Here is a 288,358-nt window from a genome sequence, read left to right as displayed (position 1 = left end):
GGTTTAATGTGTAGTCCCCATCGAAAGTTGTAATGGTTTTCTTTTTTTTGTCAAGATTTCTTGGAAAAAAAACAAACAAACCCAAAAGATGGGAATTGCACTCAGGGGTCCTGGATTATGAGAACTTTTCACTGGAGACTGATCTAGTCTGCTGAGATCACCTGAAACATCACGCCACAACTCAGACCAAAGCAAATTCAAATCTTAATGTAAAATTTCATAAAGTTAAGCCAGTATCTTTAATAAGAGATTGATAGGTGTGCAGATCTGAGCCACTTCAGCTACTGCTGGTGGATTCTAGTAGTGATTCATGCAGAAGCAGGTGGAAATGAATCAAAGGTTGCTGTGTATTTGAGTACATTAACCAGACTTGCTTCTGGTTCTTCTCCAGCACTAGTGTGGCATTGTTGGGGTGGTCTTCCTCTTGCTCATCAATACTGTATCAGATCACCTGCAGGAGACATCTTTTCGTGTGCAGTTGCATTTGAGACAAATAAGCTTAGCAGGAGAAAAATTAAGCGCAGGTGGTGAGTTTTGAATTTGACTCTGAGAAAGTTTTATGTTTTCCCAGAAGTAAATTCTGGTTTTCAAGTCCCACTTATATTCAATGGAAAAACCCTGTCTCCTGCACTGTCAACCTCCAGTTAAATAAAAGTTTCAGTGGAACATAAGTCATAGGTAGGATGGAAATTATCAAGTCAATAGAGAAAGGGGTAGTGCAAGAACAGAAAACAGACCTCTGAGCTGATATGAACATATCATATGTCAATCAAACAGATAGTTCTGTTTTTTTAAATCAGTTCTCTTTCAGACAGGATTTAATTTTGTCCGGATTAGGTAAGGAGTGGTGGTGTTTTTTTGCAGGGCAATGGGAAGTGATAATTCATAGCTTCAGCTCATGCCTTTAGTAAGGGGTATACTTACGCTTCTGATTTTGGTTCCACAAATCTCTTGCTCCAGGGGGAAGGGATATTGCAGGCCTGTCTATAAAGTGGGAGAGAACTTTCCCTTTTCTGCTGGCTAGGAGGTGAACTACTGAATTTAAAGCTCCCTGCCCTTTCTTAGTCTGCTTTCTTTGATATAGCCAAACTGTGGGCAGGGAAATAGACTTTTGCTTCTCTCCCAAGATGTGTAAAGTGAATAAAAATCTTATTGATACTGACCAATGAATAGAAGTTTGGAAGCAAATAACAGCTCAGCAATAGTGAAAATTCTAGCCATATGCTGTAGTACATATTCATTTTTTAGGCAATACAACAGTAGAGTTCATTCAACATTAATATAAATGAAGACAAGTGCTGCAGTAGATACAGCTATTATGTTTTTGGTGTTTCCACTTGAAATTTGCTTGGTAATATCAATCTGAAATACAATAGCCATTAACCCTCATTAACCCTATAGAAGCATGATAAAGACAGGTGTTCCCAATAGGACAAATAGGAGAGAGATATCTTAAGCAGTGGGCCATGAAGTAAATTGAAAATGATCTCAAAATAAATCTTAAAGATGAAACTAAATAATAAAAAGATGCAATATAGGAAAGAAAGCATGGTAGTGCTGAGGCAAGCAGTAATTAATTAATGTTTGTCTGCAGAAAAGTAAAGAAACTCTGCATATCTGTTTTGCTTAATTATCTGGTTGACCTCAGTGAAAAGAAAAGCTGAAGTTAAATGCATAACATTTCTCTTTACAATGTTTTTTTTCTCAGTTCCTTTCTTATGAGTACCCATGTGGTTTCTCTGCTTCTAAGCAGAGTGATAGCTGTAGTCATTTTAATAACCTCTGAGAAAGTGCTTCAGGACATATTTGCAGAGCTGAGGTTGCCATGCCACAGCCTTGTCTCCTTACCATGCTCCAGATATTGAACCTTCCCGTAACTACAATTACAACATAAACCACAAAATGTAGATTTACAGATTGTTTTCAGCAACACCCATTCAAATTTACTTATATTTACACTAGAAAAATTAGGGTAAGTGCTATTGTGACCAGAGACATAGACCAAGATCAATAACCAACCAATTCTTGGCTAATAAAGCACTTCTCTAAGGTCTATGGTTGCTTTATTCTGACTTTGAGGTTGGCCTCTAATGTCTTATCCATTGACTTTTCCCGTAAATATGTCTAATAGAGACCAAGCTGAACCCTGAGAAGAAAAGATACACTCTGTTTGGTAAGAATTGCTAATTAACTTGGTATGTAAAACCTGTAGCTACTCTCTGCTTCTAGCTTGTCTTTGGTGGCAAATATGCGTATGTAACATGGGTATAAAAGTCAAACGTTAAAGCCTGTGTTATAGGTAGAGGTTTTCTAAGGAAGCAAGCAGTTCAAATCTAAACTATTTCATATTCTTTCAGTATGAGAGTTCTGCGTATAAGGAAAAGGGCTGTTGCAGAACACACTTGGAGCAGTGTAACAGGATACCTTTGTCATGGGCTCTGGTCATATATATTTTAAATACATCGATTAAAGATAAAAGGGTTTTGTTTTCCTTTGTTTTTGAAAAGAGAAATGAGTTAGCATTGCGTTGCCAGTATGTGTAAGCTGTTATATTAAAACTTAGGGCTTCTTTTGGGTGGGCACTCTTTTCCCTGTTTTGATTTGGGTGAAAACTGAAAATGCAATGCACTATGAAGTACTAGGTCCTTGGGGCCTGACTGTGCAAAGAGTTGACAAATCTGGCCCGGGTCCAGGAAAGCCTTTAAACTTTAAAGATCATGGATAGCGAGTTGTGTGATTTTTTTTTTTCTTTATTTTTTTCCTCCCAAAGCACTTCTGTATCTTCTCAGAAAAAAAAAGGGGGGGGGGTAAAATTTCATGTATTTGAAACATTTGTCAGTTCTTGAATTGTTCTGCAGTCTGTAGTTACTGATCTGGGTGGTATGTTGGGGTGATCTGTGATATATTACTCAACTGCAAGAAGCAGAACAGTTTCAGCTCTCCTAGTGGCTACAACAAAACACAGAAAAGCATATTGTTTCAACAGTGTATAGAAGAGAGTATGCTACGGTTGTTGTATGGATTACAGAAGTATGCAGATACGGTTTGTATGCCACACTTAGCCAGGAAAGGACTAACTTCTGTGCCCATAAGGATTTGTGAAGTATATTCATTGAAGCTGTTATAGTAAAGAAGAGATGATCACCAGCCGTTTAACCTGCTTTCTGTCTGTGACCAGTAGGAGAAAGACCACGAACAGAAGGTGCAAATATCTGAAATATTGGCCTAGTCTGGAATATTGCATGTTAATCGATAGTGAGTTTCCTATCAGAAAACAGGCAATACCACTTCTTTGAAGTGTGTCTGATGTTTTGGCATTATATGAACAGGTAAGCTGGTAAGACTCCATTAGACTGTTACAGTATGCAAATCACCTGTTTCTCTTACTGAAAATTTTAAACAATAGAAAATGAAGATTGTTGTGTTGCCAGCCGAACCATTCTCAGTTCGCAGTACTGGTTTTCAGGATTTTGTCTTAATAGTACTCTCATCCATTGAACATACTCTTTCTGTGTGTTAGAGCTAGGAGAATGTACCCATCTGGCTTGCTTTAACACCTCCATGGGCCAGGCAAATGTATTAAGACAGGCTGCTACCCTGTGGTTATTTAGACCTAGCAAAGTGCATCTGTCTGTGTGCATTGCATTCCTAGTCTTGGTTATCATCACTATTACTTTGCAGACTTCTCGGGCTGGAAGGGTAGGTATCACAGCTTTGGTGGAACAAGTGAGGTAGAACAGATGAAAGTCTCGTTCTTGGAGCTCTGCCAGCCAGTCTTCAGCTTTGATAGCATACGATGGAAAGACATGGTGCCTTGCTGCTACTAACAAGAGAGTATGATGAGCTAAACTTTGTAAGGGTAAACCACAGTTAATGCCTAAATCTTTCTTAGGAGGAGAAGGCTACCACTGAAGATACCCATGCTACTTAGCAAGTACAGACTTTTGATAGGGTGAGTTAGAAGGGCTGTTTTCCTTTGGTAGTTCCTCATGGTGCATGTGATGTGACAGCACCTTCAGAGATGGGTATCCCCTCCCTATATTCAGGTCAGGACTGTTCCTGGTACTGTGTACCATCACATTTTCTGTCTTGCCTCTGGAGCATTTAAAATTCGGCCATTGCCAGATAAAGGATGCTGAACCTTGTGTCTGATGCAGTTTGGGAGTTGCTGGGAAGAATCCAAGAGATGACAGAGAAACTTGTACCAAGTTAGACTTGTTGTGGATCTGGCCCAGTTTTCTTGTTTCTTGCCGCTTTTTTGAGCGGAGCCCATGCTGTCAGAACAGCTGCTTGTTGTTGTCCTCCAGGTGAATGTACCATATTCAAATATATCTGTAATAACCACCAAGAAGTGGAGGTTCACTCTGCCATGTTCGGTTTGGATGTTGCATACTTTCCAGCTGATGGGACTCTGGCAGAATTAGTCATGCTTGCATGAGAAGATCTCTGTATTGTTACAGTGAACAAAGCAATTAATATGTCTTTAATTTGCACCTAACGAAACAAAAAGGATGCGTTTATTCTGTGTGACATGTAGACAAATTTTTCTTTAAAAACAAAGTTTCATGCTGTGACTACAATTAGTGTAATTGTCAGCTCTTCCCTAAAAACAAATATGTATTAAGAGAAAAGCCAGTATTGTGCCCTCCTCTGGTGTGAAAATGAGACAATCAAAATCTATTGTAATTACCTCAGTGATATTATAATTAGCAACAATTAAGTTATTCCATGCTGTTTTTTTCCTCTTGGCTACAATTAAAAAAGTATGTATCTTTCTGTTGCACATTACCACTGATCATTTTACCTCCATACATGTCTGGTAAGTGGATAAATTAGAAGTAATTTTAAAGCACAACTCCGTTAAAACACATATCTTTCTATTTAACTGTTTTAACCCTTTGTATATTTCCTACAGGTTTTAACATCTGGGTAAAATAGCCTTGTCTGTTTTAAATACTCTCTGGGCCATTAAACCAAAGCCATAAAAGATGTAGAGAGTACCCTACTTACTTGTAATATATGATCTAGGTTTTCAAAAATCCCTATCTTAAGTGACAAGCTAGAAATGCTGGAGATTTTCTGTAAAGGGCAACTCAGCATTATACCAAAATCCTATTAGGAGTCAAAAATGAGACATTTCTCCATCTGTGTCCTCTGCGGGGTTCTGTTTGGGAGGAATGCTCTGGGCAGTCCTAAGGTATAGTCTTCAGATCCATCTCCACCCAAAATGTAGTGTTTTTTTTTTAGCGAGGATGAGGAAATTATAGAAAGTGTCCCTCACTACTAGGCTGACTGAGAGTTTGTGGTTCCTATATACTTTGAGGATGGTTTAGCTTCCCTTTCTGACTGAAAGCAGGTTCATCCGTAGGCTCTCCTGTCTGTGGGACAGCAGTAGTCCCAACCTCTTTTGCTGAGTCAGTTCCTTTTTGTGGAAAAGGACATGGGCCAAGAAGAAGGGGAGAGAGTGACTTTGCCTAGTCTAATATTTAGGGATTTCCTGTGTCAGGGAAGAGACCTGTGTTTTCAAAGGACAATTAATTTATTTTACCATAAGTGCTTACAAGATAATCCATGAGCACCTTTGTCCAAATCATCAAAACAAAGTCACTTCCTACTCAAAGATAAACACAACCAACTTCAGTATCTTTACTGCTGCCTCTGTTTAGAATAGCTACAAAATATACTAGCTCCATGTTCAAAATGATGTGTGGGAATACTGGAAACAGGCCAGTAGGAAAAAGCTTGGACAATTTTATAGCCCAGATTAAAAAAAGCAAAAACAAAAATCACAAGAAGGGAATTCAGTCACATCACTTTCCCTAAATAAATAATTGCATTGACTGTCAAGAAGCAGCGAACCAGTATCAGAATGATATGAACTGCCCATCTAATATATCGGCTCTAGGAGGAAATTCTGCCTTCTTTTGAAATTCTCTGTTCTGTTTGCAGCTCCGGTATCCTGCAAGATTTAGTTTTTGGTCCTGATGCTATCAGACTTTAAATCGTGTTCTCTCACTGATCCATCCAGTCTAGCAGTGCTTATTTTGGCACCAGTCCATGACTATATATGGCAAGTCCTGGACCTTGGACCAGTGTAATTTTCATTCCCTGCTAAGTGCCTACATTTTTAACCACACAGAGGCAGAGCTCTGAGCCTCAGGCTTCCTTTGTGTGCATGTCAGTGATGTTAATAATGTCTCTATTGGTATCTTGTCTCTGAAGTGAACTCCTAAGGCTTTCATTTTGTGAGTGGAAATCCTTTCTAAAACCATTTCCATCTCTGACTCTGTATGGGGTACTGCAATCTAGTCTCATTAGAGACAAGAGAAAGCTCTCAGGCCAGCTATGGAAAGAAAGACAACAGGAAACTTTATTTTATCCAACTTCACCCAAAAATTAATCCATGATTTGCTTTTTACTTTAGTCATTAAATGGCTGGTTTCTGATCTGATAATAAAAGGGCCCTATCCTGTGAGGTTCAGAGCATGCTTTATTCAGCCAGGAGCTAATGGTGTTCCTCACCTCATGGGCTGATAATGCTAGAAATGCAATTCTGAATATGTTGGGGGAGAAATCAAATCCAGAACCAGCAGTTGCTGTCCAGGTCCCGAATACAACCAGTTGTTCCTTTTAACACACACGCGGGGAGGAATCTGTCCTAAAAGAGAGCTTGTTTGGCCAAACCTTGTGCTCTGGTTACACAGTACGTTGAATCAGCTGCAGTCTGCATGGACATATATTGCAGTTTTAACCCCTGCTGCAGTTGACTATTCATTCCTTTAGCTTGCAACTCATTCTTTCATCTCTGCAATTTATATTCAGAATAGGTTTCTAAAAATGTACCTGCCTATGTGTACCACGAGTAGGAAAAAAACACAGCCAAATAGAATAGCGAGTGGGTAGGCCTCTCCTGCAGTGGAGTGTGCCTCTGTAATACTAATGATATTTATTAATGTCAAATATTGATTGAAAGTCTCTTCCTGTAAATGATCAGCCTGAGTTGAGACATGTGGGAGTTGGAAAGCACCTGAATGCTACAGGGAGCCTGTCGATGCCTTTGTTTATATTGCTGTTCTCTCCTAAATAAGCTCATGCTTGGCTAGGTTTGGATGCCTTGTCTTCACCCCTTCTGCCCCCTCAGGTACCCTTTAGACACTCCTTAAATTGGCATATGATTTTTATTTTTAAGTGCTACTTATTTATTAACATTCTGGCAGCTTATTCAAGAGCTGTCTGTAGGAGAAAAACATAGCTCTGGAGTCCTGATGTTTCTGCTCTTTAGAAATTACAGAGGTGCTTCTCACAATATCTAGTCCAACGTACATGTGCTGGGCAGTGTTATTTATGTGTACCATGTAGTAACAGTGCTTCATTACCTAGTCTTATGAAGATTACTTCATAAAACTGCTTGGCAGTAGAGTTATCAAAGTTAGGCTGCATCAGAAATATTGAACCTTGCAAGTTTGTTAGAAGTAGAACATTTTATTGAATTTTAGATCTGTATTCCCGTAAAACTTTGGTTTTGGAAGTACCTCTAAATAATCCTCTGATATCAATATTTTCTCTCTGAAATTTTTCTGTCTATCTAAATAATCCTGTAATATCGATATTGCCACTCCAGACCTTGAAGCTGAAATGCCATGGAAAAAATACTCGGGCTGTTCTCAGCCTTCCTGAACCAATATATTGCAGCTCTTATGAGCAAACTTCCTCCTACGTTTCCAGAACAGTCATTTGCATCCTGGCTTTGGGGCTTGTCTGACCTTAAGAGAACCATTAGCATAACTTGCAATGCTTCCAGTTTATTAGCACCAGTACTTTCCTGGGTGCATAAACAGCTCTAACAAGTGTCAGCGATGGTTAATTATTCAGGTTGGGAACACGCCGCATGGCTGCGGAGGCCCTTATTTAGTGATGCCGTGCTGATGTTGATGTATAAAGCTAGCAGGATTTTAGGAGCTCATGGGAAGTCTTCATCCTTATATCCTCTAAGGATTCTCTTTTCTCTTTAATGTGGAGGACTGAGCCTATGCCATCTTGCTGACAGTATTACAGAATTAGTAAGCTAATCCTGTTCCTCACTGATGATCAAAGGTAAGGCCTTGTAAAATGAGAAGAGAAAAATGCACAGACCAGAGAAGCAAAATAAACTAAGAATAACTCAGTTGTTGTCCCTATTTCTGGTAAAGTGCTCGGTGCCGCTCTGACAACGAAGAGCAAAGCCAGAACTAACGCTTCCCTGTTAGCATGAATGTAGCCCGTGTTGTTAGAATAAGGAAATGATTTTAAGTAGACCGAGCTGTGCTGCCTTTTGTACACAAGAAAGGCTAATCCCATTAAAAGTAATGGTCTGAAATTGCTCACTCCAAGTACTGTTAATGAGTTAAGTTTGTTCTGTCTGTAATGAGTCCTCAGTGTTCTTTATGTCCTCCTTGCTGATGAACTGCGTAGCAGGAGCTGTCACAAGCTTAATTATGAAAATTTCTGTGAGTGAAAATACCATTTGAGGAAGCGGTGATAAATACACAGCATTCATGAGCTGTGTTCTGTACATCACGGAGCGCTCTGTGCTCTCCCGATTTTTCTGGTAGTTGCAGCAGTTTAGCAGAGCTCAAATTTAAACCTCTGTTACTTAAATCTTTATAAAGTCAGACCTAAAAAGCCATGTTAAAATTTGTTCTCATGTTGTAGATCCCACTGCACAAAATCGGAGCTGCCCTTTTTTTTATGGCTCGGCTCCGTTTCCTTTAGGCCGTTGTCATCTGTTGCTTCCTCTCTGCCCTACCTGTCTGTGAGGCTTTGCGAGCCATGGTTCAGAGATCTCCAATCTCCCTTCCATCTCCATGTAAATCCACTTCGTTTTGGTCTGGGTTTACGCACTGCATGTATAGCCACGTGGTTGTTATGGTTACAAGGATCAAACCAGGCAAATTCTCCATATGAGAAATTTGGCCAGCACAGGGAAGATGCAGGTTGCTACAGCATTTTGTATGCGCAGGCAGCTGGTGAGTGTTCGGGACATCAGGTCCGAACTTATACTCCATCCTTATGCAATACTTTTTTCACAACATGAAAATACTGAAAATTATATTGATTTTAGGCACCTTACAAGAGAGAGAAAAGCATCTTATGCATATGCAGTAGTATCACAGTTCAGAATTTTCTATCTTTTTTAGTATTGGACAGGAGTGTTTGATCAGCTATATGAATGCTGCTTGGCAAGAAATGTTGACTGTATCAGACAACATATGGTTCTAGAGTACACATTTGCAAATTAAGTGATATCTGGTCACAAAATGTGTTCACTTTTTATTTTAAAACACAACTTGCCTCCCCTCATTTGCAGTCACAGCCCATTTCATTTGGCGAGTAGATTATTCAATAAAAAACAGTCTTGGATATAAGTAGGATCAGATGCAATAATAATAATAAAAAAAAAATCTTAACAGTGACATTAATAACCCCAGTTCGTAGCTCAGAACTTGTTAGCTAGATCAGCCTCCAGCACAGTATTAATGCATCCGTGAAAAGGAGGAAAGAAAATACCGGTGCTTTTATTTTATATCCATATCCAGCTCCTTTGCTCATGGCAGCCACTTTAAAGCTGTCAGTACTTGGGAACTGGATTGTTTTTGTTTTTTAATAACCAGGTTTTCAAGCCATGGTGGCTGTTCTGTTAATTGGAATGCTGTTTGTAAGACCTTGAGACCTGGATCTGATCAGGAAAAAAGATCAGATGTTATGGCCTGGGATGCCAGGCTGAAACCTGCGTGTTTAAAGTAAGGTCTACGTACAAATTTTGCCTACATTCTCTGATTTGCTTAACAAAAATACTCCAAAATCTACTTGCAAAATTATCCGAAGCCTTAGTCATATGAAGCCGGTCCTGAATCTAGAGGCCACTAAATTGGCTTCTGAATTAGTCTGTTCAGTTAGGCCTGTGTTTAAAAAGACATTTATGCATCTGAACTACAGTGGAACTTGGTAGGAGTTTAAATGCTCAAATTAGAATGTAGGATCTGACATGTCATATAAATCCATGCTAGCCTGATGGTAATACCGCTGTTTTAAATAACACTGTTGCATACATGAATAAGGACTGTAAGTTCAGGCCCAGTAGATAGCATTTGCTATAACTGGATTGAGACTGTTCTGATGCATTTTTGGCATTTATTGAGAGAGAAAATAAGCTTTTCATAGCCGATATGGCTCTGTTGCAACTTTTTTCTCTTTGTATTGCCATTGGATTCCTACCAAGGTTGCAGTATAGTAATATCAATGTTTTGCTTTCCAGCTATCCTGTAACATAAAGCTCTGTGCTCCCTTAAAATTTCTATTAAGTTACTGTGCAAAATAAAATCAGGGCAACAATTGCAGTACCATTTACGGAGTGGCAGACTTTGCACTAGCCTACTATCAAAAACAAGCCTGGTGCTTTGAGCTTGATAGTCAAATGACTGATAATGTTCTCACGCTGCTAAAGATATTTGTCATGACCATTGCTCTCAGCAACATGGAACTTGGTGGATACTGCTGCCTTTTTCTAGTAAATTCCCATTCATTGCTTTTAAATTCAAAAGACTGGTAACCATGAAGTAAGGAAGTGTAGATGCTGAGAGGTCTCTGAAGGCAATAGGTGTTGAACAAGTTGTTAAACAAGAGAATTGGATGTCTTTTTTCATCATTCCCTACGTAGCATTGATTGATTGGAGTTTGAATAGGTATTGGTTTTAGATAAACAAGACAAAGTGAAAGATCAACAGCAGCCAGTGAGGATGAACGTTAGAAAAGGACTGCAGAGATAGTATTTTGTGAGGATCCGACTAGACATAATTCTGCTCTTTTTTATGCTACTTTAAATCTAAAGTCTCATAGTGACCAAAGACCTAATGCATTCACATCAGGGAGAACAAAATTTAGTTTGAGAGAGAAAGAAAACACAGATAGTTTAGGATGGTAGAATGGCTGAAAGCCAATAACTTCATGAAGGATTTTTATGCCCTTTCTGAAGTGCTGTGGTCTTTGTACATGTCTTATTCTCCTTGCCCCAAGTTTCTGGTTCAAGTGAATTTAAAAACTTAACCATAAATTCAGCTAAATTACTAGGGGTGATTGCTTAGCTTCTGCTGTTAAAATCACCCACATGGTTTTCCAAAATCTTGCACAGAACAGATTGACCTGCTGCTCTTTATCTGTGCCATACCATTCCCTCTAGTGCTGTTCTCATGGAATTTCTGAGAATCTCTGTATTTTGCAGGTGCAAATTTGCCTTCCCAGTACCTCTTGGCTATTAGAGCTTTGCAATTCCAGTAGAAAGGTAATGTAGGCAAAGAAAGGTAGGAGCTGCTCAGGGTCACAGAAAACTTGGTGACAGAGCTGAGAGCAGAGCCTGAGTTTGCTGAATCCCAGAGTTGTTCTTGGACTGCTAATTTATATTTTAGCCCTCTCACAACTGCTGTTTTTAAAATGTAGTTGTAACTCAACAATATACATAAAACCTGTTAAATGTTTTACAGCAACCAAATAAATGTAAAAGCTTATACAGTAGGCAGATATATTTCAATTGCATATACACTTACTAATTTTCTGGTAGGTACTAATAACATCATGAACATATGTGGGAAATAAGCATTTCTCATGAGAGATGAACAACAGTGATGGAAAAAAAAAATGCATTCATTACTGTGGCTCACCCTGTGGAATCTTAATGTCTCTGTTGTGGACCCTTGGAGTATCTTCTAGTTTTACCCCTTTAGAAATAGGAAGGCTTGCGTTGTGTGACAGGGAGCGAAGTGTTAGATGAGACACGAGGTGATCCATGGGTGAGAACACTAAATAGGGAGGTAGGACTCTCCTATTCCTTGACTGTTCGCTGTTTTTATAGTGCCTAGCTGAAGGGGCTCCTGATTTCATGTGGAGTAATATGCATTGTTCTGTAATTAAGAAATCAAATTAGCAGAGGGGCAGGCGTCATTCATCCACTCCATGCCTGTAGGACATGAAAGTAATAGATGGATCTCACTTGGCTCAGAGAGACCAAAAGATTGGTGCAGAAGACCCTGCAAGGGTAATTGCACAAGCAGCCCACTGAGAAAGAGGTAAGTTTATAAGAGCAATGCTACACCGTAGGAAAGAAAGCAAACCCTGAAACAGTCTGAGGAACACCATTCAGTTTGTGGTGTTAGAGACCTTGCCTGTTTACAGTAAATTTGGATAATAATTATATTACGAAGGATCTTTTCTCCTAAAAAATAGGGATTTTCCGTTAAAATCACTCCACGCTACATATCAGGGATGGCCTCAAACTATCAAAACACGTAGCAAATATCCTGAGTCTGATCCTGAACTTTCCTGGATTTGCAAGTTGAAAAAACACGCCATAGAAGATGCTGGAGTTCCCTTTGTACCACAGTTACTGCTGTGTAAGCAGCATCAGATCCATCCTCTTCAGTTCCATCAGCCTTTTATTCTTCTTTATACTAAGACTGGATTGTAGAGCTCTAACTTTTGAATATTCAGTCTTTTGTTGTATCATGTCACAGTCTTTAATGTTACAAAATGCACTGCCTTTACTTAAGTGTTTAATTCAATTTTTATTGTGCAAATTATGCTTACCCAAGCAGTACTGTTTAATTGATTAATTAATTACCATTGACTGTCGATGTTCTTGGATTTCCTCCTTGTGATATTGGAAGCACAGTTGACAGTAATTAAATAATCATTTCATCACCAGTGATGATTAAGTTTATCTAATTCAGTAGCTCTTCTTATGTAACTAGTGTTAAGTTTGAACTCTTATAGGATTATATTGATCGATGGAGGAAGACCAGAGATAGCTATCACATGTTGTTTTTTGCGTTCAGAAGAGTAGGTAAGAAGAATTATCCTGATGGGTTATCTGACACACAGGTAAATAGGCCTTTTTTTAAACGTTGAAACCCATAGTGCCATAATATGGCTTACTTCAAGTTCAGCTTCAAGAATGCTAATTGGTGTTCTCACTCATTTGGAAGAATGTGCAATAGCAATGATTGCTCTTCAGATGAAAAAGATGAAATCTACCTTAAGCATGTTAGCTTAACTCCTAAGTAAACCATCTAAATTAATAGTATGTGAATGTGTGTATCCATGTACATATATGCTTAAATATGTAGCATATCAGTATTATCTAGTAAATAACAATGCACTCAAATCACACAATTTCATACACTTTCCTAAGTAGCGTTTTGTAACCCTGACAGTATACATTCTGATTTCAGTAACGCTAGCTAAAGTGCATCCCAGTCAGAAGAGCTTTTCTAGACTGACAAAAATTTAACTGAGATCATCATATCACCCAGTGACTGTAAGGAGAATTATGAAACGTGACAAGCGGCACATTTCCATCAGAAGAATTGCTAAGGCACAATTCAAGGCCCATTGACTGGGGATGGCTTTAGAAAATGAAGTTTATCCTGCCATCATAACAAGGGACAGATTAGATGAAAGGCTAGAAGCTCAGCCACCTTGTGCCTGGCCTTGCAAGCCCTTTTGGAGGGGAAAATTTGCATTCATAGCCAAAAGTCACTCTTTTGAAGATGAAGTTTCAGGCCAATCATCTAGGTGTAAGCAAATACTGATGAGAATTGTGTCTGATCACTGGTTGCAGTTTTAGTTTGTTTTAGTTAATTTTGGCTGTAAAGTGTGCCATCAATCAGTGTGATTTTGGGGAGAAAAGGGAAAATCCAAGACTAAACATTCAGATGTAGTGAATGGCCAACAAAAGATGACCTCAGGAATGCCTGTTTTTAAAGGTATGCAGCAAGCTTTGTGTCTGTCCACAAAAGGAAGATCTCTGGAAAATCCTCTGCTTTAATCAAAGTAAACCAATTTCTCCAACACATGCTTTACAGGTAGCATTTAAAATGAAGGCTCTAGTCATGTCTGGGGATATGTATATGGATAGGGACTGCTGCTCTTGGTGCTCTCTATGGAAGTTCCTTGTTCATATCAACCATGTGATTTTGAGTCTAAAATTGATGAGAGTAAAGAGTAAAATACCCTGAAATTGAGCAGATGAAGCACTCACACTGTTTTTATGACAGTGATAAACTATCCCAGCTCTGTGCTTTTTGCTTTATGATGCTTCTGTCACCTCCTCAATGAAAATGCCATCTTATTATGTACAGCGGGTGTACATTATTCTACATATATTCTAAATCATTTGACTATTTGGGCTCTCAATTAATGGCAAATTACAGTAAAACTCTAAAGGAAATGTCTGTGATGACTCTGTGAACATTGAAAGAATTAATTATGATTGATTTTGTTAATTTAGCTCGGTGGCTAATGTCTTTACAGTAATGGGATGCTTAAAAGACAGCCAGTATTAAGTGTTGCACCTACGGTTCGGTTGAAGAGGTTCAGTGCACCGCGGGTATCTCCGTGTGCAAGGCAGGCTCTTGGGGAGTCTCTTGAGGTATTCTACACTCTCAAGTTTTAGCTCTGAGGATTTGGGACAGATTCTTGTCTTCCTAGATGTCTTTGTTTTACTTTTTTACTCATGTCCAGCTGTTAACCCATCTGCCTGGAGATAACTAAATCTTTTCCCGTCAACTCTGGTTTCCCAAAATCTCTTCTTTCCGTGACGCTTTCGAGTGAATCCTCCCACGAGGTGTCTTTGCCCTCTGTCAATTATCTTCCGGCCTCATTTCTGCCACCCCCCCCCCTTTTTTTTCCCTGAATCCATACTTCTTGAATTTTAGGAAGGAGAGTGGGAAGAGGCTAAATCCATCTACCGAACTCATTCTGTGCGTGTGCGTATATATGCACTTATCTGCACTCCCATGGGCTTGGGAGCAGCAGAAGAAAAGAATTTGTAATTGATACATATTTTGCTTCAAAAATACAAAGCCAGTTTAGCATTGATAGATTCATGCAGCTGGATGGTGTAAGCTGACTTTGTCCTCGTGACAAACATTCTTCAGATAAAGTGCCTCAATGCATAGATTCTCCTGATGCATTATGTATTATCTTGAACAAGCATCCTAATGCCTGGTATAGATAATTTGGCCTTGAATTTTTTTATTTTTTATTTTTTAATAGCTGGGGATATGTTGCTTTAAAAGAAAGCTGCCACTTGCTATCTCTGTACCCTTGCAAAAGCTTGCCAAAAAAGGTTTCCCTCTTTTTCCTGCAGAATTATTTGTTTTTCCTGACACAAAGGAGAGTGCTTTGTCATTGTTTTCTGTATAACATTGATGGATTTCATGTTGAATGGGTATTGGGTTTTAGTTAAACATGACAGGGGAAGAGATTTATAGGCAGCGGCCGCAGAGGTTGTTTGAAAGGCCTAATAATGCTTCACTGCACAGATGTGTTTTCAGTGTTCTCTGACGGTAAAGAACCAACCGGCTCATATACACTCCACCCTCATTACGGAGCTATCCTTGAAAAGCCGAGTGTTAACAACTATATAGGTTTTCTTTCTTTGGAGTTTCAAAGTAAACAGGATTCAAGGAGCGGCCTTATGTCAGGAATGCTGTACTAATGAGGACAAATTATATTCTAATCAGGTTTCTCCATTATTAATTCACTGTTATTCTGCTCTCTTTTTTTTTTTTTTCCCTCTCCTCCTCTTTGTGTCCAATTTAAAGTTGCAGAAGAAACATGGGGTGGAGTGTTTTTCTTCTGGTGCTTGTTATTCATATTAAGTAGTCTATTCTGCCTTTGGTGTGATGGTGGGTGTTAAGAATTTAAATCCCCCCTAATGCATTGATAGGATAATATGAATCACCACCCAGAAAAAAAATCCTACATGGATCTCAACAGCTCAGGGATACTAGTATAATTGAGTATATTTCTACATACAAAATATAAGTAATTCTGATTCATAGCCTAGATGATTTCAGGATTTGCCTAGTGAAATTTTCGTGTTTTGTTTCTGTAGAGAAAATTGAATAAACAAGTAGGACTATAAAATGTATGGCTGTAATTGCATTGTTCATTCTTTGTTCTACTATAAGATTTACGTGTTTTCTTAAACAGTTGCTAAAGCAAACTTTAAAAAGTATCATTTAGAATGTAAGAGTGGTAATGGAATGAAATAAATCCCGCTTCGAATGCATAGCATCTTATTTATTTTATTTACCTCCCTTGGATTTGGACTGCTTGCCATTAGGCATTCCATCAGAAAATGCGTACGGGCTCAGCTCTAATGGAGAATAGGTAGTGAACCATGCTAAGTGCCAGCTCACACATAGTGTGCGCGTTCATTCAGCTTCCAGCCCAGCCACATTGTCATGAATCCTTACTATCTGTAGCAGATTTGAAGCACTCGGGGCCTCATTAGCAGCTTGCCAGGAGCTGGAGAGCTGCAGCTAATATGGGAACATCATACTGGAAGGAATTGCCTGGGTCACTGAGTCCAGTCCTCTGTCATTGCAGGCTACCACATCATATAATTCCTTTCATCAAATGATCAAGCTCCATCTTAAAAGGCGGCTGCTACATTTAGCACTGTTTGGACTGTTAGAAACCTCCCTCTCATTCCTGGCCTAAATAGAGATGTTGCCCATTGATACCAATTTTTCTTATGCCAGCACTGTCCACTGGTTTAAGTTGTTCTTTATTTGCCCCCATCTCAAGTCACATTTGTCCCCCATCATTGATATCTCTTTCCTTTTACTAGGCTAAATTGACCAAGCTGCTTTAGTAACTTATTGCAAGATAGGCTGTTTCTTCCCCTGATAGTCTCATTAGTTGGCCTTGTTCTCCAAACTGACGTATTCTTTCTTGAACCATCAGCGTTCAAATTTACACACCGTATTTTGGATGAGTTCTAACTAGGAACTGGTATCGTGGCATTAGCATATCCTAATCTTCACTAGAAAAATCTAACCTGATGAATAGGGAAAAATTGCCTTTTACCTGGCTGTACTGTGTTGATGCTTTATAGCAAGAACACTCGGTTCTTTCTCCTTGTTCGGTTCCAGCTGATGAGATCCCCGATTATAGCAGAAATTCTTAGTAGTTCTTAGAAACAAAGCCTTGCACTTGGAATTTTTGAATTGAATCCCTTTTATTCTCTGATGTCATTGAATTCTTTTAGTAGGATTCTCCTCTGTCTTGAGGTCGAGGCAGACAGATCTGTGTTTATTAAAAAAAAAAAAAAAAAAAAAAAAAAAACCCAAACCAAGGAATTTGCTCGACTATATGATATGCTTGTACTTGTGCCTTCTTTTAGAGATGAAAAATAGTTCCTTGTTAGGCAGGCTCACCTGGATCAAAAACACACATTAAAGCTTTTACAGTAATTGAAGAGTCATGATGCATTTGGTTCTAAATTTTGGAAGAAGATGGATGCAGCAGAATGCTTTGTCTGTGTGCATAATAGCCGCAATTGCCCCTACACATAATTAGGTGCACTAGCTTACTTTTAGTCAATCTGTAGATGCTGTTCCAGAGGTACATGGTCAAGCAGGGTATCAAGCTAATTTCTTCACATCCTGTCATATCTCAGATATATTTTATAACTGAGTTTAAATGGATGCCGCGCTGTCTTTGTCATCTTCATCCCATGCTTTGGAAGCAGTCACATAACCAGTATTCCATGAAGACAGAACTACCCTTCTGGAGCCTGGCTTATGCATGACTAGATTAACCCTCAGGAAATGCTTCCCCCGATTCACAGTGGCTGTACAAGCTTCCCTGACCTCCTACCAGGATGCACTTACCCTTCATTTCTACCCACTCAGACTTCTTCTCTAGACCTTCACAACAAGTGTTACAACTCGGTCCCCTCAGGTTTTCGAGGAAGAAGGGTTCATAGCTGTTCTAGGGTCCCTCACAATGATTGATACAACCTGTCTTTTAATTCCTGCCTCATTTAATCCCAGAAGGCATTTCTTTCACTCTTGTCACATGCCTGGAGAAGGGCATGCGTGTCCTTAAAAGAAAGGAGTTCGTGAAACAATCACACAAGGCCCCTCGCCTTCCTGAAGAAGGCCAGGGTGACAGATAGGGCCTCTCTTGCAGTGCAGATAGAGGTGACAGTCAACACAAAACTCTTTGAAGGATTGGGGCTGATTCAGAAGATAGAACTAGCTTGAACTGTATCTGCCTTTAGTTCTTAGATCTGTTTCCTGAATCTGTGGTCTTCAGAGTTATAAATATTTAATATTTTTTTCCTATTAATGTTTTATAATATTATTTATTAAATACTAGAGTTTAGAGCAATTTGTCATCTGAATAAAAATAGTGCATTTCATTTGAAGTCCAGCTTGTGCTGCAAAGTATCAATGTAATACAATGTGTTCAAGATGTTTTTTTAATGCTTATTTCCCCCCTCAAATTGGATGCTGGCTTTCAATTTGAATATTGAGCTACCTGAACTGAATTATTTATCAACTTTAATTGGATTTGCAGACAAGTCATATTTGCACATCTTTTCTAGGAAAAATGGAATTCTTTCTGGGAACTTTTTAAAACACCAGGTTGAGGACATACAGCTAATTAACTTCACATTTCCTGTCAAATTCATTCTTTCTTCTCTGTTTTTATTTTTTGTCTGGAAAACTCTAAAATGTGGGAAATGATGTTGTAGTTTTAATACTCACTGATTATAAACTAAAACATATTACAGCACATATCTTCAATCTAAAGTTGAGTAGTTTTTGATGATTATTATTATTTGTTTTTACCTAGAGTCTCCAGCTAAGGTCTGAGTCCTGTTATTCTGTGTTCGTGCAGTGCTTAATATGAGTCCCTTTCAGAAAAGAGTTTATGATGTGCACATAAGAGAATGAAATGTGTTTTTTGTTGTTTTTAAGTATTATTATTCTTTCTTTATTGAGATGCAGAGAATTTTAATGACTTACCTAAACTCATGCTATAAGACTGTTGGGCAGTCTAGAAATGGATCTCAGTCCTCTAAATCTTGATTCTTTGCCTCAACTGCAGGATGATGTCTTAATCATCTGACATATATTGACATATTGACATATTTTCCCGTTTTCTACCCATTACCGTTGTTTACAAAAGATGCCCAAATCTTGTGGTTTATTTCCACTATCCTGGTTGTCGTGGTTTCCATAAAACAGTTCCAGCTGTGCAATGTGTAATGCATGAACTGTGATGTGACCAGCTGAAGAAGGGGTAGCATTTTTGAAGTAGTTGTCTTCTCTTCAGTGAGTCCAGGGCAGAAGTTCAGGAATTCACCAGTCAGTGGGAGTTCCTCACCTTGTGGCTTATTAGGAGCTGCCACGTGGTTTGATGGAAACTGATGGATGTTGTTGGAGGTCTGTTGAATTCTTCAGGGTTTCAGGATGGACGTAGTAGTCCTTTCTGCTCATTTTTATGAAGCTCTCAGCATGAGCTGGACTCTCAGGATGCTGATCGGGCTTTTAGCTCAAACGGTAAGTTGTGGTATGCATATACAAATGTAGGTATGCTTATTTGATTAGAGGTAGCTAGAGGAAGTTTGTTCTGTGAAATGTTGGTATTGTGACTTTTATTCCCAGTATAACTCAAAACTGTACTAGATTTTATAAAGGCTTCTTGGAGAACGAAAATAAATCAAAGACTCTAAAAGCAAAGACCACTGAGAAGCAAGATAGGCAATCAGGGAATAAACCAGGAAATGTTGTGGGGTTTCACTGTAGCCGCTCGGATATCTTACTGTCTGTACAGAAAGTTCACATTCTGAGAAATTGTCAAGTGCTGATGGGAAAATAAGTCTTTTGTCTGATTTCCCCCCCCCCCCCCCCCCCCGACAGATCTACATGCTGGTATTAAAGTATTTTTAGTGTCTCTGCAAGCTAGAAGAGAAAAAGGGATGAAAATGTGGATGTCTTATTTGCTTCTATGGTGATTCTTAAATCACAATACGCAAACTGTGAGGCAACTCTAATCCATATCAGAAAGCACTTGATGGCAAAGGACTGATGTAATGAGACTATAATGCTTTCTAAGAACTGGTTTTGGGATGGTCTGAAGATGTGGCTAGGAAGTGAGGGAGAGGAGAGAAAGGGTTTAGTTTGGAAGACTCCTCAAAAAGGCAAGAGGAAGGGGCAGAGGAGATGTTCCTGTATGGAATAGGGTCACCATAGCTCAGTAACTGAGTAAATTAGTGGAGCTACTACAGCTGCTTTAATTCTATCAGAAACTGTTTGTGGCTCTTACCACCTGCAGCATGCAGACAAAGTTTCTACACAGCTACCTTGCCTTACTCCATCTTCCTCGTAGGCTGACTGAGGCTTATTTTGGCCAAAGCCCTGAATCAAGACTGCATTATGCCATCCACCTTGAATTATGTTTGTATATCCCTTACAAACATATTTCTGGCTTCTCTATTATGCACTGCTGCCAAAGTTGAAGAAAACTGGATTCTGCAGATTCTGGTTGGAAACTATAGTGTGACACCACAGAAACTGATGGAGAATTTTAGAGTGGTCTCTCTAGCCATAGGGTCTCCTTTATTGCTGGTAATGTAGGGATTTGAGTTTTAAATGTTATTTTGGGGTTTTATATTGGGGGTTTTCTAACTAATTTCCAAATACAGTCCACACAACTTATGATTCAAACATAAAATACTGTTAATACATTAATTGAAAGGAGCATAAATTTTATGCAGTTACTCAAATTAGCAGGTAACTTTGTACAATGATTGCATGTAACTACATTGTAATTACAATTATACTGCAATTTTGAGACTGTATCTAGTTAATTCCAAAAGCAATTGCTGTGTGGCCAGAATTCATTTATATAAACCTAGACTAAGCATTGCATTGACTAAGAAAGGTAAGTCTGATTGAGATAGATTGTGGAAACCTAATCAACAGAGATATTTAATGGCAAAGAGAACAAAGAATTGAATGAAGCAATGTAAAGGCTGTTCGGAAGAGTGGATATATGAGATAATAGGCCTTTCCATCTCTGATGTCATCATCTGATTCAGTGACTCATTCCCTGGTATTATGTTAGTTGGCCACCAGTTTGCATTATACATAAATACATATGTATACACACGTGCATATATGGAGGACACACATTTTGCTATGCTTATGCTGGGTTTTATCCTAACATCACACATTCCACTTCCAAGCACTGGAGCTCTCTTAAAATAAGGAGGATTTTAAAGGCGTTACTTGCCATATGTCCCCATTTCTTTTATCATAAGCCTTTCTGATTCTGTGAGAAGAACTTCAAATTTGCTACTAAGGGTGCCTAAGTTGCCTGAAAAAGGAGAGCTTGTGTCATTTGAAATGCCCTTGGCTACTTGAGACATGCATGGGGCTGGAGAATACAGTGTGGGACCTATAGGGATTTTGCATTCTTCTAAAGTGGCGTGTCAAGGCCAGGCATGACACCCAAGAGTATCTAAAATGTCATTAGATGGTTATGGGTCGGGAACTGAATCAAGCTTTAGGCTATATAGCCTGATGGCTGAAAAGAAGGCTGGACCATCTCTGCAATTTCCTATGTCTAGTCCGATCTCCTAGGAGCTGCTAGGGAGCCTGAGGGTTGTATTTAGGATGAATGTTATTATATCAGCTGATAATTTCCAGTTTGCAGAACACAGGCTGGTTCTGACCTCATCCCTTGATTGCATCCTTTGATTACAGCCCTCGAACCAGCTACAGAGGGAATGGGAGGCATACAGCAGCTTTCCATCAAAGAAACCCTGCATAGCAGGATATTGAAAGGATATTAAAATGGTTCTAATGCAGGGCAGGGTTTGAAGTAAATAATATATAATGATTTTTTTAAAAGAAGGAAATCTGAAAAAAATCACTTGTTTCTGTAGGTTACTTTCACTTTTGAAAGCTGTAAGTTCACACTGATCTTTCTGTTAGCATATGCATGATGATTATTGCCTTGCGAATCTACGTTTTTGTGTGATACTCTTTTTTTTTTTTGGTATGATGATTTGCCTTTTAGTCTTATAGAACATTTAATTTCACTGATTTTTTTCATATAGATTTTAGATGATCTTCTGGTCCTTGGATTTAAGTTACATTTCTGAATATTGGTTGATATTTCTGAAACTCTAAAACAAAATTTTCTTCTTTATATACAGCACCACTGTGCAAATGATGGCCTCAAATACCTCATATTTAAGATAATATAATTCCATTGTTAAATAATACTTCAGAACAGGAGGAGAGGATATGCAAGAGTGGAATTTTCATCCAGAATTGAAATGTAGGGAATGAGAGGCAGAAAGAGATGGAAGTCCTATTTTTGATGGCAGAAGCTGCAGCACTGAAGTTGTGAGTCTGAGAAACTAGAGGCAGATGGGCAGAGCAGATGATAGGAGACCAAGGAAAGTCAGATGTTCACATTTTATAATAAACACAAACAACATACTATTTCACTGGTATTCATTATCGCTTAGGAGATAGCACTGTTGACTGTCATGCCAGCTGAGTGCTTATATCCTTGGTTAGAGGTATAACAAAGTTCAAGCCCATTAGTTCATCAGCTATGAAGTTCTGATTTTGGTATCACACCATAAGCAGAATGACTGCAATTCTGAGTTCAAAAGGCAAGACTATTAATCCAAAGATGAATGTCTTACTACTTTGAATTATATGTATATCCTCGAGTTTGACCTCTTGTGGGCGTATGGAGTTCTGGAGAGAAAAGTGACAGCTAAAAAAAAGTTGTATTGCTGCTTTGGGGGATTATTTTGGCTGTGAACACTGATCGATGGATTCATGTGTTATAGTTGAAAAGGTGCCTTTTTCAGTAAAATAAAAATCTAGATAAGGTGCATGTGGTAAGTTTAGCATGTATTCACAGAGTTATACCTCAAATTAACCATTAACTGTTAATAACCTGTAGCAAAATGCTTTGTAGATAATAGAGCTGTTCTCCCTGTGTTGATCTGAGAGTTCTCTAAATTATTCATTCCATTGTGGATACTTATCTTTAAAAATTTGTTTGCTGACCTTTGTTCTTGTCATTTATCTTTGGAGAGCAAGAAAGGACAGTACCCATGCATACATTTGTGTCATCCTAATTACATAACTAATTAGGAGTCATAATCCATAGTGTTGATTAGAAATGCTTAAATAAATTTGTTGGCTTTATGGCATTACTGTGAAATACAGCCATAGCCATACCTGTGTGCTGATAGAAAATGAAAACTCAAATATCACCAGAAAGATCAGTTCTTTATTACCCACCTACAGTCTACCCACCAGACTTTGAGGAGGAGCTGGAAGCAAATGCCTTAGGGGCTTTGCATGCAGATGACGTATTCCTCAAGTGTGGCAATGTGAGTTGAAAGAAGGTGCCTAGAATCTTGAAAAACCTGCCGGAGTGGCACGCTATATTGTGTCAATGTGAACAACTGTAATGCTTTTAATATCCAGACCACTGATCTAATACATTTATGATGTACATAGTCACGGAATAGTGTAGAACATGGATGGGAATGACTAATAATTCCAGTGGAGTCATTACAGTGCAGAGCTTCAGCTCATACTGCTGGGACAGTCTTAATCCTTGGACCATTAATACTGTGCGTGTAACAGTGTTTTATGTCAAGACATACCATGAGCTGTGTGTGGTACTCATCATTGCCATCAAAGAGACAAGGCCGTAGTGATACTTTCCAAGTTATCATTCCAGTGTCACTCAGCTACTATCAAATACTGTTTAGACATCGAGAAATGGTGACGGCATGTGTAGGTAGCTGAGAGCTTGATTATAAAACTCAGTCTCAGTGATAAACATTCACACAAGTCACCTACTGAAGGCATTGAGATTGTGGGAGCAGCTATTCTCCGCAAAGGAATAAGGGTTAGATAATAGCTAGTAAGTGTTGCACTGCTTTACCTAAAAAGACCCCAAATTAACCATTCTACATTATGAATTAACCGTATCTGTGGATTACACAGAGGTCAATAAGAATTGTCAGATTTGACACAATACAGGTTGAGAATGCCTAGATGACATTTTAAACTATCTTGAAAACTCTTCTTTGTCATCCGTGTCAGAAAAGAAAGAACTTTAAATGTTGGCACAGCCCTTACTGTAGTCTGAGGCTGCATGCAGTGCTAAACGCTGGAGGACGCGTTTATGGCCTCTGTGGATGGTGCTCTCCCAAGGTGGGCATTAGCCCCTTGGCAGGCGTTAGCTGCTGTAGGACTGGAGAAGCAAAGGCTCACAACAGCAAATCTGGCTCCAAGGATTTGACTACTGAAGCCATGAGCCTGCAGCTACTGTTGTTTTGAAGCAGAGTTTTGTGGTGCTTAACACAGATATAAATCAGGCACTTACTGTGCTTATTTTCTGTGATTCTTTCTCTGGTACTAGAGGGGTAAACTTGAAGTAATTCCAACAGCTTCAATGTGGTTGCTTTAGATTTATACCCACTTAAACAAGAGTCGTATTTGCCACTGTTTCCAAAACGTGATGTTTCTTTTTGAAATCAAACTTCAGTGGCTTATTTTATATTCCCTTATATCACATTTTATCACGGATAATCCAGGAATATTGTTTTTCTGAGTAATAAAATTACTCTTTAGTGCATGACCAGAGTAAGGGATATTGCGTCTTATAGACATCACGTATAGACAAGAAGACATAAATGAGAGTTACTAACCATCAAATGTGTCTATTTCCTTTTCTTATAAATTAGAGCATGCTTTCCTACTGAATTTTGCAAGAAGGAAAGCAGACTCCCTCCTGCTGATGTGGGGAAGCAATGCTAAATCTCCCTAAAGATTCACTCTGGCTTCTTACAGCTGTATGTTAGTACCTTTTTATATGCAATTTTACTTCATTTAGTCTTTAAGGTTGTGCCTGAGGTTAGTTTAAAAGGTTAGTTAAATGTTAATGGATGTTAATGCTGCAATTAAATTGTTAAATCAATTGAAAACTGTGGCTCCATCTCTATCTGTGTTAGTGCCGGCCTGAGTTGCATTGGCGTATAAATTAAAAGCTGTAAATCTAGTGAAGTCTAATTAGAGACCAAATTTCTCATTTATCTTATTTTCACAGGACTGTAAGCACTGATAGATAATCAACGAAGGGCTAAAACTTTTTAACATTAAAAAACTATTTTATCTATTTCAGGACTCAGGTGACTGATTATAATTCAGATCCAATTACTGTAAAAGGTCATATGTGAAATGAAGTTCTTACAGACACTACAAGTTTTATTTTACAAGTTTGCATACAGTGCTGCAGCATCTATATCCCAAAAAGCAAAAGTAAATACACTGTGCAAGATTACATATAAGCACTCTTCAATTAGCCTCCCTCGTTGTAACCCTTTGGAGTTCGTGTTCTTTATAATACGTTAGTGCGTCCAGTCTCAAAACTGCAGCATACGCTTAAGCCTATTGGGTTGCGCAGGTGCAGAAGTGCTGTGGTTCTTGCCTTCAGTAAGTAAAAACAATTAGCAATGCAGTTAAGTGTATTTGCCATACATACAGCGTTAAAAATTCTTAAAATGGTGAGAATGGTTATTGCTATTGTTATGTTAAATTAGCTACTGGCCATCTGCCATTTGAAAAAAAAGGAAAAAGGAGAAAAAAAAAAAAAGCAGCCCAGGCTACATTATCTAGACAGGTCTTGAGAAAAAGAAGATGCTGATCTTGATTCATCTTTCAGTGCCACAATCCTTGGGGATGTTTTCTTGCAATAAAAACACATGCTACTTAATCTTAGTTCCTCAAAAGTTAAAAGTGAAATTTGATCATGCTGCTTCTGTTGGCTTATTTTTCCAACACCCCCTGCGAGTCTCCAAAGTGTAGATCTTAAAGCTGCAAAAAGGCCAACAACAGATTGCAGTATGAGCATAGGGAGCAGCATCAAGACTCATTAGTTTACAAATAAACCACAAGACAAATGTTTAAAATGTTTGTAGGTTCCAAATCACAGTTCTAAAATTGCATCCTTTTGGTCATGTAGGAGTGTTAGAAATGTTACAGTTTTACATGTTCATTTCTTTTTTAGTGACTGTTCTTGGAGCACTCAGGAAACATATTTTGCTTTGGGGAAAAAAGAACTTCTCTGTCCTAACCAATTAAGACTTCATGAGAAGAAGTCATAAACTAGTGTTCTGCTAGAAGGCCTCCTTGCAAGAAGCATCAGCTCATTTCCTTTCTAGTGACTTGAGCAAAACTTCAACATTCATTAAAACACCAAAGGAGATCAAATCTGAAAATGAATTGCCGAGTGACTTGAATGTTCTGAACTTTTCTCTCTCTTAATTTTGTCACGAATTCAAAGCATCTAAAAACATCTTGATCACAGATTCTGTAGGAAAAATGCCACATTCGGTTGTGTCCACCCCAGAGCAGATGAAAGGATGTTCTGTTTTTATTCTAAAAGGTGCACAGATTTCCTGACAGCATTTTCTTTCTTATTTGCATCAGTTTCAGTACTCAGGGGCTTGATGTACCAATTTGCACCCCCCAAAAAAGTTACAAGTGAATGATAAAAAAGTCAAATATCTTCAGTAATTTAGGTGAGGGTACCAGAGCTTTGTTAAATAGTACTTTCCACAGGATTTTGATCATTGATTAATGTATCGCTCAGATAATTATTTATCTATTTTGTATCACAGGAATTCTGCAACATCGTAAGAAATTAACAGAGCTACTGCTAGTGCTGATCATAAATCACTTTTGTTAAAAGTATACTCATCAGGATTTTAAATCTTCTTTAATTTCTTTGGCTGAAAGACAACAAAGAATGATTTTTTTAAGTAAGTGCTCAGAGTAGTAAATAGTCACCTTAAAACTAGACATAGTGTCATAAAGCAGGATGTGAAAACAGTAATACTTAATCATTAAATAGCATGTTTTATCCACAGAAAATGGAGCTCTTCACAAAGATGACTAAACAGCATTATCCATTTCCTTGCACGTCTCCTCTCCTTAATAATGATTTCATAAAATATATGCCAGTTTTAGCTCATCTTGAAAATAATTGTCTAGTTGCACCAAACTTTCTGTACTACCTTCCAAAAACCTCTGTTTTGATGACAGCACTATATAATTTCAATAAAACTTAGCAATGAGGAAAAATTAATTCTTTATGTGAGAGGAAGGAAAATGGATGCAAAAACGCACTAATTGCAATATAAAACAGAAGCTGAAGTTAACTCAAGATTTACGGAGAGATCCAAGGAATTCTGAAGCGTAGGTCTATGGCCTGTTGGATTCCTGGAGAGTACTCTGAATCCTGTAAGAACTTGTAGGTTGGGTGGGTTCTTTGCAGGCCTGTTGACATAGCCAGGGAGAGTTTAACTGCTGCCAAAATGTGGGGCTTGTGGATGAGTTCCCTTAATTGGGGTGCAGTTTCCTTGTGAAGCTGACTGAGAGGTCACAGAGGCTGACGTGAAACCTAACATTTGTGATCTGAAGTGTTTCTGAAATTGAGTCTGCAGGGGTAAGGGAAAATTACTGATTTATAAACCTGCCCAGCTAACCTATGCTTTGGATGTTTTGTGGTAAAAAAGAAATATCTGAAAGCAAAATGGTGTTTTGCTGTAGAATAGTGTTATAGCATCATTCTTTATGAAAATACTTTTTGGTGTGTATTTCTGAAGACCATGCATGTTATCTACAGGCAGGAGACTACTTCCCTTTTTCGTTGTCCTCCTCTTGTCGATTTTCATTGTTGCTTGGAGGGTTCTTCGTGGGAGGCAGAGAAGCTCTTACTTTGCTTTATGTGCCCTCCCTGTGCGGTGCCTTTTGGTGGAGACAGCTGGAGAAGATGAAAGTATTGCAGTACGGTACTGTGGACCCAGTGGGAGGAGGGCAAAATTTGGAACAACTGAAAGGAGAAAAGCACCTGCTATGTTAATTGTTTCAAACTTTATTTTGTTCTTCCAGTACCCAACAGCTACTACCTGAAAGCTTTTCTTTTTCAAACTCAATCTCCACAGGCTGTAACTCAGACACAGAAACCTTCCACTGATTTTGTAGCCCTCAAAGAATCCTTCAAGAACCCTCTCGGGTCTTTCTTTTCTTTAGCGTTCAATTTTAAGATAGATTTTGGTGTGTGAATGCCTAAGTAGAGGCCGTGATTTATGGATTGAGTTCAGATGTTGCTTCTCAGTCTGTCTCTTTCCAGAGCTATGGCATGTCTTACATTAGATTTCAGGGGAGAAGCATTGCATACCTGTGTGAAGGATGTGGTTTACAGGGTGGCTGAGCCAATCTGACAGCTAGCTGCTGCTTCCCTTGGGCCAACACGTGTACTCAGTGCTGGTTCAGGGAGCTACATGGCCAAACAAGTTACCCCAGCAGGAAGAGTAAATAATTTTCTGCTAAGCTCCATCTCTAAGCAAGCGCTCCCTGGGCTGTGGCAAACACCACTCGCCTCCCCATCACTCCTCTGCACAGCACCATTCATTTTGGTAACAGTCCACAGTTAGACTCCCTCAGCAGTGTCCTAAACCTGCATCCCAAAGAGCATCATCTTTGAGTTATGTTCTGTCGGGGAGGGAGAATACTTATTACCAAAAAAAAAAAATTTTTTTTTTTTGACATCGATATGAAACAATGGTTTCTCAGACCAGGTTTTATCTGATGGTCACTACCCTGTCTATTGCTAACTTCAGCAGGATTTCTGCAAGTAGCTTGGCAGTATTTGCTTACTGCCAAAAGTAGAAGCGTCTAAATGTCTGTATTAGAGTAGTGGTAAGAGAAAGCATTTACAAGTCTAAGTTTGTTCTCCAGTGGGTGATGGGTAATATACTAGGAGACAGATAAAATCATCATACAGTCTTTCATGAGTGGCAGTGTCTGGTAACACGGTGATGACTGCTGAATGTCTAGATAAAAGAGTAAGGCACCAGAACAGCAGGGGATACTGCAGATCAGCATTGAAGTACATTGATAGAATTACTCCCTGTAAAGGGAACTTGGCCCGCATCTGCCTGGAGAAATCTGATACTAGTCAACATTGTCATTCCCATTTCATGGGAATCAGATATTAATTTTAAAAAGCTTAAATGCAAGCTAAAAACAAGAGATAAGTGTATTTTAAGCCCAATCTATTATATTTGGCCTTGTGACGCTATCAGCAGCACTTAACTGGAACCTCTGCAGTCTTATTGTTTGCCTAAGTTATTACGTGAGAACGACTGGGGACAAAACGTGTTAAGCAGAAAGCAAAAGTACAGGGATGGTGAGCATCCATTAGGAGCTGATAGTGGGCTGGCTCTTGGGAGAGATTCTTGTCTGTGACTATCCAACCTCTAAACTGTGGTGACAAACAAGAGAACTTGAGAGCGAGGCAGGTGACATTGCATGCCTGATTCTGGAGATAGCGGCTCCATGTGAAAGTCAGCCAGGCAGTCGTTCCTCCCACCTTCCAGGAAATACTGTGTCTCAGCAGCTCCCTCTGAGAGGAGGGTGGGTTTTTTGTTTTGTTTTTTTGAATGAGAGCTACTTGCAGTGTGATCATCAGGAGTCCCCTTTCCCTCCATTCCTCCTTCTCCCCACTGGTGTACAAGCAGGAACTCTCCTCTCTGACAACAGGGGCCAAGGTAGTTGTTTGCAGCAGAGGGATTCAAACATTTGTGCGATCTGGCTGTTTTCAAACAATTCAGGCTCCTGCAAGCCTTACCAGCTGTGACTAATAGTGAAGGGAAGGGGGAAAGAAAGCTTCTTGGGCCTGCCGGCTTCAGACAGGCAGGCTCTAGGGGAAACAAGAGAAAGCCATTAACTAACCACAGTATTATCTTGATTCTCTCAGAGAAACGAGCTAGGGACGGCTAATGAACTAGCCTTAACGTTTCAAACTGAATGCACCTCTGGGAGCTCTGCTAGAACAAACAGTGTGACAGATCAATGCCTGATGCCTATATCAAGAGAAAAGGTTATTTGCTTCTCTAAGGAATTATAGGATTAGTATATTGCTATGATACACTTTCTATCCTTTTCAAAATATAGTTTTATGAGTGCTGCTTATTTTTATTTTCTAAGTTGTAAACTCCATCAGTATGAGCAATCAAAATGAAAGATAAGGGAATTTGTTCTCTTCTGCCCCTCTCTTACCACATTCCTAGGATCCTTTATGTTTGGGAGTCTAGACATGCACCGTCTGACCTGTTTGACCATTGCACACGCCCTGCCCAAGGATGGAGTCATCTTCTGAAGCAATTCTTGCATTCCCTTTAGAGCAGTGTCACCTGGTTGGGCCAGGTGAAAAGTCTTGATGGGAAGGCAGACTTGCAGTGAAAGGAGGCCTGTGTGGGGAAGGTTTAGCTCAGTTCCTCTGGCTGTCGCTGATCTTTTGCATGTCCTTGGACAATTCAGTCTCTCTGGGCTTCAGATGCCCGCTCTAAAATGGGACAGTAAATCTTCCTTTCCATTACAGCTTTTACTGTTTTACTATTTAGATTGAAAACTTCTGGACAGGATGTTCTTCCTGTGTATTCGTACTGTACCTAGCCTGATGGGCATGGATCCCACCTGGGAGTTTTTGACAATTTTGTTAACACAAGGATAACTTCTAAGTGTAACACATTTTGTAAAAGAGATGAGAGGGAATGACGGAGATGAAGATGGAGGTGGAAGCTGATTACCGTATAAGATGATTGAATGTGATAGGCTTTGTGGGCTAGGAAGAGGTCAGGCTAGCTCAGTGCCCATCCTTGTGCCTTGTCTTTGGATGCTTAGAGGGACACCCAACTAAGGGATATCCAAGCAAATGATCTGACAGCAAGTTTAAAACGAGCACAAGGAAGTACTTTCTGAAACAATGCAGCGTTATATGGTAAAGCTCATTAAAATAATATGCTGTGGAGGCCAAAATTATAAATATGTTAAAATATAAAAGTGCAAGTATGATGATAAATATGCAACTGCAACAGCAATTAAACATAGTGTGCAAGGTGTAGTTTTTGGTATGAGAAGACTCTACGAAAGACAGGACGATACGCCAGGGGAAGAATTGCTCCTAGATATGATTTACTTGCACTCCTCGCTGAGCATCTGCTACCTGCTCTTTATGAAGACAAGAAATGGGGCTAAATAGTCCAAGGGCAGCAGTCTTACCTTCTCAACAGGAGGCAGAGTAGTGTGTGGCTGCTGTGCATGATTTCACCAAATCCCTTGATATTGACTTTTTTCTTTTTTTTAAAAGCTAAAGCTCTTAAACTATTTTGATCAATTACCTCAATTACCTCATTCAGGAAGCTGCTGTACATACTTAACCGTAGATACAAGCTTTGGTCAAGCTATCAAAGTAATTTTCATTTTTACAAATTATTACTTTAATAGGAATTAGATGACAAGTGAATTATTGTTTCTTAAAAAAAAAAACAAAAAAATCCAGGTGATTTGTCAAGAGATAATTATCTGAGTATCAACATTTAAGGAGGTCTAGATTTCCTTGTAGGAAGGAAAAATGTTACGTGCTTAAATTAAAATAATGTTGTAACTTAGAAAATGGGACAATATTAGTTTTATCTCCCCCCAGCTGTACCTAGGAATTAAGTCATAAATTGATACATATATCCAAACTTAATTGCATTGTGTCAAATTCTGATATCTTTATTCTGGTTCGGTAGCTGTTACTTCATCCATGCTTCTACTGATGTCAGTGGAACTGTGCCTGAAATAAAGAATGATTCAGTGTGAGTAAAGCAGTCAGAATTTGGCCTTTTGAAGTTTATGTGAGCTTCGCTATTGGCTTCATTGGAGATGAGAAATTGTTCTTTGATCATCTTCTGAGAACCACAGTTGGGCTTTGTAGGCTTTAACTAAACAGAGCACTTTATCATTTGGTTCAGGCCAGGCCCTACAGAATTTTTCATGTAAAGTACGAACAAAGTCATTTCTACTGGGTCTTGCGTTCTGTCACAGAAACCAGTGTCACTTGGGCTTTTATAAGCTGATGAAATGTTTACTTTTACAATTAATTTTCTAATGCAGAGTTCCTACAGTAAGTTGAAAAGAGCGACCATTAGTACAGAAAAAGAACATTACTGATTTCTGAACAGCTCTGCTTTGTTTATGTGTTTTAAATTGTGGTGACCCTTACACAGACATTATGAGTTGGGAGAGGGAAAATATGATTATGGAGGTCACAAGATCCAGATTTCCTCTATGTAGAAGAGAATGAGGGTTGATTTACGTCAGGGGATATGAAATATAATATTGTGTTCTCAGTCTCTTTCTGTGTGCGCTCAGGCAAAGCTCTCATTCAGAACCGAGTTGGGAATTGGCTCAGTCCTCATGAAATGTGAACTCTCTTTTAGTCACAGAAATTTGAGCAAAGTGCATGTACAAGGAGGAAGAAATCTTAGGAATAATCTAAATTGATGTAAAATGTTGATCTGGAAAGGTGTGTGTTTGATGGATGAAGTAATTCCTGTTTGATAAAGTTTTTTGAAATACTCTGGGAAGCAGTAGTATTTCCATGCAAGACACTCACCAAACTTATTTTTATTATTTAAATCAGAAGTGGTCCGAGTCTTGCTGATTTTACTCATGTAAACTGTCCCAATGAGATAATTCATCATTATCCATCTCTCTTCTCACTGAAGGCAACTCAACCAGTTGTTTGAGTTAAACAATTTAAAACCAGAATCAAATTTCTCAGCGGTCTCCTAAAGTTCGCCATTCATAAACAGCCAAGGCTTCTCCAGAGTTGATGTCTCGCTATAACTTACTAATAATGTTATCGCAGCCATGCCCGTCTGAAGATAGGATCAAGACAAGGTTTGCAAGGAGAGATATTACAGATATTGCTGCTTCTCCCAAGCTTTGTCGTAGTAACTTCCATAGAGGACACTGAAATGTCCTTTATCACTATACACACACTTATTTCAAATTCCCAGAAACAAGAAGCAATTGATAGTAAACTGTACAGGAGACAACACCGGATTACTGTATCAGCCCAGCTACTCCATTATGTGGCTTTTAACTGTTGCCGCTACCCGACGCTTCCAGGTGAAACACAAAGAAAGATGCAAAATCTCCCCAACTAAGTACTGTAGTCAGTCAGAGTTCTCCAGTTGACTTAACTGAATCAAAATTTGCCCCAAATTTCCGCTGAAATTAGAGCAGACTCATCTGCTTGCATTGACAGTTCAGTTTCATTTTGCCTTTACTTATTTATTTTTGTAACAACTAACAGCGCTTTATGCAGACTGGAAGCTTGTTTCCCCATAAAAAGACATTCTTTCCTTCTCCAAGCATGTCTGAATGCCTCTGCTATTGTAACAGCTTTGCATCTTCAGCAAATCTACAGTTTTGTCAAGTAGAACTTGGGCAATTTATAAAATAAAAACCATCTTTGTTAAACTTCACTGTATATCAAATATATAAAATATCTGCTTTAACACAGGGCAAAGATTTTGTAATGTTCCATGGCATTACAAGGCATGTTTATACATTCTTCTCCTGTCTGTTGCTTATTTTGGACAAGGTCAGTTCAAAAGTCGTTGTTTATATATTTTTCAAGGGAAGATTACTGTGGTCTCATCTTACTTCCAAGTGTGTGACGCAACTAGGGAAAGGGTACCCAGTGAGACCATTTGCTGTATGGATGAACTTGTAGACGATGGCATATCAGGGAGCTTCTAAAGGAAATATTATATGGTCCATCAAAGCAGTCTCAAATTTCCTGATTGCATATATTTAAATAGGATAAGCTCCAGTTACCTAAGCACTTGCTTCGGCTGTAATGGAAAACAGGAGACTAATGTGGACTGTAATGTCTATCTCATCCCAGCCCATCAAGGTATATGAAAATAAATCTAAATATCTATTATGAGAAGAACGGGGATACTGGGAAAGGAACCAAGTCTATGCAATTATGGACAAAAAAAAATTGTTCAGCAGCCTCTGGTCTAAGATTATACTTGTTCATTGAATACATTCATCAGTGTCTGGTTTTGTATTTCTTCTTCCTCATGATACCCCAGATAAGAAGTGGTAACTAAGTCTTAATGGTTTTAAAACTTGTCTGTAACCATAAAGTGACCATTTACAAATTGGAATGCATTGTTGAGTGGAGATCCAGTTCCTTGCTCCTACCAGACCTGTCAGTGCAGGTAGATCTCTGAGTTAAGACAACAGCAGACTGTTGAAAAGGTGGATGGGTTTTCTCTCTCTCTCTCTCTCTCTCTCTCTCTCTCTCTTTTTTTTTAAAGCAGTATGCATGTTAGGAGTTTTATCCGAAGACAGCTGCTTAGAACAGCTGTCTGCTTATGTGCCCATCTTAGGAGAGAATGATTAATGAATTCACTTGGGCAGTGAGAAACTCAGTTCACTGATCCATAGTTTCAGCACAGGTATTGATGTGAAACTAATGAGAAATTTGATGCTCAAATTTGAATGTTTATTCCAATTACCAAACAACAGATCTAAATTAAAAAATAGCTTGAAACCTTAACCTTTTATTAGTAACGTGGAAAGCTGAACTGTGGCTTTGTATCATAGGATGAGATTTGAAAACTTGATGCGCTGCCACCTACATTGTTTTGGGAAGGGGGAGGGAATGCCCTCCCTGATTGACTCTGCTCCCACTACCTGATAATTGGAATCCGTTTCCTTCCACCCCTCCCACTCCCGTTTTTGACTTGCATGTTTTTCCCAGGAATTAAACACCCTCTAGGAACTGAGCTGTAGGCATCCCCTACAGGACTATTCAAATACTGCATTCATGAGGTTCTTGGAGCAACGGTTGCTATTTGATTGCGTTGTGGTTCATGGGAGTCCCGGACAAGGTCTGCCTTAAGTTAAAGTGCTTATAGTCCGCATAAGCAAAGGGTAGGGGAGAAAAGATAGATATTAGCTTTATTTCATAAGGAAGGAGTCAAGGCACAAGGAAGTTATATGACTTGTATGAGGTTATATGAGAAGTCTTTGGTAAAATTGGCAATTGACCTTTGATCTGTGCATTTTCAGTCCTGTGATGAATTGCTGTTTGCCTTCAAAACTGACTTTTTACAGTCTTGTTATCAGAAGGGACTAACAAGAATTCTTGAAAGTTACTTGTCTCACTCAAGTGGTCGCATCTGCTAAAAACTGGTATTTCCACAGAGGATAAATGCTTCCAGTTTTCATACAAATCAGTGGCAGTTTGAAACTTGGCATCTTGTATAATCAAGTCATTTAAAAATAGAGTTCAGAGGAAGAAATTCGTTGATTTAAGTAGGAGGGATTCATATAGTGCTTATGGCTGAGCAAGAACTTCTGTGGAAGTACTTGTTGACTGCACAAAAGACTGAACCTGGAATCTCAATACACTTTGCTTTACATGTCTGCTCTGCTAGCTTTATCTTATTCCATTTACATATTCAGAAATGTAGTAACAATTCTATTCTAATACAAATTTTAAGGCCTTGAAAATTTGCAGCAAAAGTAGCCAAATTCTACGGAACTGGTCTGTCGAATGCCCTTAAAGTAAATGAAAGATTTGGTAGCAAAGCAGTGTTGGTGCAGATGCTGCTGCCTAATCCAAAGAGCTGGCTCTGGAACTGTAAATTCCCTGCCAGTGTCATGTTGCCTTCGTACGCAGCTGCGATGCCCCGCTTAGCCCATCCGCCAAGGAATGGTGGTACTTACCCCAGCAACTGCTGTCATCTCCCTCCTCTGAAACACTCCGAAAGCTTCCCTTGGCTCTGGGAGTTGTGTTGCATGACTTGTGGCACTTGACTATGAGAAAGTTGCGGTGTGTGGCTCGCAGGTCAGGAAGATGTTCTCTCCTTAGGTTTTACATCAGGCCATGCATGTATAAATAAGTAGATGTTTGTAAAGCAAACAACATACAATAAAAGGTCACTACATTTCTGAGAAACCTATACAGATTTTAGTGAAATTTAAAATAAGAATGAATGTACAAACATTATTTTTAGGTTCCTGTGACCCATAAATTAGCTGTAACAATTTTCAAATTCAACCACAGTGGAACAATGCTTTATAGGCTAGATTCATCTCTCTTCTCCATTTAATTTTAACAAGATAGTTTGTGAAGTAGCTAATCTTAACAATTTATCTTGTCAATGTGCTCACTTTTCGTGAAATTTTCCCTGATCCCAAGCCTATGGGTAAGTCTTCGCTTCATTAGAAAACTCCTGGCCCTGGGAGACGCTGGAGGTGAGCAAATGCACAGGGGATCGTTGGCAGCACACTTTGAGGAGTCCTGTGCTGGGGCAGATGTGGTCGCTGGGTCTGCGTTCACGCAGATTCATAATCCGTGAGTTTCAAGAAGGAATTGGTCATGGGTTGTTCAGGCCAGTGAAGATAATTCAAGTCTGTACGTTTTCTTTAACGGGCACAGGGCTGGACCTACATTAGCAGTGCCCAGACGGTGAAACTGCAGCCATGTGTTTAGAGGGTATGAGTTCTGTTCCTTTTCTCCCAAAGTCTCTATGCATTTCTTTATACAGTAGCCACTGGGAGGATTAGAGCACAATTTCCATCTAATTCCCATTAGTTATTTGTGTTACAACACCAGCTGGAGACCTTTGTCAAGAGCCAGACCTTGTTGTACTTGGTGCTATGTATATCCTTAGCAGAAGACAATTCTTTCCTCGCAGATATTACAGTTTATAAACCTTGAGGTTTAGAGATATCTGCTCCATGACATACATAGTGACAAACTTCATCATTGCCTTAGGTCTAGTTAATGCCTAGAAAAATGCTGCTGGATCAGTCAGAATAAGGGCTTCAATTCCCCTGCTGGGTTTCTCCCTGTTGTGTAGTTTATTTGTAAAGAGAAAGTGCTTCTATTTTTTTTGTTTTAATTTCTCCTTTTCAAACTGAAGGTTTGGAGCCATTTGAGCTTCTAGGAGGAAAAAAAAATTCTTTAAGCCTTTGTAAAGCAAAGAAAACTTTGAAAAGAAATGACCCGGTCCCCTCTTTGGTTCACACCTATCTGGTCAAAGAGTGCAGCTCTCCGTGGAGGCTCCCAGACCTAACAGCAGTCATGCGGAACCTGTTTGCTGCCTTTCAGGCTCGGCACTTTCCAGGGTGCCCCATCTCAACACGCCTGACATTCCTGGCCTGGCAGCCAAGAGGAAGAAAACCTTTGGGGAGTACCTAAAATTAAATGACTCCTTTTGGTCAGACCAAGGTTGTTCACTTCAGTAACTCCGCTGCAACTCTGCCCTCCTCTCATTTAGCGGCTGTGGAGAAGGCTATTCCCCCCACCGCCTTTTTCCCCGTAGGGGCTTTAAATACAGTCCTTGAATTTTTCTAAGAATGCCAAGGCTAGGAAAATAAGCTTCATTTTACAAAGAACAAGCGGAAAAAATAATCAGACCCTTGTTAGTGTTCTTTTATTGTATAAAACAGTGTTTGTACATGCATTCCTGTGTGGATGACAGAGACAGTAGAGCATCCGTTTTGTTTATGTAAAGCAGTCTCTTGATCTGCCACCCCTTTAACAAAAAATAAATTAGGGACAAAAGGGTGTTTTAGTTCTTGTCCTATCGCTTTCACAAACCTCTCCGAGTTTGTTTTTTCGGGAGGGGAGCACGGGGGATGCCAGAACATGCTTCTCCCTGTGAGCCTTCCACTTCAATAGCACTTACGCCTCCCACTCTAACACCCAGCAATTTATATACATGTCTTTATTGAGGGGCTTTTCAAAATGGTCTCTTCGCTGAAGGTAAGGCCGTGCTCTGCAACTCTGGTTCTGTAAGATACTTAAGTGTGAGCCGAACTGATTGACGTTAGCGGGGCTGATATCTTAAAACTAGGCATGTGCTTAAACAAGTTGCTCAGCTGGTACTTAAGTTTGAGTTATAAAAAACACCTGATGTGTAAGTGGCTGTCCTAACCACCTCTGCGCAGTAGGACATTATTTCTTTACCTGAGCATTTTTCTCTGTTCACATCCACTGTCTATTTATTTTTCTTTGCCACTTGGCTTCATTTTTCACCTTTTCTCCTCCCCCCTCCCTCTGGATCAATTCTTTCTTCCTCTTTTTATCCTTCGTGGATTCTCTAGAGTGGAACAGAACCCAGTAATATCTACACGAGTTCAATTTTTTCAAGTCCTGGTCAATTTTTTTTCTCTCTCTTTCTCTCTTTTGGCAGAATTAGCTTAGTCAATCCTAGTTTTAACCATTTGGCATAACAAATAGGGTTAAACTGAAATGATCTGAAAAAAATATAATAAACAGAATGAGAAATCTTGTTCATGCCTTTCACTGGTTGACTTTTCTGTAGCTTCCTACCTCGCTGCTAATCAGTGTCATAAGCCAGGGCTATGCACTCTTTCAAAGATCATGGGCCACATTGTATTTTTTTTTCTAAACTAGGGGTTAAGTTCACTGATAAGGTCACTGGATCTGGGCTACATCCCTGTTTTAGGCAACATTGTCCAGCTCTTCCTGAATTCAGAACTGGGTGGGAGCTGGGAACCTCTTGCAGATCCATGTCTCAAAATGCTACAGGTGCCAGTCAGGGCTACCTCTGCTTTATGCCATTTGATGCCTCCACCAGGCTGCAGACTGCTGATTCTTGCTGAAAGAGTACCAGCGGGTATCAATCTGCATTATTATTGCGGCTTATTAGCTTGCAATTCTTTGTCTGACTGAGCTCCTCAAATTTTGATGAGAAGTTCTGGCAGTGCCCCGTTACCAGTCTTGCGGAGGTGTTGATTTCTGAGGGTGAATGGCATCTCCAGTCTTGGAACAAGGGACCCAATCTTTCTCACCTATGTAGCTGTCCCATACTCTTGGGGACACCTTGTTACTTTACCAGTTACTCTAGAGATGATGCTCCCTGGGTTCAAGAACTAAAGAAAATAAGTGTTTTCTTGGGAATGGACAGATGACTTGGTCCATTGGTACCACAGTAGTATTTACCTTCCCCTGATGCTTGTCTTTCCCACTTATATTCTTCAAGAGGGAGGTAGAGATTTGGCAATCAGACAATCCACTCCTTTAGCTACATGAAGTTATCCTGAAGATAGCATCCTTACTCCTTCAGGAAAACAGGAATGCCAGGATATCTGCAGCTGCTTTTTTCATTTTTTCATCACTTTCTCCCTTGAACAAACCATGTGCAGCTTACAAGCTAATAAATTAAGAAGATATGATGATGGTATTGCCACACTTTACAGATATTGCCAGATTGGAAGGTATGGGAAGTTTTTGGTGGAGGGAATTATTTGTTGCCTTCCCCTTCCCCCCCTTGACAGAGAAATGGTCTAAAAATAAAAAAGAAAAAATTCATGTTGCATACAAAGAAAAACAAAATGAACCTAAGAGCAATTAGGCTAGACAGTTGAATAAGCTGCCTAGTGAGGTAGCTGAGTCACCATCATTAGAGGTGTTCAAAAAACAGGCTAGATAAAATCCTTGAGGGGGTCAGAGTGTATGGGAAAATCCTGCTCGATAGAGAAAGCTGACCCGGCTGACCCATGAGGTCTGCTGCTTCTTCTGCGTCTCTTTATTTAAAAACAGAGTTGAATTCAGAGAGTAAAAGGGGAAAACAAAACCCAAGCCAGGTGCCCGTGTCTGGTAAACAGTTTTCTTTTGTTCTCAGTGATGAGAGTTGCAAGAAGAGAAGAAACAATCCCTAAAATAAAAAATGTTTGTGCACTGTTTACTAAAGTGATGTGATAAAAGATCTGTGTCTGCTTAGCGGGAAGATGGAGCATCTTTCAGCAGACCTGACAGGGGCAGGAGAGGGAATTCTTTCAGTGTGAAGAGATCAGGCGCACAGGTGAGGTTATGCACCTGTGCAAAGGAGAGAGAAAACAGGCAATTGTTCTCTCGAGGGCTTCCGTGAACGGGCTTGTGCGGCCCAGCCGTCATCCTTCTGGAAATTCAGTGCCTTCACGACTTGTGAAAGTTTGACCGAGTGACTGCGGTTCTCAGTTGTGCGTAAAAACGTGAAGATGGAAGCCTGGGCTCCCCGGGGCAAGGTCCAGCATCGACACTACGTGAAATCCTGTGGCTGGTGTTGTGCTGGGGGTCAAGCTGATGATCAGAATCAGCCATGAAGAGATTCAGGCTTAAGGCAATAAAAGTTCAAGGAATCCCCAGAAGTCTTCAGCAAGACCGCAACAGAAAAACAAGTCGCAAGGAGACAACAAAATCTCACAGAAGCTGGTTCAGTGCATCTTTGCCAATGTGCTTTTTGAGGTGGGAATAAGAGAGGACAGGAGTCAAATGCTAAGGACTCTGTGCGACAGCTAGATTTCTTTTTTTCCCTGCATACTTAGGTTTTGTAATACTTCACAGAGCTGCATTTAACAACCCATCATATCTTTGTAGTTTGGCTGCCTAAAGCTTGTAGTCTCATTTGTCAACCTGGCTTAAAATCTATTTATTTTCTCCCCCACCTGTGTCTGTAGTATTCTAGTATAGCTGTTGTTGAGCCATGACACCACTAGAAGGAGGAAGCAATTCCAGCCAGAGTTTCAAAATGCAGGTGTATGCTGACCTTCTTTCCACCTGCACTTACAGACATGAATTTTGCTTCTGCAGGGCAGCGTCGTACTTGGGATTTAGGAGCAGAAATGCTCTCTCTTGAACGCCCAGTTGTTACAGATCCCCAAGACTGTCAGACTTAACTGACAGGCTAGAGAATAAATGAGTGGTATTCCATCTTTAACAGAAATTTAGAAACGTTCTTCAGACTTCTCACTGCATTACAGTGAACTGTAAGAAACGGAGGGAAAACTGTTTTGTTGAATTCAGAACTCTAGATTTATTTTTGCTAGTGTCTCAAGAGTCCGAGTCCCCCATATATACTCAGTATTTCCTGAATGCATAATAAGAAAATGCCCTACGCTCCCCACAAAGCTCATGATAGTTAGATGAAAAAAGTGGGAACAGAAGCTAAGTCTTCAGGTGTGATATTCTTACCACTGGACATCTCTGCTCTCGGGCTACAAATGGCCTGAACGTTGATGTGGAGCATACATTCTTATCTATGTAACAGGAGCGCGCTTAACAGAGCTGTGCTATTTCGCAACAGTTTTCTTTCGGAGCTGGTGGACTGGAGTCCGTGTTTATTGCTAAGTTACTTCTCACGAACTGGGCCAGATCAATACTGTATTCTTTCAGACCTCTCTAAACCCAGCAGGGAAGGCAATCACACTGGTGCAGAACTCTGCACCTTCTGGAACAGATCAATACCCTGACAGTGCTAAGCTTTGTTCCTTCACCAGCTTTAAGATGTTCTGCATGCTCTACATGATTGCTTAAAGGTTTGTTTTCTCTTCTTCTTATATGACAACACTGCTCCCTCCCTGATCTTTCCTAATAGCATCACTGTAATTGCCTTGACATGAAATAGCAGCACAAACACAGATGCTTTGCTTTGAGGTGTTTTATCTCTTTATGAGCATCTCTATTGGTTGAGGGTGTTGATTTTGCTTTAATATGAAATCAGAGCTTTTATGTATGCCTTTGCTTATTTACATTGTTTTACTCAACTTGACAAACTTATTTTACTTATGGGGATTACATTTAGGATTATATTGCAAGGTGCAGTAAATATAACAACCGATACTGAGCAGAGAATATTAGCTTAAACTTCGTTCTGCTGAAACCTATTATAGTCTAACCCCATTCAACCACATTATCTTGTTTGTCTCAGAAGTACTGCAGGACACATTACTTTTCAACTAGTGCTAGGTGGAATAGATCATATTTTATTATGTCGGAGCTGAATCTAGAACTCCTGCCCTCCATTTCTTTTTCATGATGTCTGCCATGCTCTGAAGCTGCACAACCATGTTTTCCTTCAAAATGCATCTGTTTTTCTCTTTTTGAGAAATGATTACATGTTACATAGTGTTATTCAATTTAAAAGACAGCGTTAGCCATTGCAAATGATCCCACTTTTCTTCCAGAGATGAGAAATGCCTGTACTAACAGGACTCTGTTTGGAAAAGGCTGATGTTCAGTGACTTTCCCTATATATATATATATATATATATATATAAAATTACTTACAATCTGTAATCTAACATGTTGTATGTATTTGCTGTGTAGCATTAAGGTACTTGCTGCTGAAGCAAGGAAGCAGGAGGGCTGTTTGAAGCACAAGATAGGGCAGTCCTGGGGCTGCTCTAAGTTGCACGTGCCTGGAAGGCTGCTTAGTGACTGCTGTGCCAGCAAGGAGCATGGCTGTGCTGCGTGTCGGCAGGAAAAGGGGAACCGCTTGCTGCTGTTCTTGGTCAGCCCTAGATCGTATGGGAAACCTTTGTCAAGGATCTGTGTCAAAGTTTCTTAGGACTTGCTTGATTGAAGTTGGTGGAAATTTTTCTTAGATACCAGTGGAGATGGAAGAGGGCTCTTAAAAGGCAGTCTTTCTCTTGAGCAAGAACTAGCTCAAGGGGACCAGAAGGGATCAGACAAAATGGTCACACTGGTCCCTCCTCTCTTTATTATCTATAAATTTGTGGCTCGTGTTGGACAGATGTACAATGGCAGTTCTCAGTCCAAAGTCTTTGTGATACTTTGAACTGAATTACCACTTCATCACATGAAAACCTTCAGTGCTTAAGACCGGACCACAGGAATGTTGCTGTTTTTCTTTGATGGTTGACTTCCGCTCCATTTACCAGGTAAAGCATTAATCCTTCACAGCCTTCTCCTCATTTTAAAAGTCTTTAGCTGCAGTTCTCTGTTATGCTTTGAAAAGCGTGTTGTAGGGAGTACAAATTGGAGATATACTGCCTTCAAAACAACCGCTGCCCACTTCTGTGTATGTGTAAAGTAGGATAAGATATGCAATTTGTAGGCGCTATGATTACTGGCTTAAGGAGAAGATACAGCATTTCTCAACATTTTTGAGACATTAATACAATTCAGCCAGGCCATTTTCTGTAATATGTGGTTCACAGTATCTGATGCATATTTTTTTCATCTCAGACATAAAGGTAAATCCTTTTCATTTACATAAGCGGGCTCTATAAACCAGATTACCCAAATTAATCATAGATATTTAAGCATATTACATTGCTCTGTACCACAAGCTAGCATTCCTAGAAGGTGGATCAGAGATAAGGGTCCCATAAATTACTGACCAAATCCTTTAGTCCATCAGGCTTTATTTCCACTAAAATCAGTTTTGCCTGAGTAAGAATTTCTGGATTTGGCCCTGATACAGTTTTATATTCATAGACCCTTCAGATACAAAAAAGGCTTCATGAAGCATATGTATCATTTATTTAAAATTAAATTCACTGTTCAAAAAAAAGTATAAAAATAAGCTATTTTAGTAGTGGTGCTTTTAATAATAAACTTGCAGGTTATACCTCTGTAGTGCTTGGCTTTTATTAGCCTATGTGATTTTATTTCATATCTATATTACGTTATTTCCAGTAAATAGATTAAATAGTGAGCTGCGGTAAGCTGGTTGTTTTACCCTTGGTAAAAAGGCAGGATTTGTGTACGGTTCTTCTCTAGTATTTTGCCTTTTCTCTTCCTCGAAGGCTCCAAGTTTCACCTGTCATTTACAAACCAGTTGGGCCACAGGCAGGCAGCACACTGTACGTATAGTACAGGGAATATTTCCCCCCACACACTTGTTTTACCCTAATCAAATCCTGCAGATGCATCTTGTCAAGAGAATGCACCTCATCCTCAGAAATCAAAGGAAATGTGACTTCAAGGAGGACAGAGCGGCACAGCAGCAGCTGACCCCGCACCAGACCCCGCAGGCAGGTCTGTCAGCAAAGCCAAGGAGGGGACTGCGGAAGACGAGCTGACACCCCATGACACCGCTGCAGAGATTCGTCCTGGAGCTGGGCATCTGGGTCCTTCAGCTGCCAAGGTCACCGCAGCAGCGGCAGCTCCCGTGCTGGAGCAGCGAGCGCAGCGAGAGCGGAGCGGGCGTTTCGCAGCGCTCCAGACAATGAGGGCTGAGGAGTCGCGGCAGAGCGGCGCTTGCAAGGCCTGGATACGCACGCAAGCAAGACACGTTTAGACCTAGAATTAGGGGACTGAAGTATTTTTCCTTACCAACTTTGTTCTTCTTGTAAACACAATTCCTCCCCCTTCTCATTATTATTTACCTATTTCCTATCTTAGCCTCCTCCTCATGCAGGCAAAAGCCCCACTGGCTTCCAGCAGAGCATCTTTCTCTGCTCCTAGTGCATAGACATATGGGTACTTTTTATAAAGGTATTTTAATTTCAAGCTTCCTTTTAAAAAGAAATCATCATTAACTGACAGCCCTTACTCAGGGAGACTACTAATGATTTCAGCAGGATTTTTTGTGGGAACTACCAGCTTTCATCGTGTATCTGAACTGCAGCAGGGTACAGCAGTATCTTTATTTCAACAAACAGCCTCCAGTTCAGAAGAGTTTAATAAAACAAGTAGAATTAAGTGTATTTAAAAGATGGAAAGAAAAGACAAGAAAAAAAAAAAGGAAAGATTTCTTTGCCATAATATAATTTCTGTATTCTCTCTGCCCCTCCCATTCAGAAGTGCTTTGGAAGACTAAAACAGACCATTCTTCTCTGGTCTCTCCTGAAGCCCTGCAATTCTCACTTCCCACCTGGACTAGAAGCAGGTTTGCTTAAACAGAGCTTACTGAACCAGAATCCTTTGCAGGGAATGGAAACCCTTCTTTTTCGTGTCTGGGTGATTGACAGCTTGCAGAGCTCTATCTCTATCTTTATCTCTTTTGCTTTTTGTTTCTATTGCCTTAACTATGCTGCACCCCACAGCTCACGAAGAGTGGAATAGCACAGCAGAAAGATCTTGTGCTGCCCCAGGAGGACTTTGCTTGTGTTTGTTTTCCAGTCCAAAGATTCACCCATTTTTCTGCTCCCTTCCAGCTTGCCCATGTCTTCCTTTATATTCGTCATCGAATAGAAACTGAGATTCCCAGGTGGCTATATCCAGTGCTGCAGGATGCAGGGCAAGGATGACACGCACAGTGCAGTAACGCACAAACCACATTGTGCCCATTTTATGATACTCTACCTGATAAAGAAACCAGGACTGGCAGGTTGTTTATAGCAGGCCAGCTTTTCTCAGCCTGTTGCCAGTGGCCACCTTTCCTGGCATCTGTTCTAGGCCACACAGGGAATAGCCTGGATGCATCACTTTGGGATGACAGCAGCCACCATCTTTCCAGGGCCCTGCGTCTCTCTCTTGTCATGTGCCAGGCAAAAACCATAGGGTGAACTCACCAGTCTTTAGGATTTCTGTGCTTTTTTTTTAGTGCCTGTATCCTAAGACTCTTCGAACAACAGATGCGCTTGAAAATTTAACATTTTCTATTCTGGTCTGCTAGGTTCTGTTCACTTCTGTTGATAGAACTAGAGGATAGTAATTAATCCTAAGAATATTAGTGATAAGAGAGACAAAGCAGGCATGTAACAAAGAAGAAAATAATGTGTTCTCAGAAATATCCTAGTGCTTGTGAATTCCGTACAAAAGATGGACATCGTGCGAGTCTGTGTACAACCCCCCTCCCCAATACTAATTTGCTGGGGAAGCTCAGCAGTTTCACTGTTGACCTGGTATTGAAATGTTTTGTACCAGAGGTGTCCTCAAATGATGAGGCAAATACTTCTGACGTCATTTGAAGTTTGTGATCTTAGGCTTTGATTTTAATCCAATTTTCCAGAGTGACTCAGAAATGTGCCTCATCACAGTAATGCTAAACAAGGCCTCCCCGAACAGAGAAACTTTGACAGACTCGGGAAGGTTCTGAAAGTCAGCGTGTCTTAATTAGTGGCTCATTTCTCATGGTTGTTTCAGCACTTTAAAGGCCAGGAATGCACAGAAAGCGAGTCACAGGAAATAGATATGGAAATTGAGAGGGAAGGGGGGGAATGCTGATATCCGCAGCACACAGGGAAACGGAGTAAAAGCAAAATCCAAAAATGAAGGAGCATGTTTTTTCTTTCAGTGCCAAAGTCTGCCACTTCCAACCTTTAACTTTCCAGCTGGCTGAATGGAAAACTAGGCTAGTTCAGATGCTGACAAATTAGTTTGGATAATGGAGTGTCATTGTTAGCTTAAATTAGAGACTTTGAATTGAAAAAAAAAAAGGTATTCAAACATTGAATCCTACTGCTTTGTCATCTCATGACACCACTCATACACAGAGAGTCCTATCGCTAGTACACGGTGGGATAATTTTTCTGCCTGTTATTTTTAATTCTTTTCTTTTTGTCTGATATGATGTTCTGATATCCCAGATCCAGGAGAGTTTAGGATAGTTATGATGGACCAAGCTAACATGAAGTATATAGGTAAGGAAAAGGAGAACCTTTGCTAGTGAGGAGGATGAGGAGGAATGTTAGCATGTGAAAAACACCATACTAAACATAACAGCATAGTGGAAATTGGTAGACCATGACCTGATTGGGTTTGTTTTTCTTGACATCCGTTGGCAAACACAGGACACTGACCCAGAGTGTATTTCTAGTGTATTCTAACGTGTCTTTACTCAGTGTCCCAGAAAAGGGAGAGAACTACAAAATAGCAGGGCCTTAAGTCTTGTGCCTATGTCCAGTCTTAGCCTCAACATGATAGTTTGATATTCTGTAGTGCAGTAAGGTTTCTGGCCATCTATATTTTGAATTTTTCCCATCTCTAATTCCAATATTGTTAGTACTATCCAGAGATTCTATTTTTGTCAGTTTTTTTTTTTATTTAATCACTTTCAAGATTTTAATGTGAGTGATACAGAGTGGTGTTTTAAAACAACATGGTTACCTGGTGAGCGAGCTTGTGCTGGGACTCTGCAATCAGGGAAAGCAAGCTACCTTGACAGTATCAATGGTCACTACAAAATGAAATCTGTAGCACTAGCTAAAAAACAGCCATTAGATGCTATCACTGGGATTTGAAATTAAATTAAGCAGCTGGAATGTCTGCTATCCTGGTAACATCATCAGCCATATCAAAGATAATCACTGCTTTTATTACTGCATGCACAGGATGCGGCTGGAAGGAAAACTGCCGATTATCAGATCTCCATTTAGTCAATTTTAACTTCCAGATCAGAGATTTAAATGTCCCTTTTGACGACTCAAGAAGAGATCAGTGCCTTTGAAGTGATAACACGCGGAAGCCTGGGGGGTTAGAGTCACAGAACTTCTGTACACAGTGCTTACGAAAACCATAGAAGATGTTTCCTGTTTTATAGGGGTACAGGGAGAAAATAAGAAATGCAAAGGCCGTTCAGGCTAGGATGTAGACAGTTTGGTGATGTCAAGAAAAAGCCTTATTATCTTCTCTGCTTTAATGCTCTGGTAATGTTTTTCCAGGAATACGAGAGTTCAGAGCAAGCAGAAGTTCCGATTACTAATTATCTTCATATTCACGTTGCTGGACTTTACATTTAGGGCCTCTGCTCTGATCTAAGATGTGTGGTTGTGAATCACCACAAGATTTGAAAAAAGCACTGTTGTTATTGTGGTTGAGACACTCAGCGAAATATGCACTTAAATATCTGGAGCTGGAGTAGCAATAGGGTGAAAGTCACTTAGCCCCAGATTCAGCGAGGTTCTGGAGTGCAACCTCCACAGGACTTGCAAGAGATCCAGCCTTAAGGCCTGCAGGGCACATGCAGCCGCAGCAATCTTGCACCAAGAGTAGTCCTGGCTGTAGAGATTTGTGCCAAAAGACTGAAGAAGGTAGGTGTACTTTTCTTACAAAATGAGGTTATGGAAGAAAACTGAGCAGAAGGCAAGAGCAGGGCTTAAGGCCCATCACACCTTCCTAAGTGTAGTGCTGCTACTCCAGTGGCTAACACTGTAATGCAGGCAGTTTGCTCATATTCAGAGAGAGGCTCCCACAACTCTACAAGAGCTTTTTCAGGAAAAAGAACAAGCAAACAGAATTTGATAGGCATATCAGATTTAGAAGAAACATTTCCTAAGTGCACCAAAATGTTTGGATATTGAATGAAGCTAGTTTAGCATTAGAAATTCTAATTTTCTCTTGGCATTAATTTGTGGTTGCAAAGATTTGCTTGGATCCTGATAAGAATTTCTGTCAGAAGGGAAAATTAATGTACCTTTATGGAGAAAATTTTATGCAGTAATCTGGTCAAGTGTGATTCTTGAAGGGACTGGTTGGTGGGGATTGTGAGTGAAAACAGACTCTAGTCCTTTTATCTGTAGCTGACTGTCACTTCTTACCAAGAAAAGCCTCTTAGCTTTATCATCTTTTATCCCCCAAAAGGAATTTTTCTCATCTTTGGGGAAAAAAACAATTGATTCCTTGTCTTCACTGCACGGGCACTGTAAGGGTGCCCCAGTGTAGGATGTGATGTGAAGCTCTCTGAGTGCCTCTGAAACCTAAATTTCCTTGCTGTGTTCAGTTGGTCAGATAGATGCCCACTGTGCAGGAAGGCATGGGCCTGCAAAGCCAGCAGAGACCTTTCAAAGGAAAGGTTAGTTCAGGAGTGGCCCTCTGACTGGCTTAGGAGGCCAGCTCTTCTTTGGACTGTGTCAGCATCCTTGGAGAGCTGGTTAAAGAAAGTGGTATCGTGTGCCTTTTACAGACAGAAAAGAGCAGATCCAGTACCCTCTGAAGCTAATCCAAAGTTTCCAGATGATATGAGCTGACACTGCATACGTCATTCCCCTACAGAAGCCTGTGCGTATGTACTATGCTAAAATCCACGTGGAAAAAAATGATTTAGTTGTCTTGCAGTGCAAGCCACCTAAATGCAAAGCCCAAATGAGCGGTCTTTGTCTTTGCTAACTTAGAGGGCTTAGAGAGAACAGGATCCTTGCCCGCTTACAGCTAATAGTTTTTCATTTTTAGTATCAACCTTGACTCTTTCCGTTTTCATTACCCCAAATGGATTGACATTGCCCTGCAGCCAGTTTTGGTGTCCATGCCGTGAATGCTATACGGAATGAATGCAAAAGGGCCCTCAGCAAGAGTAAGAAAAATTTCTTTTCCCAGGTGTCCCGTAAGTTTTTTCCCAGTGTTCACCCGGTTCTAAGTGGTTATTTTGTCTGAGCGAGGGCACCAGGGTTGTATCCCAGGCAACACTGGTGGGATATTTTTCCACAGGCTTTTTGCTGGGCAGCAAAACTCTAGCAGAGCAGAGCGCCAGCTACATCAGAGGACAACTCGCCCCGCTCCCCCCTCTTCCTGGCTCTCTTAAGAAAGAAGGCAAATTTCCAGTTTGATTGTCTAATTTGTTTTTTAATAATTGAGACAGATTGCCTTTTGCCTTTGAGAATGGGTCCTTGTGTGCAGTCAGGTGAGCTGTTTGCTATCGGTGTCTGCGCTGGTATCAGATAAGTGGAATACTCCCTCAACCTGACAATTCACTGGAGAATAATCTGATCTGCTTTGCTTTGCTGTTTCCTCTTGAAGTGGACAATGGCTTTTCCCCTGTTAAAAAGTTGACACAATGAGACAAGTGTGTGATTATTGTCATCTGAGTAACTTGAGATAGCCTGATGTAATGTGAGTAACCTGTGTTCGCCACCCCTTGCATCTAGCTGGAGTTGATTGGCGTATCTGTGCATTTTAACTTGTCTGGAAGGCTCTTATCTCCTTGGTGCACAGCATCAGTTGCAAATTTTAAACCTTTCTGTTCAACTTTATGTTTAAATATGTTACTCGTCCCCTTTCCTCTTTAAGGGTCTTAGCAAGGAGCTGTTTTTGCTTTGTTTTGGTTGCTGGGTTTGTTTGAAGTAAACCAAATGACTCCTTTAAAACAAATGGATCAGGGGAAAGCAGGTAATGCAGCTGACAGACAGGTGATCCTGATAATACTGTCTGGTGCCTGATAGACTGCCCTTGAACATCTGAGCCATTCACACCATTTTAGACAGTTAACACTGGTTCTCCACTCCTGAGCAAATCATTACTTTCCATCCTGACCCATTAAAGTCAAGACCTCCATGTGCCTTTCGGGTAGAGCCTGTGGTTAGAGGGTGATGCTGGGGAGAGCCACCCCCTGAGAAGTGCTGCAAGCACTGTACCTCGGCGCCTCCACGGGACGGCGGTGCCAGCCCCCGGCAGTTGCCAAAGCAACCTATTTTTTATTCTATTTTTTTTTTTAACCTGTGCTTCCCTTTGAAAAGACTCAGATTAAAAATGAATCTTGAGAATAGCCTTTCCTTTAGCGGTGTTGCACCGTAAATGTCACTTCCTTTATTTTGAGTGAAGGCGACAGAAACGTGTGGTCTAAAGGCACAAATGGCATGCTCCAGGGGGAGAAGGGAGGAGATGAGATATATTCTAGAGGAAGAGAAGATGCTGTTTTGATACTAAATTTGTCCCATTGAAGTAAGCTCAGTTTGAAAAAAACCCTGCCAACTACCTCGGTTTCCCCTGCCAGATGTAGAATCCCATTCATGAATGTTCGGTGATTTCCAGGAGTTAAATTCCCAGCGAAATGGCAGAGGCATATTTTTCCTGTCTGCTGCTCTTGTAAACCACAGCCTTTCTCCTCAGGCCAGAGAATGACTCAGACCAGATAATTAATCTGGCTTTGGGGCTCCTGGCATTGGGTCAAAAAGGCTGTAGCCCCACAACACAAAACACTGACCTGGTATAAATCTGCTATGCTGGTGAAAAGTTGTACAACACGGTAACTCTGTAGTGACAGGCTTTATGTCTTAGCTAGCACAGAAGCATCGAGTCACAATAAACTCTGTATTATATGCTCTGGCTGGTTCAGCAGAAGTATCATCTTTTGGCCACACCTGACCTGAATCAAACTCGTATGAGTCCGTAGTGCCCAAGTCTGAGATTCATGCTTAGGACCCTTGGCCTCTTGTCATGCAGTTCTTCCTCTTTTATCATTCCTGGGGTCCTGTCTTGCGCTTCTCCCCATGGGGTGGCACGATGAAGGGGGAGGCTGGGTGTCCCTACTCCCCATCCCCAGGCACAGGGCTGTGAGCACTCAGACTGTCTGCCCCGGAGCCTGCTCCACGCTGACTTTCCTTCCCGGGGACAAAAGTATCTGGTGTCTGATCTAGGCTTCCTATTCGGCCCTTTTCTTGCTGTTCTGCTGTTTAATGGAAGTTTTCTGCCTTTGTGGAGCAGTGTATACTGCTTTGTCCTTCTCCTCTCTCTGCTGAATGAGCACCAGACCATCCTGATAAAGCCCATCAGAGCTGTTCTCTAGTCTCCTGCTCCTTTGCCATGTGACCCTAGAAGGATGCAGGCTACACCTGGGACAGGTGAAGCACTCCCTAGAATTACTGCCTTCCATATCTCTTCAGCAGGCATCTCCCTTTAAAAAAAAAAAAAAGTTTATTAAATTTTAAGAGCGCTGGATGTGGTATTGCAGCCCTTGCTAGCCGTCAGCCAACGTGGCTGTGTAACAATTTCATGTCGTTCTGTTCAGGTTAGGATGAGAAGCTAATAAACCCGCTCCTTGGAAAGCGTTCTGTCTCTATATATTTAAACTCATGAGCCTTTGTCTGACTCTCTCTTCTCTTTGCATTATACACAGTGGGATCATAAGATCCGCAAATGAGAAATAAACTGAGAATACTGTGATTAAAAATGTACAATACATAATATAACCTTGCACAACAAAATTAGTACTTTGCTAATTTAGTCCCAAAGCATATTGATTAAATGCATTTTACCACTTCAGTGTATACTGGAAAATCCAATTAATATAAAAAAAAAGAAAATGAAAACATCCAAGTCACTGAACTCTGGATCATAAATGTTAATCCATCCTGCAGTATCTTTTGAAAAGAATACTCACTAATTTTCTCTCATTGTTACAGAACAGATTTCACATAAAATAATACTGTAATTGTTTGAAAAAAAAAATGTATTTGCCATTTGGTATTTCTGTTTGCTCCTCCTCTGTTGAATTCATTAAAAAAGGATTTTTTTTTTTTCTATTCATAACAATTTTCAGCAAAGACTCTCCTTAGGAGCAAACTTTTCCTACCAAAAATATCTGACTATTTGGTTTAGCCTATTACAAAATGAGGCCTTTGGCAATATTCAACCACAGATACAGATTTTGACCAAGTTTAGGTTTTTGTTTGAACTGTGCCTGTATTAGAAATGTTGGGGAAAGAAACGAGTCTTTTACTATATGCCGAAGATCAAGATTAGATTAATCGGGAGAGCAAGATTATGGCCAGAGGCTTCATGCCAAGAGTGCTTACAGGTAGGACGTGTAACAGAGTTTTTTTATTTGGTACCTAAGTCAGGGGCAGAACCTCGCGAGTCCACCGGTCGCCATATGTTGTTAGAGCCAGCGACAGAGAAATTCCTGTGTTCTTAGACCTAATTTATTTCATGCTGGAATCTGTTAGGCTTAAATTCTGCGGTGCAGGATGTCTGTTGGGGAGGGGGCAATTTTACAGCAAAATTCAGAACTTTCAGCAAGTCTCGGGGCAAAGAGGGTAAGTGCAACTTAGTATCGGGAATCTCTAGTGAGAACAACCAGTAGTATCGCTGCTGCCGAGATGAGGAACCTTTTTCAGCAGAATGATGCCACCAAGGGACCGAAATTGTGACAGATAATAGCTGATGAGAAAGTTAAGGTTTCTGGTGCTCTTGAACTCTTAAAATTAGTGATATTTTGATAGGCTTAAGAATGTAATAATAGCTGTGTGTTGAATACAGGAGGAAAAAATCAGATTTAAAGAAATATTTCCACAGACAGCACTTTCATAATTTTCGTATGACAGCATTCATAAGGCACCTATTAGAACGTGTTATTGCCGAAGTGAAGGTTGGTGGCGAGGCCTCCCTTTTGGAACCGCATCTGCAGAAAGGCACGTGCAGACGTCTTTATTAGTTTCGTGTCGAAGTGACTTCCCTGGAGGGTGCGCTGGCTGTTGGGTTTTAGCAGCTTCCTACAGAATCCATGGAGAAGCCCGTGTGCTCTTTACTCGACGAGTTGTGGGTGGTCTCAAAAGGAAGGCGTTTTTCCTCCCCAATTTTATTTTTATGGGAAGAAGAGGAACCGAAATACACGCTATGAAAACGAAACGTTGCTCTCAGACAGGCTTTCATTCAGGCAATTTTAATAATTACTTTTCTTCCCCCAAAAGGACAGAATTCACAAGGTTAGGGTAGTGAAAGTCTCATGAATTTTATCATAACTTAGCTTGCTTTTAAATAAGTATGTTCAGATAAATACTAATATATGATATATTTGAATATATCTAAGACTCTTTGACTATACTGATATTCATGTTTTTACGTGGCCAAGTTTTGGTACCATTACAGTAGTACTTTACTCACCAAAAGCCCATCTGACTCCAGTACTATAAAACATAGTAAAGGAATTATAAACCAAGCATTTGATTTTCTTTTTTTGAGTAGATTTATGAAATATTTTTTAAAAATATGTATGCACTTGCATTTCACCCCATCACTGTATATAGCTGTGTTCTATGTGAAATGAAACCGACTTAGTATGATAATAATTTATTCTATATAACATAACCACGACATTATATGTTCTTTGTATTTGGACAACTGTGGCTGGGAAACACCTTCTCCCCCAGAATGATACAATGTCCAATTTAAATCAAGCATATTAAAGATAGGCTTTTCAGACTGTCCTTCAGTTCTTCCCCCTGTGTATAGAAAGGACCTAATTTTGCTCTCCTACATACTACAAGGAATAGCTGAGAAATGTAATATATCTGCGAAGATAGGAACTGAAACTGAGGGTGCAGAAGAACAAAGGAAGACTCTGATTCATTCTGTGTTCTGGGGAGGGGAGATGGGGTTATTCTACAAACCTTAACTTCTACTTTTTTTTTTGACTTTTATTTTTTTCAAATTGAAGACCATCCACCCTGTTGCTTAACAAATGTTCAAATAACTTTCTCTTTGTTCGTTAGCTTTGCTCTGCACTGCACAACACTGCACAACAGCACCTTACTAAAGTCAGATAAACTGATATACCCTCAGTCCCACTGGTGACTCGGAAACAGATTGTATTGCTGTCTCACGCTAACATAATGTATTGCATTTATGAATTTAGATGGGCGGATCCTCAGCAGGTAAAAACGGGCATCATTCAACGGACCTTTACGTAGTTATATTAACTGAAGATCAGGTCCATAGAATTTCTAGTCACACAAGTAGTAAGTATACCATTTTGCATCATTTTGCTTTTGTTAAAAAAATATGAAGCCCATATTAATTTTTTCTTATTTTGAGAAGGATGCATGTGTCGAAGATGCGATATTAATTTCCTAGAAAGTAATCTTACAAACACATGCACTTTGGAAGTTCAATAGAAAGTGATAAAAGAATGAGGAAATAATTAATCCATTCTTTGCTTATAGCTTTGATTAGCTGTCATACAAAAAGCTATCGGTGAGGCCGAATCAGGTTACTCTGGCGTACATTCTTCCATCAGCATGTGCCCGGAGAGGGTTATTAGCTCATTTTGATTGTTCATTGGCAGCTCCTGTACAGTAGGGGAAGTGTCTGCCTGCAAATGTGCTTAATGTAGATATTTGAAGGGGAAAAACTAACTACCAAAAACATATATTTGTCTTGTCCCGCTCAAGTGCAGAATGTCTTCAATTGCCACTAAGGAGCTTTTACATCTTGTAAAATTGGCTGCAGTATTTGCATGTTGCCTTCTCCTCCTTCAGCATGAGCATCCACAGATATTGCATATATAGGCAGGAAATTTGTTTTCACATATTAGTTTTGGTGTTTCTTTGTCTCTGTGGTGTTTGTTTTTTTAATTCTTCGGGTTGAAAAGGATCTGATAAAATTGCTTCTTATTTCTTGACTTGTAAAAATAGCATGTGATATTTTGCGTATTGAAATGCTTGTCTCGTGGTATACTGTGTACATACATGAAAGATGCGCGTCCTCTAGGATATTTCCTCTCAACATTCCACTTGTAAAACCAATCTGTATCAGAAAAAGGCAAAAGGGAGAGAGAGACTGCAAATTAAAAAAAAAAAAAGTACAAATCATGACATTTTGCCAGTTTGTTTTCCTTGAATACCACTTCATGACAAAATAGTAATAATTAAATCTCAATTTTTTTAGTAATTCCTTGTTAAGGGTAATTGGTTTTGGAGAGTTATTGTACCTTGTTAAATACCTGTTGTTTTACAGCTAAGAGATGTCTGCATTTTGCAGAAGGGATTATCAGCCTTGTAGTCATATTATGAGGTTTAATGAACAAATGTTTTAAGTCCTATTTGTTCTTAATAAGAATGCTGTTAATTCATTTGTGAGTTTTGCCTGAGAGCCGAGACCTCCAAAACTGGCCCAATGGTGACAGCCTATGTCTTTTAGTGCAAAGAATTTGCAGCGTGTTGCATATATTTATTCAGCAGCCTTTCAGTACCCCTAAAAAGCTAGATTAATGCATGGGAGTTAATCCAGACTTGAGTGACGTACAGCCCACCTCTTAGGAGTTCAGTTAGTGTTTAACCACAACACCACACAACATCTCGGGACAAGAAGCGAAGAAAACAACAACCATTTGAAACCATATTAGGGATTAAGGACGGTAGACTGTAATTGCATGATTAGAAACATTGGAGTCAGCTTTCCTATGGTAAGAAAAAGTGGCATGGGATTTTTTTAATTACTGGAAATACTTAGTACTTGTTTCTGAGCTTATCAACAACATGTTGTAGCTGTGTCACGCAGAAACATAAGCTTGTGAATTAGCCCTAAGGCACTGTCCTATATACCGCTATAAAAGCGCCTGGGTGTAGGATCCACTGACTCAGAGGAAGAGTGCCTCCTACTGATTCTGTCTCCTATCCAAATACTGACCTTGCTCATCTGACGGGATTTGACAGGCTTACAACCCACGGGTGTGGCTGTCATACCATCTTTTTTTCCCCCTTTAGCTTCTTCGCTAATAAACTTGTTAAACGTTTTGCATTAATAGAGAAACTTATGCAATGCATGTCTTGCTGTCTTTGACAACTCACTCAATGTCAACCATCAACAATCTTCTTTTAATGGACACGTAACATCCCTGGTGTGATTTTATTTTATTTTTTTTTTAAACTTTTGATGTCAGATTGATAAGCCTGTGAAATAGCATGGATACACATAATGCCGCTTTCTCCTAATGATCGACAGTGAGGCACTGAAGCAGAACCTCAAGAAAAGCGCCCCAGTTACGCATGTGTAACTGCGCGAGAGCCCAGCAACCGGTCACCGGTCCCACCTAACGTCGCGGCTTCGTGACATCTCGGCGAATAATAGGCAGAGAGTGCGAGTTTGTGAAAGTAATTATATAAAGCTGATGGCAGGGGACTAAAAGAAGCGGGGGGGCGAGGGGGGAGAAAGCGATTTTGCCGCTTTGACAATGTCCACAGCTGTGATGTCATAGGCACAAAGATGATAATAAAATTTGGCCAGTGTGGTGTCAACTACACCTTGCTCCTTTTGTCTTTTCCCTCGTATAATTTTGTATCCATGTGTGAATCGGCTCATTAGTGGAGGAGAGTGAAAATTGAGGTCAGGGTATTTAAACCTGACCTGTGCAAAGGCCATGCAATGCCTAAGCCCACCGGGGGTTTCACTTCAGAGCCCCAGACCACCCTTGAAGGTGACACCAATTCAAGCCTCATTTTATAAAGGCCTTATTAATTATTGTCTTTATAAGAAGGAGAAGCCATATAAAGAAATGTGTCATTCTTAGAGTAGGAGTAGGCAGGAAAAAAAAAAGAGAGAGAGGGAGAGAGAGAGAGAGAGAGAGAGAGAAAGAAACAGAAGATCAAAAGAGAGCTTTTTTTTCCCTTTTGCTTTTCATGCCTCAGAACCTCAAAGGAGGTCGGGGAACAATCAGGCTTAGGGGTCTCGTGTGCTTTCTGGCAATTAGACTCAGCTGATGGGCTGAAAGGGATTGAATGGCAGGGTTCAAGGCCCTTCTCCAGAGCTTCAGACAACAGGCTTTTCCAAAGCAGCAGAGCAGCAGACACCACTGAAATCATTTCAAATGGAGACTTACAGCCAGGGATTCATTAATTCACCGGCCTAAACAATTACTGGAACATATAATGTCTCTATATACACTTTGATAAAGACTGTCATCCTAGACCTTCATTTTCCCCATTTTTATTAGAGATTTTTAATGTCAGGTTTGAAAAGAACCTTTTATTTCTTCAATTATCAAATTAAACCTTTTATATTTTTTTTCAAGGGGGGAGGAATATAAATTCCAGAATTTTTGTTTTATGGCTACAATTGATTTGAATTACAAGAGGAGACTGAGAAAGTTTTGTAAAGCATCCTTAAACCTTCAGTCATAAATAGGATGGGAGCCTGAGTAGCAAGAGATCCCATCCTCCTCTCTTTAAAGAGGGTGGTCTGGGACAAATAGATTTAAATGAGCTTGATGTGAGAAAATTAGCTAATAAGGGACATGCAGCAGAGAGCCCTATAGATGCAGGCAGCAATTGCTGTTAGCCTGGTTTGAACTGAGCAAACTGTATTAGCACTTTTAGTGCAGTTGAAATGTTTTTAAAATAAGAACAACCTATTACTGTATTTGATTTTTTTCTAATATACGATTAGATGTTCCCAGAGGGGAAAGGTTTTAGTGCAGAACTGTGGTTCAGTTAAAGTGTACCTGAGTATCCCTATGAAGATTAGAGGTAGGTACAGTGACAGGTCCCTCTAGACCACTTCTGGCAGGGACCAGGTGTGCTCGGTAGAGGAAGCACGGACCCAGAAATAAACAGTCCTGTGCTGAGGTAGATATAAGTCTAATTAGGGACAGTCAAAAGTGGTTTTCAACAGAAAATTGGATTTTTGACTAAATGATGTTTTGTGTCTCTCTGTTCCTTAGACATTTGGGTTTTTTTCCACTGGGTGAGAAACTGCAAAACCGTGCGTGTTTTAACAGGAAAATATTTCAGCTGAAAATATTTTGATTTGGAAGTTATACCAGTGTCTTGAAGAAGTGATAGTTCACATAGCCCCTGTTCTGTTCTCTGGGGCAGTACCAGGGTTGGACACCCAGCGAGCATCACCTTCTCTCGCCGTTAGCAGTGCTGTGTGGAGACGCAGTCTGGCTGGGTAGTGCAGTTCACGGAGCAGAATGAGGCTTAAGGCCTTTCACATTACAGTTCTCAGAAAAGAAGCCAACTCGCACACCATGCTGGGCCTTAAGGCACCACAAATGTTTGCCTGTCATAGGTCTGTTGCTTGGCCTCATTCCCATGCGAAGCCCTGTTGATGCTTTATAGTCGTAACCATAACGTGAAATGTCAGTAGAATATTTCCCATGCAGAAAACCGTGCTGGGGAAGGGAGCCGTCCTATTATGCGATTCCAGTAGTGACTGTGTGTCTGCTTTTTTGGGTTGTATCCAGCCTACTGCTTTCTTCTCCTGCTTTGCAGGAGTAAACCAGCTTGTGCAGAAGCTAGGGAGACCTCCCAGATTTAGGAGGTAGCACTGTCTTGGGAAGAACAGTACTGTTAACTCTGACAAATACAGTTTCAGGCTTTCTGCATAGTCGGGAAGATGACGCTAGGAAATTGTACACGGCTTGAAATGTCATTCTGCTTTCAGCCATGATGGAAAAAAATTATTGGTTTGTTTTCTTTAACTGAAAATTTAAACTTGCATGTCATCAAATGATTCAAAGTACTGAGACCCTTGAGCATAACTACATAGGCCTGTAGTAACTATGTCTTAATTCCGCCTTGGCTGTGATCCTGTTTTGGAACTTCAGAGACTAGCTAAATCACAGCAGATAGACCCAAACGATGCATCTGGGAGTTAGCAGAATTCATTATTGCAATTGTGGTACCAGTAGAGGTTTCCATCAACCAAGAAGATTATGATGGGAATCTATTGGATAATTACCACGCACCTATTACACCTGGGGATGCTCGATTAAATAGGCTATTTGGGATTCCTTTGTTTATAGTAGCAGCGAAGGAGGGATACAGAAAGGAAGGGTGGATTAAAGTGAGCCACTGCAAGTTATTGTGCGTAAGTGCCCTTTCCATTACAACAAATGAGTGCTATAATGAGATTCATTGAGGGAAGTTGTAGCTCTATTGTACCACCAGGCTTACTTAATAGATGGAGCTAACAAGACTAGAGATTAGAGTTGCCTGTTTTGTATGGTGTCCAGGCCATGGGATTTCCTTCCATTGCGCTCCTCGTGTGTGATTTATAGTTTCAGTTGTCTTGGTATCAGACCAAAATTGTTACTATTTTTACTTTGCAACTGGAGCCTTAGGTACTTACTGGGCAAAGCTTTTGTGTTTGTCATGGGTACAGCAGTACCGTGCAGCATTAACTTGCATTTAAAGGGATTTTAGACTATTAATTTATTACCTGTAAAACTCTTCCGCTTTGGCTAGATTATAACGATGGCGTTTCTTACATCTTTGTGTCAGTTACCTGTTGAACTTGTTTTTGTGAACTCTGCTCGGCTTCTCTGTCCTAAGTATGTTCTTTCCCTCGGATAATAACCTGGTGATAAAGCTCCACTCCGGTCATCAGGCCCACGGAGTAAGACAGCTCCTCTCCCTATTTTCTGACAAGTTAATGTTCCGTGTTTGCTGCAAGGCTACAGGACACTCTCGTATAACTGCAATTTTGTTCTTCCCTCCCTTCCCCTGCGGTTGCATTCTTGCATATTTCAATCTTCTGGATTTACGGTCTGTTTTTAATGCAAACTAATCAGTGTGCTACCTCAAAATGCGGGGAAGATCGCAGAGAAGGATGAAAAACCACAGTCTGTTACGTCTGCGTTTAAAGATGTGGTAGCCTAGCGGTCTTAGGTGATGCAAATGTTGTCGGTAGCTCCGTGTCATGACTGTTCTGCTCTCTGTGTGTTTCACAGTATGAAACATGAGGGAAATCTTCTGCCTCCAAATGTCTCTCCCTATGGTTTTTGAGACTATTCTTTCAACTCAACACACCAGCCACCTTCAGCTGTAATCTGTCTCTTCCCCACCACTCTGCCTCATTCCCCAAACACGCGTCTTTGTCCTTGCCCACTGCCCATTTATACCATTCTCAATCAATCTTCATTGAATACAGCAGTACATCATTAACTTGTCTTCCGGCAAGCCACTTAACCCCCTAAACCCTGGAGCAGATTCATTACATTGCCGTCTTCCAAAGAACGGTCACATCCACACTTGACTTAGGCTATTACTTAGTCACAGGATTCATCATCCACATGGGCAGTTTTTTGCTCCTGATCAAATTGGCGTGACAGCATCTGGAGCGTATTACAAGGAGATATCCCAGGAAAAAGGCCCTGTTCTGTAAGTCTCTCTGCATATGTAACTCTCCCCAGACCTGCTCTTCTGTGTTAACACCCATGGGAGACAGGTGCCATTACGGAGCCCTTCCTTGTGTATGGTCTTGGTAGCTTCCAGCACACAGAGCCAGGGCCACACTTCATCTAAGGGACGTGATGCAGGGTTCACTGGAGTCTTATGTTAATTCTGGATTTTATGTGACATTTTCTACTGTTCTCTGAGCTACACTTACAGACAAGTGAGGGCTGTAGCACATAGGGATTTTGTACCTGTATTGGTATCAGAGCTGGAATCCAGAAAACTGATCCTTCAGTCTCATGAGCTAATAAATATTAGAACTACTGTTTTTCTTCCATCACTCCAGCAGCCTGATTTTACTCATCTTTTGCTTTTTCGCTTTCTTTCATGCCAGCTTGAAAGGGAGTCGAGCAGCTGAGGTTGTTCCTTTATTGCCGAAAAGCCCCTCAATAATTCTGAGTTTATAATCCACTGTACAATCACCAATCAGAGTCTGGTAATCGCACATCACAGTGTGATTACCAAGAAATAACTGAAGAGTGATTATGCAAATCCCGGGGTTCTAATTGGCTAATAATGACTTTAAGACAGAGTACAGTGATTCATATGTTGTGTGTTATTGAGGGGAAAAATCCAAAGTAATTATGTAAATCAGTTGCCTGCAACAACTAGTCAGATGCCGAGCTTTGTTTGGTTAGGGACGGCGCTCAGCAATGCATCAAAACGGTGGAGCATCCCTGCGCTTGGAGGCAGAGGCAGTTACACACGGAATGCAATGTGCTGCGTATAGGGACTGATTTCAGTCCTTCTAGTCAAGTGTTGTTTCTGGCGCTGTCCTCCAGAAAGCTAAAACAACCCTCAGCGCTCACGTATGTGTTTAAGGTGATTGTTTAGCCCAGGAGGCAAATGGGAAGAGGAAGAAACCCATTTTCAGAAGAGGGATTATAAAGAGAGAATTTAGTCGTCCTTCTCTTTTTCTGTTCAAGATTCTGTGTCACAGTCAAAATTATTCACTGCTCAAGATACTCTTCATAGTAACCTTAGAATAAAAGGTTCTCATTGCCTTTTCTCCTGCTGTGTTGTTATAGGGCCTCCAGGCCTTCTTCGTAATTTCTACCTGGGATTTAGATATTTTGAGATTCATTAAACAAATCCTTCTCTGCCTTTCTCACACATAAGACTGACTTTGACTCTGATAACTGTTATTGGTGCTGTTTGGTGTGAACTCTGTATAAAATTATAGGAGTTGCTGTAGTCACAAACCTATACTCTTCTTAAAATTAACATAGTTTGGGCAGCCTAGTATCCTGGGAAAAATTTCACATCAGGGCTGCATCAGGAAACATGATGGTAGTACGGAGTTGGAGAGAAGTTAGCGCTCTTAATGACAACCATAAAGACAGGTATTTCAGCCCTGGCTGTATAAGCGAACCAAGGCCCTGGTTGAAGGCACTGCTGCCCACTCTTAGTGTGGTTCGTCACTTGGACATACATCTTACATAGTTCACAGAAAACCTGCTTGGGGCATAGGTGTGATCTTTACACTAGGTTTTGAAAAGAGTTTGTTTCTACTGACTTCAGTGGTACGTTATTGCAGATGACGAAGGCTAATAAGTCAGCGCCGCAGAGCTATCGATCCTCTGGCTCTCCAGAACTGGAGGGCAGTTGGTCAGACTCCTGATTCCCTGGGTTGGATGAGGGAAGAGTAAGAAGACACAGGTGCTGTGTGCTTCAGCACGTCTTCTGTGCAGATGTCTACTTCACTTTTATGTTTCTCCTGCATCCCATTCTGGGCCTCTCTGTAGAAAGGGAATGACAGTACAACTTCGTCCATAATTTCCAACCCAGAGTTTGCCTTTACAATAATAAATCAGACACAGATGTGAATCCTTAGTGGAGTGGATTAGCTTATGTAGGGAGCGGGTAGCCTTTTAATATATCCGATGCCTTGTGATAGAGGGGAAGGAAAGGAGAAGGGGAAATAGAGGGCATTTTGCAGATTGGTCTCTGTTTTGTTGAATTGATTGTGTTGGTGGTGCAATGCTTGGGTATCAAAGTGATTTAGAATTATATTTCACTTTAAAACTTCCCTCACATTTATGTGTTAAAAAAATCCAGCTAATCTCAAACAATGGTAATAAGAGGAGATCCAAAATTTCCGTATGTTTTTTGGGCTTCCCCATACAAAAATAATTCAGCAGCTGGAAATTAAATGACAATGAAATTTTAATTAACTTTTTTTTTAATTGAATGACTGTGTCTTTTCTCAGTTTTATCCTAAGTGACAGTGGATAAACATAGGGATCTGAGAGCTCCTTGTTGTGCAGACAGCATATAATCAACTTAGGTGTATCTGCTGGCTCCTGAGAGGGGCAGGATTGGATGCGCATGTCCCACCATCTGCCTGCAAAGTCCATAGGTTCTGTAAGATTATAGCCCCGTCCTTGTTGCCTCCCCCTCAGAAAGACTGCTCTTGTCCCTGTTCTTCATTCTGTTTTCAGCGTGCTCTTCCAATAGTGCAGCCATTTCTTAAGAGGGGAAATTATTTCCCTACAACAGTTTGGGCGCCAAGTCCTGCTTCTCCTCTCACTTGCACTTTGTAGGTAAAAGTGGGTGCAAAACATTGCAGTTGGATTGGCAGGGCTCTGTGCTCCCCTGATGTGCACAGGTGTAAATAGATGTGCCAAATTTCAGGCTACAGGGATGTGCCTAGACACTGTATTTCCCTCCCGTAGTTAAAGATATCCAAATACAGAATCCATTGATTTTCTGGATATTCTAAAACAGGAGGAGTATGGAAGATCAGGACCCTGAAGCAATGAATGCTAATGTACTTCTACACCATCCTGCTACATAAGTAGATTGTGCTCTTTTGATTGACCCATTCAGCAATGCCCAAGCAAGCGTCTGCTGAAGCAAATTCACTGCTGGGTGTGGTTCGGACATGTGAAAATAGTGGTCTAAAAATAATAAAGTTTAAAAATATAAAGTTCATCTTAAAGGCTGAGAGACCAAAGGAGAATTTTAAAAATTGTTTTTTAATAACACTGTTGCGATTGTTGTTTATTTTGCTTATTATTTGTCAGGCAGGCTTTTTCAGGCAGGTCTGACTCAAAACCACACTTGGGATAAAAAGTACCAGTTTTTCCACCCTTTTTGAAAGCAGCGGCAAAGGTGCTTGAATAAGGAGAAAAGTTTTGGTGCTATTGGGAGTTAACTTCAAACATAAGCAGAGCAAAAAGATGGAAATGGGAGATGGAGGTGAGAGGGGTAGAAGAGCTGCCTGTTCATTAGAGTAGAAAGGATGAAAAAGGTGATAGGGCTGAGGTGGAAAGTCTCCACAGAAGGAACTTTTTGCAGTCATATTCCCCAAATTTGCCTCATCCACTTCCCGCGCCCTCCTTCCCCAAGCTCAGCCCCGTGCAGGCTGTGCTGCTGCGTGCCAGTTTATTAACAGCGGTTATGTTTCGGTAATGCGTTGTGTCTCCGGCTTGGAAAAGTCTTTGAATTCAAGTCTCAATTTTAGTTATTCCTGTTTTTTTCAGCTTGCTGTATAAATATGATCAAGCGTATGGGTGAGATGCACAAAATTTTTCAGCGACATTTGAAATCAGAGCAAAACCTGATTGTTGCATCTTATTAGCCCCGTCTTGTTTGATGTAGCATGTTTTTCTAACCCGGTATCACTTCCATCTGAAGCCGCACCGCAGAGCACACAAAGGTTTCAGTATTGAAGCTGAAGGAGCACTGAAGGGCATCTTACAAATGCTACTTTGTCACCTAGCAGGAGTTCTTGGAAATTTTTCAATGTTTTTCTTTTCTTTTGTGAACGGACATAAAGTGCCTCTTTCAAGCCCGGCTAGGGTTTCATTCCTGCTTCTGTGATTCTCTGAGGTGCATTAGTTGAGGCTGGCAAACTTTTAGACTCGGGGGAATACAAAGCAAGATAATCAGTGCAAACGCAGTCCTCGCGGCAGCTCTGTTTGGGTGGCTGAGCTTCCCGGCAGGGCCTGGGCTCTGCCGTGGGGTAGGAGGAGAGACCCTCTACGGACGGACGTGAGTGACGGAATTAAAAGGGAAGAAATCCTTCATTTTTTTAAATGGGAACAAAGACCAAAAAAGATCCAAAGCCATTCAGAGAATTCCGGTAGGAGCTGCGAAAGACGCTTACTTGGGCAGCTTTTGCTTCCCAGATTTTTCCTTCTCTCTAAACTTTTATTTATGCACCTTTTCCTGTGCCACTTTTACCAATGTTTCTCGACAACACATTAACTTCCCTCCCGGTACAATAATCGACTCCAATCTGCTATTATCACGGAAATAGAAGAGGTAAAGTGCCTGTAATAGGATCCAAATCAAATCACTTTCACTTCAGCCGGCTTTTGCTGTGAAGCCGAAGATTCCCCAGGGAGATTCAATACAGAGAAACACCTGCAGACACAGGCTGAGGCCCGCAGATTATATAGAACACGACAGGCCGAGCTTTGCGCTAGCTTTTCCTTAGTTACGAGATGGTCACATTGGCAGTAATAACCAGAGGCAGGACCTGATAAAGTTGTGACTCATTGGCAAAGCCAGGATCTGACTTTCGGCTGATTTGACCCATCCTGAAGCAACACATCAGTTGACAATTTACTGCAGCAACGGCTGTAGTTATTTTTTCCTCCCGCCCCGAAGCACTTGCCTTAGTCTTGAATGGTTTTGCATGGGTCCCTGGTTGTGTTTAAGTGCTGTCCAGCCTACGGAGAAAAAATATATCATTCTCCCCTAACGGCTAGGAAAGGCCAGACTAAATTGAATTTAATAAGGTTCAGGCTTAGGGGAAAATAATCCTAGCATCTTTCCTGTGGCATAGGGGACAACTTCAACAAGGGTTGAAGTTGGGATCACAATATTCGCTTGCAACGAGCTTGTGGTGTAGGTTTGAATTTTGGTGCCTTGCTCCCTGTGAGTATTAGTTTATTAATTCAAATTTTTTTTCCCCCTACACTTACATTTTTATGCAAGTACCTTTTGCAGATGCCACCAGAGAGACTATGCTAGTTACATGTTAGTATTTAACCTTGTCTTTATCTCAGGAAAGCTAATATAGTTTTAGCAGGATGAATGCAAATTCTAGTCCTTTCTGTATTTTGTTGCTTAAGATTTGAAGGGCTTGGCCTTGAAGGACAAGTAATAATAGTAAAACAAAAATAAAATAAAATAAAAACAGAAAGAAAAGCAATTATTCCCCAGTTTTAAAAACCTTTGGGGAAATTTTCATGGCTCAGAGTTCAGCAAGGCGTTCAGTTCCAATGTTAGCTTTGAAATAACTCCTGCTAACTATCCCGACAACTATGCTGCTGCAAGTATTCTTCGACACCCAACAGAAGGGAGTTCCTCACGGAGCAGGTATGTGTCCCTGCCCCGGGGAAAAACAAAGTTGGGCAAAAATTGAGGAGCTCTGTGGGAGGAGACTGCATTTGCCAAAGTGGAAGTAATGGCAGACGTAAGCGTTTTCAGCAATTTGCTTGCTCTGAGACGCGTTGCATGGTCTTCTCTCCCACCCAGCTGTCCCGTCCTCATCTCTGCAACGCCCCAGTGCCTTAGTGCGTCAGGTGGAGAAGGTGCAAGGCTTCCTGCAGAGTACGGCTTTCACTTCACTTTCCTCAGGAGGAGGACTGTATTTATATTGAGTGTGTATTTGGTGACTTTCAGTTTTCATGGAGTAGCAAATGAAAACAGCCACCTCTCTTGCTCCTCTCCTGCAAGCTTTGCTTGCTAGCTGTAGTACCAAGCTTTATTAAAATAGGAAAACTATTTTTTGTTTTAGAAAAAACTTCTGAAAGAAAGAAGATAGGTTTGGAAATGTGTTTTGACTACACATTACAGTACATTGCAGTCGCATTAATGTAATGTATAAAAAACCATATGTTGAACACTAACATGGGATCAAAACTCCTGCTGTGAGAGACACGGAAGTCATATTATCTTGTCAACTCAAATGCACATTCTTAATTACTAAATATGAGCCAGAATCCCAAGTCCAAACATTTGTTCACTGAAAACCAAACCCTAATTTTACAGTTCAGTTGCAGCTGCAACTGTTAGGGAGCTTGGACAGCTCTAACGACAGGAAAGGAGCAAAGTTTTTAAATTATGGGGCATCAGAGTTTGAGATGCTGGTATTTAAGTCCAAAAGAAAATGGAAAATATGGGGTCAACCTCGTGCTCGAGTACATTGAGAGTATGTCAAACAGCATTGCTCAGCCCTCCTAAATTACATCTGGGACTGTGCAGGGCATCTGGAAGTAAAAATAAGGGAAAGATTGAGAGATACCTTAGTATCTGTTTGAGGACAGAGTATTAAATAGTGCAAGATTTTTTAATCCTAAATAATTGCTTTTTCAGTTCTCTAGACAAGCCAAAGCTTTAAATGCAGGGAAGAGAGGCGAGGAGAAGTGGGGGAAGGAAGACAGGAATTAGATCACTGTCATAACATCTTTAGCTTTGACCAATGAAGTAAAAGTTATAACCATTACAACAATAATCATATTTTTTACAAAGCTGTATGTATTACATGGCCTGAAATTAAACATTTCCTTTAATTTTCAGGGCTTCTTTTTGTCTTAAAAAAAGAAAGAAAAAAAAAGAAATAATGCAGGTAAAATGGAAATGAAATCTCACTGTGAAATAAAAAATTTGGTTGTGTGACATTCCCCTGTTTTCTTTCTTTCTTTTGAGATGAAGGAATATGACAAATGCAGGGGGATTTTGTGAATGTTTTGGTCAGTCCAAATGTGCTTTATTTGGCATAAAAATGACCCAGCTTCACCTGCTTCTCATAGTCGCTTTTTTGAGATACAGTAGCTTTGGCTTGCAACTGTGTTGTATCGCGTACCCACCAGCTCCTATACGGTACGTATGTAAAAGCAGTAAGCGTGGCGCAAGCCGTGCAGACGGACGCTCGCAGCAGCGCTCCGGGCAGCGCGCTCTGTGCGCGGGAACGCTTGCAGGAGCACTTGGGTACCCGACGGTGGTGAAACCCCCCCCGGTCTCACTCCTCTGACCAAGAAAAAGCAAAAGTGATGTCTGGAAAAACAGTGAGAGATATCTGTAGTACTTATTGTATGTTTTTTAAAAAGCAGCAGCAGCAGCAGCAACCGCGGTGCTACTGTTGGTCTTTTTCTTAGGGGTTTAGAGGCTAAAGCCTGTAGGATTTGAAACTGTGATCTCTGACATTGCTTTCAAGAAATGCAGGGGCCTCTCTCCCCTGCGCTTCCAGGTGTGGATGTGTCTCAGGTGTTAGTTCAGCAGTTTCATTTATAGGAAGCTTCAGGGTTGAGTGTGAGGAGAATGAAAATGCCTCTTGCAGCTTGACAAAAAGTTACGCTGCCTTTTTCTCGGACCTTTCCTTCAACATAGCACCTACCGACTTGCTTAAGCGCAGAGAAGGGAGAATGATTTTTCTATGCTTGTATGTCCATGCCGTGGATTACCAAAAAACTAGTTCGCCGGACATAGTAATGGGAAAGCTACATTTCCTTACGCTGCACCTTTCATCGTAAAGGATGTTTTTGAATTTCTTATTGAAACTTCTTTTTGGACAAACAGCCGAGTCTCCTCACATTGCGTTACCCAACACAGCATTTATATCATTAGAAAATTAAACCAGTGACTGAGAGATTTTGACTAATTAGGTTTCTTGGATAATAAGAGCTTTTTAATAAGGTACATATCACTTACAATATTGCTAATGAAATGTGAAAGCGATTCAGTACTCTGTAAGATAATGGCTAACTTGTTTTAATTGTTAACATTTTTTCTTGCCTGCAATGACACAGTCATTATTTCGCAGTCACCACTTATCGTGAAATCCAAGAGGATTAATGGTTTCACTTATACCGGCGAAAATGTTTAAGCTGTCCCGATTATCAGTGCAGTTGGAAAGAATAATGGTTATTTGTCATTGCGTTTAGCCGTAGAATGAATTGTCCTCCAGCCAAGAGACGCATTAACCCTTTGAGCGACAGTAATAGAGTTTTACAATTAAAAGCTAGGAAGCAAAGATTTATGGCTGGATATATATATATTTTTTTCTGTAGGTAGTTTATAAGCTTATGAGTTCCACTAAAACTAAATATATTTCTCTGGTAAAACAAACCGCACAATATATCTTATTCTCCCGTATTACACTTCTGCTATTTGGAATTAGATTGCATGGATGCATTCTTTTGGTGAATAAACAAATCTCCCAGCTAACCAAAAAAAAAAAAGGAAAAGTAAAGAAGTTGAGTATGCATTCTGAAGAAAAAATAAGATTCACAATGCTTTTTTTTCTTACTAGATTGCTATATATGTTTAGTACTGAATTTAAAGGAGATTTTTGTCTGTAAATTCCTATAATTCAGAGCGATTTACTATGTACAAACAACTTAAAAACAAAACAAAAAACCAACGCTGCTTAGCAAAGTAATTCATATCGTTAATTCAGTTCATCTGGAAAGAGTCTAAAATTGCGTTGTTAGTGGATGAGAATTCTTAAAATTCTATACGTGACACTGGGCTAGCTGTGGTTTCAATGCCAGAACTATAAGAGGCATCGTAAAACAAACAGTTGAGTGTTTAAAGTTTTGGATATAAAAGGGTAATATAAAAAAAATGAGAGAAATAAAACCATTACTTGGGAAGTCATTTTAAATTGGGGGGAAAACACGTATTCAGAGTGGCTATTAAAGTGTTGATGTCCCTTTTTTGTGAATTTATACTGGCTTAGCATAACGTCCTGTAGGCAAATCTGTGCAATCTTCTTTGGGTAGACCTTCTAGCAGCGTTTTGGAGTTGCTTCTGCCCTGGACCAGTGCTGATTTACAGGGGCAGAGAATCGAGCTCCTAGCATGGATCTAAAAATAAGGAATGAACCATGTTTAGGAAACCTTCCTCCTTGCACCAGCTCTGCAAGGGGTGGGAAGCCCTCATAGTCTTTGTAATTTAGTGGGAATGGAAGATGGTCAGCGCTTAACTGGAAACGTTCGGCTCCTTACAGGATTAGGTCCTATTATTGTCTTTTCGCCTAAGAAATACATTAAAGCTAGTCTCACACCGTAAAAATAAATAAATAAGTACTGAGCCTACGTGCTTCTCAGCAGGTCATTCTCGGGCACAGCTGTCAAAGTGGTTGAGAGGGCAGCAATTCACTGTAGAAGACTCAGGTTTGCTGCTTTATCTTATTTGCTGAGAAAAGATAAAAAAAAAATAACTGTCCCACCTCTTTGTGGTACTAATGTGTTGCTCAGGACCTGATCTTCAATTCACTGAAGGCGAAGGGAGTCTTTCCATTGACTGGAATGGGTTTTTGCTCAGGCTCCCAGCTGTGGGAAGTGCGGTGGCCTTACCACATCGCTCGCCTGGATGGGATGCAGCAATTCCACTTACTTTTCTGGGAAGGAATCCTCTGTAAGACTTCTATAAACTCCCTGTCTAAGAAGGGAAGGGCAGCTGTTCCCTTCAGCTGTAATAATAAATATAAATGGACTTCAGGATGAAAAGAAAACTCGTTTGCCACTGGAAAGGCCACGTTAACGAAGGCAACAGTGAGCATCCTGGGAAGCACACCTCCATACGGGTAGCTAAGGCAGGAATAGAAATGGTATTATTCCACAATTACTTTTTAAATAGATGTTTCTTTGGGCGCTTCTTGAGCCGGTAGCATGAGGATCAGTGCATATGAGCTTGGAGCATGATTGTTATCATTATTATGTGTGATCTAGCGACAAAAACCTGGGCTTCTCTGAGCTAGTGAACAGCACCGTTTCTACAGAAGCCCCATGAGGTCTGCTGGAACTGCACACCCCAGCAGTTTTAGACGGGAGAGGTCAGAAGAAACAGCTGCCACCAGACAAAAAGACATAGCACATACACGCAAAAAAAAAACCCAAAACAAAAAAAGCGCACAAAAAAGCCCTATACGCGCAACCACACACGTGTATCTATCCCCACCATTACATAAATCTATTGCAAGGTTTGCAGGTGCTGCAGCAGGCATGTAGAGATGTGGATGGTGGAATTTTGCTCTAGTTTGGGCTTGGTGATTGACACATCTGAGAAACCACTGTTAAGAGTCCCTATGGCTGTAATGAAAATTGGCAATGTGATCCCAGGCTTTGTTCCCTTTGGTTTTCTTTTGAGCAGTGCCGGTGCATATGGTATATGTACGGCCCTCCCCCACCCCAAAAATGTTGATAATGGCAGCTATTTTGGGGAAGACAATTACTGATGAAAAGGACTGAGCGGATTTTCCCTCCTCACTGGATAGGGGTTCAAATGCTTTTCAATAAGCGTGAAGCAAAAATGCTGCTGCACCTCTTCGGCTTCTCGGCTGCATTTGTTGTACTTTGGCTCCAGCTGAAATTTAGCACTCGCAGAGGCTGGCCTGGAATGTCAACCCTATTCCTGCATTTTATGTTTTAATTAGGAACAAAGTAGCCTGCAAAAAAAAAAAAAAAAAAAAAAAAACAGGGTGAAAACTATGAGCGAACTGTTCCTTAAATGTTAGGAGGAATTTTGGAGGCTTAAGATGTAAGGGGTGGGCAGGAGCTAACATCCAGCAGAGAAACTGTTGGAGGAAGAAATTTAAATATGCAAATTTGTGAAGGCAAGTTTCTCTTCTGGGTTAATTTATTTCAAAATAGTCTCCCAATTAGGTCTGCTACAATTAAAAAGAACCAGACAAATTTAGTAGTAATATTTTCTTCCTGGGAAAGTGAAACTGTTGCTATACCTCTGCTCCTTCTGTCCATGTGAATAAGCGCTTGACGTGAAAAATTATGGGTCCAACTGAAGTTAATGGTAAAACTCTCACCAAGTCCTTTGGGCCTGATTCTTAATCTGTGTTGATTAGCTCTCTAATCATTAAGGGACTATATTCAGATGTGCCCCCCATATACGTAGTTGCGTTGTAAGTATGCATTGGGAGGGCAGCGGAGGGGAAGGTTCTGCTGGTTTGGAATTCCTTGCAGGTTTTAGCAATTTCTATCAAATACAACGAGTCGCTGGATTTTTTTATTTCATTTTTAAGTTCTGGTGCAAATATTGTTTAAGCTTCGGCACAAGGGAGGCGCAAAGAACTTTACAGTGAAACGGTCAGTGGGCTGAGTAACCTGCTTGAGCTGAGTGAGATACAGAAAGAAAGCAGAGTACACAGGGAGTAAAGCACTGACGAGATTTATTTTTTTATAATAGTAAAAACTTGAACTGTAATTGGGGAAAGGCCTTTTTTGTATGATGGTTAAACATGCTGTTATATATATAGACAGTGTCTGTTTACATAATTTTGCAAAGGCAATTTCTTTTTTTCTTATGTAACTACCGTATGGTAGAAAGGTGGCCCTAAACCAGAGATTAGAGATATACTGACGGGATGACGGCGATCTTTTGCCCTCCATGATTTCCCTTTGTTAAAAGAAACAAGGGTTAGAACATCTGAAAAATGAGAATATCACAAAACGGAGAGTGAAATGTCTGCTAGTGGGGCAGTAGCAAGGTAGTGCCTAATTCTGTGGGTTTGAGAGGGAGCTGTTTTGTTTCATGTTTTTGACTGGCTTCTTTTATTTCTTAAAATTTTAACCTCTCTTACTGTGCCAGCTGGAAAACAATATTCTGATTTGATGCCCAGTATTTAATAGCCTGGTTTTCATAGTCTTTCTCCCCCTCTTCTAAAAGGCTAAAATTTTAATTGACACATTCCTGGAAATGTAGTAGGTCAATTCAGAGTAAAGTGTGTCATTTACGCAGTGCGCGGAGTCTTAGTTTTTTTGTGTAGAATACTGTTCTTAATTGATTATCATGTACATGAATTTTCTGCATCATTTACACTTACAAATGTGCAGTGCACAAAAAGCTAATAAATCTCTGAGGTTTGAATATTAACAGTATCTTCTCCCCCTTGCGTTATTAGCAGAGAAATCGGCGCTAGAGACCAGCGAGCCGTTGCTCACATGAGTGCCCCTTCCAAACGTGCGGAGCCCTCTGTCACATAAATGGTTCAGCTGGAGAAGATGACTCTCCGTGACCAATGTCACCAGCGTAACTCGTGCGAACGCGAGCGGCTCGCGGGCTTGGCGGCGCAGGGCGGCGCTCCGCTCTTTAGCGCCCTACTGAGAAGAGGGAGAAAAATCCACGCGCGTGCAGCGGGACTTGCCCAAAGCACCAAAATATCCCCTCCGTGCCCCAGGCCCTGGAGCGCACGAGCAGGTGAGCAGGCAGCTGCCCAACAGGCGTTGTCAGCCTGCGCTCTGCCGAATTCAGTGGTGCCCGGACGAGGAGCGCTCGTGCTTCCCGTCAGCGCTGCCGGGTGCTCCGGGCCAGGCTGGCGTTCATGGCCATGGTCATGCCTTCGCCGCTGCCGGGGCCCTTTATTCGCCCTGGCGGTTTTGTGGCTTTCTGGCCCCCCTGCGGGTCCGTCCCCTGTTTCCGTGAGCGTCGCGAAGGCCCGAGCTGCAGCGACTCCCCTGAGCTGTTGAACCCGACACGTCTATTTAGTGCTGGCTGCCTTTGCGGTTCCCCGTCTTGGGAGGCCAGGGCTTTCCCGGGTCTTCTCACTGCGCGATGCGCATCTCTGCTGAACCTCCCTTCCTCGTCGTAATTACAGTAATTTCTAAATAACAGAGGGGAAAGTGTTTCAGGTGACTCGTTTGTTTTTTTTTTAATTGAAAATTCAGCTTCACTTTGAATAAAACTATTTATGAGTCTGTTCCAAGTTTGCCAAATCATTTTAAATGGGAAAAAGAAATTTGAGATTAAGTGCCTATGTATATATCATATATGTATTTCTGCCTACATAGTGGTATATATACACACACCCATATAGATAATTTTAAAAAGTGAAATACAACATTTATTTCCAGGTTCAAGTTTTGCCTAAGTAAATGTGTGTGTGTCTGCGTGTGTATATAAATATTTTTAAAATAATTTATTTTGGTTAAGTTTGATAGAATTTTTTTGTTTGAGGTCAACCTTAAACAATTTCTAACGTTGCTCTTGTTTTAGTAAGTACTATTTTTCATGACATTTAGGCAGAGCCTTGAAAATCAATTATCCATACTAAGTTCTACCCAATTGACGTTGCTGGTATGGAATGATGGATACTACTTCAAAGAGCTTGCTGCTCAGGGAAGGGCTAGTTAGGAGCATCTTTAGGTTTGCACCCTGGTGATATAACATGACATTTCAGCTGGTCCATTATCCCTAGAAAATCCTGCATTATATGGTGGAATGAAACAGCTTTGCACTCTCACGATAGTGCATAGAACAGCTCCCACTTTTCCCCTTGTCTTGTCAGAATCCCACATTAGTCTACAGCGTTTTTCTGTGTTACAATGAGTTCTCCAAAATAAAAAAAAACAGACAAAAAGAGGAAGGCTTGGGAGCAAAGGGACTCTTCAGAAAGCCTGAAGAGAGGCAAATAGTGGCGACGCAGGGAGGTGATGGATCGTGCGATGGAGCAGAGGCGATCCCTTGAGGACTCTGTTAATGGTCTTTTTAAGAATGACAAGAATATCTTTTAAGAGTGAGTTCTTGTTGGTCATATTCTAGCTGTGATTAGCTCCTCTGCATGCTGTATGCTGCACTTCCTACCGTATCTGATCACACAGTCTAGGTGTCTGAAGGTGCTGGGCTTTGCCTTACTATTCGGTGTTGCTGTACTCAGTGGATGTGTTGCATACAAATCTGCTGCGTTCTGCTCCAGAGATAGCAGCATTTTATCAGTGGGGATAGCGATTTGTCTTGCATATACCTGGTTTTATTGCCAAGTCCTCCTCCTCATTTTTTTTTTTTTTTTAATTAGGCAGTTAGTAAAGAAAATGGATATTTAAATACTTCTTGTTCCTAATATGCATTAGAGGTGTAATTTACTGTAATATTTTCACTGGGTTAAATTGCTGAATAGTCCTGTCCTAAAAAATAGTTTTGCCGAGCAGCATGTAAAAGAAAGGGAAATAAGCCTTATCTCCTAGTTTTTCACTTAAAGCACACACAGAAATGAAGGCGTTGTGTTGCCTGTGTGTTTGACCATCAGGCATAAGTAACCCTAATGGCAATTGAGGATTAGACACGTTTATTGAGGGAGCAGAATTATGCCCCGTAGAAGGGATGCTTGCTTAGGATCACTGCGGTATGAATCACTGGGACTGTGGCCAAAGGTGGGAAAGAACACGGTTGACATTCTCAACCCTCCCAGCTATCAGTAAGTACAGCCAAAATAATTACCCCAAGGCATCTGGATAACCCAGCCTAATTAGCGGTGCCTGAAAACGAGTGGGTTGCATGTTTATACCTGAAGAAATCAAATTACCCTCATACATTTCGCCAGGGGCTCTTCCAATTCATTGCTCTGTTGATGAAAGAGGTAGCTATTTACCATAAAGTCACAACCCTGCAGCCTGTGGCTGTTCGCCACGTCTAAGTGCGTTACTGCCCTGTAGGGAAATTATTTCTTTTGCTGGAGCTAAAGGCAATATTCTTTGCACTGATGAGCTCTAATACTTTTATGGTAGGTGGCAAGGACTGTAGAATACATACAAACATAGTAATGTGTGCTTAATTAGATTACTGGTTAATATTGTTCATTCATTTAATTTGGTCAAAACTGTTACAGCCAAATGTGCACCCTGAGCTGCAGGTCTCAGTTACCATATCTAAGACCAAGATTTAGGGGAAGTTTTAACATCCTTGTGGATAATAAGAATTTCCATAATTAATATGTTTGATGCTACCCCAGTTTGGAAGGAATGTAAAGCCTCATGTTTCAGGCAATGTGTGGCTAGCAGAAAGTAAAATCAAATCTTGAGTTGTTAAGGTTACCCCAAACCATAATAATTTCTTGCGTTTTCTTTTGAAACATCTCAAACTGACCATTTTAAGAGGTCATAGACTAGACCTGCTTGAGTCTGGCAAATTCTTATTTCCTAAATGTAGCACAACTTGTTTGTTGCAATCAAATAGGAAAACTTTCAGCAGTATCACTGCACAATTCAAACACCTGCATTAGAAAGCTGCCATTTGCCAGAAACCCCCCTCCAGATCTAAATTGTACATGAAATATAGCAAAAGGAGGTCTAGGAAACTGTATCATAGCAGAACATTAACACATTTAAGAACGGCTTTATTTATTCTTTGCTGATTATTGTAAGTACTGTCTTGGTTGTTACAAGTACTTCTTGTAGGGACAACAAATCAAATGATGGCAACAGTCGAAGTGCTGGGAGTGGATTTTGATCCTAATTAAGGGAAGACTCAGTGATACACAAATGTACTTTTGTCAGGATTACATAGTTAACCCAGAACAAGCATGGCAGATCTTGCAATCCCATTCTGGAATTTAATCCCGAGTGATACATGCATGGTTAACTGACTCACACTGGGAAGTTCTTCCTCGTACAGTGTGTACCAGTGCTTAAAACCAGAAATTCCCAGGGTCACGGAAAGGTCTGAACGGAAGGGTGCCAGAACCTAGGCGTCCAGGTTTTGAACTGGCCTTTAAATGCAGGTTTGTTCTGCTTATTTTTGATCAGCGAGTGAATTATAAAGGGGATGGGGCTTGTAAAATGGTGCCTGGGTTTATTAAGCAAGCTCTTCACCTCCAGAAGGCAAGGTTCAGATTGGAGTTTAGTGGCCTCAGGCTAGTCACTAGTGGGCAGTTGCCCACATTGCTAAGCATAACACAATTTAGCTGAAATCAGAACAATTGACAGTTTCTTCTCAAGAGATGCTGTAGACTCATTACTGGAATTGAAGGGGTGTTGGAGGTCAGAACTGAAGTGCATTGGCAGATCTGTGTGGAGGAAGTTTGCAGAGCGCTGTGTGGTAGGCCAGATGGTGCTATTAGTGTCTAACTTTCATGAGTACTAAAATTCACCAGATATCTCTCTTGCCCCAAAACAAACAAACATGCGCGCTCACAGACGTGCACAAGTAGTCCCACACAGTTTAGAGCAGTCAGTGTCCCTGGCATCCTTACCAACTTTCCTACTCATTTAACACCACCACAGATTAGAGGACACAGTAATGCAACACTCTAGGCTATTTGCTGAATGTAGCTCATGATGATTGACACACTTGCCTGCGTCCCGACTTTGAACTACATGTTGTATATTATTATTTTTTGTTACTGTCCTTTAAAATGCTCCGCGATATAACATATGGCAAGTGCCAATGCACCACGGTGCAAAGTAATTTAGTCAAATATCAGAAGCATAGACAGTGTAAATGGAAAGCAGGCAAAATATCTGATCCAAGTGCCTACTGGTGTAATTGACTCCGTCGAGCCAGCCTGTGTCATTAGTCCTATAAACAGTTGCATTTACAACAATAAAACTGAAAAGCATGGAAATTAAAAGCTGTTAGAATTTCCTCTTGTGTGCATTTATCTGCACGAATGGTGTGTGCTCCCTGCACAATTTTGTAATCTGTTTGGTAAAGTGGCATTACAATAACCTGTGTCAGCCCCGTACTGTATATCAAACAATATCACACTCCAAAGGAGGATTAATCAAAGTAACGGATGTACTGGTTTAGCACACCGTTTCTGTTGTCAATTATGCACACGGTAAACTCACAAATTTAAGCTGCTGATCGGAATAAAATCAAGAGTCTCTTTTGCTTCTTATCATTGAGTATGAAGCAAAAAAGAGACCCCCTCTGCCCCCCTCCCAAAAGCCCCAGAAATTTTTGCAAAGGACTTCTGGGCGGGTGGAACGGTTTCAGGACCAGGCGACGAGGCAGCGGATACTTGTGTTTGGCTGTGTCGGCCCTGAGTGCCAAAGGCAGCTGATGGACAAGTGTACCCCAACAATGTTTCACTTATTAAAGAAGCCTTGTCAAACAAGCTGAAAGCCCTGCATATAAGTGACCTTTCTGTTCACCTCCCATTACAATGAAGATTTGAGCATTCCTTGCGAGCATGCCGGTGTCAACATTAAAGAAGCAGAGCGTCTTTCCATCTCTGCTGATGTGCCGCTAGACCACTTAACAGAAAATTGAGAGAGTATATTACAGGGTGAAAGAGCAGGGTTCGGAGGTCACTATCATTCTCATTAAGAGATGTTTCTATGCAGTGCCCATAGGTGGATAAATCAATATTTTCTGTCTGAAAATGATCACACTTGGTAAAGAGCGCTTTAATTGGGCTGTTGCTGTTTATGGAGAGTGAGTATTTAGGGGGTTTCGTGACAATAAACAGCAGAGCGGATGATGGCTTCCATGTTCCTTTGTGGGATGTGATATGACAAGTGGGATGACAGAAGATTTTGACATTTCAGACCTCCCTGGAGTGAGGGGAGCGCAAACTCTTAGCAATTGGCCAGGAACTCCCAAAGTCCCAAACTGGGATCCATTGTTTGATGCACACGCTGTTTGAAATGGGAAGGCCTTTATTTCAAATGTGAGCTCTTAAAGCGACTGAGCATTAATGGCCTAAGAGCTTAAGATGACTTTTTCTCCCCTTCCTTTCCTCCCCCAGTAGTGACAGAGGGAGGGTCTGTTCAAAGTGCCGCTTTTCCTACTGTCAGAATAGAGACGGGCAGAGGCAAAGGTTACGGGGAAAAAGGGGAGACTAAGAGCTCCAGGTCTCTAAATGAAAAAAGCAAGTAAAAATAAGAGAAACAAAAAGCAAAAGCTTTCCTGACTGCAGGGGACAGGGACCCTACACCTAAACAGAATTCCTGCAATCTGCAAAGTATTTAACAGTGCTGCACGAATACCTGGTGTAATCCAAAGGAAAATGCATGCCCGTACCTACGTGGCGGCTGGGTGCACAAGGCAGCCTGGGATCTTCAGCCGGCCTCATTCTTTCTGACAGAAGAGTGTTAAACTAATCTTCAATAAATCTCACGGATGTAGATGTAGTGTACACATCCTGACAAGTTATTTATTTTGAACATGTTTTAGTTGAGATTCCTGGGTACGTTTGACGGTCTCGCTGTGTTGTCTCTCTGCTTTCCCATTTTGAAATGTGTATATTTTGCAACGTTTTCTAAGGAAGTCCAGGCATCTGAGGTAAGCTCTGGGCGGAGAAAATCTGAGCAAGTTTCAGAGAATCTAGCTGTGAATTAAACCAGCTGTCAGAATTTTAACTGAGACACGGAATAATAATTATAATGCATTAAAATTAGCATGGTGTTTTTCCACAGTCTCCCCATGTGCTTTGCAACGTATTCTGACAAAAGCGTGTTGTCCCTGCTATTGGCTCCAGCCGGGCAGTGAGAGACTGGCCCTTAGACCCTAAGGACGTGGCTGCCCAATAGTCCATGCTGTGCCTGCACCTGGGGTTGATGTACCCAAGTGAACCTTAAACTAGCCTGTTTGGATACCTCCGGCAGGGTATCCTCAGGAACAGGTATCTCAGGCTCAACCTATAAACTCTGCCCAGGAACACAAAGATTTCCTGTGAAAGGAGGATACTATCTCTTCCCCAAAGTCTGCAATTAAAGACAGGGTGTAAGCTGATTAATATGAGAACATACAGGGCCGCTTGTGCTGTTGGTTTATAGAGTCAGAGACTAGCTGTTTAAGAAATGCAGAGATCAAAATGCATTGTTTCAGTTTATTGTTTTGCTTTTCACTTGTTGCGGTGCGCTTCTTATGGAGGTGATGTTTGGCTTTTTGGACTGTCTCTGACGTACTGAACTGCTGTTACAAGAAATTCCATTTAAACATAGGGAAAAACTTATTTCCTGTGAGGGCGGGCAAACACAGGAGCAGGTTGCCCAGAGGGACTGTGGAGTCTCCATCCTTGGAGAACTGGAGAAGCTGACTGGACGCAGCCCAGAGCAACCTGCTGCAGCTGACCCAGCTTTGAGCAGGGGGTGGCACTAGACGATCTCCAGCGGTGCCTTCCCACCCATGTCAGCGATTCTCTGATTCTGCGGTTCTGTTGGGCTATCCAGTTTTGCAGGTGAATGGGTAAATGGCCATGTAAAGGGAAATTCAGACCAGTCAGTGCTGTCTTATCTGAAGTGCTTCTGTGGTCATTGTCATCACTGTGTCTGAGAGCTTGACAACATATAATGGACTTTTTCCTGCACCTTACCTTTGAAATATGAGGGATGCTGTTGTTTCTGCTCTGCAAGCGGGGAACTGAGGTGCAGAGATGACTGCCCAGAGCCACAGCAGTGTTTAAGTGACGAAGTCTTCCTGGTTTCAAAGGGAGTTGAGCAGTAATACGTCTTTGCAGATTCCTGTGCTAATGACTTGCTTAAGGTTACGTGGGGCATTTTGGCTAGTTTTCTGTGTACTGGACCATCATTCTTCAGGTCACTGACAAACAAACTAAACAGAATTCGAACTACTTGATCTTCTCTCAGCAAATACTACCCTCGGGTTGTGTCACTGCCTCTCTTCTGGTCATCGGTCACAGGCCACGTGTTTAAAGGCATCGTCTGCATCATTGTCTTTTGTTGAGCCAGAGCCTGCTGTAGTTTAGAAGCTGCAGGAGAAGTCAATTAATAAACTCATTCAGTCTCAGATAATTTTCTTTAGTAAACTGAAATGCTGAATTTTCCAACTGCAAAGAATGACAGTTCTGTGCCTTCCATGTAACAGAAATATAAGCTTTTGCTTAAAAAAGTCCATTACGAATTGAATTGTATTTTCAGGGGTTGTATGCATAGGTTTGCAAATTATGTATGAATGAAGACAAGGTCTTCTCGAAAGCATGTGTTGTTAGGAGAAAATTAGTAATGACAAAAGCCCTAAGCTCCAGTTTTGATGAAAAATATTACTTCTGGTTATTGTTTCATCAGTAATCCGTAATAACTCCAAGGGAACTACTACAGTCTGTCATCTCATGGACAGCTTAAAAAATGGCATGCTATAGAACTGGTAGGCCCTAAGGGAACTTCTGAATAGCTGATACCCTATTTGTGCAATAGATATTTTCCTTGATAACTGGAAATTAAGCTTGCCTGGAAGAAATGTAAATATCATCTCTAATTTGCACTCTGAATTACCATTAAAAATTATGTGTGCACATAATCATATCAAACATTTCAGAGCTTAGAAACCATGATAACACTTGGCACTCTCAGCATCTTCAAAGCGCTTTACAGATATTACCGAAGCATCCTTCAGCCACCCAGTATTGTTATCCCTACTTTACAGAGGAGGCAAGGGGACCACTGAGGTTCCACAGTGGCTTGGGATCGTGCTGAGAGTAAGTAACAGTACTGGGATATGAACTCAAGGATTTGTCTACTCCTGTGAGTGGGCCACTCTAGTTAGCCTGCTATAGGTGCTGATTTACTGACAACTTGGAAAAATAATATGGAAACTGACAACTAACCAGTGCATGTGATAATGTTACATAGCTTTTGTGCTTCCTAACGTAGTTAAGATATAGCTGCAAGACAAAGATTTTGTTTACATCAAAAGAATGACTGGGAAAATTGGAGTTTTCCTACATAGGTGCCAGTAAGTAACTTGAATTAAAACCAGACTGATGCATGACTTTAATCGTAAACAGGCTAAATCAAAGCAAACTCATTCAGATTAGATCTTGTTCCTAACGTGTTCATAATTACTGTTATTGTAATGGGAGGAAAAAAAAAACATATAAAGCCTGTGTACTGTAGAGACTCAGCCTAAACTGACCTTGACCATAGTAAATGTCATGCAAAAGCAGCTGGTACTGCTAACCCCCTTAGTGTCTTGGTTTTTGATTTTTACTGCAAATTCCCAGGTGCTAAACTGTGTTGTGGTAAATATCTGATCACACATTTACAATCTGGAAGGGTTTTTTTTTCCCCCTATGATAGACAATATTCTTGCATTTTGGGTCTGATTCTGGCCTACAGAAGCCAGTAAGATTTTTGATCCCATGGTGACAAAGTAGATTTGGAAGACAGGTTTTCAGCATAACTCCCTGTTGCCTTATCTTAACATGCAAGTCAGCATACGTGCTTTTGTAAGTCTTCTGTGAAAGTTCGTTCTCAAGAGAAATCTCTTCTCAACTGGGTAAGAGATAGTCAAGCTACAAAGGTAGGTTTTGGAATATGTCCAATTTTCTTGGACTCTTAGTAGAGCTGTCCTGCCTCCCTTCATGTCCTAGGTGACCTGTGAACCCCTGTTCAAGTTTGTTTTTGCATTACTATGGAAGAGCCCCAGTGCTTTCTGGAGGTTGTCGCTGCTGCTTCACAGCAATACCCAGCCTTTGATGGACATTCGCCCTCCCGCTACCTTTCAATGTTGTGTGATTTTTTGGGCTGCGTTACAGGAGTGTGTTGCTAGCAAGTTTGAACAGATTGTGGTCAAACATATGGTATAGATTCCTTACAGATTCTAAATCTTGGAATCATAAACTGATATAAGGGAGCCACAATTCCCTCCCCCTCCTAAATCATAAGATAAAAGGCACTTTCAGCTTGGCGGACAAATATGAAGGTCTTATAGAACACAGTGCTGGTGTGAGATGTTTGACATCTTAGCAGATGGAATTAGCATCATTAAGAGTGTGAGAAGCCTTAAGAGCATGAGAGACGCTAACAACAGCATACGTTCAAAACTGTGGTAAGTGAGTAAAGCCATCCTGTGCTATGTTACGTTGGGAACATAATGCAAGAGTTCAACCCTCAACTGCAAACTGTTCAGCTGAAGTCAGTGCAGATTGTGCTTTGATAGATTTTCAGGATTTATCCCAGCACATGCTTCTTCTTGAATAGATCTGAACTGTTAATGTCACTTCTGCAGTTCAAAATATATCTTATTGTACTGTTGGAAAACCCAGATGTCCTCTCCAAATAACTGGACTTCCAAAGATTTGGCAGAAAAGCTACAGCTGCTGAGAAGTGACACTTATGGTAACTTTCAACCTTTTAGTGATATTACCAAAAAAAAAGTTTGTTTGTTCTTTGAGCCTTTCATATTCCATAATTCTTGTGACCTCTCTCATAAATATTTTTGAAAGATTGTCAGAGACATGATAAATAACCTAACTTTCAAAGTTGCATGTTTTCATGGCAAATTTTCCACTGATTTCAAAGGGGCCAGGATTTTGCTTCTCTTAAATGAAAAGACAACTTTGATAATTAGGTAGAGTGTAGAAACGTTCTATTTACAGTATACAAGCCGTATAGCTATTGAATTCGCAGGAAAAAAATATACACCCAGCTTTGTTAGGATGCGATCTTGGATTTGTTAATTACAACTCACTAATCACAAAATAAGAAGGGCATTTTTTATCACCATCTCCTCTCAGTCTGCAAACAGCGTTGTCCGTCCCACCGTTTTATGTCAGAGAAAAAGGAATTTTAGAAAAGGTTTGATTTATTAGAAAGTGAATGATTCTTTGCAGCCGTGTGGGGCTAGCCCATGTTTCAATAAGACAAATTGCATTGTAGCATTCCACTGGCAGCCAATGATAACTCATGATCCAGACAGAGTCAGTTATACCAGAATGGATGAAAAGCAGGAGTAAAAGGACACATAGCAGAAGAAAAGAAAACGCTCAGAGAGCTGTTATTTAAAAAAAAACAACAAAACCCCCTAAACATTGATTTAGGCACTGTTTTAAAATATTTCAATTAAGATTCTGCAGTGTGGCGGAGTATGGCAGAATAGAGAGGATCATGTTCTCTCTTTCCCAGTAGTAAATTATCATATTTATGCTCAAAAACTGCCACTGTCAACTTCAGTCATTTGTGTAATTGGAAAAACGTAAATGATGTAGTAAATGAGACCCTACTGTCGGTTTATGTTTAAAAAAATGCAGTGGCAAATGGTACAGGTTTAAAATGAATTAATGTCAACTATGAAAAGCAAAACCTAAAACAAATAAAATCTGACTGTTCTTGACCTTTAGCTAATATTGATAGTTTATCACTAGAGAACTCATTGATTTATTTTTCAGTTCACATCTGATTATCACTTCAAAATAGCACTGAATATTTTAAAACAGCTCAGCCGTCCACGTTTTGCTTTCCGCTGTTCCCGACAACATGAAAATGTTTCTTTACTTCCGAGGAGCGTAATGCTGCTTTTTAAATAGGTGACCCTGCAGGAGCAAACCCCGAGGTGACGGGTTGCTTCCTGACTGCAGATCCGCGTGTCGTGAAGGGCCGTGCGCTGCCCGTCTGCTTTGTTCTCGGCGCTCCACGGAGCAGGAAGGGTATTGAAATACACAGGAATCTTGTTCCCAGGGAGCTGACAGGCAGACCTGAGGGACAGTGCGAAGTGCATACCTGGTATGTCTAATTTTAGGCCTGCCAGCCCTGACAGTGTCCCTAGAAAAAAAATCTATACTAATTTCTCTGTGACATACCGAGCTGTAAACTGCAGCATTTTTCATTCCGCTACCAAAATGTTCCTGTGCATTTTTTCAGTATTATTTAAAGAAACTGTCAAGCCTTTGGCGTTTAACAAGTATTTTTAAACTGTGTTTTTCAGTGTATACCTGCCGTGCGTTCAAGGTATTGTTGCATGAAAAAGCATAAACTAAAGTATCATATTAGAAAAGAAATCAACATTAGACATAAAACCAACTTCATTTTATTGCTTAACACTGATATTGTTCCCCATGGGAGAGGTGTTACAGTTTGATAGATTCGGTGGGCCCTGTCTGCGCTGGTGTAAATCAGGAATGCCTTATGAATTTTGATGAGGCTCCGCAATTTTACATCAGCTCAGGATTTTAGACCACATGTTTCCATGTGTACGCTACGTTGAAACAAAGGTGCAGGCATTTTTAATATAATTGAGTAGGCTCATAAGAGGTTCCACTTAGAAGGTAAATTATGGTAACAAGTCAAGAGTGTACTCTGTAGTTTTCATTTCAAGTGTATGGTCTTCTGTATTCACTTAGCTAGACGCACAAACCTAAGCAGACAGATGAGATAGAAGCAATCAAAGAGAAAAGCTTTATTTGGCGCTTATGGTAGTATTGAAGTTTTATTTTGTAGTGTTTCCCCCTGAGACAGTTTCAGAAGAAGATGAAGCGATGGATCACAAACAATTTAATATCTGAATCCCTGGCTGTTGATTAACTGAATTTTGGACTCCGCCCTGCATAATTCTGAAAACCTTTCCCAGTTTGAATGTTTAGCGAAAAGACTGGGGAAGGAAGCGCTCTGGAGGTTTAACAAGTGTACCCAGCTGTTAATTGCCCCATCTCAAGTCAAGAGGAGTTGACAGGTGTTGCCGCCTTTCACACATGTACTCTGGGGAAGCACAGATAACTTCATCTAATGCTCCTGGTCTTGTTCTTTCCAGAAGGCTGTTTCTGCTTCAGGGAATGATCAAGGTCTAGAAAAACATTCACATAATACAAGAGAAAGTAGGCGAAGGAAGCTTACAGGGCATCAGTGTAATGGCTTGTGTTAACATTGTTTAGTGCTTGCCTTGTATAACAGTTTTATAGCCTTAAAGTGCCAAACAGTTTTGAGTCCAACAGCAGCTACATTATTTAGTACCCATCACTGTGTCACCTTAATGCTCATGAGGTGCTCCCCTAGGGTGACTTTGAGGTCAGTCATACCAATACTTGCACGTAAAGTTAGCCTTGATCACTTGAATATGAGTCACCTACACGCATATGTATTTGAAGGGTTAGACCCTTAGCTAAAATCAGTAGCTTCAACCTCCTCTAGATATGTAATCCCTCAACTTTTTCCTCCCTCCCATATTTTTTCCTGCTTTAACCCATATATTGCAGCTCTTTCTCACAAAGAATAAAAACAAGAAACAACTTTCCATTTTATTTAAATCTCATTTTGCAGATTGGCTCATGTCCTCCATAAAAATTTTTAAAAAATTCTGCTTAAACTGCTTTGTAGCATCAGAAACAGACACCACACGGCCATTGGATACAGCGTATCTGACTGATGCATAATGCAAACTTCTACCGCCGATGTATGCCGTGAAGTGAATTGAGCCGATACTGCTGTTTACAGACTCAAGCACCGAGCTTGCATATACCTCCTTTGAGGAAGCATCTGTTCCCCCAGCACATAACAGTTCACTTCTGGCACTTTATACAGAGAGTACAAGGCGAGAGGAGAAGGTAAAGGAGGATATTTATTGAAGAAACAGACTTCTAAAGAAACAGTGTAACCAGTAGATTCCTGGATTCCCAACAAAGGTCCAGGGAGCATCACCCACTCTTGCTTTAGTTGCAGCCAAGGGCCCTTCTAAGGGGATCCATCATCTTACTTTTGATCAAGAAACTAACTAAAACAATGAAATGCGGCAGAAAAATGTTGGTTCAGGAGGCACTAGACTTTCTAATGTATTACCTCTACTTCCTTTGGTCGCTTGTCGACACCACCTTTCTTCCGCCACCTAGGGAGATGTGTCAAGGAAAGCACATCAAGAGTCAGTGGCACAGGTCTGTTGCAGTGCAGGTGATGATGCCTCGCAGTTGGCCTCAGGTGTTTCTTCTTCCTTTGGAACATCTGGGCTAATTTCTGGCTCCGTCAGGCTGGAAGATGTTTTGTGAGGGGCACTGCAAAGGTTCTTTTGCTCTGCCTGTTACGGGTGTCGTTTAGGTTGCAGAGATTTGTGAACAAAAATGAAACCGAATCGCAACTATTCGCTTAAATTTGTATCTGCTTACATTTCTGAAGCATATAGCTCTTTGGGGATTTTACAGTATTCAAAAATCTCCAGTACAAAAGACAGACGAAAAGGTTTGGGTGGCTTGAAGTCAAAGCTATTCAAAACCAAAAAAATCCATGTGAAAACATGTACATTAGTTTACAGCTGTACAAAAGAGCCCTTGCTTTGAATGCGCCATGAACTGCAATATCCTCTTTTTCTTCCCCCCGAGCTTTGAGCTCTGTTGAATTGCTGGCTTCTAACAAAGCAGGGAAGCTGGGTGCAGTTTCTGTGGAAATATTTCACATTGCCCCATGCCTGATTCTACTTTTGCTTCACTTGAGTAAATTAGGAGGGGACTGATTGGCGTCTAGGACTTTTTGAAGAAAGTAGCATGTAGTAAGCTAAGGGGTGAATTTACAGAACGTAAAGACTGAATATTCTTGATGACGGCTTGTCTTCCAGCTGCTGTGGTGCTGGCTGAAGGGGTTCTCGCACAAATTTCACCCATAGCTGCTGAACGTTGCTCCATAGAAGAGCTGACCGCTCCCTCAGATCTGTGTATCCTGAAAAAGGCTAGGGAACAACCACACCAGCAATTCAGCTCACAGTCAAGTCTTCAGAGGAATTGATTCAGAGAAAAGCTGGTGCAAGTCAGATCAGAATGAGCAGCTATTACCTAAAAATAAACAAGCCTGTAACCCTTGCAGAAATAGGGAAGAGCTCAAAAACTCTGCTCCCCTTTCAGCTTGCCTGCAGCAGTATTTCTCGCTATATGCATACCTCGGTTATTCGCTGAGATCCTTTTGCGACTCCTGTGCTGCACTAAAATCTACTTTCTTGGAAAACGTAGCATGAATACTTAGGCTGTGATCTCATTCCTACTAGTGCTGGTGACAGGAGTCCCATGGGCTTCACGGCAAATTAGATCCCCTGGAAAGAAACGGAGAGTCAGAACAGATCCGACCTCTCTGCCGTTTCTGGGAGCAAACTCGTATTCTTCCGTGCCCTCTCTGCCTTGCCTCTGACAACTTTTTCAGTGAGATCTTCCCTGTCGCGCGCACGCTTGCTCGGTCTTCTCTTTTTAACCCCCTGCGCAAGGGAAGTGCAGTGCAGGTACTCGAGTAGGCTGCTGGGCTGCTCTTAAAATCTCGCCTCCGCGGGCTCTCTGGCAGCGCGCTATTCCTGCTCCCTGGGCACCGCAGGATATTTTTCTGAAGAAGTATGTTTTACTTTAATTCTGTTTTTTCAGTCTCTGTTCTCATAACTCTGTCCTGTCCCTCTTTTGATCAGTTATACATCAACTGTAGCATAACTTTCTGATTTCATTTGGTACCACTTACTTCATACAAAAAGGAAGTCACTCTTCAAAGAAAACTTTTATTTCCTTGTCTGCTACATATGCCAGCATTCCCTAAGTAACTGGATTATTTATTATTTCGCTCCCCCTCTTTGCTTTCTCCCGTTCCTCCCCAAAAGACTAACAGACACTAATCTCCTTTCATCAGGTTCCCTTCTTCCTAATTTTTTTCTTTTTGCACAAAATGCTCGCCCCTACCTTTAACACCTTATTGTGTCTGGAGTGATAATTACTTTCGGTTGCCGCAGCTGGTGCATGGAGAAGCGTGTGGGCTCTGTAAATTGGGAATGGGCAACCTGGGTGGGATTGCAGGAAAATACAGAGATCTGCTCTGCAAATTGCATTTAAAGAGAGAGAGTTCTGCTTTACAAATCTTACTTTTTTTTCCCCCCATTGAATTCATCTCCTGGACATATTCCTATAGAGTCACTTCTGCAACAGTTCAGGACTCCTGTGTGTGTGTGAGAGAAAGCAGCCAATTGCGGGACATTGATGCACGTCAGAGAAAATAGAAAAAATTGGAGGTAATACCTGACCTACCTAGTGAAAGCTCAGTTTGGAAACGACACGCACGCAGTAACAGCTGAGAGGAAGCGAGCAGCATGGGGGAAGCGTGGGCCCGTCGACAGCGTATAAGGTCCTCTGGGGCATTATTTCTGCTTGTTTTAATGTATACTGTATTGCTCTGAAATCAAGCAGTCTTAATGCAGCTTTTTACATCTCATTTGTTTTAAGCGTAGGATTGATAAGGAGATACAGGGTCATATGAGTAAACATGAAAGCTGGGTTATAGTGTTTCCAAAAAAAACCATTTGCCAACATATTTTTCCCCTTCCCTTCTTAGTTCTTACATAATTAATATTCAGCAATTATTAGCAGTATTCTTAGGGTAATAATAAACATGGTTTCTAGCATATTTTTGTGCGTGGTTTGACTATTACAGTTGCATTACATTATGCTATGGTTTATACTCCACCTAACCATGAGGATATTGGCATACAGTGTTCGCTACATAAAATTAGTCTGCTGTGAGACCAGTGTATACCTGTTTTCCTAGATTTCCTGAAGTGAGGACTACTCAATTATTTTATATATTGTATGGAGGGCTTTTAATAAAATGTTTATCAGCAGCAGCACTGCTTTGGGCATGCTGGCTTGAAACCAAGTGTTTTGTTTGCTGTCTGCTTTCCCATTCTTTACTTCAGGATCACAGAGAATTCCTATGCCTATTTAAGGTTAGGATTAAGTTCAGGTTTGGAAAAGTAGGGTCTGCAGTGCAGGAATGATTGCAGAATTTTGCAGACTCCAAAGAGGAAAAAAAAAAATCAGCAGATCTGAATTTTTCAGTCTTTCATTTGTGCTCATATTTTTTAATGTTAGAAAAAGTAAGAACTACAAAGTCTGAAAAACTGTGATTTTTTCCAAGTTCCAGAGTGGTAAGCTGAAGGGCAGAACCTGTATCTTGTCATTCATAATTCTTTATTCGCAAGCATTGCTAAATTCCTGTCCTTATTTGAACTCAGGGCTAGGTAAAGATAGAAGTAGAAAAATGCAGCTGATAAGCCTGGAATTCTAGATTCTGAAACATCATTTTTGGTTTTGGGCAATTAGGGAATTCCTATGCTTATGTACAAATGGGAATTAAGGTTACTGTTGGGAACAAGGCCTGGATTAGGAAAGGCAGTAGGAAAACAAGGGAACGCAGCAATGTAAGGTCTGTGACAAAGTCTATGGTCCATACAGATAAAGTGAGTACTTTCCAATTTGTCATACTTTATTTTGGAACAGCACTGGTTTCACTTCATACCTCAGGTGAGGATGAAATGTTTGCTTTGGGAATGAAAGGGCTGTAGGGCGTTAAGGAGGACAGTATTTTGTACGATGCAGAAAAGAAGGCTGGCAGCAAGCAGCAAGAGATTCCAGGTTCTTCCTCTGTGCTCCCAAGCGTTGGTTTCTCCCCTTGTTTTGTTACTCTTAGAGCTAGAGCGTGAAGGAGGAGTGACCGCTTCCCCTAAATATTGCTGTGTTTTGCAAGTCGCAAAGTTCCTTTGCTTTCTAAAATTATGGTTTGGATTAGGAAAAGGCGAATCTTTGGAGCCTGAAAGACTGTGGTCTTCGCAGCTTTCAGACAGGTGAAGAGAAGGCATGAATAGTATCTGCTAGTCTTTATTCAATTCCTGTGCTTAGGTTAGAGCTAGGCTTAGGGTCGTCTGTTGTAAGCTGGAGTGGGTTGTGAGTTAGAAAAAGCGGGGAGAGAACAGCCAAGAAGAGCTTGGTGCTTTGCAAGTTCCCGGAGGCAAAACGAGGACAGATGCCACCAGCTTGGAAGGAACTGGTTTCTCTGGTTTGCAGGCAGTACTGTGTTCCCAGGCCTCTTCTGAGGCAGGGTCTGGGTCTGGTTTAAGGTTATGGCTAGGATTAGGAAAAGTTAGGGCTTTTAACCTTGAACTGTGGTATTTTGCTGTTTTCAGGGAGGTAAATTGAGGGAAAGTATCGGTATCTTCAAATCCGTTACTCTTTATTTGTGGGCAGTACTGGGTACCTGAGCGTACGTATTTGGACTGAGAGTTAGGATTACAGTTAGGTGAAGTAAACAGGGGAAGGTAGAGCCAGAATAACTGGGTATCTATGCTCCAGAGCATAAAGTGAATCAGTGTCTTGAAAGGTATCTTTCCTTATTTCTAGGCGTTATTAGTGTTAGGAGCTGAAAAAATTAGTTGTTGTTATATCCTGACATGCAAAACTTTATAGGAGTTACTGAGCTGAGGCTGTAAAAGACAACGTAATTGCTACAACAGAGGTAAGAGTATTCCAAGGTCAGCAATGGAGGCTATTCCCATTTCAGGTCAGGGATTTTGAAGAATAAACAAACATAGTTATTTACCGTACTCATATATTTATATCATATATATTCATATAAAATATGGTAATATTCATATATTCACTGTTACATAGTGAAGTTGGAGAGTCTGACTCTTCCCTCACTTCTATCTGTTATCTCTAGGGTGGTTGTTTGCTTTCTAACTGTCTTTGAGAAAAAATATTCCTTTTTCTATGCGGTAACTTTACATACAACGTATGACATCTTTGCTTGATTTGGCCCTATATGAACAGTTCTCTAACCCATAAATACTTAAAAGGTTTCAATATTTCATCATTGCAGTTAGAAAAAAAAGCCAGTTTCAAGTGCCATTTTCAGTGTAACAGGAACTTTGATTTTGTTTGTTTTTGGTAAAAGAATCCACACTTTTTCTCATAGCAAGTTGCTCTATTAAAATTTCCAAATGGGAATTACAGCAGTGAATTGCAGCCAAAATCTTTGCTAGAGAGTTGAACAAGAATCCCAGGCACTTGACCAAAGCAGTATTTCAAGAATACGTTGTAGTTATTTGAAAGAAGATAATGCAATGTGGTCATCTTTTGCTTCACTGCAGGTATAAATCCTCTAAAACCATTGCAGATGTGGCAGGGATATTGCAACCCATTAACCTAATAGAATGTAACTGTTTTTCTCTTACAAGGCTTCTCTGACTTAGTCCTTTCCTTTTTTTGGCGCGGGCGTGTGCGTACATGCTGGTACGTGGATAGAGTCTGCTTGTACATGGGGGCATTAAGTTCCGTTGTCTAGACCAGCTCCCTGTGAATTAACACTGCTATAGGGTGGTATACGGCCCCTCTCCTCCCCTCCCGCTCGCTCTCTGTCCGCCTAAAACCCAGCCAGCTAAGATCTTACTCAGAGCCTGATATCTTTATGCTGATACCCTATTGAGTGGGTATATTATTCTCCAGGCATTTGGGTGTAATTCAGTATAAGTGTGAATGGTAGAACTTTGCCCCAAAAAGTTACTCTTTAATATCGTATTTTAATTCCTCCTTGTTGCTGAGTTTGTGTCCAAAATGGAAATGCTACTCTGCATCTTTGCTGATTGTGAATATGACCATGAGGCTGAATTTCAGATGTACCCGTTTATGAATCTGGCTTATATGCTGAATGCAGCATTTTGTGCAGGTCACGTGTTGTATACAAAACATCTGATAAAATGCTGCTCGCAGTCTTACAGATCTTAGAAATCCTTTCCATATGTCTAATCTTAAATCCTTTCCATATGTCTCCATCTATACATGAGCACCAATTAGTCAATTAATCTGCCACCTTTATTTAATTAGATAATAAAGAAGAACTTTTTGAAGTTAAATCTTATTTCATTTTTCCAGGAATCAAAAATGACAACTAGTAGCAGCAACAAATTACAAGACAAATTTCATAATCCACTCAGTGAATACATTAATATTACAGTATTTGCTGAGTTAAAACAAGTCCAACATTCAATATTCTCCTTTGCAAACAAAACACATTTACATGAATCCAAACAAGAAAAAAAAAAAAAAAAAAAGGCTCTTTGTAGCAGTCCTGGAACGATTGCAAGACATTTTGACTCTTCAGTGTCCTTAGAAATTAACCCTGTGTTAATGAAAGTTCATAAGCAAGAATCCCTATGCAATGGAAATCCTCCCATGCCCCCTTTAGGGCAACTATCCAGCCGCTTTGCACTGCCTTAGCAGCGCAGGGTGACCAGACCAGGGGCAAGGTGCTGGCCCAGTATGTCTGTCTCCATTGAACCTGTCTCATTAGCATGCCTTTATGTTCCCAGCAGACACTCCGTTTTATGCGAAAGCAAAATATAACAGAAACTGGATGTTTCTGGGTTTGCTGCTGGCAGCTGTTACCTTTCCAGGGAGAAAAACACTCTGCCAGGTCCAGACCTAGGAATAAATGAAAATAGCTACGCTAAAGCCCACGGAGCGATATCGCTTTGCACCTAGTGCAGATTTGCCCCACGTATTTCTTGCTCCAGCAGCAAATAAACTCCATATAGAGGTATTAGTGTTTTCAAAAGGTGGAAGGGATGTTATTTGTTTGTAGCCGTACAAGAAAATAATTTTTTTCACAAGAAAATAGTTTTCCAATACTAGCCCACTATTAAGTGTCAGGTAATCGCTTCATGATTTTCAGTGCTTTATTGCAGTCGGCTGCTGGGGACGGGGTCAGATTTCCCACCCGCTGCAGAAGAGATGCTTTTATTGGGTTGAGCACTGTTGTTTTCTGTCAATGAATTATCAATTGCTTTGAAGACCGATCACTTCTTTTCTTCTCCCGCATAGTTTAGATACCCACAACTTTTTGATGGTATTTGAAGCCTTATTAGCACAGAGCTTATTGAATATACAGTCCTTTCCTTTATAAGTGTAATGATGATAGTGATTTGGAGACTGACGTTCCTTTCACGTTTGGAATTTTTCTCTTAATTTCTGAGTGGACAAACAGAAGAGATGTTACGGGCTCTTATGCTGTCACTCTCCTGATATTTCCAAAAAAGAAAGCATTTGGGGGTTTCTTTACAAAATTAAGATAAAATCATCAAATTACAGAATGATCCATTATGTATATAATACTCGTTTCCAACTTAAAACTTTCTTGTCCTTGAACAGGTTTTTCATATGAACCTGTATATGGAAAAAAAACTCCAAACAACCAATGTGTAAAGAAAGATATTTCCCTTACATGTTTTAAAATGTGAAAAAGAGATTTTAACTGATTCACATCCAAACATTTTGGTAGTGCTTTGATGCAGTAGTGGGAGTAGTTTGTAAATCCTCCTTCTATTTAGACAGATGCAATAATAACATAATATGTGTTTCATAAGTGATAGAAAAGAGGGAACAGGAAGGGAAAAACACAGCTAATATTCTCAACTACAAAATGTACTTTAGGCCTTCTTACAGTGCATATTGTCACATGTGTACTGCCTTGGTGTTACTAACTTCAGTTAAGTAGGGCGGCTTGTGATGGTAAAACAAATGCACTGAGGCTTTTTAGGATACGGGCCTTAGGGATTTCAAAGTTGAGCAAAAGAGATTAGAATTCTATTTTTTCTCCTGCTCCTAGTTTTTCATATTTATGTATTAAGCTGCTTGTATTAAGCTCTTCACTAAGTAGTATTTCTGATCTATGCTGCAATTTGTCATGACATTTCTGTAGGCAGTTATTATAAAGATGTCTGCTGCTTTTTTTTTCTGAAACAAGGAAGTAGGCTACAAGTCAGTCACTTGATTTTTAAATTACTATCAATTAAAAAAACGGAGTGTCGGGGTCCAGTAAAATTGATAGCTGAATTCTGATCTTGGATCTGGAAGATACTGACCTAGAACATGTTCATCCACAAAAAAAAAAAAAGCTGATGTTACGTTCATCTGAGCAACATATGTTATTTATGAATGTTATTGGAGTTCCAGTTTTTAGTATAACAGCAAATAAGAGATGTTTGAGTGTAACAGGCAAGCAAGTACCTGATATGATGATCACCTAAACAGGTTTTAATTTAGAAGCTGTGGACGCTGGAACCGTTTTCCAAGTCCGTTCAGTACAAGGGACTGAAGCCTGCGCTGACTTCAGGGGATCTAGGATTTTTCCTGCCAGTCTTTGCCAGCGAAGCGCAGCAGCTTGGCTGCGCCGCGTCCAGCCGGGCAGCGAGAAACAGCACCTGCCTGCGAGGGTCTTTCGTGGCCTCTGCTGTCACAAAATCCGAGTGCTTTCCAGATAGCCACGACTTCATCTTTACTGCCCCCAAGTAAGAGCGAATTGTCATCACCGCTTTGCAGAAGCGAACCGCGGGCCCAGTGACGCTGCGGCTTGTGCAGAGTCGCGGGTGGCAACACGCGGCACAGCCAGAAGCCGAACCTGCGTGCCGGGGCAGCCGTTGTCCCTTTAGCTTTACGCCTGCCGTTCCTCACCCTGCTGCTCTGTGGGTTTGTGCATCCAACATGCCTGAGAGCTGCCTTTTAAGGTGGCTGAGCGTCTTCTGACCCCGAGCTGAGTACCTCTGCGGCACCCTCAGAGGCTGAGCGCTTTTTGAACTCTCTCCCTCCAGCGAAGGCGCAAGCTTGCGTCTGGCCCCGGAAGAAATGATCAGAAGTCCGCAAGGACTGGGGACAGCTTGCAAGTCTCTCTTTGCTGGATTGAATGTGGGGAGAGGAAGAGAAGGGTTATATTTACAGGTAATGGGCTTAGGAGGAATTTGGAAGATGATCAGAATAAGATGACAAACGTTTTTGCAGTTTAATCACGAGTCTAATTGAACCTTTCAGGTTCTCTGTGAATAATACAAAAAGGGAAAACAAAACAGAGCGAGAAAAACTGAAATCTTGTCAAGTTAATAGTTATGATGAGCTTGATCAAGGCTACCGATTTTCATGGGAACTTCACTGTGGATGCCAACAGGCTTTGGGTGACGACCAGTCACCTTTATTTTCTCTACCTGACCTTGTTTCCTGAGCTCTTTTTTCTTTGATTTTTTCTTTGCCCCCCCCCCCTTTTTTTTGAGGTCTAGTCTTTGAATATACTTTCTCTGTGGAATCCTTGTATATCTTCATGGCTTCTTTAATGACTCCTTCTCTTGGGGGAGTAAGACAGAAGGATGGTCATTTCTGTAATGCAGGTATTTCATTTAAGATTAAACCAAAAGGCGATTTATCAGTCACCACCCTGGTTTCAGCTGGAGGTTGAGCATTTTCCTGTATAGCAATATGTTGTCTGAAAAAGCTGCATTCCCTTCCTTTTATTTGAACTTGACACGATTTCCAGAGTTGCAAATTGTCAAAAAAAAAAAAAGTAAAAGTAAAAGGACTATAGATTTTTAAAAACGTACATTTTCATCATTAGGTATCATAAAAATATTGTCAGAGCATTGAACTTGCAATGTTTCACTCAGGAAACGTCTAGTAGTTTGGCTGATAATTAAGAGCTGCTGATTTACACTGCATTGAACTGTATGCTCATCAGACAACAAGCTTTTCCTAGCTCTACTGAATCTGGGACTGAGCCTTAGAAAAGAAATCCAGTCAGGGCTTTAACATTGCAAAACAGTGCAGCCTGCAACATGTTACCATTAACTAACTTTCCCTGTTTTACCTCCTGCCTCGGTAGCTAGTCCACCGCTTCCTTTCTTCATAAATGCACTGCACCGCAGTCCTACGCTAAATACTAGCTGCAAAATCTTGACTCACTGAAATATTAATGGAGCAGAATATTATTTTTGCTGTGAGGCAGACTGGATTTTTCAGCGTTTCGCCCCGCTCCGTCTAACAAAGGTCCCTTCTCGGCCGTCAGCTTTGTCAGAGCAGAGGGAGCAGCGAGCGCGTTAGAAACCCAGATATGAGAGCGCCCAGCAAAAAACCTGCTTTAAAAAAGTACTTTTGAACTTCAGAGAAGATGCAGCGAACACAGGGTTGGAGGTTTTTTTTTTCTTTTTAACAGACATGTGTAGCGCATTTGTTTCAGTTTTATATCCACTGTCATAATATGATGGTTTTATTCAGGTTTTAAACATGCTTCGGCTAGAAACCCTACATCTTTAAATTAGGCAACCCCGGTGCCTTTGCGATTTCCCTAGCTGCACTCTCTCACCTTACCCAGGTGCATGTTAAATCAGTATTAATGACAATATCATTCTTCTGCAGTCATCTCCTGCCTGCAATTTGGTTTTAATTACCCACCACGTTGTCTTTCCCCCTCACTGACAGCCATTAAATAGGGAATGACACCAGAGCCGCGGTTGTGTCGAACAGACACTTCACCGGGGTGGTTGTTGGCTCTTTTTTTTTTTTTTTTTTTGTTCCTCCCTCTCTTCTTCTCTTTTCTTTCCTGCTTTTTTTTTTTTTTTTAATAATTAAAAAAGATCCTTCCATAAAGCAGGCTGCAGTGCCTCCTCGTGGCAAACGGGAGGAAAAAAGAGACTTCTTGCCGTGCTGCTTGTTTCGGGGCTTTCTTTGGCTATTTTAGCGCTTTCGGTGGTGGGGTGGGGGGAAGCACCGTCCTTTAAGGGGGGGGAAAAACTCACTGAAAGATTAAGGCATGGCTGGAACACGCCGAAGCGTCTCCTTATCGAAACCTAGCCGTAACTTTGGTGCCGGGCTGACGGCGTGCGATGGCCGCTCGGGAGCAGGAGGCTTGGCGAGGCCGCGGGGGCCAGGCCCGCGCCGGAGGGGCCCGGGGCGCTCGGCTCGGCCCGCGGGAGCCCGGGGCAGCCCCCTTCGTTCCCCCCCGCGTTAACAAGGCGCGTGGTTGCGCGTAGCTGCGCGGATTTGTACGTAAACCCCTGCGATAGGTAATTTCAACACTAAACACGGCCTTTTGTAAGGTTTCTAAAAATCTTCTAAATTCTTTTCCCTTTGGCCAGGGGTTCGCAATACAGTTCCCCCCCCCCAAGATCTATATTGACCCCTTGTGGGAGGATTTTACCGCGTGAACCAAATTCCTGTTGAAATGATTTAAATCCAGACTCATTGCATTAAATTCAGCGGCATTAATCTTGATTTATACCGCCGTAAGTGGCGGCAGGACCTGCCGCAGGCCGTTCTCCGGGTTAGCGGGCGCTGTGGTGACCTGCGCGCGAGCCCCGGCCTCGCGGGGGCACCCGAAAAGGCGCCGCGAAGGGGAGCGGGCAGCGATCAGCAGAACGGCGCTAGGGCCGGCGCCTGTCTGCGAGGAAGAGGAACCGCAGAGGCATTTTGGAGGAGTAAAGAAAACTTCCGACTGAGAAATTTCTCATTCCGGTTTTCCCAGACGTGTTAGATCAAAAAGATTCTGCTTATTGGAAGGGAAAAAAACCCCATCCGAACAGCCAGGCAATTAAGCTGGTAAAGGTTTGTGAAGGCTAAGGGCGATCGGTGCCCATCCACGTTTTGTTTCAAACGTGGGCAATGCTGAGTCTCGTTAAATGTCAGCTGCATTGATTTGATACGAGGGGCCTAGGTTGTGAATCATTACGTACTCGCTCTGTAAATTTGGTGTCCCTTACGAGAAAATTTGTGACTGAAAGTGGAGGTTTATAACGGCAAGCCTACCAGGAAGGTTTAATCTCTGATAGAGCTTCCATATATTGGTTTATGGCTGTATTGAGTCCAGTTAGAATGATTTTTTTTTTTTTAACTTTCCTAATATGAAACTTGATGCTTGGAAAATCTGATAAGTGAGTTTCATTTCCCTGGAAATTTATTGCTTCTCTTTCCAAGTGCAAGGAAATAAAACAAGTAAAAACAATAAGCAGTCTGTAAAGAGGGTATTAATGAGGGGTCACTCTTTTCTCATGTAGGCTCGAGCTCAGGAGAAAAGGAGAAAGGAGTTGCTTTTGGGGCAATCTAAATAGCTGGCACAGTATATTTTGTTTTATTTATTTGCTAGGAACAGCTCTTTTCTATTTCCCTCTTTAAAACCTGTTCTCCAAATCCTGACAGGATATTTATGACAAGAAATAGAGAGTCTTTTTTTTAGGTAGTGCAAACTCCTTTGACTTCAGCTCAGAGACTGGCCGATTTTTAGTTGACAAAAGACTATTTATGCTGCATCGAGCATCTCTGAAATTCAGAAGAGCCTATTTGTATATGTAAAAAAAGATCCTATAGAATTCCAATGTTCCATCCTTATTCCAATGGAGAATTGCATTATGCTTATCTAATTCCCTGTCCTTTCACTTGGAAATGATGGTGTTCTTCACTTCTTCCTGGTAATTGCTGTACAATGCTAAAAAGCTGCCAAGTTCCACTCCAGGGCTCATTATATTTAGTAATGGTGGAAAAATTGCTATCTCTAGTGCATTTTATATTTGAAATGAACTGGGCTTCACAACAATGCAGATGTGCATCCTCGTAGATCCAGTTGCTGAATCAACTCCTAAATGAAGCCGACTGGACGTTTTGAATGCAGGATAGACAGTTTGGAGTGAGCTCTAATGCAGAAGATGACGTTGCCTGGAAAATGACAGTAAGAGACTCTAACAGAGGAAGATTTTATTGCTAACAATGGCAGTTTAATTTTCAGATTTATTTCGCAACAATTCCTTGTTGTTCACCTCGTTTGCTTAGGAAAGTTGTACTCTTTCTAGCTCTCCTAATTTTTCATATTGTACAGCAGTGATTTAGTTACTTGTTGTGAATGTGATTCCTTTTTTAGAGTCTATACTAGGTTTATTTTTAAATTTATTTTCTCTAGGGAAGGGTGCACAATTTACTCAAAATTTCCCATGTGCTTTTCATCTCCAGTAAAACAATTGCGGTAGAAGTACTGAATTTTGCAGTTTCAATCTTGTGAGCTGTGAAGAATCGGAGAGAGGCCTGATGAAGAACACTAGTTAAAATGATAGATACTCAGAAACTCTTTTCCTTCCCAGAGCAAACTGCTTCCAAGAAGTAGCTCAAGAGGGACTATTGAAAACATTATTGTTGCTTTTCAGGTTATAGGCCTTGAACCTACAAACACTTGTGCATGTAAATAACTTTATATAGGTGAGTAAATGCTTTGAACTCGGAAAGGCTCCTTGCATGCAGGAAGTTTTTTATGTGTGTAAGTGCCTGTAAGATTAACTGTAGTTAGTGCTTGATTAACGTTTTAATCCTCCATGGTTGTGCAGTCGTACGGCCAATCCAGAGGGAGCTTCACATGACATACCTCAGGACTTGAGCATGTAAATGAAGTCTTGGTTCACTAGTTAGACTAATTTTATTTTTTTTAAGTTTCAAGATGAGACTAATTTTATTTTTTTAAGTTTCAAGATGAGCTGAATAAGCATTTTTTTAAGCTTACAAACAAAAGGCAAAGCTACTTCATTCAAAACCAGGAGTCTTAGTTTGGGATGGATGTTGCTCTTCTGGTTTATTTTTCCACACAACCCCCCTCCCCCCCCCAATTTAATTCACAAAACTTCAAATTTTCTTTTCCACCTTTTTCAGCTGTAAAGAATAAAAGAGTAAAAGTTAGGGGAATGTAGAAATACAATATTTTCTTTTTTAAAAATAATCACAGTCTTTGTTTTTCTCATTCAGCAATTTACCAAAATCAGCATTAATTTACAGAGGGTTTTGGTTAATGTAACATCACTGCTTTTATAACAGGATATGGGACACAACCCAAATTCCACAGAAGCTAGTAAGAGGTTTTTATTAATTCTCTTGGAAGCTGATTTAAATGCCATATAAATTACAGGACCCCTAACTATAGGAATTATAGGAATTCTTCATATGACATTCTTCATTCTGTGTTATAACTGTGCCTGTAGGACAATCAATCTGCAATTGCAGTAAGTTTTTTCAACAAATTATTCCTCAGCCCTTGAACTGAGGAGTGAAATTCGTGTCAGTACTGGCAAGCGATGGATTTAATGAATGTTTGGAGGAAGTGTCTGTGTTTATATATGAATTAATAGGTGGGCATGGGTAAGACATTATGAAGAACTAGGATTAGGAAAAGGCATCCTGCAGGATTGGCGAAGCAAAAGAAGTAGTAGGAGGACTGAGCTTTTACACACAGGGATCAGCAGTTAGCATGGCCCTTTGTGTCCGGAGAAGTCAAGTTTTATTGTAGTCGTTGGGAATAGCCTGCTTTTCAATGCTGGAGAAAGACCGTGCTGAGCTTAATAGTTCATCTAGCTAATGGTGTTGTGTGCAAGCAAAGAGCTTCTTGCTGCTTTTCTGGGTTTATCCGATTCAAAAACCCCTTTCCTCTTCTCTTTATCTTCACACCTTTCTAATGAAACCCTTAAAGCAATCTTTGTTATGTAGTACTTGTTTGCCACTCTTTGTGCTTAGATAGAAATACCACTATGCTAGCCAGCTACTTGGAAAGACTTACCACGGCGTTTGGGTCTGTTTATTTTGCTTGCTTATATGTGTGCACTCTTGGAGGACAGGCAAGTAACCATGAGTGAAATTTGCCTCTGTGCCGTGTAAACATTTAAACTTTATGATCCTTGTACTAGCCCTCCGGAAAGGTGAATTTCAGCCTCTATAAATGTAAAGTGTCGCTGTGTTATTACAGTTGCCTCTCCCCATTTACCATTATCTTTGAACCCCTTCTCAGTCCTTACGCTTTCTTTTAGAGTCCAAGCAAATGTCATTCTCTTCTCCTTTTTCTTGGACTGGCCTCTGGTTATATTAGAAAATAAAATTAATCTCAAGGGGAAAATAGCACTTAAAATTATTACTACTGTTTAGCTTGCTAAAGTGATTTGCTCTCCCTGACCTGTCTCAGGCTGATCCTTGTACAAATCAAATCAGCACACAAAACAGCACTTGGAAACTCTTTCCAGACCCAAATCTTACAGCTTCTGAACCTTCAGAATGTCACAGGCAAATCAAAGCCAAACATAGCGGTTTAGCTGTCTCTTCAGATGCCGGTCAGATTTTTTTAAGGCGCGTGATTCCTCCATTTTTCCTATTGAGTGAACGAATAAGCCAGTTGACTGTACTGCTCCTAGGTAAGCATGTGCTTAAATGTCTTGCTGAATGGGGGCTGGAGAAAAGTTTGCAGCAACTTCCAAGTGCATCTCTCTGTTGTCAGGGATTAGTGTCATCTCTGACCTCCAACACTTTCTCATTGAGCGTTCTAAAATATGAACTTCTATCAGTTGCCTGTTCTTCACTTTAATTTGATGGGCTTCATCAGCATGCTGAAGGAGACAGCTTGAGGATGTACCCAAGTGCCATTATATATTTCTCTGAGGCTTACATATTTCCCTTTCTGGGGCATGTCTGGAGAGCTCAGTGCAGTCCATCAGGCAGCCCAGTGAGCCCCAAGAGAGCTGCATGTCCACACAGCATGGTCAGAGATACCAGCTCAGCGTGGCTGCAACACCATCATGTTAATTAGTTCTGCCTTTTAACAGCAAATTAGTGTAGGTGTTGTGCCTGTATGGCCGTGATGTGGCTGTACTGTTTTCAGTTTCAGAGCTTGCTCAAACCACACTGATTTGGGCACCTCTCCTGCACTCTCCATTGCAAGGTGCAGATACATCCTTAAAGCCCAACTGCACAGGCAAAATGAGGTAGAAAATGTGACACACAGGTAGCGTCACTCACTAACATAATTCATTGCGTGATTAGGCTCAACGCCATCACCTTTCTGGCCTTGTTGGCGTGCCGGATACTGCAAGGATGACATATGCTGCTTTTTCACTTGAGCTCCTTCCCATCCAATTCAACAGATACGTGTCAATGTCTGTGCAATTTAAACATTAACATTACAGAATCTGTAATGACAATTTGTTCATCTTGTGGTGACCTCTTGTGGAGTCACCTAGAAATAAGGCATGGTCCGTTATGTACGGTACGTTCCGGGGAGAGAAAGGCAAGAGCCATAATCCAAAATGTTCTCAGGCTTGGAAAGACGGTCAGCCCACGCTGAAGGACACCCAGTCTCCCGCGGGTTTTTTGTGTGCCAGTTTCATAGCAGGTTCTTTTACTGGTACCTCTGTGCTCTCTACACTTTCTATCCTTGTGCTTCATAAAAAACAACCTGTCCTTGATCATAGAACTTAACTTTAAAGGATTAATGTTAAAAAATAAAGTATGTTACAGAAGTATATCTACACCTTATGAGAAAGATCCTAGCTATTGTGCCACCCCATTTTTTACATTGTCGTTCTGCACATATGGTAGACATCAGTGTGATTGCTAAGCTTTCAAGGTGCAACTAGGTGTGAATTGTTTAAAACAGGACTGCCACCAAGTTAATATCGAAGTTTGTATTTGGAAAATCCAAAAGTGATTGTTCTTCACCCCCTGCCCAAATCTAACGCATAAAATTGAAACCTTCCATGCCGTTTACATTATCTCTTGTGCCGATTCTGCTCAAAACCAATCTTTATTTTTCATTAATTCTTGCAAGGCTTGAAGCTGTTCCCAATGAAGCCAGTTGCCAAACTGATTGTGGAAGCCAGATCAAATCTGTAGCGTAATTTCCCCCCTGCTTTTTTACTGTCCTAGCTCCAAGACATTCCTGTCCCATGCAAACTACAGTATCTACGGCAAGCATTGACTTGTAGAAAAAATTATCTCAACTTCCTCTCATTACATGGAATACCTAGAAATGTATTGTACTGAATAGCATATTGAGAAATGTTATTGATTATTCAGAGTTTAATGTGGTGAGCCATTCCATTCTTCTCTTCATTGAGACCAATTTATTCTTGCACCTACATAATGTTACGATACTGAAAAAAACCCCTATGACCTATTATCAGAAGCATCCCCTTTGCAAAGATAGTTCTGAAAACACCCACTCAGAGCAAGGGTTTTTTTAGTTTATTTTGTTTTTTGTTTTTAGCTTTATTATTTGGTCACCAAGCGAGAGGTTTGCTGGGGGATTTTTTAAGCTTGAGGGAGAATATGAATGTCATAAATATTTCATTTTCATAGCACATCTTGCATTGTTCCTCCCTTTCAGACCTTGCCAGCAGTCAACACAGTAGTAAATTTCAGCACCTGTGGACCTTTTTTCAGTAATTTATGATTTCCATTAGATTTCCATTAGAGATGGACTAAAATGGTTTAGAAAAGTGCTAGCACCTTCATCCATACGGATTTTGCCTGTCTCTAAGTAGGATGTGTTGTATTTTGCCGCCTGAGCTTATGCTCGCTGCCAAAGGTTCAGGTTTTGAGTTTGAACTATCTGATCTTCCTGCCAGCCAGAATGCCTCTTTGAGAGGAGGGGCACCGTGTCTGAGAAAGGGAAAACAGAAAACCAGGCTAGTCAGAAGCAGCGTTGCCGTTTCTTCTGCTCTGCCCTGCGAGCTTAACGCTGGCAGTTTAGCTCGCGGCGACTGTGCCCAGGGACCGACTTTGCTGCGTCATTACAAGTGTCTGTATTTTCTACAAACCCAGCAGAAACACTTTGTTGGTTAGCAACACTCCACCTTGGGCTTTGTGCAGTGTCTTGCCCCTCCTCCCCAGCTCTCCCTGTTATACGGTTGTGGTCTGGTACAGGGGTTTTTTTGGTTTGTTTTTTTGTTTTAATGTTGCCGGGGAATATTCTGGAGAGAGGCTTTAAAGAAACCAGGTAAGAAGTTTTGAGTTAGTTTGATTAACAGATTGGCTTGCTATTCCCTCCAGGTCTAATGCCAGCTGAGAGGCAGCCAGCGTTGTTTCCAGAACTAGTTTCGAACCTGGAAAATCTCCCAGCTTTCAGCTCTCCATGCTTGCCACAAACTGAGTTATGGCTGCAAATAAATCACAGCAAATAATTTAGTCATGAATCGTCCATTGGCATTGTATCATAGCTTGAATATATTTCTCATAATAGCTCACGATAGTCCCATTGACATCCACTTGACTTTTATTAAGTTTTGCAGATTTCTCTCTCATATGAATGGCTCCGACTGGCATATGATTCTAGCAGCTGATTCAAGCACTGAGTATTAGACCAGATATTGGATGAAATGTTGTACTCATGACGTTTTCTGGAAGCTGTCCTTGGGGTGGGTTTGCAATTTTGGTCATTCTGTCAGTTCTGTATTCCGTTTTAGTTATTAATTATTTTAACCAGCTGTAGTATGTACAGCCTGCATTCCCTATAGAAAACTTTTCTTTTGTTGCCATCCTTCTACCACCTTTCAGCATTGTCATTTAAGCAGTAGGGCGCTCCAGGGCGCGTGGGGCATGCTGAGATAACGTCATACTCTGAGTGCATTTCACAGTGGTTTCCAGCAAGCCGAGGAGTGACATTATCTCAGCAGGACGCCTGCCCTTCACCTTCCATATGGGGACCCACCTCTGAAAGGTCAACACTTGCAGTTTAAAATAATATTTTAGCCATTGCTATTCAGAATTCAAAGAAAGAAGGGAGTGAATGTCAGATAGCCATGAAATTCGTGAAACCCGTTACTCCCAACAAATGACAACTGGCCTGAGACACACACTTTGAACACAGTTTTACTTAGATTTTAAGTAACATTTTTAGAAAAGAACATTCTGCAGGATATTTTAATATGTAGCTCAAGTGCGAAGGGGAGGGGGGTTTCAGTTTTCATTATAGTGAAGTAATTTGTTTCTTTAAAAAATGCATAGGTGGGTGAGTTCACACACTGAGGACTGTATCTTCTGTTCTTGACTTCAGCTTCTTTTACCGCTGTCATTTCTATCTGCTACTTCTTTGTGTACAGCATCTTTTGGAATAGCAAGAGACCTACTTCAAAGGTAGCACAAATGATGTCAGGGACAGAGCTGAGCAAACTGTGTGAGCTAGCTGATGCATCTGATTGATATAGCCTAGCTTCCTTTCAGTGGAGCATCTACCGTGCATTTTGGTGGAGAGGTATTATGAAATTATTATTTTTTTGCAAATCTTACTTTCTAACCTGTAACATAAAACTGAGAATGTACTTCTGTGATGTTAGAAATGGTCAGATAAGTCGCACAGTTCATTTTCTCTTCCCTTGTATGAAGAATGTAACTCTGGAGCCCAGTTCTTGAAACAAATGTTTGTGGAAAATGAATTTGAAACATATCTTCCACATGTGTTTGATGCCATTAAATTTGCTCTGTTTTACCATTTCTGTTACTAAAGCTCAGTAAAAGAGATGGCAAAGGTAAAAAATCTGATTTACCACAGGTTTCCTTGATTTTGCTGTTCATGCAACTCCAGTGAAATTAGTGGAGTCCCAGCAGCACAAACTATGCCGTGCTGAGCCACGCCGAGGCATATCGCTTCGAACATACTTCTGGGCATCAGCCGGCTGGTGGATGGGAGTTTATCAGTGGTCAGACGCACCTTTGATTTGCTGAGTAATGCAAATGTTCAATGCAACAGAAAATGGAAGGCAGCTGTTCCGGCAAACAAATTCAAAAAGTGTCTGAGTGAGCAGGTAGCAGAACATCTACAGATACCTTTCTTAATCTCTTTGTTCTAGCAAGGTTCTGCCGTTCTGCCCATTACTGTAGTTTCTGAACATTTTGCAGGTACTGAAAGAAAATACAAGGCCCTTTGTTTTATCGTTATCGCTCTTACAAGATTCCCAGATTTGACCAAAGTGGTAAATCTGATTTTGTTAGATTTCTGGCTTAGAAGTTAAGCTAAGAGAGCTTGGCTGTGTTCTGATGAGTACTGTGTCTTAAAATTCCCAAAGGAATCAAAACTGTAATTCTCATGGGAGTCTTCCATTAGTCATCACAATAACAGGTTATTAATTGTAAATGACTTTATGCTCATAATTCATTTCTTACTAATTTTGTTCTAAAAGTATATGTTATTTCCAAGACTGCCTAATAGAAAGAAAATTGCCGTAACAGTTATCAAAGAGACATTGTACCAATAGCTGTTAAAATTGCATCGTCTTAGTAATAGATTAAAAAAATTTTGACCTCCTTTCCTCTACAGGAGAAGTATTTCCATTCAGCTTCTCTTACTGATAAATTTCTAGAGACCCTGAGCTGGGGATTGTTTTCTAATAATTAACATTCCCATTTCATGTGTTATCTTTCCTACCATGTTTTGAAACATTATAGAACATGCCAACAAATTTTGTAAAAATTCAGTTCATAGCTGGAAGCATAGAATTAGTCAAGCGAGGAAGTTGGAAAGAATTTGATTTCAGGGACAAAATATTCTTCGTGTGTGTGTGGGCACGTGTGTGTGTGTGCACACGTCTATCTAAGGTAAGTCTTGCTTTCAGCTCTACTCCAGCGTGCCACCGCGCTGGTGCTGATTTCCCTGCTGTATAGTTTGTCCTGCGTAGAAGGCTGGCCATGTTGCATCACAATAGAGCATTACTGCAGGCAAGTTTTCTTCCTCTGTTTTCTATGAAACTATTTAATTCGTAAAGCTTTGAAGTTTAAACTGCTCCTGACCTTCTGTGAGCACTTCAAAAAAGGAAAATTAGCTGCTTGGAAAAATATAACAACTTAAATCTAGCAATTTGGGACACACATGTTAGAGTTGCACTGAACTTGTGTTGACTTCTTCATGTCTTTGGGGGTTGTTTCCTGATTGACTTATAACTAGAGAAAGGTGTTAATTTTCGAGACTTCAGGAATTTCTGTTTATTGATCTGTCTTTGAAACATTGTTCCTGTTGCAAGAAGAATTCATCAAAACACAGGGAGCTGCTCTAAAAACAGGGTATAAAAGACTTTGATTAACTTTATTTTGGCTTTTACTTAACTCTAATGAGTAAAATGATTAATTGAATAACACTCTCTGCTTTCACTGTAGTTGATGGTCCATAACAGCTCCCCTGGTTCCAGTAGTTTATAATTTAGCTGTCAAAATATTCTCTAGGTTAGATCTTGGCAAGAAAGGTCTTGACTTTACTTTTTTTTCTGTCTTTAATGAAGCAAATCTGCTTCAACTATTTGTAAGTTATTGAAGTCAGTTGAAAATATCACACTTTAGAGAAAGTGCTCAGTTGGTGTTAGGTTGTTGTTATTTCTTGGGGATTACAATGTAATATATCATTTCAAGATATTTTAAGTGTACAACTTACGTCTATTATGACTTTATATAGGCTGGAATATACACATATTGTCAAAGATTTTCAGATAAGGGGAATGTCTCTACCATTTATTAATGACACTTTTTGGAATAGTTGGATTTGGCAAATTTGTTTCTTGATCACCATTTGCCTGGTATTTCAAAACTTTTTAAACACACGGACTTACATCCCTGAAGCAGAGTTTTCTGTTTCCCTGAACAGATCACATCTTTCCCGTGTGTCCTAACTGTGTTTCCTCCCACCAGTTTGGAGGCCTTTGGGGGGATTAAATTCAGGTGCCTGTTCCTGGGCAGTCCTGTTTCCAAGCGGGCCTCTCCCATTCAAAGCCAACAGAAGTCCTTTGGTTGATTTCCAACGCTACTCGGCAGATACCAGCGTGTGAGTGCTGTGCTGTAACTCATGGGTCTGTGGAGAAGGGAGAACTTCTCTCACATTTAAAAGGGTCCTGTAGGTCCAGGGTAATGCCTGAGCCCTGGAGTGAGGGTGGCTTAGGAGAAGGAGGTCTTGCCCCATCGGTTTGTCGAAGCGGGTGGGTGGCGTGTGGGGTGGGATGTAGTCCACTGGGAAGAAAATCATACTTGTGCAAAGGGTCAGCTTTTACAAGCAGCTCTCTTCTTTCCTTCCAGTAATTTTTTTCATTTTCCTTCTAAAACTTACTGTTAAAAGCAGTTGTGTTTTTAAGGCTAATTTATCCCACGTCATGATTGCTTGGCTTGATGAGATTTTCCTTTTTTGTAATTAACAAGATTTGATGAATTCTGCTAGGAATATTCCCCTCCAGTAACATACCCCTCTTCAAGTGTTGTTTAAAAAACAGAAAACAAATTGAGTTCGCTTCCTCAGTCTTTTACACCTGTTTTCAATCAAAAAAAAAGAAAAGGAAAATATTGTTTCCTGCAATGTTAATTTTGAATGTAAATATCTCAGTTCCTATTTTCACTTATTAGGTGTGTGTTCAACATTCTTTGTTTTGTTTTTATTTCCAGTGGAATTTTGCCATAATTTCTCTGCTTCAAAGGGAATGTTCAATTAAATATGAAGACTTCATTGTTTCTATTAAGTCAGATCCCGTAAGGTGCTAACTCCTGTCAGATTCTTTAATTTTTACTGGTATCAGAAGATGCTTATTTCAGTGTAGACCTCTATACCTTGCTGTCTTTTTATTCACTGAGCTTAATAAGATACTAGTCCAAGGATATCCCAACAGTAAAATTCTATAGAAGAAAAGATCCTTCATAAGTGCAAGACATTGTTATTCTACAACCCCTCCGCCCTAAATTTCCTACTAAGAAAAAACATCTGTATAATTCTATATAAATTTCTACATGTGGGCCAAATCCTAATGCAGCTAAAATTAACAGCTGTGGTGTTAAGGTTTATTAAAGGGTTGCGTACATATTATACCCTACAGAAATCCTTTTTAGTACTACAGTAAAATGTAAAATAAAACTGTCTGTACTTCTCTATGTCAAAACTGCCTTTCATGTGCAACACTACTTCTTAAAAAAGGTCTGACTCTTGTCTCTGTAAAACTATCTTAAGAGAGGATGATCTAAAAGTCTACCCCGAGCTTGTCCGTAGCATAGGATTGCCGACAGCAAGACCATGCAGTGAGACACTGAGCCTTTTTTCGATTCACATTGGCAGAAACATGGTACAGGTGTGGGCATTTGAAGGTTTTGTAACAAAACTGAATTGAAAATTGTTGTCTTGAGTTACAAGGAGGATCACTTAAAACAGTATCTGAATTACTAGTGGTTTTTAGCTGTAGGCTTAAGAAGTATTTCCTTGAGGGAGGCTTTTAATGAACCTTCAGGTGGGAAGTGAGCTGATGAGATCAAGCTGTAACGCAGGTTCAGACGCATGTTTCTCAGGCTTATTCACAATGACGTTACACTTCATTCCTCACAGCAACGTTTCCAAAGCAGTTTATGGTTCCTCCTGAGGCCTGGCTGTTAATCCTGCCAAATTATGTCAGATGTGGGAACTCTGGGATCTGAAGTGATGCAAGCTGGAGAGCATGGATTTTCCAAAATTCATCAGTTCATTTCATTTGTGAATGTGAAAAGCTGACTGTATCATGAGCTGCTACATTTTCAACTCTCAATTTACAATATTTAAATATTCGGGCGTTACCAACTAGGCTTTCCTATCTGGTTATTTGAAGAAGTCCACATAGAGTTGGTGTGATTAGTACTGTTGCTGAGCTGAAACATGAAAAGTGTCTGTGCAACATCTATGGGCAATGTGAACTCTACAATTAATAAGTTTAGGGAGTATGGGGGTATTTAGTCAGTAATTTAATGTAAGATTCAATATTTAAGTCCAAGAAGAAGCCTTGAGAATCTTAATCTTATTAAACTCCTACCTCAATTACGTGATCAAAGACACTGAAAGTATTTGTCTCTAAGACTTTGTGAGTATCATTTTCAAAGTCACTCAGCACTGGCCTAATTCTTCTTCCGCAGGGAGTTTGATTGTTGACTTCAGTTGAAGTAAGTTTAGATCAACACGGAGTTATTTTGAAAAATCCTCCCTGATACTTTATCTGAACCGAAACATCAGACTCTTTTGAGGTTAACCCATCATTGTTTTGGAACCGTCACCGTGTTTTGCAGTTTCTCTTCAAGTTGTTTCAAATGGAGAAGAAAAAAAAAATTCAAAGTCATTTCATTTTCTTTCCTTTCTTTTTAGCAACTAGAATAGGCTGCAGATTTTGTAAAGTTGGTCAGATTTGCATAGTAATGATAATTGTCTCTGTGAATCAGATCAATAGTATAATTCTTGTTCTTTGATTTCCAGTTTGGTTATGATAGGGAGAGGCAGTAAATGAGAGGTGATTCCTCGGGCTTTTGTTTTGTTTGGCTGGTTGTTCTTTTTGCATTACCGCATACCTGTTTTTCCCCACAATGACATGTGATAGTGTGGGGGTGCTTTTAAGAGAGCTCCTCTCTTCTTAAGAGGGACTTTACGCCTAAAGTAAAAGCAACCTTCCACCTGATTTTGGCTGATGAACTGGAAAACTCTGAATGATCTGTGTTAGCTGGATTTGCAAACAGCCTCAGACAATTTTTTCTTATTTTGAATATAATTTTCTTGTTATATATAAGAAGCTGAGAGAGAGTTCTAACAGTCTAAGTAGTGGGAAGAAAGAAAGAAACTTTGGCAAGTTTAGAAGAAATCGTATGAAATATTAATGCTGCACTCAGGTGCGGCATTCAGTTAGAAGCAATTCTTGCTATTAAAAATAGAGTGAAATTTTGTGGCCAAATCTTCAGCTGATATAAACCAGTATAGTACTCTTAATTTCAAGTATTTGAAATTGTCAGTGCTGTGTGTGTTGAGGAGTGACGTCTGCCATATGGAATCTGAAAAACAGAACTAAACAATTTAAGCTGCTTCATTCTCATCTAATCTAATAGGCCTTGGAGATCAGAAACATATACATTCACCAAGAAATTAGATCGCCGATGTGCCTTCAGTATGCCTTACCTCTTTTAGTTTTAAAGATAAGCCTGCTTCCATTCCCCTCTCTATGGTACATACAAATGCTGAACATTGAACTTTTCCTTGAGTGATTTCCCTATAATTTGGTTTGCCCAAACTGCTGCTCATGTTTTCCTGTCATTTCTTACATTTGTTTTAAGTTTGTAAAATGATAAGATGCACCTGTCTCTTAACCTATTTATCAGGCTCCAAGTACAACAGTTGTACAAATATTAAGAATCTGCATGCTTTCATTTGTGTATCTTGGAAAAAGTTCACTTTCATGTTTTCATGAAGTTCATATTCGTAGTTTGTTAGGTTTTGTTTTTAAAGGAATTCTCTATATAAAAATGCCCATTGTGATTAGCACATGTTTTGATGACTGGTAAATAACTGCATTAAAATGATGCAGTACTTAGATATGCCAAGCATTTTTATAGTGTGGAATTCTACGTAATAATTAGGTGATTTATGACAATAGGCATCCTTGAAAATTAAGGATATTTTCTCAAGTTTCATGATATATTTAGGGGAACTATAATCTACTGTGTATTATGCAAATTATCAGCATCCTCTTATCTTTTTTTTTTTTTTTTCTCCATTTGCAGTATGCTTCAGCGGTGTTTCTTGGGTATGTGTGGGTGAAGGATAATTTGACTGCCCTCTAGCACTCCAGTGTCTGGTATTGCACAATCAGGGAATCTGGTGTCACGTTAAGGCAATTCTTATAATATAATCAAAGTTCTGATGTTGTACTGTCCTTTAGATGAAACAAACTAATGAAATGTATTGACCCTCCTTGCGCACTTCTGAAGCAAAATGACTAAGCGGTATTGAAACTACATGAAATACATTGACATTGATTGTGAAGTCTGCGTTCCCAGAGTCACTTTGGTAGCTGATTAAAGTGTCACATTGACAATATAGCTCCTTTTGAACAGGAAATTAATACCAGCCTGGTGGCAAGGAACGTTCTTCCAGACCGAAGCTTGCACTATCACCAATCCTCAGAAATGAATCAGAGGCTCAGCTATTCCAGTGTGGGGTACTGCTTTTGCTGATTATAACAAATATATTGAAATTGCAACCACCACAAGGAGAAAAAAAAGCTTGTGACATTTTATGTTTATTCTCATGATTCAATATGCTTATTACTGATAGGAATTTCAACAAAGACTCAACATGAACTATGTGTTTTCAGTCAGTTAAAGCTCCATTTAAAGCTCCATTGAAAGTACAAGTCACATGAACTGTGTATCTTTTTAATCCATCTGTCATCAGTCTGAATGCATAAAAGCCTTTGTTTTAGTATGTGGCTGATGTATGCACAAATTGGGGGAATTTCTATAGATTAGGAAATACAGGCATAAAAAAAATGAGTGTGTATGTTTGACAGAGAGAAATTATGTATTCAGTGCATCATGCAGTACTAAAAAGGAAGGAGTGAAGCAGGTGGAGCAGCCGTAGAAGCTTAAAGATGGGATCATCGCTGAGATCTCGGGGCCCGTTTCTCCATCCCAGGAGCCTCCTTTATAAACAGCCTGATGTAGGACAAATTGAAGGAATAGAAAAGGAGCTGTGGCATGGGAAACAAATATTTATTCATTACTAGGTGAGAATCTAAAAGAGAAAATTATGCAGATGTAGAAAACAGACAGCAGTTCTGTCCTGATCAAATTCTAGGCCTCTCACCATCTCTCTGCACAGTTCATCACTTTTTAAATAAAAGGAAGATGCATTTTTGAGCAATGTATTATCCAGCCCATGTTTTCTTTTCTGAAATGAACTTTGCGCTCTACTTTTAGTGAATAGAGCTATGCTGTTTTATACCAGCTGAGGCTCTGACTCAACAGGCCTTCATGTCCCCTTGCACCTATTCCCAATTCTCAGCTGCCTCAAACAGCTGTCTCTCCTTCAGTCTCCGCAATCCTCCAAAGCTCTTTACCTTATAAAACTCTCACTCTGAGCACAGCAGGTCGCAGTTTCCTCTCCTAGGTCTTAGACTGGCCACTCAGTTTACATCATGTGAGCCAGCTGCAAGCCAGATTTCCTTCACATCTCTGTGCAGAGTTATGGAGGGGAGCATGAAATGGGAAGGAACAGCCCTTATATAAGATATGTAAGAGTAATGCTGGTGAAAAGGCTAGCCAAAGAAAATTGATCAAGGCTGAAGAAGGAGAAAAAACAGTAATATAAATTTTTGCCTTGCAGTACAGTAAGGAACTTTACTTCATTAACCTGAGAAGAAGCTTGGGGATTTCTAAAAGATGTCATAGAAGTGCAAAGCATCAATATGACCATTAATAATAGTTTTATTACAAATTAGCTGAACAGATAATTCCTGCATATTTCCTTCTGCTTCCAGAATGGAGCTTTCGCTTTGTATGCACAGCTGTTCTGGGCTGGGGCTGCCCAGGTAGAACCTCATGGAAAGATTTCTGTCAGAAAATGCCTGACTAGGCAAAATGGTAGTGTTTTATGGAGGTGGGCTGACCACAGAAACCAAGCAGGTCTCTACTGGAACCACCTGCTTGACGAGGAGTCAAAACCCTGTCTTGTGTCAGGCTCTCTGGCACCTCACAAGTCCAGGATGTGCCCAGGTGCCCACAAGCTGTGGGATCACCACCTTCCAGGCACTGATGCTCCCAGGCTCCCCAACTCCTCAGCAGTCAGCCTGGCCCAGCAGGTCCTCAAGATGCAGGAGCATCCAGCTGCTTTTCAGCCTGCTCTGAAGGCTAATTCAGCTGGGAACTTTAAAGTGCTGGCCTTCAGCCTGCCCCAGCTCCAGGGTACCTTGATAAGTGGGATCGCGTGGTGGCTTTGATTTCTGCCTTCAGAGCAATCCACCGTTTGGATCACCTGAGAGTTGATACCTGAAGTTCCCAGCATCCTGCCGCCACAAAGCAGAGCGATCCATCCATCCTGTATTCAGTCCAGGTGATTTGCTGGAGGGATCGAGAGGGTGGGAAGCCCCTCTCTAACTTGCCTCTTCTGGAGTCTGTGGCTCCTTGTTCAAGAACATCGTTGCTACTCTCTGTGCTGCTTCTGCTGTTGATCTTGGCCTTTGCTTCTGTGATTTCTGTTCCCTGCTGCACTGCTTAGGTGAACAATAAGTTCCATTTCCAGCAGTGGTCGGCCTCCTCTCTTACCCCTTGCCTGCAGGAATTTCTTTTGTTTTGTTTGATATTTTTAGTCACGCTGTGTTGTAATAATAAGAACAAGACCATGGGTATGCTAGATTCCAGCCTTCCTTCAGTTGCCATGGCTTGCCTTCGTGCGTTGTTATTGCTTTGGATGAGCTACTGCTGCTGCGGCCCTACTCCTTGATTTCTGCTTCTTTAATACTGTTCCCTGCCTTACTACAAAGCGAACAGCGGTGCTTGTTCTCTCTGTCTGACATCTTGAATCCACCCACGAACCCATTATTTTCTGTAACGGCCAAAACCAGTGTAGGAGGGGGAAAAAAGAAATGAAATGAAATAAGAAAGAATAAAATCCTGTGCCCTTTGGATCAGCACTGCAGAAAGTGCTCGTGCACCTGGTTGGACGTACAGATCCAGATGTGACTGTAAACTCTGCGTTTACATTGCATCTAGGACATGGTGCACTGAGAATGGGGACATTTGATGGGCCCTGCGGGTCAGAATCAGTTAAAATCTCTGGTCTATAAGGAGTTGTTTCCTGTTGTCTTAAAAGTTGAATGAAGCTGGTGGGACTCAGATGTGGATATGCTCATGAGAGCCACGTACATGGGAAGACAAGGCCCTAGGGAAAATAAAGCAAAGCGTCCCACTTTGCTTGTCACCGTACAGCCGCTAAGGTGCTTAATGGGGCATGGACTTGGTCGGGGCAGTCAGGGATTAAGACATGTTTTGCCAGCACCTCTGGTGAAGCTCTGGTGCCTGATGGTAGTGTCAAGCTGCTCTGAACCAGCTGGTGTGAACATTGGCTGCTCTGAACCCTGAATGCGATTGTAACTGCCCAGCTTGTTCTACTGATAAAACTCACATATTCACTTCTGTAACATACCCTTTCATTCCTCCTTCTTTCCTCTTTCTCTCCCTCTTCCCTCCTTGCCTCAATCTGATAGAAGGCGATGGGTGATAAACGTTCAAATACTCCCAGCCTAAGAAAGGTCCCCGAAGCACTGCTTTTCAGACTTTTCCACTCTGTGACTTTAAATAACAAAAACGAAAAGGCCATCTGCTTGAGAATCCTGGCCCAAAATAGAGAAGCCGCAATATACTTTGTTTTTCTAATTTTTAGATTGAGAATGGTTACTTTTATGACAAGTAGTTTGTTTAGCCTTTTTTAAATATATATTCTGAACAAATGAAGCACTTTGAGTACTTCATTAGAAGGGAACTGGTAAGCAAAACTTGTCTGACCTGCTGTTGTGATGTCTTTCATAGGACTTACTGTGTGCAGTCTGGATCGTGCCCTTTCCCCAAAACTTCACTTTCAAATGTTATTTTAAAAATAGAAAATTCAATATTCTCTTATTTTATGAACAAGATTTATTTATATATGTGTGTGTGTGTGTATAGATATAGATATACACATATAAAAGTAACTGCCCTGTGATTTTTCCAGCTGTGGGTAGTCATTCGCCATACAGTACAAAGTCCTTCCCTTTATATGTAGGCGCAGGCTTATGCAAGTCTTCTGGTTCTGGTTTTATGATGGTGAGCACAGAAGGGTAGCTATTTCATCTGTGTAATTCTTCACCTTTTGCACTAAGGGATCTGCCTTGGAGAATACTGTAATATTTTACTGATTGCTCTTGTAAGCAATCCAAAAATCAAGGAATCTTATGTAGTTTTCTTTAATGCAGTCTGGATGATGAATTTACATCTATATATCAGAAACACTGTCTTCTGCCCTACATTACTAATGTCAGAAAATTGCCACTATATAATTCATCAAAGTATTTCTATAGACTCCCCCTTTATTATCTCTTCTCTTGCAAACGGTATAATTTGCCTTCATTCTATGTCAATGAGAGGAACTTTAATCTTGGATACTGCAGTATAAGGTGCTGTACACATTAAAAGAATGGCAAAGTAAGGGGGGGGGGGGGGACCTGGATAAAAATACAGATTAGGAGCCCTTTATTAGCAACCACAAACATGGCAACAAATTTCTGTTTTAAAGTAACTTAAATTTTGCTTAAAGCAGTCATATATTGAAGTCTTTTTGTACTGCAACTCTTTTAATCAAAATTATTTCCTAAATTTTCTTTTCCACTAAAGAGTGTATGCTGAATCCTAAATTATACTGCTCTAGAAATGTGCAGAGCCATAAAGTGAATGTAAGTGTAAGTCTCAATATCTCATAGTCATATTGTACTTTTCACCCTGGAATATCCTAAAGTATTTTTCACACGTAAAAAACTGATATGTAATTGCACCTGCTTCAGATATGAAATGCAGCAGTTGTTTAATGGTGCATGGAAACACTAGACAAGAGTATGGGGACAGAAATTGAAGAATACAATATCCAGCTGAAAATCCAGGTGGGATTTAGGATGGTAGGATGTAATTGCTTCAATTAGAATTTTGTGAGAATAATATATTTAATAGGTGCAATTCCTGGCCCTATTGAAGTCAGTGAGAGCGTTGCTGTTGATTACAAATGAGGTTGGAATGCCTCTCATATCTCTACCTTTACGAAAAGTTTAATGAAATACTGTAGTCAGAAAGGTTCCCAGGATCTTTATTTTTCATCTCCTCCAAAAGAATTGACTTGATCCTCAGTTGAGTATTGTACCTAGGAAATCTTGTTAAGCACATTTTTTACACCCATAAAAGTGAGAGGAGAATTGGACCCAGCATCTCCTGTGGCCTTTCCCACAAGCTTCGGATATTGGTTCATTCCAGCTCGGATAGAAATGTCAGCTGCAGAATCAGCCTGACGCACACAGCTGTTCCATGGAGGTTTCCAGTAAAAAAGTAATTTCCCATACAAGTACCAGGGCTGATAGTTCCTCTGCTGTGCTGATCCTGTCAGATCTCACGTGGTAAGGTTTTATGACTGTAGGCTATGTTTTAAAATATCAAATGTTCTTATTCAGTTACCATAGCACGTTAATAGACAATGGGGAGGAAATGGCTGCAATTGCGTATACATATAAGTAATATAAGCAGTGAAGCTTAATAAATTTCTGTGGTGAATAAGGAAGATATTTTACTCCTTCCATTCATCTGTCTTCTCCCTTTACCTCCCCCCTTCATTCCCTCAGCTCTTCTTTCAGAATCAGAAGGGTTTAATGCTCATTTTAATGAAAATCTTCTGTTGATATGGTTTGGATACTGACTGCATAGTTCAGATACCAAGCTACGAGCTGCTCACTTCCTTTTAGACATGAACCCAAAGTGCGAAAAAAGGTCCTCCACTTCACCAAGAACGTATCTACAGGCAGGTGCTTTCACCACCTCGTGTCTAGACTTGGGCATGGCGTTGCCCTATTGTAGCTGCGTAATCTCGGAGCCAAGCCTTCTTAACATGAACTGCCCGGCCAGCTCAGAGCATGGGCAAAGGTCTGTGGGTGGCTGCGCCTGTTGCTGTAGATGTGCCCCAAATATCCTCGGCACAGCCAGAGTGCTGCAGGGGAGGCTTGAAGCTTTTCTGAAAGAGTAGCTCTGGATCCCCCTGGTTTGGGGGCTTTGCTGCCTAGCATCTGCTGGCTCAGTGCCACCTCCAGAGCTCACCCTACAGGAGCAGTATTTAAGGGGGGAGCAGGTGTATGTGAAGTACGTTTTTCTTATGTGATATCTGCCCTGGGGATGGGATTCCTGTGCACAGAAAAAGGCTGAAATTTTCTGTCAGGAGGCTCCAGTTAGAGAAAGCCAAACTTCTTTGCATTGCCTCCTTCCATTGCAACCCTGCGGTGGAGACGGGTGACACCAGAGAAACTGCTGTGGCTTTCCAGATGTGCTGTAGTAATACTTCAACAAAGACCCCCAAAGAGGTCCAGTAATACCCCATCTGCGGAAGGCTTCATAGTCCCGTTCCACCTGAGCAGAGGCAGAGACTCTCAGCATTTGTACTGAAGGAAAAAAAAGAAGTGAGAGGAAGGTGTTAGGCATCGAGAGATCAGCTCCTCTCCCCATTTCCAGCTGGGTGCTGCACGCTAGACATGATCCTAGACAACCCCAAGCCCCACTGCCCTGCCACACCATGAGGGAAAAGACATTTCCTTTCTTCCTTTCTAAGATAAATACAAAATTTTAAAAAGTGATTCACTTGAAAGCTGCTACCTATTTTTTTTCATTTCATGCCCCAGCTTGCTTCTAGGTTGTTGCTGTGATATTTTTTTTGAAACTCATAACACATGGGCTCTTTCAAAAACACCAAGTATTTGAGATAAAACTGCTCTCAGCCTACGGCATAAAATGTAGGGCTACATGAAAGTAAAAAAGGATGAGAGCTTTTCAATCAATTTGATGAAAAATTTAAGTTAATTAAAAGAATGCTCAATTTTTCCCTAGAAGGCGACACTGATCTTTATTATTAATGCATACCAGTGTTTCATAACTGTGCATAATAATGGCCTGTAACATCAGGCACAGTTTCATCCCCAGCTTAATTTGTTACAAAATCTTTTTTGGTGTTCTTAAAGCATGCCCTTTGCCTCTCCATCCCTGATGCTCTTGGGCTAATTCTCAACTCCTAAAGGACGTCCTATTTTATGCTCACACCTAAGAATTAATTTATGAGATTGTTTTTTTGGTTTAAAGCTTTTTAAAAAACTAAAATAAAAAATTAAAAGGCACGTAGGCACCCTTCACTGCTTGGTTTTCATATTACTTTTTAGTATTCATATTCCATTAGGGGAAATAGCAGTACAGCAAAGCTTCTTACAAGCTGGAGATATGGTATAGGAAAAGAGGAAGAGAAATTGGTCTTGGAATGATAGAGACCTAATGTTTCATTTCTGTGGAGTATTACATGGGCACACACATGGCTTTTGGGCTCTGCCTAGCTCAGGGACACTTCCATGTAGATAAGTGAAGAAAGTATAGCCCTTCCAAGATGACAGTGGACAAATGTAGCACCTTGGAAAAGCAGTACCTTGGAAAAAACGTGGCTAAGTATGCCTCCGTTCCTGATGTTGTTCACAGTGAGTGCAGTTAGTTTGTTAACCCAAGCTGGTGAAGATTTATATTCTAGAGTTGAAAACCAGTTCCTGCTCTACACTGATATCCTGGCTTACCAGGACTAAGCTTCCTCTCATCTTTCCTAACCTCCACCCTTTTTTTGCCAAACTTTGGACGCTTGCCTGAAGGACCTAAGGAGCCGCTAGACAGCCTAGCGCTCTCCAGATTAATTGCATTAGATGGTTTTGCAGAGCGTAATTTGGGTTTTATGTGGGCTGAATAGCTGTCCTGTTTGGGGAGTTTAGGGTGATGAAGCTTCCCAGTTAGACACCTTTTTAATTCCTTACAATAGGAGGAAGGAAACTGTGACAAACTAAAAATCTTGACTGACCTAGGCATGACACAAGAATATCCCCTCTGTATCAAGCAGGATGGGAGGGAGGGATACAGGTGAGAGGTGGATTTAGTAGGCAGGTGGAAGCAGATCCAGAGTCTGTAACCACTGCTGGATATTCGGGGGGAACTGGTACTGCCTTGAAAGCCCGTAATTATCATGGCTGCATCTGGCTCCACTGACACGCAAGGTTATTTTGATCTGCGAAGCCACCACGTCGTCCTGCTTCCTTGCGCTACGCTCCTGGCGTGCTGGCTACAGGAATTGACAAGTGATAATGGCCAGGTAAATGATCAGTGGTGACTTGTGAACCCCTGTCTAATTCGTCTGTCTATAGCTTTTAGAAGAACAACCATCATCTCTGCACCTGTTAGCTGGGTTGAAGTCTTCGCAGGTTGATGTTACGTAGTCCTGCTCCTCCTCCCCCCTTTCCTTTCCCCTTTCTCTTATCTCTTCCAAATGCTTTTATACACTCTTATTGTAACTCCTTGAAAACAGGCACTGTCCTTTAATTTTAGGTTTGGTCATAGTGTAACATGGGCCCTGCTCTGGCCAGGGCTTTTAGGAGCTAATGTGGCACTTTCATTCATTCTTCTACATTAGTATTGCAGAAGCACTTAAAGACCCCCGAGACCAGGACTCCCCATGCTGACCGGGGACTAGATGCACAGGATGGACCAACCCTGACCTAAGCACTTTACAGGTTAAATAGACAAGAGGTTCAAAAGGGTGCCATCACTACTAAACAGGCTTATAAAAGGAAAATGTCTGGATGAAAAAGGGAGGAATTTTAGAAACTCCATGTTTTAAAGAAGCAAACTGAAGGCTCTCTTCTTTCTTTCCTGAATATTCTTTTTACTTCTAACATTTAAACTATGAAAAATAGAGCGGAGGGTAAATAGAGTATGTTTTTCCCTTTAACAAATATAAAACAGATGTGCAGGCTCTGGTTGAGGAAGAGGACTGAAGGAAAGAGAGTGCAAGTAAAAGTAAATTCTAGGTTACATAGCATTTATCAAGCTGATGGAAAAAGCCAAGTTGGGAGTTGAAAGCAAGATTTAACGACAAGAAATGGTGATAAAAAAGTTCGTAGCAGTTGAGTTTTATGGTGAGGCTTGTAATCGAGAGTCCCCTGGCCAACTGTCTGGTTGTTACTGGCTACACATCAAAACACACTGGGCCCTGCCCTGACCCTTGTTCGCTGTCCCAGCAGAGCCCGGGAGCCTGGACGGAGCCGCAGCAGCGCGGGGAGGAATTCACCCTCTTCGCAGGCTGCGTCCACAGCATGGGTTGTCTCGTGCTTCTCCCCAGAGAGCTCGGTGGTGTGCTGGGAGCGGGGGGAAGCTTGCTATTTTACCCCCAAAAACTCAGTGAGAATTTCTGGTTAAGCTAGAGGCTCAAACAGCCTTCTCCATCCCAAGTGAGTGTTCTGACCCCCTGGCGGGTAGTTTTTCCGGGGTAGACTTCCCTCAATCTGTTCTGTTGGAGCTTTGCACTTTGCGTAAATAATTGAGCATTCATTAGAGCAGGGTCTTGAGCCCGGGTTTCCCACAGCTGAGGTGAGTGCCCTGACCACCACGCTATTGATTTTTCTATTCAGACCGATCAATATTTTGTTGATCTCATTGGTGCTAATTGGCACAGGGGGTGCCCACGGGATGCCCGGTGGCATAAGTAATCCCAGAGGCATAAGTAACCCCTGTGAAAATAATACTGTGTATCCGGTAGTAATAGCAATCCGCTATTCAGTAAGAGATGTATGTGTCTGGCATAGCTTCAGGTATCTAATCTTGTATATGATCAAACTTCTCTCAAACTGTTCCAGTGGTAATGGTATTGTCATTGGACATGATAAGCAATAATTGTATATCTTCAAAAGAGACAACATTTCTGCCTAATCATGAAAAGCACAGTTGAGCTACAATCTGAACTGACTCAATTTATGTAACAAGATTCTGCTGTGTTTGCCCAAATTGGCATAGTTCCTCTCCAAGCAACTGAAAAATGATGGCAAATGCAGCATGAAGCCGGTTGTTATAGGAGATGTAGGGAGTAGCACAAGTTTATTGTCAGCCTTCAAGTGTGCCTTTAGGTGGTCGCCACATCCTGAGGCGTCGCCGATAGAACTAGACGACGTATTTCTGAAGGGCTGCCAAAAGATTCAAACAGACAACGTTGAAGACTCTTATTCTGCTTTTCTTAGCAGTTTACTATTTCCCTTCAGAACGAATATGCAATTACGCTGCTGCGAAGAAACCCGCAGTGTAATGAGGGACACTGAAAAAGATTAGCTAAGGCAGATAATGTCTTGTAAAGGCTATCTCCTTGGCATCTTTGATACCAATTATACCATGACATCTCAAAAGGAAGTCACCTGTCTCAGCTGAGGCAAGTTATCCAAGAAAATCTAACAAGTATTTTTTTGTTCATTGTACATATGCAATGATCTAATAATCATTTCCCTGGGATAGCAAGAAAAAAATTAAGTAAAATTAGCTTCTCAACATGAAACCATTATGAGCTGTAATTTATTTCAGAAAGTGGAAAGTGTTAGGGAGAAAAGGGGAAAAAAAACCTTTGCTGATAATTTGTTATGTTCTGGACCCAGTAAATGACCTTATACATATGGACTTAAGTATACTCAGTGGGTACAATATATCTAAAATGACATAGAGGATTGAGCCTAATTGATATCATTAGAGCCCTGGTCCTTTTACACTTGGCCTTTGAGATGTTGGTGTTACCAAGAAAGCTGCTTTTGATTTATTTTGCTTTTCTTCTTCATCCTTTTGCTCTCTCTCTCTTTCTCTCTCTCATTTCCCCCCCTCCCTCTCTCAAGTTCTGCTCAAAGGCCAGACCTGCGGAGGTTAGGAACTCGCGCTCCCATCCAAGGGCTGGAATGTTACAGCTTGCAAATTCGTTTCTAAAGTGGTAACTTCTAACGAGAGGCAGTTGGTACGTTTGAGCAGCGGGCTTCTTGGGGAAAAAAGAAAAAAAAAGGAAAAAGAGTGCAGTTGTATGGATAAAAAACCAGCAACGCTTATTCTAGTTGACTCTTAGAGGCTTAATGTGATCTTTTTCTTTAAAGCAGATAGCCAGTCTGTAGCAGAAACCTCAAAACTCCAAAATCAACTTATAAAATAGCCCGTGCATTAGGTTCAAGCAAAATATTCACTCCTGCTTTAATAAATCACATTACGATTGGCCCTTGCAAATAACTTGAACTAGGTGGTTCTACAGACTGAAGGAAAACCCAACAATTTTAGTTTAACAGTAAGTTATCCCTTATCCAGCTTAAAAAAATCTAGTAAATAGTTTGAAACTGACTTTGTTAATTATGCTCACAGGTTTAATGCTAATTTAAAAATTCCCCATCTGTCAAAAAAAGCCCAAAGATGAGGAATGCAGGACAGTCCCAGCAGTGCCTGGAGAAGTAATATGCACTCAGCATAGTATAGGTTGGTGCGTCTTACACATTTTTGAATTTTCTTCATTCTTTTCCAGTGAATTACATGAAAAACAAGGACATACATGCTTTTCTTAAAATCCTGCTGCAGATATGATGTAATTCAGTCAATATTTCTGTTAATGTTTTACAGACATTGTTTCTTTTGCACACCCTGAAAGTTGTCGCTGACTTTATACAGCATCTTCCTTACATACATATAAAAACTATGTCTATGCTTCTAGCAACTTCCAGAAATGTTTATTACAGCAAATGAAGACATAGCACAAGAGAGGAATAACGTCAGAAGAAAAGAAAGAAGCCTTATGCCTAAAAAGCTGGGTAGTCTCAGACATTTCAAAACTGGAAGATATTCTTTGCTCATTGACCCTTGCACAGCTGTGCTGAAATCTAGGTGATGTTTTGGCCCCGAAGTACATTGAATGCAACGATTATACTTCCAGTAATAGTGAACTATTAATTTTATAATGAAGTGGGTCTGTGCAAAAAAGAATAACTTCTTAAATAGCTTTGTACTCTATTCGTTCATTTACACAGCATCTACCTCTCAAAGTGGCCAAGGCGAAATTGCCCTTTTAGCTGCAGCATATTTGCTTTTTTTCCATACTGACCAAATATAGGTTCAGCTGAGACTCAGTTAAATTGCATTGTCATTGAAAGGCAATCAGATTAACCATTTGAATGAGCCTTTCTTAACCAAAAGGAAAAAACCCCCACACATCTGAATCTTTAAAAAATAAATGCAACTGCTCAGAAGCCGCTTTTACCTGCATTTTAACTAACTTTGCTTGGGCCTGATCCAAAGTCCCCTTAAGTCAGTTGGTCCCGAGTTAGACCGTTAGTGCAGCTCAGAAGGGAAAGGCATAGGTTCCAGACTACTCAAGGACAGCAGTTTCCTTTCTTTGCTGATTGGGCTGGAAATCACAATCAAAGAAAGCTTGTGTGGTTTGTGATCTCATTATGGCGAGTAACGGGCTCTCCTCGGAAGCAGTCGCCTCAGGGTAATGGGGATTGGTATTCAAGTGACCTTGCATCCCTGAGCCAGCATCCCCAGTTGCTGATGATAATCAGAGCCGGAGCCGCCTGTAATGGAATTGTTCCACCAAGTCCAGCAGGTATTTGTGCAAATGCTGGAGCTGGGAGGACTGTATCACTTCGGAGCGTGGGTTCAGTAGAGGTGAGACTTATTAGAGGGGGAAAAAAAAAAGAAAGAAAGAAAAAATTTTAATTGAAAACGTGCAATCAAAAATAAAACCCTGCCCTAGATCCTTTATTCATCTGCTAATTGAAAATGGGAGACTTCCGAACCCGGAGTGCTTACAAACACATCCATTGCCTGCTCGCTGCTGTCCTCAGACGGGCAGAATGCTATGGCACACACTGTGAACGGAGAGCAAAAGGGCAGAACAATTAAAAGGAAAAATTCAAAGCACATTTCTTGAAATGTCATGCACATTAGCAGCACAAAATGCCACTTGGGCTTCTCATCGTATTTCCTGCATGTTTCTTTTCCTTTCAATTTTATATTTTATTTTTGTCTCCTCTTAATTTTTCTACCTGTGCGTGTTGGAAGGTAACTGGGGAAGCAGGGCAAACGCAATCACTTTCAGCACGACTTCACCACCGCCATTCTTTGGATGCGTTTACCCCACTATCATCTCGCTTCCCCAATGTGTCCGCCCCCCTCCCCCCCCCGTGTCCGACTCACTAAAATCACCCTGCACCATTAACAGCCATTACCAGCTAGTGCGTTTTTACGGTCAGGGAGCATTCTTGCTTAGGCCTCCCTCTGGGCTCAGATCACATAACTATAAATTTAGCCTTAGCCTCTTATTCCTCCCTGTTCTGCTACATCCTCGGGCCTGCCTTTCTCCTGCTCTCTTCCCCTGCTTTTCTCTTGTTGGCATATGCACCTTGACCCAAGCAACCTTGCGCATATGCAAGATACAAAAAGTTCACCAGCTGTGATCAACAGTAAATAAATCTTGATGCCAGTATTAAGTTACAGCAATTTTATCCTCTCTCTTTCCTTCCCTACCCCTTCATCGATGGGAAAAGAATATGAACTTGACATTTGCTCACTGAAAGCAGATGGATGAGGTAGGTCAGCATTAGGTGTAACCCTAGCACTGTTTCTTTGGGTTTCCTGAAGGATGGAGCTAAAAGAATTCTCCTGGCAGGTCAGAGGCCACATTAGTCATTTGCTTAAAGAAGAACTGTGCAGAATTAATCAAAATGAAACACAGGTTTTCATGTCTCTCTCTTATTCAGAATCTCTAGGTCCTTTTTTCCATTCCTCTTAGAGGAAGCAATATATTTTATCCTTTTACACCTTGTCCTGCAGAGGTTTTGTTCGGAGTGGTGTCACAGGCCTTCCCCTTCTGTGTAGAAAACCATTTTAATCAGGATAAAGCCTCTATGTGATACTTGTAAAGGTCATCTGAAGCTGGTGTGTTAGTACCAGTGCAACCATAAAAAAAAAAAAAGACTCAACCCTTCATGAAGAAGTTTTGAGTTGAAAAGAATGATTCTATTCACTGCATTTCTCCAACTTAAAAGGAAAGTTAAAAGAGCAGCTCTAACACTCAGAAGCAAAAAACTTTACATATTTTGTTTCACTATAACCTGAGGAGAGCAAACTATTCAGGGAGAAAGTCTTTCATTCTCGTTTCAAGAGCTATACCCCGAAACTGATTAAGAGCCTGACCCTGCCATAAAACAGGTCACAGTAATATTTTTAGGGTTTTTTTTTTTTTTTTGAGGTTGTTATCTTGGTCAGGGAGGTACCGGGGTATTTATGGTTTACAGTTTAAATCATCTCACAAAGGAAAAAGTTTCTTTGGACTGAAAGCTTTCGGCAGCAAACTTTCACCTGCTATGTGAACTGCTCCCACTATTTGACACCACTTGCCTATAAAAGCTTAAAATAGCACATCAGGATTTTGGTTTCTCTTGATTTCTTTCTCCTTCTTTTCTTCTCCTCCTGTTTTTCAAATGCTGGAACTTCCTATTCATGATTCCTGAAAACACGTTAGTAGTTTAGTTGGGATTTGTAAGACTGGCACGCAGACAAGGATGAAACGTCGTTAGTCTACAAGAACTTCCATGCATCTTGGCTTCTTTCGCTACCCATGCCAGGCAATCTGAAATCTGCTTCTTCACCCAGCACTGCAGCAAAGTCATCACTGACTGGCTTCTCCTTGTTAACTCAGCTGTAACCCAGTTGAATTTCTGCTGCCCTGCAAAATAATCCCATTTGTTCAAATGTATTTATAAAGCAAACAGCAAAACCACCCACTGTCAGTTGCTCACACATTGGCATATGCACGCACAGACACCTTCAGCAGCCCATATAGCACTGACAGTATGCACAGCTGTTATATTTTACGCTATTTGATGCTCAATAATTAGCGCCTGTTAAAGAAAAAAAGAGAGATGCCACACTACCTTGCAACAAATAGCAGGAATCAGTATGTCCAATTTATCAAGACCTACTGCTGAAAGGAAGATTCCTGTTATAATTTCATACGATGTTGCTGTCACTATTACACTTGTCAGCACTATGATATCAACAAAAGACTTAGTATTTCTAACAGGGAATGACTCTTCTCCAGATTCACTGAAGGGAGACAACAAGAAAACCACGCATATGCTTGGTACTGTCTTAATTTTTGGTTTTGGTTTTGCTGGCATTTTTGCTGATTCTTTTGGGTAAGAAACAATGGGTTGAGCATTGGACTCTCCAGTCACTTTCTGAACAGCAAAGATTTTGTAGAAAGGAAACCATTTAAAATTTAGGAACATAATGTGTTCAGTCGTGTCCTTAGCAATGTTTGAGGAGCAACCAGCCCAGCTGCAGACTGGTTCTGCTGGTGGTGTAAACTGGCTTGTAACTATCTTGTGAGTAAGAGGCTTCCACCAACATGTAACAGGGGAGCTGCAAAGAAGCCATCCCGGTTCACCTCCAGTGCTCCTGTCAGGCTTCAAGATAACTCCACAGTGTGTGTTAGAGGGAGCTCCAGCCATGATCTTGACCATGTGTGTCTGTTAAGAACCTAATCTGTAGATCAGCTAGATTTTATGGGTGAACATTCCTTCAGACAAACAAGATTTTGGTATACATGAATGCTGTTGGATGAGTTTGGCTGCTGGAAAAAAGGCATGTCTTTACTAACCTGAACTGTCTGAATTTAAGCCCCACAGATTCAGTAACAATTTGATGGGGTTACGATTCTCTAGTACCAAAATCTTTCTGATCATCTGCAGTAATGCCTTCCTGTGTTTCTCTTGTTACTTTGATCCTCTTGTTGCTTTATTTCTCGCCCTTGCCTGTTGTACTGTACTGGCACGTGCAGAGATGTTGTAGGTTACTGCAGCCGTAATTGTTCTTTAGTGGTAATCTAAAGGACGAGTGCTCTGGTTCTGCAACCTTTAGTCTTGTTGGAGCAATCCTCTTCAGCTTGACATTAGCAAATGCTTGAAAGTCTCACTGCCAGTCCTAAACCTTCAAAAATTATGAGGTTGGCTTAGAAATCATGAGTCTTTTTTTAAAGCAATTAGTTTCATAAGTTCTGGCACAAAAGAAACACTTAGTTCCTTATGATTTTGTTTTTCATAACTGTCTGCCAGTTTCAACAGATTTTCCTGTAGCTGCAGCTTCTTCGATGGATGGTCTTGTGCCTAGTACAACTGTGTGTCCCCAAACTTGTGCTTTTCCCTTAGACCACTCATAGGAGGAACATATACAGTCACTTGGGTATGGCCACCTGTTTTCACAAGGCTTGTTTGAACATAATTATTTTTGCCAAGTAAGTCTCCTCTTTCCCCAACATAAACACCTTCTGATCACATACATTTTCTCTTCAGAAAGTAGGCTATAAAGATTAACAGATGTCATAGTCATCTTTCGTTTGCCCTGTGGATTCCAAGTCTTACATTTAAATTTGATTGATGTTTCCAGATCTGATTTTTTCAGTTACCTTTGTAGTTGTGAGGCCTAGAAAAGTAGTTTTTGGTCTTTCAAAATCAGCCTGAAAATCCTATGATTTTCTGACTTCAGGATGTGAAGAAGACTTCAGTACTTTTAAGAAAATCACTAAGAGTGATAACATTTGTAAGCCTGCAGTTCAGAGCTCCATGTAGGCATGTGATTCACCATCCTAAAGTGATGTGATTCCCTGGTACTGCCACTTAAATCGATGATGTTTTTTTGTCAGGAGACTGAGCCCTCTCTGTCTGTGTACGTAATCTGTCTATCAATATGCAGACCACTGCAGGTTATTTGTACACTGTTAAGCAGTACTGTTTCTTCCTCTTACATAGCAGTAAATTGATCCTTGTGTTTGGGAGGAAGAGCAGGGTGCTGGTCACTGGATGGGTTTTGAACTGCCTTTCTGACAGACCTGCCAATGCCTGGTGGCTAGCTAAGGTTTTATATTTGTGGGCTACATTTCATGTACGTTTTATGGTGGCAGCAGCTAGCACTTGCCTCAAGCGAATGTTACAGATGGCACTTTTTCTGCTTGGAGTGGAGTAAGAGATGTAGTCACCCCCTTGGCTAGCACACAGTGTTCCCTCGAAGCTGTGGAGCTCAAGGCAGCATGCGTGTAGAGAAGCGTATTAATCTCTTGTTGTTTGTCTCATTAAGAAGTGGGGCTTCCTCTAGTGCTGACCACACAGGTCCCTGTTTGGAGATCGAGGGCAGGAGCCGGTCTGTGTCACTCGATATATATCCTGCATTTCACATTTAACATGTGAATATCCTACCTAAATTGAGCCTTGAAATATACATCACGGAGTGAATAATTTTGGAGTTATGCTGGTAACCCTCCCATCCAGCTTTCCTAGGGCACCTTTCCGCTTTTCCTCCCCGGCAGGTGGACTCCCATTTGCACTCCTGTGGCACTATAGCATTGAGATGGTATGGTACCAGTTGAGAGCTGGTGTACTCCCTACCTGCTTAGAGATTTTATGTTCACCTACTATTCCTGAATATGTTGTTTGCTTCCTTTGAAATCACTCTCTTGCTGCAAATTCACGCAGCAGAGCAGATACAAGTCTTGCTGAGCTCCGGATGAAATTTGGCCTTGAGCCTGCTAAATGTGGTAACACTGAGGTATTCTGTAAATCCCCGAGGGGAGAGCTCACCCCCAGGAAACAAAAGGCAATGGAGATTCCATTAAGTTCTTCCTCCGCTCACCTCAGGAAGCATCCCGCCCTTTAAATTAAGAATCAGGTCGTTCTGTCTCAATTCATCGTATGTGTTTCCATCTCCGCATCACCACTGAAGATATATATACGAAGTAACAAAATACGGATGATAATTATAACTGAGTCGGAAGATGTTAGCAGTCATTGATTAAGAATTATATATCTAAGCAACCGTCCGTCACTCCAGTGATTTCAGCATTTAAAAAATAAAAATCAATGAATTCTAAACATCTAAGTACTGGTGCTGAGTGTATGACTGTACAGTGACCTATTTGCAAAGTCACATTAAGAGAAATATATGAGCAGTGCACTCCTTAAGGAATGGAATACAATAAAATGTGGGTATTTGTATAAAAGCTAATCCTCCCACAGAGTTATGTCAATTAAGTACAGTTCAGGGTAATAAAGAAAATATAGTGTTATCTGGGCCATATATTACCATCCACTGATTTAAGAAATAGCAGCTAGGTCAGTATTTTTCATACTTGTTAGTTAGTGCTAAAGCGCTCCCCAAGTTTAGCTCTGTGTCTGTGTGTCTTTTTTTTTTTTTTTTTTTCAGTGGCCTGGAGTGGCCTTAGAGTGGAAAAAAAGGTGAAAAGAATCAATAATGCCACTTCTTTAAATACTGACGTGAATTTAGTGTGTGTGAAAAGTGCCGGATTGACAGCCTGCAGAGGTAAAGGCCTGCTGTTCCCGGCCGTGCGCAGTGGGGAGCTGTGCAAGCCTCCCCAGCTTGCCTTGGTGTTTTACCTCCGCTTTGACCTGTATGGGGACAGTTGTCCCTTTGGTAACCGAACATTTGGCTGCTTTTCTGAGACTACCAGCAAATTAGTTCCAGTTGCAGTGGCAGTATTTTACTGGGGAGAGGAAGCATGGTTTGGCTTTCATTTTAAAGGGGACGTTTTCCAATAGGAAATGGTTATTTTAATTTTAATTTGCTTCTCTGTGTTGTAGTAGTGAATTGCTTATTTTTAATAGTATAATAATAATAAAAAAGCCCACACACAAACAAGAGGGGACTGATTTCTCTTGGTGCAATCTACTCATCCTTTTCACAGGAAGTAGCAAAGCCTGAGTATGTTTCTTATTGCACAGATTATATGTAGTCCACTGAAGAATGATTAGACATATTAGTGCCAGTTTAAGCTGGTATTTCCATCCCCTCGCTGCTTGGTGTCACACCTCAGACTACCAAGGGAAGATTTTGTGAATGCCAGGTCATCCGGATTCCACTGTCTGAGAGGTGGTGGCGTACACCAGCTCTTTGTTTGGGGTGGATCTTCCCATAAAAAGGGGGTGTGCAGGAACTGCATGAGGAATTTTCATTCAAATGATCTGGGAGTCTGTAAAACACAAACCAGCCCCCAACAATAACCTCAAAATCCTGGGCTGATTCAAATCCTGCCAGTGCGTACCTACCGCTTTGCCTCTATTGTTATGTGTTGAATAGGACCTGGAGGTGGGAAAGACTTGGATTTTGAGCCTGGCTATGCTGGTACAATAGATATTATTTTACCTACGTAGAGTCTCACATCAGGAAAAGCATAGAGGTTAATTCTGAACATATGCTTAAATCCTGCTAAAGTCAGACAGATTTAAATACAGATGTCAGAAATATGTTTATGGGTGTTGTTGAATCAGGGCCTTAAATGCATTAATAGTTTGCCACTTGGTGTTACTAGCCAATAATATGTTGCACTTTGGCTCCATTAGAAGTAACAGTAAAGGGGTTGGTCTGCTTTCTTCCCGTCTCTAACCAAATGATGCTGTGTTGCGATTCTACCCAACCTAGCAAGCCAGGTAGCGCCAAATACAGCAGGAGATCAGTGGGAGGCTTCCAAGGTATACTTAAATCAGTGTGTATAAGAGCATTTAAGATGAAAAACAGTATAAACTAGAATTTTTGAGATGTGGGAAATTTGAAAAAGAAAGCTCTTTCTTGCATTTGGGAACTACAAGTAGACTGATCGATTTTTAGAGATTGTCCGTAGAAGGAAAAATCCAGGAAAAAAGTTTTGAAAGAATTAGAGCTACCTGGAGCACTTAACCTGAAACTAATCATGAGAATCTGCTTTCTGAAGCTGCTGATTCAGAGAAGGGTTCCAGGGTCCCCATCTCCCGTGGGACCAATAGACTTGAATGAGGGGCCTAAAAGCCGTGTTAGGCTCCCAGCTTAGCATGTGACGATCTATATCATGTATCCCTATTACTGCAAAAAAGAGAAAAATTCAGTGTGGCAATGAAAACAGGCTAAGCCAAAGAGAATGAAAGTTAAAACTCAATTAGTACCCAACTTAAGTAATAGCTCTTTGCCCATTCTAGCCTTCTGGATCATGCTTCTGTCCTAATAAAAAGGCTAGTCTTTCTTCAGTTTTTCATGGGCTTCTTTATAACCTCCCTAAAGGGATGAATATGAGGAGTCTGACTCATCTTCACAAGCAGATTTAGCTGTCCTCCCACTTCTGTCCTTAATGTTGCTGCCTCCCAGCATGGGTGGCTGAACAAGAAGTGTCGACAGTCAAGCCTGAATATATATATTTCATAGCCTAAACCCAGCTTTGAACTTTGGTCCAAATATATTAGCAGAGAAGTGGCTCAAATGTAGGTACACATCCCACTCAGCCATCTCTGCTGACAGCAACTTTAAGGAGAAAGCTAGGATGGTCAACTGGAGGTGCTATTGGCTTCAGCCAGCTACCTACAGCTGCCAGCAGCTGTGAACCAGCTTTTGAAACTCAAATCTAGCCTGCAAAGTTTGCAAATGCTTGAACTCCACAGTGTTAATCTCATTTCTACCCAACATCAAGAAAAATGTTGACAGTGAATCCTACTAGGCTGGAGTAGCCTCTTTTGTGAATATGATGGAAGACCAGTTCCTTGGGAGAGTTACATCAAGATAACCCTAGGGAATCCACTGCAGCAACTAAACTCAAACTAGCCCTGGCATTGGTTCAACTGCCCCGAAACTGCCAACAGCCTCAGTTGCTTGCCTGAGACACATAGATTATTTAAGCAAATTCCATCCCCTACCAATTTTAAAGCAAAAAATCTGACAAAATGTGTCCAAGTATTAGTATAGCAACAAAAGCTTCTACAAATGACATTATATGATCCTTTATACCTTGGTAAAGAGGGTTGGAAAAACTACACTGCTATTTATATTGTGTTTTACACCCTTTTTACTCAGGAGTAGATGAGAAAGTACTCAGTGCAAGGTAATTTGAATTCATTTGTGGTATATGCAGTAATGTTTTAATAAAATAGTGTTAGAAAGAGAACATCACCTTAAAATAACTTTCTAGACCAACTGAAAGATCTCCTTGCAAGCACCACGCTTACAAGGTGAAGCTTATGATTTAGAGCATCGTCCTAGATAGATAACAGGTACTTCCCCTTCCAGGCACTTGTGTAGAGCAGATCCATTGATGGGAGAGAGTTTATCCACAGTGCCCAGATAAAAGTACTTCACTTCTTTGATAGCTAAATAGCTAGAAGGAAAAATAGAAAAGAGATTGTTAAAATACAGCAAGGCATGAGCATCACAAAGTCGCTATATTGACTTGCTGACTTTACTGCAAAAGGAACTTCCAACGACCCCTAGCCTGATGTCATCAACAGTAAAGACCCGTGTACCATGAAAGAGATAACACTGGGTAAGCATTTCTTTAAGTGAAAATGTTGTTCATGCTCAATGAATTCTGAACCACTGTAGGGAAACAACAACAACAAAAACAAAAGAGGAGGTGGAAAATATTGATAAGAAAAGGATGGGGGAAAAAAGTGGTTTCTGTCTGTTTTGTCCTACAGGCAGAAGTGCCAGGACAAATCAGCAGGTCTTCAGGTGAGTTTCCTAGTTACAGTAGATGAAGCATTTCGTCAGCCACTTTGACGGATTGTTAACGTTAGTTGGGCTGAGTGTGATTAATATGCCTGGTCTCTCGGTGACAGGGAGGAGAAGGTTCTGCTAAAACTGAGCAGAGGTGACTCTGCTCGAATCCGTTAGAGGAATGCCGCAAAGCGAGGGGGTGGGGGCTGGAAGAAGGGGAAGCAGGAGGGAGAGTCGTGTCAGCTTCCCAGCTGTGGTCTTCTGGATCAAAGGAAAGGTGCCGCTGATTTGAAATGAAAAGTTGGGGGTTTCCCTAATGTGAAATGGCATGGCGAGCGATTGATATAGGGGTTATCCTTTCCCCTACCTCAAGCAGGGGAAAAAATAGATGTGGATGTGAGCAAGTAGTACAAAGAGAAGACAGAGCTGCTAAGCTACATATTTTTATGCAATTTTCAAATGTGTGAGCTGTCAAGTTTAAAAAATAATAATAATACAGGGTCATTGCTTGGCCTGCTAACAGATGTGTCCGACATTTGGATCCTAGCGCAAGGATTTTGCCTTAACCAAAATGAATACATCTAATACATCGACAGTAAATCTCTCAGCACCGTTAAAATATAACTCAACTAATAAATGAGAAAGAGAAGACATCTGAGAAACTGCAAGTGTCTGCTCAAAATATATAGAGTTAATATCAGCAAACGGTGAGTGAAGTCAAAGCAATCCGAACATTCCTGCTTACCATTCAGCTCTGCAGAAGCCGGACCCAAAGGCAGATTCGCATCTTGTGTTAACACAGCGCACAGCAGTAAAGCTCCATTGATTTCAGTCTAGTTGTTACTGATTTTCAGCCATTTAAGGAAGATCGCTCTGCTCTGTGTGTTTGTGTGGGGAAGGCAGAAAAGTGCTCCTCCTGTCTCTAGTCACTCCAGAGCTAGAGACAACATAACCTATGATACTTTGCCACTAAACAGTTGCTACTAGCACCAGCATGCGAGCTTAAAGCGAGGTCAATCTCGTGTTTTCAGACAGAAGCAGCAAAGCAGGGAGATGCACAATTAGCTGTGAGGTGCTGGGAAAAGCTCTGCGGAGTATAAAGCTCTATAGTGACAGTGGGAATAGACTTATTTGCATTATTCTAGTGGTACAAAGGATGCCCACCTCAGAGCACAGAAACAAAAATACATTGTACTTAGTTGTTAGCAAGACAGTTTCTCGCAGAAATATAGCTCCAGGTTTTATGTGGAATCTTTAATGGCTAAGAGAATTGTTTGAGAACTGAAGTAGCGTACTCCCTATGCCATTCCGCAGTAGGTGATTCTGTAATGCAGGCATCTTTAACTTGCCGGAAATTTTTATTCCAAACATAACGGTGGGACATAAACATGTAGAACAATAACATTATTCTTAACATCAAGAAAAGCAATTTTTAATAAGGTTTCAAGCTGTGGAACTCACTTTTCATTCTCTTCTGTGACTATTCCAATTCCCTTTGAAATTGGTCAGCCTCCTTCTATGTCCTTTGAGAAGAGTTGGATTGGGGCATAGAGCACAAAATTTTGGAAACACAGGTTTTTCAGGACTTGAGAGGGATCAGTCATGTTTACACTTGCCTGGCCTCAGAAACAACCAGATGCATGTAATTCCCATTCCTTGCTGGGTTTAGCTCCAGTGACTCAAGAGGGAACTTCCAACAGAGTAACCTTGAGGAGAAGGGGAGCAGACAGCTGGGGCAGTAACCTTTTCTGCCACCATGACTAATCCAATATGGTTATGAATCAGAGCTCTGGGTCATCGGAGCTTGGTAGTTCAGCATTTTTCTGTAATTCAGAATTACTCCTGTCCATTCACCTAAGCTCTAGGAGCCTCAGGCAGAGGAAAGGGTGGACAGTAAACCACTGCAGTTAAAACCATGCAAAATTCACAATTTTCTAGCTATTGCTGTTGAGTAAAAAAATTGTAGTGGTTATTGAAGCAGGGAGCTTAGGAATTTGCAAAACAGAATGAGATCATAGTCCTAATTGAGGAAAGCAAATAAAAACATGCTCAGCTCTAAGCACTTGAATAATCCTGATCCTTCTGCCCAGAATCTAGTGAAGGGCGTAACCTATGCTTAATGTTCAACATGTGAGGAGCTCCCTTGACTTCTGAGGCTCTTAAGCATATGCTTAATTTTTTTACTAAGTTTGGGCCATATGAATGAAAATGACATTTGTAGTTAGTGTCTGGGCTAAATCAAGCCACATGCCTCAGGGTACAAAATAGCTGTCAGATGGAGACAGTAGTCTAGAGTTCTCGCTATAGAATGACTCACCAGAGAATTACTTTTCACAGGTAAATTCATAGCAGTTAATTTGGAAATCAGACTATTAGGCTAACTTATATAAGAACTGCTCCTTTGATATGAGGATTTCAAGCTCCTTCCATAGCTTCAGTGATTCAAGAATTTAGCAAATAGTTGACAATAAATAATTTCTTCAATTATTTTTACTTATTTTTCCTATTCCCTAATTCTCTGACAACAGATCATGACATTCATAAGTCTAATGTTTATTTGAAATCATTTGTGAATATCTGCAACAAATAGTTCTTGATCTGCAAACCTGCCAGCCAGTTGCAGCAAGTGCTCCATTTTGGAGGTTATGTAGCTAAGTCAGTTTATCTGAATATGAGCAGTTCTCTCTGGCTTTGGTCACATATGACTTAAATTCATTTTCTAATGAGCAATTTCCTGAGTTGCTTAAATTTATAACTGTGCAAAGGAAAGCAAGATTCTATTTCCTTTGATAAGACGAAAAATTTGGTAGAATGTGTTTTACTTAATTTGGCTCAAACTTTTATTATAGTGTCTCATACTTTCTGATAAACATTTTTGTTGCACCTTATAACCCTTGACAATGTCCTGGCAGTTTTATAGAGCCTAAGTCTAGTTAAAGTAAAAATATGTGCCTTCTTACTAGATATGGTTAAGCTTACCTGGTTAAGCCATTTTATTGTCATTTGCTTCATAATTGATATCAGCTAATAAAACACCAATTTCCTCTGTGAAACACATTCATGGAAAGCAGAAGCATCCTAGTAAGACTGGCATGTCACCTCTTCTATGTTGAATTAGCAGGTAAAAATTAAACAGAATAAAATAAAATAAAATAAAATAGCTCCTTAAAAGAACAGGCTTAATACTGCCCTAGATGCTGATTTCAGTAGAAATTGTTCTTACTTCCAAATATCTATTATAGACCTGAGAAGAATGTGGACTTAAAGTTGAGGAATATTTACTACATTGACTATATGCCAATAAGATTATTTTTAAAATATCTTTGGCTGTATTTTTAAGTATTATATGGAAGCTTATTTCAGTTGACCCTCTCTTTTACCTCTGTATCTGAGCCCAAATGCATAGAGATGTAGCTTGCAGTTATTCAGTCACAGTGCCAAAATTAACAATCCCCTTCCTCCACTTCTTTGTTCCCTGTCCCATGCGTTACCCTCCTTGAGCCGGCGTGCCTGTCTGTGCAGCTCTGCGGTAAACTGACTTGAGGAACTGATTCGGCTGAAAAAGCCGTACCGCAAAACAGCTGGGGTTTGTTTTCTTTCGTGATGGATCGTGTCCCTGATCCCATCCACCTTGCGGTTGTATAAATGGCCATGGCACAAAGAGGCAGAGGACTAAGCCTGTATAAGATGTTACTGTGAAACCATGGCCATAGGAAAAATGGAAATAAAAAAATAGGATTTTTTTTATCTAAGCTAAAGCAGTTTTAGTAGCTATGGAATCGTCCTTGCCAGCTCTTCAGCTGGTGTAAATTAATGTAAACCTGCTATTGTCATATATTATGCCAGTGAGATATACTCAAAAACCCATAACTCAGAAACTGAGATGTGCTGTGTGTGAATCTTCCATGGTTAGACAGAAGTGCTAGCTCTGATTAAGATCATGGGAGTTTCCCTTCCTAATAGAAGAAATACCTTTTTCTAACCCTCCAGAACCATTGATAACAGTCTTTATAGCTACATTATCTGCAGAAAAGCTATCACTGGTTAATGGGAACTGTGCTTTCCTCAGCCTTAGATATGCCTTAATTTAACAAGGAATTTTGTAGCTAGAAGGTGTTTCTTTGAAAAGCTAATTTAAGGAAGGAAATGGACCCAAGGAAATTTTATGGATTGCCCTTTTTTCTTTTTTTTTTTGAATATTAAGATTACTCATACGTCTATAAACACAGAGATTCCAATCCTGAACAAAACCCAGTGCAACCTCTTTTTTTTTCATATATTGTACAGTTGCAGCTCTAAAACTTGTCTGATGGAAATAAGAATCAACCTGCTACAGATACAAAGAGATTGTACTTAATTTTCAGTTTACGCTCAGGCTGACTCAGAATGGCAGAACAGTAGCAATAGCCTATTCTTCCCTAAAGTTAGCTTCGGTGGGGCCAGCTATTGGTCTTTTGGGAGATGAAGACTTAATTTGTTAATGGTACTGGCTTTGGAAAAAAGCAATCAATGACCTGTTCTCTTGGGCCGTGAGCGTTGCTGGTGTGTCAGAGGAGGAAGCAAAATAAAAAGGAAGAATATCGGACTTGGGGTGGGAGCAAACTCACAAGTCGCATTCTGCTCTTGTTTTCAGATCTCTGCAACTGGAGTAGCTCTATTAACCTCAGTGGGATAAGTAACTCCAGATTAACATCCTTATATTGGAAAATGAATATTGTCCATAACCCACATATAGCATCCATTTCATAAATAGATGCAACCAATTTGCTAAAAAAAGACACTGTTTTACTGAGGCCAGCTTACAGGTTTGGTGAATTATACCAGTTAGCGACTATAGAAGTTAGAGCCTTGCCTAGAGTTTTTGGTGGATTTAGGATGGGCCTATTTTTTTTAGTTAGGAAAATAGCACGCATATTTCTTCAATAATCTACTTCTGAAATATAAAACAACAGTCACCTACAATGCTCTTTTTTCATATCAGCATAATTTATTGTGATTGTGCTTTATTGCATCCATTATATAATGACCAGTATTGTGTGTTTTAATATGTAGGTTATTTGGGCAGTGGCTTTAAATACTTGCTTTGGTTTGATAACACAGCATTTTGTTAACATATCAGGAGTGAATTGTTGTCTGTTTGTGGAAACGTATCTGGCTCACCCCAGAGGTTTTGAGAATTTGGCCACTCCCCTTTAGTCATTATAGAAAGAGACCTGCCAAGATGAGAAATTACACCAGGAGGGTTGAATATTAGGATTAATTGTCTTGAACCAGTGCAGTGGAGCAGGTAGGCAAGTCAAATCGAGGTGGGGATAATGAGGGCCAATAGGCAGCCTTTATTGTCTTCTTTCATAAAGAAAAGTATTTAAAAGAAACTATTTCCCATCTTTCAGAACAACTAAAATTGGAATTTAAAGCTTCTATGTTTTCAGCAGCGTGAAAATTATAGTGTGGAAAAAAGAGAGGTTTTCTTTCTAAACAGAGGAACCCCGGTTGAACAAAGATCATCTGTGGACCATTAGCTATTTTTTTCTTCGGTGGTAGCTTAGCACCAGGTTTTCCCTGAAGCTGATAGGATTGGTCTAACCTTTTAGACCTTTGATATTGATCTTTGGCCTTTTCAATTGTGCATTTTACTTTGCTTAAACTGTACCTCCTGGTTGCTTCAAACACTTAATTGTGCTGAAGAGCCGTAATTCATTAAAGCTAATGGTAAAGTGGGCAAAAGAGGGGAAGATAATATGAACTGTAACGTAGCAATAACAGTCAGTTGACAAACAGGAACACATTGAGACCTTCCAAAGACTGAAGATTTTTGTTTAAAAGTCTGAATTGGAATTATCAAGGTGTAATACTCATCTCCTTATTATCCTTACTGCCTTCTGTTATTGCTGAAGACTCACCAGATAGTGCTGCGGAGTTTCAGCATCTCTGAAATGGATAAAGGTCCCAAACCTTTTCCTTTCTATAGCAGCTCCACTGTGCCCCCATTTCAAAAGATTCCCATTGCTATCTAAAACTTAGAGAGACCTTCAAACAGTCCTTTGTTTTGGCTTTAATCCTTTAACCAGCTGTTTGTTCAGTTGTCTCTCCAACACGGTTCCAGCAGACTGCTTTATGTATTTCCTTGTCGAGTTTATGTTTCATCGCAGAAATATCACAAGCCTTTGAAAAGAGAAGGCATTTGTCCTTGTGAGATAGTGGTTCAAGGTGGTGAACGATCAGTTCAAATTAACCCTTCAGGAAATTTCTGCCTTCATAGCCAAACTCTTGTGAGAAGAATTTCCAAGATCAGTGAAATCTAAGTATCAAAATCAAATTGCTTGACCTTGGCACAATATTTCTTCCCTGTTCAAGGAAATCACTCTGAATATAGTAGGATTTTAGTCTAAGGAACTGCTCAGAATCCAGATTTGGCCCTCGATCTACATAAGTATTCTTCCACTCTGGCAGATTCCATAATATGGATGCGGATATCTATTTTGCATGCAATATTCTAAACAGTAAATTCTTAAAGAAATTCTTTGCCAATACCATGGATTGGTTCCAGGATACCTTGGTGTCCCATGTACACGTGTACTTACAAAAGAAGTCTGATGAACTTTAGGAAACTCTCTATTTCTGGACTCTATCAACCAAAATACCTGGTGAATGCATTTGGTTTGGCATTATGCGTAACGTTCATGATCTAAATCTGCTCTCTGTGATGACAGAAAACAGTTTTTTCCTTTTTTTTCGAGATTTATAGATTTCATCCACAATGCACCTTTGTATCACTGTACTCTAATTCCACCATCCAAAATGAAATTTTTATATATCATCTCTCACTGTGAGCTAAGTGCAATGAATAGAAAAGGCAATTCTCTATCTTACCAATAATGAAAGAGTACTTCACTTCCCAGAAGAAATAGAGTAGGAGACTACGTACCTATTTCCCCTGGAAACCACTCCAGGATTTCACAAAGGAAGTATATCAACACATTCACCTTGGATCAGCCAAATACCCTTCAGCTCTATATCTGCTAATTTTCCTGATCAAGCTTCTTTTAATGTTCTTACTTTTTGATATTCCAGTTCTTACGATGTTCAAAACAAATTTGTATACACTTGACTGAAAAGGGTTGAAGCCACCTTGAAATTCTGGTCTATTGTTATTATTGTGTTTCATATACGTTTAATTTGAAGTGTTTTACTTTACAGAAAGAGTGAAGTATTATGTTCTGAATTCAGAACTTTTGTTAGCAAGACCCTGTAAATCCTATTTCTTTTCATAAGTTTGGCAATACTTGATGCTTTTAATTCCTCTCTTCTGCCTGTTTAACTAAATTTCCCATCACTGTAAGCGGACCATTAGAGCTTGTGCCTAATACAATAGTTGTCGTTACAAAAAGTGAATTAAAACTGACCATGACAAGAAATATGTAAACATGCAACCATTCTGGTAGCAAGTATACTTAGTAGCAACTATAATGTAGTGTAATGCTGTAAGTCAGAAATGATATTTCCACCATTAAATAGAGATAGGTGAACAAGGTCACAAGGAATGAAAAAGCATGTGCATTTCAGTTATCCAGTAGACTCTCTGCTTTGCCATCTGCAAAAAGCCTGTGCCAGTGATCTTCTGATGTTAGTGTGGTGGGTACCAGAAAGGGAACACGGAAAGGAGTACATGGGAATGTCAAACCCAGCTAGAGTTGTGGCAGAGAGGGAATCAACAGTAAGTTTTTCTGCTGCATAGACTTGCTGCAAAGATCCTCCAAACATTAAGATACAATTTGTGTAAACCTTCAGAAATACCTGTATATTATAGATGAGGCAGCTTTACATCAAAGGGAGGATGGTTTTGTTTTCCTGTTGGAGAAAGACTTTTTTCCTACTGGAGAAAGGTGAAGAGAGGACTTAAGGGACCAGTTTACATGTGTTCTGTAGAGTATAGGATAACGCTGTTTATCGACGCTTTCCAGCAGAATTGAGGGTAGCACATACATAACTCAATGGCAAAACCCCTTAATATCAGCAGTGAAGCATCAAGGTGGTGGTTCTTCATCTGGTGTCTTGCTGATGTGACCTTTTAATATTTCCTACGTGTCAAAGGGTGCTTTCATTAATCTCACTGAGGTGCAAGCTGTTTTCCTCACAGGGCTGTCCAAGGGTTCACAGAGCCTCCTCACCGAAGGAGCTCTGATGGTGGGGAGGTGCGATCTTCATAGCTCAGTGTGAGCCCAGCGGGTTAGTCTTTCCACTGAGGGAGGGGTGTGAAAGATGCCAAGGGACTTGGGTAAAAACAGGTGCTCACAACATGACCCATTTTGGCAAAATAGCAAGAGAAAACTCTTCACCGGACAAACAAGTAGAAACTGTGCTAAGATGCTTAGTATTCTAGGGATTATCATTCTTTTTATATGCAAAACTATATCCGTGTGAATTTTGTCATACAGCTATTCATATATCTTGTGTACATCTTATACCAAAGGTGGGAAAAAGGTATTTCAGCATAACTTTATCTAAACCACAAAGAGTGGTGACAACACCTTGGTTGAAATATTTAAAAAAATATCTATAAGAGCGAGGGTTTTTTAAATTTCCTGTGACTCTAATTAAAAATTTCTTTTTTACTTACCCCATGAAGTACATCAGGAGTGACATCTGAATGTGATCATTGGTTGTCTGTGAGAGGAGGGCAGCTCCCATGTATACAGATTTACTATTTAAAAAAGGATTTAAGAAAGTTGGACTATTTTATTCAAGTTCACACAACTTCTTTTCTCCTTAACACTTATATGCTGTGACAGAAACACTGCCTGCCTTTGACTGGGTATGGTCCCCTGTGGTTTATCTTTATTCAATAGTTTATACAAAGTAACTTTTTGCCTTTAAGAGACCTTCAAAGTTTCTTCTCTAGGCGTTGGGGTCTCTGAAGCATCTAAGTCTGTGATAGGAGATATTTCAACCATCTAAGATATGCCCTAGGTTTATACGTAACTTAAAAAAAAAACTATAAAAGATTAGTCATAAAAATGGTCTAATTGGCCAGAAGATTCTCCAGTGGCAGGGTGTTTTATTAACTGGAAGAGACATCACAGACAGTATGCTGAGATAAATTTGACCTGACTTCTGCTAATGTTTCCTAAGAATGGAACACCAGGCTATGAGGGAATAATTTTGCTGGGTTTTTCTTCACAGAAAGCAAGGCTTGATTTTTTTGCTTCCCCCTCAACTCCTTCCCTGAAATCTTGCGAATTAATTTTCTATTTCCTGTGATCAGGGTTTTCCTCATACCTCATTCACACCAAACACTGCACTGAAAAATGTCAAAGATTAGGACAAAGGACTAAAGAACTGCGCACCTCCCATCTGGGCAGCATAAGTAATGACAGGGTCAGGATTGAAGTCCATGAATTCTTCCATTACCTCACTCTCCCACTTTCTATTTCATTTTTAAGGATGCCCTGAAATGTGAAGACTTCTTTTAATGCCTTATGAGAGTTACTGTGAGAAAGGTGATCAAAAGGACTCTGCTGGCTTGGGTGCCCTTTATCTCCGAGGAAGGTGATGCACAGCATCTGGAGATGATGGAACGCATGATTAACATTACCACAGAGAATGATTAATATCTTCTTAAAGCACCTACTTCCAGATTATCCATCATTTCATTAGAGTGAAAAAAAAGTTCTTTTTGAAAGGGGGCTGTGCCCCTGAACCATGAATAACTAACCCACCTCTTGACATGTTTACTAATTGAGTAGCAGAGTATGCTTAATATTATCTTGAACAAATAATGGTGTCCCCTCTTTATACACAAATGAAAAAAGAGGAAAAGAACAAAGTGAATTTGAGACAATAGTTTAATAAAGCAATTAAATTATTTTCATTTCATGGCAAGTGTTTTTAAATATATTAACTCTGGCTTTATTTTACTTTCCTTTTTTGGTCTTAAAACACCTTCTGTAGGTCAGGCTAGACTTTTTTTGTAAAAAGGGATATTATAGTTTTCTGGATTGCATGCTTTTTTCAAAAGCATTCCTTTCACTAAAATCTCTTAGAAAAGAATGCTGTTTCTGTAGTGTTAAATGTAGGTTCTGTAAGCTCTTACATCAACTTTCTGTGTTAGAGTCAGGCACCAATCCTGCAAGCTCAGTGAGGAGGCTTTGTGCCTATGCTGACTGATCTGGTACAGGTTACACCGAGTTTAGCGCAGATCTGCGGCTGCTAATTTTTGGATCTGATTGAAGAGATCAGGCAGGCTGCTGGAAATTTGTAGAAGGAAAAACAAATACTTTCTTTTTGTCAACCATCCTCCTTTTTGTAAGTGTCTGCATTCTTTTTGGTTTTGCTAATGACACTGAACAGCTCTAAAGTTCAGATCAATATAGTGCTACCTTGGTGCCTTGCTCACATATATAATATCTTCTTATATTAATCCTGTTTCCAGGGAAGTGTGACAGGCAGTGGTGATGCAGAATACTAAACTGGTGATTATTAATCACTGTCTTTCAGATCAATAATCCACTGGAACTTTTCCTCCCCTCCCCAATCCTTTCTTTGGCATTGTAAGTTAGACGGACGTGTATGTGTATACTGCTAGCGTTATATGTTTAATAACATGTGTGCCCTTCCATTCAGCATTAGCCTCGTGTTTGCAGCTTTTACAGTACCTTCTTGATGACTGGAGACTGATTGCCTGAGGCATTCGTCCCCACCCGAGGCTTTCAGGGGAGACCCTGAGACATTCATTGTGGATGCAAGACGACCGATAATGTGGCAGTGCTGGTAACACAGTGCTTCCTCGGTATTGTTGCCTGCAAACCAACACAGGCAGGGATCACTGCTCTGAGAAATAAAGCCATCCGTAGCCCTCTGCCTTTGTTTGATTTCAGGAGCATTAGTTACGTTATAGTGTGTTTGGATTCTAATGTTGGGAATTTGAGCTCTGGACAGTCTCCCCTGGCTGCTGTGACAACAGAAGCATGAAAGTATGTTTTCAGAGAATTTGAGAGGATTCCTTGAAAACGATGAAGAGTGAAAACCCCACTTGACACACTCCTGATTTTTTGCAGGAAGTCACAGTTGTTTGCAGAAAAAAATGATGCTTTTTTAGATTATTTTTAATGTTTCTTAGTTTTCCACCTGCTTCTTTCTGACATACAGGCTTTTCGGGGGGACAGGCTAGGAGAGAAGAACGGCTCCTTGAAAGCCACCTCTGGCATGACTATTACAAGAGACAATGAACTCGAACATGCTTCTCTCCCTTTTTTCCTCCAAAGATCACGAACTCAAGACTCAGTTGTGCATGCATGAAAGTTCTATAAACATTACTTAAACAGCAGCCAAAAGACCTTTGCCAGCTCTGGCCTACTTCTCCCCTTGTTGGGGCTCAGCACTCCCACTCAGTTGACTACTTGTCCTACTCTTTGCCCTCTCTGCTCTGCTGCAGTCGTCCTGGATTTTTCCTCTATGCAACTGCTGTCCAAACCAGCTGCACCCACTACATCTTCAGCAGTGGACCGAGGAGGGTATTAATCATATTTTTGAGGAGGACACTCTGCTATTTATCTCCCTGACACCTCCAGCGTTTGGGAGCCCACTGCTGCACACAGCCCATTGACTAGTAATATTACACATTACCGTGCTCCATTGCCTCTCCCTGCCCTCTTCATTGAGTGGCTGTTCAACAGTGGAGTTGTGTTTGTTCAATCAGACATAATTTATACCTTTTTTGTTCCTTCTGGAGAGCTCTTGCTAATTTTAAGTCTAAGCACTGCATTTTCCATATAATTCTAGCTCTGACGTCACTGAAACTAAAGATGGTCAAATAGATCCAGTTCCAGACTTACACAAACTCATTGGTTTTAAATCACCAGATAGATGATTTAAAAACAAAGTGTCAAGGGAGATCATCTCATACTCGCTTTAAAGCATCCGAGTTTTATTGCGTGTCTAAGAATATATATGTCTTCTATCTCTAAAGGGAATACCTGCAACAGCACACTGTACTGTGATCCCCTGGCTATTGTCCAACATGCAAAGTCTGCAAAGGATAAGAGATTAATAATTCAGTTAATTTATAGCAAGTGGGTTTTTTGTTTTCATTTTTTAAAATAAATTTATAGGAAGAGGAGTGGGCAAGGGAAGAAAGCTATTGTAAGACTAAATGACTAATCACTCATCCTGGAGTTTGTTACCCTTTCAGATTCATCAAACTGTGTAATGAGAGCAGCTAGCTTAAGATCTGCCTAATTTTACACTGTTTAGACAATATAAGAAATTGAAGGTGTTCTGTTCCTAGAGCTGTGGGGAAAAGGATTACTCATTGTAGGACATGGAGGTTATTTCAGATAGGAGGACCTAAAATCAACTCAAAGTTCCTTTCTTTGTTAAAAAAGGGGGGAGGGGACAAAAAAAAACCCCGCAAACATTTTAGCTTTTCTTCTCTGGATGAAATTTGTGAGGGATGTAAATGAAATGAAATGAAATGAAACTTCTGGAGGAGTTGAACTGATTTGGCACAGTTAAGGATTTAGCCCAACAGGTCCCAGTAAATAGCCTGTGGGATGAATAGATCTCTCTGGTGTCAATCACTATAGCGTATAATAATGCTCTGTATTTCATTCTAGCTTTTGCTTTCTCCATTCCACTGGAACTGCTCTTGCCAGGATCTCTAGGAAGTTCTTCAGGGCCAAATTTGAAGGCCATGATTCCATTCATATTTCCTTGACATTTTGGCTGCATCTGACAGATCTGATTACAGTCTCTGTCTTGAAATCTTTGTTTAAAAACACTGTCCTGGAAACCTGTTCCTCCCCTTAACTTTCTGTTTGCTCTTTTGGTGTCCTTCTTAGGACACTTGTTCTGTTCACTTCTTCTTTCTCTTTAGGGCAGTGTCCTCTGACTTTATCTTCATCTGTATCCAAATCATTTCCATAATAACAACTTTGGCTGTTATCACCTCAACTACTTTCCTGATGGAGATACTGCTCTACTGGCTTGCCTCAGAGCAGCCAAGCCTGGACATCTGCTCATCTCTTTGACATCACATCCCAGATGCTTTATCACCACACAAAATTAATGTGGGTAAAATACTTTATTACCATCTTATCTCATATTCAAATATGTAACCTGAATACCATGCTAGTGGCACCTTCTTTCTTGTCTTGTACTTTCTTGCTATGTCTAGAACTTGTCTCTTCTCCTCCCATAACACTTCCCAAGTTCTGGAAATATCTGATTTCACACATTTCTTGTTTGTCCTAAACTGAGCTGCAACCACTCCTGAGGTGCAAGTTCAGGAAGAATCTAGGTCAGTGGATGATGTGGGCATGGAGCAGGCCCATGTGGTTGGCATACAGCCCTGTGGGAGATATGGCATATATGCAATTAAGACAGAATGCTTTGGGAATTGTGCTGCTAGCCTCTAACAAACCTCTAGTGAGCACACGCAGATGGTGATTTGCAGAGGATTATAATTTGGCCACATTTTGTTGAATATTCATGAGGGAAATGAACGATACCTTTCTGTCCCCTTATTGGCCTCTACTACGTTTTGAGACAATCCCCCAATACACGTTAGTGGAGTTTCAGTAAAACAGTTCTAAGCCTTTCATAACAACTGGTGTGACTGTTTGTTCTTCCTGAAGCTTGTTTTCAGAAATGGCTGAACTGTTCTGTAGAAGCGTCTCAATATTTTTCAACATGAAGCAATAATAAACCCCATGCCTCAAACTATTAGGCATTAAAAAAGTTGTAGCCTACTGCAAATAAGCTTCGCCATGAACGTGCAAACACCCTTGGATTTCTTCTCAACATTTCTGCTCTGAATTCATATTTAGATTGTAAAGTGATGCAGATACTTAGGGCAAAAGTAATATGTACTTCACCACATGAAATCTAATCTTTTTTCAGCTCAGGTGGAGAGCTGAGCATAATTAGCCAGAAAATTAAAGCTCAAAGAAACATGTTTGTCATATGAATGACAAAGAAAAATAGAAGAACTTTGCCTTGTAACTCAAGCCTTGCATTATGTTTCCTGATCTACTGTATGCTTGGGGTTTGATTCCTCTGCTGCTCAATGAAAGCTTTTCAATTAACTTTATGGGCAGAGACCTTCCTCTTTCTGCACCTCTGTTACCCTTGATGAGGTTCATACTGGCTTCACAGGTCTGGCCTCAGCCTCTGCTGATTAGTGTTCACAAAGTCCAGGGAGACAATTTCTTAGGACTGCAAACAATTTTAATACCTAACTTTAAAGTTGGCCTTGCTTTGATTCAGGGGTTGGACTAGATGACCTTCAGAGGTCCCTTGCAGCCTAAATTAGTCTGTAATTCTGTGATCATTGTTCTAAGTGAAAGCAACTCTGATGAAAACACACATGAGAAATCCCAAAGGATACATACAGGTATGATCTTAGTCTATCACATAGCAAGATAAAACAAGTGCCTCTGAACTGTTTGGGATCACTCAGTTATGCGTTCTCGGTGAGGGGCAGTATTGCCTTGTACTCTCCTAAACTCAGTTGTTTAGGATCCTCTAAGCCTACATAAGACCCTGCCAGCAGGCCAGGCCAAATAGGACAGTTTTATTTGTACTGTGGTTACTACAGTCTTCCCTAAATGAGAAGAAAATAAGCAAAGAGTCATCGTTATTCCCAAGTCTGCCATGTGTAGGTTCTTATTGCTTTCATATGGAACCATTAACTAGAAGGAAAAGGAACTATTTGTTACATTGCATTTATTTTGTGATAGAGAGTTTCATAACACTTTAAAAAAAGGCAGAAAACAAAAACTCAAGGCAAAGGAAGTTTTATCGTAGCTAAACGTATCACAGCTGGATAACATGAAAGGTTTGCAGCTGGGCTGGTTTGGATTAGCTGTGCAAGGCAGGCAATCTTGTTATTTCAGAAGCAAAGGACAAGACAAGGAGCCGCTCTAGATTCAGATGGAGAACAAAACTCTTGACCTCAAGGGCTGTGCTAGCCGATGTGAAATTCAGATTTCAGTACTAAGCAAGAGCTGATTGAACAGAAGATGGGGCTTGTCTATTGCATCCTCACTTTTTAATTAGATCTCCTAGCTGCATGTCCTTTGATCCTGAGCCGTACGTGATAATAAACATATTGACAATGGGGATTATATCAGGGATAGGTTTGGGCCGCTCTTTTCCGGGTGGGGGTGTTGTGCTGTGTAGGAATCTATGCAAAAAAAGTCATTTTGGCATGATCTGAAGAGGTTTTAAACTGAGATAGTTAAGCTGAATAAACGGCTATATGGATAATTTTGTTTTGGAATAATGGCAGCTTACTCAAACTTCATTAAATCCTTTTCTAATTAACTTTAACTAATTCAAATTAAGCCATTATTACACTGAAATAAACATGTCCATGTAGCTGTGTGAACCAGTCTAACTATCAGTTTAAATTCTCACCTTAGGTTATGTGGGTACAGCTTTCGAGCTGGCTGAGCTAAGTGTTAGGTTATAGAATATGACAGATGACAGAGTCCATGAGCAGTATCAGTGTGGTGCCATCTTTAATTTTCTCCTTTCTTTTGGTGTCTAAATAAGACAGCAACAGCAAAGCTTGTTTCTGTAGTTGTTTGCTGATGACATGATCTTTTGCCAGATTCAACAGTTTTCAATTTTAACTATTTTGCCTACTGACTTGCTCTTTGTGGAGCATTTTGACTCGTGTATCTCCAAAAGCTAGAAAACATTCACTGACTTCCCCTGGCTACATCTGTACTAGTAAACTCAACACGATCCTCTGTCCTGCTCAAGTGTGAGAACAGTCCTGGATACGTTGCTCGTGCTGCCTGCCACCCTCCAAAACCATGTTGGGGGTGCTTCAGGAGTTAAAGTGATGCAGTGTCCATTCCCAGCAGGCTGTTTCCACCCAGCTGCTATGTTTAGGAGACTAAGGGAGCTCACTAGCATCCACCCAGGCCTTTTTGTGCTGATTGACCTGACTTTTAGGACCGCTCAAGGAACAATTACTCACGTGGAGGTAGCCCCCTGAGTCCCTGCCATGCACTGTTGGAACAAAATCGTTCTTCCTTCCTAGAGGTCCAGTGCAGGGCAAGGATGGTGAGGGACTTGAGGGCTTGATCATGTTCCTCCCTTCAGAGAAGGACAGGAAAAGGCTAGAAGCTTCTTCACGAGGAGCTGCTGTGTTTGAGTTGCGTGCACAAAAGTTGCTTGCACAAAAACATGTTTTGTCTATAGACTTCACCAGAAGTGAGACCCTGATATCTGTCCCCCACCCGAGGCCTCTGCAGCCTGCGGGTGGGAGAGTGCAGGGATGCTTTAGCCACGTCATCCCCAACTTAGGATGCCCTGATGAAGCTGAGAGAGAGATTGGGCTAAATCAGCTGCAGTCAAAGGGGCTTATAACTGAATAATTGAGCCCAGACTAACTTCAGGGCACTTTCCTGAATGCAAGCAAAAGCTTGCAGACAGCAATATAAATTGAACCCACCCACCTGAAACGCTGCCAACAAATCTGCCAAAGCCCCTTCCTGTGGAGACAAACCTTCTCCTGCAGGTCTTGTAAATGAATTAATTATGTGTCTCTTGAAACAGAGTAAAGGTTCATCAGTAGTGCTAATATTTGGAATAACAAAGTTGTTAAGTTTGCTGCAATTCAGTGTTGCTTATTGCTGTTGGAGCTCACAGCTGTCTCGTAACACCCTTGTTTGCTAAACTCTGCGCATAGAAAGATCCGGGTGTGGCGTTGGGATGTGATGAGGTGGGGTTTTTAATAATTGTTATTTTAATAAACATTTGTTCTAAAAGGATCCATCAGTAGTTTTTGCAAACAACAGCCTTACTGCCAGCAGGTAATCAGAAATGCAGTCTTAAAATGTAGAGATGAGCTGGTTGGATTTTTTTTCATTAAAAAAAAAAAAAGAAAGAAAAAAATCCCAAAAGACTGTCGGACAATTACAGCTTAATTTACAAAAACGCTTAAATGTATATTGTCTTGTGAGCCATTTAGTCCTATTGTCTTCAAATGGAAGAGCTTATTCGTGTGCTTAACTCTAAATAGCGGCTTAAAAGGCTTCATTGAATCAACCCTTGAGACACTAAGAAGACCTTTGTAAAAGTAACTGTTGATAAATACAGGTAAAACTTGGGAAAAGCAAAGAGCAACAAAGTTGTCAAGATAGATAACGCTGCAGAAATTACTTCAGAGTCCAGGCTGTCTGAGACAGCCTTTAAGGCGACCACTTGGGTGAGAGATTTCCTAATAGTACTTAGGGCAGACACAGCACGTAGGGGTTGATTCAGCAGATATTGGAATGCTTCATTTCTGGGCACTGCAGTGACAGCAATACTGACAAAGGAAAACAGTCCAGAGAAGGGAAAAACAAATTAATGAGGAACCTGGAGAGAATGAGTCATGAAGAAAGAGCAAAACAGTCAACTAAATAATATGGATTGGCTAAACGGTGTCCACCATTGACCATGAGTTCACCTTGTAGATGCTGGAAAGATGTAAACACCAAGGTCAAAGGATTATTCAGGGCATCAAAACTCACAGTGACATGAAAAAAATTCTAAAAGGGAAAATTAAGGTTCAAATGCAGCAGGGTTGTGCTGGCAAAGGTATAATGGTCAAATAGACCAAGGAGCATGGAAATATATGTATCTTGAGGATTTGGGGACAAAACGGGGCAGGGGAGGTGGGGGAGAGCTGCCTGCCTCGATGAGCAAAAATGAGGGGGAGCAGCAGAGGGAATGACAGACTTGCCATGGTGTTTTTTAATAGCTGAACCTGCCAAGCTGAATCCATCAGCTCTAACAATAGGAAGAAATCTCCTAATGTGATCTGTTGTTCAAAGGGAGCGGAGAAAGCACCTTTGCTTAATGCACTTAAAAGTAACCTGGATAATGCAGTATTTACCCAAACAGAGAAGGGAGTAGGAGAGATGAAGGCATTTGTCTCGCTCTTCCACCCCTAATACCTCTGCTTTGGGACTCTAATAACCAGCGTGAATCAGTAGCGTTATTTTCACTAGCTTTTTATTTTAAATGTTGGTAGCACCTTTCAAGTAGTGACAGATCCCGAGGCCCACCCCTCTTGTAGCTGCAGGTAATATCCTGATGTTCCCTATGTGGTGTTGGCAGGTACTGTATATTTTAGCACATTTTGACAGGCTTCTACAGCATCTTTGAGTCAGTCAAGTTCTGCTAAATCTAATAAAAAATTACCATTGACTTTTAAATAATGGTAGGAAAACAGTAAGAGGAGATTGATACCAGTCCTGCTATCTCAGTTTTGGGAAGATAATGCCTTTCTGTTAGTCTCGGTAGCATCACAGTAGCTGATTTTCTTACTCAACTCGCTTTGTGTCTGGGTAGTATTATTGCCACTTTGCAAATGAGAAAATGAGTGACAGTTTGGTCTCGAGGTCATAAAAGGGGCTCTGGTGACTCCGGGTGCACAAACGTTTTAGTCCATTTTAATGCACGCCTTGGGTCAGGTTTGCAGAGATTCTAGGAAGTGTATTCCTCATATGCGTTGTTAGCAATAAACAGCTCTTACTGTGAAAACAGCAACGTTTGAGATTGAACTAATAGGAAACTCGTGTTCTCCAAACGTGACTTGCACAGGATCGTTTAGGAAACCTGTAGCAGATTTGGGGATCAAACTAAGGTCTTCTGGATCACAAGGGCATATCCAGTCCTAGTCAAATTCGGGTGACCCTCTGCCTTCCCAGCACACACTTGTTACATGTCGTGCCTGCTAATGTCAAGTGAAAGGTTTCCAGTGACTCCAAGAGATGTCGAATCTGGGCTGTAGTTTGCATATGTATGCACATGTGTAGAAAATGCAATATGTTGTATATACACACATTATACGATCACACATATGCATTTGTATATACTGTTTACATGCATCAATGTTATGCTGTATGTGTTTTTATTATTGTGGTTTGTAATCCCACCATCATTCAAAGTCTTACCAAATAGCACTGTGGGCAGCATGCCAGCTTCCTTCACATTTCTGCTAAAGTCACTTGGAATATATCTGAACGTGGCAAAACACATTTGCCAAGTTATGTGCATAAAAACATCCTTTGATCTTTCAGACTCATAAATATGTAATAAAGTACATGATTGCCCTACTGATCTGTCCTACATCAATCTTACGTCTCTCTTTTATTGATTCATCAAAATAAGATACGATCAAGGTACAAAAGAGTTAAAGAAGCTATTTATTTTAATGTTTCCTTGGAGAGCTTGCATGTTATTTTGAGTACAAATTATATATATAATATTTCATGAATGATGTTTGAAGCATTAAAAATCACCTCTGCACTTCAAGTTAACACAAAACTCTGGCAGTCAGCCATCTTTTATTTTCTTTTTTCTTGTCTTCCTTTTTTAAAGGAACACTGCAAGATGTGGTGTCATTTTTCTATGGCCACACTTAAGGTTTTTTCCTTCTATTTTTAAATCATGTACTCAACTGGTATTGTAATCCGTCTTTGAAATGTTCCGGAAATCATACTTTGCAATAGATTTAGTATATGGGCTGTTTGGACTGCGTAGTGAGTCTTGTGCAAAATCAGGGATTATCCTAATTTGTACAGAGGGTAAAACGAGGGTTATGAAGGCCCAGGGAGCTATTGTAGAAGTAATACCAGAGGTAAAATCTTGGCCTGAAAATGTACACGATAGCAAGCCTTACCTTTGCCTTGTGGTTTTTTAGACATCTTTAAATGACACAGTTCAGACTCCGGCTCTATCAGGTGTAAAGCCCCTGAAGCTGATAAAAGTGAAATGTATTTGGAAAGAGGAAAAATTATGCAAACCATAAGTAGAGTGAATTATATGGTGGGTAATAAAATCTACATTTTGTTTCACAAGGGAGAAATCAGGTGGAGTCCTTAAGTGTTTGAGCTGTTATTCTTGCTTGCTGGGAGAAGAATGCACTTTTCCCCATGATGCCGCATCTACTGAGTTAAAGGACCATCTGAGTTTGCTTTGACATATTTAGTGCATCCAGCAGAGGCTGGTTTATGTCAGCCAACGCATTTTTCACAACCACTTTATGGTGCTTACTCTTTGGCAGTGTAAAAACATCCAGTTTTGAAAATGTACTGATAATGAATGAAATAATTTCTGAGCAAGACCTGCCAACCAGGTAGCAGGCAGTGAACTTCAACACACTTCTCTGAGGCTGTAAAATATGGGGAAAAATGACACGGGTGCAGAGAGTTCACCCCTTTGTCAGGCTCTCTCTTGGCCTGCCAGAGGAGTTGTAGTGTCTGGGAGAGCAAAATAATTTTTATGCAGTTCTTGTCATGAATCCACCGGCTCAGTAACAGGCAGAAAAGACGTAGATTATTGTGTGATTTTATGGTAATCGAGACACTTAGCTGTCTTGGAGCCTGAGAAAGAAAAAGAGGTGCCGAGTGCTTCGTGATGTTGGGCATCTCCCCTTTGAGGATCATTGCACACAGCAAACGTTAGTTAAGTTTCAAGTCACCCCACGGTAGAAAATGTTGTTACCTTTTTCCTTCACCAGTGGAAACTGAGTCCAAGTGGTGTAATCAAAAGTATGGAGTGAACCACTGGCTGAGCTGGGAAAAATTGTGCAGACTCCTGAATCTCGGTTGTGTGGTTTAGCCAGCAGAAAGCTGGCTTCTTCGCTTCTAGTTAGCAGCAGATTATGGCTTCACATTAAGCTAGAAAATGCTGTCAGTATAATAACCTTTGGAGATAGCAAGCCATATGCTGATTACAGTGACATGGATATAACAAGAGAAATAGTTTTGTGCTAAGGAGGGAGATCATGACCTCTTCCCACCAGTCACCCGCTGCAAGATCCATTTGAGGATGCAGTCCATCTGGATACGTTCTCTCGTCTCCCACCCTGCTTCCCTGAACGCTGGTTGTCCTCCTTTGACCTCCTTCAGGCTCCTCAGCAGGCTTTTTAAGGTCCCTGCGGCTTGCCTGTAGATTTTGCCAGCAGTGTCTTTGGTGCTATGAGTCTCCAGAGTCTCATGCCTCTCCTGCCCAGGAAAGGAAAGCCCTTCATGGCCCCCCAGCCCACCTCGCAGTGGTTCCTTGCAGAGATCTGCAGGTACATGGCTGAGAAACCCCAGCCCTGAAAGGGAAAGGGAGGGAATTTCTCTGAGCTTTTGGTCAAATCTGTAACTTTGCCCTGTTCCTAAGTTGGCTTTGCTGCCTCCTGACCAGGTGGCAGCTGCATCTTAGCCGCTAGATCTCGCCCCGTCTTGCCCTCTGATTGCTTTCGTGTGAGTAACTGCTTCACCGACACTGTGTGATTGGGGAGGTTGCCACTGTGCAGCAGGGATCGAGGGCTCGCCGTGAGGAGGAGGCAGTACCAATGGGAAGTGGAGGATTTAAACAGCTGTCAAAATACCCATAGTAAACTGAAGCGGGGATGCACGTGTTACTGCTGCGCACACCAGCCTGGGAACGCAGCGAGGGTGAAAAAGCTCGAGAGCGTTCGGGTGTGCTGTTTGCATGGGGGTGAGCTGCAGTTCCTGCCCCTTCGGATGCTCCAGGTGCCACGTTCAGAGCCTTGCTGGCTCTCGAGGTGGCAGCAGCTTGTGGCTTTCTACCCCAGCATGGGAACTGCAACTTCTCCTGGTAGCTCGTACTCCCGCAGCCCCTTGGCTGTTGTGTGCAGGTGTTGGCGCAGTTCAGACTCCCCAGTTCAAACTCCCCGACGGCTTTCCATGTACTCCAGCGGGCTTTGGGCCCAGCCATTAGCACGATGGGACTCGTTACAGTCACTAGAACCCCCATTTTAGGTTTTTGCCAACGATTATTGTTTTGTCAGTTCTGCCTTACTGAAGGTGAGTCATCATCTTTTAGTTTCCAAAAAAAGATCTTCTGATTGTTCTGTATTAGCCAGTTCTCCAGACTTTATCTCCAAAGAATGTTTTGGGTCAAAACATCTCCTCTCTTGCCACTGATGTGGAGGTAAATCTCTGTAGCCTTTGCCTGACAGCCTTTCTGTGGGAGAAGTTGGGCTGCTGGGCTTATGTATGTTTATAATTCATTAAAGGATTTGGGGACTTATAATGTTATCAGATAGCAGGACTGGAGGATTAAAATCTATCATTACAAAGGCAGGGAGCTATTAAAGAAGACTTTTCTAAAACAGTTCTAGAGTCAACATAGACGACAACACAAACCAGCACATGCAAGCGTATATGGCAGTTATGTTTTGGAATGTTTTATATTTCCCATTCTTCTAAATGTTGCAATTTTTAATCTAACTTCCCTATATTCCTTTTTCTTCAACCCCCTTCGTGCATCTAGAAGACTGATAAAATTTTTCAACCTTCTGAAAACATTTTTACAAGCGGAACACAAAATCTGCTTGCTGAAACTTTCTTCCCCATTTCCCCATGTTACCATTCAGCAAGAGCAATTAAAGCTGGCAACTTTTGTCCCTTCAAACTCCCAGGAAGAATCCAGCAGGTGAGATGGCAGTGACACATGAGGAGTCTGGTTTAACTGCCTCAGATATGAGGCTCAGCTCCTAATTTAATATGAGCCACATCTTAAAAAGAAAGAGGAAATTGAAACAGATTTTGCTTCCATAGTTGTTTTTTAAAGCTAGCGTGTTAAAACTCAGTGAATTATTTAGTAGGTACAATGACTCTGCACCTTTGATTTGTAGGTGAAATTTTTATTCTTAGCTGCTTTTCCCTGGCAGGATTAAATGTCAGGTTCTCAGCTCCCCGTGGAATTAGCAAGACCCTGTGATAGGTACTTTAGGAAATGAAACTGCAGCTGAGAGAAGACAATTGTTGTAAATGTTGCAGGTTTGTTTCCACATGTTTCTGTAGTAGACTTAACCATGATGCAGTTTTCCACTGTTTATAAAAATTTGCTCTTTGATCGCTGGTCTCAGAAAAAAATTGAAACCCTCAACAGGCTTGGGCTGGACTTTGCATTGCTGTCAATTAAACTGCTCTCATTTACAGCTGCTGAATTTCTGCTGCAGGATTTGGTGTCGTATGTGTGTTGCTAATGCAGGCTCCCCAGAGACAAGGAAAATGAAATTATCTGGTAAAGAATTTGCCACCTTGTGGTTGAATGAATTCAGTGGAGGAACCCGGCAGTGAGGATGGACAACAGTCCAGAAGGGTGCCCCAGCATTTGGGTTTCTAGCTGTGGGCTCAGAAGACTCCCATATGGTCACCTTCTCTGGCGCAAGCGTCTGTGTGTCCCTTAGCCTAGATCAGTGGTTGGTACCTCTGCTCAATCTGGAACAGTAATTTAGAGTAGCTTAGGTCCCACCATGTAGGTAGTAGAGCTTTCATAAGGTGATATATCTAAATTAGATATCAAAAATAAGATGGCATGAAAAAGCCCTTTACCCTGTTCCCCTCCGCTGACTATAAACAGAGCCCAGATGACTAATTAAGGCTGGAAAGTGAAGTTGCAGAGGTGACTCAAATGTGGCTGATGAACCCTGTCCTTTGTGTCTGTGTTTTTCCTCTGGGCGAAAGGAGAAGGGGTGGAATAGCTCTTCCTTTCCTGCCGTATATTCTGTACAGGAGATGCTCGGATGTTGTGCTGGCTGGGGCTGCCTAAGAATCGCAGAGCTCCCCTGTATTAGCACTTGGTGTACAGTAAGCAGAGGTTTGCATTCTCCTGCATTCTAGTGCATGAAAGGTTGATGCTACGTTCTGGTACACGTACCTGAGTGGCGTCATGTCAAATATTGGATCGTTTTTGCAAATGGCCCTGCCCCAGCATTGACAGCGTATTCGTATATGAACCGCACAGTTTTCTTGCGCTTCAAAATTTGTGTCTTTCAGGGCATTTGTATGTAGCAGAGCTGTTACAGCTGGCCCCAGATTGAGGCCTCAAGCTTCGCCTATCTGTTCATGGCCTAAGAGATGGAGAGAGGCTCAGCTTGTTGGGCCAGAAGGTCTTTTTCCTGTCCTCCTTCCCCTGCTTTACACATGCATCCTGAATGCAGTATCACCATGGGGGTAGCATTTTTAAGGAGCCACAGGCTAAAAGTAGGTTTGGGAAGGAAAAAAAGGATCTGTTAAACTTACAAAGTAAAAATGCTGAGGGAATTAAAATATTTTGCCTGTTTGCCCCTCACTGAATTTCCTGGGCTGGGGGGGAATTAGAACAAAATTAAAGGTCAGCCCCATTTGGTTGAATTTGAATTCATTTGGGCACCTTCTTCTGCTCTCAGATGAAGGAAATAGCAGTGGAGGAAATAATTATGATATTCTTCTTCTTACTGCAAATGGGCATGAGTTTAATGCAGACTTCTAAGCTGGCTTACTAATAACATGCATTCCAAAGGGTTTGTGCATGTTTCCAATTTAGAGCTGTAAATTAGATTTTATCCTCAACTTGGCATCCATAAAAGACATTCATGGAATACACCTGCATAAAGGTTCTTATTCATCTCTCTCATCATGGTTTAGAGTTGCTTTTAGGCATTATAATATACTGCAGAACCAGACTTTGCCTGTGAAATCCACTGTCCTGAAGAGGAAAGAGAATAATAATATTATTCATTTATAATACTACCTTCCAGCTTCACAGTCCTTTGCCAGTTTAACTGGAATTTAAACAGTTGATACAAGATGATGACGTTTTGGTTGTTTAATTTAACTGGTCGAAGTATCTTTATTTAGTCTTTTGGAGCCTTGAAAAGGGACGTAAGATGGTTTTGATGGTTTTGATACAGGCGATTGGATTCATCGTTCTTGCTACACTTTTTGTATCACACCCTGTGGTATCAGGATGCCTAAAAGAGCATGTCATTTCTCTATAGCTTCTCTGCAGGTCTGTTACCTGCTAAATTGTTGTTATGAAAATTCTTAAGGCCATGGCCTTTCATGGGACCCACAGCAGCTTGCTCTGCCTGCTGGGAAAAGCACGCATCCAGGTGGCAGTCTGCAGCCACTGCCCCGTCTTCACTAGTCAGGAACCGCTTCCGTCGTACGGGCTCTGAGCAGAAATCCCATGTGTGGCCACTGAAGCCGTACCTCCAGGCAACCCTGTAGTCTCTCCCTCTTCAAAGTAGTTACCCCGGTCTGTCCGTGGGGTCGTTATCGCTCTGTGCCTGTTCTGTTGAGCTGTCTGCTCCTGGACACCGTTGCAAGCTCACTGTAATTACAGTGGCTGATGTTCTGGTGCTCAGAGGAAGCTGCTTTAAATCACAGTCCCTGAGCTCAGGATTGATGAATCCTGTTGATTCCCTGAGCTCAGGGAAGAGCAAAAAGCAAGCCTTTTGGAGCATGCTGGGATGGTCTGGGGTGTCCTGTGCTCTGGTGGTCTGCTGTGTGAGCTGAACGTCCCAGCAAAAGCAAGTTGCAGTAGACTGCATCCCTGGAGCAGCGCAGCATCACCAGCTCGTTACTCTGAGCCGTGCCCGTCAGATACAATCTGTCTTCAGAGGAATGTTTTCTGGCTTGGGGTGAATTTTCTGAGACGCATGGGGGGGTTTCAGCCACATGGCTCCTATTGACTTTAATGGGAGTCACACTGCTAGAAACCCATGCGTTCCCCTTGGGCTTACACTCGCCCCTGGTGCGTGTGGACTCCTCCATGCGTGAGCTTTAAGGGGGAAAGTACATCCCTGGCCTGCCTTGCCAAGGAGAAACCAGGCCCCCTCTCCACCCTTACCCCCACCCCTTTGGCCTTCTGTATTTATGGATGAGCAACAATGGAGACTTATTTTTATGGCAAGTTAGCAAGATTTATACTATAAATATTACATTACAAGGTTCAGACACGGTGCTATTTTCGAACATATCCACACTTTGCTGGAGATCAGCGTGTCAGTGAAGTATTTCCTTTGAAGAATACATTTTTGAAACACATCATAAAAATTCTAGCATTGAGATTTCTCCATTTGCGCCATCGCAGTGGTGTCAAAATGTCTTTATTAAAATAAGATATTAAAAAGTTATACGTTCGACTTGGAGGAGGGGGGGGAGTTCTATGAGGGCTTCAGAAAACGGGCAGCGTAGCTTTAATTGAAGGAGACAATGTTGTCAGTATATGTGTTCCTACAGTTATAAAGCCCAGCAGTATAGTATTCATCAAGTCTGATTCCACCTGACACTTGACTGAAAGCATTTTGCACTAATTTGCTTTGTGCTTGTCTAGTAAATCTAAAAAGAATGAGTGAAGGGGTGATAGGTGGCCATTAAACAGAATAAACAGCCTCTGGCAAGTGAATGAGTTTTACAGACTTGTTGCTTTTGGGAGGGGGAGGGTTGAAGGGGAGAAGATTATAGGTCTTTGAATCAGCATGTGGCTGCCTCTATCACTCTGTAATCACAACTGTTTTCTTTGGCCCGGAGACCCATGTGCACCTCCAGAGAGGCTACTACGGCGAAGAAGGAAGCTCTGCCCCCGAACCTCTGCAGGAGACCCCTCAAGACATATGATTCATATTCTGAGTGTGATACAGGCCTAAATGGCAATTATTTTATCATATAAACACCAGCGAGATAGATTTCAGTCTGGAGCTGATTGCTTTCCCCGGATAATCCTTTTCAAATTTTCCCCTACATAAAATATAACAGCTTTAGGGTGTTTTCAGGTCCTCGCTTATGGTTCAACTTATGGTAAAAACCTTGGGCTTGTTGTCATCTTTGTCTAACTTTGCTGATAGCAGGCAGGAAATAGCTGTGTAAAGGCAGGAGGGGGTAAATAGCTGACTCTGTGGTCTGTAATTGGTTCATAGTTTTGGACTGGGAAGAATAGAAAAGAAGGCAGAGGAGGGCTGGAAGACAGCCTAACAAGGAACACATGGGCATCGGAAAACTAAACACAGCTGGACCGAGAAGCACATTTGACCGCCCGTTCCCTGCTCTCAGACTTCTTAGCATTGTTGTTGTTACGAGCGAAGAATATATAGCACCGGATTTCAAGGGGGTGGATGGGAACTTTGCTGCGATAAAAGGCTAAATATCATGACTAACGAGAAATCAAAACAAAAACTTCCTTTCCCCGTGTGCTTATTTACTTAGTGGCTTGCTTGCTTGGGGGTTCTCTTATCTCGGCAACCTCCTCGCTGCAGTTTTGCTGCAGGAGGGTATCGGCCGCAAAATTTCAGGGTTTCGTTCCCTGGAAAATGGCATTCAGCTTCGGGGGTTTTCTTTCTCCTCTTCCTCCTCCTCTTTATTCCCTCCACTCCCTTCAAAACACAAGCGGAGGTAGAAACTCCGGGACTGAGAGAGGACGTAGTGAGGCTGGAAAAGAGGATACCGTGAGGCGAAGCTCTAGCTGTCACTGCAGAGTCAAAGAGGGGAAGTTTAGATCGCTCTGGCCTCCCCTTGCAAGAGGGGGAATTCGCCCAGATGGTGCGGCGAATCCAGACAGAGCCTCTCGGGGGGGTTCTCGGGCCGCTTCTGTGTCTGGGATCAGTCAGCTTTGTTTGGGCTGCTTCTGGGCCGGGGGAAAAGCTTCCTCTCTCGGTGTCCCTGAATTCAGGGTTCTTGTTACTTGGCCCTCATTAAAATAATCTCTCATCTGCACTAGCGTCGTGAGGAAACGGTTCTGTTTCCTCCCTCTCTCCCTCTCCCGCAATATCTGCAAAAATGTATTTTTCTTTTTTAAATTAAAAATGATCCTGCTGCCACGATGCTTGGCTATTTACATTCTTTAAGAAAAAAAAACAACCCCCCCCCCCCAGCAAATCCCCCCAAACCCTGACTGCAAGAACTGCCATTAGTGTTGATCGTGTCCAGCAATGTGCGGTCCACTTCAAGAAAGGCAACAGCCTCTATTTTTTGAGGCAAATGTTGTGCACCGCAGCAAGAACAAACAAGAGTGACTTTCATCCTTCAAACAGCGAAGCCGCTTTGCAAAGGCTGACATGAAAGGGCCTCCCTTGCTCTCTTGTCCATGTAGGCCTGGAAATGGAGCTGAAATGGCTAACAACGTTGGTAATAATAGGGGCCTGCCTGGCATCAAGAGGTGAGCCGAAAGACTTCAAAAGCTGGCTTGAGCATGGCTGCAGGAGCATTTGCTCCGGGATTCAGGCTCCAACTTTTATTCTCTTCCCTTTGAAGAGCTTACAATTGGGCGGAGGGTGGAAACCAAGCATTTTTGACATGAACTCTGCCATGGGAAATTATGAGAAAGACAGAGATGAAAAGGAGTGTGTCCTGATTGTGCTGGTTATTTTTTTTTTATTTTATTTTATTTTTAAAAGTCTGCAAAACAAGGGGCTAGCAGTACTATAATCATTGATCCTGAAAAGGTTCTTCAGAGATTAGTGCTATCAGTGACAATGTGAACCTCAAGGCTGAGAGGCAGAGTGGAGGAGAGAGACCTTTTTGCACTAAAATAACACGAGCTTTTAAAGGAATAGTGTACTTCTCTGCTGAAAAAAAAACCAACCCCAAACCCAAAACAAAACAAAAAACCCCTGTCCTTGAAAACAAACAAACAATCCAAAAATAAATGGCAAACTTGGCTTACCTCCACGTTTTGCAGTCACCAGAGGATCCCAGTTGTTTGCGTCTAGATCCCGACAGCACCCTGACTCCTGTTTTCTAAGCTACGATTACTTTGCAACGTTTTCCTGTTGTTTTCACTGCCTATAAATGCAGAATCATTTCACTGAACCTGGATAAACTACTGGGGGGTTACATTAGTATGGGTAACTATATGGATATCTATAGGATTACTCCATATTTAAAAAAGAAATGCCTCGTTTCATCCTTTATGTTTTTGGCAAAGCTTCATTAGCATCAGAGAAGCAACAGGGAGGCAGGCTGCGTTCTGAAAGGTCACCTGTCATCTCCTGTTGCAGGACCGTTTTCTGTTGTGTCAACTTTGCTAACCTTTAATCACTTGATGAGGAAAGGAGCTGAGGAAAGGAGGAAAAACAGAACCTGGAAGTTGGTAGGAAAATGAGGAGGGAAAGCAGCTGGGAGCGCGGGCACTGGGTGACTGCTCTACGAAGCAGACCAAGGAGGCTGGAGCTGCGGTGGGACTTTGAGAAGTGGAGAGTGGGAACACGAGGAATAACGAGCAGGCAGGACTGGGAGAAGGATGGCTTGGAACGGGGACAGCGGGAACGTGTGCTGCACAGCTCTATGTTAGAGCTTCAGGATCACTGCACACCCTGCGCGGAGGCCGTTGAAGGGAAAGGGAAGAGTTCTCTTGACTTTGCGGGACGTTGGAGGCCTCATTAGCTGAGCGAACGCCTCCCCAGCCTAAGCCGGCCAACCCCCCCAGACACTGTCGCTGTGAATCCGTGAATCAGTTTGACACTGTAAGATGGATGTGCTGTATTCAGTGGCTCTCACTCTGTATTTCGGGCACTTTCTAGTGGTCCTGAGTACCCCTTCTGAGTACAACTTGTTTTGCTTCTCATCTGCAATCCTACTGTAAGGCAACTGTGTATAGCCAGGGCGCTTACTTGTTTCTCCGAGCGCGGAGCGGTGGAGTGGATGCTGCGCGTGATCAATGGGCACCAATTAGTGACCCATTCGGAGTCGCTGAAGCTGTGATCCACAGCTAGGAGAGAGTTTGAGAACACTTGTTTTGAATTATACTGCCTAACTCTTATGCTATATATCTACAGCAAAATGAGATCATATCCCCTCATCTTTTGAATATCAAGACATCCAGATAGGTCTTTTTGAAAAAAAACCCCACAAACGAACTACACTTATAGTAAAGCTTTCTGTGTAAAGCAGTTTCTGTCACAGTGTGTCTTAAAATGAATATACCTCCATCTAAAATATGATTTGCTTTTATGTCTCCTATTACAATGACATGAGTATTTCAGTTGTTAAAATATAAAACGCCGTTGGTTGCTGAGTTCTTAAATAGATTACTGACATGGGTCTTTCAGTTGCTTTTTCCAACCTCTTTTCTCAGAAGCAAAGAGAAGCTGCTTAGCATTTCTAAAGCCCAAATTGCCAAAGCCTTTTGCTGTTGCTGAAGTTTATGTGTTAAAGCTTTGAATCAATACTGAAACTTCTTAACTAGAGAGTTCTTGAACTTTAGGTGAGGAGGAGGAGGAGAAGAAAACCAAGTCCCTGAACTACAGGTAGAAAGTAAGGCTACAGGGCTGCTAATGCGCTGTGAAACCCGACTGCTTAAAACAATCAAAGGTAGAGAAAGTCTGAAATAATATCGGCAATAAAAATCTGTAAAACTCCTGCAAGGACAAGGGAGAGGGCAGCCCTTGGTTGCGCTGCGAAGTTTAAGAAATTTGCAAAGCACCAAAGCATGAATCCAGCAGCAATTCCCAGGGCTCCCAGCTCACTCGCTAGCTGACTTGATGAGTCTCTTTGATCTGGTATTGACATCATATCAGATCTCGTGCGCTGTTTTGCCCACTTGCCAAAGCCAGCTTCCCAGGAGCAAAAATGTGCGTTCCTTTCCTTGGGGTAATTTGAAACATTGACATGAAACAGACCCCTCGCTCCTCCTCTGCTGTGGGCTGCCTTTCTAGCAGTTCCTTTGCTGGTGTCTCCTTAAAAACACTTGGAGGTCAATGCCAGGTTCGGATCGCAGTGAGTGATACTCTGAGAGGTATTAAATGTAGGAATACCAAGAACAGAAAAGAGAGAATATATAAGTTGATTTGGGAGTCTGGGATTCACAGGCATCCAGTATTTTTCAGATATATTGTATAATAAACATGGGCTTTATTAACCATTTTTGGCTACTCACAGAATACTATTGACTGTGGGTTCGATGATGCGTAGAATTTGCATGACAAGAAAGAAGTGGAAAGTCTCCAGGACAATGTAACACATGGAAAGAGGCCAGTGCAAAAACTTTCCTTTTCTTTCTGCAAAGGAATTTTTGACACTGGGCATAAGCATGAGCGAAGTTAATGGTCAGCTCAAGTAGCTTGCCTCTGGAAGTGCCAAAACAGCAGGGGAAATGGGCTGCTCTGTTCCCAGTTGGGCTTTTGAGATCTTCTCTCACTGTAGAGCATCTCAGGTCCTCTGTGTTTCCTAGACTGCAATGCCAGCGCTGTTTCTACTTGATCCTGCAGAACTAGACACCTTTAGATCCCAAATTACTCCCTCACATTATTGGCTTCCGTAGTCCCATCTTGGGGACACTGGGCAAATAATTCACAGGAATTATTAGTGCCCAGAATTCAGCTAGGCCATGTAACTATGCAGAAAGAGGCCTCTGTTTTGAGCAGCTAGTGCTGCAAATGAAAATGCAGGTATGTTAGGAGTTTGGGGGCAATGGCTGGGTTTCTTATACTATTCTATCTCGCTTTTGGACATCAGTTGGCCAAGACTTTTCTCCATTGTTGGTTCATGTTTCTCTCGCATTTAGTTTTCCCTACTAGGGAGGAAATATGGCTGGAAAAATGGGATGCTACTGCTTTAAAAAGTTACAATGGCACAACTGCCCTTAACCGAATGGCTAACAATTAATCTTAAATACAAGTGGATTGAGGATCGGGAGGAAAAAAAAAGTCTTTGTCGGAGGTCAGGAGGAAAGGCATCCAGGTTGTTTGTGAAATATTAAAAGGTGGAGTTCACTGAGCATCTATCTTGTGCATTTTAATTATGTCTCTGTGAACCTGAACTCTGTGGGGCCCTCTGCAAGCTCTACTCAGTTGTGCTGGCTCACAAAGTTCAAAGCTAGGTTGTAAGTCGTTTTTATTTAGCGCCTAGTGACAGCAAGTACTGTAGGTGGAGAAACATTAAGTACCACTTAAATCTGTTCCTGAACATCTTGTTAGAAATATACTGGAATGATACTCTGGCTCTGACTTCATTGAGATCCATTATAAACTCCCCCTTGGCCTTTTCTAACGCATACCTGGCTATGACGTTGGAGAATCCTCAGCTCTTGGAGAGGGTGAACTCTGATTCTCCCACCCAGTGCTCAGCAGTTACTGCTCATCTCCAAAATCAACGTGCCACAAAGTCCATGTTACCCCACTATTGATTCGGAAAACCTCAGTACTGGCTGGGTTGACACAGGCTGATGCTGACTAGGAACCTGAAAATGAGGGTCTAGCACGGGCTGCTGCAGTCGCACACCGCTCTGCTTTCTGAGAGCACGTCTCGACTCAGTCGAAGTGCAGAAGGTGCTGGGGTTGGGCCGTGCGGAAGAGAGCCCACGGGTCTCCGGCAGCGCCCGTTCCCTTTCGAAGGCAGCGTGAGCGTTATCCTCGGCTTCCCTGGAAGATTTGTCCAAAATAAGAGGAAATAAAATACTAAAGTTGGGCTTTTGCTGGGTGAGCCTGCGCGGACGGGAACAGACCAGGTGCCCAAAGCAGCCGAAGTACCTTGCAGCTCTCTGAGATAGCGGTGGCACGCCGCTAATGCAGCAAAATGAAGCACAAGTATTTGTTATTGCAGGGAGTATCAAAGGAGGCAATAATGCTTTGCCACTTAGTATAAAGCGTTTCCATGTAAATGGAAATGAATGCTACAGGGGTCTGTTCCCCTCCGAATGCACAGGGGAGCGAGGTGCTGAAGGGTTGTTTTCATTAGGCCATTAACGGAATGAAAAGCAGGGCCTGGGCGCATTTGAATATAGCCTCCTTTCTCGGGTCGGCCACGCCAGGCCATGTGTTCCCTGCCAGTCAGACTAGTAAATCCCACTGCTGTTCTCCGATGCCTTCCCCCCGCCCCGGGTCCCAGCAGAAATCCATCCCTTGTCGTCGTACCAGCTGGACTTTCTCTGCGGGGAGACGGCAGTCACCCGTTTGGCGAGGAGGGGCAAGCTGTAATGTCTAGCCAGAAACATCTACCATAAACCATCGCTTCCTGTTATGACACTCATGTGTCTAAACTTATTGATTTATTTAGGCCAAGCTGTCTAACCTGCTCGAGTGTGACTGGGATCAGCAGGTACTAAGTCCTGTAACAATAGGAAGCACCGAAATACGACTTGCAGTTTTAGGTCTTAGAATGAATTGCAGTTTAGTTCTATTCTTTAAAAAATACGCTGCACGTTATCAAGAAATATCTTTCCCATTTCTCTATTTTCCATTTTTTCTTCCACCTTAAAGTGCTTATTGTTATTAGTATTTTCTTCTGACCTGGCCATAGCTTTTTTCTTGTGTGTATTTTCCCAAGTAGCAGAATAGAAATTTTGGAAATTGCAGATCTTGAACTGGGGCCACCAGGAATAAAAGAGGAAGTGTTCTATTTTAATTTAAACATCTCTCATGGTAAGTGAATTCCTTCTTTGTTTGAAAACAGTGTGATCCGGTTGTTAGAAAAGGGGAGACAGACCTTGGGGACACCTGAGTTGTTTCCTAATTCTGTCACTCACTCAGCTTCTTTGCACCTAAAACTACCCTTTGGGTTTATTAGCAGGTATGAGAACATCTAACTAGCTCACCAGTGTGTTGCGAGACTTAATTAATTTATATTTCTAAAGCTCTTTCAGTTCATTGCACAGGAGGCCTTGTATAAAGTATGTAAGTACTGATTTTCAAAGGTGCAAAGTACTTTTCAATCCCATTAACATTAAGTTGTACACATTTTGGGCACAGTCACTTACATAATTTTGCCTTCTAGAAAATACTGAATTTAGAGTTTTGTTTCGAATTACATCTTTACACCTGCAAATAATAATGCCCTGCTATGTGTGAGCATATATGTGTGTGGCCGTATATATATATGTATGTATTTATATACGCGTGTTTATATACACGCACAAGCAAGAGGAGAGATAGTCTTTCCAAATAGTCTGGAAAATCTCTGGGACGCCACAGCTGGCTGTGCATTACTTTTATTTAAAGAAAAGTTATGCAAAAAGCTTATGTGCAGTCAAAAACTTCCCGGCTCTAATTAATATATATATGAAGTGTAAACAGATCATGAAATATTTTTTTAGTGCTTAATACGTAGAAACGTCCTGTGTTGACGCTAATGAAAAAGTAATGCCTGGTATATTTCACACCGCAGAGCCCGCGGACACGGAGCCGTGCAAAAGCAATTCATACCAAACTGCTTTGCAAGTGCAGAAATTCTGTTCGCCTAAAGCTACAGCTCTACATAATTGTACAGGGGAAAAAAAAAAACAACTCAAAAAACAGCCCTCCCCTGCCCTGTGTTTGCAGCACAGCCATTTATTTCAAGCTCCGGTAATGGGTCATTCTCTCAAAAGTGATGACACCAGTATTTCAGCAGCGAGGATTTTTAATCTACCGTATTCGCAGTCTAATCCCGGCAGCTCCCCGTTGCCTGACTGAATTGTCTGCCTTTGCAGCGGATTCTCAGGATCTGATCAGGGCAAGGGAAGTTAAGGGAATGTGGGAAGACCATGGAAACCCAACCCTCTACCCTGGAGAATAGTCCCTTAATTGTAATAGCCCATTTTAATCATTGTGATTGTTTAAAATATTATGAACACAGGGAAATAAGGATGATAGATAATTGTGCTTCGGCAGTCACAATCTTTTGTTATCACCTAAGCTTATTGGAGATTTAGCTGTGTATGGTCCCAATACTTCCTTCACATATCAAGTGGCCTTAATTATGTGGGCAGCTCGAATCCCTCTCGAGAGAGAGGCTCGGATAGCAAAACAGCAGGTAAGAAATGCCTCTTCCTTACTTCTTTGTTTCTTCCCAGTCCCCTGTAGCTAGGGCTGCATATGTGGCTGTCTCTGTCTTTGTGACACTTTAAATGTGAAACAAGTAATTTAGTTGAAAATTTTCTGTTATTTTTTTTACATGCTTCATATGCTGGGTTAAAATCCATTAGCATATAACAAAAATCGGAGCAGATGTAGTGCAACAGATTCCTTAAGGGAGTCCATATTTTTACATATTTTGTAATAAGGAAACTGTCACTCCCAGATGGTATCTAGCTAATACTGGTGGTTTGCTTGCTGATAACATACTAAAAAATAAAATTAATTGTATTCTATTTGATGACAATGAAGCCATTATCATATATAATTCACTCTTAAAGGAAACGTCCAAATGATGGTCTCTTGCAATAACCAGGCTTAGTCGCTCTCTGTGCCTGTCCCTTCTCTCCTTGTTCTTCCTCAAAAATTCTTTTCGAATTTGTTGCAGCAGAAACCTGCAGCTGCAAAGCGTAACAGCCTTTCATTAGCAAAGCCGGAAACCAGTGTTAATTTGTACAGGGAGTCTGGGCCAGCGGTACCTCAATACACTTACCATAAGCATCGACTAATGTTTGGAAATCAGTGGTTTCCAAACTGCTGTGTTTGAGATGCCACCATTATTTATCACAGCAGAAGGGAACAATTGCCTAATTGCGGACTCCCCTGAATGGGACCTGTTTGGTAACTGGTTAGATTCCTGTGGGAAGTATCCAGAGCTGATACTTAGGGGGGAAAGGAAAATCAAGGCAACCCTGTGTATTCAGTGTTATGCAAGTACACTGCAAAGAAGTGTAGGATGTGTTCAGTATAAAGTTGAAAACTCTCAAAATTTTCAAAACCTTTCTGAAAACAGAATTTTGCTGGTATAAAGCTGTGTACCTTCTGTCTTCTTAGATGTCTGTGAAAAATTCCAGACCTGTTTCAGACTGGTTAGTTACAACCTAATGAGTGGTGAATGGTTGAACTTACAAGAGTTAAGATTTTCAACGAGGTTTATTGATGTTAGATACTCAGCATGAGGAGTTCTGAAGGACCTGCCTCTTCTCTTTCTGTCCTGCTACAAAAATATCAAGTTTTCAGGAAACTCTGGAAGAAATTTCCAAGTCGAGGCAGTGTTGTAAAGAGGGGCAGGGAAGAAAGATATTTTCTTCCTGAAGCTGGCCTTGGGCATGGAGTGTGGCCTTCCTGATGCCTCCTTGGGACCACAGCATTGGTTCCCCAGGCCCAAGGCAATATGTAGGTGTTGATATCACGGTATCATTTAGTGATAGCACGGGAATAGAATCCATACATCTAAACTCCCAGTTCATTGACCCGTCCATGGGGAACTGCCCTAGCGCAAAGGATAGAGTGAAGAAAGGGAGAGATTCCTTTCTATGGTGTTGGGTGTGGAAATACAAAACTGTCTGGCTTTGCGAAAGGGAGGGCTTTAGAGGACTGGTTAGTTTAAATAACTATTCAAGCAAACTTCTAAGTTGATAATGGTTTTCCCATCTCTGACTGCCGGTAGAGAGATATGGTGAGGCATGCTGTCTGAAGGGTCTAAAATGCGTCTAGCTGTGTTCCTTCTAGGTTATTTATGCTTTTTGTTTAATTTCCCTTCTGGCATGAGCAAAAAGTGATGCGAAAAGGAACAGATGACTGCTATTTCATTTGGAGATTCAGCTGAGAAGGACAATGTTGTAGCTATCTCTGTCACGTTGGCGATAGGAGCTCAGGGAGTATGGGATGTGCTTTTATACGCTCTGAGGCTATTGCCCTAACTTGGGACCTCACAGCCAACGCAGCCCATAAAACTACCTGGAGTTATTGTCAGGCATTGCTGAGGAAACAGATCCCTTAACTTACATGTAATTCTGAATAAATTATTATTTTATTTAAAAAATCACAGGTCAAGGCTTTGAAAGTACAATGTAAATCTTAGCAATCTCTAGTCCTCAGTAATCAGAAAGTATTATTTTATTTTGCTTTAATTTGTGTTATTTTAAACATGAAACACCCTTGTGAATGTAACAAGAGGGTAGTGAAATTTCAGTCTCTGAGTGGAATTTGTCCCACACTTTCAGCTTTCATTTCAATTCAGAGAGGACCCTTCTTTCCAGGTCCTCTGTCTGGCATCTCACACAACAACCTATTCTCATAAGGTTGCAGCCCCAAATGACAGAAATGTCATGAAATAGCAGCTCCCATCACATCTTAGCTGCTTTGGTTATGGTTCAGAGATAGTCCACAATCTTTGAAAATTCTGGTTTTGGGGAGCAGAATTTCTCAAAAAACAGCTTACTGGCCTTGGGCTAGTCTGAACTCACTTTGAAATCCTTGTCTTAGCCAGTACCAGACATTAGCTCTTTGCTCGTTTTCTAATGCATTAAGTACTAGGCAACTATAATATTTTAGTCAACATGATTGGCATTCAGTCTTTACATATCCCTTGAATAATAAAATATTTACAACTTCAAACTTTACTGTTGTATGTCAGGTAACATACGGCCAGCTAGCATTATGACATGTACTTACAGAAGAAATGTGCCCCCAAAAGCAACGCTGGTTTTGTATTTGTGGGCCTTAATTCATACCTTTTCTCACTCAGCCTTCCTCATTAAGACATCACAGCTGATATGTTTTCTCCTCTGTGTTTTAATGCCTGAGCAGAAGATGTATTTTATTCATGATTTGGTAAGAAAAGTGTCTGATGGGAAGGAATTTGGACACCATTAAAGCAACCTGAAATTCCACCGTGGACGTTGGGAGGCAGCTCTTTCTCTTAGCCATATAAAGCATCTGCTTAAATTCTCAAGTGTGGAATGTGCAGACTTGTTAGGCAAGATTTTTAACAGACTGTTTGGCACTGAGTATAATTCTCCCAAGGACCTGGCAGTGGAGATAGTTTAAATAATAGTTTGTCAAATACTCATCAAGAGAAATGCTAATTGATGCCTCATCTGAATCAAGCTCTGCACAGTACCGGAAAGGGAATGGACATTTCCTGTTTCTCTCCTATTGAAAGAAAAGAGATGCTTCTCAAGAGACCACTAATGTTAATTCAGTTGTATCCCGCTTACAGGACTTTACTGTAGTCAGGTCATGGCAAGCACACATGAAATGTGCAGTGGTTTACATATTAAGTAATGTGTGGATCCACAAACCTGTAGTATATTCTTCGTACTGGCTTTGCTAGATGGCCTTTTACCAAATGCCATTGCCCACATCGACACTTGTGTTCTGGTATCTTTCTCCTCGTTGTTCCTTGAAGTTTCTGGGTTCAGTCTAGGTCTTCAAACAAGTGGTGAAGACATCCGGAGAAAGCACAGAGGTAGCTGTGGGACTGAAATGCCAACTGGCCAAAGTGCTGGAGCAGCACTGCACCTCTTGCAATAAGTGTTAGAGAGTCCAAGACTTGGTTTGGATTTGGAATCTGAAACCAGAAATCGGGGCTAAACATCGAAGCAGGTCCCTGTCTGCAGACTAAATGAACTGAATGCTCAGATCCCAGCTTTGGCAAAGAAATCAAACCCCTAAATACAGATCAGCTTTTTGTGTTTCAGACCGTTTTGTAATGCTAATAATACTTTGCCCTTTCATAGCGTCCAGCAGTTTAGGAACTTCGAAGTGATATATCATGTTAATGCTACTTCCCAGTCAGACTCACATGAACAAGTTGGCTGGAAAATACCACCCAAAAGCAAGGCAAGGACTAGGCTGTGCCTGAAGCTGAACTTTCCTTGTAGCAGTGGTACCGAGGCTGTAGGGTTTTACCTGTATCTCCGAAAATCTTTCAACGCAGTCTCTGTGTCAGTAGCCCAGCTCCACGTGTCTTGGATTCCCGTAGCTCTTAGGCGCAGGTGTGTCTTGCCTGGCTAGCGTTGACTCATTCCCCAGCTCCTGCCACAAGGCTTTGACAGAGGGCAGGACGAAGTGGAGGAGCATGTCCTCTATGGCAATGGTGTCAATCCTTGCTTTGCCCGTCAGCGGCTGCCACCGGATTAGGAGTTTTAAATGAGTTGTCCAAGGCTCTAAGGGGGGTGAGTGGCAGAGCTGTGACTGAAGCACAGACCCGCTAACTCGCCGTGCTCCTCCAAGCAGCCGCGTGCCTTTACATTCACAGAGAATAGGGTTATTTAGAATCAAAGGTACCAGTAGCAGATACAGGGCATCTTCATTTGTGATGAATAACGCCGTTAGTGAGAAATAATAGTATTCCTTAGTATTGATGATAATATATTGGGCTCTAGCAAAGCCTTGTGCTAAGAGAGAGTTATCTAGGGAAGTGAATTATGGAATTTTACTACCTGAGTACAAGGACTGATATAAATGATCGGCTCCATGGCAATGAATTGGTTTAAAAAGGCTTCATAAGAACTTGCCTAATGCTCATAAATTAACATTAAATATGAGATGGGTTATCTAATCACACACTTTCAGGCAAATTCCTTTTTAATATGTATGTACGCTGCTGCTGGAAACATAGGAGATCTGTCAGAGGAGATATTTCCTGCCATAAATGCTTACATTTGATAAGTCCATATTGTTTTCATAGTTTTTGTCAGTTTGGGGATTTCTGACTTTACTGTCAACGTTTCTACACAGAATCCATGTTAAAATAACGTTTAGTGACAAGCTTAACCCTACGTATGCCTGCGGTTTCAAACTAAGGCTAGAATTTCAGTATTCCTTTACCATGAAATACCGGAATAGCGGGTTCCCTTGTTTCCAGTAAAAGTAGACTTGAGACACTGAATTGCTGAGTATTGGCTGCAAACCGCTGAGGCTCGGGAACCTCCCATGGTGTATCCATTGCAGCTTCTGGCACAGCCGATAAGCTACGCCCCTGGTAGCCACCCCCCGAAAATATTGCTGGCCGAACTTGAAATCACCAAAAGCTGTTCTGAACTGTCCTTGTGCTGGAACAGATTAACCTAGTGCATTTAATGAAAGAAGAGTAGAAGGCCAAAAAGACAAAATTCCCCCTGCTTTGCCATTCCTTGGAGCTACTGGGTAGGAGAGCACGGGTGTGCCGGATTAAATACGGTTTTGTAGTCATGGCCTATGTTGCTACCCTGTGCTGAAAAACACCAGCTCAGTTCAGTGTTTTGAACTCTAAACAATGACACCGACTGTACTTCGTGGTGCCTGTGATTCAAACGATTCCCTTCTCAACCTGACAGAGGAGATACGTGGTACAAAACTGCTTCCACCTGCTGGAATGGTTTGCATTTTAAGCAGGGTTAACTATGGAGCACCATTTGGAAATAGTTTGTAAAATGCTTGAATCCTCCAGGGGTGGCTGCATTATACACCTTGTAGTTGCTGAGCTTTTCAAGGCTTAAATTTTATCTCTAAGTCAATCAACTGGGGATCAAGCAAGAGGACTGGGTAACAGTTTTCCTAATCAAAACAATTTTCTGAACATTGTTGAGTTCCAGAGAGTTTTCCCTGCCATCTGAAAACACAGTGAGAGAACGCTGAGAGCAGAATTATAAAACAAGCTCTTTAAATCATGTTGTACTTGGAATTTGATTTCCTAGACTTTACAGTGAGCAATAATAAACTAATTATGATTAAACTGATAAGGAGAACTCTAAGAGTCAGCCAGGAAAGTCTTTCATAAATAACCAATAAGGAATGCTTGGTCTCACAGTTGACATGCATCAGAAAAGCTTGTTTTTGCCTTTTCAGATTCAGCTCTTCAAAAAAAAACCCCAAACCAGGGGAATAAAATAGATATTGTTAACATTAAATAGGTCTCATTTTATCTTTAATCACATGACATCTTTCTGACCCAGAAGAACTGGCTCTCAGTCATGCTGAAGCAGGGCTATTACTGTTGCTGTTATGTAGCAAAATTTGGATCTAGACTTAGACATCCTGAGAAAGCAAAGATTTTAGATCTGGGTTTCTGGGTTTCTGGATTTGGTCTATTTTGAATAGTATTTGGGTTTCACAGTGATAACTGGGCAGAATTTGTTCTGCTTAATGCACGAACGTCTCTTCCCAATAGGTTAGGTCAGCTGTGAGGTTTAATCAGTGTTCAGATTTCTGACACACAGCTCAAGGGCATATAATCTGAGCAAATAAACAGCCGAGGAAATGACTGTATACAACAGAGATGATGTAGGATTGCAGGGGATCATTTCCACTCAGGTGTTTATGGTGGTGGTGTCTTTACATGGCAGATAAGAGATGACATTTCAGTATTACAAACTGTATTGCAGCAATATGTATAAAATAAATAGTTATTGTTGTTTCCCCTTTGGAACATTGTTGTCTAAAGGATTGAACTGAATATGTTTCTTCCTCTTTGAAGCATGCAGCTACTTCCCACTAACATTACAAAGATTCAGTGCCTTTTATCAAGGGAGGATATTCTCAACTCTTTGCTTCACTTTCCGTTAAAGAGAATTTTCATACTGATCCTGCCTCTGGGTAGGGGTTGTCCTCGCCCTATTCTAGCTCTTTTTTCTGGGGCTTTAGCTCACCAGTAAGGCTTCTGATTTCTCTTAGTACAATATGACAAGAACAGTAGTGGGGACCAGAATCTTCTTTTTCCCATGCTGCCCTATCCGTACTTGACAGTTCTGTGGAGGAGAAGGGGCATTCAGCCAAGGAATGAAACTTAGAGGCAACCATATCAGCCACAGAGATTTATTTATATAATTAAGTCATCAGCAGGATGGAAAAATGCTCTCACTTGCCAAAGAGAACTGTTCCAAACTCAGGAAGGGTCAAAGTGCGTGCTTGCAAGTTATATGTTACCAGGAGTTGAACAAGAAGCTTCACAAAATGTTATCCATTTGGCCTAGAATAAAACATTTACGTTATGGATGCATTGGCTAGCAAGGAGGAGATGGAGAAGGTCTGGGAAATGCGCTAGTTTGCTCTCCCGCTAGAGTAATCCTATCTTAGAAGCAGAGTCGCTTAGCAGCAATTTTAGTGTTGAGTGGCATAACTGGACATGCTTATGGCTGGAAAACATAGGAGGAGAGGAAGGAAAGGGACCACTTCAGACAGAGAGCAGCCTCCTGCTATAGCAGACAGCCACAGGACATGTAATATCCTTCGGAAAGTCCTTGGGTACTGCAGCAGGACTTGCCTCTCTTGCCAAGAGAGTGACTACCTTGGGAAGGAGGGGTTTCCAAACTCTGGGCATTTTGTACAGGCAGAGAAGTTTCTACCACTGAGCCACCAGTGCTCCAAAAAAAAAGAAAAAAAAAGGAAGAACCGTAAACCCAAATCCCTTTACCAGCAAAGCTCTTTGAGGGTTTGAATGGGGGCTTTCACGTATGTGGAGCCAGAGATGCAGCTCTGTACAGGCGGGCTACCCGTGCGAGTTGGCTCTTCCTCTGGTAGGAATTGGCCTCGTTCTCCTGATCTGTCCCTGTACTAAACATTACTGATGGACAATGTTTGCTGTCATTTTAGATAGGACTGAACATTTTTAAGAAGGACTTGCAAAGTAAGGCTTGCCTTAGAGGATTTCTGCTAAATAGCTCATACTTGCTGCTCTTCCCCAGTGGGAATGCTTACGAGCTTTAGAGACAAAAAGTTCTGTGGCAGGAGCAATTTAGCAAAGAAAGGGTATATTTCAGTGAGGCCTCTTAACGTTTCAGGCAGTTTGGTGGTTGATTTTTAAATAAGTGTTGCTAGGATCACTCTCAGCTTTTTAATGCTCATCTGATTGGCTTCTTTTCTCTCTCTGCAAGGGGTGTGTTGCTGCAATATTTTCCTGTTCCAGGATCTTATCAATTTCTTGTAAGGCAAATTACCCCTGTTAATCATCCCTCAGGACAACCAGGCAGTCCTTCGGCTAAGTTTTCTTCTCTTTTTTGCTCAATGAAGCAAGTCAAATGCCTTCAAAATATCTAGAAATATTTCGGTAATCAGTTCAGTCACATTTGCCAACATAGCAATGAAGAAGCACAGATGGGAGAGGCTGACAAAAGCTAGGGCAGAGAAGCAGACTATGGAGCTATACTATCAGAGCCTGGAAAAAGATATTGCACAAACTTTTCCTGCTGAGAGACTTTCTTGTCTCAATGACATGTGGAGATAGGCTTCATTTATTTGTGGTGGAGCTGTCTTCACACAGAAGCATGAGTGGGACTGAGAAATATCTCCATAGCAGTTACAATTCCTTGGGTAGTTTGTGCAAGTGAAGAGACCTGTTGGACTCAGTGGGAGAATCCTCTGGTTTTCAAGGGGCAGATGGCTGTGTCCTGATTCTTCAAAATTTGCTTCCTCAAAAGCTAACGCTCCTGCAGTTCATTCTTATGGGTCCCTCTTATGATGTGTTGAATTCTCAGCCTGGAGAACCACTCTGAGGGGAGGCAGTACAGTTCTGCTTTTGGATGGCATCATGTAAAAATGTTGGTTAGCTCTGGAATGTGGAAATCCAGCTGAGAAGACACATTTGGCTTCTTCCAGGATGCAGCAAATAGATAACTAGAGTTTCCAATGAACTAGCAGCAATGTGGATTGCTGTCTTACTTGAAAATCAGAAGAATTGGCCTCAAAATTTACTATTTTCACCCAGTCACGGTTTTGGTGATCTTTTCAGACACTGACCTTTTAAAAAAACCCAAAAACTCATTTTATATTCTTTCTGGCCCTAGCCAAAGTCATTACTTTTCTCTTTGTCATACTGAACCTCGACAGCATTGTAATTAGGGCTGACATATGGTATCATCTATCCCCCTCTTCTTCCCCTGTGTGCAAATAGCGGAGGAATGCCACTGCAGCCGCTAGACCATCGTTTCCATCAGGTAGTATCACTTTGCGGGTCCTCTTCACGAGGGGCTTGGACCTAAACGCAAGTCTGTGTGCAGGGCAACGTGCTTTCCTTGGAGACCTGGAGTTTTGCACTCGCATTTCTGCTATCTCAGAACTGGAAATTACTGCTCCAGTTTACTTCTCTAGTTTTGTGGCAGAAGGTCAATGATTCTGTCTAAGAGCTTTCCTTTACCTTCATTAACCCCCAAATGTTGCTGCATTCAAAGCATCCATAGAGAGTGTATTTATCATTCATTTTCTGTTCATGCTGATGTGGGAAAACACGTGCAATCAATATTGAATCTCTTTCAAAACATCTTAAAATGGGAATACATATTGGTCTAATCTAAAGCTAATCATGATGATAAATGACGAAAAATATGCCAAAAAGTGAAAATCCTGTTTTTAGAAGTTCTTCAGTTATGGGTATATGAATGTGCATGTGTGTGTGTATCTATTGCTTACCAAGAAATTGGAACTCAAATCAGAATTCAATCCGAAAAGAAAAATTCTTTTTTAGTATTTCAGTTTTTGCTCATATCTAAAGTTAACATGTCTAGTTTTGTGCTTCTGCTGTCCATTTAAATGTAAGTCAGTCATGTATTTTATTTATCTGCATAAAAAATGGCCACAAATGCATTTTAAAATGCATTTAAAACAAAAGGTAGATTCAGCCTTGTTAATATCTCTTCCATGATTATTTCAGTGTGCAAAAGAGAACTGGTCAATATAAGCTGTGAAACGCAACTACTTGCTATATATTTAGGACTTTCCAACTAGTTTGCTGTCCTTCTTTCAGACTAAAAGTATATGTCGTTGGCTCATTTGAGAAGTGAAGGCAGTTTGAGGTAAATTACGCTGTATTTGGTGAGCAGCTGAAATCATTATAAACCAACATTGCCAGCAAAAGAAGACCTCTTGCTCCCACTCCGTAGCGATGGGTTCGGGGCTCACCGATCCCCTGCCACTCCAGGTTTGTGCAGATGTGAGCATTGCCGCAGCCGCACAAGGAATCCGATCAAGGACCTGATCCAGCTGCAGACTAACATGCCGCAAAAAGACTTTTCTTTTCTCGTGAGTTTGCTGCCAGAGCGGAAGTGAGTGGCCGAGGATTAGAAAGGGAGAGGGCTGCGTTGCCATCTCACATCAGATGGAGCTATGCTCCTCCCAGCAGGAATTAATGCTTCTGGTATCTCCAGGAGCTCACTTAAGAGAAACTGTAGTTTCCAGTATGCCTGCAGATCCAAAATATTTCCAGGCACTGCAGGAAATTGAATGGTTTTGACCACAAATAATTTCCATTAAAAGATGGCTTTTTCTGGAAAAATAAAATTTTCAAGTAACTGACTTTTGGGATTCTTACACAGAAAAGGACCCCTCTGTTACTATATTTAAAACTCTATCCAAAGAAATAATCCCTATAAATAAAGAATATGCTAACAGCTATTCTTCTGGCTTGCAGTAATGGTTTTTGTCCCAAGATATGAAGAAAACTCATGAGAGCTGCTAAACCATTACATGGTTCAGTTCTGCACACTTTGAAAGAGAATAACTTCAGCATCTGACATAAGCAGGGCTACTCGCCGTGCATAAAGTTAAACAGTTGTATATGGCTTTGCCTCATTAGGTGAGCAGTACCAGCCATCAAGACAACCCAGCTGGCTTCTGTGATATTATTAAAGAAAGTATAATTACATGCACACATACTTGGAGGATTGGGCCCCAAATAAAGGCATTATAAGATCAGGGAATTGTTGCAGGGGAGAATCAGTAACATGGATTATAGTAACAACATGGTGAGTTAATTTAGGGCTATAAATATCCTGGTTTTCTGTTATGGTTTTAATCTTTATTAAAATGGATGATTCTTACTTATTTTAGTTCCCATATGCATATTTCCCAGTATATAGTTTGTTTCTGCATCCGTACGCATGTAAGACTGTGACATAATTTGCAAAAGTCTTCTAAGACATAAGCAGTGTTAATACAAATGTGCATGTGAGAAAACACACACACACACTCAGTCTTCAGCATTTCACCGTGCATTTTTGCAAACAATGGCAAAGCTTTCATGCTGCTTTTAAAAAATGCATGCAATATTTTTTACATTTCTGAGAAGAATTTAGAACAGCTTTTTGCCTTAGATGCTTAGTTTAAAGATTTTGCACATTACTTTGCAGCTAAACACTTATCACACGCCTGTTTTCTTTGTGGCTTGTAATTACTGAATAAGTCAGAATCATAGCGCAGGAAGCGTGTGTGGCGTTACATCTGGAGCAGCGTACGATAGCAACATTGCGCTTTGCAGAGCTTCTACTCTCGTAGATTTGATCTTAATGATGGGCTACACTTTCATCTTTAAAAAAATCATTTTCCGCAACTCACTGCTTTTTATACCTCAGCTAGAAAATGCTGTTTATTGTTCAGTTTCTCTTGCACACACTGTTTGTATCTATAATTGAAACTTAAAAGCTAAGAGCTTGAATAATTCAATCAGAAAGCATATTGTTTTTACTGTTCTCAGTATGAATTCAAATGTTCACATTATTGTGATGTTATAATATCAGAATGTATTTATTTTTACTTGCGGAGTCATAGCAGGCAGCGTGTTTTTCTAGAAAAAAAAGCAAAGAGTGTGTGTGGGGGGGTGGGAAGCAGAGCTTACCCATGCTGGGGTCCTCCGCTCTAACTTAAGCAAATGAGATATCTTGTCCCCTCCAGCAAGCGCCTGGTCTGTCGCTAAGACTCCTTCTATCAGCGCCGCTGCGTGCACTGAAACTGCCCCGAAGGCTGAGTGTGATCGTGTCGGGTAGGAAGCACATAACCTCCTCATTTGAAGGCACCTCAGTTACTGAGTGTGTCACTGATACTACGCTCTTGGCTGTCAGATGTCAGCTCGGTAAGGTAGAGAGAGAGAAAGCATCCCCGCTTTCCCCGCTGCAAACTGCCTCGTGGAATCACAAAGGGAGAACAGCTCCGTGCAAGCTCCATTGAGATCTCCGGACACCTCTTCACCTCCGAATTAGCTGGTTTGCTCTTGGACAAATTGAGGTTCATATGTTTTGTGTTTCGCGCAAGTTTTTTTCACGGATGTGAAAAGGCAACTGAAAAAAAAAAGTTTGGATAAAATTCGTGACTGAAATATTCTCTGAATGGTTTGCACAGATGCAAATGTAGAATGAGAGCGTTAAAGGTAAAATGGCTAAACCTGTGGTGTCTAGTGCAAGCACCATCAATTTTACCCCAAGCGAATTAAACAGCCGTGTTTTTAAATTAACATTTCATTAAGCATCACGTGTGACTTTTGACTTAATATAGCTGCAGTAAGTGATGTTAAGAATTACCAATAATATGGAAGGTATATATTTTGCTCTTTATTATTATGTTGGGGTAAATCATTTTTTATAATCCTCTACCCTTTGATAATGCTGTAACTGTAGAAATAGGCCCAAGAAAAAAACAGGCTTGAGAAAACTGTACTCACTCATGGAACTGTGAATCTGAAATGTTCTGATTTATATAGGTTTAAGTTATGTCCTTAGCATAATTTCAGCACAGATGAAGGGCTTAGCCGGACTCCCACGGTGTGTCCTGCGGGTACTGAGCAGCTTCACATCTTTTTCTCTGCTTACCAAGCTTACAGCCTGTAAAATCAACCACTCCATTATGCAATAATATCCCTTATTCTTACTTCAAAATAGCAAAGTAGCAGAGTTGGATAATGAGAAACAACATTGTTTTGGCCCATATGTGATCCTCATTCATTATCTTTTCTTCTTTCCATTTTTGGGGGGGAAATAAAAAACCTTTTATTTGGAAGTCCATCCGTATCACTTTATAAGGCAGGTTATTAGGACACAGTATGATTTATTGAACTAAGGAATTTCAGCATGGCCTAAATGATACAGGCTGGTAAGAAACTCCTCTTTACATGAGCAGATCTGATTATAGGGTAACACCAGGAGCTCCCTGCCAAGAAAACACGCGATAATAAAACTTGCACAAAGCTTTTGCTGCTGCCTATCGCTGATGCTGGTTCCCCCTTCTCTTCCCTCAAACCTTGCCCAAATGGGGATGTACGAGCATCTCCCAACTGGCTGTCTTGCGAGGTAAAATGAAGAAAGCCTTAAACTTCACAATTGCCAATAATGAGCAATCATTACTCAAATTACACCAAGCACTGATTAGGTTTAAAGTAATGAAGAAAACAACACGATCAATCATCATCAACCCAAAAGAAGTCAATCTGTGCTAGAGATACAGCAAGATCTTAGTGGAGGGCTCCATCTACAGGGTTCAGAAGATGAGAGAGAAAATCCTTCGCATCACAACATCTGAAAAAGATTCCCCATGCTCCTCACTCCGCTCACAGTTTCTTACCGATCTCCAAAAGCCACTCACGTAAGGAATTTCGGTTTTTTTTCTTTAACTCCGCAGAAATAAAAAGTGCGTGTTCCAAAAATTAAGGCAGTAAAACTTTGTGGAAGAACATTGTGCTGCTGTTGGACTGGAATGCCGGTTAAAAAAAATCACAAGAGTTAAATACCTAATATCTATCAAATGGTAAAATTATGCTGAAAGCTCTGACTGTGCTAACAGCGTCAATGGAAGCTGAGGTTTTTAATTAAATTTGTATTAATAGGCTTTAACTACAAAAATAACACTGGAGAAGCACAAATTGCACGGGAAATTCCCATTTGTCAATTTTCATCAGCTGTTAAAAAGCGAATTACAAATTAACACAAAGTTTATTTTGCAAATCAAAAGGAAATTCACTCAACACCACATTTCTTACACACAGAATAACATTTTTATACTGGCTACAGACTGGCTCAGGTGAAAAAGAACCCATTGTATTTTAGAAATAGGAAAATAAAGGGCAAAAGTAAGTATGTTACTATTCTATGCACAGGTATTGTGTGTGTACACATAAATTTTATGTTGTGCATAGTATGTGTAACAATATAAGCATTTTATAGTAGATATATAGAGGCGGTATTATTCCTTAGGAATAATTTCAGTTGAGATACATCCCCTACCAGCATGCTCAGGGCATTACATAACAATTCTTTTTAAAGGAAGTTAAACATGAGAAAATAAAAAATTAACATCCGGATTCATAGTCTGCTGAAACTAACAGAAGTTTCTCCTTTAACATAAATCAGCTTTGGATCAGGCATAATCGTTATAAATAATGGGACACAAATGAAAGCCTAGTAAAAAAGGCATGACTGAAGGGAAATAAAAAATCACATACAACCATTCTAATATCAGTTTGCATTGTAACGCCCCTTGTGGATCAGTCCTAAAAATTTAGGAGGAAATTTCTAAGTTTTCATACTTTTGCTTTGAGCCGTCCACTAGGATGTAGCTGAGGATGGTGTCTCTCCTACCCAGATCTGTTAGCGGCCCAAGAGAATCTACAGGAATTATGTCATTGTCCCAAAAACTTTTCACGCATTTGGAGTAATATCTACAGAAACGTTATTTCAACAGATGTACTTCAGCAGTAAATTTAATGTGGCTTGTACAACATGCTTAATGTTAAGTTTATTGATAATCAGCAAATTAGGAGCCAGTGGAGGCTTTTCATACCAAAATCTATTTTTTTAGAAAAGGCAGACTTAAAGGTATGCATGTGGCTCTGTGCCTGGCTGAAGCATGCATGGATTTGTGTGCTTGCTTAAATAGAGTAGGTGTTGACGTGAACCTGAGCTTGATGTCTCTAAGTCTCTCTCTTTTGCTTGGAGGGAAGGGAGCTGATTTGGGGAGCTCTGAGTTTGGTTTTTACCCTAAATTGGGGAATTCTACCAAACAAAATTCTCGAAGACATTATAGGCAGAAATATATAAAGTTTATATTTTTTTGCTGTGTTTTATTCCTCCCAGTGATTCTGAATCGCTGAGCTGAGAAATGCTCCCATTCTGCGGCTGCGCAGTAGAGTCTGTAGCCCAGGTCCTGGGAGCCCCCGACCGAGCTCGGGGAGGGTCCAGGTGTGCGAGACCCAACGTAAAAAAGCTTCAAGCATCAGGACACAAATATAGGCCCTTACCTTGGGGACAGGCAGTGTGAGGAGCTTTGCAAGGACATAAAGTGGACTGGGAGTCCAGGTATTCATCAGAATTGTTTGAAAATGGGTGAATATTTTGAGATTCCCATCCCTTGTGTCTTTACTCTTGGTAGCCCCAAGCCAGAAATACACAGTGTTCATGCAAGTAATGGTGCTATGTATTTAGGAATCTGTGGTGGGTAATGTGACCCTTTAAATATTAAATGGCAACATATTCCTTTTCTTTTGACAAATTCTTAGTCAGATTGTTTATTAAAACTTTGATGTAGTTAAATGAACCTTGTTTAAAATGGATTAGCATTTCCCCCTTCTACATTGCAGTGGAGAAGAATGTCATATATGCCAGAGTAACTGAAAGAAGTTTATCTATATTCTTTCTAAATTTTGTCTTCTAATACAGTTTCTCCATTTCTAAGTGTGTGAAAATAATATTTTCCTGTAGTACCACTGCTAATTTAATTGCATTGCATCGAAACTGCTCATTTAAAAAAAAAAGAGACAAACAAAATCTTCCTGGAAGAAGCTGACAGCTACAAGTATGTTTTGCAAAGTTTTTACATTATATTTCTTTAAAATGTGTTTGGATTGTCCATCCTTGACAATAATAATAAACTATTTCCATGGAAACTCTGAGGAGAAAACAGCAGCGATCTCATCAACAGAGCGGTGCAGGTAGCAACGCTGCCTGCAGAAGGGATGACTTGTCAGGGTAAAGTACAGCTAGGCAGTTGTTAAGATATTAAAACAGAAATAAGTCTTTTGGTCCTGCCTGATTGTTTTCAGACCTTTCAGAAAAAGCCGTAGGAAGCAGCGGAAACAATTAGGTCTCTAATGACATTGGAAGCTAGAGCCTGTCTTTCGGGAGGCATCACCGGCACGGCCCGGGCTCGCGCAGCCATTCGCCCCAGCGCAGGGACACGCAGGAATACGGCTCCCTACCACAGCTGGAAACACGAGCCGTGCGGGCACTTTCACCGAGAGTCTCAGGCGTTGCTTTTCTAATTAAAGAATAAATAGTCAGCTTTGGTAATAAGATATTGTAATCATGGCAGAGAACTATATTTAAGCTTTCATTATGCTCTCAGACAACAATTGGTTTGTGCAGCGCTAGTGGAAAGCGGGGGTCAGCAGCATCGTTAAGGTAATCTCAGATATATTTCTACGAATCCCTCCGTGCCCTCGCTGTGGTGCAGAACATCTTGAAGCAACGCTCGGAGATGGAGAAAAGGGTATAGATTCTGCAAGATTCGGTTTAAGCAAGCCCAGAGACACCAAGAGAGGGACCCTGCTCCAGCATATTGGCCAGAGGCAAAAAAAAAAAAGGGTATATGTGTATCTCTGCATGAAAAAAATGTGGCTTTCATAAGTGCTTTTCAGGCTTTGTGTCCAGTGCAGGTCCCATGGAGGCCTTACTGCTCTTCTTGGAGCAGCAATCCTTGTCCGTTAGGAACTGGCTCTCGAGTCCGAACTTGTGCTCCCCTTTTTAAGGAGTTCCCCAAACGTGAAGCCTTAGTAGAAGAGTTTTAGGAGCAATTTATTCCTCTACCAGGTGGTCTGAGAAGTACCCGTTCTGAGGGCCAGCCCTGTCTCCCTTCCCCAGGGATCATTAAAAGGAAACTCCCTCAGCCTTTTGGGTTGGAGGAAATCTAGACCAAAAGTACAGAAAGAAAAGGAATCGAGGGGAGCTGTTATCACTGAACTCAAGCCATTACATTCAGTCAAGAATATATCGGGCAAGGGGATGTAGAGCTAAAGCTGTGGGCAATGGTCTGGGAACTGCAAAATAGCCAGCTGGGACTTTCTGAGAAAACACTTGTTGCTGGAAACAGCCCAAACCAAACCTGTTAGTGAGGCTAACGTCAGTTTTGAGAAAACTTGCAGAAAGAGTTCTCAGGTTTTGGACAAGAATCCCTGGTCAAAACCAGAGTAGGGTGGGGGTGGAAAAAGCAAGAGGGGGGAATCTGCTGTCATGAATAATTATTTAGGAAAAGTACAGTAGTAGAGGAGCTTGATGTCTTTCTAGTCTGGTGTCTAGGTCATTTATGTGGGATGCAGGAAACTTAGTTCCCTTCCCAGCTTTGCATCACACACAGCCCGTGTCGGTGCCTCCACTGTATGGAGGAGGAATTTTTTTTGTACTGCTGTGTTTGTTTTCAAACCAAGTGCTTAAGAAGATTGCTCATGAGATAGTGAAAGAGGTTTGCAGAGATCACCTTAAGAAAACTGTTACCACCAAAACACCCTTTTTATGGAAGACTAATAATGTTGTGAATATCTTAAAATAATTACATTAGAAACAGGAAAACATGAGCACATGTGGCCTGAGCCGAAGATGGAATTCTGCTGATGCTCAGCGTGGTGGTCCTGTGGGTAGGCAACACACACAAGCAATTGCCCAAGGCAACAACATTCTTTATTAGATTGATTAAGCACCAGGTTTACTTATTGTCGTTGGTAATGGATGCCAGATTTCTGCTTTGCCTATGGTAATAGGAACCAGCCCCAAGGAAGGAGTGTTGCTGGGTGCGTTGGTCCTGCTAGTGCTGTGGAATTTTCACACCTACCTTGCTTTAATGTGGAAACATAACCACAAATGGTCCTCACCCAGGGCGTGCTGTGGGGTTCGTTGTTCTTTCAACCTAAAACTGAGAGTTGTGTAAATTTAGGTAAAATAATAAATATGGAAATATGTCTCCCCCCCCCTTTTTTTTGCACTACTGTCTGGGATTTCATCAAGTTGAATTGTTCTAGGGTGAAGGTAACAGAGAAAAAGTACACCTGTTTCCTTCAGGTACAGCTATGGAAGACAACCTTGTGATAGAGTGGTTTGCAAGGGAGAAATAGTGTTGATTGTGATATTGCGTATACAGAGCTACTTTTAATACTCACATTAGCCGAAGATACAATCCGTGTGATGAATTCGCACACCAGACCCATGCCTACCCCGAAGAGTCACAGAGTCACAACAACTTCATCACTGCAGCCTACAAGCAGAGGGAATGTATCAAATACATCTTAACTAGCTATAGATCTACGGCAGCTGAAGGAAGTGTGAATCTTTCCATTGACTTTCCATTGTTATCTGTGCTCTGGAGCAGATCCATGCTACAAAAACTGCTTAAAAGGTTTTCTTTGAAAGTCAGTCAGACTCAAACTGCTAAATCATTTAAGTGCTCTTGAAAACGTTACCCATACACTCCGTATCTACGTGAAGTCTCTGTCACTCCATGAAACAACAATGCTGTCATTTTCTCACAAAGTTTTGCTATTGGACTCATTTTTTAAATATACGTAGTTATATAAAATTGATGAATTCTTAGCAAGTTAACTAATACCTGTCCTTTTCCAGTATTGGTTGTTAACACAAACATTATCACATGGTTTAGATTTTTCTTTATTGCATACCATCTAATATAGAGGATGCAACATATTTTATCAATAAAAACAGTACTTTAAATTTAATGTATTCAATCAAGATCTCACGTCTTTGTAATTAGCTTGGTAAGCTTCTATTTCCAATAGTTATAATACAAATGCAATTAGATATCTCTTATACACACATTTTTCACTATAGTGCAAATAATATTAAGTAAGAATTATCTGTAGTTTGAGAGAGCTCTCTGTTAACACCTAGGGTTTAAAATGATGAGTAGAAGTCGCCTTTGTATGCACTCTTTCATTACTGGAATTATTTGCAGAGAAGAGTATGTATGTGTATACAAATATATAGGTACACACACACATATATATGTACATAAAATATATATAAAAGAATCATTTTGAAGGACCACTAATCTATTGCTTCTATACTGATGTAATGTTTTTGATCTAGACAGGTGAACAGAATTGAGTAGAAAGATTATTATAAAGTTTAATAATTTACATCCAATCACCCAATTGAAAGAAAGTAGAGATACAAAACTATTAATTATTTAGACATAGAAATAATAAATCAAGAAACTAGCAAGTATCATAAGAACAAATATGTATATCTTATAGTCTTACATTATTCATTTTGTATATTTACTGTAGATTTAGTTCCTAGGGTTCAGGAGACTTTTGACCATTTTTGAAATACTGTAATGTGTTGAACTATAAAGTGTTTCCTGCATTTACGTTTTGGATCCCTATCTGCCTTCTTTTAACTAAATTCAGTAGACTTTTCAAAAATGGTAAGGAACATACAGAGGTACCTGTGCAGTTCTGCTCTTGTGAACTGGTGATGTGTAGGACAGTGATAGAAGGTAGCTTTCCCGTATTGATGAAGAATAGGTTTTGCAGCCAGACGAGGCAGTAACTCACTGTGGGAAGTGATCCCACTGTAATCCCAAATCAAAAATGCCTCTCTGCCTGATTTTCTCCAAAACTCAACCCTTCCCAAAATCGGATGTGGCCAGTTTTTCTCCTGGACTGCACTGAAGTTGTCTCTGGTTGGATTTAGGAACTGCAGTGTCTAAAGGCCTCTGCCTGGGGAAGGTAAGAGCTTCCCTTTGGCTCCTGTGGAGTGAACGGGACAAAGCATAGGAGCGTGCAGTGTCTGTGCCCAGTCGTCCTGCGGCATTCACATGACGCTATTTGTAATGCTGACGAGAGTTTTGAATAGTGCTGCCCTTAAAGAACAAGCAGTGCTTGCTGAATTAAATCGGGAAAAATCAGCTATATCACCAGCAAAATTATGCTTGGCATGGTAGGGAGGAAATACTGCATTTTAGGAGATTTGAGAACTGTTCATCATCATGATGAACAAGGAGAAAGTGCTCAGTGTATCTTCATTTTCTTGCTTGACCAAGTTCTTGCTTTTCAAGGGATAACACTTAAGCATTTCAATTGAAGAAATTGGTAGTTTCCTCCAATAAAATCAGGACTGGACTTGAACAACCCATCATGGTGCATAAGAAACTTTCAAGAAATCCTTTGCCTGCTGAAGTCAATGACAGCTTTGTCATTGATTTCAGTTGTGCCAGAATTTTACCCATTACGTTTCATTTCAGTTAATACTGTTTTCATTTTAAGTAGTATGCTTAAATATTTGCTGTTTTCTTTAATGCAGGACATTTTGTTGGGCAATAATAGGATGTTGGTTTGTCTGTTGCAAATGGTTGTGCTGTGGATGCAGAAAAGTCTTTATAAATTTCAACTAAGAAGAGGCGCTTTCTAGTAGATATATTTCATCATGATATAGGAAGAAATAGCAAATCAGATCCCTGTTCCAAATTCTAGAAGACAAATAAAACTCGTGTAAAGAAGGTCATTTTAACAGCATACATGCAAATGAGATCATTGCATTTTCCTGTTTCTGAACACAACATCTATAGAGCCCTAATTTCTATGGAAATATGTCTTACTTTCTATGAGTGTCTATTTCTTTAATTATCATTATAATCAATTGAACTTTACTATAAGGGATATGATGCCAAATTGTGGCTAAGAAAATAAACTATATGGACTCCTGAAAATCTTCAAGATGTGAACAAATTTTTACAAAAAAATCAAACAGAAATGCACATACGTGTGGGAGATTATATTGGCTTAATTCTGACAAGAGCTGCCAGTTTTGTCTGCGTTAGTTTGAATGTCATCTGAGCAAAAAGCACTGATGGCCACATGGACACGAACACAGAGTTATCTGGAAACAGCAAGAATTTTTGGCACAAAAAAAAAAAATTGAAAGGAATGAGGAAAGTGCAGGGACACAGAGCTAAAGAGGGAGGACAGGAGATTTTCTGTTTTTCCACAAAACTAGGGTAAAAAATACAGAATTTTGGTTGGGAAAAAAATGTTTTGAAATTTGATCAAATCATTTTGAACAGGTCTGCTACATTTATATTTCATTTGAGCATATGTGTGTGTGTGCTTTTGGTGTATATAGCTCTGTGCCTGTGTGCATAGATGGAAGGTTTCATGCTCTCTAGTTGGCTGTGATGAGTCAGCCAGAGGATCACTCATTGTTAATAAGATTTGCTCTTATTTCATCTTGTATTATTCTCCCATGTGGATAGTTTTATAGCTGTTTAATGTAAAATTAAAAGAAGACAACCATAAAGGTTTATGGTACACCAAATTCTGTTGCTCCCTTTCTGTTTTTAGGGCAGTTTCAATCATTCAGGGTATGTCTAGATAGCACACAGCTGAGTCATGCTTTAAATAAATTTGTTTGGAAGCATGTAGGTATGACTTGAAATGGGAGTATGAGAGCTGACTCATCTAGAGATGAGAATGCGGCACTTTGGATAGACCAATTAGCGCTGCTGAGAAAACACCGGTAGGGCTATGGAGACAACCTTTAAAAGCTCTAGTGAGGCAAGTATCCTGCACCCATCTGAGAGCATTTAATTCTTATTAAAGTCGGGGTTAGGTGAGGAGCCAAGAATCTGGATAGCCAGCTCCAATTTACTGCTTGAACGTTCAGTAAGCATTTGGAAGCAGAAGACATTTTGTAGCTTTATGTTATCATAATTTAGATTGATGAGTACTATATAGACTACTAAACCATGCAGAAGATTTTATGAGAAAACAGGAAAGAGCATATGTTTCTGTAACAAACCAAATACAATATATATGTGTACTACACACACACACACACACACACAGACCCACAAGTACAATGTATTTTATGCACATTATACTTGGGTTCTTATGTATATCTGTAAGAACAAACTATGTAATACTCCAATGCACAAACATGCATCTCTATTTTATGCTATCTCATTCTTACAAATTTGCACCCATTATAGATATTTGAATTCTCTACTCATTTTAGCCAGAGTGATAAAGACGGGAACTTCTAAGTTCACTTACCTGTTGTCAATTACTGACGCCTCATTACACAAATCACTTGGAAAGCTGATGAGGTTTTATCTAACATAGAGGCCAGGTCAATCAATCGTCATCAGACCTGTGGATCTTCAATGGACATTGAAAGGTTAACCCAGTTCTTCAGGGCCTCTATCATGTCAGCAAAAATTAGCAAGAAGGTGGCCGAGTTGTCAATAGAGCACCAAGACAATTAGTTAATGATTAGAATGCTAGCACTTGGGGAATTGATAACAAAATGAGCCATCTTGGGTACATTTGCATGCATTTGGAAAATCTATACAGCATGGTGGGAAGGGAGGGAGGTTTTGCATATGCTGCCATAAGGCGTGCTGTAGAGCAGAATTATGTATGTCTGAGTGTATCGTAGACTTAGCTGTGCCAAATTAAGTCACTGTATCAAAAAGCCTGTACATTTCAGCTTATCAGACTCAGGTACTTGGCTGTACTGATCTACTTAGTAACAAGCATTAGCAATGACTCTGCTGCCCTGTCATCATAACCCCATTTTCAGCTAAATGATTATGGATTTGATATGTTTTACAGTAAGCACTGGTCCTACCAGTTGTGATTAAACCTAGAGCTTGTTAAATTAGGGACAATTTAAATTTAAACACTTTCACCTGTTTAGGATTTCACCATTTAATTTTATTCTTGACTCCTCTTCCTTCATAAGAATATTTTGTAAGACTTCCCCCTGAAATTAGCATTTCTTTTTTAAATCCCTTGTTGGAACATGAAATCCTCTGTCCATATAACTAGGCCAGGGTTCCTGCTCGTGTTGACTGAGGCATCTTAACTAGTTTAGGCATAAATGTTAGAAATTGTGTGCATAATTACAGTGACAAGTGGTTTTTGATTGTTTCTAGGTCTCCTTTACCTTTGCGCTCTCCATTAGGTTCAGATACATTTTTGACACTAGTGACTATGTTTAAAAATATGCTCAAATGTTCTGCAATGGAAGTATTGCAGAGATTTATTTCAGGCTGTTAGGTGTCTCTCTACCTTTGATGGAAGACTACTGTAGGCTCTATATCTGAATTGCATTGTCCGCCATTATAAACACCCCCTTAATAAGAGACATCCACTCAGTGTCTAACAAAAGAATTCCTTGGATTCTGAGAACAGCCTTAAGAAGATGTAACGTATATACTATAGGTTATCTTGTGACCCAATTGCCTTCCTATTGATGTGCTGATACTTGGATTTATGCCTCTGAGTGCTTTGACATACAAGTATCCAATTATATTCAATTTAGATTCAGGTGGCAAAGACCTTCACTTTTATTTAGCAAGCATAGATTTTGTAAGTTTTAAAGAAAATGTCATGAAGGGAAAGGAAAGATTTTTAGATGTCTGACCCCAGCTTTATGTTCTCTACCCCTATGACCCTCCCCAAACCATAAAAATTTAAGTCATGATCATATTTATATGAGATGTAGTGAGAGAGGGGCATGAGATGACCAAGTGGTGGTTTCTGCAACAGTGAAAATGAGACATTACGGTCTCTAGCATCTGTTCAGACAGTTTTCAACCCTACATTTTATAAACAAAAAAGGCATCTCTTTCCCTCCTGTGAGCAATAAAGGGGATGAAAATGTGCTTTAAAGACATCCGCATTTGAATTGTCCCATTTGAAGCAGAAAGCCTAATTGTCTGGAATATTAGTCCTCCATGCCATTGTGATGAGCCTTTATGAGTATCTTCCTCCAAGTGTATTGAAAAACTCAAGTGTGCTTGACACTGAGTGCTAATGTTTCTCTCTACACATTGATGTTACCGTCACAAAAATGTGTCATGCCTTAGAGCTGTAGCTTCCAAAGCAATTACACACAGGAAATCTTTGGGATTGAGTGAAAATAAAAATATCATGCCCAGTAAACACTGTTTCATTACCAGGCTTGTGATCAGTGTTGATGTGTTTAAGCCATAGTCATGTTGTGCTTTCTTTATTCTTTCATTATTACAATTCGCAGAGTTTACTTTCTATCCAGTAAGTCCAGGTTTAAATATATAATGGGACAGATTCCACATGATTACATCTGGAGTTATTCAGCTATGATCAATTGAGCTGTACCAGAATAGCCAAGAGCAAGCTTTTGCCCATAATGTAATAGTAACAGTCACAAAAAAAAGATGTATTTTCTATAAATACCTTGCAAACCCACACTGCTGGATTGTACTCGTGGTACCCAGAGTTGTGGAACCAGCCCCCTTCCTCTTTTTCACCTGCTCTTCACATACTACAGAGGAAGCCACCTACCCCTGGGATGTGTGACACCGTCTCCTCTTTGACCTCTAAACTGCCTGAAAGGGTTAAATTTCCTTGATGAAGGTTTTCTTCTTGGCATGCTGTTGCAATGCTGCTCACACTTTAAAGCCACCATATAGATTCTTTGAGGATGGTTTGTAGTTCCCTAAAAAAATTCCGCAATAGCTGTTAAGCTGTTGCAACTATTGCCATTCTTGTTTCTCATTTCTTTCATGCACTTTGATCAGAAGCTTTGCTGAAATGTGTTGGTGTTGGGCCAAGGGAAGTTTTCTTTTTTGTCTCATGCCAGCTACACTGAAGTATATTTCTGAGTAGAAGAATGGGCTATGCAGGGAGTCCTGCTTGGGTAATGTAAACACTATTGTGGTCAGTATATTAAGAAATATCCTGAAGCTTAAGACAGAAGATGTATCTAGAAGGGAAGAAATGCCCTTAGTAAAACAAAAACCATTCTGAGGATTTCAGCTGAAATATTTATTAACATTTATTTAACCATCAATCTTGAGATTGTTTTAATATAAAAAATGGCCCTTAACCATTTCTGCCTAGTTTTCTCTAGAAATAATAATAATAATAAAAAAAACAGGAAAAGGCCACCTTCATGGTATTTGCCCATTAGATCAAATTTAAAAACTAGCATGAAAGCTGTTTCCATGAGCTCTATCGTCTAGCACGACCCACGAGCTTCATGTACATTTGGGTAACAACAGCACCTCTGAACTCTTTGAATTTGTATGCTTCACTACCAAGCTTATTTCATTCAAAAGAGAAGTCTAGGACGATGTTTATAAGGGTTTGAAGTTTCACCATGATCAGAAACAGATGGTGTATCTGAAACAATTAGGAAAACTTTTGTTTAGAGGCAGCCCACACATAACTGAGTGTTTGATGTAGGCATCGTAGCATTCAGAGTTTGGGAGAGAAACTTGTAAATCCATTTAAAATTTGGTTTGCCAGGACCTCGGCAGGTGTCAACTGGCATTGCTTCTGGAAGGTGTGTCAGCTCACGAGCTGCAGATCCCAATCCTCAGTCCCTTCCAAAGAACAATCATCTTTTTACAGAATGACCAGAACCTCACCCGTTCCTAAGAATGATTCCATAGAAGAGAGACCAGCCACCAGACAGCCATAATGTTGTTTCTGTTGCTCAGAGATGACCGTGCAGGATCACTTTTGTTAAAGGCTCCTTCCACTAGAACCTCAGCTAATGCATTCCTGAACCAGGCCCACGTGTGAGGACTTCGCTCCAAATAACACCATGCAATGAGATCGTGGCACTAGATTTGTTTTTTCCTTATGCGATGTTTACATCCTGCCTAAGAATTATTTCTCAGGATCTTGCTACTAAATCAGCATTTTCCTACTAGAAGGCAAGAAGTGTGGGTTATTGTGAAGAAAAAAGCAGGTTTACAGAATATTAAGCATATGAGTCCACTCTCCATGCCTGGAGACCTTTAGGGGCAGTAAAAACCTAGACATGCAGCTGTGGGGATGGAGGAATTAGGAAAATGCCACCTCTGGAGACCCATGCCTGCCTTGAAAACTGTTGGTGACCACATTCCTGTAAAGTCTAGTGTGATACATTTTCTCCTCAGGGGTGATGTTTACTAGAGAGTTCTGTGAGGGGATGCTTAAAGGATTTAATTGCCTCCTGTGGGTTTTCACTGCTAGAAGAAATTATCTTGTGCCTAAATTCAGTGTAGGTCAATAATGCTTATGCATGGTTCTATGCATCTGTATGTGTGCACGTATGTTCAGTATAGATTTTTATAGATTTTAAAGGAAGGCCAAACAGAACCATCTGATCACTTAGCAAGGTTGCCTGCCTAATAGATGCCATGGAATATAACTTACTGAGCATTTAACTCAGCTTTAGGGTAGACCTTGTCTCTATCTCCCAAAGAAGATACAACATTATTTCAGTAGAAGCGAAATTAGACACAGGCTGAAAACTCTGGAGAACCCCACTATACATGCACAAAGCCGATTGTCTTGAATTAAATACTGCTGCACAAACTGCCATTTTCATTAAACCCTCTTTCTGCACTCCGCTTCTCGTGTGATGAAGCCACATGCCGTAATGGGCCATAGTTCACAAAGTGCACATTTAAACCGCATAAGATGCTTGTGTATGTAGCGTACAGTGTCATGAGGCTAACGTATAAATCAGGCCCATACATAAACCTATTTTCACACGAGAGGCCCAGATTTCTTCCACCTAACTTTAGGCGCTTAACTAAAGTACTTAAGAATATACTCTCCTGTGGCTCTCCATGTAGTCAATGGAGCAAGAGAGGCACCTTCAGAAGGCAATTTAGCCTGTGGATGATCTGAATTGTCCTTACGAGATTCCTGTTTTCCTCCAGCACCTATTTAGGTATTTGTAACGTAACAAAGCTTTTACGGTAGGTACTTCAGTTAGCAGTGTAGTGTAGGGGAGATAAATCTTGGCCAAACAGATTGTGCAATGGAAGAAATTGTTTATGTTTCACTGTTGCTGTGATTTCTCTGAAGTTATGAACGTTCACTCAGGAATCTTACTGATAAAAATAATAATTTGGAGATAAGCTAGGAAATCTTTTGGAGTTTTTTTTAAACCCTTGTAACAGACTATCGGCTGTTCCACGCAGCATTAATATTGCAACATACACTGATATGAACTAGTTCCTTAGAATTGCCATACAGTTCTTCAGCAGGTCAATTCTCTAAATAGGAAGATCTGATTCCTTGACACAAAGGCAACAAACAGTAGTTTTAAAAAACAGTTGGCTATTTGGATTTCTAGTAATAATTTCCATAAATTGCTGCAACAGCATGTAACGAGTGTAAAAGTCAACAAAAAAGGTTCTAACTAGCACTAAATTTGTTCCCTGCCAAAGTAAACATCATCACTGATTCTGCTTAAAAAGGAAAGCTGTCCTAGCATGAGCAATCACTGTTTCCTTCCTGCATGGATTGGGAATGTATCAATCAGGAAAACATTTCTCTTGGAGCAATAGTGTAGATGAGTTAGTAGACATTCATTTTCCCACCCCCTAACATGACTTCACGTGGACTGGATGCAAAGCCGTCTGGACGGCATTTTTGTTTTTCAAGCATGTGGGTGTTAATTCTTGACTTCTTCTAAGTCCAGTTTGAATAGCTCTGCTTTTCTGCCAGGTTCTCCCGCCAGTACCAGGGGAACGTGTGTTTCCTTTCGCCTTGGGCAGTGGTGTTGCTCATTATTAAATAGTAGCTGCAGGTTACCCCAGATGTGACTCAAATTTAGGTAGAAGCAAATGCACTTACAGAGGATGAGACCAGTTCCCCCTGCTTCAATAGACCGAATCTAGCAGTGATCAGAACCGGATGCTTCACAAGAGGGTGCAAGAAACTCCCTTATAAATAACATGGGTATAGTCTGTTCACTGAGGAAAGTTGTTTTCTTTTTCTGTGGAAATTAAGTGCCTTTTAAAGCACTTAATTTTCTCTAATTGAGTCAAGAGTCTTAGAATGCAAGTTTAATCATTATTCGTCTCTTGGTAAACTTTTGTCCTCAATAAATGTGTTGTGGCCTACAGCACCAGTGATTAATTTGTGCATTCTGCAAGAAGTATATTCAAATATCTGTTGTCTTTCATTTTCACAGAATATCCCTTCTCCTTGTGTGAAAAAGTAAAGCTTCAAATTTTGTCTGATTCAGGATCTATTTTCTTTTGTTGTTTCATTCTACATTTCCTATGGCATCTTCAGAAGCGGAAAGATAATAAGTCATTTTAATATCACATACCTAAAGGACATTCAGATTTGAATAACAGGCAAATAATTAAGTAAGTCATTAGCATTATTACTGGATCACTTTGCAGCTAGTCTCAAAAATACCTTCAGCATTAGAAAGGACTGGTGCTTTTTTGAAGTGAAATCTACTGCAATATCCCCACTCATTCCCAAAAATCTGTAAAAATCTGTTTCCTTGTTTTCAGCTGGTCACATTTTTTCTGAAACACTTGTGTTTCAGGAAAAAAGTCTTCTCAATCTTTACGTGAAAATTAAAGCTTTGAGAACAGTCTAGTTTACAAAAAATATTTCAGACAGATTAAATAAAAAAAGATTACTTATGTATGGTTTTATCCTGTAAAATGCTTTGGTTTGCATAATTGTACCCTGGCCTGTGAGACTGTAGAACTGCAAGTAGCAGATGACAGACATGGAACCAGTTATTCCTCTGGTTGTGAATCAAGGAATAGAATAGGGCATAATACAAGTGAAATTAGTAATTGGTTTCAGCTCTGTGGGAATAGAACCACCTCGCTTTGGAGCTCAAAACTTTTTCCAAAAAATTGCAATAAGATATTTTCTAAGGTTGGAAAAATGTCAGTGAGATGCTGTTGTTGACTTTATCATTGTTTATGTATTTGTATTAAGGCAGTGCCCAGAGAGCCAGTGAGTGACTAGGACCTTTCCTAGGACTAATGAAAAAAAACATGGAAGAACCTACAACCTAATGTCTAACTTTATGGATTTAAGTAGTTCCTGTTGGCTTGTTTACATGACAAGTGACAACAACTAAATAAATTCCAGATTTAGGGGAGTAGCACATAGTAATAGCTAGATGACTAATATTGATGGAGTATGTCCCCTTTTCTGCTTTGCCATATTAAGAGTGTTTGTGGGTTTTTTTCCTTTTTTTCCCCAAATTTTCATAGTTGCTGCCTAAAAACCTATCCCCAGAATATTTTCAGAAGTGTCGAAGTAGGTGATTGGGATTAAACAACAAAGGAGCTGTAGATCTTTCTGTGAAACCTCTTTTTTGGGGGGAATGAGCCACTGAAGTAGTGAAACAGCATCAGTGCCTATTACACCTCGGAGGGAGGTTACAGAACTGCATCCTATTTCACGTGTTGATGCATGCCAGTAGGTACTTGCATCTCTTCCACCAAAAATGACCTCAAAGAGGTAACATCAAACTAATGTTAAGAAAGGTCAGTGAGAGCTGGGAAATCCTTTAGGATCTTTCAGATTATGGATCTCTCCAGCCCAAATGAGCTATACATTTCAATACTGTATATCGGAATAATACTTTTCCAAGAATTAATTTGAAAACGTTAGTAGACGTGACTATTTTGGAGATACCCAGCAGTGGCTGTTACATACCATTTTCACTTGTGGGTTATATAAACCAACAATAGCATTATGAATATTTGGGCACTGGTACACAGCCCAAATCAATTAACACTGTGGTCTGTGGTATGAGAGGAGTTTCTTTAGACACTAAAAACAATGAGGTTCAAAGAAGTCAGCACACTTACATTTAAGGGAGCACATCACAGAGCGAATCGGGTCATCTCAGGGAAATATAAAAGCATTGTTCCTCTGAGATTTGAAAAAAATACATAATTACTTCTTCCACCAAGCATGATTCTTTTAAATAACCTTCATTTTTGTCCCTTGGAAATGAAAAGAGGTTTACATTAAAAAGGCATTTCCTCTGACTCTCTGTCCTTGAGCAGCACAAAATGTAAACTATACCCTTCCCTTCTTCCTTTGAAGAAAAAGGAGTTTCAATCTTCTTCTGTGAACACGGTCCATTTAAATAAGGAGATGGAGTCCCATCTTTTCGATCAGCTTTCTTTGTTTGACTTGTCAGTAATAACACTTGAGCTGAAATTGTACAGGCGTCCTGCTAATTTAGTAATTATTGACACGGTGCTGGGCAAGAAATGATAGCAAACACAGGGAACTGTTAAGAAGAAATGAAATAAAAGATCTTCATATCATTGTTGAATAATGGTTGAGATCATTTTGTGCTCTAAGTAGGCCCAAGACACCTTTTTCCATTTTCTCGACACATTTATAATTTATGCTTTGTAATAGTTCCAAATATTTTTAGGACTCCGCACTTTGTTTGAGAATCCAGAAGAACTGAATGAGAATCACGAAGTGCACACACAGATGAGTGAGCAGGGTGACCTGCCATAGCTTTTGATTTAAGAATGATCCCTCATTTCTTTTATCCCCCTTTTTTCTTTCTCAATTTACATTTGTATTTAGAGCCGCCTTAGCTCTGGCTGAGATCAGTGTTGCCTATGCAGTTGACCCCATTGTATGTGGCTGGACCCAGAGATTGCTTTTGGATTTTGCCCTGTAGATAACATCATGGCAGCTTTACTTAGTTCAAATAGCTTTTCAGTGGCCTGGTGTGCATAGGTTTTAGTATCGTTTTGAGGAAGGCTGGGAGCTTCCACCAAAGCAATATGGCACTCTGCTCTTTGTATTGCAGTAATGCAATCTTGAAAGACGTATAAGGGAGAGCGTCCAATACAGTTTGCTTCGCACTTGCTAGATGAATAGCTTGTTAATATTGAAGTTCCCTATGAGAGAAAATCATAGTTAGCTTGTATATTCTTTATCTCTTTAAACCCTCTTTCCAGCTCCTCTCACTGGACCTTGTCAGAGTAGTTTTCTAGACCTAAAATTCTTAAAACTTTTATAAGACTTATTAAAACTGCCCATGTTTCTAAATGATAAAGACCCCAGGAGCTCATAGCCTTTAGAAAAGGCCAACCTATATGTGTCTCAGCTATGGATGAAAGATCTTTGTTTTTCTCATAGAGGTCACTTACATAAATGCAGAATTGTTTCTCTTCCTTTGAATTTAAACTTGCGGCCTGGTTATTAACAGTAAATGTGTGGTTTAGGTTAGCAGAGCTATTGCAATATTGAATCAGCTGGTGGAGACACTAAAAACGTGCTAATGGGGTTTGATGTAGATATCAGAACTTCTTTGTTTCTAGCCTTGCAGTGATTTTCTTCATTACCCGGGCTCACCTGTTCTGCATCACAAGCATGTTTGTGAACCTGAATAATGACAGAAGACTGACAGGTTCTTTTATACGAAAAGCCACTGCAGAGATAATATATTGGGGTAACCAGGCCTGATTATCAGCAGGCCTGATTATCCCTTGCTGAACTGCACATTTTAAAACAGTAGGCGGTACAGAGCATGCAGAAGGGATGATCTTTGAAAATAAAACCCTTAAGAGAAGGAAACAGAATGATGTTTTAACAGCAAGATTATATCAGTGCCTGCACAGTGTATTAGATTTCAATGCAGTTGTGTATTGATTTATACGTGAACTAATATGAAAGCTGTTCTTCGCATATCGGTCCACACTCTACTAACGCCCATGAAAGCTGCCCATATGCAGCTTTAGGGACATGAAACCCATACTGGATGACTGGCTAAAGAGGAGAGAAGAAGCATATTAACATGCAAACTAACGACTGCTTCCCTTCCATGACCGCTGCTCTGACTGTAGCACAGGCCTGTCCTACCTGCCCTGGCACCTTCCTTCCTCGCAGGAGAGGAAGGAAGAGGTTGCAGTGATAGAAATAAAGCAGTAAAGCTGTGTTACCTCTTTGGATGTTGCTAGCTAACCTACATAGATTTCCTTGTGTGCCAAGTTATTTGGATATGAAAAGAAATAATAAAGTAACAGATTTCATTGCTGGTTGTTGCCCTAAGGCTACACCCGGCACACGGAGAGCTGTGTGAACACCGCTGTCGCTGTGAACAGGAGCTGGGTATGTGAAGGACTCAAAATTTACCCTTTGGCCAATGAACAGTTACAGGTGATTTGTCATAAAATTAGATGTTTAAGTACAGTTCCTAATGCAAACATAAATAGGATTTTTTTTTTTTAATTGCAATTGTCCAACCCATTCTGAGATCGCTCCCTTCCTGCCTGTACATATCCATGCAAAGAAACAGAAAGTGTACATGATACCTTTTGTGTCATTAGATAATGTCTTTGGATCATTTTAGGTTTTTCCTTTCTTCTGCTTTTTCCCTTAAGATTTTTTTCCCCTTAAGCCTACAGCAGCAGTTCACAGGCTTATGAGGCAGTTCAGGGAAGGAAGGAAGAAAAAAATACCCATAAATTTCTTGAAGAAATTTCCTGAAGGAAATTTCAGAACAAAACTAAAGAAAAATTACATCTTTGTTCAAGCAAAAACCCTAAGAGGATGTGTTGGGTTTTACTGGAGTGCGTGGCACTATGTGCATATGAGTATATGAGACAATTAGCATGTTTTCTATTTCTTCCCACCCTCTTCCAAACCCTATTAGGATCTATATTTTTTAATCATTCCAGTAGACTACAAACTTCACTCAAGTGTTTCAAAATGATTTTTGTTTGTTTGTTTCATTTATGTGTTTTAAGTCCAATAAAATATTTAACAGAGCTTGGATACAAATTGGAAATGGCCTCATCATTGAATGGAAACAGAAGATGTAGCAAAGAATCATATTAAAGAAAAATTTGTATAATTTTCAGACAAAAACTGAAATGAAATCTGTTTACTAACCCACCAGCTGTCACTGCTACTTCTAGTTGCAATGTATTGCGCACACTGAGCTATATACTTGCAGTCACAGGCATTACTGTAAGGTTTCTGCTGGGAAACTGAGCCTAATGCCTTTTCAGCTTCTATTTGTTCTTTCAGAATGGAAAATTTAATTTTACTGCCTGAGTGTTTGCTGATTTGTTGCTCCATTTTTTTTTTCTTACATTTTAAAGCAGATTTTATTTAAAGCAAACGAACCAAAACTAGGGCCCAACACATCAAAAAGTTATAACCCAGATGAGAGTTCAATGGCACTAAAACTTGCAAAATAGTATTGCAAAATGTCCGTGCCTAGTCTGAATTCCTTCAAGATGTTGATCTTTGGATTTTGAGTCAAAGGAAACCAAAGCTATATACTTGCTACTTACTGCCTGTCCAGATTCACTGCCCGCCCCCAGGTTCATTGACCTGCGATGGACATGGGACAGCGTTTGTGCCCCGCAGCGTTGGCGTGCTAAAAGGAAACACCAAGGAAATGTTTAACTGTGGCAGGAAGAGAGTAAGTACTAATTAATCAAAGTACTTAGAAACATTGAAGCTTGCACATAAAGACGTGCCACACTAAAACAGAGAAGAGTCAGTGCCTAGTGCACTGAGATGAGGATTTAGTGGGAAAATCAAGATTTAAGTGCAGATCTTCTGCCTGCCTGCGTTAGAGCCTGCCTAGGAGAAACCCCAGTCTTCCCTTTCACAGTTGTATCTGCTGCAGAACAACCAGTGCCGTGGACAGAAAGACGTTTGTCTCTTTGCAGATTTATGAAGCAAAATGCAGAAAGTGTTTTAGCAATCTACCATTTCCCCCCGCCTCCAAATGCTACGTTAATGCAAATAAAAATTGTTTGACACCGTTACTGATATTAATTAGTCTTTTAGTTGATTTTTTTTATTGATTCAATTGTATATCTTTTTTGGCACCGACTAGCATGCCAGTAGAGGACAATTTAGTCATCAAAAGGGCAAAGACTGGCCTGGGCCTTGAAGACAAACTGAGTGACTTTTGTATTCCCTGTAAGTGACAGTAGGGTACTCAAGATATTCAAGAGAGTATTCAAAACAAGATCGTCTTTCATGTACAACAGTGAGAATTATTATTTTCTAATGATAAAAATGGGGATGAAAATTCAAAAAAGTAACTTTTTAGTTGGGTTTGGAGAAAATCTTTTCCTGGGACTTTGAATATTTTCCTCTGAAGAAAAGGAAAAGAACCAAATTTTGAAACATAAAACCTTTTTAGTTGCAAAATTGAAATAATTTGTTTTGACACTGTCCAAATGAAACACACTGACTTCATTTCAGTGTTTCTTCAAATGTTTTTGGTGCACAAAACATTCAGCTAAACTAAGGAGAATCTGCGGAATCCAGATTTTTGCCGAACGGCTTTGCTTGCCTCTGCTGCTACATTTATTGCACAGCCAGGTTTCTGCTCCAGAGCCCAGCTGAGCCGGAGCAGGGATCACCACTGCCTCCGGTGCGGTCCAGTCGAGCTCCTGGAGAACAAGGAGATGTTGGCGGCTGTTCCGGTGGTCTCTTCCCCAAGACCGCAGTCCGTCTGAGGGGAGAGCTTCAGCAGGGCCTTCGTTTAGGCGCGTGTGATTTTACGCGCTGAGAAAAGCGCGTTCCCTAAAGCGGGGCGTAACAGAGCGGCGCCGCTGCTGGACCCGCCGTTTGGGCTGCCGCGCCGGGATCATGTTCCCGTCATGGGCCAGGGGCCGTATTAGCATCAGCGGCCCCGTGGGCCACTCGGCAGCATTGGCACCCACACAGGCTGCTTTTCAAAAACATGAATTTCACGTTTTTTCCCCCCTTTGTCCCTAAAATACAATCGCCTGGGTGCCGGTGCAGATAGCTACCAGGCTGAACACGTAGCAGCTCATTTACAGACGCGCCTGACCGTCCTGACACGGGGCCGCATCCTGCGCGCGAGCGGCGGATCAGCAGACTTGATCGTCCCTACCCCAAATCCCCATAACCGTCTTTAACAGCCCTCCCTCCACCTGAACCCCCCCACCGTGCCGCCTGGGCCTTTTTAATCTTAATTTTGAACAGTTGCTACTCCAATTAAATTCTACCACCTAGCATTTTCAAACGGCTCTCAGTTGTTTCTGCAAACTCCTTTAATGGACAGCTGTTTTTGACAGCTCCTCCTGATTTGCCAGCGCTGTGTCATCTGCCGGAGCAGGAGGACCCATTTGGTATTCTGCTGCTGGCACTGAGGGGATATGTAAATGCGCACATGAATCAGTTGTCACCGGCACAGACACGCTGCGGCGAGATGATCGGAATGTGTTGGGAGTTGAGTTGGCTTAAAGTGGGAGGGAAAAAAAAAAAAAAGAAAAAGAAAAAGAAGCCAACAACAACAACAAAACACAAAAACCCCCGCCACGCTCGGATTTCTTGAAGTGATTTTCATTTCAAGTCTCTCCAGTTTATTTTCACTTTGTGGCGCTTGTTAGGTTCGGTTCAGGAGAGTGCAATCTGCCGCTCGCAAATCAGCGAGCCGCCGCTGCAGGCTTTGGGAGGCGGCGCGGCGGCGCAGGTGAGCAGCCGGCGTTAGAACTCCAGCGGCACAAACGGAATGGTAGATGGGGCGCCGCTCTTCAAACGTTGCGGCCGCCGGGAGGGAAAAACTTCCCGTTCCCCCGGGCGCCGTGCCGAGAGAAAGTTTGCTTGAGCTTCCCGCGGCGCTCTGGTAGACGGTCTGCCGGCTCGCCGTTTAACGGCTGCGTCGCACGCCGTACGCGCGGTCGATTTATGAAGCGTGGGGGAAATTACCAGTGGGATCGGCTGCGTCAGGTTTACTGCGCTCTTCCCAAGTGCCCCGACGCTGGAAGTACGAGGCGGCGGCGCTCGCTGTGTCAGCAAGCGGGGGCCACGGTTTGACGGTGTTCCTGTTCACCTTGTTCCTCGCGCCCTTACGCCCTGCTGAAAAGGTCCCAGGTGCTTCCAGTTCAACAGAACACAGTTTGGACGTACATCGTACGAGGCGCTTTTAGGTTGGTTGGTGGGGTTTGGGGTTTTGGGGGCCAATATCTGAAAAGCTGAGTAACTAATGTGAGGCTGAATCTCTGTTTAAACACCCAAAGAAAATGGCAGGATACTTTAAAGTGTTGAAAACCTCAAACTCCTACTGAAGTTTCAATAAGAACAACCTTTATTTAGCACCTATATATTCTCCTAACTATAACTTTATTCTCTTAGCATCTCCACACATTTGAAATACTGCTCTTGATGCAAGTATATACTGAGCAATCGAGATCCCAGTGCCAAAGAAACATCCACTCCAGGAGGTCACATGCATTTTTTCACAAATTCTTCTCAGAGATGCACATCTCACAGGCTCGCCTTATGGTGTATCGTATTCCTAAGTTTGGAAGTTGATCAGTGAAAGTCCTGGTGATGCTATACCTGTTTATAACAAAAGAGTTAGGCACAGACTAAGGGTCATTGCCAGTAATTTCCAGCGCTATTGTCCAGTATTTGTTAACCTTTACTTTTGTAGATAGCAATGTAAGTATGAATCAGGTCACAAATGAAACGAGTTTTGAGTATCTCAAGCCAACGTTGCTCTGTATAGAGCGTCAGTGTTAAACAGTGTTGCAACAACAGGCCAAAGGCTAGGTGATGCTGGGATGGATCAAGAACTGGATTGCTGTCTGTTGGCAGAGCCGGTTTGATAATCTCATCCTCAGGAGCACTGAAGCTCAGCAGGTATGGCCTCCTGGCCCCACGGAAGCCAGCCTCAGGAGTTCTGCCTACTTCCATGGTTAAATGGCAAATTGCGAACAGTTTCAGAGCTGTTTCCTGGATGCCTCAAAAGCCGCAATGCCGTGTTCAAGAAGAAAGGTAGGGTAGATGGGTAGGGGGCTAAGTACCTGAAGAATGTGCTAGTCTCTTCCTAGGTGAGTATGGTGGAATATTTAATAACAGTGCAGAAAAAGCAGAAGTGCTCAAGAAACATTTCTGTTCTGTATTTGAGGAAGAGCCAAGGTACATAGTCATATAGTATTATGATGCTGCTGAAATAGTTTCTTTTCCAAAATGCCAAAGATGGTAATTTTAATAACACTGAATCTGAACAACCTGCATCCAATAATTTTAAAAGAGGTGGCCAAGGAACTGTCCAGGAATTTAATGTTGATTTTCCATGTCTTGGAGCACTGGTGAGTTTCCAGAGGACTAGAAATCTAATATTGTGCCAATATTTAGAGGGTGTGAACGGAGTGACCCAGGTGACAGGCTAAAGAAAGGCAATGTTACAAATGCCAGTCAATGTGGGATCGTGGGAAATATGCTCTGTTGAACTAACAGTGACATTTTTGATGTGATTAAAAGTTTGGTTGGTAAAAGCAACAGTGTTTATATGATATTGGGACTTCCATAATCACTCAGGGTTTATTGCAGGGGTTTCTTCTGGCTTTGCATTTAGGGAATCTGTAAGTACCTTTGATAGTATGGTCCAATACTTTTAATCTATAAATCTGCATGATAACATTCTAGTACTTTAAAACACATCCAGTACTGTAACATCTGCCAGCTATAGATTGTTATTAACTGGGGCTGTCTGGATGTAAATAAATGGTATTTGGTTTTCTTATAAAAATGCAATAAGACTGAAGTTTTAAGTTTCATGTAAAATGGCATTTTTACTTTAAAGAATATAATTTAACTTGACACAGCTCTGCTGAGCTTTACAGTGGCTTAATCAAATACAGCACTGCTTTAAAAATAGGGATTGCTTCAAACAGTGGATTAAGTTATTGGTCTTTCACGTCTCAAGTGCTGAAGCTCATTAGGTCTCAGGGTGAGAGTGAAAAGCGATGTCGTTTTAGCTCAGCCTAAGTGTAATAGGAGTTAACTCACGTGCCTCTGTCAAGCTGACAGTGGGTTTTTTCACTTAAAAGGAAGCCCTTCTAGGTTTACTAAGTTTGAAGAACCTGCTCATAACAAAATCAGTGCTACTGAATAAACAACAGGCTTGTTATTCAACAAGCACGTAGGATCCCTAGCACTGCGGAAGAGCAAATTCTCTCTCTCCTGTCTGCTCATTCTCCCAAATTAATCATATTCATGTAGTGATGTGATAGTGTGGCGTTAGCCAGTCCTGAAAAACATCTAATTAAATAAGCAAAGGACATAGGTGAGGTCCTGCAGGGAATCTTCACGTGAAGCTATTGATTGACAAATGTATCATCTGAAAAATGTTTTCAGACCCTCTTGTCTGCGAAAGGATGGTCCTCCATAATCTCCGAGCCAAAGCTCCTTGCATGACTCTTGGTTTCGCACTAATGAAGTTTGTGTCTCCTAACCAAAGTGCCTCTTCAGAGGAGATACACCTTTTGAACCAGATTAAATCAGGCCTCTTCACACGCAATAATCATCCTGTACATCTTTGCTTACTTATACACGGATCAATTGCTGATCAATGCTAATGACTGCAATGTCTGTTCTTCATCACTGCGCCGTCCTTCTCCTTTGGCATTTCAGCGCGTCACTGTGTTCTTTACGAGAGGCTTGTCGAAAGCAAAAACATGTAAATCGATTGGTCTCCATGTCATAAACAAAAGCTCTTGGGTCTGTCAGAGACAACCCTGGAGCACTGGACCACAGCACATTTTAGTTTTGTCTGCACTCTGTGTTATTTCTGCTAAAAACCCAAACTTCTTCTTCCAACCAAAACCTTTATAGAGTCGTGATGGGCCACAGAGAAATGTATTGCTTTCCTGTTCGTTGCTTCAGCTGAGCCATGGCAGGATTTTGAAGTTTGAGGTTTATCATCAAATGCGTATGGCCCTATTTTGATCCCATTTTGATGCAAAGGACGTGCAACGCTGCTTGAAGTCTGCTAGGCAAAGCGAGCAGGCACGCTTAGCGAGGGGCTGCCGTCCTATCGACCACGGTGAAGGTTTACAAAACTTTCTGGTTCGTTTTGCTTCATTTGTATTTTAACCAGTAATTTAAACATAAACATCCCCACAGTGATTCAATTAGATATGATTGTGGATAGCGCTTTCTCAGCAAGAACAGAAGGAAGTGGATGTAAAAACCTCCCTCAAACATCTGCATGGCTTCCTCCAGCCTTAGATTCAGGCTCATGAGTAAGCCAGCACTTAACATTCCCGCAACAGGATGGCGGCAAATATTCAGTAGCCAGCACTGCTCAGCTGATATGAGGGTTTAATGCAGGTGCTCTTTAGCAGCAGCAGCAGCAGCAGGGTGATACTTTCAAGCAAAGAAGCCACTGGAAAGTGATTGCAAGCATTTTGGAGGAACAAATACCCCATGCACCAGGTCCTGAGTAGGGTTGTGGCCGGTCTGAGACCAGTCTTCAGTGTGTAAAGAGCACGCTGAATATGTGAAAGGTGGTAACACTGAGCGCACTGAGCCGATCTCAGGCAAGACACCCATTTATATGACTGGAATTTCGATGTTTGATGGGGTTTTCCTTAGTAGGTAAATCCTACGTGGGTCTGCTTTGTTTTAAATGTATTTATCTAAGGAAAAATCAGTAGTGTGAATGGGACTAAAGAAATCAAATACCAAGTCATTATAAAGAAAAGCTGAAAATCTTTGTTCCACATGTAATAGAGTCTGGCTTTCTGAAACAGTGCTTCCATTTAATGCTGATTTATGCACTTGTTATGATTATTTATTATAGGAAAAGTATTAGTGTGTTATAAGTAGATATGAAGTATTATAGATGGTGAAAAAATATGGTTTCTGTTCGTTCACTGCATACAGCAACCATCATATATTATTTACCATTAATTACAATATGCTGAAACAGCAATTTGTCATTTATCAAGCAGTTGTAAAATATCCTAGTGTAAATCAGGATCTAAATATCTCTTTGATCATTGCAGAAAGTTTTTGTTTGGTGCAAGCTTTATTAGAGTTCAAAATTTTCTCTTTGAAAAAATCAGTTGAAAAGGTAGTGAGTAGTAATTAATCTGGTAGATTGAGGAGGCATGTTACAATCTGGAAAACCATGTGATAATCTGTCTGTATTCATACTGTTGTCTCTCTTGTTAGCGTGGTGACTACTAATCTTTGCTAAGGTGTCAAGGTGTCTTTTTAAGCCTTTGTATCAAAGAGAGAGAATTCAGAAAAAAGAAACAAAAGAACACACAAGTAGGGAAAAATTGCACTCTGCCTGTGAATGTTCCCCTCCATCCTCCCAGCAATGACACCCAGAACTTCAGGTTAATGTAGATTTGCAGTCCGATATGCCAGGAACAGCTGGCACTGGAAGGGCAGGGATGGATTTCCATCATCATAAGATTTGCAGTAAAAATGCCTCCTCCTCTCAGAGAATGACTCCTGGACTGCTTGCTGGTCTCCATGTCAAGGGCAATAAATCTCCCTTGAAATGGTGGAACATTTCAAACTGGAGGACCCTACAGTGTATGCAGGCACATATGGCGAATATAGATTTTATGATGTTCTGTCTGTGAGAAGAGCAGAAAAGCCCAGCTGTGGCTCCAGAGAGCAGCACTGTATAGCAGACACGGAATAAAAGAGCCTCTCTCCTTCTCCCAGAACAGCCATGTCTTCTGCTGTCCACTACCATTACCACAAAACCACCCTGTACTCCTACAGTCCTGCAGCTTTTTTCTAATCCTGGCATGTCTTGAGATACTGCATCTTCAGATCGTTATATATTAAACAACTAACTAGTGTAGGCAATTTTTGGAGGTTTCTAAAATGCATTTCCCTTGCTCTGTGTCTGGAGAATTGAACTTTTGGCAAATTAAGGTAGTTTGGCTTTGCAAGTAGAGAAAGAAAAGACAGCCTAAATGATACTTTTAAAAATGTTCAACTACTTCTGAAACGGTTTGCTGTTAAATATGTGCTGCTCTTCGATTTGCCAAATAATCTCTACAGAATAGCCCGTATTAATGACTTTTGGCTTTGGCATGTGCGTATAGTAATGAGAAAATTCCAGGTGAGGTTGCGCTGCCAGTGAAACACCGACTGAATCAGAGGAGGGAGCGTGGCTGAAGTGCTGGAGACAAGGATGGCTTTCAGCAGCACCAGCAGAGGTTGGGCCCAGCTCCACAAAGTTGGAAGTTTCCAGGTTTAAGCTTGATGTGAAGGGAGCAGGAAGAGGGAACAGCCACTCATCGAGCTGAGGACAGGCTCTTAAAAGGGTCAGGGGTAACATCTGGGAGCAGAACTTGTTAAAAACTGTGATTACTTTTAATAACTGGTTGAAGAGCAGTGATTTTTACAGCTGCCTCTACCAAGCCGGATTATATTGTCTCCAGCACAACCACAACGCTGCATTCCCCGGAGTAAAGGATATGATTACGAGGGAGAACAGTGTGATGTGAGGTTGTACTGGTACAAGTTGGGAATGTCCTTGCAACACAGGTGGCATGGGGCAGAGTGGCAAAATGGTATGAGCATCCTAAGGGCAGGAGCAGGAGCAGGCTCTGGAGCTGTGCCGAATGCCACCCTTCACCTTAGCCAGCGTGGTGGAAGCCACAAATTTCTCCTGCCTGCTGCTGGCCTGCCCCAACCACACCTTCCCCAGGGGCCAAGGAGGTGACAGTTTGCGCCATGAAGGCGTTTTTATTTTTTACCTAAAAGCAGGAACTAAAACATAGTCTCTGTCTTTCTCATCCTTGAGTATAAATCCAAAAAGCTTCTGTGCTGGTGATGCTGTGCGGCTAGTCCAGGATACGCTTAGGGATGCTCCGGGAGAGCAAGAGGATTCGGGTAGTGGTGGGAAGCAAGACAGGTTGGGAGCGGTGGGGGAAGGAAGAGAGATGTTCGGAGTGACCCTGACACAATGTACCCTAACGAACTCCAGTCCGGGGATGCAAGGAACCGCTAACAGCGTAAGCTAGAGAGATCTGTGGTTATTTTACATTAACTTACATTACAGGACAGTGTGGCCCTGTATTTATCTTAGCATGCTGTTTTAGCTTTCAGCTGAGGGTTGAGGCCAGCGTGGCTACAGACAATATTAAAGTTTTCTCTGTAAAAATCCTATAATTGAAGATCTCAGAGCATTTTACAGGCATTAATAAATAAAGCCTAAAACACAGCTACCAGTATTTCAATCCCTAACGTTCAACAGTGCTTGTAAGTGCTGTTATAATAATAACAGTTGTATCGGATGCTCTTGTAATTCCAGAAATAATAACGACATCTTCTCTGTCAACAACCTCCCCTCCTCCAGGCCCTGCTTTCGCATGGACAGGAAGTAAAATTTTGCAAGGCAAAGAGCTTTGGGGGGAGTTTTGGTGGTTTGGGCTTTTGCTTTTGTGGGTTTTTTTGTATTTGCCCAAGATGGGACACCAACAAACTGGAGTGTTTGCTTGTATTCAGAGGTATTTTTCCTGATATCAAAAACATGTGGATGGATGTTTTCTTCTTATCTTTCTTACTGGAATGCCTTTGTGGTCACAGACAACTAATGAAGACAAAAAAAGAGAAACAATGTTGCAAAATCATTAGAAAAGAAAACTGAGACACTGTTCAAACAAATGCATTTTGCTGTTACAATGCCATTTTTCAGTCTTGTTTGCAGCCCCTACTGTTCCTTACACTGGCTCTTCACTGGGGACAAAAAATTCATTAAATGGCTCTTCATTTTACAATATCAATATGTTTTAACTCAAATTGTGCATTCTTTGCAGTTAATTTTCTTTTAAACACAAAGCACCATCAGAAAGTTTAGCTGCAGGGGGGCTACAGGCAAGAAGGAAGATACAAACATCCCTCTTATGAAAAATAATAATAATAATGAAGTCTTTTAAAGTTTAAAGGAAAATAATGGCTTTTTTATGCCAAGACTCTTAGACCTGCTCATTGATCTTTTCAAAGAAGCAACAACAATAGGCAGAAAACCGAATGAAAGAAAATGAAAGCAAGAGAATAAAAGCCATAAAGAGTTGGGGTACAAGGAACCAGTAACCCAGAATCAGGGGATATTGATGAAGTCTGGGATAAAACACATGCTTTAGTCTCAGGAAAGGGCCTGGTTGTGTTACCAGGCTTGGCTATTGGCTTTGCTTAACCACCAGGTATTTTCACTGAGAAACCTTTTTTTCTTCCTGTTTTAGCTCAGAATTGCTGCTGACCTTGTTCGTCAGACTGTTCACAGCTCAGCCAGTCTTTGGGGTGGACTTCTTCCGTAAGTCACAGCTGGAACGGGCTGCGCGCGGCCCCTGAATGCAGCGCAGTGAGCCCACGCTTACCCAGGGTCACGGTGGAAGTGGGACAAACATACTGCCCCTTCGGCAAGACAGGGAGAAGCTTTGTGATGGATGTTTGTGGTTTGAATCAAATTGAGCAGCTAATGATTTGTGCTATGAATGTCTCCACTGGAATGTTTTCATTCACAAGTGATATGTGGTTTTCCTGACAGTGCAAAGGGGCAGCGTGCCCATCACACACAGTGTCCAAGTGAAGATGTCAACAATATCCGTGGCGAGAAGGCCAGAGAGAACCTAGCGAAGAGATCTTTATACAGTGCGTAGTTATGCAATTTCAATAAAACATTATATTCATTCCTATCTGAGCAGGAAGAAAATAAGAAGGATTGCTGAAAAGTTCAACTTGCTGACTTTCCAGTGGAAATAGAGCCAAGTTGGAATATTTAATCTAAATTTCTTCCGTCTCACAAATCAAAATGACATCTCAACTACCTTCCTGATAACCCAGGAAAGTTTGGACTCACCTACATTTCTGCATTCCCACTAAACAAAACCCAGGGTATTCTGAGGGAAAGCGTTACCTTAGGCAAAAGCAGAGAAGGGGAGCTGAGGTCAGTTCCTTGGCGACAGAGATGCACAGAAAGAGTTTCAGGGATCGGGAAGCTAAGGAAAGGTTTTGACCGGATATCAGTGGCCAGTGTGCTCAGGTGACAAAAGGAAAAATGTTTTTGATTGCCAGCCGTGAGCCCCTGCATGCCTGGTAAATTCCAGACACATGACTACACCTGGTCCTGTAGGGCTTACGGAGCAGGGTACCTCTTCACTCCACCTACTCCACAAATGCTCCCATGTCCCGGGTTCAGAAACCACAGCCAGCATCTGTGGCTCTGTGACAGGAGAGGCATCAATTCCTAAGGCACACGAGAGAAATTGCTCTATTTGCTCATGGACAGAGAGGAGCAGGAGAGCTGCCACGAAGACCAGTATGTCTTGCAAGTCATTTAATTGCGAATCTCCAATAAACTCATCTGGAGCGGCGATTTCATCTATCAGACAATTCCAAATAATGCGGAAAATTTCGCACAGGAAAACACGCAGCTACATGGGTTCATTATTGGAGGCTCATCCACAACAGGAAAGAAGAGAAAGCAGAGGCTAAGGCACCTCAGCGGTGGCTGTGCACAGCAAGCGGATGCCAACACCGGCCGTTGCCGTGTCCAAGAACAGTGGAAGCCATCGAGATGTCCAACAAATCTGTGGAGGAGCCAGTCTTGTTATCACATGATTAGGAGATTAGGCTCCTATTGGGCACAGACCAACAAAAGTCCTGGAACAAGACAGATAATGAACTTGGGTTGTAAAATTCTGTATGCTATTGTGCCATTTTGGCCAGTGATCCTGCACCATATGTCAAGTGGGCTGCAAATTCCCATGAAGCAGCAGTTTGCTGCACTAGACCTGTAACAAAGGAGGTTGTAAAAGGAATAAATGGCAAGTGGAAGCTAGAGAGGATGCCAAACGTACGGCACATGCTTATTAACAGCGCCACTGCAGCCAAAGGGAGGCCGAAGTCGCAAATGGGATTCGGCTTGTGCATGGGGAAAATGGAGAGTGGCAGACCTCCCAAGGGGTCTTTTTTTTTCTTTTCTTTTCTTTTTGCCACTTTAGCAATACTTCAGGCATTCTGGGGTTTTGGGAAGGGGAGTTGCGCTTTTGTTTTTGGAACAAAGTTTTGTATTGATTCATAGGAGACAAATCTGTTATCTCACACCTTTTGTTCACTGAATCCTTGTGCGCTGCTAAAGTTAGGTGTTGTGGATGTAAACTGTAATCTTCAGGGATGAGTCTGGAAAGGTCGAAACTCTGAGCCGTTTCAACGTGGCCCTTTTCTACTGTATGAGAAACAGTCAAGAGCGTCCTCAGCTAGACCCACAAATGCTGATTTTTATAATGGCAATTACTGTAACTTCCAATTATCCTATAGGCTGAATATTCTTCACTGAAAGCTTTTTAACTCACAGAATGCCATTTTGCCTAAATCAAAACGTCTTGTGGGAGCATATCGATTTCAACAAAATGTCATTAGTAAATTTAGAAGTGTTTTTAGAAAGACCTTAGCAGAACAGCACGCTTCAAGTGGTCATTTCAAACTCACTTTCAATTTTTTTTTTTTTACATCAAAATCGGAATGAAATGCTTCAGCTTTCTTGAAATAAAACATTCAGAGTAATCTGAAATAATTTCATGTTAACAACTTCATTTCCCAGGAAATTTTTAAACATTGGCAGGGAAGAGAGGTTGCTGTTACAAAAATGAAATAAAAACACAGTCTCAGTGTTGGAACTTCGGGCAGAACAGAAATTCCTCTAGTCGGTAGAGCTGGGAGGTTACTGGAATTGGCTTGCATGTTTAGACTATGCTTTTATTCATTTGTGAACATTTCCTTAAAAAGACTGAATTTGTGACACAATTTTGTTGAAGTGAATTATTGAACGGGAAAGGTAGAGACTAGGTGCTTAAAATGTTCTCTCCACGCCTTCTTTGACACTTTTGCTTCTGTGGCAAATAGATATTTGTATGGAGCTGGGAGAAATGCTCTTCTCAGTGTGTTTGTGACTGTGCAGATGTATGTGCAGTGAGGTGTGTGCATGGAGGATGTTTTTATGCGCTCCTCCACTCATTAAAATGTTCAGTAGGAGTTCCTGATGGAGGCTTGGGATGGGAGAAGTAGCGTGTACTAAATCTGTGTGATTTACAGTTGTAGGGACCCAGAGCACCCACCTTACAGACTGGCACTTTGGAGATGACACTGATTTGTTCCAAATAAATTTGCTGTTTCTTGCTTTTATTTGTGAAAAATATTTGCATTATAAATGAGAAATTTAACTGTGCATACTACACTAATAGACGACCTTTAATAGTAGTCAGTGAGGTGCGACAGAGAGGCATATGTGCATGAAGAACTTATTTATTCATGGTGGGGGGGCGCCATCAAAAACACGAAGCCGTCTCGATGAATTTTGAGGAATTTGCATTTCTTAAAAATGGTAGAAATACTGTCTGTATCAAAGTCTGTTCAATGCACAGAAGCAGTTTTTGTAAGAGGTAATACTAGAGCAGCTGGTAAAAAGATGTCCTTCATGGATTTTGGAGCTATTTTTGGTGGGCTCAAACGGTGAGGCTCGATGGTAACCCCCTTGAATTTTGCTCATTGGCTCATCTGCCTTCAGGGTGTATTCCAAAACCTGTTTGAACTTCTTCCTTCTGCAACAAGATGCTCAAATCTGCCATCACACTCCAATTTAAAGCTGAAATTTCATATGGTAAAAGACTGGGGCAATAAGAATCAATACACAAAGTTCAGAACAAGCGTGGAGCGGGGACTGTGAGCAGTCATTCAAGTGAGCTTACACTGATGAATAGTTCCATAGAGATGAATAGTTACTGGGTCGATCAAAGTTTTGTGAGGCCAGAATCTAAATTCTAACATTTTCAGAAGTATTTTGTTGAATTATTTTTGAACTGTTACACTTTCCTCAGTTGGCCTGAGAAAAAAATGTAAAATATAGGCGTAAAAATAGTTAAAATTAGTCAAAACTACAGAAAAAAATCACTTGCCAGTTAAAACTAATCCTCGCTGACTGTAACTTGTTAGCCCTTCTCCTGTTGAGTAATATTTGATTGATTTTACTGAGACTATTTACAAGTACAATTCACTGACATTACTGGTCGAATTTCATCAAACACCACAGTCTCATTTTAGTCTCATTTTAGTGATGGTTCCTTCTGCTCACACCAGCATTAAAGAAGGAGCCATGCTTAATCCGAACTGTTTGCACATTACTAGACCTAAAGACATAACTTCCTACCTGCCATGTACCCTACAGAAAGGAAAACCTGAGTTGTTTAGGTAAAATCCATGAAAAAGAAAAAACAGATAGACATCAGAAAAATCACGACAGGGGCTGAAAGAAAAAGGAGACAGAAAAATCCATTACAAATGAAAATAATAAAGTCTCTTAAACTTTAAGGAACAAATAGAGGCTCATTTTGTACAAAGATAGTGAGATGTGTTCATTGATCTTTTTAAGAGTCGAGAAGAAATTGGCCAGCGGCTGAATAAAAGAAAATGAAGTTCCATTAATACAATCCATCGAAAGACAACTCGGGTAAATTGATCAATGCAGCACAAATAATTTCTAACCTTTGCCCTCTCTGGAGAAGACGTTTGGTTTTTTGTTGTGATTTTTTTTTTCCCCAAAGAGTGTAAACAACATACCTCACCAATTTCAAGTGCTTTTTAGATGGCTTTTCCAACAATAATTGGAGAATTTCTGGAACTAAGCAAGGTAATGGCTTTTCTTCCATTCCTCTCCTTCATCTCGCCCTCATCTCCTTGAAGAATATCAAAACACTGAGAAAGTTTAAGGACTTTTTTTCTTTTTTAAACTCTCAATCTTCTTACTTCCTCTTCTGCCACCTCCTTCAAACTGCTTTTGAAGCATTTGGCAATTAAAAAAACAGATGCAGTTGCCACTGCGGTACCTGTGCAGGCAAGAGAAGCTTCATATTGACTGAAATGCAGAAAGAGCCCAAAGGCCAAAAGAGGTTTTGTCCTCTGCAAAGTCTGTAACAGCCCCTGCTACAGAGCCTGGCCCTTTACCGCAGACAGTCAAGGTCCTGGCTGTCGTTGTGGCCTTTCTCTCATTCAGATTCTTTGTATTAGCCAGATGTTGGACGCCATACACAGGAGAGAGCACTGAGAACTGAGACTGCTGCTACACTTGTGGAGCATCCTTGGTCCGGAGGAATTAAGCAGCCTGCAGTGCCCGGCTTCCCTCTTCTTGGAAAAGTGAGTATCCTCAGCTCCCAGAGGTGTGAATGGGGGACAAACATGTTCGGCACTGGGTAAAATAAACCTGTAAACCCAGAGTATTTGGAGATAATTCTTTTCCTGCTCAAAAAGATCTCTAAAAATCAAATATATGAAAAGCAAGCTTTGTAGCTGGAAATTGTAATTACTGAGGTATTTTGCCACAGTATTAAGTGCAAGTATAAAGCTATTCTGATTTTGCTTACCAGGAAAAAATGCTGTTTTGCACTGAAGTCACAAAGTAACAATCGTTAGAGAGCAACAGGTAAAGAAATAACAAACAGTATAGTGCCTTTTTGAACAGGAGCTAACCCATGGTTATATACAAAAGCTTTCTGCAGTACAGTGGATTTCAGAAAAAAAAATAGGGCCTTCACATATGCTGCATAGTTATCAAAACTTGAGCTTTGTGGTCATACACCCAAAATGCGCTGGTCATTTGATGAAGCTGCATCATATAACTCGGCAGCATAATCATTTCTTCTCCATGAGTAAGTTGTCTCTCACCCTTGAGACAGTGCTTCATTCAGGTCGGTCTGAAGTTATGGGAAGGTCAGTACGGGAAAGATCAAACTCCACCTGTCTACATCACACCCACGCTGCTAAGAAAAGGGTACTTTCCCTGCCTGGGTTGCACGCACAAATACTTAGTAATATCTTGAAGAGAATGGTAAAATGTTCCACAAAATGTTTTGGTCTTAAAAATTGTCCCTGAAAAAGATCATCGTCAAAAACTTTCTAATACATTTATCTTTCTAGTAACAGCTTTCAGGGCAGGCAAATATTTAAACCCATGCTTAAGCACATTCTGATATCCCACTGCTGAACCTGAGGAGGGGCATTAGTGATTCAAAACAGGATATTATCCACTGACAGATAATCATTGTCTGCTCAGAAACTTCTTGGCTTACAGTACAGCTGGTGTCTATCAGCTATGTTAAACAGTGATGCAGGGAGATTTGTACAGTTTGCAGGTTTTTTTCAGAGAAAGTGTAGAGTAAATCGCAGCAATCACCGTTTGAGTAAAATGAGAAAGAAGCGAAGTCCTTCTTTGCTTCCTTCGTAGGAAAGGATGAAGGACTAGATTTCCTTATCCTTTATTACTTAAGCTACCCCTACCCAGAAGTACTTGGAAGTGTTTTCATTTAAATCAGAATAATCAGAGCTTAAACCAGATAGTTATTTTCGTTTTCTTCGTATCACCATACATAGAAGTACACATATGCTAGAAAAGCAAATGGATTAATTAAAGGAAGTGTTAAATGAAATGTTTATAATTTTCATGCAGGGGAAATTAGCTTGATTTTTAGCCTGAGGATATCACATAACGTAGACATCTTGAAGCATCCGTAAGGGTTACACAAAGAGAGAGCTGTATTTTTTTCACAAACCCAGTGAACTTAAAATTCTGCAAGGTTGTGTCCAGCAGTGAAGTCAAACTCACAAGGGATTCTGGGAGCTAAGATCACACGAAAGATGTTTTATTACTTGATGGGAAAACTGGGAAAGACTGAACTTTCAACCTTTTTTGTGAAAACATATGAATACAAAAATCAAGCTGATATACAATAGCAACTAATCATCAAGAAAGACAATTGTTAGTGACTTATGAAAGAAGGCTCCAACAGATAAGAAACAATAGGAAAATATTACTTTTTTTCTGCACCTACATTATTTAAGCTCGGAAAGCAGTTTTCCTCTGTAAGCTTTATGAGACAATCAAGGGTGTTAAACAATAAGGAAATCAGGTCTTCACCTCTCTTTGATTTTAGAAAGAAAGGAAAGAGTATGCTGTTAACACTTTAGGACCTTTCCTGCACAGCACAAGAGTGAGTAGGTGAGGAGGAGAGTGGAGTTGGAGAGGAGAGTGAGGAGGTAAGTAACGATGCCCAACTGTGGAGTGCCGGGAGACTCCAGAGCCAGGGACAGGAATGAATGTGGGGCCTCTTGGTTGTCTCTTCCCCGAGACAGCGCTCTGGTCAAACGGCTTCGCTTACACTGGAGCTCCTTACCAAAGCCAGGCAAGTATCTAGGCCTTCCTGAAAAGAAACTTTTTGTTGTAGACTCTGTGTGAATCCACAGACTAAGGTAATGCTGAGGGACAGGCGTTAGTGATGGCAGAGATCATCTGAGCCCTGCAAGAGTGGAAGATATTTTTCGTTCCTCCTCACTTTGTTGAGCTGTGTTCATAGACAAGGCTCAAGCCATACGGTAGCTTGTCTTCTCCTTCTGACTCTGACCTAAGTATAAAATTTTCTATGTCACTTGCTAATAGGGTACCAAATTATTTATTATTTCCTCTGTTTTCCAGGGTCCCTTTTCTCTGCATTCTCTCCTTGTTTTTTGTTTATAGGGAAATACATAGTTAAGGAGAAGGGGGATCAGGACTACTTGTCAGGTAAATTGCTATGGATTCTTCATTCTCCATCTCTGTCCTGAAGAAGCAATCATACATCTGATATACTCTGTGCAATAAAATTCCGTGTGAAATTTCTCCCTACGTCATTTTATGTACAGATGGTAATATCGGTCACCAGTAGGGTTTGCACACCCAGAGCATTGTTTCCAAAATCCTTGGGAAGGAGTAGAACTTTTCATGAACCTTACTTGGGATCTGCTAGGTCTAATGAAGCTTTTAACCTACTGCATTAACCCCCACCCACCCACCCCCAAAACCATAAGATGGATAAATTGTCATTCTTAGCTGAAACACCCTTTAACGAGACAACAGGTGGACTTCCTAACAGGGATTTCCACCTGTCTCTAATTTTTATCAGTTTGAAATAGAAGTAGTGTATCCAGAAGTATGGACTTTCTAATAAACATGAAGTAAGATAAATCCTTTCCAAATCCCACCCCGCTCTGGTACAATTATTCCAGTGAACAGCACTATGGCAGACGTTTAAGGATGGGGAGGTCTAGGCAGACTTGGAGTAGTTCTGGAGAACAAAGGGTGAGCGAAGGGTCGCATTGCAGTAGACTACAGATTGAGTTTCTTTTCATTATTTTTCCTTTTTGCCATTTATGTCACAGATTTACCACTTTGTGACACAATGTTGGTTATTATTTTTCCCCCTTGTCTGTTAAATTTAATAGGAAAATCCAATTATTATGTAAATAGAGCCTTGCTATAATTGTCACAAACAAGTTAGCATAACAATGAGGAGCAAAAACTTTCTGAAGTCAAAGAAAGCTCTGATTTGTGGCTGTCTCTGAGATATGATTGATACAAAATGTTTTGAAGGAATATTATCAACATTTCCACTCTCCTTCATTTTACAGCCTTCTTCCTCAGATCATCCTAGCTGATGCATGTTTGCAAAGGAAAGTTGCTTTGGGAGAGGTAACTTTCCACAAATTCGTTTTCTTTTCTTTAAAGAAAAAAAAAACAAAACACAAGAAGCCTACAAAAGCTATTATTTAAACAGCCTCCTTTTTAAAACATTTCCGGCAGATGTTTATGTAGAGAATGTGCTGGAGCTCCTTCAGTAAGACACAGAAGTGACATTTCTTGAGGGTTTTAGTTGAAGAATTTGTCTTTCACATCATGTCTTTAAACATCTGCAAAAGGCAACAGAATCTTTATTATCCTGCTAACTTGAAGAAAGGCGCAATGCACAGTCCTGGGTCCTTAAAAAATGGTATTTAATGGGACTGACAGATGAGAAATATCTAGTTCTAATGTTTTCCTTCAGTAGAAATTCACCTCTTGACCTTATGACTCCAGAGTACGGCTGCTGCCTTCTAAAAAAGAACATTTCCTTCCATTCAGATGTGCTTTCTATGATTTTGTTGTTTTGTTTTTTCCATATTGCTCAGTTATCTGCTTTAGGGGAAGGTATCGTCCTCAGAATTCAAACACACAAAAAATTTACAGATACTGCAAGCACACTTGTGCTAGGTCTGTTTATGGCACTTGTTCTTCCAAACCCTCTTTTAATTTCCCCAACCGGATATTTTTCTTCTTCCTCGCAAAAATCCAAGCTGCCTTCTTTTCCTGCCTTTTCTTTTAAATGGATTTCGAAGGAGTGGTGTAATTCAGCTTTTATATTGCTTTGCTTGAGTTTGGTTGTATACTTCTGTGCAGAAAATATGGACTGGGGCCATTGCTAAAGCCTGCCCAAATTGGCCCTTCTGCCTTTCTAAGTAACCTTTTTAAGAAGAATTCCTGCTATCTTTTCGCTTTCTGGTTTGTTTCGGGTTTTTCGGTGGGGGGGGGCTGGAGGCGGTTGGTTTTTTTTACCCTCGGCTGTATTGTGTTTCGGTTGTCGAACCCTTTTTTCCCCTCCTTCTTCTTTTTCTCTTGCTTTTTTCTTTTTTCCTCCCTCAAGGGTTTTCTCTGGGAAAAGTTTTCTGGGCTTCCGTCCAGCCAGTGTCACAATTCACAGCTGTACTGTTTGATTCAAGTACTTCAAGCTGCCAGTGAGGTAGAGCCAAATGAGATTAAGGGCTTTTTTATTAAAGCAAGCACCCGCATGTGCTGGTATGGTTAAGGCTACGTCAGGCGTTCCAATATGAACCCCAATTTCTGGAGACCTTTAGTTCTCAAACATAAAATATTTATACCAGGCTGAAACCTGACCTAGATGCACTCATCTGGGAGGAGCTGTAACTCTTTGGAAAGAAACGGTTTGGCTTTTATTAAGTTACAGCTCCAAGAAAGGAAAATATACTGATTTCAGGATAAGCAGTTAAAAAAAAACACAGAGGGAGATAGCTATAGATGTGAAAAAACAACAGGCAAAAACTAAATGAGGTATTTTAAATGAATTCATGTGAATTTAAGGGAAGGGATGCTTTAGGTAGCAATCTGTTAGCTTGGCGCCCTGGCCCCCGGTGGATCTGCGCCCTCCGCGTGAGCCGAGCTCCGGCGCTGCCGCATTGCCTGGTCGCTGCCCGCCACGCTGCCCAGCAATCACGCGGTCATCTCCACTGGGGTAAACCATGCGGGACTGGGGACGTGAATCAAAATAACGCCCTCTTTCTTTCAACGTCGGATGTGAGCCTAAATCTGAACCTGCGCTTCCAGAGAGGAACGTAGTTTTTTAGCTCCCTTTCCTTTTGGAAAACACCCAAATTTAAGTTCTTTTTATTTTGATTCTTACCTTTTGTGTCAGCATTGTGAAGATAAATGTATCGGTATTTTAAACAGAAAAGCCATAAACTCTTTGGAAGACATGTCGTGGTATCACGTTGATCAGCTGATCAAAAAATATTCAAGAAAAGGAAAGCTTTACAGAAGAACCCCAAATCACAACTATGAACTTTTTTTCCATAACTTTGGGCCAGCTATAAAGTGGATCAGAAGGTTTTGAAGGTTTTTGACATTTCAAATTTTGAAATTCTCAGAGGGTGGTAGCCTTTTGCTGTATTAGGTCACCCTTCCCTTTTCCTTTTTGCCCGGCTGTGTTACTAAGCATCACACACGCCTCAGTCAAGCCTCTGGGCACGCACTGACAGAGGCAGCCCTTCTGCCTTGCAAGACCTAGGTGCTTCTAGATAAACATACGTCTTGCATGGCCCTGCGGTGGGCAGCGAGGACTTTAATTCTCTGTCCAGGGGCAGAGGGGTTGCTACAGCTCCTGGTTCTGACGCAAGGGGCCGTTTCAGGAGAGGATTCAGGTGTAAAGGGTAACCATAGCTGAAGAAAATATAGGGGAAATGAGTTCCTGAGAGTTGCTCCTTATGAGCTGGACCATTTTGAATTTCAAACCTACCCTTCTGAGATACAATAAATCACTTTCTGGGAAAAGACATTTGGAGTGATTTTATTGAAGGCCGAGCTCTTTAATTTCATTTAGAGGCTTTGTCGTTTGTAGAGCCATTTCATTTTGGTTTAGAGGTAGATCATGTAACCCTACGTCCAAGGCCTGAAGTAGCTAGTCCAGCCTTATACAGTGCGACAGCACTGCACTGAATGCCAGCCTTCCCTCGGACTTTCTGCTACAAGGCAGTTTATGTCACATCTGACACTGCAGATATTTCTGTATGTCGTTGTCTGACCATTTCCAAGAAAGGAATTTAGGAAGAAAAGAAATGCAGACCAGGAGGGGAACAGAGATGAACCTGTAATAAGGCTGACATCTTCACAGAATTGTAATGTAATGCAGTTGTTCTGCAAGCCCTCCTGGTCAAGCATTTTTAGCCATTTGCTGGATTTCTCACTTGTAACCTAATGATATCAAGATACAAATAGCCACATCCTCATCTCTGCTGCTCTTGTAATCTTGATAATGATTTGCAACTTAAATGCTGAGAGACTACTTAAGTCTACAAGGTTCTGAAATCAAAGGCAGCAACATTAATATTCTGTGCAAATGTAAAGAAGCCATGAAAGCTTTATTTGTTGCTAAAGAAACCAATTAAATCAAACAAGTTGAATAAAACAAAGAACTGCATAATTATTTTAATTAAAACTGCCACTTATTCCAGCAAAACTGCAGCACAGTTGTGCTCCCCAAATATTTCTTGCTGAGACTTGCATATTCAAAAAGTAGCCTTAATAAGCAAAATAAAACATTGCCAGCCATTTTCACCTCCCTTTGACACAAAAGCTCCTAAACAAATTGCAAGAAACCCATGCAAAACTTTGTGATGTTTACTTCAGATTTTATCCAAGAGGAATTTAAGGAACTTGTCATTCAACTCCAAAAGTGAGCTATCTCAAATGAAATGTAACACTTCTTAAGTCTTCAAAAAGCATCATGGCATTTAGCCGTAAAACTCGCTGTGACTTTAGAAATTTGAAAACAGTGTTAGCGCCAGGATCAGACTGCCCCATATGGTTATTGCGAGTCTTCATAGCCACAGTGGTGCTCCTGTGAGCCTGGGCCCTCCGTGCATCCCGTCTCCAGTAAAAGTTAGAGTAGCCTTGCAGTTGCTAAGCCCCTTCCCCTTTTTCCCCCAAAGGTTATTTTGAAAAAACAGCCAGGATATAGAAGCCTGGAAATCAGCCAGATATAGAAGCAACCTTAGTAGTAGTTCCTCAGCTTCTGGAAGCAGCCCAAGCCTCTGCTATTTAATGCAAAATATGAATAGTACAAAGCATCTCAATTTTGATTAAAGCAGAATGTTTGACCGTTCTACAGAACTGTGTCACATGTGGTTCCTGTATTTTCTGTGATCTTCCCAACACTCATAAATGTTTTAAGCATGTAAGTTCAGCTTAAATTTGAAATCTTTTGTCCTCCTCAGGTATAGATAGGCTTCCACTGCAATGAATCCAGCATGTTATCACTCTGCGGCTAAGAAAGAGGCAGCTTTAAAATCCAAATCCAAATTTAGTTTCACCTCCCAAATACTTGTTCAGATACTGCAGTTTGGCTAGGGCCTGTCTTTTGTCTTCTTTTCTCAGCAGTCCGAGGGCTCTCTCTGTCTTCACCAATACTTGGATGTGTGTAAGTAGGTTGGGGCCCATTTTTTGTACAAATAAGTTTGTTCTATCATTTTGAAGATCTTCTTTTTACAAGATTCTCCAGCATTAGCATTTGTAAGCTGTAGGAGGGCATTATTAGTAATATCCTACAGGAAGCCACAGTTTTACAAATGAAAGACTTGAAATTTTCTTCTAAACATACATGATTTGCTGAGCCCTTTGGAGTTTGTAAAAGTAGCTTATAACAACAACTCTTTTTTTTTTTTCTTTTCCAGTGACTGGATAAATGAAATAGAAGTCTGTTTTTGTAGAACCTTATCACCACCTGTTTGAGTGAAGAAGCTGAGGGTTGTTTGAAAGTAATGCCTTTGGCACTACATACACCTTGCTCAGACTGTCTCACATCTTATCATATTAAAGACTTTTCCAAGCGTTGCCTGAGAACAGTGAAAACCTCATTATGATCTGAAAACTGTTTGGGTTTTCAGTGTTGATAATGAAAAAGTTACTTACTGATCTACTGAATAATCAGATACAGCTTAAAAAGCAGAGCCTACTAGACAAAATAATAGCGCTAAGGAAAAGGAGCAATGTAATTACATCGTTCCTCAATTTAATGTCCTTTTCCTTCCGTGTGTACGTTGGAAGAGAGTGAAAGAACCGTGAGCTATAATTGTTTCTGGCATTCTCCAACCCGATTTCAGAAAACACATGAGTTTCCTGTTTCCGGTGTAGATTTTGGTAGCGTTCAAAAGGCGTGATCTATCAGATAGCGCTGAAGACGTGGTTGATGGATTATTTCTGCTCAACAGCCTTTAGGCTCATGTAGTAAAAGGCGTGAACCCCCACTGGAGAAGGAAGGAAAAAAGTATGTAGAGATCAAGAAATTCTCATAATTTTCAAAGGACAGGCTGGAAGAAGAAGTGATATGCAATACTTATTCAGTTCTAATGCTGCAATTCCTTTATTTTCAAAGGGGGAATAGAATTGGCATAACAATACTTTTGTATTGTACTTAACACCTAGGTCCTCTCATGTGTTGTGTTCACTCTGTACTGGTATCAGAGATATCTAAGGTAAATACTGTTCTCTCTGACTAAAACTATGAAATACATGCAAAGGCAAGACACGTTTAACAGGGAGATGTGTGTCGAAGGGGAAGAAGGGCTGTGCAGTTTCCTGACTCGCTACTTTCTTACATGCTTTTATTCCACTGGAATCAGTCATCATATCAGAACACAGCTAGCAAAATATGATGGAAAATCAAGCCCTTTACTATGAGTCTATCTGCCTGTCTGTCCTTTTGTATGGCACCTCCCAACATAGTGTCTGAGTGCAAAGTTCCTCACCCTCATCTGATTTAAAACTTAAAATGGTTGCTGTGAAGACCCGTCGTCCATAGTAAACTGTTTGAGATGAATCGGCTGCTCAGATTAGCCTCACAGAAATGATAATGGGGTTCTGTGTTCACAGCTGAGTTATTTAAACTGTCTGATTTGGTCCACGGCTTCCTTGGACATTAATAGGTTGACTGCTATGTCGCCGAACTTAGTGCATGAAAGGTCAGCCTTTGAAAAGCTAAATAAGGTAAGTGCAAACTGAAGCATGTTCGAGGTGATACCGTGTACTCTCAATGCACTTGAAGCCCCTAAGAATCACTGCTGCTCCTTAGCATTTTTCCATGTCTGACTTTGCAGTGGTAGATCCTTGGATCAATACTTTGATTTTGATCTCTCATCCACCAGGAGATTCAGGAGTTTGCTCACATGTTATAAACATATGCTCCTCCTGATGGATCTTGAGTAAAACAGTTGGAAAACATCTTACAAGTTGGTTTTTCATCAGCAAATGCTGATTTTAGATGAATTTCCAAGATTCTTCAGGACTATAGCAATTTTGCTGAAATTACTGAGCAGCAGCATTATACGGTGGGGACACTTGGCTTCAATGAAGATGGAATGTTTCATTTGATTTTTGTTGTATTATAGTGTAAAATAGAATATACTATTGTGCACACTTTCAAGTGATTAAGTCAAAATGAAGAATTCCAACAGTATCAAAATGAAATGTTTTCAACTGTTCCAAAACAAAAACATTTCAGTTAAGGAAGTTTTGGTGATGCCTACATTGTGGCAATTTCTTTCTTTTTTTTTTTCTTTGTGGTACAGTTTGTCATTTAGATTTTTCATTCTGTTTGAAACGAAGGCAAATTTTGAAGTGCTGGTATTTCCTCCAGAACTGACAGCTCCCCTCTTCAGCAGCCCATGAGAGTTAATGGGAAAGTCAGTGCAAAAGCGTCTTTCTTCCCTTTCCCCATGCCTTCTCCTGGACGCAGGAGCGTGGTGGAAAGAGGAGGGAGGAGGATACAAGTTAAGTTTGTCATCTATAAATAGGGACAGTCCTTCACATTCACTTTCTTGAGTAATCTTAGAGCACTAGAGGAAAGAAGAACAAAATAAACTTAAGAAATCTTGGGAAAGTTCTGTACATCTCAGGAATGTTCCAAAGTAAAAATTGGCTCTGGCATTCCAAGTTGAGAGGCTTATTCTTTCAAAAGGCACTGTCAATCAGTTGTTCTTGTTTAATTTTATCCTGTGTTTACCAGCTGGAAAGTTTGTGGTGCAATATGCATAAATGTTTGTAGAATACAAAGCCTTGCATGTGATTAGTTCTCCATCCATGGAAAACATTGCTACTTGTTTTCTACTTAAATGGCTGAAGACTTTCTGTGAACTCCTTCTGTAATATTGCTAAACACTGGCTGAACTCTGCAGCTTGGTTCAGGCCTGGCTTTTTAGAGTATGGATGTTACAGGCTGGAGAAAGTTGTTGGGATTTCCAACAAAGGAAGGTTGTCATCCCGCGTTGACCTGAAATGGAAGAAAACTGTGTCCATTAGTAGGGAACCTGATAGCGAAGCTGTCAGCATTACTCAGGAATAGTTTAGGAAGAATTGTATTATGAAAAGTTTACTATATTGGTTTTCTTTTTGCATGTTTTTTTCCCATAGGTGAAGGGGATGTAGAAAATATACCATATATAGAAAACTGTGTGTCCTATAGTGGCAGTTGTATTGAAGGACCATTTTGTGGGAGGTAAGCAAATGGGCCCTCGCTGGTGTTGATTAAAAACAGTCCAATCTTATGTCAAAAAAAGGGTAATAAAAATCCTGGCCTCTAAACCAACAAGCAAGCGGTACCCAGCCCAGGAAGCTCAAAATCAACCAAATAAACCTTATTCCAAAGGCTGGATTTGGTTATTAATTGTCTGGTTTCCTACCAATAAGAGCACACTTGCAGGCTGTTGGGCTTGATAAGAGGTGCCTGAAAGCCCAAACCGAACAAGCATGTGAAATATTTAAGGCCACATTTTTATATTTATTGGAAACAGCCTAAATAATTAAACTAGTTGATTCACTAGTGGCTTTCAGGCTCATGCCCAGAGTGAAAGGTCATGACCTGACATACCATGGCCCCACTTGGTACCGATGATTGACAGGAAAAGGAAATAAGTTGATATCTTTCACGTGGGAATCACAGCTTGTAGCAACTATGAGCAAGTGGGCTATTTGGACTTTGTGGGAAAAGTTAATTGTGTTATTATTCAAAATCTTCGTTCCCAAAGTTGGTTCAATGGTGATTTATTTACTTATGTGATAAAACAGCTGTGTACTGTAATAAAATACAGGTCACTTGCTGATGTTTAATGCACAAAAGTGGGAATATGTTTGACTTCTTTTACTTTGAACTTACATTCATGCTAGGCAGCAGGAATGACTTTGAATTGTTAGGAATTTTCTGTTAGTGTATTGCAAATAATTAATGCTCTCATCATACTATAAGTTCTTCAGTGCTCAGTTATGGAGAACGAGGAAGGCACCATACACTGAAATATGAGTGCCTCTCCACCATATGCTTTCATTATTTCTTTATAACGATAAAAAGGGGCTGCATTCAGTGCCAGACAATGTCATGGCCCCAGAGATTTAAGTGGCCTGCAGAAAAAAGGAGAAAAAAGCATTTATGATATGAATGAGGATTTGAAATGGCTTTTCAAAAAAAGGCCTAAGATCCACTTTCACCCTAAATTCTGAAATCGCTTGAAAGATGTCTAGATGCAAGAGAGTTTGAAGAATAGCAACTTTGCGCCAGGCTCTGTTTTATATGCAGTATCACTGCCATCTTGACCATGCTTTGTTACAAGGCCACATAATTGTTCCAAGCGATAAGGCACAGTCTAACTTCACATATTGTCTGATTTGTTCTAGGAATGAACCCTGTCATCTTTATCTGGAGTACTTGTTCTTTACGCCAGTCATTCCAAGTTAGCTGCGTGATGCACTTTTTGTTTATGCCTCCGAGCTCAGCAGCGCTGTGGATTTAACGTCAGCTGGCCTGGTTTCGTGCCTTTCTGCTCGCTCCCCAAAGGCCAAAGCGAGGGGACAGCGGGAGCTCCTCAGGACTGCGGCTCCGTGCTGTACTGCAAGTATTGCCTACCCTTCGGCAGAAAACTGCGGGCGCTGCCAGTTCCTGCGACATCGTCATGTCCTTTGTTGGTAGCTGTCTAAAGGTCCCATTAAAGGCGAAAGTAGTTTGAGCCCAGAACAGGTCATTTTGGGGAATGATTGCACAGCTCTGTGCGGTGCAACAGCATGTCTGGTGAGTCCTACAATTTTCCTCAAACTATCTCCACTGTGATTTTTTTCCTCACCTTTCCTCATTTCTTATTCCCAGTACAGAGCAAAGCATGTCTTCTCTGAAAGCTGGGGGAACTCCACCACTCTCCACAAACTTGTACCACGGCTTAGATTTCTCTAGGAGAATTTTAAACCTTATTAAGATAATCTGATTCTAATACCAGTAAACATGCCTGGTTATATGGTAAACCAGGATAAAGGCTGCTTCACACGGAATAAGAGCTGGTGGTATTTCTCTTGCATTTTTGATGTTACTTATTCTTATTTAACTTTGGGCAAGAGTGGTTGATATTTTTAAAAGAAGATGGGCTACAGATCCTGTCACAGGACTGCATGTCATGATAAGTAAACCCTAGCTACGGGCTGAAAAGGAGAAATGAAATCAAGAAAAATGGATCCTGGGGCCATAACATACCCACGTTTTTCTGGAGCAGTACCAATGTATTTCCTCTGTGCAAATTTATGTTATATCTGTCTGTATTCCCTGTGCACGTTTAGGTAATAACTTGCAAAGGACTATAGGCCAGGGCGTTCTGGAGACAAGGCTAAAATGGACCCAGATTTGGTGAATGAAACCAGTCATACCTATGTCCTGACGGCTGCCTTGTAGCAGAAGGAAGGGCTACTCAGGACACCAACATTTTTCCAGCAAAAGAAGCAGTGATGGTATGTACCTCCTATACATGCTTGTCCTGGAAGGAAAAGGTCACGATTAACCCAAATCCAGCTAGTTCCTAGAATTTATTCAGTTGCAGAACTGGAGACTGAAACTATCCCCAGAGCTGTCAATAAAGTACCGCTTGTAGTTATGTGGAAACTTGTCTATTGGGAACGGATAGTGGCTGTGACCTGACCTTACGTAGCCCAGGAAAGTGCTTACAAACAGCGATGACTTTGGTTCATGACTGACTTAGGCTAGACTCTGCCTGAACATCAAGAGGCAAAAGGCTCTCGATCCCGTGCCAATTCTCTGATCTTTCCATTCCCCTCCGCCTCCCCACCTCCCGGCTCGCCGTTTTGGCAGCTCCCTGAAGTGAGCACCGCGACTGTGAATCTAGAAGTGAAGAAGCCCACGGCACTCTTCAGAAAAGAGCAGTTATTCTTAGCTTTGTTTTTCTGATGTTTTTCTTTCTTTTTCTCCTTTTTTTAAAGAAAACAGAAAGCCTGCCAAAATTTGGGCTCTTTGATGTGCTTTGGAAAGAAAAACAATGCTATCTATCTGAGCCCTTTGAAAGGAACAAAAATATGTCATTTCAAGGCATGAATTACTTGAGAGGAACGATCAGTGCATTGCACGATTGAAGACGGTCAAGAATATTTTAATATTTTGCAGGGAAATTTTAAATAAGAAATTTTCAGAGACATTTACCAGTTCCAGTGAAACTTTCTTTGAGGAAATTTCCTGAGTTGTATGGTAAGTGAAAGGCAAGAGGGGGAAAGAATTAGAAGAAACTGGTATTTGCTGTAGAATATTCAGTAATCTAATAATCTCCCTAGGAGATAGCCCTACAGCTGATTCAAGCTTTTCTTCTGCCTGATTTAGACCAAGTATGTGAACTTGTCTCCTACTTTCAGATCAGTGATAAAAAAAAAAAAAGATCATAAAAATAGTATTGGTTCTCTTTTGTTTGCTCCTTTGTTCGGTCTCGAGTGGAGACATTGTACTTTGTGACACTCTTCAGCTGGAAATGAGAGACTGGCTTCATTGGCTCGAAGTTAGCAAATTTGTTTCAGATGGAAGAGTCCCAGGTTCGAATCTTTGCCCTATAACTCTAAGGAAGCTTTCAAGTTGGAATCGTAGATATCATAACTGAGTATCTAGCCGAACTCCTGTTTGTCCTCTCTTTTTAGGGTTTCTCCTCCATCACCCCAACAAATCTTGAAAGACCTGATTAATGCAATGAGTTTTTGACATTTTTATTAAGCCCAGGCTCAGTAAAGACATTCTTTCTACAATGCGATTAAACTGCTGTACAGAAGTAGTTATGCTATTTCCTTCTTATTGAAGATTTTTATAGATTTCCTTTTCTGCCTTCCTGTGAGACTGCCTGTTGCATCATTTACACTATCTGCTCTCCCTTTCCATTGCAGTCACTGTGTGGGGAATGTTTGTGCTTAAACAATTTTTAGTTTTAAAGAAGTTCCTATTTATATCCAGTATTTCCACTCTGGTGTTTTCAATGAAAAAATGATTAGAAATTGGGCCTAGTCTGTAAATGACAGCGAGCCTTGCTCAAGAATGATATGGAAATGTCTGTTCTGTCACTGTCTGGGCTGCTCTTACTCCATAGATTAAGATGGTTTACTTTGAAAAATCACTCTCTACCTCAAGTTCAGACTGCTTACTGCTAGGAAGATAAAGAAGCCTGACTTTGAGAAGAAAGGTGCTCCACATTTCTTGAAGGTTTCTCAGCTTGACTATCCAAAAATCTGAGACTTCTACAATCTCTAGTCACCTTTTGAAAATCCAGGCCAGGATTTCAGACTTTAAGGATAGCAATCAAGTGCCTTAAATTAGAGGTTTCAATTAGAGAATATTAAATTCTCTTCTGTAAAAGGAGATGTTTTAGGAGAGATGGGAATAACCAGGTGGGAGTAATCGGTTTTGGAAGAGTTGTATGTGGGAGCTCTGCCCAGCACTTTATTATGTCTGTTTTCCTTCCATAGCTCAGGAAAACTCATATTCATGCACACACTTATTCTTCACTGGGATTCCCTGACTCCGAGACTGTCAGCACTGGCTTATTATACAAGCCCTTTGTTTTATCCTATTCAATACATCTCGCTAGACGCAATTTGGCCTCTTAACCTGCCGTGAAATATTTCAAGGGCTTGTTGCTGGAAGCCGCGTCTCTCTTTGCTATGATTTGTGCAGCCGTGGCTACATTTTCATGACGGTTTATAATGATCCGTGGTGGGTTGCAATACAATGAACTCATGCCGCAGAACAGCACACTGAAAAAGATCTTTCAAATTATTGTTCCGGTGCAAAAGGTGCCCAATCACCTTCCACCTGCGGATTAGGTGGTTGCTATAGGAACACACTGTAGCTTTTCAGTGCTGTGCTACTGTAGTGCCCAGATTACTGACTCCGACAAACACAATAGGGAAAGGAATCATGGGTTATTAGTGCTGCTGCCGCCGATGCAATGTTACAAACCTGGGGCGGCAGAGCTGCGTAGTGCGGATGAATAGAGCCAGAGCCTTGAAACCCGAAGGACAGGAGGAGGAGAGGGAGCAGCGAGAAGTGGAGCTAAAGTCATCACGACGGAAATGCCGTCTTTGATCTTATTTTCTGCTCTGAATAGGTGTTTTGATAATATAATGCTAAATGCAAGCAATGCAATTACTGATGGCAGAGCCACTGGTCATGTCTTTATGATAGTAGGGGGTTGCCTCTCCTCCCTTCTCTTTTCTTCCAGTGAGTACCGAAGTCAGAACCTTTCCAGTCCTGCAGGATTAACTCTGACCGAGGTCAGAGCAACTGGCCACCAATATCCTTCACGGGAGAGTCAGGCCTCCTGCATCCCTGGGAAATATCACCTGAAATATCCACCTACGCACAGGACTTTAACAGGGAATTTTGCAGCGTCAGAAATGTGTGCTGAATAGCTGAGATCAGATCTCTGTCTACTTTGGTGGCCATGAGTGAGACTCAGGAGTTTATGCTGCTGAAGTACTCTCCTGCAGAGCGAGCTACCTACGTGCTTTGTGGGGAAGAAATAACCACTTGGAGCTCTGATTTGTAGACGGAGTGAGGAAAAGGGAGATACTCTGAGGCTCCCAGAAATAGTTTTGTTACCACTTGTGCTTGGGCAGGGGGAAGCAAAGGAATAAAATATGTCCTCATCCTTTGCTTGTGTGCACTGAGCAAAACAAGCTGTGTTTAGTCACAGGTTCACCAGATGCTGCTCTGGGGGTTATTGCTGTTCTATTACATTACTGCGATATATTAGACAAGGCGCAGTGATTCATTCTCACTCCTCATTGCTTTAGGAGGCTCCCTTCTCTCTCGATGGAAGCACGGCTGACCCTGCTGTTGATGACCCTCGGGACTAACGCAGGCTCCCTGTTGGCGCAGGCTGGTCTCTCTCAAGTGCAGGCAGGCAGGCACGCCAGGCAAATAACAGCACCAACCGTTACGGAAAGACTTGGCTTGCTTTTATCTCCGTGGCCAGAGAAGCATATGCTTAAGTGACTCCACATTCTGACCAGCGTGCTGATTTGTAACTTAATTTTTTTTCAACCCTGCCTGCCTCCTCCCTCCCTCTGCACCCTTTTCCCACTTGTTTCACCGTCACATCGCGCCCTCCTCAGCCTCACAGACCCCTCTGACCCTCTAGGCTGGAAGTGACATTCTTTAAGCGCTTGCTCACAAAATGAACCACAGAACAGAGTTTGTACTATACTTGCAGAGAACGAGAACTATCAAAATACCACAGAGAGGTATTGTTTCCCTCCACTTCTGCTGCTCTGTAGGCTGAAACCCTTAGTCGAATGAATTATGTGCTGACCGACATCTAACAACCCATATTTGGAGGGAAGCCACATATGCATGCAGGGCATAGGTGCTGCTGTTGGTCAGCTGGACTGCCCCGGGACCATCTGGCACCACTCTTTGGCCTCCCTGTCTCCAACATTATCTTTACTGACCAGCTGCTTTTGCTCATTGCCATTGACAAAGCCTCCCAGGCCGCAGTTTCCCCTTGCTTCCAGAGGAGACAAAGAAATACGACAGCCTTTCACCTTCTCCCAGTGGCCTTGAGCTTCTGGCGCCCCAAGGTCCCTGCCCTGGTTTGCTGGGTGCCTTCTGCTCTTCGGCACTGTTCTCGCGGCAGTTAGGACACTGCCTTTAGCTCCCGCAGGGCCTTCTTGCTCTCCTAACCACAAGCCCAAGATCATCTATTCCACTTCAAATTAATGAATCCATAAGCAACGCAAGGAGTGACAAAACTTCTTTCAGTTTTGCCTGAGGCGTCCAAGAGAGTGATGAAACAGGTTGGTCTGAGCACCCTTGGATCAGAACTTTACCAGAGGTGTTTCTGTAATTTCAGGGAACTTGACAACTGTGAATTGGACCCTCTGTCTCTTAGCTTATGCTTTTCATTTCATGATCCTTTGTGGGGAAATGAATTGCTTCTGGGTTGAGCTCCTGTCTGCAAACTTACAGGGACAAGACAGACTTTATGTAGTTTTAAGTGGTTTTGAATGGGGACTTATAATGGAAATGGAGACAGAGACCTAACAAGAGAAGTTTGACAAGATGGCTCCAATAAAATAATGGGAAAATCTTTCATTACCACAGTCGTATGTATGCATGACCTTAGCAATGCCCAGGACTGCCTTGGGAGCCATAGTGCAACTCTTCCCTTATGCCTTATTTTTTTATCAACAATGTTCTCCTTCACTTTGACGTCAGCTTGAAGATTGCTTGCTGTGATGTGCTGCACCTTTCATATTTTCTTTCTAGTCATAATATTGCTTCAGTTGTAGCCTCAGCACTTTGAGGAATAATTGTCCCTGACAAGGAGGTGAATCACTGGCAGAGAGTTGATAAGCATTACATACAGATGACAGAAGTCAGGACATATCGGATTACTGCTGTGAATATAATAAAAGAGAGCCTAAACACTTTGGCAGCTCAAAGACAAGCCATTTCATAACTCTCTAGTGGGGCTATTATCTTCCATTTACTGCCACTGATAACCAGGTTGCAACTGTCTCCCTAGGATCTAGTTACAATTCACTTAACACTTAGAGGACCAGACGTATTGGAGGACGCTTAGATGAGGATAATTTCTTAAAGTTCATTTATTTTTAAATTTTTATCTTCCTTGCTCCCCACTTTATAGTGTGATAAGAACCTAAATCAGGAAGCTTTGAACTTCCTTTGGGAAAGGAGAGTTCATGGTCATCTTCCCTTTAATCTTTTACTCAGGAGTTTCTTTTGAAGCCAGTCATTCATATCCAGCAGAATAAGTGAGAGGCACATTTCCACCTCTCTCCCTCTTGTAATACACCTAGACCTAAAGGCCTGTTGCAATACTCCGCTGGTTTTACCTGTAGGTGTTATGTTAAGGTTTTATTTTTGTAGCCAGGAAGGGGCACCTGAGCTTACAAATTGGGGGGTGCTGGTGTGTATCAGTAGCAGATAATTTACAGCGCTGTCAATTACAATCCACATTGACGGAGTCTGGCTACAGCTGGTATTTATATCCACCGCGTGAGATTTGGTTTCCAAAGCTCAGTGCCTAAGATGAGTTTAACACATCAGGCTCTTAGATATCAAAGTTCTCTCTTCTAGGCGGAGGACAAAAGGAATGATTTTGCTATGGCAGAAATCTGGCAAATGACCAGTGAGTCTCCTTACTATCCAGCACACCATTGAGAAATATTTATCAAGATGAGCTTAGGGATGAAACCCTCTCTGCGTGAAATGAAATTCTATATTCTGCAAGATTCTTCTCCTGAAGCAATACCATCAGCAGCAAATGCCAGCTCTGCTCAGCTTTCAACATATGAGGTGTTTCTAGATGCAAGACAAAAGCTGTTTCACTTTTTCTCAGGCTGGAGATATACATTTTTATATATATATATATATATACACACATATATATCTATACACACACACACACACACACATATCTGTACATGGGAGCCTTATTTTGTAAGTCTGGCCACATAAATGCATACCTGGATTCTAGTTTGCCAGAGTCCCATTCACAGCCCCTGTGTGAAGAGTGTTTTCGCCAAAGATGGATTGAGAAGGTGGGAGGGTTTTTGAGAGTAAGTGCTATTGGCAACTCAGAGGCTGCACATTTATAAATGTTTTTCTAGACTCCATGCACAAATGTTCTCCTTGCATTCCCATTGCTAGAAGAGCCGCAAGGAAATCTTGCTACAAGGGTTTGAATAGCCGGATTTGGCGAACTAGGAGCTAAAAACGTCCTTCCTCCTGTACCACTTACGCCTTTTTTCCACCAGTGCGAACCTTATGTCTTAGCCAGCCAAAACTAGGCCCATGCTGTTTTATGTAAACTAACAGAAGTCTGCTTGGAGAGAAGGTGAACAAGGCTCTCAAACTACAAATAACAAGTGATGCTTAAAATTCCCTTTTCAATAGGATTTGTGTCCTGCTTGATTATTCATGGCACAAGCCCTCTTATGCTACAGGGAACCTATAAAGGACAACAGCAATTAAGGAGGGATAAAAAAGTTCAGTCATTGTTGAAACAGTAATTCCAAGTGGTTTCTCTTCAGGACTTCTGGATCTTAGCACAAACTTGCTAGCAGCCAGGGAAAGCTGACTGAATACCTTTGTGCCCTGCTTTATCCATCTGTAAAATAAGGGTGATCAATCTTACCTGCTCGACAATTTTGTCACATGGTGCAAGCAAGTAATATCTGTAAATTGCTTTAAGATGTTGAGATCAAAGGAATGATGGAAGTGCCAAGTGTTGTTGTTGTTATTGTATTAACAATGTTGGCTGTTTTCACTGTTCATATGGTAGCCTGGCTGGAATTGGGCAGGAAGCCCAATACTACCAGCAACCAACGAGAAACTAAAATAAAATGTTTTACTTAATGAGAGACTCTGTTTAACCGGAAGCCTGGGTAATTATGTCACAGAGGGCTAAAGGCTCTAATATTTTCCTAATACATTTGCTTTTAAAGGGATGATTAACCCTGCATATTTCAGGATGATAAGCTGCTGCTTTGTTCAGTTCCTTTTTTTTTTTTTTTTCGGATTCCCTGGTGAGTCCAGAGAGAATCTGAGAGTCAGAGGATTTTTCTTAATTACACAATAACTATCTTGTATGTCTGATGCTGGAGTATTTTCTGAAGGCACAGGTTGTAAGTCCTGGGTTTGGATTAGTTTGGAACAGCATTCAAATCCTGAATTTATTCCATTTAGGCTCCTCTGAGCCATGGCATACATTAGAATAGGCCCTCAGTAGGTCTGCCTTAAATTGTCAGTATTCTCAGAAGACAATTTGGCTAGGAAGAAGATCATAGGAAGAATATGATCATGTATCATATTTACATGATAAAGACTGCTTTCAGTCCGCTACTAAACAGTGTTTTTACATGCCTGTTCTTCCTCTGTTTACATATATGCTGTTAATAGTTTTCACATGTTTTGAAGAGATTTAAGAGCACAAAGCTCTTTACCTCCTGGCTACAATGACCATAAGAGATACTAAAAATCCCACTACATTGATATGCCAGGGAAGATATTTATGCTGTAATATGGGCGGGGGAGTCACATCATATAAATGAGATTCTCTGATCTATCCCTCTTTCATAACGTTAGATAAAAACTACATTATATTCACTCCTGCTAGATGTTGGATCATCTCTGTTCTTAAAGATCTCCAGTGCAGAAGATCCCCGGGCTCTCCAGGCAACTCGTCCTAGCACTTACTAGATTTACTGTTAAGGACATTTTCTAATACCAAATCAGGCACTTCCATGTCATGTTTTGTTCTATCCACCATGAAGACGGAAGACATATTATTGCCCTCCTCTTCCTCTAGCAGATACCCACATATATGAAGATTATGTATTTATAGTGGGATAACTAATTTACTACGTTTTTATTCAAACACTTTCACACCCTATTTTTTGTTTGTGTGTGAGAATGAGATACTCTTTTCATTATTAATGCAGTCTACATATTCCTCGATTGTTGTAAATTGCTTTCAAAGGGAAAAATGGTCTCTTATTGGAAGTGGAAAAGCTTTACCTCTCTTTATACTAGCTATCAGCCACATGGGAATTTGTTAGGAAGGAAAGAGTTAATAATATGATTATCCGGTCAGCAACTTTGAAAGGCTCTTCCACTTTGAAAACCATTTTCTTAATTATTTTAGGTTAACACTTAAATGCATAGAAAAAAATCACGTGTAATCTGAAACTCTAGACATGGGGACAGGACTGGATTGAGATAACATTAAAGATTTTATTGCTGTTACATTATAAATTATTTCTATTATCATGGCCCTATGGGTATTACATTCTGTCAGTTCGCTTTCACTGTTACATCACTTAATGTTATTAACACACTTTAGGGTATAACATTACAGTTTTATTGTGGAAACCTTAAACACTTACATCCAAAGTACTGAATCAAGTTATTATCTTAGCTGACCAGATCTGGTCTATTATCATTTTATCACTCATAAAAATCTGTGATTCAATTTGATTCAACACTTGAGGAAAAATCATGGCTTATATATGCTTAAACCCAGTTGCAATATTAATACAAAGCAACACATGGATGACTTCATTTTATTAAAGTTGAGGTAGCCTTGGGAACTGCATTTATGATCTTTATGCTGCATGAGAAATTTGATCTGACCTGTCGCCATTTGTGATTCACTAATAAACTGATAAGGTTTTCTTATCAGTATATTACAGAATTGTGAACATGGTACCCTTCTTACTGCATTCAGAGTACACTCTGAATACATGCATTGATCACAGCGTGCTAGCCAAGAAAAAAGGTATCTCTCCAGTCTTGGAGTCTTATCTTGCAGGCTGGAGAAATGCTGCACTTGGAAAGGTGATACGTGCTTAGTATGGCTCCGCTGACATTAATAAAGAAAAATCGGGCCCTTGTTTCTATGTTTGGAGGAGCATGTGGGAAACTGCCAGGCGTAGGTAGCTTGTATAAACACTTATTTGTGCAAAACAACTCTAATGCCTTCTGTATAGGCCAACAAAGCTCTTTAACATTTGCATAATGTTTACAGCAGGAGAAGTGCCATTGAAGTCACTGACTCTAGCATTATGCAGACAGTTATTACAGGATTTGGTTTGCTGGTTGAGTCAAAATAAGCATCCATTGCTTGGGACTGCCTGAAATATTTCGTATTTTACTTCTGGTTATTTGTTGTTGTTTCCTTTGAGAAGGCAGAAAGCTGCACGTGAAATTTAAAGTGTCTTTCGGAAATGAAAAATCAGGACATTTTAAATTCTGAAAATGTCAAAATGAAACATTTCAGCTTTTTCACTTTAGGGGGAGGGAGGAGACAAGACCACAGTAGTCTGGAAAAGCAGTTCTGAATGCTCTGCTCAGTGTTAATGACCTGAGCAAGGAGTTGTGCTCCTGCAACCCGTTTCCCACCGAAGTCGGAGGAAGGAGGTTGCTCAGCCCAACATCCAGGAGTTCACCAATGCAATGACATTCCCAGGCAGTAGGATGAATGCACTGAACCAACCAGTCCTATTCTGGCATGCGCACAAAATCTCCCTAGCAACAAAGATGACAGCTTGGTAACAGCAGCTGCTGCTTAATGGAAAACATTAGAAAAATAATTCATTCTAGATATATGTTCCCTGTTTGCATTTTCATATTTATCACAAAAAAGTGTTCTCAAGAAAAAAAAAAATCCAGAACTTTAAAAAGCTTTAAGGCGTGAGGGTCAGACACACATATGTAAAGAGATGAGCTGCAAAAGCTAGGAAAAAATGTGAATGTGTAATTCTGACAGAGAAATTTTCCTTTTTAGCCATAGCTAGATTGTCTGGGACTCACTTTAACAAGCGGGCCTGTGTACGTGTTGTGGGAGTGGCATGGATGTACAATTATTTATTCTTGCATCAGACATTAGAGAAGGCCAAATGTGGAATGTTAAATTCCAAGTCAGCATTTTTTGTTATTGTTGCTTGAAGTATATCCTTTTCTGCTCAAATCTGGGCTCACTGGAAAGGAACTAGTGTCCTAACAAAAGGAAATCACTGTCTCCGGTAAAATCTTCCCTTTTTATTTTTTAACGAAAGCAAATACCAAATAATTTTCCCTTCCATTGTAAGTGTTTTGAAGAAGTCCAGTGAAGACACAAAGACAACTATATGGCAGCTTCCCTCGGTAAGAAACAAATCAGAGTAATGCTAAATCACCATGTGAAACACACAAATTAGAAATACATTAACTAGTGTCATTCATCAGTCTGAAATGATACATTTTATTACATGATAATAATGGCCATAGCTGTATAAGTAGCTAAGGTAAAATTACATCATAACTTGCATTAGCAGTATGAGATTATATCCTGATTAATGCACAATTAACTTGTCATGTGTACAATGCATGTGTTTTGTAGGTGGACAGATGGGTTACACTATGTCTTATGCTCACATATGTAGCATTTATCACTTTCTCCTAATCCAAAAATTAGATATAGGGCTACTCCACTAAAATCCTCAGCAGATCTAGTGTAGAGCCACCTAGACTCAGCGCATCACTCAGAAGGCCCTTGGAAATGACCACTGGGAAATCTTGAATCCTGCTCCCCTCTGCCGATTGGGAGTCTCATCTGCTGCTCCAGGGAGACATCTCAGGTGAGAGCCAAAACCTTAACTGCTCTTCTGATGGCAGGCACCAGCCACCTGAAGTGATTTCAGAGTTATGTATCACAGCTGCTACACCCAAGAGAAATTTCCTACCAGCAGCAGATTACCGTGATTGAGGAATTCCTCTGATCCTTTTTTTTAATTTTTATTTTACAGGGGAAAAAAATGATTAAGCTAGAGAGACCATTAAATGGTATCTGAGAAGGATTTTTACTTTTAATTGCAATTTTGGATGGAGGTGCCTCAGTTTCACATGAGCTCCTCTTTAGATACATAACTGGATTTTTGTCCATGTGCTGAATTTCAGGTTTGCGTATCCATATGATCTCTCCCTCCTTTTTTGTTTTTTTTTTGTCTGACTCTGTGTGTGTGTGTGTGTGTGTGTGTGTGTGAATACACATCTGGGTGTATGGACACATACATAAAATAGTGAGGTAGTTAACATTATTGAAAGTAAACAAAGGTCTTCCCAGTTTTAATCTCTGTTCTGTCACAAACTTGGTGTTTTTCATGGAGAAGCTCATTTTAATTTCTCTGACTAGCTTTCTCTGTCTTGAACTGGGGGAAATAATATGTTGTTATGCTAGCCTACCTCACACTGTATGTGATATTCAGTTAGCTGTTTGAAGTTGTAAATCTCTGAGTGATGATAGAACAGAACTTCTCAAAAGAAATGGCATCAGATTTTTTTTTGCACACTTTTTGGTACTGAAATCTACCGAAAAGGGTTGGCTGACTTTGATCCTTACTGTGCTTTATTTTCATGTTTGATGATTCTTCCTGGTTCCGACACTAAATGATGGTCATTTTCCAGCATTTTCAATTTGGAAGCAAGAGTTCATAAAATAAGGAAAAAATCTAATCATTTTGTTGTCCTGGCATTTCTTTTCCAGCCAACAACATCAAGTACTTGCTGGTTTTAATACCTTTTCAGATACAGGGCATTTGGGAACATGCAGATTTTGAGTCTCAGTTTTGCAGATCTTCAGTCTTCAGGGGATAAAGGAAACCATATTATGTTCCAATTGACCTGTTAGAATATTTTAAAGTACTGCAGGTTTAATTCTGTTGATTGGACCTTAGTACAGTAGCAATATTGTTTAAAATCTGCATGGCTACAAAACATCCTCTTAGCAAAATAATACCTTGTAAACATGCTGTATCAGACAGTCCCGGGACAGAAAATGCAGCTGGTCTTTTCCAACTGATTTTTGTGATTCTGTGATATAAGCTAAGCTGATTTTGGATGATATTTCTCCAGTCTAGGGTAGCCACTTGACTCTGTCCCGTACAGGGAGTCTATTTTTGTTAAGAGGAATCAATTTTATTATGTCCCAGGCTCCATTTTCAGTATATCCTGAGAGACAGGGTCAGCAGATGATGCTACAGAAAGTTAGCCAAGGCTAATTCCAACTTGATTTACATAATAAAAATGAGAAGTGACATCAGCATTTATTTGGGATTTAGGTGGTGATATAACAAAACTCACAGAAGTTACTACATTAGCGTTATGCCTGTATTTGAGTGCACATTAGGCCTCAGACTAGTGTAGGAGAGACCAGAATCCGGTCAGCTATCTTTGCAATGTAACTAAAAGCTCATGCATTATTAAACACAAAATCATTCTCTCTCATTCTTTGGGAGCAGTTTGTGTGAAGTACTCCAAGATGACAGAAGAGAGGGACGTTCAGTTGCCCCAGCTGGAAGAACTGGTTTGTTCTTCACTTGTAAGAGTGAACTTAAGGTTCAGTAATATGTTAATGCTTACATTGGCCATGGGCAAAGGTAGGGGGAAAATAGATAATTTCTTTTGCTGGTAATCTCATTATTGAAAAGAGTTGTTGAGTCTGAAAGCATAAGTACTGTAGGTCTGGGGCATGTTGAAAATTCAGGGAAAATAATTTGGGTTGAAGTGGTTAATTTGGAAAGTCAGAAGCATTTAAATATTAAGCTATTAAACATGAATAAAAAAAAGTAATTATATTTAAGACAGAAGTCCACTGCAAACCAAGAAATTGAAAAAAAAAAAATCCCTAAATTTAAAAGCTTCCAGTCATGTCATGTTCTAGGTAATCTCCTGAGCAAAAAAAGGGTCCAACGGATTTGGCATTGGCAAATCTGTTTTCTTCCTGGAGGGGAAAAAAAGAGTTCTGTGCAGAACTTTGTCCAAGACATAATTAATTTGAGACAGCACAGTACACAGAGAACCAGCTTAATCACACCTGTGTTATTTCCCAAATTACCAGGTCCAGAGGTGGAGCCTTCCCAATATGGAGACAGGTAACTTCTCAGTTACATATACCTGGTTTACCCTTTGAAGAGCTCCCTACCAAATAAATTAGGGGATACACACTGTACAGTTAGCTCCAGCTCCACTGTCCATGAGAGCTAGATGTCTGCTACTTAATTTTTGTTTTTCAGAATTCCCTCTCAACCCCCATTATTGACGGCTAGGTGAGAAGCCTGTGAAAGCTGAAGGGTTCTGACCTCTATGACTAAGACAGTTAACATGCTTCGTCAGAAAGCTACTAACATGAGCCGGGTAGCAGCTCGCTCATTAGCATTACGGAGCAAGACAGCGAATGGTTTTGGGGAGCATCCTTCAAGCTCCAGGAGCTGCTCTGCAGTGTTTTTGAGCCGAAAGCACGCAAGACAAATGCAAAAGATTCTCCCCCCCCAACCCCCTCCCCGCTCCTCCTTCCAGTCCCCATCAGTCCCCAGCCCAGCCTGTAATTTGGCAAGATGAATGAAGTGTTTTCGAAGTGTCATCACTTCTGCCTCTGGCAGATTTGCTTCCCCAGTCTGCCTTTCGCCTTTTGGACCTGTCACTCAGCCCTTTGGCAGAGGGGAGGGGGGGGGAAGGGAGGAGGAAATCATCTCTTTGCTAATCACCTATCACAAGCAATGAAATCCCGCAGGCTCCGTGCCAGCTAGGTACATTTCAAAGGGAAACGGAGGGGGGCAAAGTGTCACTCAAGGCAGATATTTATGAAAGATGACAGTTTGCAAATATCTCAATCTTGGACAAGGCTGCTCCAGTGACACAGAGGAGTGCTGCAAAATTGGAAGAGTCAGCAGCCAACATTTATTTCATCAGGACCTGTCCAATCTTCAGTGATCGCTTGACAGTCTGGGGATTGCTGGCACAAGCCGGCCTCTTTCTATTGGTTGCTTTCATTTAGTTTGCATGGATCAGTCTAAAGAGTTGTAATAAATATGTAAAGAAGGATAAAAAGGAATAGTTTTGCAAAGCTGCATCCTCAAACGGAAGAACCAGCACAAAGCCGTGCTACCCTTTTTAGCTATGCCAAATCGGAGCCGTAGTAATTACGCTCCTCTTGATCGCTACCGCGGGGGAGCGACGAGGGAGAGGCCCCTCTCCCGCAGGAGACCCTGCGGCCTCGAGCGTCGCCCCACGGGCAGCCGCGCCCGGCCTCCTGCAAGGAACCCCCTGCTGATGATAGGAGAGAGACTCTCCCAGAGACAGAATGTAAAGTTGGCTGTCCCTGTAGGAGGCGAGTGGCCGTCTCAGAAGCACATTTGTCTCGGAAGGCTTTTGCCTCGCTGGGCCGAGCCTTTCCCCAGCCGCCGCCACCACAGAGGCCGGCTGCCAGCCCGGTGCCAGCTTGCTGCCTGGAGCAGCTCAGCCAATCAGGGAGTGCAGGGGCTGTCACGTGACTGGTGCTTGCCCTTATTGCCCCGCCCCCCAGGCTCTGGCCCTTCTGGAAGGCTCTGGCAGCCATTTGGGGCTGTGGGGGGCTGGTGTGGAGGAGGAAATGGCTCCCTTGCACAGCACCTGGACCCCTCTCCGGCATGGCGTTGTTTCCGCACATGCAGCAGGCAGGGAGTAAGGTCATTGCAGGCAGCCAGGCGGGCAGGTGGTTGCAAGGTCTTGGGAAGCAGCAGGTGAGGGAGGGGAAGGAAGTCGTGATGAGGGAGAGGAACCGGGGCCATGTGGTGGTGGTGGGGCAGCAAGGAGGTGCTCGTGGGCTGCCGAGCTGCCTTTTGTGGGGCCCCTGGGAAGGGGAAAGGCTCATCCTGGCACTGAGTGCTGTTCCCATCATCCCTCCGGGAACAGAGCGCTTCCACGGCGGCCGCTTCCAGCGTTGGCTTCCTGCCTTGTCCTGCAGGAGCCATTGTGTAATGCTCTGAGAACCGATATTTCTTATTGCAGGGTACATGCTTTTGCATCTTGATTGCTCCTGTCGTTTCCCTCACCCCTCTTACGAGCTAAGTCAGAGGACAGCAACACAAAAATGCAGTGTCCTGCAGGAACAATAGCCCAACAGACTGAATTACTCTACTGTGGGCTGAGAAACAGCAACTGGAGTTTCTGAAATGCTGCGTTAGAAAGGTCTGAAGTAAACGTGGTTATTGACAGCAGCAGAGGAATGCATGCATCAAATCAGCATGGCAACTGGAATTTCTAGGTGAAGTCTTGGTCATTATTATAACAGTGAATTATAGATAACCATTGGAATAATCCTATCTCAGTATTTACTGAATTCGTGGTAGAATTTAAGATCTGAAAGAAATAGCTAATTCAGCTGCTTGTTATGTGGTGTTTTCTTGCATCTCATGCACTGTGGGTATGTGTGTGTGCATGTGACTCATGGAAGAGAGTAACGTGGATGGAGGTGGATTATGTTAGCAGAATGCAAAACTGGTCTTCTGTTTTAGAGTTTTAGCAATTCAGTTGAAGTGGATGATGAATCAATTAAAGGCCTTGTTCTTTCCTTCCTTATGCCTTGCATATCTCAGAGTTTTGCATAATTTAAACCAAAACTGTGGCGTAAAGCAGCACCCTTATTTCGGTCATCAAAAAGAGTTTTTCTCTGAGGTCCTTGGAGCTGCATCAAGATGCCCATGGGCTAAGGGTGGTAAGGCTGTATAGAGCTCCTGATGAAAGAAACAACAATTGCTGTTAGTCTAGTCATCATTGATGGTATACTTTAATAGAACAGATAACTCACAACAGTTATTTGGATGTCAGTAAAACTAGTCTGCATTATTCACCAAAATTAACGGTGAATGGAAAAGAGATCTACGAACAGCCCTGTCTATTCAAAGTCCGGCAATTTCAAGTAGGAGTATTTACTGGAGGTTATTAAAAGTGCAACTTTGTTTTCATAAACATTGAGGTCATTGGTCTTTACAGGTGTGTTGAGACCAGTGTACTTGTGATTTAGGCCCTAACATTAATTTTTATTCACCAGAATGGTAACAGCCATTGACTTCTGCTTTATCTGCTGTGCTAGCCTGTTCAAAACTGACATGGAGAATCCCCTTCTGCAGCAGTTTCTTTCTTGCCTTCTCAGCTGGCAGCCCACAGAAAAGCTGATCAGCTGAGTGGGTGGGTTAAAGGAGGGAGAGGTTTGCACCCTCCCTTCACTCTATTACAAATACCTTTGCCAAAACAAATTATTCTTACACAGGGATTCCTGGGTAAATCTTCCATCACTGGGGAAAAAATGAAGTGCTATAAAATGCTAGTTAATCACTGCATACCCATCAAGGAGCAGAAGACCATTCCAAAGTAATTGGAGTTATCTTCATTATTCTTATTTTCAATTACATTTCAAAATCAAATAACAAGTTGTCTTTTAGACAATTTCATGATCTAAATCCCAGTTCTGTAATTTTTACTTAGGGCTTACTTAGACAAAACTTCTACTTGTTTGGAAAGGCCTCTCAGCTTCTGGAAGAAAGTTACTGAAAAAAAAGAAATTAAAAAAAATCATGGTTTTTGAAACAGCAGAATCCCAAGCTGTCCACACAAATGCATATGTAGTTCTTGCAAGTCACCTGTCCTATAATCTAAATCTATATTCAAATAACTGCTTTTCAGGTGCCATCTTGACACCAATTAAAAACACAACTGTGCATCTGTTCGTGTATAGAGCTAGACTGCTGATGTGTTGTAACTCAAGCCATTGCTGTTACTGCAAAGTAAACAGAATGATTCTTAATTATTAAACAGTTAATGAAAAAAATGTAATGGCTGTATCTAAACTGTCTAAAGCAGGGGCACAGTATAGCTGTTTACTAGCCTACACATCTGGTTTCTTCTCATAGAAGTCAAAGTATGTGGGGTTGGTGTTTACACCAGTCTGCCATCAGTATGGGATTGAGATGGGGCTGGTGAGTGCATCCAGATCTAGGCATCCGGGAGGGTTCCTGAGTCTTACAGGGGACATATTGCCTAATATAGGTGCAAGGGTGGAACCTTTGCAGACATATATATATATGCAGAAGGTGGAACCACGTTTTCCCGGTTGGCCCATAAACAATATTTTTCCAGATACCCTCCACCTACTCATGGCTGTGCAAATACCCTTTTTGCTTATTGTCTTAGAAGTGGCTACATGGTAGCCATGCTAGTTGTCTTTGGAGTGAAATAAGGTTATGAATGCATCTGAATTATTATTTTATTTGCCTTTTAAATGTATTTGCATAGGTGGAAGCAAAGAAGGGAGCCAGGATTTGCTGATGGGCTATCTCTACCGTTAGTAACTGCTCTGTAGAAAGCTGGTGGCTCCTAACCACATCTGGAAGCTTTCAGAGGAGGAAAGATAGGATTTTATGGGCCAGCCTTCAATAGCTGAGCTTTTATATAGATGTGGAGAAGTGGCACAAGAAAGAGATCATCTATACACATGCCCATACAGATGGGGCTTCCTACTGCCATTCTGACATATTCTTAGAGGAAACTAAAGAGACCACCTCCTTCTCTGGAGGTGGTTGGCTGTGCTCTGTGTGTTTCAAGAGCCAGCAGACCAATGTTTGCTTTTGCTGAAGTGTGTGGGGGAAATGTTCTCCAGGTTTCTGGAATCTGGGATGCCAAGTACTAACTGTGGTTATCTTCTGGTCATGGAGGGCAGGCATCTAACGGTTATGGAGCAATCTCTCTTGTGAGGTTTCCTGTCACTTGTTCTCTCAAGTGTTCCTCTATATGTGTGTGTCTGTATATACATGAGTGTCTCTGTGTGCGTATATATACGTAGGCTGAAGGAAAGCATGACTACGTCAGCTCTGACCATCTTTACAATGTAGTTTCACTAGACGCTGGATACCAGGAGTCTCATAGCAACCCAATTCCCTGCCTCTCCTCAGAAGAGCAAAAGTGATCTAGATGATATGGCAGTTTATAGAAAGTTCTGTGTCTGCATGCATCTCAGAATCGTCTTTGTACCATGTATTCCATCAGTTAGTCCTTTGAAATTTCTCCTTCCTTGCAGGAAGGAAGGAAGGATATGTCTTTTTTTTTTAAAAAAAAAAAACCTCCTTCAATGTTATTCAAAGGAATTCATCCCACAGGACAGGAATTCCCATACAGGTCAGAAAAAAAAATACTGTCTCCTTTTCTGAATATCACTTTTCATACTGTAAATCCCTCAGAGTCTTTATTGTGGAATGAATAATAGATTAATCATTCCTCTGTGTGCAATGCCGGGGCTCTCTAATGTCACTGATTATTCTATATTGAATAAATAGTGTTGCTAGGTTGATATGTTTAAGGCAAATGAGATGCTTATTGGTATCCAAGAAGCCAGTTAACAAGATCCATTTTCCTCCATTGACTTCTACTCATGTATTAATGAGGTTCAAAAATGTCTTTTCTGTGTGGATCAGATAAACGTGCCTTTGTTATTCCCAAGAAGCACACAAATATTTGCTCCATTTATGTTTGTATTAATGTGTCACCGAAGCTAAATCTTCAGAAAGGGAATAAATACCATATCCATTAAGCCACTTAAGGGGTGAGTTCTGCAGAACTGTGCTGCAGTTGTTGCCATGGCAAATATCCATATTTAGGGAATTGTGTGGCATCAAATCCAGCATAAAGGGCTGGAAGAAGAAAATGGACTTCTCCCCAGACAACTCTCACCTACATATATGTATTTTAAAAGTTTTAATGGCTGAATAGGCACTGTATTGAATGATAATTTGAGAGTGCAGTGTGAGGAAAATGCTTTACACAGAGAAGACACAGAGGGAGGAAGAGAGCAAAGTGAAAAACAAGACTAAGGAGGGCTCATTAAGTTTTGGGCATTTGTGTCAAGATTTCCTGGGCAGGGGTTTGCACTCTTTTCCCCACTAAAAATGAATAAAGATATTCCAGGAAATGGAGTCTTGTACAGTATTTGTCGTGCTAGCCTCTTTCCTTTGTTCCAAATTTGTCTTCAGTAAGCAAATATGTTTGCTTTTCATTAAAGATTTGAGTTTTGCTTTCCTTTCCTTGACTGCTCATGTAGTGTCTGTTGGTGTTTGGAGAAGTGGCAGGCTTACGGACTGAGAGGGATCTTGCAACTGTAATCTTTATTTAAGTGGAGAAGTAGATTTATCTTGTCTTGAAGCAGGGGTAGGATTAGGTGATCATTTCCACAATTCTATTAAATAGTTCTTTTTATTCTACTTGTTTTAACTGTATTGATGAAAATGCCAGCAGACATTCAAGCAAAAGTCGGGAGAATTATGTTTTTAAGTTTAAAAAAATAGGTAAAAATTTACTGGAAAAAGCTCAGAGGTTCTTCTCTGTCATATTAAGAGCCAACCTAGAAGGACAACCATTTTAGTTTGTAATTGTAAAATATCTCCAAATAATCAATTTAAATCTTACTGTTTTTTCCTTTTGTCAAAAGACAATAGTCAGAGCATGAGTAAAGAAAAGAAGAAAAGGAGTAAAATTGTTTGTGCTATAAAATTTTACAACAGTATAAATAAAAGGAAAATATTGCAAGTGACTTTTACATAGGTACCTCGAAGTTTTGGTCTTACTTGAACATTTTGTGCAGCTATGTTAACTGAATGAAAGAAAACCAATAAACATGCTTTAAAAATAATCTAACGAGGTCTAATATAAAATCCTGACTGACTTCATGCCTGTTTTGGAATGTGGACATCCTGGGATTGAATGGAAAATGAATTATACCCAAATGTTGGGACAAGGAAAGAGAGAATTAATATATTGGAAAGCCAAGAAGTTTACTCCATTTCTTCACCTGGCTGGAGCAAATTTCCTGGAAACATCTGTAAATGCTGTATAATGGGAAAGCAGACTTGGGCCCATACTGTGCAGGAAGCCCCAACCTTTTTCTGCAACACTGGATACAATAATATCAGGATGGCGGCAGAATGAAGGGTATCTCTATGCAGAAATCCAGATCCCTTTTTCCCCTTTTCTGGGGAGGGGGAGAGGGAGAGGGGAGACGAGGACCAGGTTGAGGAACACCTGGGAGCCATATGGAATTTACTGATTTTTTTAATTAAAATTTTGTAGCTCAGTTTCAAACATTGCAATAACTTAATACAGAGTAAAACTTTACTGGACTGCGTGCAGTAAAGCCCTCTGAATATTCACACGTTGCCTACAAATGGCAATTGTCTTCTAATGCAAGCTGAAAGAGTTGCTGTTTCTCTGTGGCCCTGATCCAAATCCACAAAGGCAGTAGGGGGGGCCTCTGGCCTCCAGATCAGGTCTACAGCCTGGTTGGTATCTTGGACCTTCTTGAGTGTTTTGAAAATGTAAAGAAGGGCCAAAAATCTAATTCTTTCTCCAGACATTGGAATGTTAGCAAGGAGTAGAGGTCAGACTCCTCCAACTGATATTTTTGTTTCCAATTCATGCTCAAGAATGGTGTCTGTTTCCAGGTATAGTTTGGTATAGCCGGAGTCTTGTGCAGACCTATCTGGGGAAATTCCAGATGGTGGAAATAAGAGAAGAGGATTATCTTCAGCTTGGGCAAAAGTCTGGTGAAATATCACTGTATAGGAATTATTCTCAGTCCAGATTCAAACTCCTGACCAGGTGTAATCAGCTTCAGCTGATTGCTCTTCCAAACTAAGGCTGACTGGTTTGGTCAAGAGGTTTTCCAGCAATGCACCAAATATCCAAGCTTCTCCCATTCTTTCTTCCCTAAGTGTTATATTCCTTGGGTTACCAGGAAGGATCTTTGTGCCACACCGAATATCAGTGCTTAGAAGCTGTCTCTTCAATCACTATGATAAAAACAGAGCAGGATTAATTAGATATAGTAAGATCTGGTTTGGATCTTCATTCCAAGCTGCTCTTTTTGTGGCATGAAAGTTTTTGAAATAGTAATTTTTGCTGTTTTTCATCTAATTTTTTATCAAAAATACAAGAAAGAAAGAAAGACAAATCCTCTTGTTTGACTTTATATTGCTTTTGACTGCACAGGCAATTGGAAGTAACCAGTGTCTTGTAATAAAAGTTTGGTTTTATGAGATTATTTTAGCTCAGTTTGTCTCAAACAGCTCTGAAAATAGCTGAGAACATTAACCACATTTGCATCAGTTTGTGATCAGAGTGTCTCTTTTCCAGTCTGGGGTGTTCATATCCTGAGAGGTTTCTGAGTCAGGTTGTGTTTTTAATAAATAAATAAATAAATGAAATTGAGGTTTTGCAATAGGCTGGTTTAGCTATTTCTATTCAAAGATGGTTTAAACTGAGGTACCAAGAACAAACTCACTTCTAGCTTCAAGACTTTTGACTGTCTGAAATTTGCAGACCAATGCTATGACCTGTTTAGGCATTTAACCTGCTACTTGCATAGTCTAAATTTTTCAAAACAACTGTCTCTCTGTCAGGGACCAGACCTTAGATCTGAACCTTCCACAACTTTGAGAGTTTGAAATCATGTATGTACGTGAGTTTCAAGTAACAATACATTATCTGAACCATAAACATAGTAATGCAGTCCTAGAATCATGTAGAATCATGTTTTTCTGCGATGACTGGCAGTCTTACAGGTATATGTAAGTAATTAGTACCTAATGAAAACTAGGCAGATAGTATGTTCTTTGTCCTCTCTCCTATCCTAAAAGGCATACACTTCACAGAGGTATAAAATGATATAAAATTAGGCAAAAAACCAAAAGCATTTGTGGTGTTCAGTGCAGGGCACAGAGAAAGGGGACAAAACTCCTTTTTTTTTTTACTCTATGTGCAATTACATAAGTCTACTTCAAAGAGAAGCAAGGTGTGAAGCAGTAGTTTGAAATTTTGTGATGGACATCAGCAATAGGTAGAAGGAGAAGTGGGAAGGTTATTCAGATGAAGTGGTTGCTGCCTAGTTTGTTACGAGTTTCTTGTACACCTAGGGCAGGAAAGCAACGGAAAGTTACATCCCTGATTTGATTCCTCAGAAGTGTATAGAATAAATTACATCTAATGATTGGCTTAAAAAAACAAAAACCAAAACCCCCCCACTAAACTGCCACCAATGTCTTTGAACCACACTGAGTGTTTGTGCTTGAGACTTGACTTCTCAGCAGTCTACTGGAGTCGGTCAGAACAGCACAGATGAGCCTAAGTGGGAGGGCAAGGCTGGCTAATTGGAAACTGGGAGCACTTTGCAAACACCATTACATGAAATGTGAGAAGTGTAACGTGGCAGAAACAAGGCAATGCCTGGTGTAAGCAGTTAATTGTGTTGTACAGTGGCGTGTTAGACCAGGACGCTTTGTTAGAACCTGATCTACTGCCATTTCCCGCCTCCCCGTTCCCTTGATGACTTGGGTTACGGAGATGACCATTTGGGTGAGAGCCTCCTCAAGGGAGCCAGCTTGCATTAACCCGAATGTTTTCTGTTTGATGTGTCTTTATCATACTGCTGCAGCTCAGTGGCTGTAGTTGTCCCCCCCCCTTTTTTTTTCTAATGCACAGCAGTGATTTGTTAAAACAATTTATTTAATTCAGGATGAATATGGGCTTTTATGTTAAAAGCCCCAGCTAGTCTTTACCTATAAAGGGGGTAGGCTCGTCTGTCTGCTAACAGCAGTGTCAGCTGGGGGCCAGAAGTGCTGTTTTCCATAAATATATTTTAGAGTTCATGTATTATTATTAGGGGGAAGGGGGGCGGAGAGGAGCAGGTTTCTTCTTCACAAACTTACTAAAACAATCAGCTAATGACTCCCCATCACTGTAGGCCTTCTTCACTCTGTTATTACTGTTTCAGTAATAGCTGTAATGATCTGCAAGAGAAATATTCACACGCTTATCTATGCACATGCTTCTCCCTATTGTTGCGTCAAAGGACAGAGTGATGTCTGAAGTTCAGGTAATATCACCTTTTATTCTAGTCTAGTCCTAAACTTGCTCAGTTTCATGTCTGTGTGTTCCAACTTTGAAAATAGTTGCTATTTTGGAGGGGCAGAGGTCCTCCTAAACTTACGAATTGCAAAACCCCAATGACAAGAACCAATTTTAAAACTTGGCAGTTCTTGAAAGCTACAGATAATTCCTTTATCTTCCTCATTTCTATTACTGAGCGTGTTACAAAGGGTCAGGAAATCTGGTATCTGTCTGTTTACGATGTAGGCATGAATAATTAAAATGATGCAGAATATTTTGATGATACTTGGGGAACATGTTCCAAAACAACCTTGCTTTATTTTTAGAAAATAGCAGAAGTTTAGCTGAATTTTTTTCTGGGGGGTAGCGGGGTGGAAGAAGAAGAGGGTATTCTTTAGAGAGGCATGTGTATGTTTTTCTGTGTTCATGCCATTGGTAATATGAAGCTGCCATTGACTGTTCTTGTGTTAAAATTTGAACTATTCTTACTATGGCAGGTCATGTGGCTTCCAAGCCCCATAGTTCCTTCAAGACCTCGAGGAATAATTTGAATCGGGGCCAGGCATTGCAATCCTTAGCCTAGAATGGAAGCTGTGCATTCTTGTAGGTTTGCAGATACTGACACAGCTATGCTACCACCATGGATTTACGCTTAAGTTTAGCTTACCAGTTTAGTACGCTAAACTTTTTCACTTCCTTTAGTGGATACAAGCTGTAGTCAGACAGTTGACTGCCTATGCAAGTGGGGCAATATGCTCAGTTCAAGGAACAGCCCCGTCCTGGAAAATGGAAATAATTTAATACATGAGTATTGATAGAGGCATTGTTCTATACTAACATATCTATGTTCCTGGTCTCATAATTCAGATAGAACAAGTGTATTGCCTGAGTTGTGGTGCTGGTTTTTGGCACTCTTACAAATATGGAAAAGCCACAGATCAAATCCCATCCCTAACCTTGCTCAAGTAGCCCATCTTCTTGAAGACTATTGGACAAGAGATTTGCTATAGCCTTTGAAAGCTGCATTCATCAAATGCCCCTGCCCATAAACCATCTTTCGATGTCTGTATTGGAAACCACCTGATTCCTAGCAGTAGTGCAGTCCTCTCTAGAAGCTTTGCAGAAATTGGGAGAATGATGACTGTCTCTTGCTGCCTTACTTCAAGTATGTGTAGGACTCTAAGGGCACAAATACCGTGATAGGAAAGCTTCTACTAGGAAACTCACCATTCCCTCTTCCTAGCTGCTGTTTCTTCACAAATAAGCTCTATTTGGACCACTTTGATGCAGGTGTAGGGCGTGTGATCTAAACAGAGAAAGATGGTTCATGTGCATTGGCTGGATAAGGACAGTAAAAGGTTGAAACCTAAGTCATGTGAAGACACACACTTAGCTCCTAATTTCACAGTGGAAGTGCTTTAGCACAAAATACCCGTGGGCGACTTGGGGAAGAGGCAGTAGAATTTTTTTCATTAATTCCTCTATTCAGCTTTCCCAACTGCAGAGTTGGGAGAGGAACAGAAAACAATCTCGTAGGATGAAATAATGAAGATTAAGTGCTTTTTTGACAGGTGGAAAGTGCACTAAGTGTAAAGTGTTACTCACTTTATATTATTTTGTACACAGTCCTGGATTGACTAGACTTCAGTAACTCCTGCCTACCTGTTGGTTTCTTAGAGCAGAACACAAACCTCTCAGTCTGCTTACAAAGAGCAGAGGCCTTGTCTAATAGGAAGGTGCAGAAATAAAACACTGCAAGTAATTTGCTACAAAACGCATATAGAAAAAAATGTTCACTGAGATATAAAAACAGCAGGTTCTTCCTCTACTTCTTGCCTGTGGATCAAACTTGTATTTAGGAGCAATATGACACTTCCTGCCATGTGGACGGCTTGACTGGGCATTGCTGTAAATTACGCACAATGCAGCAATGAGTACTAAAACTAGCCCCAATAAGGCTGCCGACAAAGAATAAAGTATATGTTCTCCCTGTGTGGTTTTTCAAAAATGAATTATGCTATTAAGTGCCAAGAAGAAAATTAGCTATGAGCTTTTAAATTTAAAATGATCCCCTTTTTAATTGTAAAACAGTGGCACTTAACTGCTATTGATCCAACAGAGACACATTAGGGAACAGGGTCACCATAACTGTTAATATTCACTGCTTAGTGAAAGAGCATCAAAGGACATTTTAATGTCACAGGCTTTCTCGGGGAGTTTTTAAAGAAAGCTTAAATCGGCCAGCCTATGAATGAAAAGGACATGAGGTAGACAAATGTAGAAACAAATGTGATAGCAATTTTCTTCTAATCAAATCATAACTCAGAATTGATTTTTAGGCAAAAGTTTATGTCATATAGATTTCCAAGGCACACCGACATTTAAAAATCTAGAGTATGTGTTTTTTTGTAGACTGGGACTTTATAAAAGATGGTCGTCAGGGAGGGGAATGTTTATTTACTGCTGAAGAACTAACTGATAGCAAGTTCTCCTCTATAGCTTCTGTCCGGGCCACTCTGGTTCCATGGCCTGGAAAGTAAACTAAATGGGGAATATCATTTTTTCCAAGGGCTTGCAAGATTTTTAGTTGATGTTAAAGTGGAAAAGCCTAGTCTGAAAATCTGTCTCGAGATGACCACCCAAAAAGTGGAGCCTCAGTTCACCATGTCTGACTAGCAGTGTCCATTAATTTGTCATGCCATACAGCATTATTAACTGTAGCCGTGTCAACATAATCTGTCTCCAGATGCTGATGGAACATCTTCAATAAAGTCGTCATTTTTCAAGTACAAAGTTGTAAAATTTCCATTTTTTCCCAGTGTGATTTTATGCTGGAGCACTTTTTTTAGGCTGTGAATGAAACTGATACTAGCAATGATAACTCAAATATCTTTGGTAAATATCTGATTATATTATCCTAGACAGATTTTTAGGTAGTATTCCAGAAATAAATGTTTTTTGTTAATCGTTTATTCCAGATACTCCAAGGAAGCACTTTGACGAATTTCCTGTAAAGTCAGTTATTTATGACACCTGATTTATTTCCATATTTAAATTACTGATCTTTTTAGTTTCTTTTTTTCATCCAGTTTTCATAAGAAAAGTGGTATTTCTTAATATGTAAAGAATACAGGGGAGGTTTTGGAGATACAGATAGTATTTATTTTACCCCTCCGAAGAGGGCATATACTCATACCGAGAAAATGTTACCCATTCCAAGTGGGAAGGGTGAAACTCTGCTCCGTTTCTGATGCTGTTATCATGCAGAGTCTCTTTAGACTGCAAACTTCTCAGACCAATGGGTGCTGTTACCATATGTGTTGGTACAGCCCCTTGCACAACATATTGGCCTTGTCATAACATAGGGTTAAATATATATCAATAACATTCTTTTTTTAGAAGAGAGAGAAAAATCATATAAAGAAACAGTCTGCTCCTATTTAGTAGTCACTGCTTCAAGTATTAAACTGGACTGAACAGAAATCTGTTTTTCTAAATGCAACAACAACTAAACTAACCTAGATCTGAAAAAGATTTAATATGTTTTGGGAGGTTTCTTCAATTTAAAATAAAACAAAACAAGGCCTAATTGCCATGCGAGAGAAACGGCTTCCTGCCATTCAGGGGCAGCTGGGAGAAATCTTTTATCCACAAAGACCTTATGTGAGAACTTTGAATGGGGGACGCTTTTATCCTGCGGGACGGAATTTGATAACTAGGCTCCGTACCTCTTTCACTTGTGGGTTATTAGGTCTTTCTCACTCTTGGGGTCAGTATAGTGTATGGTTTGTGTAGGAACAGATAGTTCTTGTCTCTGTTGTGAAGACAGTGTGGTTGTAGGAGCCCTCTTGGGACTCTTATAATGATCAGTACAGAAAACTCAAGTCTATCCTGGAGCGGGAAAGTGCATCGTTTAATGAAAACGTTGTCCGTTATTAATAGACTGATGGTAGAACTGAGAAAGAAGCAGGCCTGGGGGGCCTTTGGGTCTTCAGCTAAGTGTTTCTACTCTGCTTCTCTCTTTTTTTCTTCCCAACCCCTGGAAAAGAGCAGTTACAGTAACCTGAAGGAAGAGATACAATCAAGAGACAGCCTAGAGCAAGAAAAGGTCTCTGTTGTTTTTCAGTGAGGTCATTTGTAGTTCACAAAGCAAGGTCAGACGGATGAGACTGCTGCAGGCTCTACATGCAGTCACTATCACTAAAAGTTAAATTTTTATTTTTTTTTCTTATGTGTCTTGGTGTATGTCGTTGGGAGCTGTATGGGTCTGTTGTTACAGAGCATCTTATCAACCGTATTGTCTATAACAAGGAAATGTGTTTGACAGACTTCCAGAGATTTGTTAATCATACTCTGTGAAATCAAATGGTAATCGCACAGGAAAGGGATGCACGAAATACTAACCTATAAATTAAGAGAAATATAAAATGAGATTAGTTTCTCATTTGGTGAGCCTGCTGGGTGATCGCTGACAAGAGCATTAGCATCTTTTTTTTTTCTCGTCTTTTTTTGTCCATATATTTTGTGCACAAATCCATAGGCAAGAGAGCAGCTGTTTCTAGAGCCAGTTGTATAATGGTAAGTATTTAAGTTATTCAAAAGCCATATCCGTCCCTGAATACGGGAAGAGCATAGTAGAGTGTATCTGTTTCTCTGAAATCAAGATGGGGTTAGAAGCAAACAAATTTTTTATTTCTTTGCTGGGATACAGGACAGAAATATCACAGTCTCTCTGTGTCTATGTGCATATATACATATCCGTTATATGTACAAATACCTTGTCCATGTGTGTGTGTGAAGATACTTTTTTTTTCTTTTTTCTTTTTTTTTTTAAGAAAAACTTCTCTACACATCATCTTGATAAATGTAGTTCCCAGACTACAGGGCTTGTTTGTTAGTCCTACACCAAACCTCTATATCTGATAAATTAAAAAAAAAAACAAAAAACACACAGCAACAAACTGAATTGCTGCTGGCTAAACTTCTAGATGATGAATATGTTTTGAAATTGTTTCTCCTGGGCAGGCTTAATCCTGCAAGGTGCTGGTGACTAAGACACAATCCAAGAAAATACTTATGCACATGCTTAACTCTAATTAGATGCTAACATCTCTATAAAAATTGGCACCCTGCAAGGTTAAGTCTGCAGAAATTCTCGAATAATGCATTTTTGAGTGCTTTCTTTGCTGATGAGAGATAGATATAAGCATATATGCATATGCTTAAAATTGTGTGTTTAAATATTTTGGTGCAGTAGGCCAAAGTGTTCAGCACTGAGCTTTGTAGGGCCAGATTCTGATACATTCCAGTGTGTGGTTCCTTCTCATTTCAAGGGGACTCCTCAAGGAGTCAGGTAGCACTCCATATGAGTAAGGATTTTAGAAACCAACCCATAATGTTGATGAATCATTTTTAACAGATGTTTACCATTAAACTGTATCTAACACACTGGAAATACATTGGACCACAAAATATGTGAGAGTGATATTCACGTAATGCCAGATTGCGCGCACATGTTAGTGAGCACTTACCCACTGGGAAGTCTCACTGTACTTACTCAGATGAGTAAGGGCTTGCAAGACAGAAGAGTTGCACAATTAAGCCCTCAGTAATTTGATTTATAAGCAAACCACCCTGAGACTGCTCCAAGGAGGTCTCCAACAATATCATATATTTTTCTCCTTGAATTATAATTAAAAACATTCCCTTAGAACACTTAATAAAAATAAAAAAAAAAGAAGAAGAGACCCATGGAAACCCAATACAAAAAGTGATGAAGCTTAAGGGTCAGGGAGAAGGCAGAGTGGGAAATAAATAAAGGAAACACAATTTGAGGTAAAAACACTTGGCAGGAAAGAAGAACTGTGTCATTTACAATCCGTCTCTTTCTCTCTTGGGTGGGGTTGTAACTTTATGGATGAAGTGATTTGAGCTGTTGGGACCAGGGACATTCTGGAGAGAACCATAACGTTGTCCTCAACAGTCAGGGTCAGGATTGTACATGGTCTGCTCAAGACTAAAGAATCGCCATGGAAGTTTTGGAGAGCCAGAACAGCATCCTACTGAGCAAGAGTCACTAGTGTGATTAACTGTTACTAGAAGCTCAGGGGCTTCCTTCAAAAGGAAAGCTTTTCTGAAGTGGTCAACTCTTTGGAGCTGGCTTCATCCTTTTGCCTTGTGTTTTGAATGATAATTATACTGCAGTGGTGTCTTCGTGTGGAATGCAGATAAATACCATCATTTAGCCAGGAACCATTTGAACAAGCACTCATAGTCATTCTGGTAGAATACTGAAGGATAATTTGACTTTTTTTTTTAATGTGTAGAAAATCCAGAACATCTTGAATCTTACACATTCATTGCATATACTGTTTAATCTCTGCCAGTTCCATGGAACTGACCCTGTATATTATTTTTAATAGAGGTAGCTACCACAGTGTTGTAGATGACTTAAAATACCTCAACAGAGAAATCTATGCTTTCCATGGGCAGACTGTTAACACATATACGCCTGCCTGCCTGCATGCACAGAAGATGTAGATTAATAATTAATTTGTAACCTGGTTTGGTCGGGCAGGAAGCTGAATGCAGAGGTAGAACATGCCCTCAGCATAGGTCTCATATGAAGAACTGCAGGTCTTTCAAATTGAATTACTCTTCTCAGAAAGATCTGAAAACAGATCTGTGTGAAAACTGAGCGTTTCAGCCCACTGTCCACTGCAACACAGAAATCTGAGAGTATGTGTAACACCTACTTATATGTAAAGAAATAAAGCATGTTGGCTTTCAAAATCTCTGCTGGGGGGGAGTGTTCATTTACGTGAGAGAAAATATGCATGGCTAGAGTTAGACTTAGAATAATGTAACACATGGCCTCCAGTTGACTGCAGAGTTATAATCCAGGTGTTGTGCTGTTTTAATTGTGCAGTGTGGTACATGTGCCCGGGGCTCAAATTGGGAAGGGAATTGGAAGGAAAACAGTGATCCTCTTGTTGAAAAATATAATTAGTTTCATGAATGTAGTAGTGGACAAAAGGGCAAAAAAAGAGATCCCTTTGTTAAATGTTTACCAGTGCAAGCTTGCAGGTGCTCACATACGCAGAGCATTTAATGTCACTGCTGAAAGATAACAATTCAAATCCATACATCCCAAAATGTCCTCCTTTAAAAGAAGAAACACACCCTTCCTTTCTCACGTTCTTGGCTAGGAAAAATGCTCTCCTTTCTAAGGAATACACAGGTTAGTAATGTGTGAGTTGATACATGCAGTGTCCAGCTCCCATAGAACTAAGCCAAAGCCATTCCTTTTTCTGAGCCAACCTGTAAGCCTTCTCAGGAAGAGATATTAAAAAGGTGAAATCTGTGTAAATGTGCCAGGTTTCTTCCTCTGCAATGTTAGGATTGTTCCATTCCTGGAACCCTTTTTTCCCTGAAGTTTGGAGGGGGGGGGGTGTTTGTGAAATTAAAAATGTCTCAAAGAACTGAACTTTTCTTAGTTTTTGGAGACTGTCGTATAAGCTAAAAGGTCTCACTATCAGGAAAGTTCTCTGGATACTTAGTTGAAGTGTTCATCCCCTGAATCTTGTCGTGGTTCTTTCCAGAGTACTCTGCACCGTAAGCCTGTTTACTTGTCACTGAGCCAAGCCCCAGCAAATTTCACTTAGGGTAGTTTTTACAGCATTGCTTTATCTCCTAATGCTCTGACTGTCATTTCACCTATTTGCATTTTCCACAGGCTTCAGGATTATAGTATTCAAATTCTGGTTAGGTCTGTTCATGTATCCACTTCTGTCCATTTCCTTCAAATTCTCTGTCAAATTGGGTGAGGTTTTTGTTCAGCAGAAACTTCTTCACCAAAAACTATAGATTTAGGTTGACAGTAATATGTAATTAATTTGTTTCAGTTCTGTCAGCCTGTTTAAACTGCAAAATGTGTCCTCCAAAAAAAGTTAAATATCTAAATGCTAGTTCCAACACTTGAAACAGTTTCAACCATTCAGTTCCAGATGGATTGTTCATTTACTTCTGGGGATTTTTGTTGTGTTTTTTTTTCTTGTGCTGGTTCACCAAAATACAGAAGTCTCATTTACTTCAAATGCTTAGCCGGGATACCTAAACACGTCAGACTGTAAGGCCTAATAATCAGTGAGTCATTTCCCCAGTTAGTTTAGCATGTATCCTAGGGGAAATGCTATATCAGGATATTTGATAGGGAGTTAGTGAAGGAACCACTGCTCTAGGTGTTCAGTGGTGGATCAGCAAGTGTATATTGATGCTAATCTATTAGAGTATGAATCATCAGTACCTAAAAGAAAATGTGTACTTAAAAAGCTTATTAAGTACTCTTAAAAAAAATTAAAGAAAATGCTCCCTCCAGTCTTTGGAAAGCGCACACACTTTTACACTGCTGAAACAAAATTATTGCACAATATTTGTAATGCATATAGCTGAACTGCTGAAATAAAACTGCATAGAATAAAGGAAATACTTGGAGAGCAAATAGCCAGGAGCATTTGGAAGAAAATGTGCAGGCTGTGACTCTTCTCACAGCCTTCCTGATAGTAAAAAAGTGGCTTAGCCTGCCAGCCAAGCGATCCAAAAAAAAAAAAAAAAAAGAAAGAAAAGTGAATTTGAAACCAAAGAAAAGACCACATTGCAGATGCCTTGATAGAAGACACAGCTTACATCTGCCTTCAGAATCCAGAAGCAGAGGAATGTCTGAAAGGGAAGGATATGTTTTGGCAACGTTACCTGATCCATGTGTCAAGGGAAGCATTAACACCATACTTCCATCCCTCGCAGACGTAGATTGATGGAAGCAACATTCTCGTAAACAAATCACAAGGGGCCACCTCGCTCTCCTCTTGCTTTTCTAACCAGGCACATCCCACAAAGCACTATGTCTTTAGCAGGGTGTAAGAAGCTGGGCAGTCAGAACCAGTGCGTTGACACTGCAAGCAGCCAAAGTTGTCACATTACTTGTACTGGTTTTTTGAGTGCACTGGAGTTTACTGGCCTCCTTTGTTAGCACGGACACGTGCTGGCAGTAGAGCTATCCAGGCAGATACTTTCGTTACATAATGTTTTGTTTTGTTTTGTTAAAAAAAAAAAAAAATCCCCAGATTTCAAGGGAACTTCAGTATTAGCTGAGAGAATAATGTTAAAAAAAAAAAGTCAAAGAAATCATGTATATAAGAACACATTTGCCTTTCATATGCACTCTGTAATTTCTTTTACTCTATTAATTACCACTATAATTGCTGGTCTTGTAGCTCATCTTCCCTTAAATGAGCCTGCAGTGAAATCACAATGTGGTGCGGCGTAATACGGACTTTTGCACTTCCATGGCACCTTTCATCCCAATAGTCATAATGCAGTATATCAATAAGAATTAATTTCCAAACTGGAAAAGACATTGCATTATTACTTATTTTGTAGAAGCACCCAAACTTTCCAAATACATATAAAGATATGATACCCACTTCACAAAACAGATTTCAGAGGACAGTTAGGCTTGAAGGGATGGGGGCAAGATGTGAGAAGTAGATCACTAGTACCAGATGTCCTATATCCTGGTGACTGTTAGTTAATCCTCTCTAACCATCCAGGCAAAATCTGTCCTTCTGCTGGATGGCATAAGCGGTTTTAAACTTTTTGTCCCACATGGGTGAACTGAGGCATGCACCATTAAGATCATAATGAAGCACTAGTGGAGCCAGACGGAACCTGCTTTGGGTCAGCAAGATCCGCAGGTGTGGTGCAGTTCATTGATTGTAGTCTTTTTTCCAACACTGACTGTGTGATGCCCCCTGCAAAATAAGCTGACTTACATTTCTGGATCTGAAAACTGAAGAGTTGGGGGATGGAGATAGCTGCCCTAAAGCAAACAGCAGCAATATTTGTTTAAGGGTGGAAGAGAACATTTATCTCAGAAGTATTTGGAACATGCTACTTCTTGGACACTGTAGGATCAAGTGCAAGTGATCCCACTTTGCACTACTGTTGCGGTACAAAGAGAAAAGCTAAGACAGGAACAGGAAAGCAGCAGAGACAAGACCTTGCTTACAACATATAATCAATGTTTGTGAACAAGTCACAGCTTTCTTTAGTTAATGGGTAACAGCAGGTTGATATGCAGGAATTATCTGGTGCGCTCACACTGCCACGCCAGCAGTGCTTCAGGCTGCTGGAGATGATGTGCACATTAGCCAGTAGCATGTCTGTGGAGCAAATCACCATGCTATTCAGGTTTTGAGGGGCCGCTTTTGGCCTTGCTCTTTCTGGTCGCAGCAGCAGTTGGAGTGCGGTGGGGGCACTCGTTGCACACATCTTCTGCTTTAGATTCTTCCAAAAGGAATCTGGTCCACACAGCACAAGGCCATTCCACAAGGCAAGCCAAAGCACATAAGCAGCAATAATCAGAAGCACATTCCTGAAACAAGCTAAAATGTTAATGTATATGCTCTTGGTCTTGTCCAAAGGTCTTTTAGTGCAATGTCCCCAAGATGCGTGGTGTATGCAGTTAGCTGGTCATCTATTCCCAGAGTAACTCTTGAACCTGTTGATTTCAACCACATTTGATGACAGGGCTGAGATCTCAAAGACATTATGTTCCTATAAGTTTGGGAAAACCAGGTGGCTGGATAGAAGAAAAAAAAAACAACCCTCCAAATCAGTGAACTTTCTTAAGGGAAATGCTATGTTGTGAGTTCAGCAATTAAGAAAAGACAGTAGGGAATCCACAGAGGGGTAACATAAATGTCCCAGCGACAGGAAAAACTCAAATTAAGGCTTGCACCTTATTAGACACAAAGTATTTCAGACGTGAGACACAATACTACAGGCTTCATACAATCCGTTCCTCCCAGAACAAATTGCTGTCTTATATAGCAGTCTGTGTTTCTGTGGTTATGAGGACTAAGTTTTCCCAGTCCTCCCCCTTGTGCACTAGGTTTTACGATGCCAAGAAGAGTTGCATTGTTTTGCACAACTTCACTGCAGGTGACAAAGTTCAGAGCCGAGAACGGTGTTAGGCGTGTGAAAGGGAGCAGCCCACATGCATATTTGTATTGCATTTAGGCCTGCAGAAAAGGAGGGAGTGCCTCAAGTACCTATGTGCATGGGTAGGTCCAGTTTTCATCCACATCCTTAGCTTGACTGCTGCATTCACCACAATGTAAAAATACCCCAGGTTCTTAGCTTACACTCTGCTATTTATAATCTTTGTGTGATGCCAGACATGTGCATATATCAGTATGACACTTTCAGAAAGCAGTGCTGCTATTTTAGCAGCCCTCTAATGAACAGCGTGGGCGAAGCCACCTAGACAAGCTGATTGAGGGAAGTGTTGGTGAAGGAGGGCTGTGGTGTTCTGCTTAAAAAAAAAAGAAAAATTATTAACCTTATTATTTTACTTTGTTGCCATTAAGAATAATCTTAAATGGCCCTTTACTTCCCTGGCAGTCCTCCTTCCCCCTCCCGCTTGGCACCCCTCCCCCAGATGTCTTGATTAGTGGCTGTGTGTATGCTGGTCAGATTCTGGGATTAATGATGGCTAATTTGTCTGAGGTTGGTACAGCCTAGCCAGCAGGCTCTCTACCACCAGCTTTTGCTGCCATATGGGTAGAAGCAGCTGTTTCAATTACTTTCTGTGCCCAGATGTGTCAGACGAGACACCAGTGCTCTGCGGGGTACGTTCAGCCGCTCGGCAGCTAATTACTTCAATCGCGTGTCGAAGCATGGTGCTGTATACTGTAAAAGGGGGTTTTGAAAACAGCCGAGTGCCAGCTGTCATTACGCCTCACATTGATGTGAGCCTGATAGTCTGTGACTAGGTTTTAACTTCAACTTTCTGGGAATCTTAATGCATACAGAGGATGTTTCTAATAATGGGACTGTTATCTGCTTACACGTGTGCATGTATGTGTACATATGCACTTCTGTTGCAGAGAAATATGTACTGTATCATGAAACATATAGAACATATGCTATGTAATGTCCATATGCATGCATGTAAAATATTCTCAGCTGGTGTAAACCAGACTATGTTAACTTAAGAGTTTCAGATATTTGTACTAACTGGGCATCTGGCTAGGCTGTGGGTATAAAACCTGGTATTTTTTCTCCCTGGCACTGGTGTAAATTTGGGATCAATATGTTTTAGCTAATGCAATACTGCTGGCATAAGCTAACTGTGACAAGAAAATCAGGGCCAGTGAATGTCTGTCAATCAGTGTGGCAGTCTCATTCTAGATCCTAATTGCCAGATTCAGCTGTTTTGCTTCAGTCCTCTAGTTTTATTTTCGTGATCGTTTCACTTGATCCTTGTACTAGGTGGCAGAATCGCACATGGCTTTGGAATAGATTCTGTCATAGCGGCGACTTCTTTGCACTTGGCAATGTAACAGGACCATCCAACATGCTTGTGAGGAAAAACATTAACTGTTACACCAGTCCTGGTGTACTGATTGACCTGTAGACCTGTTACTAGAATTCTCTCTGTGTTGCCCCTAAATGCCAAGAATATTTTTCTTATAGTGAAGTTTAAACTGCTTCCAAAAGATATCTTTAGTAGAGGGCTTTAAGGAGGCTGTTCCAAGATAGCCCTTCTCCAGCAGCAAAGATGGCTTAAATAGTTCCTACTTTCTTCTGCCACCAGCTGCTCATTCCAGTCCTTGTACATGAAGTGCTTCCTCTTTGGTATATCAGCAAAACCATGATGCAGGGTCTCAGCTGAATCAGGGAACTGACTTGCCTTAAAAGAATAATTCCTCTCAGTGTTTAGGTAGCTAATTCTGATTTAAGAAAACAAAATCAAGTGACAAAATCAAGTGTCCAGGGGTATGGGCAGGATGTCATTAAATGTATTGCTGGTGAAGACCAGTAGTTTAGCCAAAGATGTGATTTAATGTTACAGCTTAGCCCTTAATTCCTCGTGCTGTTTGACTGGTACTGTGTTGATTCAGGGAGATAAACTTGCCCTACTGCCCTGAAACTGTGACTAAGGCTTTTTTGCCATTTTAACTTCTCAGACCAGCTTACCAGGATCAGGCCAGCATGAGTGATGGCTCAGGGTGAGTGAGATAAGCTCAGCAGTGAAATCCGATGGCATTGTAGAAGCATTTGCAGGGTGAGTGTAGGCCAAGATGTGGGATTAGACACATGGGAGCTCAAAAAGAGCACACAGAAGTCCCTCCCGTTGTGCTACCAACATTGCTACTTAGCTTAACATTGTACCTCTTTTCCCCCAACACCCTTAAACCCAACCCTGCATGTACCCTGTTGGTTTAAATGCGTATTTTCATTTATAACAATGTAAGTCCCCGAGTACACAAGCCCTTGGTGTAAATTAAAATCAAGCCTGTGTTGTCTGCTAGGTGAGAGCCTTATAGAAAGGTTAATGGTGCAACGATTCTAACATCAGAAAAGTGTTGCGGTCAGCTGTGAAGTGATCAGTGAATCCAACCAATATTCAAACTAGTGGAGCTGATAGAGAGTCGGGGAGAGGGGACGGAGGACAGAGAATGAGGGAGGAAAGAATCTGTTATAAATACACTTCTTACACAAATTATTACAAGCAAGTCTGAAAACAAGTGCAGAGCAAAGCATTTAATGGAATGCCATTGGCATTTTGGGCAAATACTCTGTAATTTGGGGTAGTTACTAACATTATCATCATCATCATAATACATGTATTTAGGAAAAATAAACATTTGTTTTGTGCTAATTCTATGGTAATCAGGGTGATTGTACTGTACTTAGCTACTGTTTGTTACCATGGTTATTTCTAGTGGTTCTTGGTTATTAATGTCCTAGAAGATTCAACAGTCTTCAGCCCTATTTCATCTCTCTCTCCTCCAATAAGCACAAGTATCTTGGGGGGGTTGGGTTTTTTTATTTTAATGATCTGTCACAAGCCTTTATAACCAAAAATAGATTTGCTTCTTGTCAGAGGAACACTAGACACTGGCTTCTCGCTTATGCAAAGGTTGCCTTGCACCAGTCTGGCAGTGTGAAGGGCCTGGAGTTGAGTGTCATCTATCCTCACCAGTAAGCTGTATTTATATTGCCGGATGGGTGCAGAGAAGCCTTCATGGAAAGAGAATCAGTCTTCCCCATGTGTTTTCTCTGGTCTGTAATCTCATAAAGATGGACAGTGCTGCAGCATGCTTGCAAGGGAAGTAACGGGTGTCACAAAGAACAACACAGAAACACATTTTTGAAGCTATTTTTAGTCTTTCAAATCAATTTAAATAATTCGGGAAGTGTATTGGCACATACGTATTTCCCCTTAGCATGATGGACATATTTGGGAAATAAACCTCAGATTTTACACACCAGAGCAAGTTACCACTGCTGATCTGTGATAACGGTGTGTGTGCGTGCTCTTACTCTGTGCAAGAGACTTAGGCTAATTCGGCACCTGAGCGTGACTGCCGATCACTTAGTGTGCTGTAACCTTTTCATGAGTCAGGGCTCTACCTTCTAATCCTATTTTCCTGATCGCTTTCTTGTAGCTTCCTACTCTCTTCCATAGTTTCTCCTCTGATAAAATATAAATAGCAATTAACCACCACTTTAGCAGGCACTATAAAGAGTAGCTTGTGTACAGATAGCTTGTTTGAACTGCTTATCATAGCTCTATGTGCAGGTCTAGACAACCAAGGAACAGTTACATGTTAAAATGTATGGATCCAAAAAGTTTTTTCCTTTATTTACGTTGTGTCTATAACACACTAAAGTTTATAGTTAAGGTTCTTTTGGGACTATTTTTACAGTGCGACATATCAGAGTATCCTGGGATTGTAATATTTTATATGAAAGACTGATAGGACCCCAGATACTTCTAGACAGGATGAAAAACTTTTGCAGCAAAACACCTTGGTACAGATTTCTCTCTAACACAGTGCGTAGGATATCCCCAGAAGCAGCATAGTTGTTCTTGAGATAGAGGCAACCCCTCTTCACTGATTTCATGCTGTAAGATTGTCTAATGGAAAAGTCAGATTAAAACATATTCAGTAGGATTACTAAGTGTATCTGTGCATGTGATAGGTAGGGCAAGACCTGAACTAAATCGAGTTTGGGCTTGAATTGGGGGATGGTTTAATTCAGGGCTATCATTCTGTTTCTGATGACAGAACAGAAAAATGATGATAATAGGGGAGAAAGGGACATGGTGAAACCTTTTTCCATCTTTTCACACTGTGTGTAACTCCATGAACATCAAAAGGAAGATAATTTCATTTTTTTGTTTAACTATAGAGATCTGACTGCAATGTATATATTCATGCCCCCTGATGTTTTAATGTGCTATTCTAAATATGAAACTGTGGCAAAGACTGGAGAGGTTGTCTCTAGATCTCGGCATTTACAAAGGTCCATTTCTCCAGTCCTCACCTGACTATCAGTCTGTCGAAAGTGGTAGGTTACAATAATGGAAATAAAATCAGTTGTAAGTCAGAAGGGAATTAAGTGGGTTACTGGAAAGGCAGAATCTTCAGACATGGGAAAGAACTACCAAACTCTGTTCACAGAGGGAGCACTAGTACGCTACACAGGAACGCTCTGTAATCCTGCGGACGTTGTCTTAACTGAGTCAGAACTCAACAAATGAACTGTCATTTGTTGAAATGAAACGAAAGTCAGAACTACAAATGAATTGCATAAATGTGACAACCTTGAAGCCTAATAAAGAGACAAAGGAGTGGAAAACTTCCCAGAAATATCCCCTGGGGAGAAGTCAAGAATTATCTAATGTGGATAAATAGGTTAAAAGGATATCCACATCTTGGGTTTTGATAAATTTAGGATTGACAGGTTGAATGAGAAAGAGGTAGCCCTAAGCAGAAGCTTATATTTAGGGCAAGATGTCAACTGAGGGAAGAACAGGCTCAGAGCTGAGGCATATGATTTAATCAAGGAATCTGACAGACTCGCTGAAAACTTCTTAGATAAGACACTGGAAATAAGGGACAATGTCAATAAATGGATTTGATTCTCGTATTTGGTTCAAGAAGCAAAGTTTTTGACTAAACGGAAGTTGAGACCATGTTAAAAGATACTTCATCTGTTCCTTATGGAGCAGAGTATAGGGTCAAAATACTGAGATGTTTTTTATAATTTAGGGAAAATTCATGCCCAGGAAGAGCTTCACTGAGTTATTGAAAAACCTAAACAAAGAGATGGGTCTCCTCTCTGTGGGCTTTGTAGCATAGATGAGATTGCATGAGTTAGGATATGGATTGCTAATGTGAGTTGAGCTATAAAATGAAGCAGGTGATGTCAAACCATGACAGAAACCAGATAGGCCCAGTTGGATTTGGGCATAATTTGTTTTGTGTTCATTGAAGCCTCATAGCTAGATTTATGGAAGCTAAATGGCATGGGAAAGCTTGCACAATGAGTCAATAGTTAATTCAGGATTAGAATATTTCACGGCTTTATTCACATGTCCCTATGGTATATAACATACTTCCTTGTAGTCCACTGAAAGAAATGGCTTTTGATATAGGCCTTTATGAATGCGTACGTCATATTCAGGGGTTAAAGCGTTAATTTGAAGGTTTCTTTCGGTTTATAGTTATGCATAAAATATGGGGAATAAAAAATTCCCATCATATTCAACGTTAAATCATGTATTAATGTTCTTCAGAGTCCAGTCTGTAAAATCATAATGTAACACACTCCTGGAAAGACAGGTTGGTTACTTTGTGTCGAGAAGAGAGTTGCCTCATACTCAGAAATGGACTGTGTAACACATAACAATTGAGGCAAAACGCAGGTAAAAATCCAGCCCATGGAATCCTGCAAGAGAACTGAAAGAACAGAATAGATTAGTGGTTTACTGCAGCCTTTCTGAACAGAGAGAAAGGGGAATGAGAATGTTCTAAAGTTACACATAAAAATAACATTAGTTTTTCTTCTACATTTTTACGATTGAGGAGGGAGGCTCACTGGTATCTAAAAACTTCCAGAGCTGGCAGATAACTCACAGAGCTCTTTGAACGCACTACGACTCCAAGAACAAGACAGGAACCATCAAGATAATTGTCTGATACAAATCTTTTGTTAGAGTAATAGATTTTGTACTGTCACGATTCCTGAATTATAGCCATATGTACTAGTGAATGATGAAACATGTAAATGGTAATTCATCATTAACTGTGTGTAAGAAACTAAATTATTCTTTTCAGTGCTGTTCTTGTATCTGAGACATGATACATTACGTTATGCTGTAATTTATAGACACAGTGTGAATCAGCCAAAAAGTTGTATTCTCTTCCAACACATATAGTTTAATATTTAGGCTTCTCTTCCTCATTCATTCATTTTTTCTTTAATCGTAATTTATTTCCTCAGGGAAAATTATGCAGAGTGGCTCTGTTCCAGAAAAACAGGGTGCAGCTTAATATGGCAATTTTGGATTTATCTGAAAGTTTTGATGCCAATACCTTGTGTAATTTTGAGGAATCACTCAGCCTCTCGATGCATACTTTAAGAGGGGACAATGATATGCAGCTATGCCACAGGGGTGCCAGTTAATATTTTAGAGATGTATTTAAGCATGGAGCTTTTTACCTTTTTCAGTCAGCTTTATCAAAATTTACAATACTAGAGAAATAGAGAAGTATTTCATGAATGAAATCCCCCTCTTTGGGAAAAAAACCCCTAAAAATAGCATTTTTCTATTTTAAAAGGCACATAAAAATTTCTGACTCTGAAAACCTTGGTTTGGCTCACTCTGCTCCATGCCATTAACTTATTTCTGCTTATGCTTTAACATGGCCTTTCGGTGTGTTCCGATGTCATGTTGGTGGGGTACTGCTGCTGAGGTAATTCAGATAAATATTAGAAAAAGTCACTATTTTGGGAGCCCCAAACTCTGTGTTTGATAGAGGAAGAAAGACCTAGAGAAGGTATTCAAGGTAATGAGATATTGCTACCAAAGCGGTTCTGCGGTCCAAGCATGTTCATTGACGTTGTGTGTGCGGGCTTGTTCTGTGCAAGCTGTGACACCCACCCTGGTGATCAAATAAATGGCAAGATTTTGCTTATTTCAGTCAAAGAGGTAAGAACAAGCTAAATTAAAATCAGAAGCAGACTCTGTATTACAGTTTAAAGGCAGGAGGAGAGGCAGGGTTAATGTTAATGCTCAGGAAAAGTCTTTTTAATTGGTTTTTCTGGAAAAAGCTTTCTAGGCTCAGGAAAGTTTCTGCCAGCTTGATGTCCATTTCCAATGTTTTTTTCCTCTCACTACATCTGTAAAACATAGAAGTGCTTTATTGTTTTATCTCCCAGGGAAGATATTCTTTCTTCTGGATGTAACCCTACCTCTAAATGACTTCAGAGTTCAGATTCCTGGAGGTGTAGTGGATGTATAGCAATCCAGGCCATAATTTACAATCAACCATCTTCTGACACCGCTTCCATGAGGTAACGCTGAAAGTATGTTGTTGGAGAGACTGCTCTACACGGCTATGGTGAGGGAGACTCGGTGGGTCATGGCAAATATTTATCCCGTTGTGGTTATTTTGTATGCTGCCACAGACGTTTTCTCAATTTGCGTTTCTGCCTGCGCACATTTTCTGATATTCCTCTTGGAATAGGCAGATGTTCCTAATGGCCAAAAAAGTCAGTGTTTGCAGCATACACTGAATAGTTTTAATATCTTTAAATACTGAAGAAGCTTTTCATCTTGCAAGAGCTGGGTTCAAGTCCTGAGCACAAAGTATTGATGAAAATGAGCAGAAATAGATCAAAGAAAACCATCAGCACTGATCTTCCTATTTTTCTGTAGAAAAACAAGGTTGGTCAAGAATGTTTTCCACATCCTGATTTTTTTCTTGTGTGTCTTTTGAATTTTGTGTGTGTGTGCGTGTGTGTTCATTTTCACGCAAAAAATAAGAGCAACTTTGAAAAGGTAGTTCTGTCCTGAAATCGGTCAGTAAACTATATTGCACTAGCCTGAAACATCAGTAAATTTCTTTAGAGCAAGAGGAGTAAATCTGTGAAAAATGACAACATGTAAAATGCATAACCTTGCATACCTTCTATTGAAGAGCATGTTTGGGACATCTATGATCTTGAGTCTCTTGGCTCTGACTTCCATAATTTTTGGGCAGGCTGCATAGTTATCCTAGGATTCAACTTCTGCATTTATGAATGGTTAAATAATACAGGGTGAGTGATGTTTGCTTCACAGACACGTGAAGTCTCACTTGTTGTAAGACTTAAGCCAGGAATGTCTTTAAAGTCTTTTGAAGGCTAGAAGTGCTATCCACTATTATGAAACATTTTAATGTAATCATCTTTAAATCTTCTACTTAGGCAACTGATTAACGAAAACAGCCCGATAAGCATTCTGCTCCTCTGGTTACCAGCAGGCATATTTTGGCAGAGGATTGAAGTTGCAAGCCCAATGTCAAGGGAGGACCCTGTAAAGATGAAGCTTTACAGTTTGCTCCCTTCATCACACTAAATGCATCTACTATGCAGCAGATTTTTTTATGAGGGAGAACATACTTTAAAAATGTATTTTACACATGGCATTTTAATATGATTGCTTAAAAAGTGCATAACATGAACAGACTTCTCTCATGAGGTATCTTTCGGCAAAGTGAAAAAGCTCTGTTCTGGCATTACAAAATCCCTACGGATAAATTTGAAGTATATGTCCCTTTCAGTGTTTTGACAGATTACAACTGAATTACCATGAATGAAAGAAATGTTGGGGTTAGAAACTGGAGGGGAGGAGACTACTTTCACTTCAGGGACATATTCTATACAAGTCTGAGCCTGATGATACTCAGCTTCATTTCCGTGTTCATCATTGCTAATCCTTGGTACAAATGAATATCTGCACTTTTAAACAATCAAAGGTTAAAGACAACTCAGCCATTCATGTGATCTCATTATACTATGCTGATTGCAGTTCATCAGAGATATTTATAACCTTAGTTCATAAAGTTGGATTTCCAGTAAATGAGTTCCCTTTTCAAAGGTTAAATATTTATGTCCTTATTTTCCATCTGAAACAGTCTAAAATTATGAACATACGCTAACTTATGAACCATCACAGCCGTCTTCAAGAAGATAAATAAAAGTTTTGAGTTGGTATACTGACTCCCAAAGCTACTCCTTGCACAAAATTCTTCTCACTGCCCATGCGTGGATTTCCAAAATAGATCATTGTCATGACAAAGACTTTAAACCATTATATTTAAATAATCAGGCTTAACCTCGCCTGAGTGTGCAAAACAGCAGCAGTAATAATAATAATAATATCCTTTATCTGCTTTTTTCTACTGAGCTTAAAGAGCCAGTACAGTTACCTCCAAAGAACAGTAATGTATTAATCCTTTCAGCCCTTTTTAGTTCATATTCCAGGGACATGTGTTTTGCACTCCCAGAAAGGGGTGCTTGGGAGAGCCTATGTCATCATTCTCTTATCCACCAGTTAACACTAATTCTGATCCAGCAGTCTTTCGTTCATTGATTTCTGGACTTGCAGTTCTCCTATTTACCAAATGTGGTTGGAATCCAGTTCTTTGAGGCTACTAAGAGTGCTTTCTGGTTAAAATAATTCAGTATATAACAAGCCAAGCTCCACTTTCATTACCTTGAACAATATAAAAGAATAGGGGCCTTTATACAAGAGGAGCACTGTGATATTGTCTTTTTAGAGGATACTAAAAAAAATGTAATGCATTTGTCTAATTCTGATCATGCTGATTTCTGGTTCAAAATATATAAAATGGTGCCTACAAAACTCAACACTAAAATATCTAAAATAAAGTAAAAAAGCAGTAGTATTTGAAAGGCATTCAAGGCATCAAAACACCTTGCAGTTACATGTCACAGGCATATTTACAGTAGAGGGGTCTTCACAGTGAGTTTTCTTCAAGCAATAAATAGTCGATACTAGGTTGGTTGAGATCTCAGCCATATTTGTGCCTGAAAAGCAAGTGCTAGTATTCCCTACATGTCAGACTCAGAGGGTTTGTCTCTGAAAATCTTTGCAGATGTAGAGATTTTAAATCCCCAGGCAAACACAGACTCCCCCAAACCAATCCAGAAGTTTTCCAAGATCACGGATATTTTCTTCAGGTTAGTCTCCAAGATCAGGGTTTTTTTGTTTGTTCGCTTCTATCACTTGCAGACTTTTCCAGACATTCACTGATCTCTCCATCTATAAATTCAAGGAGGAGAAATGTGGTGAAACTTTCAAGATCACTAAGATTTTTCTTCATTCAGATAGCTACACCTGATGTAAATCTGTGCAGAGTAAAGAACCTTTCAGCTGGGATGATGCTTCTGTAACTACTGCATGTACACCCTGGTTATAGAAATACAAATTGCTCACTAAGGCAAGGATCTGAATCAGATCTTGCTCTCTGAAACCCCTAATCTGGGAAGAATTTAGGTCTGGAGTTCCTGCACTAGGTTGTTGTACACTGATGGTGTATCCAGCTGTCTCCTTCGGTGGCTCTGGTGGCATCCTCAGGCATTTGTGGAAGTGAAAACCCAGGTGACCTTCTTCTGGTATTTCTTTCAAGCTGCCTTTCACTCCATCAAAGGCCCTATAGGTCCTCACTTGATTACTTAAAGCAGATCAGATTAAATCTTTTAGGAATAGTGTAGTCTTGCAGAGATGCAAAATATGTGTACCTTCCTCTTGCGCATTTTTTCTTCATGCTCCCTATAACAAGGAAAAGGCATATAGTAAAAGACAGAAATACCGTATCTCCGGTATGCCACAAGAAAAGCGCAGGAGAGATCAAAGATGTTGCCAAAACTGAGGTTCCCTGGAGGAGCAGGAAATTTGTTAAGTGATGTACCTAGGTGGTCCTAGGAGGGTAATATGTGCCATGCTTCACAGAAGGGAGAAAAAAATAGTGATACTCATTGTCAAACCTGGAAGAATATTTATCCTTAAGACTGCTGCTAGAGACTCAAGGTAACAACTTTGCAGTCACACAAGCTTTGATTCCCCTGCTCCCCCACGCAGATTTACAGATTGATAGGCCAGGCAAGATGATTACAATTATCCACCTAGCATGAGGTGGTAATTTCATTAAATTGTGACATTCACTATGCCGGGCCCAGAACGTCTTTATAGGAGGACATCCAATCACGGTGTCAATTGCGTGGGACAAAAATACTTCCTGGGGGTTTGTGTGGGCAGCGGAAAGGCACTGGCATCCGTCGTACAGTTGGTGTGGGGTAGACCCACAGTCTTTCCGTCCCCTTGTTTAGAAAAATAGCAATCCACGCTTAAATTTGTTTTATTTCTGAGGGACTGAGGTACTGCTTTTTTTCTTTGAGTCTGAAAATTATGGATGAATAATGATCTCCCAATTGCCCTTCACAATCATGATACAGCCGAAGAAGTTAATAAGCCACCTCTGTAGCCCCCCTCCGTTCTCTGTACAGACATTTTTTACCACATGGGTGAACACAAAGAAATAATCAGATAGGAGATTTTTCTTCTAAATTAGGCCTCTTGTTTGTAAACTGAAAGAGTGCTAATGCAGTTCAAACTCAGCTGTGTACCACATACGCACACTCGGCCCAGGAGTATTATAAAGAGTGGGAGAATAGAAGGTTTTGTTCTATTCTTCAGTCCCTTTCTATATGAGAGGGCCATTCATTCAATCCCTGTGCTTCTCTCTCTCTCTCCCTCTCTCTCTCGCTCTCTCTCTCCGTCTATTTCTCTCCATAATGCCAGCATTAGCTGCAAGCTGCTAGCTGTAAAAGTGCTTTGATGTTGACCTCTCACTGCCATTGACAGACCCTCATTGGTGGGTGAGTAGCAGAGCAATAAGGGCATGTGTGGGAGAAAAGAGGATGAAAGCCTGGACAGCTAGGAAGGGATAATATGAACAGATTCCTGCCTGTTCACTTAGTTTCTTTTTTTTTAACTGGGTCTTCTGATTACAGAGGTTACGAACCAGTAAAACTTCAGAAATGACCACTGAAAGCCTGCTGTACATGAAGAATCAGATAATTGTTCCAGCTCTTGCCTTGTAAAATTAAATCAAGCCATGAACTAGGCAAGAACGCGTAGGGGAGTTGAAAACATTTTCCTGTTTAAGGCGATGAAATAGTGGGGTTTTGTCTGATACATACAGTAATATTACAAGGGCAAATAGCGTGTAAGTGGCATGGGAGCAGGGGACACAGGGGAGAGATGCCCATTAATGTTGTTGATTATTTTGTTTCTCATCTTGTGCCAAAACCTGAAGCAGAAGTCGTAGAGTTTAAAAGGATCAAAATGCAAAGGTGCACCAGGAGATCAAAGGAACGTAGAGGGATTTCTGCTCCAGGGAGCACATGTGCGCGTGCACATGTACGTACGCACATAAAAACATACCTCTTGCTTCCCACAGTGCTCTCACATACTGAGCAAGGGGGACATTCTTGCTCCTACATCCAGATCACGTTAGGGGCCCCGGGCCCAAAAGCAGCGTTTCACCTCTCCGAAGAGAGCTGGGAGGTGGAGGGTGCGATCAGGACTGTGGGCCACCAGGGCCCCTGGCCAGCCCTTTTATGGAAATGTAGTCGGCGAAGGTGGGAATGGGGAAAGCGTTATTCCTGCCTTTGCCCTGTTGAGGCAGGATGTCTCCAGCCTCTTCACCTCTGCACTCCCCCTTCACCTCTGGAAAGCTCTGCTTGTCATACTAATAATTAAACCCTAAGGCTGTAGCTTGAAATGGCCAAAGAGCTCTGCGGTGCCAGAGGAGGGGGCAGGAGGGAGGAAGTTTGCACAAATCTGTATTAGAAACAGCATTTTTGATAGCAATCTGAAGGGCCAGTTATCGCATTGATGCTGAATGCCTGGTAATTCCCGTGCTTGTCCTATGCCTGTGCTCCATAAAGTAGTATTAGATCTTCTGCTTATTTGGGACAAGAAGCCTGCTCTAACTTCACTTCAGACCCTGCAGCTTGCTCCCTGTCGGCAGCATTAGGCCATCAAAGTCACTTAACTGTTTTATCTGAGCTGTAGATCACCAGTTCAAATCTGGCCTAAGCCACTTGTGATGCACGTGCTGTCATGTGGTGGGTAACTACCGGCTGGAACAAAATCACTCAGTTGTTGGAAAAAGAAGGAATGGGTGAAACAGAAAGGCTGCAAACTGCCCTGCACAGCATTAATTAGCAAGCATGTAGGCAATCTCAGCGCTCAAATAGTACCCTGTTAGAAGTACATGAATAAGAAAGAAGCTATCACTGTTACCATCTATATTAGATTTCTTCTTTAAAAATTATAAGGAATTCAGTGCACGCTTTTGGTCCAGAGACTTTTCACACAGTAATCTACTAGAAAGAAAGAAATCTTTCACTGAATGATTAAAAATATTCACATTTTGGAGGGGACAAACTTCTATAGCACATTTAAACTTACCGTCTGCATTCGCTACCAGGGAACTAATTCTCCAGTCAATTTCACAGATGGTTTGCTGTCATTGCTATACAATTCGATTTATTTGATAATAATTTTACAGGACTTTTCCAGAGGGATTTGGAATTACATGTTCAGCTTGTAGCAGTTTTGAAAAGGTGTGTGAATATTACACTCAGTGAAAACTCTGCCTAAACTTTTTTAATGGAAAATGCGTTTTCAGTTCAAGCAAGAAATCTTGCCAGAAGTGTCTTGGCCAAAGTTTTACAATGCGTTTATCTCAGTGTAAGGGGAAGTGTGTATAACCCTCTCTATTCTGTCACTTTACCTTTTGCTTTTGTCAACCAATGAAAAATAAAGCCTATTTTCCCCTTCCAAAAAGAAATGAAATAGGACTTCACTAGTTTTTCCAAAAGGTACCAATTTTTAACCTGAAAACAGAATGTAGAACATTTTAAATTTCGTATTTGCTTTTGTTTTTTTAAGATAGCCGTCGTGAACATAAAGCCTGGATTGAACTTTGCAGAAAAGCTGTTTCTAGTGCGAGTTGAAACCGCATCCAAAAGAGAGAGTATATCTATCATCTTTCCATTATTTTGCCAAGAAAGATCTCTTCTGACATCAGCGCATTCTTGATGAATATTTTCCTTGAAACTGTTTTTTTTTTTTTAACTGTCCAGTCCCTGATTGGGCACTGCGGTGTTGCCAAGCTAGCTGAGATGGAGCCCTGCCTGTTTGGCGGGGACTGCGCCGAGTGCAGCTTGGTCAGGGCGAGCAATGCTCCCGGTGCGGGCGTTAAGGAAAGCAGGTCTGCACGGGGAGCCGCGGGAGCGCCGATGCTGCGTTCCACAGGTTGTGCAAATCTGGATTAAGCTCCTTGAGAGCTAAATTACAGAAGCCTGTAGAGCTTCTGCACTGTGAGCTGGACCCACGATTGTAAGAAATGGGTCCTTTTCTAGCGTTTTCAATTAACCAAACCTTAGGGGATCTGGCTAGGCAGTTGGAGACTCCATTCAAAAGGATTAAAAATATATATTCGCCAGAGGTATGGCAGCTGTTTTGGTAGGTGCTTTGTATTCTGCCTGTCTGTGGTCTCCTGGAATCCTTACTGTTCCCTGATGTATCATTTCACTCCAGTGAAAATCACAAGCGATAACTCAGGAGGCAGTAAAATTACAGGGGTCACAGAGTACCCCCAGTATGCTTGAAATCAGGTCACCAACCTCACTCAGCTGGCCCTCTTGCTGATAACTCCCCTTTTCTCCTCTCCCCTTTTCACTCGGTGGCCCAATTATCAGAAAAAAAAAATCACAAGAGAAAAGAAAAGAAGAGAGCCAACTCTCCAGGGCCTAAAAGAACAAGTGCAATTAGGCAGCTATTGTAATGGCTCTATCGACAGTGCTGGAGTAAGAAAGACTACATGCACGTCCATTACTCTTGGGTCTGATCTGGCTGTGTTCGGCACAGCTAGTAATATCCTGCACTCCCATCATGTCTTGCAGTTTTCCAGCGCTGCATGGAATGGAGTCCTGCCTGAAAGCAAGTCCACTTTTGAAGGGAAACTCCACTAACAGGCACATGATTATTAACGGGAGTGGCTGTATTAATGACTCCCAAATGGTCTGATGGAGCATGTCAACATAAGCTCTTTGCAATTTTGTAGTCTCAGCTGAGAGTGAAAAAAGATGGGATAAAGGAGAAAAGAGAAAGGGGATATGGAGGCCAAGATGGCAGAATGCATTCAAGTCAGACGTGTCATGTTGTTCACAAAGGAGCTGTGAGTGGTGGTTTGGACTGGATCAATTTTTCAAATGCTCTCTGGCCAAGTTTTCTCTCCAGACCAGCATAGTGAAGGCTCAATGCCATTTATAGGAACTCAGAATACTGCAAAGGTATTTCCTTGATAGTAATGTTTGTTCCTTGTCAGTTGCTTTTCCTATCCTCTGCAGGAAAGTAAGGGCTCCAAACTAAAAGGGAGTGGGTGAATATCCAACACTTTCACTGCAGACTTCCAGCATACCAGTTTTGCTTCATTGATTTCTTATTTACTAAATGCACAGTCTTTCTGATACCAGTCTTTTGTTTGGGCTTATCCAACTTTAATTTTTTCTTGATTTTTATAATCAATTTCCTGGAAAGGGCCGAGCTGGACTTCTTCACCTTTGACAACTTGGCATACAGGTAACTACTGTACCAGGTTTTCCACTTCCCACTCTGAAGGCCACTTTTTGCTCCCTCAGAAACTGGAACAAACTTTGTGGCTTTACAAAAGTGTAATTTCACTGGGGTTTTTTGCTTGGCTTGATTATGTCAAAGCAAGGAAAAACACAGTGATGCCTTTTTTTACTAAAAGATTCCAAAATAATCTGAAGGGTTTGCGCCTTTCCATTCCTCCTCACTCCAAACATCGCTCTTCCTGCTAGTTCTGTGCAGTAGGAGCTCAGAGATCAGTGTTTTGCTCAGAAGAAGTCAGAAACCATGCTCCTGCCTTTCAGCCAAGGGAAGCACTGTCACAAATCAGTAAGGCAACGAATGTGTTCCAGTCGCTTGCTCTGTTAGATGGGGGCAAGGAACTGAGGAAACCATGTACAGATGAGGCAGTTGTGTGAGTCACAAGACAGAAACGTTCAGTACTTCTCAGGAGGTTTTCCCTGGTTAGAGTGGGAGCTGAGCACTTATGAGCACTGTTAGAAGCTCATAAGTAAACCCCGCAGAAAATACTAAGCTCAGATAGTGCATGGACAGCTATGAGGAGGCCAAGACCTAGTACTTCCTTCTGAGGTGTACTCACCTTACCCAGGAGGCAGGAGAGCTTTCTGGCAATGGGTGTTATTGTTCAAGAGCTCCTTAGGACAGCTTCGTTCCCTTGACTTTTAATATTCTAGTAGTTCTGTTTGTGCCAGAAAATGTGACTTGCATTTAGTTTTTAAGAATTTCAGCCAAGAAAGGTTAAACTCAGATTTGGCCTTCTTGCTTTCTCAAAAACAGCAATAGAAATTTTCAAAGGACCAATTCCAAGCTCTATCACACTACTACAAGGCCCACAGGAGGGAAGAGTGCTATGCCCAACTCGTAGTGCAGACAGGGAAAGATGGATTTTTAAATTATCTACCTTTGCTTTGCAACGTGAACATTTCAGGGCAATTATCCTGAGATAATGCCTACAAATTGCTGAAGACTTTGCGTTTATAATTGCTCATGTTCATTTAAGGTTCCCAGCAGACTAGACCAGGAAAATCACTGCCAGTCAAGCCAAGGATGATGGTATACGGTAACTGAGTTTTTCTTAGAAGACAGACAAGCAAATCATTTTTCTTTAAGAGCAATAATTCTAACTAATTGTTTGGTTTCATTGTGTTTCCATAGCAGGAGCCATAGTGTTTGGCAGGGCAGAATAGCAACACTTCCCATCCAAGACACGTCCATGCAAATGGACAAATTGAATTCCCCTGCATGAGATTATTCTCGTACAGCACTAAGCAGTCAGCAGAGCTCTTCAGCATATCCCCACATTTTCTTATTTACACTCCAGTGGCCATTCCAGTTACCTTAAAAAGTGAGTCAAGCATTAACACTGAGATAATTTTATCATGCTAAAGCAAAGAGAAATAACTGTAGCTGCCTGCCCTCTCTTTGTAATTAAAACACATTTATTAATGTAATATTTTGCTGAGGTTTCAAATCAGCAAGAACATTCATAATAATACCATTTCAGAGCAGGAGGGCGTGTATGTTCAGGTCACTTGAATACATTTATATATACCTATTTCATAGCCCTATTGTCCGGTAGTTTTGTTGTGAAGCTCTGATAGCATTCCTATCATAGACATCCTTCCTTGGCCCCAGGCATCCATTAGACAACAGGAAATTCATCTCATCGTTATTATTTGCTTAGCATAAGCAACACTGGCCAGTTAAACTAGGTGTCTAAACTCCAGCAGTGTAAAATCTCCCCTTCTGTCCCTCTGACTGTTGCCATTAGAGCAGCTGAATAAATGATTTTCCTCATTCAGTAACTAACATTAAAGTGAAAATTATAAAATGGGACTTAGCTGAAACAAAAAAGACTTTTTTCTTACCAAAATCTATCCTCCCCCCAGAAGTACATTGGGTTATCAAAAATATTTTGTTTGACCTTTATCAAAAATGTTTGGGTTGTTTTCATGTTATTTTTTAAGGCACTTTATCAATATTTGTACTGAAAATACTGTCTGGAGTCACAAAGCAAAATAGTTGGTTAAAAAATGTTGAAAGTGTGTGTCTAGACTTTTCTGAACATTTTTGCATTTTGGGGGCCTTATTTATTAGAATTTACAGATAATGGTGGTCAGTTTGACACTAGGTTTTCAATGAAAAAACTAATTTCCTGAAAAATTCCATCCAGCACCAGGAAGCAAGTAACATGCCTTGCCCCAGCACCAAAAATGTCATTAGTATCCTGATTATGTACTACAGTAGCAGTTGGTAATTCATGACATTTGTGGCAACTTATTTTAATGCTCAGTGGGGAAAGTTTTGGGCACTTGTGCCTTTATAAAGTTGAGAACATCATATGCTGTTGTTAGATAAAGTGTTAAAAACCGTGGGGTCAAGACTAGTCCTCCCACCTAGCAAACAAGCCGTGGTTTCTACTCGGTGGTTGCTCCTTCCCAGCTCTTCTTTCCCATGGCCTGTTGCCAAAATGATTGTCCAGGTAAATATTCAGATGGATCTCATCTCATTTATTACCTTCTTGGATTTCTCCTGGTGTTTTTGTTTTTCCTTTCTTTTTTTTTTTTAAATCTGGCTGTTTGCAAATATTGCTTTTGTTTTGGAAATGTGCTGTTGTACGTAAAAAGGGTGGAACTGTAAAAAAAATGCAGGTCGGGGAGATGAGAGTTTTATGTCACCAAATCTTTATGTCTTGGTATACAGAGAAGGGCGATTCGAGTAATGCAATAATAAATAAATGGGAGCCCATTTAATCAGACCCCCAGATACTGCCAGATTGTATTACAGTTTTATTCATATGTTCCTTCACATGAAAATAAATCTGTAGAAACCACCGAACTACCATTTCCAGTAGGCTATACAGGTACCAATAGCTGATTTACCTCATAGACAACCAAATCTAGGACTTTTAATGATTTATTGATATCAAAACATTCCCAGAGAAGACCAAAGAGTATGTGTTCCTACTGGCAAGTGGGCTCTTAGAACAAGGAAAAATTAATTTTTACCTGCAGTTCTACTCAGCTAAAAAAGTGGTATCTTGCCCTAAAATGGCCTTGAGATCATGAGATACCCATGAACTAAATTTTTCATGATCTTTTCAAGATACTGACTTGACTAACTCTTATCTCCAAAAGACTGTCTCATCATGTTGTAAAGCCCCCCCATTTATTGTTGTCATCCTTTTGGATAGCGAAGTGATCTCTCTTCCCACCTTCCTGGATCTTAAAGGAATAATGCAAGAGACTACAGGTAAATCAAAGAATATATGTCTGGAATATCAAATCCACTCTGCTGTTCCATGGCCACCATGTTATGTTATGTTGTAGCACTCATAAACTGATGACATTACATCTTAAAACTTTTTATATGTGTTTTAGCATTTTGTTTTTGTTTTTACTCCACTACACTCACTGGAGAGTTGTTTCAGGAACCTTTATTCCAATGGTCAGAAACATCCTGTAATTCCCAAATTATGTGAACTCAAAACCAATTTGTAGCCCTTCTTGTGTCACTGCTACACATATATATGCTTATATAGCTGGTATGGACACCCCCTGTTCCTGAATTGTAACTGTGCCACCTTAAGCCTTCATTTAGCTAGACTGAACAAGCCAAGCACTTGTAGTTTCCTCTTGGAAATTCTCCAGTCCCTTGATCATTGTAATAGTCCTCTTTGCACTCTCTGCTCCAATTTGCATGAACCCTTCTTGAGCATGAGTAACTAGAATTTACACTGTATTTCAGATAATGTCTCACCAGTGCTTTGTGTAGTGGCATTAATATTTTCCTCTTGTTATTAGCACTATTACAGGTGATGAATCCTAGGATTGCATCTGCCTTTTCAGTTGCATTATATTATGGCTCATATTTATCCTGTAATCAACTGGCAAACCCAGGTCTTTCTCCTCCTTTGTCATTCCCAACAGCTTCTAGCAGAAATTCTCATTATTAGTCCTTTAGTGCATGACCTTGCATTTTGTACTGTTCAATTTCATCCCATTTCTATTACTTCTGTCCTCAAGGTCATCCAATTCTTCCTGTATGATACTGCGGTTTTCGTTTGTGTTGATGGTGCCTCCTAACTTTGTACAATCTGCAAATTTCATTTGAGCACTCTTAGTTTTTTTGCCAAGCTTATTAATGAACCGTTAAATGAAATCAGTCCAAAGGCTGATCTTTGAGGAACTCCCCTAATATCTTCCCTCCAGCCCCATATTTCCCCCTGCAGCATATTACATCTTCACTTCCCCTGTCACCAACTTAGACCTTAAAATTCTGACCAATTCTTCATTTTCCCCAGGTGAACTAAGTAGTGCCACCCAGGTGGCCCCTGCTGAAATACTTTAATGAAGCCTGGATGAATTTTAATAATTTTACCTTAAAAAATTTTTATCAAAAAAACCTCTCAGGATAGCCTGGCACATTCTATAGTCAGGAAACACATATTGTAAATGTTTACCATTTACTCCTGTGTTTTGAGTCTTTCTTCAAATTTGTTCTAAAACCTTGTAAGCTATTAAGGACTGACTGACAGGTCTTCCTAAATCCCCTTTATCTACTCTAAGAAGAAGAAAACTGTACCACGAGGTACAAAAGTAGGTACTAAAAGCATAGGTACTGCAATTGCCTCCCCATGTTATACCACGCAACCTTGCTAGGTCCATTAACTATTGGTAGTTGCTGCTGGGCCAGGAATTTCATGCGTTCATTCTCAGATCATCCAGTCTCTTCAACCAAAATGCACTGACATTTTAATTTGGTCTCCTGTTCAGATATAGTTCCTATATCTAAATGACAATGTCCTTGTCATTTCCTATCCCATGTTCCCAGTATTTTGCCTTTTCTCCCCATGTTTGACAAGGCCATTCTTACGGAAAATAAAAGCAAGGTGTTCATTTAGACTTGTAATTTTTTCTGTACTCTCAGCCCATCCTCCCTCCATAGCGATTTCCATGCCTTCTTTCCTCGTTTGCTTTTTGTTCACTAAAATAATACTGCTGTGGGTTAATATTCTTTTCAAAGTCTAGCCCAATTTTCTGAAGTTCCCATTTTTCTCATCTCTCTTTAACAGCATCCTTAGGAACTGTGCATCCCTGCGGGAATTTGAGAGTTTCATGGCACAACCAAAAATCCCGCTCCTCCTGACCTGTAGGAGTCGAGAAGAAAACACGCCAGTCTCCCCCACCGCACATGCACATTGCGTTAGGCTTTGCAGTAAGAAGCACAAGGGCTCATGCTCCCTGAGGCTTACCATGATGTTTAATGAACCTTGACCTGTTCTCAGGGTTCTCTGACTCTTCCTTTTCTTCACTTTCTGACTCACAGCTGCTAGAGAGTTTTTAAGGGCTTTCTAGTCACATCCATGCAGATTTAGCTTTGTGTGGTCATTCCGTGAGTCCCACAATTTTCTTTTTTTTCAAAAGCACTGGCTACTAAAGGTCCCCCCCCAAGAAATATAGGGAGTATCACTGAAATGGCATTCTCTCATTCCCCAAAGTGGAGGCTGCCAGCATACTGAAAAAGCAGAGAAACTGCCTCGATAGAGAGCGTGGCAGGAACTTTTGAAGCAAGAAACAAATATGCTTCCTTCCACCCTGGTTTCTAACAGTGCCTCTCACCTAGATAGATTTCAAGCTGTGTCAAATTTCTAGTATCCATGGAAAAAGTATATAGAGTTAAGTACACTATGGTTTAGACAAAGTAAGCATATTGAGCAGCATTCTTGGACCTGGATTTGGTATGCAGAAAATAAGCAGCCTGCTGGCCTGGTTGGAAAGTTTAGCAGGATATGTTGGATTAAAGTTTTGTTTCGCCTCTTGGAAGATGAATCTGGCTGATGACAGCAAGCTACCGTCCTCTGTGGCGCTGTGCACCAAACATCAGAAGTGCACCTTGGAACTGAACTCCTTGTTCTCCTCTCAAACCCTCAAGGCATAGCAGAGTCCAGAATTTTCCTGTAAGCAGATAAGAGCCCACTGTTTGCTTTTTATGAGCCGGGCTCTCCCGCTCCATATAGCATATGCTGTTTGTTAATTATTCTCCTTCTCTTGTACATTCTCTTTCCTGCTCTTGTTTATCCTCCCCTGTGTTTTACTTTTCTGACGGTTTGATCTCTCGTACTGTGTCTCCTCAGCCCCAGCGTGCTTTTTGCATTATGGTTTTGATTTTGTTTTGCTTATGGGATTATACATTTATAACAGACCTTTCCAGAGCCTGAAAAGAAGGAATATGCATTGATAGTCAGCATGAGGAAGACTTACCTCCAAATAAAGGTTGCCTTATGCTGACTATTGAGGGGGAAAAAAAGAGTTTAAAAGACTTACCCTCAAACTCTTCCCTTTTTGTGGACTGAGTTGCTTCCCTCAATATCAGAAATGCTTAGCTCGTCTCCTTGGCTTATGCCACTGCTGCTGGTGTGTTGCGAGCACAGTGTATAGCAGAGTGATACCGCAAAGCATGGTGACAAAGCAGCCCGGGAACATGTTCCCACGGTCGTTTTTTAATCCCACACCAGGGTACATCTTGAAAGGAGGCCTTGCTCAACAAAGTTCACACACAAGAGTAGGCCAGCCCAAATCACAGGAGCAATTGTGGGGATGGGGCTTTGAGAGCTCTCTGCCTAAGAGGCCCCACGTCCCATTCCAAGGTAAAAATCCAATCCGGTTTGCTATAACAGGGTTGTGTTATGCTGCAGTGAATTTCAGGTTTCTCGGTTTGAATTGTCAGGGCACCAGAAGGGACAGCAAATTAATGAAAGGAGAAGATAGGAAAATGCCTAAGGTTCCAGTCAGTGGAGAAAAGAAGGGCTCCACCATCAAAACCTTCCCCAGTGAAAAGACCCAGCAGGATATAGTGACTAAAAGTATTCACCACAGCACTGATAGTTAAAGGCAAATCACTTTCATTCACCAGAAGTGGAAGAAGAAATCTGAAACAGCCCTTCTCCTCTTTATTCCCTTAGTTCTTGTCAACAAAGTGAAGTTTTGAAAGGCAAGGGGGAAAATCATCTCCCTGCATTTCCAGCCAGTGCAGCCTGCCTGGTGTTTTGCTGTACGTGGTGGGAAATGATCACTCCCCCAAAGAGTGATTACAACCCGAGCAATAAAACGGTGACACTGTCAGTGGAAAGCTGTATTTCGATATTGTGTTTCCTGCATTTCATTTCCTGTGTGAAGCCTAGGGAGAATTTTTTCTTTTTGTGTGTGTGTGGGGGGAGGATGTTCAAAGGCTGAAATATTCATCGAGGTACTTGAGGAAAGCAGGAAAGGAGAACAAACTCCTATTGCTGTCAGGAGACTGTGCTTCCTTTCTTTGTGCAGGATCCAGCTCGATTACTGGGCCTGAGTCATGTCCTTTTCCGTGGCAGCCAGTAGGTATCATCCTACTCTTCACTAAAATACTAGGGCAGGGGTCTGTCCTAGGCTTCAACTTTTATAAACTTTGGAAACATCTTTATAGTCATATAACTAAGTGGTTATTTGGAATGCTGTAGCAAAATGTCTCCAGGAAAGAATTGTCCAGAGAACTGGACTGGTCCAGCTGCATCTCATCCTCCATGTATTGCTACTAGAAACTTATAAATGTTGTTCCAGAGGCTCTCAGAGCAAGAGGACCTGAGTCCTGGTCCTTGGTCATTCCAAAGATCTGTATTTCTTGCATTACTGTGGAACAGATGAAGTTTCTCAGGGGCTAGAGAATTTTGCAGTAATCCCTAGGGTGTTTTACCATTGTCAAAATCACCGGATTGTTAGGGTGATATGTGTTTTAAGCACTCTGCTCCTCGAAACATCTCTTTTCATACGCTTTGCATTGTAATACTGTATGTGACATGCTGTATTGCACTTATCTGTGTCTTATACTAGAGAGCTTCTTCTCATCTTCTTTTATGGATGGGAGCAGAGTGGTTTAAATCAAAGCATTTGACTTTGAACCTCTCTTGAGCTGGCCTTCAGGCAAGTTCTTTCTGATCAAAGACAGAAGCATACCAGGGTCCAGGTATTAAGGCTGAATAATTGGTTCAGACTAAAATAAGAACTGTCCCAAGCCTCCACAGAAAAACTTTTTCTGAAGTTTGAAAAAAGCACAGGTAACTTTTTTTCCCCTTGATAAACCTTTGCATTTTTAGAGGGAGTTCCACTGCGGAGACTGCTAATGCTGTATCTAACCATGTTCAAATCAGTAAGATGCTAGAAATTCCAGCTGAATTTGCCAGTCAAAGCTTTTCAGATGACTTTAGAAGCACTTAGAATTAGGAGCTGAAGCAGAGTGGCTTTCTTTTGTATGTCAGAAGGTGGGATACTATCAGCATAGCAGAATATAATTGAGATGCTTTTGAAAAAGCCCGATTTCTCATGCAGCCCAGGATTCCCCAGCTCTCTGGAGAAATTCGTATAACATGTATTTCCACAGCACATCTAGCTGTGGCTTTTCTGGTGATATCCCAGACCCTTCAAATTGGGGGGGGGGGAAAACAAACCAACAAGCCGGCAATCACAAGCAATTTACCAGACGGACCGGGATGCCTTTAGCATCCCAAGCAGCCTGAGCCTGTCTGTCTCTGTTCAGGATAAATACTGAAACCGCACCTCCGTGAACTCTTCTGCCTTTGCCCATCAGTAATGTGTATATAAAAAGTCTAGGCCTGGGGATCAGCTAACGGGATTATTCACAGACACAAAATGAATCAGGCCCGATCCTGACGTCCTTTGCGGCCCGGCATGAAACGCCTGCTGATAGTGGCAAAAGCAGGATCAGGCTCCGTGTCCTCATAATTTTGGCAGCCTTTGAGGAATGCGAAGGGAATCTGGAAGGGGGGCAGCGGTGGAAATAGGCTCACACTTTTTGTTGTTGTTTTTTGCTTTTAACAGAACAAGTTGCAGTCCTAAAGGAAACCCTGGCAAAGTGGTGAGGCTTTTGTCTCTTGCTATAATGCCACTGGGCTTTGGATTGACCTGTGTGATACAGTGACACTGTGTGGTTTGAATTTTTACATACAGCTGCATAAAGCAATTCTCATGTAAATTTTGGAGGTAAATAAGCCTGCTGTTGGTCTGCTGCGTGGACACATATGCTCAAACCATTAGGCTCGACAGGAGATTAGAATTAACCCACCCGTCTCTCGCCCGCTCGCTCTTTCCCTCCCCGCCACGCAGCTCTCACAACAGATGAAACCACCTCTCTGTTTTAACAAATGGCAGCAGAGTTGAGGCTGAGAGAAGAAGAAGAAGAAGAAGAAATTGTTGCATCTCCTCCCTCCCCCCCTTTCTACACCCGCAGAGCCTCACCTAGAAGCCGTGTGAATTTAGAGGAGGACGCGAGCCGGTTCCGACGGCGTACGGAGGGAGGCAGGTTGGAGCTGATGCGCTTCCCTCGTTCCCTCAACCCTTTAAATTGCAAAGGACTGAGCTGAGCCCCTTCGGCTCCTTTTGCGGCAGCAGGAAAGCTCAGAGCCTTTCCGTACCAGGCCCCGCGTGTTTTATTTCGCACTGGATAGCTCCGTTACCTCCTCCTGAGGGAGGAAAGCTTGCAGAGCCAAAGCAGCTGAAAAGTCCTCCTTCCCGGGCACCTAACCCGGGACCTGCCCAAGCGCTCCTGGAAGGCTCGGGTAGCCAGCCTCTCGCCGACTAGTCGCAAACGGGCACGGGCCATCTGGCGCCGTCGTAGCCGGACTTGACGTCTAAACGGGTCCTCGTTGCCGCTGAGGAAGGGTTTTGTCACGTGTTCTTTAAAGGCCACAGAGGAGCAAAACGTGGGCGCGCGCGCGCACGTGTGCAAAAACGCAGAGGGGGTGAGCGGAGTGCGGGGAACCTGGCCTGGGGTTGTTTGTTTATGCGAACTTTTTAAATAATTCATTTTTGTCCCTATTGAGCTCATCACAGCGTGACAAAAATAAACGTGTCTTCTTGGCCTGTTGTTTGGAGCTGAGGATTGTCAAGCGAGAGGAAAATATTACAGTGACTGAGGGAGATACACGCAAGAGTGTGACCTTTAACTGCAGTACCTATAACCAGTCTCATCAAATTAAAGCACTGTATATTTTCCTTAATAATCTCTGATTAGGCTCGGGGTATGAGCGGACACGAACGCCCGCCATTGCTATGCAGCGGGAGGCCTGCTAAGCACCAGCCGAGCGCTTGGGAATAAGTGAGCAAAATGCTTTAATTTGATAGGGTTAGAATCCTGCAGGCTCCGGGGTGAGAAGTCACCAACAGCTCCGCTTGCACTGAATATGCAGAAATAAAAAAGTAAATTGCTTACATCTGCTGCAGGCAGGAGGGAAAATGATCTGATTGGACAGGCCGAGGGCTCTCCATCTCTTTTGGGTTAGAAAGAGGGTTTGGGAGCATCAAAAGCTCGTAATTGGAGTAATTCTGAATTAATGGACATATACACACACACACACAAGTACACACACCATTTTGAAGCAGCTGGTCACAGGATGCACATGTTTAGGAATGTTTGGGGATTGCAGAAATGCTGTGAAAAATGTTGTCCCTTATTCCTAATATTATTGACATTTGAATTTCATGACCTGTAGGAAGTGCGGTAAGTCCAAAAAGCCCTGCCCATCTGCCAGATAAAATTGTTTGCCTCAGCCTACATCTGTTTATTCACAATACAATTATGCTATATCTCTGTCTCGCTATCTGTCATCTCTGTTGTATATCTGTTCTTTCATGTCTGAGGGTCTTTGCTCTATGTAGAATCCCAGGCTTTAGCCTTGCCATCTGATACTGTATTTAATCTATGTATTTGATCAATAAGAATCAAAGACGAGGCTCAAGGTCTTTTTGGCACAAGGCATTCAGCTTTGTGTCGGGTGTCAGAGGTTGTCTACAGTGTCACCTTGATGGTGTCACACTAATTTGTAACCTGCTTTGCTTGCCTCTGTGATCACGGTGTGGACTGTTTTTTTTCCTCTCTCTGTCTCTCTTTTTTTTTTTAATGGTTGTTTTTATTAGTTTGGGAGGAAAGAGGTAGGAGAGCTTAGAAGTGGGAGGCTGAAGGCATTAGCTTAGAGATTTAAGTGGCACCCTTTCTGACCCTCTTCAGCCACCTTTCCATCTTCTCCCCGCGAGTTGCTTATGCAGCAGGGTAACCTGTTACCTGCACCTGCCAAGCACGGTATGCCAGGGCTGAAGAAATTACCGGATCCAAAATGACCGAGGGAACAAATCCTGCAAGGCAAACTTTCAAGAGTGATTTCTCAGCTTGCTGCTGATACGGAAAGGCAGGCACACCAAACCCAGGACCAAAAGGCTGGAGTCCAGGTTTCAATCCACTTCTGGGTAAATCCACAGAATAGGTAAATCTCTAAATTTGACTGGTATTTTTCTTGGAGCCAGGGTTCCTTGGATCTCTCACTGATGTACAAACTTGAACAATTTGTTCTTTTACGGCTGCCTAAGGCTGTACTGCATCATTTCAATGGCCTTTTGTCTTGTGACAAGTATTGCAATGCCTATAATGTACTAAACATTCTAAAAATCCATGTAATTAATTCCCCAACATATCTAATATAGAACTATTATCTTGAGGACAGATAAATGCAGTTTATTATCTTTTCTCCTTTGCCTACACCTCTTCGTCTTTTTTTCTGTGCTGTTATTTAACGCAGAAAATAATAGCACAGTAAATGTATTATTTAACTGTCTCGTTCAGAATTGTGTGTGTGCGTGCGCGTGAAGGCACTGCACGACACTGGGGCTGTGGTTCGTCCTGGATCCTTAGTTCTTGACCGTGAGCTTCACCACAGATTTCCTGAGGTGCCTTGGAAAGTAAGCCAAATTTTTCACAAATAGGTGACCGACATTAGGCATCCATTTCTGCATCTTGGTTTTATAGGCACCAACCTCCTACAGCTGTGGCAAGAATCAGTGGAAACAGGAAGGCTTCAGAGCCTCACACCCCCAGCCAGTGCATGCAATTTGTAAATGCTTGTAAAAAATAATATTGCAGTATTATTTAATGAACTGGTTATGAAACATGAGGAACCTAAGGCCAGCCAAAGGTCCATCCAGCCTGGGACAACTGGGGTGGATGCTTATGGAAAAAGTACCAGAAACAGAACAAACACGAGTAGGAAAAAAAAATCCAGTCATATTTTTTAAAACCCCAGGCTCTGGGAAAAGGGGGGACTAAGTGCATGGGTTTACTGTTAGGCTTAAGCTGTATTTTCACGTTGCCTAGAAGAAGGGACACCCTGAAAGGATCCCACGCGCTCGCTCTACGGATAATGCTGCTTTTAATTTCTAAGCTGGCCGCCAGCCCCTGGAGGAATAAAACAAGGTTGCTTTTACAGGTTTTGCTCTGGAAGCTTCTCTGGGGAAGCCAGCTGTTCTCTGCTCAAGGTGCTGCGTCCCCTGAATCGCGCCGCGCTGGTCTCCGGCGTAGAGAAGCCTCTTTTGTCTGCCCGGCCATGCCTGCCACAGTCTATTGGAAGGTATTTGTCAACAATTATATGTCTATTAAGGACAAGTCAATCAGGCCATGTG

The sequence above is a fragment of the Apteryx mantelli genome, chromosome 15 (assembly GCF_036417845.1).
Source record: "Apteryx mantelli isolate bAptMan1 chromosome 15, bAptMan1.hap1, whole genome shotgun sequence".
In the NCBI taxonomy this organism is placed as follows: domain Eukaryota; kingdom Metazoa; phylum Chordata; class Aves; order Apterygiformes; family Apterygidae; genus Apteryx; species Apteryx mantelli.
Note: the sequence above shows the minus strand (reverse complement) of the source record.